The sequence below is a fragment of the Salvelinus alpinus genome, chromosome 2 (assembly GCF_045679555.1).
Source record: "Salvelinus alpinus chromosome 2, SLU_Salpinus.1, whole genome shotgun sequence".
In the NCBI taxonomy this organism is placed as follows: Eukaryota; Metazoa; Chordata; class Actinopteri; order Salmoniformes; family Salmonidae; genus Salvelinus; species Salvelinus alpinus.
In genome coordinates, this window is record NC_092087.1 from 30,287,427 (window position 1) to 30,542,785 (window position 255,359).

At 42.8% G+C, this 255,359-nt stretch overlaps 3 protein-coding genes and 1 long non-coding RNA gene across 16 annotated transcripts; 1 reads left to right on the forward strand and 3 right to left on the reverse strand.

Moving 5' to 3' along the window:
• Window positions 1–3,224: 3,224 nt before the first annotated feature.
• Window positions 3,225–124,650, reverse strand: LOC139558736 (rho guanine nucleotide exchange factor 10-like protein). Of its 5 annotated transcripts, none has more exons than XM_071374122.1 (27): window positions 124,379–124,650; window positions 114,986–115,270; window positions 114,126–114,153; window positions 110,787–110,974; window positions 101,403–101,507; window positions 100,990–101,120; window positions 97,134–97,232; window positions 96,373–96,481; window positions 95,340–95,443; window positions 94,897–94,974; window positions 93,639–93,818; window positions 92,516–92,632; window positions 91,733–91,825; window positions 90,825–90,995; window positions 89,001–89,146; window positions 84,568–84,740; window positions 79,227–79,342; window positions 77,844–77,971; window positions 73,192–73,292; window positions 55,417–55,535; window positions 44,058–44,144; window positions 18,163–18,377; window positions 17,126–17,283; window positions 14,697–14,839; window positions 11,190–11,361; window positions 6,269–6,391; window positions 3,225–6,135 (listed from the first exon to the last, which is right to left on the reverse strand). In XM_071374122.1, exons 2-27 carry the CDS (start codon window positions 115,263–115,265, stop codon window positions 5,591–5,593), a joined length of 3,909 nt encoding a protein of 1,302 aa, XP_071230223.1. In that variant the 5' UTR covers window positions 115,266–115,270; window positions 124,379–124,650; the 3' UTR covers window positions 3,225–5,590. The 5 variants fall into 5 exon arrangements, with proteins under 5 accessions (XP_071230223.1, XP_071230242.1, XP_071230232.1 ...); XM_071374141.1 differs by lacking the exon at window positions 124,379–124,650 and adding an exon at window positions 123,417–124,247; XM_071374131.1 differs by lacking the exon at window positions 124,379–124,650 and adding an exon at window positions 117,329–117,428.
• Window positions 124,651–128,804: 4,154 nt separating this feature from the next.
• Window positions 128,805–183,821, reverse strand: LOC139558549 (chromodomain-helicase-DNA-binding protein 5-like). Of its 9 annotated transcripts, none has more exons than XM_071373768.1 (40): window positions 183,596–183,821; window positions 183,433–183,480; window positions 162,742–162,893; window positions 157,721–157,981; window positions 157,506–157,624; window positions 156,843–157,090; window positions 156,645–156,736; window positions 156,341–156,467; window positions 154,409–154,575; window positions 154,063–154,281; window positions 153,624–153,830; window positions 151,214–151,425; window positions 150,857–150,988; window positions 150,520–150,634; window positions 150,234–150,425; window positions 149,707–149,907; window positions 149,451–149,588; window positions 149,088–149,209; window positions 148,666–148,839; window positions 148,407–148,548; window positions 147,989–148,238; window positions 147,756–147,880; window positions 147,294–147,561; window positions 146,427–146,599; window positions 146,008–146,182; window positions 145,333–145,419; window positions 145,099–145,187; window positions 144,879–145,012; window positions 144,600–144,744; window positions 144,188–144,353; window positions 143,644–143,723; window positions 143,211–143,430; window positions 142,978–143,067; window positions 142,672–142,833; window positions 142,320–142,428; window positions 142,055–142,187; window positions 133,512–133,773; window positions 133,260–133,423; window positions 132,931–133,057; window positions 128,805–132,638 (listed from the first exon to the last, which is right to left on the reverse strand). In XM_071373768.1, exons 3-40 carry the CDS (start codon window positions 162,784–162,786, stop codon window positions 132,514–132,516), a joined length of 5,997 nt encoding a protein of 1,998 aa, XP_071229869.1. In that variant the 5' UTR covers window positions 162,787–162,893; window positions 183,433–183,480; window positions 183,596–183,821; the 3' UTR covers window positions 128,805–132,513. The 9 variants fall into 9 exon arrangements, with proteins under 9 accessions (XP_071229869.1, XP_071229876.1, XP_071229897.1 ...); XM_071373775.1 differs by lacking the exons at window positions 183,433–183,480; window positions 183,596–183,821 and adding exons at window positions 180,976–181,018; window positions 181,522–181,961; XM_071373796.1 differs by lacking the exons at window positions 183,433–183,480; window positions 183,596–183,821 and adding an exon at window positions 181,522–182,866 and having other exon boundaries at window positions 133,578–133,773; window positions 145,333–145,398.
• A 611-nt stretch (window positions 183,822–184,432) lies between these two features.
• On the reverse strand, window positions 184,433–195,777 carry LOC139558754 (large ribosomal subunit protein eL22-like). Its single transcript, XM_071374169.1, has 4 exons — window positions 195,679–195,777; window positions 193,349–193,465; window positions 190,695–190,819; window positions 184,433–184,617 (listed from the first exon to the last, which is right to left on the reverse strand). Exons 1-4 carry the CDS (start codon window positions 195,688–195,690, stop codon window positions 184,473–184,475), a joined length of 399 nt encoding a protein of 132 aa, XP_071230270.1. The 5' UTR covers window positions 195,691–195,777; the 3' UTR covers window positions 184,433–184,472.
• A 38,328-nt stretch (window positions 195,778–234,105) lies between these two features.
• Window positions 234,106–242,236, forward strand: LOC139558585 (uncharacterized). The gene is made up of 2 exons (XR_011671603.1): window positions 234,106–234,168; window positions 234,336–242,236. It is a non-coding gene; the product is annotated as an uncharacterized lncRNA (long non-coding RNA).
• The last annotated feature ends 13,123 nt before the right edge of the window (window positions 242,237–255,359 follow it).

Sequence of the window (255,359 nt, forward strand, 5' to 3'; positions counted from 1 at the left end):
TCACATTGTAGGATTTTTAATGAATTCATTTGCAAATTATGGTGGAAAATAAGTATTTGGTCACCTACAAAGACCTCACAGACCTTCTTTAAGAGGCTCCTCTGTCCTCCACTCGTTACCTGTATTAATGGCACCTGTTTGAACTTGTTATCAGTATAAAAGACACCTGTCCACAACCTCAAACAGTCACACTCCAAACTCCACTATGGCCAAGACCAAAGAGCTGTCAAAGGACACCAGAAACAAAATTGTAGACCTGCACCAGGCTGGGAAGACTGAATCTGCAATAGGTAAGCAGCTTGGTTTGAAGAAATCAACTGTGGGAGCAATTATTAGGAAATGGAAGACATACAAGACCACTGATAATCTCCCTCGATCTGGGGCTCCACGCAAGATCTCACCCCGTGGGGTCAAAATGATCACAAGAACGGTGAGCAAAAATCCCAGAACCACACGGGGGGACCTAGTGAATGACCTGCAGAGAGCTGGGACCAAAGTAACAAAGCCTACCATCAGTAACACACTACGCCGCCAGGGACTCAAATCCTGCAGTGCCAGACGTGTCCCCCTGCTTAAGCCAGTACATGTCCAGGCCCATCTGAAGTTTGCTAGAGAGCATTTGGATGATCCAGAAGAAGATTGGGAGAATGTCATATGGTCAGATGAAACCAAAATATAACTTTTTGGTAAAAACTCAACTCGTCGTGTTTGGAGGACAAAGAATGCTGAGTTGCATCCAAAGAACACCATACCTACTGTGAAGCATGGGGGTGGAAACATCATGCTTTGGGGCTGTTTTTCTGCAAAGGGACCAGGACGACTGATCCGTGTAAAGGAAAGAATGAATGGGGCCATGTATCGTGAGATTTTGAGTGAAAACCTCCTTCCATCAGCAAGGGCATTGAAGATGAAACGTGGCTGGGTCTTTCAGCATGACAATGATCCCAAACACTCCGCCCGGGCAACGAAGGAGTGGCTTCGTAAGAAGCATTTCAAGGTCCTGGAGTGGCCTAGCCAGTCTCCAGATCTCAACCCCATAGAAAATCTTTGGAGGGAGTTGAAAGTCCGTGTTGCCCAGCAACAGCCCCAAAACATCACTGCTCTAGAGGAGATCTGCATGGAGGAATGGGCCAGAATACCAGAAACAGTGTGTGAAAACCTTGTGAAGACTTACAGAAAACGTGATTGCCAACAAAGGGTATATAACAAAGTATTGAGATAAACTTTTGTTATTGACCAAATACTTATTTTCCACCATAATTTGCAAATAAATTCATTAAAAATCCTACAATGTGATTTTCTGGATTTTTTTCTCTCATTTTGTTTGTCATAGTTGAAGTGTACCTATGATGAAGATTACAGGCCCCTCTCATCTTTTTAAGTGGGAGAACTTGCACAATTGGTGGCTGACTAAATACTTTTTTGCCCCACTGTATCTGAATTGTCACTCGAGCTCCAAAAGAGAGACCTCACAATATTAACATTACACAAGGCAGTCTTCAGGGAAGCGAGGGTGTTCAGTGCAATGGCAGAGCAGCTAGGCCAACACACACAACTCAGCCAGAGAAGGATTCAGGAGAACCCTTTCCAAGGCGTCAAAATGAATGGTGGAAGACCCAGCAACAGAATCCTTAATCAGAGGGATTTTTTCAGAGAGCTTAGCGAGGAACATGGAGGCTAGAATGTTCTTTCAAGGAGGACGGACGGTGGACAATACAAGATACAGCCAGTTCATTTACGCGCAATGGCCGGAGGACACAGAAGCACTGTATGGCACAACAGAGATATAATCTCTTTGCCAGCGGTTTGGCATTGACAGTCCACATACACCACAGGCCTACAGGCAGTACAGGGACACCAATGGTAAAATAAACATTCCAAATAGACTGAAAGAGCTGTTGGTGGCAGTCAGCACCAGCACCAGCACCATCCCCATCTTTGGGGGTAGCAGGTAGCCTAGTTGGTTACTACATGATTCCATATGTGTTATTTCATAGTTTTGATGTCTTCACTATTATTCTACAATGTAGAAAATAGTAAAAATAAAGAAAACCCCATGGATGAGTAGGTGTTATAAAACTTTGGACCGGTAGTGTATATTCAGAAATTGTGACGTTTGTTTTACTGCTACTATGATGTCTTGAAATGTATATGAAATTTGAGTCTTGTAAGCCCCACAGATGTGTATGTGTGCATATGCATATGGCAGGTGTTTTATATAGCTAACTTAGCTCATCAACCAGTATTTTCTTTTGCAATTTCTGCATGATGACACTTATTAAAGCCTTGAATCTCATAAGGACCTCACTGTCACCACTGGGCATCAGGCTAGCCACTTACCCAGAAGGGTTGCATCAATTTCCATTGGGCTAGTGCTAACTAGGCTGAGCTAGGCAGCTAATGCTAGCTAGTTAACGCGAGCTGATTATCATGTAGCAGACGCTATGCTAACATTAGCTAGCTAGCTAATGTCGCTACACCATAGTCATGACAAAATCATGTTTTGACATTGTAGCGGCTATTGATGTGTTTTGTTGTTGTGTCTTTTGTTTAGTGATATTGTGAATATCACCTTTGTGGCATTTAACTTGGATTTAACTACCGGTATGTATCTAATCCAGTTCCAGCATGAGAAAAAGAGTGATGTCCCAAATTACTGTGACATACTGGGAGAATTTGCGCACTGGATATGGAGCCTCAGAAATTAAAGCTCCTGTCGCAGATTAGGAGCCACTTCCTTTTTTTAATCATTTAATATATGTTATGTGATAAGAGGGCCAGAGGTAATTACAGATGCCTGTGATAATCTGAAGTACCCAAACGGGCCACTAGATGTCTTGTGATTACATACAATTCTGGTAGTTTACTGGTAAATTTAGAAAGTTTCCAGTAATATACACTCCCTTTGCAACCCTAGGTGTGGAGACATATGGGCAGACTGAGCACAGAGGGCCACACCAGGTCCAATTATCCAACATACTGGGCTGGACCATACTGCTATGGGCTGTACGAACAGAAATGTGAAGTCTGGTTCCAAATCGGATGAGCCACGGGATTGGATACAGTGGCCTCTAACAGACAGACTCTTATTAGGCTTCACAAAATGGGTCAAAATGTAGACATATTCTATGGCTTGTGGGTCATTGAACTGGTTCAGACTTGTAAATCTTCAAATCAACACACCAACCTTAATTTGTGTCCCACAAAAGATGATTAGAATCATGTTATCACTATGAAGTATTTATTTAACATTGACATATTACACATGAATTATGAAACACTTTTACAGTACAGTATGTAAGCATCTATTTATTAACGTACCAATAGGACATTGTAATTGACATGTAATGGAGTAAAGCAATGTTTTATATGTGCAATGTAACTTAACATTAATAATCTAATGTTAAAGACTTCTCACTCTATCAACGTACACAACTGAGTCACATAATTATTTAATCATAATCAAAAGTTAAACCAGCCGACTCATCACAAGCCTCCTCCTCTACCACAGGGGTGTCGAAGTCTATAGTATTATAAGTGCACATTATTTTCAGTTATGTGAATGAAAGTTGAATTATGGGAAGCTTCGAGAAGCTGCACAAATAGTTTTTATAAGAACAGACAGTATGGTCGGTATGAGTGTGAAGTTATAATGGACACTCTCCATTTAGGAGTTTGAATAGATCAAATAATAATGGGTGTGAATGGATGAGAAAGGATGAGAGAATGGAAACGCACTAAGATATAGGGTGCAATAACATCTGAACAAACACCCCAGCAGTGGGAAAGGCAAACCACTGAAACAATTGTTGTACATACAGGTAGTGTTTGTGGATGAATAATCTATACTACATAAAGGTTACTCAATCATACACTCATGTACCCTCTGGCTACATCCAAATAACCTTGACTTGTTGGTGACCTCCAGAAAAGTGTTGTGGAATAGTATTATCATAGAAACACTAAATAGGTCCTGTGGTTTTCTACAGTATGCTTTAAACAGCTTCTCTCATGTGTACGTTTGGATAGAAACACCTCAACGCTCTGTATTGAGTTGTGTTTTCTATTGAAAAGCTGCTGTCTGTCAATGCCGGGGAGATTAAGTAAAATAACAAAGAATGTTTCAAAACCTTAGAAAGCATGGCCTTCAACTGGGATGAAATAGAGTACTCAGATGTGGAGATGTAACTGGAATTATTAGCAGATTCTACAGAAGTCGTGACAAAATATGTAATCAACCATCACTTCCATCCAGCAGCACAGGCAATTTAAAAGAACACTTCAATGCCATGCATTCATAGCCAAACATCTCAATTAATTTGTAAATGAACACTTTTCAAAGATGTTGTCAAAGGTCTTTTCCATTGTGGAAGAATAGAAACAGGAACAGGGCAGGATAATACCATGTCTCTGTTAGCACACCAGACCACCGATGGCAATGGCTTCACAAAGGAAGTAAAGGAAAGGAGACAGAAATGCTACTAGATTTATCAAAGGTTTGTGTGTGTTAAATTGCCACACAACCCCATATGAAGCATTCTCCCTTCCGATTGCCTATACACAGCCACTAATGATGTCTTGGTGGCTGCAGTTGTTGTTGTATTTTGTAGTTAATTCAGTAGGCCTTTTGATGTGTAACAAAGGTTAAATAATTGTGAGCCTATGTGTTTGCTTTAACTAACTTAAAATTAACAATGTACAATACCTTCGTCATCGACAATAAAGATCTACAGTATGGTATCTGTTTTGCATTTTGCAGTAATTCGAGTAGGAACATTTAAAGTTAAAACCTCTAAACTGCGGTAGACCAGGACACATCTGAGACATTGCCTTCTATTCCCTCTCAGGAATCCTCCTTGTCAATGATACCTCAGTTAACCCATCTATTTATGCAGTATACTGTAAAACATCAGACGATTAAGGACCCACAGTCAGTGTCTAACACACTTTAATTTCCTAGAAGCACTATGACACACTATGACAGACATTTCACATATTTCACATTGCCAGGGAGTGAGCACGAGGCTTACTGAACTAACAGAACTAAATAAGTCCTTCGTAAACCAACAGTAGTTTCTCAGCTCTAAACTGATGGGTTCTCTCCCAAAGGATCAGATAAAAGATGTCCATCTCCAGCACTGCAGCATGGTAAATTCAACAAACAGTCGCTCTCAAAGGAATGTGGTCCATTGTTACAGAGGAATGCTGTCAACTGTGGGAGAGAAATGTGTGTGAGGTGAGCACAGTCAGTCTAATGACGCTTGATTTCGGGATATCCATTTTGGCAAGGTGGGGAGAGCACCAGTTTAAGCTGTCACAAGAAATGCCCTGGGCCTGTGGTTTAGGAAGAGAATACACACAAAGCCACCAATGGGATGGCAGTGCCCCATGCCTCACAGGCCACCAGCAGGTCTCCTCAGATGGAACATGCAGGAGTTCCTGAACCCACACAAGGAGCCATCAGCCTGGCCAGCACTAATACACTTCTCTCACATGGTTCAAGTTCCTGTCATTATGGAATGGAGAAGATTCGGGGCTGGGGTAAAGAGCTGTTTCTCCACTCTACACTGCCTGAATGTTGATGTCCAGGTCACACAGTTAGTGGCAGTTGCCATACCATCAGGGTTGTTTCTGAAGACTCCACACCCGTGCGCTCTGCTGTCCCTTCCCTCAGTCTTTGGAAGCCCCTGCCACCGGATATGACCGCGGCCGAGGTCACCCTGTCCCTACGCCCCCTGTCTCGCTCACAGGGGCGCCCCCGCACCCACATCTCGGGGTCGTCACTGAGCTCATAGATGGAGCCGTCCTCCAGTCTTTGTTCCAGAGATTCAAGAGAGGAGTCAGACGCCTCGTCGCCCCGTGCCGTCAGTGCTCGCCCCGGCAACCCCGACGTGGAGCGTAGCCTGTACTGTAGCAGCACACCCCGCCCCTTGCCCCGCCCCTCCCCCTGGGAGCAGCCTGCCTGCTGAAGAGACTCCTGGGAGGAGGAGTCACTGCGGTCCTCCCCTCCGCAGGCAGAGTCGGGTCCATCCCCCACAGAGTCCCTCTTCAGCAGCTCTGCGGACAGGGTGCTGGATGTGGCCACCAGGAAGTCCACCGGACCACAGTGGGCATTCAGAGAGGTCATCCCCTTTCCTGCAGGACAGAGACACAACCAGAAAAGCACAATGTTGACATACATATCCCCAGAAGCAATTAGTATTTCCATTTTGATAATGGATAATTTGTCATAGTGAAAACCTTAATATCCTCCTCCCCTCATCTGTACCTGTTATTTTGGGAATGCCCTCCAGTTTGGGCACGGGCAGGGTGATGATGACTCCCTGGGCAGTCCCCACCCACAGAAGCCCCTGGCAGATGAGCAGGCTGGTGACACGCATGCTCTTCTGGCCTACAACATAGGAATAGGGAAACATGAGAGTTTTGTTAAGTACTGTATTCATAGCATTATGGAAATGAAACAATAACTCATGTTACGGTTATTGTTGATAAAACCACATTATTTTTTCTGGCACCACATACAGTATGTTTACATCACGTCAGTTATTAGTATCATTCAACAGTACACAGTTATGCATGCTGTGTTGTGCTGTTGTGTTTGCATGCACTTTCTTTGTTTCAGTACAATAGGTGTTAGTTATCACTATACAGTTGAAGTCGGAAGTTTATTTACACTTAGGTTGGAATCATTAAAACTCGTTTTTCAACCACTCCAATAATATTTTGTTAAAGGCAATGCTACCAAATACTAATTGAGTGTATGTAAACTTCTGACCCACTGGGAATGTGATGAAAGAAATAAAAGCTGAAATAAATCATTCTCTCTACTATTATTCTGACATTTCACATTCTTAAAATAAAGTGGTGATCCTAACTGACCTAAGACAGGGAATTTTTACTAGTATTGTCAGGAATTGTGAAAAAGTTTAAATGTATTTGGCTAAGGTGTATGTAAACTTCCGACTTCAACTGTATATGTAAACGGTATAATTGTGAAATTACACACAAAATAGGAGCCAATACATGATGTTTATGGTTTTCTGGTCCCTGTCATTGGCTTATTGGCTCTTGTGGTCCTGATATGTAGAGTTTCACTTAATATCCACGGCAACCATCTAATTGAATTACAACATCAGTCGTGATCGCTACTGAGAGAATGCTAATTTACATATAGAGCTGCATTTACATGGTTGTTCTGTGTCACGCTCAGATTATGACGTGTGATTCGCATGAGTGCTTAGAGAGCGCCTTAATTGATTAATTTCATCATGCATGAACACAGCCCATGTTTGGAAGCAACGGCGGCACTGTGCAAGGAGGGAGTTGAGGCAGCATCGCTGAGGTGCATGTTAAGCTTCTGCAGAGAGCGAGGTATTTAGGAAAAAGATCTCAGAGGATCAGGACAGAGTTAAAGGCACAGTGAAGAATTCAATCTTGTACAGTTCATTCGCAATGTATTCAGACCCCTTGGCTTTTTCCACATTTTGTTACGTTACATCCTTATTCTAAAATTGACAACAAAAAAAAAATGAATCTTCATCAATCTACACACAATACGCCATAATGACAAAGTGAAAACAGGTTTTTAGAAATATTTGCACATTTATTACAAATAAAAAAACAGAAATACATTATTTACATAAGTATTCAAACAATTTGCTATGAGACTCAAAATTGAGCTCAGGTGCATCCTGTTTCCATTGATCATCCTTGAGATGTTTCTACAACTTGATTGGAGTCCACCTGTGGTAAATTCAATTGATTGAACATGATTTGGAAAGGCACACACCGGTCTATTTAAAGTCCCCAAAGTTGATAGTGCATGTCAGAGCAAAAACCAAGCCATGGCCTCATGGAAGGAATTGGGTACCAAAATATTTCTGCAGCAAAGAACACAGTGGCCGCTATCTTTCTTAAATGCAAGAAGTTTGGAACCAACAAGACTCCTCCTAGAGCTGGCTGCCCGGCCAAACAGAGCAATTGGTGGTCACTCTGACAGAGCTCCAAAGTTCATCTGTGGAAATGGGAGAACCTTCCAAAAGGACAACCATCTCTGCAGCACTCCACCAATCAGGCCTTTATGGTAGAGTGGCCAGATGGAAGCAACTCCTCAGTAAAAGGCACATGACAGCCCACTTGGAGTTTGCTAAAAGTCACCTAAAGGACTTTCAGACCATGAGAAACAAGATTCTCTGTTCTGTTGAAATCAATATTGAACTCTTTGGCCTGAATGCCAAGCGTCACGTCTAGAGGAAACCTGCACCATCCCTACGGTGATGCCTGGTGGTGGCAGGATCATGCTGTGAGGATGTTTTTCAGCAGCAGGGACTGGGAGAATAGTCAGAATTGAGGGAAAGATGAACGGAGCAAATTACAGAGAGATCCTTGATGAAAACCAGCTCCAGAGCGCTCAAGACCTCAGACGGGGGCCAAGGTTCATCTTCCAACAGGACAATGACATTAAGACAACAGCCAAGACAACACAGGAGTGGCTTTGGGACAAGTCTCTGAATGTTCTTGAGTGGCCCAGCCAGACCCCGGACTTGAACCCGATCGAACATCTCTGGAGAGACCTGAAAATAGGTGTGTAGCGACGCTCCCCATCCAACCTGACAGAGCTTGAGAGGATCTGTAGAGAAGAATTTGAGAAACTCCCCAAATACAGGTATGCCAAGCTTGTAACATCATACCCAAGAAGACTCTAGGCTGTAATCGCTGCCAAAGGTACTTCAACAAAGTACTGAGTAAAGGGTCTGAATACTTATGTATTTGTGATATTTCCGTTTAAAAAAATATATAAATTAGCCAAAATTTCTAAAAACCTGTTTTTGTTTTGTCATTATGGAGTATTGTGTGTAGATTGATGAGGGGGAAAAAACATTTGAATCCATTTTATGATAAGGCTGTAACGTAACAATGTGGAAAAAGTCAAAGGGTCTGAATACTTTCCGAATGCACTGTAAATGTCAGTTGACTGCTTAGATAGAGATTGTGTCTATTTCTAGTCTATGTCACAAAGAGCTACATCAGAGGGGCAGCGGTTGACATGACCACCCACTCCAGGGTTAAAGGAAAACTCCACCCAAAAAATGATATTTTGGTATTTGTTTCATTAGTCCATTGTTGAAATAGTCCCAAAATGTTTTGCATGTCAGCAATCAAGTCTTCAAAATACATAAATACAGCCGGTATGATACATTTTGTATCATATGATGCTGCATTTTGCATCATATGCAAAAAGATTGTTTTTGGGTGGAATGTTTCTTTAACATGAACTGTCAAGTTAAGTAAGAGCATGTAGGCGCCAGCCAGGCATCGTCTAGGAACAGCAATGAAAGAGGATAATGACAAAGACAGGAGATTAGGGAGGTATTTAAGCAATCCTCCACCTCCAATTTTTACAGTAATGCAGAGGTCTTCAGTGGGCTGATCTAAGGAGCTGTTTTCCGTGCTAAAACGAAGTCTGTAAAGATAACTATGTCGCTTTTGAAGGACCTTTTGAATTACTTTTTTTTTTCATAGAAAATGACTTAAATCCATTAGCAAAAGACACAGGTTTTTCTTCTCGGCTTTAGAAAATTCCCAGCTGTTTACTGCATCAGACAGAACCCCCCCCCCCCCCCCCCCGATGAGGAGCAGCACATTAAAGGGCGAGGATTTGGGGAGTAGATCATTAATTCTTGTCCTATCAAAATGAAGGGAGAGACAGATGGGAATGGAAGAGCATTGATCTGTAATAACTGTATCAGTATTCCATGTTTCATGTGTATCCAGAGGAACCGGGTGCTCCTTTACCCATGAGCACAGCAGAAGAGAAAGTAAGCAGGAGCCCTCAAACCACCCCTCATCCTAGCCCCCCTAACCCCCTTCGTGCCCTGTCTCCTAACATCCCCTGAGGCCAACCTGCCTCCCTCTCTCATTCTCAAACATCCTGCATATTTCATCAGGAAGTGCTGGAGTAGGGAGGAAATGACCTTTGGGTCACCGAACTATATAAAGTCTAGACATCTTGACCGATAGGCACTTGAAGAAGAAGACATTCCTAACAAAAATAAACATTGACCTGAGAAAGACAAGTTTGGGCTTTCTGAACCATGTCTCTTTTTGTTCTTTCCTTCTCCATCCAACTAATGAAAGAGGGCAACAACAGTGGACCTGTTGACAGTAACTCCCTGCGTCCGGCTGCTGAAGCTTGATTTGGTGCACTGTGAGTTCTGTCTGACTCTGATCCTCAGTCATTTTAACGTTCAGAATATCAAACTGAATAAATCCAGACAGAATTAGGAGAAAGGGAGCACAGGCTTGACTGAGTTGAGGCCCCAGGATTTTAGGCTGAAATGGCTCCCTGGGCCATAGGTACCTGGGCTGATATTGAATCAAATTGATAAATATGTGGAAGGACCACCCTGAAACAGGCTCATTTCTGTTTCAGCCAGTCCGACATGTTTACCCTGACTCCCCCATACTAACACTGGAAATACCTGGATTGGTTGATACATATTTCATTCATCATGAAGGAAGATGGAGAGTGAGGAGAATGTATACAGCATCTTAAAGGGGTTGCAGTGAGAGGTAAAATAAAAGGGAGACAGATAAGAGAGAAAGTGTGAGAGAGAGAAAAAAGAAAATAGAGATGCAGATAAAAACAAAACAAAACTGGCACGATACAAGTGTTGCCGGGATGTTGAAGGAAAGACGAGTGCTTCCATGGCAACTCGTGCAATGAAAACCTTTGTCTGGCAGCATTGTAACAGCTCATCAATGATTGTACTTTTATGAATTCCTGCCTCTCACCCTATGGCTCCATCGGGGCTTCGCAGGGTCTTTAGATGGCTACTTATTCAGGTCAGTCCCGGAGTGCAGGACCAAAGGAGCAGCTCCAGCAAGACAAGACCAGAGTATCATTCCAGCGAGGAGTGCAGCATCTGCGTGGCTTAATTGGTGCCATCTCATTGCTCTTGTACAATGAGGGCCCCCAAAAACGAACTCATGTATGCCATATGTTTTCCTCCTAACCCCACTAATACAGCAGGTCAGGCTCATGACAAAATAGATTGTGTGACAGAACCCTAGCAAAGACTTGTGGAGTTGACTCTACTGTATAAACCGAAAGAAAACGTTGACGCCCGGAATGAGGAGGTCAAGACGAATCCCTATAGCAAACTGAGTGTAGGAGTTTTGTACTGTACCTGGGTTGTGCAAAGATACTCGTGTGGAGATATTGATTTCCTGCAGATGCTCCAGTGTCTCAGTGTGGAACAGGCGAATAGAAGAGCCCTCACTAAAGGCCATCCAGACTCCTCCTCCAGCCCGCACCATATGGGCCACGCTCACCATGGGTTCTGGGTGCACCTCAAACCTCTGGAAGAGAGAAGGAGAGAAGCAGTGAATAACCATGGAAACTATAGTAGAGATGGGACTTAGGCATAGAGAATAGGCATAGAGATGCCAAGCAAATGCTTACACAGAACATGTAGTTAAATAAACAGTATAGCCCCATTTAGACCCAGTTTACATTGGTCTTTTAAATGAAATATACTGTAGATCTGAGTTTTTTATGAATCCGATCAATGTTACATGCAGACATCTTGGTCTAAATGCAACAAAACAGATGTGATATGCCTTGTCAGGATGAGATATGAAAAGATTTGAGCCAGGATTTTGTCTGGGATGGCTTTCTCTGCTGTCAGATATGATGATAATGGGAAAAACTACTGAGGTACTTGGGTCCAGTCCGGGGTGGGGGGGTTCTTACAGAAATCTGGAAATCTATAATATGTTCCTATGGATAACTGATTACCATATAAAGTGTGATGTTACTGTCTGTAATTGCTTCTTTACCATTGCTCTGCACATTGTTAAATGTATGTCTCTGTACGTAGACATCCAATCCATAATGAAGTTATAATATCCTAGATCTACAGTATGACTTCATTTAACAAATGCATAAACCACCCACCCACCCACCCATACGCACACACAAACATACGCACACTACATAAAGTATTGTGCATCCATGTCATAAGAACCCCTCTCCAGGAGTTCTAGTTCACTGTATCCATGGACAACACTGCTAATGTGCTTAGACATAATCATAAAAAGTGAATTACACATGAACACCATTAACAAATTACATTCGGATATTACTTGTTAACAAAAGACTAGTAGAATGCCTGAGCGTAGGTTTGAGTACCCCTCTTTAGAGCTCTATCACGAAACCCAAGTAGGCCAGATGACTGGAGATTAACAACCCGGCACCAACCCAGAAAAGGCTATAACGTGTCTCTCTTGAGATTGTAATGAACTGCACCAATGTTTCACAGACAGGGGCATATTTTCTACTGTGTCAGTATACATCTTCCTCCCACCCTCCACTTTCTCAAGACCACAGCAAAAGAGGAGGCGTTTCAGGCACACATTCTTAATGAGTAGCTGAGGAAGAGCAGCGCGCCTTATCATAGTTAGGCATGCTACCCCCCGAGGTCTGCACCATGACAGGGGCTGGCTCTGGCATCGTCTCCCCGCTCCTATCACTCTCGGTTCATGAGTCCGGGGATGAGAGATTAGTCAGGGAGAGGGCTGAGGAGGGGTGCTCCCCCCTGTGCACCGGAGGACGGGGATTACCACCTGTTTGTGTGCCCTTGCCAGAGGGACCTCCTTTGTTTGAGAGTGGGGAGAGAAGAGAACCCTTTGATGTGTTTTCTCTTTTAATTGACTCCGTGGCTGAAGGTGCCTGCTCTGCTCCGCCTAGGAAGAGAGGAAATCGCATCCCTTCCATTTTCAAGTGCAACCATTAAATTCTATAAAATATTTAAGTTCAAAGAGCCCTATTTCAAAGAATTGACTAACTAAATGCAAATAAAGTTAAAAAATATATCAAATTAAAAGAGCATTGAAAATGTCAGTAAACCATTAGAGAATCATGGGGGAGGGGTTTAAATCAGTGATTTTGGCATGAACAGACAAATTGTTAATTAACAGGCTAATTATTGGTTGACACCCTGTCATCATGACACCTTGTCTAGCATATGTTTCACTGGATAAGTCATTATCTGACTGCTTTCAATTTGATCTGTCCCCTGTATCCCAGTGAGGCCAAACGTAAAACAATGCCATAACTACAGTAATAATGCATTAACTGGTAGGGTAATTGAATAGAAGAGGTTAGTGGAAGTGAGATCTGTTTACAGGGCTGCATTACTGCCAGCCTTGACAAAATTGGATACTGCCTGGAGAGCCTATCAGAGCACATATTTGGTACTAAGGTCTCTTCTAAAATGGATGGTGTCAAATAACTGATGGCAACAACTGTTCACCCAATTGGCACACTGATATTATCGAGATGAGTTCTGCATTGCTTACAGCCATGAGAGTGGTAGCAGTGTGACAGAGGTAATATGCCCCTTCCACCCAGCACTTCTGTCACACAAACAGCAGCAGCAAGTCCTTCATCAGCAGAAGGGAGAATCACTGCAGGCTAAAGCCCCACCGCCTGAACAGCTCATTAGCCCTGCATTACACTGGGTGACAAGGTGTCTGTTCTTAGGAGGAGCAAATCCACAGCCACGGAGGTGAAGGAGGGGAGTGGGCATGGGCAGGACAGGGAGGAGAGGGAGGGGGAGTAAGCATCCTCCTCTCTTCTAGAGAGAAGTAGAGGGAGGGAGACATGTCATGCCATGCCCTGCATCCACACAGTCCTGCCTGGTTAGGCTCTGATGACAGGCCTCTTTTTTTAGGGCACATGGGTCATTCCCAGAGCTCTGTCATAATGCAGAGCACACACAAGGGTCCCTTCAAGCACACACACAGGAGGAGTGGGGGGAGGAGGAGAAGCGATGGATGCAGATCCACAGGGCTGCAGTATAGCCCTTCGTGTTAACTACCGGCTATATTAAGGATCATCAATTAAAGACAGAGCAGCGCTGACAATAAGGCTGATCTGACTTAGGTAAGCGGGCTAGACCGCTAAAGTAGAAGAGGGGTAAGTCTGAGCGATCACGACCCTGTCCTTCGCCCGCGTGATCGCTCAGACTTTCCCCTCTTCTACTTTAGCGGTCTAGCCCGCTTACCTAAGACAGATCAGTCTTATTGTCAGCGCTGCTCTTTCTTAAAGTTATGGCTCAGTCCTGGGGGCAAGGACTGCTTCCCTGATCCCGGTTCCGCATCACAGCCCCGGTGAAGTTAGCCCTCCAGGGTGTGCATTAGTAAGGAAGACAAGGCTAAGAGAGGTGCAACCAGCACCGACACAAGCACACATGCCTGTTCACCATGCAGAGGGGATACGCTGGGGCGAGCCAGACAGAACCTTGTCTCCTTTGCGTGGTCACTCAGCTGGCTAAGCTCTGATCTCCAGAGGATTGAACAGGGAGGAAAGTGTACAAGCATAAAGAGCCACTGCTGCCTGAAAACACATTCTGATGCCAACATCCCCACAAATACTTTAGGTCAAAGTATCAATGTAGAACTCAAGGAGTTTTGAGTTCCAATATAGTTTATAGTTCCAACATAAAGTGTGTTTAGGTGAAGGAAAGGACAGTGTATTGTCGAAACTATTCTGTGCATGAGCCTCTGCTCTTAAGCAGTTGTGAAAAGGATGCGAGATGGAGGTGAAGATGCTTTCCTGGAGCATTTTGAGAGGCTTGTATTTGTGTGCTGTTGTTCAAACTATAAAGCACTTGGTGCATCTCCTATTGTACCTGAGTGGAAAGGCTGGAGCCCTTGATGACGGTCACAGAGTTGGCACAGCTGGCCCACACAGAGTCCTCCAGTACCAGAAGAGTTCGAACAGGCTCTGGGCCCACACTCACAGTCCTGCAGGAGTCTGTCTCCCACAGCTCACCTGAGAAGACAATACAACAAATGCTCAGAATCAGAACCCTTTAACTCTTACTTTACTAAGAACAAAACAAAGCTTTGCTAAAACGGCTAACAAAATCATGACTTGTTATTGCCAGTTTATGATTATGTTTAAAATACGTGCGAAACTTTCCGTTTGACTGTGCAGTGTGGTGATTCAGCAGCTGTTGCCTTGAGCAAGGCAATTAAACTACATTGCTTCTACTTACACTCAAGCAACTTGCCCTGGTGTTCTCTAGACAAATATTCCAAAGTGAAAACACAAGAAAATACTTACACTTACTGTTTCACACACGTGCATGTGCAACTAAGCATGCACATGCGCAATGCACACACATGCACTCACACACACAGACATACACGCACACACACAAAAACCAGCGTGAATCACAATTTGATGAAAACAAAGTGTCTATGGATTATACTTTGAGACTAAACAATAAGGCATTCTTAACATCCAAATGCTAATAACTCTGCCATACAATTTAATCAGCTTCCTAACCTCTTTATCGCCACTTCATTTTTCCGCTCGTCGGTGTGAAAATTAAGCAGACATTTTTCCTTTGAGTTGTAAACACAGGGCACCCATTGCAGCTACCATGGCAGTGCATTATGAAGCATCTTACATAAGCTTTTCCTTTGCGGTGCTTTAATGAAGCAAAATTAGAGAAGGAAGTGCGCCCAGCCATTTAATTAACATTTTGAGTTGTTTATTTCATGCCTTTCAAATCAGAATAGCTTCACAATGCCTTCTGACTTCCTCAGGTTAATTGCTTGGCGTGTTCTAAATGTCATTCTTCCACATTTTTTTATTCACTTTCTTTTAAGTCCCCCTAGCCCCATGCACAAGCCTTGGCCATGTCACAGCTCTACCACACGCACCACCGCAAAACACTGGAAAATGGTCAAAAACGGTTTCAGACCATCAAAAGATTTTCTAAATAAGTTTCTGAAGCCCAGACCTTCAACTCTATGAACAGTATGAATTATATTTATATGACTAAAGAAATTGGGATTTTCCGCTAAGCAACAATGTGCTGGGCAGGCTATTCATATGCATTTTGATAGAAATCCCATGTGAAGACTTGATATTTTCCTACTCTTGCAGACATGGTTTCCAGGCAGCAGTGTGCCATCCAGGGGCATCAATCTTTAACAGCTGTGCAGAATGCACAAACATTGCCTGGCACCATCCACGCTCCACTTCAGAGCTTTTTCCCTGTCTTCTACCTCTTTATTATTTATTTATTTTACATAACATGAATAGTAATATTTAATCGGCACGCAGCACACTGGCGTAATTAATCATCCTTTCTGCTTGGCTGGAGGTGAGAGGACAGCAGAGTGCTGGGTGGATGCAGGCAGCCACACTGACACAGCCAGGTAAGACGCACCACACCGCAAACGGGAAGCCATTGTGCTACCGCAGGCTGTGATGATCTACTGGGAGAATGAGTGTTGAGATGGTGCTCCTAGCCCTATGATATGCCTGTCTGACCACAACATGAGCACACCAACCACTGTATGGTGACTTCAGGAGTCATTTCCTTACACTAACTGGTAGTGAAGATCACCAAGAATGGGCATGAAAAGAGGTATTTTAAGTATTTAAAATATTTTCCAAGGTTGCTTGTCTGAAATTAATTGGCTTTTTGCAAACGCATCCACTTGATGGATTCCCTGAAAATCCTATCACTCATAGCACGTCTCTGCATGTAGACTGAACGCATGACAGAAATTATATTTCTCACACACTCACTGAGGCATTCACTGCAAAAGAAAGAGACATGCATGGGAATTTGAAAGATGTACAAATTGAAACAAGGAAACAATAAGATTAATATTTGCACTACTAATTTGATTGATTAATTAAAAGCCTTTTTTACAGATACAAGCCCTGTTAATAATGTCTAATATCGAAATAACTATTCAATTTTAATGTCACATTTCATACAATACAATGCTTAAACATTGTTGCTACAGTAGGCTAATGAGTGAATGAAATGATTACCTGAATTAATACAAATTACTAGCTAAGAGCATTAGTGGCGTAACGTAATTATAAAATTATTCCATTCTCCTGCTTTAATTGTGCTGTGATTGCTTTCCTTGCTATAATGGTGATGGCTTGAAACATATACTTCTATGTAGCGAACATTAAATAAATTGCTATGTTAGTAATGTGATGATTCATCAATTCTGTCATTTTGGATTGAAATCTGATGACTATCTTCCTGACATACAGGGGGAGACCTTGGAAAGACCTTACCACTATTACTTCGTCCATACACCATCATGGTTCCATCTCTGAGCCCAGCGAACAGGAAGTTGATGGAGTGTTTGAGGCACAGGACAGGGCAGCGCTGAGGATTACGCAGGGTCAACAGGCACTGGGCTGCAGTGTCCACACTGCCATACACCAGGATTCTGGTGGCAAAAGGAGCAGGAACAATGTACACTGTACATGATAAATGAACATCATTTATGAAGACTGAGTACCTTGATGTAACTGGGCACTTTGGACCTTGTATTGACTGTGTGCAGCCCCTCGCTCTTTCTTGTGTTTAAGATTCCATCTGAACTTCACTGACTGTTATGCACATTTTTCCTAAATTTACAATGAACAAATGCACACCTTTGGAAAAAGATATTTCTTTCTCGAAAGAGAACGTTAACTAGTTGACAGTCGATTGTGTTCCACAAAAATAAATGCTGAAATTGTGCTTCTATTACACTTTGTATTTTCCCTCCTCTCAGGACACATAGAGTGAATGAGTCAACATAAACAAATAAACTGCACACTTTTCATTTTATTCTGGTGCCCAAATGATTAACAAACAAATTGCAGAGGAAAATAACTACAGTAAACTGGCAATATGAGATGCAAGAGGACTGTTTTCTCTTAGAAAGTAATGTAATCACCAGGATTGTAACAGTCTGAGATTCAACTATTCCTCCATTACATGCAGTAACATCTGAAAATATAAACAGTAGATGGGAAAATAAGAAATGGTTGAGCACCAGGATTCGAGGTGTATGAAATCAACTCTGATTTCTTCGTCCCATCTACTATTGACAGATTTTGTTAGTCTTGAGATTAACCTAACATACTATACTGCATGGTGATACAGAATATGACTCTGTGAAAACAAATAGACTTCGTAAGTAGGATAATAGTGGTGACCAACAATAATAAATACAATAATATTTCTGTATCATCATCCATCCATGCATCCATCCACATTACTTAAATGTAACTTACACTATTGTATTTGACAATTTCTCTAAAAGCTGTGTTGACCTCACCTTCCATCGTCCAGTCCCAGACAAATGGTGTTCCCCACCCCAGTAGGGCTCCTGAGGGCCACAGCCTCCATCTCCTCTGGGGGGCTGGGTTCAGGCACATACTCCAGACACCTCACTGGGGCCCCCACCTGGAGGCTCTTCACTGGGCGTGGCGTGGGCCTGTTCAGGGAGAAGATCTCCACCTGCCCCTGGGTAGCATCTCCTCCACTGGCCACCTGCAGAGAGAGAAGTGGGTATATAAGATTAGTAAAATACTCTTCCACTAGCCACCTGCAGAGACAGACATTTAAATACTCCTCCATTGGCCACCTACAGAGAGGGAAGTTAGGTCAGTAAGATACTCAATTACTAGCCACCTAGAGAGAGAGAGAGACACGTGAGCATCTATAGTCAATAAGATATATCTGGGTCAAGACATCTTCTCCACTAGCCACCTGCAGAGAAAGAGGTGTCCATTTAAAGGTCAGTAAAGACTGTAGGTCACAGCAATCAACGGCTAACATAGCACAGGTGGAGAGGGTGGATGGTCGTTTAGAAAATGTACTGTAGCGTTGGAGAGTTACTTGCTCATGCTTAAGTCTTTGTAGAATTTCTGAATAATTTTAGAAGACACAGAACACTCTCCTGTAATACGGCTTAGCTCTGATATCCGCACCTGTTAGCAAATCCAGGCAGTTTCAGCAAAGTGTAAAGTTAAAATCAAATATCCTTTCAAATCCTGTCTATATTCCTCCCTCACTTTTAAATATCCCTCAGATTCAGAAACCACAAACCGCAATGGGTTCACAATGTCATCTCTAGAACATCAAACAATTTCTAAAACAGAGATATTTTCATCAGCAGAGAACAGACAGATGAAAAAAAGACTTTGAAAGACTGTGCATCGCTTGACAATTGAGGGTTTGTATAAGATGATGATTGATCTAATGCTTGAGTCGGGGACTTAGCAATGACACACTCAATCCCAATGAAGGGATGAAATACAGCAGTTGGCTGTTGAATTAGGAGACAAGGTGACCCCATTAAAACTCATCTTCACAGAATGGACAGAATGGTACAAGGTTATTGGTCATTAGGAGGGGGCACATTGAGCAGTCGTATGTTGGTGGTCTTCCTTTACCCACAGTCTATAGTGTCTGCTAGGGCTGAGCTCGACATAGCCTATTCACCAACACACTCTGAGTGAGCCATGAATAGCAGTCCAACTTCTAAAAAAGTCCAAAACCCAATAAGAATCCCTGACAAAACAAGAGAGCGGACCTCATATAATCAAAAAACCGCCAGGCAATCATCACCAACTCCCCCTTGGGGTTCCACACTCTCTGCTGTAGGCCTGAGTAGCTGCATGCATGAATAGAGGCTTGATTCTGCAAGTGTCACACTCATATTGGCCTTGTGTCAAGCCTGCCAATGTCAATACAGGGGAAGGGAAGAGAGGCAGGGGGTAAACCTGGAGCTGTAGCAATTTCAATTAGGAGGCTCCAAATCACTCTCCAATCATAAGTGAAATCTTCATGGGTTTTCACAGGATTCTTTCACCCAAGTTGTTTTTCTCTAGATATGGGACTGGTGCAACTGTCCAACTGAAGTGTAATGTTCCTCACAAAAACTGACACTGAAGATCAAATAAGGATTTTCCACGAGTCACATTATGGGAATAAGACATAGGATAAATATAGTCTTTAGCCCCTATCGCCCCCCCTGCCCGGCCTTTTTTGCATGCAATCATTTGTTAGATTTGTGTCAGCATGCTGGACAGGAGTAGTCCCGTGGGCTCTGGAGAGCGAGCCAGAGCAAATAATGGACTGTTGCACAGGGAAAACTACAGAGACGACCTCCAAAAAACAAAGCTTAAAGACAAATGGCAACCGCAGCCCTAAGCAACCCCAACTTCAACATTCTCCTACACTTAAGCACTCACGCATCCAATTCCTCCACAGATCCAGTGAAATGACTGTGCCCTGACAAACTCATCACGACTTGTTTGTGGGAATAGATATCTGTTTTGTCAGAGTGCAGAAGAAACTTCCTGAAAGTAACTAACTGATCTACCAGTGTTAATTTATTTAACCTTTATTTAACTAGGCAAGTCAGTTAAGAACAAATTATTTTTTACAATGACGGCCTACCCCGGCCAAACCCTAACCCGGACGATGCTGGGCCAATTGTGCGCCGCCCTATGGGACTCCCAATCATGGCCGGTTGTGATACAGCCTGGAATCGAACCAGAGTCTGTAGTGATGCCTCTAGCACTGAGATGCAGTGTGCTGGACCGCTGCGCAACTCGGGATCCCCCGAAATTAGATAGGTCTGGACCGAGGGAGGCAGTGGGAGAGGATGATCATGGACATGCCATGGTGGGGATTCTGAATGAACGCTCAAGTCCATGTTACTAGTCAAAATGTGTCAAAATCAACCTTTGTAAGGTTGACAAAGACTCATTCTAAACCTTATCTCATGTTCTGTTTCAAACCTGCTGTTTTTAACACCTTTACACACCATGAGGATTAATCTGAACCTGTCTGAAGTATGGAGTGGCTGAGGAGGGGGGTGAGAGGAGAATTAATTGATGGTATAAGTGGAAAAACACCAGTCAGAAAAGTGGAGTGAACCGGTAATGTAGGCAAACAGGGAAATGCATGTGAATCAGGTTGATTAGAAACAATGTCATTACTCTGATCAAAGTAAGGAGAATCCCACCAGCCCATCTCACATTAACATGATTAGTGTCATCCCTCATTTGACAAGCCTGCCAGGGAGGTAGATCTGAGACAAGCAGGGGAAGTGAGCCGAGCAGAGCAGACCACTTGATCAGTTGTTTATTCATGGTCCACTGGCTCTTATAACGATATTGTGTATTTTATTAAACCTTTTTCTCCTAACTTTGGTTACGGAATAAAATACAGGCATGTGACATGTCTTGGAAAGAACATTTACTTAGGTGAAGATGTATGCTGTTTGAAAAGCTATCTGCAATGATTGCATGGTATGTTACAATGGAAGCTAGGGTGCTTAAAACACTTGATCTTTCAAGTTAGGTATCGTGTCATGTGTTGCAACTTGTCACATTAGGCCTACATAACTCTAGCACTTGATAATATCAAGCAAATCCTCTAAATGTAATGCTTTATTTATGAAGGTTTAAAGGATATTCTGTTTTGTGAGCTAACATAACATAACAAACACCGCATGGGCACGTAAAGCACTGTTTAAAAAGGATACTGAGAGATGTAGGTCATTTCTCTACTTACCCAGAGTCATCTGAAATGAAGAAAAATTGCGTTTTTCATGGCCCTTTCCCCCATTTTGACTATCACATGTAAAGTAATAAAGAAGGTGAAATATTTGATTTCGAGTAATATAATGCAAAATCATATATGCCATTTAGCAGACACTTTTATACAAAGCGACTTACAGTCTCATGTGTGCATACATTTTTAAGTATGGGTGGTCACGGAAGTCGAACCCACTATCCTGGTGTTGCAATGCTCTACCAAAAATGCCTGACAAGTTTATACATACTTTGTGAAGCCTCAATTTAATATGATTTATGAAGCCTATATTAAGCAGTGTTTATGCCACCATTTATAAAGCACAGCTTTTTGTCATATTTGACATAGTGGGCTATGAACCCTTTACAGAGCATGGCATAAGGTTATAGATGATATGTGACACATTTATGTAGTGTTTATGAAGCCTTTATGAAGCCTTTATAAATAGCATGGAATTTACATTTTGTTTGAATTATTAGATTTTTTATCCAACATAAATAAACAATTCCAGGTGAAAGCCAAGGCCATTTTCTTCTATAATCCGATTAGGAATACGTTTTTTTTTAAATAGTATATGTCCATATTCCCACCAACACGGCAGCTGAACCCGTGTGTCTTGTGCGCTTTTGTTTGTTTGCGAGTGTTTTTTAAATAATTCCAAATACTCCAGTAATATTTTGATATAGTCAAGAAGTTACTTGCTATATAAATTCTCCACTAGAAGGTGCTGCCCTTGCCTGCTGCCCTTGCCTGTCTACCCTAACACATTGGGCCACACACCTGTCTGGTTGAAAGCCTCCTCTTCTACCCAGCCTCCCGACACAAGCCTCTACCAAGCGAGTGTGATACCTATGCTACTCCCATGGTGTGCTGCACTGCTTGGCCCCCACCTTTCGGTCTGCTCCTGATTACCCAGGCCTGCTCCCCCCGTCTAGTACAGGTACCCCCAAGTTTCGCTCACTGCTCCAGCACACATGTACACTTACAAACTGCAGTCTCTGATCTGAATTGTACCTGAAGCCTGTGGACTTCTGTGAGCTTTTACTCAGGAACTTGTATGCATTTAAGATTGTATTACTTGGCCTTTATTGTTATTTTATTTTCGATTATTTATAGAAGTTTTTTTATGGTTATGCCTCTTAGGCGCATGAACCGTTAGCGGGACACCTACGACAACATCGGGTGAAATTGCAGAGCGCGAAATTCAAAATACAAAAACCGTAATATTAAACATTCATGAAAATACAAGTGTCATACATCATTTAAAAGCGTAACTTCTTGTTAATCCAACCGCATTGTCTGATTTCAAAAAGGCTTTACGGCGAAAGCATACCATGCAATTATCTGAGGACAGCGCCCCACACCAAAGTACTTTTTCAACCAGCACAGGCGTCACAAAATCACAATTAGCGATTAAATAAATCACTTACCTTTTGAAGATCTTCCTCTGTTTGCAATCCCAAGGGTCCCAGCTACACAATGAATGGTCGTTTTGTTTCGATAAAGTCCTTCTTTATATCCAAAAAAGTCTGTTTAGTTGGCGCCAATGATCTCAGTAATCCACTCTTTCAACATGCATACAAACGAATCCAAAAAGTTACCAGTAAAGTTCGTCCAAACAAGTCAAACAATGTTTCTAATTAATCCTCAGGTACTCTAATATCTAAATAAACTATCATATTTAAGACAGAGAATAGTATGTTGAATAAGGAAGATAAATAACGAAGAGCGCGCACCTCATTCACACGCCAACAAGACCACTTTTCTAATGAGAGACACCTTGTAGTTCTTCCAACTACTTGTTAATTTTTCAAAAAACAAGCCTGAAACCCTTTCTAAAGACTGTTGACCTCTAGCGGAAGCCATAGGAACTGCAATCTGGGTCCTATCTATTTGTATTTCCCATAGGCAAGCACTGAAATGGCCTGTGAACTCAAAGAAAAAGAAAATTCCGGGTTGGATTTTCCTCGGGTTTTCGTCTGCCATATCAGTTCTGTTATACTCACAGACATTATTTTAACAGTTTTAGAAACTTCAGAGTGTTTTCTATCCAATGCTACTAAGTATATGCATATCCTAGCTTCTGGGCCTGAGTAACAGACAGTTTACTTTGGGCATGTCAGTCATCCAAAATTCAGAACAAAAAACAGTCTCCAAAACAGGTTAAATGCAGAGAAATTTTAGTGTTTTTCCCATGTTGCATCTTGGGAGAAACCATACGCTTGCCCGGCTATTGCACTGGAGAACTTTGCACGTTTTTGGGGGAGAAACCGCATGCTTGTGTTTACATGTGCGGATTGTTCTTTCGGTACTTAACCATGTCTCTGAACTGTACGCACCTTTTGAAATACCTTCTGTTAAAGACTTGTTCCTCTTGACTTTAGTCTCTGAATCCAAAAGTTGTAAAATTCTATCTAGACTTGCCATTATTTTACTGCTTTTACTGTCAGGAAATGTGGAATATAACCTAGGTCCTGCCATTTCTACCCCATCTGAATTAAAAAGTCAGAATGGTCTGAAGGTTCTGCACATAAATGTAAGAAGTCTTCTTTCGAAACTTGATTTTGTGAATATAAACCGTAGAGAGCATAAATACATCTGGGTCTTTCTGAAACCTGGCAAAAAAAATCTATCATTGACAAAGACATTGATGTTTAGAATGTTTTTTGGTCAGATCGCAAATCTAAGGGTGGTAGTGTTGCTATATACATAAAAGACACGTTTTCGGCAACCATTCTGACCTCTTTTACCAAACCCAAGCAATTTGAATATTTGTCCTTGAATATAAATCTCTGTGCATCCTTGAATCTTGTTGTCTCCTGTTGTTATAGACCCCCGTCTGCGATTGCTGGCTCTCTGGATTGTATTTTTGAATTATTATCACAGAATGTGAAATCTGAATTTGTGCTTATGGGCGACCTGACCTGAACCTAGATTGGTTGACATCCAACTCTGATCAACTCAAGAATATTTGTAATACCTATCATTTTAATCAGATTGTTAAAAATGTAATGCAATGTGTCCTCTAAAATCATCTTTGATTGATCTTATCTTAACCAACACTCCACATCATTTTAATGCTTCTGGTATATTTGCAAATGATAAGTGATCACTGTGGTGTTGCTTGTGTAAGGGATGCTACAATTCCTAAACTACCTCCATGTACAGTATCATCATGAAAATAAACTGGAAGCAGTTTGATACAGGGTTTTTTTCATTATGTTTTTAACATTGCCAGGAATAGAGTGGAACATCTCTGATGTCATATTAGCCTTTTCTTACCTCCATAAAGCATTCTAGGATGTATGCAACAAGCATGCCCCTTTCAAACAATACAGAATTAGGGGCAGAGACAACCCTTGGTTGTCAGATGAACTAGTCTGAATTCATAAGGAAATGGTTTTGGAATAAGGGTGTGGCTATGACCCGAAAGCTGAAAGCAGACCACTATCTCAAAATGTGGGCAAGTAGTGAAAGGTTTAAAGATGCACAGCTCCCTAAACAACTGCTGGTTGACTCACAGGTGGTAACTGTGATAACCTCTATTCTGAACTCTTTCAATCAACATTTTCTTGATGCAGGCAGATTATTTGATCAACCTGAGGTCAATATGAGCCCCATGTGAAATTACCTGACACTCCCGAGCACTCATTCTCCTGGTTCTCCTTCTTGCCTTTCTTTGTTTCAGAAGTGCCCTGAAACAATTGATGTCAAAAAATCCCCTGACCCTGATCATCTAGACCCCGCCTACTACAATTAGCTGCAGACATCATTGCTCCCCATTTAACATGCATCTTTAATATCACCATAGAATGTAATGAAAACTCCAAGATGTAGAAATCAGCATTTGTCCTACCTCTTTTGAAAGTAGGTGTTCCCACTCTACTGAATATCTATCGCCCCATATCTAAATTGTCTGTTCTGGTAAAGGTATTGGAGTTCCTAGTCAATAAGCAGTTTAAAGCCTGCCTCCAGGAAAACAATACTTTGAGTGGTATGCAATCAGGTTTCAGTTCTAGCCACAGCACTGTCACAGCAACTTTGAAGATTTTGAATTATATTCATTGTGCCCTGGATAAGAAGCTACATTGTGTATCTGTATTCATAGACTTGTCAAAGGCATTTAACACTGTGGACTTTACTGTCTAGGTGCAGAGATTGAAGTGTATTGGGATTACTTGTCATGCTCCGGAGTGGTTTGTGAACTACTTGTCAAATTGAACCAGCAGCATAACCAGCAGCATACAACCCTGTATCCCACTGCTAGCTTGCCTCCTAAGTTAAGCAGGGTTGGTCCTGGTGGGAGACCATATGCTGCTGGAAGTGGTATTGGAGGGCCAGTAGGAGGCACTCTTTCCTCTGGTCTAAAACAATATCCCAATGCCCCAGGGCAATGATTGAGGACATTTCCCTGTGTAGGGTGCCGTTTTTTGGATGGGACGTTAAACGGGTGTCCTGACTCTCTGTGGTAACTAAGAGTAGGGGTGCTATCGTAAGAGTAGGGGTGCTAACCCCAGTGTCCAGGATAAAATCCCAATCTGGCCCTCATACCATCATGGCCACCTAATCATCCCCAGCTTACATTTACATTTACATTTTAGTCATTTCGCAGACGCTCTTATCCAGAGCGACTTACAGTAGAGTGCATACATTTTATTACATTTTACATACTGAGACAAGGATATCCCTACCGGCCAAACCCTCCCTAACCCGGACGACGCTATGCCAATTGTGCGTCGCCCCACGGACCTCCCGGTTGCGGCCGGCTGCGACAGAGCCTGGGCGTGAACCCAGAGACTCTGGTGGCGCAGCTAGCACTGCGATGCAGTGCCCTAGACCACTGCGCCACCCGGGAGACCAGCTTCCAGCTGGCTCATTCATCAACCTTCTTCTCCCCTGTAACTATTTCCCAGGTTGTTGCTGTAAATGAGAATGTGTTCTCAGTTAACTTACCTGGTAAAATAAGGGTTAAATAAAATAAATAAAAAATAACCCAGTGTGTTAAAGGAAAAATCCACCCAAAACCACTCATTCCTAATATTTACAGTGTTAAATAACATGAATACGTGAGAACAATATTTTTTGTGAACAAATGTTTGATTTTGGCATTATAATAATGTTGGTAGCAACATGTGAAAATCGTTGTGGAAATCTTTTGCAGCTCAAGTTGACTACAAAATCCACAATGTAATGCTTTCTCTATCGGCTGGCTGGCTAGCTAGCTAAGGCAGTGCATTCTTGGCAATTCTGGGACAAGGAGAGCTCTCCTTCAAGGAAATAATGGGAGTCAATTGGGCGCAAGCTCAAAAACCCAACATTAGCATGAATTTCGTCAACAAGAAGTACACAGTGGTGGAAAAAGTACCCAATTGTCATACTGAAAATGACACAAGTAAAAGTAAAAGCTACCCAGTAAAATACTAATTGAGTAATAGTCTAAAAGTATTTGGTTTTAAATATACTTAAGTATTAAATTAAAATGTAATTGCTAAGATATACTTAAGTATCAAAAGTAAAAGTATAAATAATGTAAAATGTCTTATATTAAGCAAACCAGGCAGCACAATTTTCTTGTTTTTTGAATTTACGGATAGCCAGGGGCACTATCCAAAAACATAATTTACAAACCAAGCATATGTGTTACACCACTGGAAGTACAACATTACAAATCTTTTCAGAGGAAATAATGAACTCGATATCTGTAATATTGTATAGCTTTGGAATCGTGACATTATGTACTTTCAAGGAAAATAGACACGTTTCTCGACTAATACCCTGACTTTGAAAAGGGATTGCGTGATGATTAGTTTAGCAACGGCGTGATGCAACATGAGAACGTGAATGGGATTGGTCGACAGTCTGCTGGGTGGGGCGTTATATGTTCATCCATTAATTGCCCAATTGAATTCCAATGGAAAACCTCTACTTCCGGCGCCGACCGAGATGGCCGCCTCGCTTCGCGTTCCTAGGGAACTATGCAGTATTTTGTTTTTTTATGTGTTATTCCTTACATTGGTACCCCAGGTAATCTTAGGTTTCATTACATACAGTCGGGAGGAACTACTGAATATAAGAGCAACGTCAACTCACCATCGTTACAACCAGGAATATGACTCTCCCAAAGCGGATCCTGTGTCTTGCCTTCCACCCAATACAATGGATCTGATCCCAGCCGGTGACCCTAAACAACGACGCCAAAAAAGGGGCAAACGAAGCGGTCTCCTGGTCAGGCTTCGGAGACGGGCACATCGCGCTCCACTCCCTAGCATACTACTCGCCAATGTCCAGTCTCTTGACAATAAGGTTGATGAAATCCGAGCAAGGGTAACATTCCAGAGAGACATCAGGGATTGTAACGTTCTTTGCTTCACGGAAACATGGCTCACTCAAGAGTCGCTAACGGAGTCGGTGCAGCCAGCTGGTTTCTTCACGCATCGCGCCGACAGAAACAAACATCTTTCTGGTAAGAAGAGGGGCGGGGGTGTATGCCTTATGATCAACGAGACGTGGTGTGATCATAACAACATACAGGAACTCAAGTCATTCTGTTCACCAGATTTACAATTCCTCACAATCAAATGTCGACCGCATTATCTACCAAGGGAATTCTCTTCGATTATAATCACAGCCGTATATATCCCCCCCCAAGCAGACACATCGATGGCCCTGAACGAACTTTATCTGACTCTTTGTAAACTGGAAACCACACACCCTGAGGCTGCATTCATCGTAGCTGGGGATTTTAACAAGGCTAATCTGAAAACAAAACTCCCTAAATTCTATCAGCATATCGATTGTGCTACCAGGGCTGGTAAAACCTTGGATCGTTGTTATACTAACTTCCGCGACGCATATAAGGCCCTCCCCCGCCCTCCTTTCGGAAAAGCTGACCACGACTCCATTTTGTTGCTCCCAGCCTACAAACAGAAACTAAAACAGCAAGCTCCCGCGCTCAGATCTGTTCAACGCAGGTCCGACCAATCTGATTCCACGCTTCAAGACTGCTTCGATCACGTGGATTGGGATATGTTCCGCATTGCGTCCAACAACAACATTGACGAATACGCTGATTCGGTGAGCGAGTTCATTAGAAAGTGCATTGACGATGTCGTACCCACAGCAACGATTAAAACATTCCCAAACCAGAAACTGTGGATTGATGGCAGCATTCGCGCGAAACTGAAAGCGCGACACCACTGCTTTTAACCAGGGCAAGGTGACCGGAAATGACCGAATACAAACAGTGTAGCTATTCCCTCCGCAAGGCAATCAAACAAGCTACGTCCCAGTATAGAGACAAAGTAAAGTCGCAATTCAACAGCTCAGACACAAGAGGTATGTGGCAGGGTCTAAAGTCAATCACAGATTACAAAAAGAAAACCAGCCCCGTCGCGGACCAGGATGTCTTGCTCCCAGACAGACTAAATAACTTTTTTGCTCGCTTTGAGGACAATACAGTGCCACTGACACGGCCCGCTACCAAAACCTGCGGGCTCTCCTTCACTGCAGCCGAGGTGAGTAAAACATTTAAACGTGTTAACCCTCGCAAGGCTGCAGGCCCAGACGGCATTCCCAGCCGCGTCCTCAGAGCATGCGCAGACCAGCTGGCTGGTGTGTTTAAGGACATATTCAATCAATCCTTATCCCAGTCTGCTGTTCCCACATGCTTCATTGTTCCTGTTCCCAAGAAAGCTAAGGTAACTGAGCTAAACGACTACCGCCCCGTAGCACTCACTTCCGTCATCATGAAGTGCTTTGAGAGACTAGTCAAGTACCATATCATCTCCACCCTACCTGACACCCTAGACCCACTCCAATTTGCTTACCGACCAAATAGGTCCACAGACGACGCAATCGCAACCACACTGCACACTGCCCTAACCCATCTGGACAAGAGGAATGTGAGAATGCTGTTCATCGCCTACAGCTCAGCATTTAACACCATAGTACCCTCCAAACTCGTCATCAAGCTCGAGACCCTGGGTCTCGACCCCGCCCTGTGCAACTGGGTCCTGGACTTCCTGACGGGCCGCCCCCAGGTGGTGAGGGTAGGTAACAACATCTCCACCCCGCTGATCCTCAACACTGGGGCCCCACAAGGGTGCGTTCTGAGCCCCCTCCTGTACTCCCTGTTCACCCACGACTGCGTGGCCATGCACGCCTCCAACTCAATCATCAAGTTTGCGGATGACACTACAGTGGTAGGCTTGATTACCAACAACGACGAGACGGCCTACAGGGAGGAGGTGAGGGCCCTCGGAGTGTGGTGTCAGGAAAATAATCTCACACTCAACGTCAACAAAACAAAGGAGATGATTGTGGACTTCAGGAAACAGCAGAGGGAGCACCCCCCTATCCACATCGACGGGACAGTAGTGGAGAAGGTGGAAAGTTTTAAGTTCCTCGGTGTACACATCACGGACAAACTGAATTGGTCCACCCACACAGACAGCGTTGTGAAGAAGGCGCAGCAGCGCCTCTTCAACCTCAGGAGGCTGAAGAAATTCGGCTTGGCACCAAAAGCACTCACAAACTTCTACAGATAAACAATCGAGAGCATCCTGTCGGGCTGTATCACCGCAACTGCTCCGCCCACAACCGTAAGGCTCTCCAGAGGGTAGTGAGGTCTGCACAACGCATCACCGGGGGCAAACTACCTGCCCTCCAGGACACCTACACCACCCGATGTCACAGGAAGGCCATAAAGATCATCAAGGACAACAACCACCCGAGCCACTGCCTGTTCACCCCGCTATCATCCAGAAGGCGAGGTCAGTACAGGTGCATCAAAGCAGGGACGGAGAGACTGAAAAACAGCTTCTATCTCAAGGCCATCAGACTGTTAAAAAGCCACCACTAACATTTAGTGGCCGCTGCCAACTTACTGACTCAACTCCAGCCACTTTAATAATGGGAATTGATGGAAGTTATGTAAAAATAAATCACTAGCCACTTTAAACAATGCCACTTAATATAATGTTTACATACCCTACATTACTCATCTCATATGTATAGACTGTACACTATACCATCTACTGCATCTTGCCTATGCCGTTCCGTACCATCACTCATTCATATATCTTTATGTACATTTTTTTTTATCCCTTTACACTTGTGTGTATAAGGTAGTAGTTGTGGAATTGTTAGGTTAGATTACTTGTTGGTTATTACTGCATTGTCGGAACTAGAAGCACAAGCATTTCGCTACACTCGCATTGACATCTGCTAACCATGTGTATGTGACAAATAAAATTTGATTTGATTTGATCTCCTCTATCTAATATCTCTGGTAACAGCACCATGCAATGCAACCTGGACTGAAGAGGCAGACAAATAGGAGAAATGTGCTAGACCAAAAATATGATTAATGGCTCATTCGAGAGAAGACATCCTTCCAAGTTAGAGGCAGACGTTTTACGTGTCCCCAACCGATTGTGCTTCTTGTTCGTTTATTTGCATTGTGTGTAACTTATTTTTTTACATAATGTTGCCGCTACCGTCTCTTGTGACCGAAAATAACTTCTGGACATCCGAACTGCGATTACTCACCACGGACTGGCAGAATCCTTTTTTTCTTATAATGAGTCTGACAAGCCCGACACGAACGATATACTGCTTCCTCAGGAACAGGCCCAGATCCCCGTCATTTGCATGAAGAGGAGGCAGAAAAAAGGGGCCAGAGGGCAGGCTGCCTTCTGAGAATTCGTAGGTGATCGAATACACCCCCACTTCCTTCCATTCCGCTCGCAGACGTGCAATCTTTGGACAATGAAATAGATGACCTACGATGAAGATTAAACTACCAATGGGACATTCAAAACTGTAATATCTTATGCTTCAAGGAGTCGTAGCTGAACGACGACACTATCAACATACAGCTGGCTGGTTATACGCTGCATCGGCAGGGTAGAACAGCTGCATCCGGGGCGGCGGACTATGTATTTTTGTAAATAACAGCTGGTGCACGATATCTAAGAAAGTCTCGAGCTATTGCGCGCCTGAGGTAGAGTATCTCATGATAAGCTACCTCACTATCTACCTAGAGATTTTTCATCTGTATTTTTCGTAGCTGTTTACATACCACCACAGTCAGAGGCTGGCAGTAAGACAGCATTGAATGAGCAGTACTCCGCCATAAGCAAACAAGAAAAAGCTCACCCAGAGGCGTAGCTCCAAGCAGCCGGGGACGTTAATGCAGGGAAAACTTAAATCCGTTTTACCAAATTTCTATCAGCATGTCAAATGTGCAACCAGAGGACTCTGGACCATCTTTACTCCACACACAGAGACACATACAAAGCTCTCCCTCGCCCTCCGTTTAGCAAATCTGACCATAATTCTATCCTCCTGATTCCCGCTTACAAGCAAAAATTAAAGCAGGAAGTCCCAGTGACTAGATCAATAAAAAGTGGTCAGATGAAGCAGATGCTAAGCTACAGGACTGATTTGCTAGCACAGACTGCAAAAATGTATCTCTCTAGGGTAGGTGGCATCCCTCCATGCCAATATCCGGTGAAATTGCAGAGCGCCAATTTCAAAATACAGAAATACTCATAATAAACATTCATAAAATATACAAGTGTTATACATTGGCTTAAAGATTAACTTCTTGTTAATCCAGCCGCTGTGTCAGATCCAGCCGCTGTGTCAAAAAGGTTTTACGGCGAAAGCATACCATGTGATTATCTGAGGACAGCGCCCCGCTAACAAAAGCATACAAACATTTTCCAGCCAAGTAGATTAGTCACGAAAGTCAGAAATAGATAAATAATGTATCACTTACCTTTGATGATCTTCATATGGTTGCACTCACAAGACTCCATGTTACACTATAAATGTTTGTTTTGTTCGATAAAGTCCCTCTTTATATCCAAAAAAACTCAGTTTTGTTAGCGCGTTTTGTTCAGTAATCCACTGGCTCAATGGCGGTCACAACAGGCAATCGAATAGATCCAAATAGTACAGGTAAAGTTCGTCGAAACATGTCAAACAATGTTTTTTATTAATCCTCAGGGTGTCTATTGTCTTTATAATCAATAATATTTCAACCGGACAATAGCGTATTCAATACAAAGGAAAAAGAACGGGGGGCGCGCTCCCAGTCGTGTGCGCAAAAAGCTCTTGTTCTTCGAGCGACCACTCAGAAAATGTTGTCATTCTTACAAATTTTTCAGAATAAAAGCCTGAAACAATGTCTAAAGACTGTTGACATCTAGTGGAAGCCATAGGAACTGCAATCTAGGTCACATCCATTTATATGGTGGATAGGCTTTCAATGGAAAAACATTCAATTCAAAAGAATGCCACTTCCTGGATGGATTTTCCTCAGGTTTTTGCCTGCCATATCAGTTCTGTTATACTCACAGACATTATTTTAACAGTTTTGGAAACTTTAGAGTGTTTTCTATCCAATACTACCATATATGCATATCCTAGCTTCTGGGCCTGAGTAACAGGCGGTTTACTTTGGGCACGCTTTTCATCCGGACGTCAAAATACTGCCCCCTACCCTAGAAAGGTTAAAGCAGGAAGCACCAGTGACTCGGTCTATAAAAAATTTGTCAGATGAAGCAGATGCTAAACTACAGAACTGTTTTGCTAGCACAGACTGTAATATGTTCCGGGATTCTTCCGATGGCTTTGAGGAGTACACCACATCAGTCATTGGCAACATCAATAAGTGCATCGACGACGTTGTCCCAACAGTGACTGTACGTACATACCCCAACCAGAAGCCATGGATTACAGGCAATAGTCGCACTGAGCTAAAGGGTCAGACAGATTACCAGGACGTGTACTCCGAGCATGCGCTGACCAACTGGCAAGTGTCTTCACTGACATTTTCAACCTGTCCCTGACTGAGTCTGTAATACCAACATGTTTCAAGCAGACCACCATAGTCCCTGTGCCCAATAACATGAAAAGTAACCTGTCTAAATGACTATCAACCTGTAGCACTCACGTTTGTAGCCATGAATTGCTTTGAAAGTCTGGTCATGGCTCACATCAACACCATTATCCCAGAAACCCTAGACCCACTCCAATTTGCATAGCGCCACAACAGATCCACAGATGATGCAATCTCTATTGCACTCAACACTGTCCTATCCCATCTGGACAAAAGGAACACCTACGTGAGAATGCTATTCATTGACTACAGCTCAGCGTTCAACACCATAGTGCCCTCAAAGCTCATCACTAAGCTAAGGACCCTGGGAATAAACAGCTCACTCTGCAACTGGATCCTGGACTTCCTGATGGGCTGCCCCCAGGTGGTAAGGGTAGGTAACAACACGTCTGCCACGCTGATCCTCAACACGGGGGCCCCTTAAGTGCGTACTCAGTCCCCTCCTGGACTCCCTGTTCACCCATGACTGCATGGCAAGACACGACTCCAACACCGTCATTAAGTTTGCTGCACTGATTACCAACAACGATGAGACAGGCTATAGGTAGAAGGTCAGAAACCTGGCAGTGTGGTGCCAGGACAACAATCTCTCCCTCAATGTCAGCAAGACAAAGGAACTGATTTTGGACTACAGGAATTAGATGGCTGAGCACAGGGCTTTTGCAACTTCGACAGGGCTGTAGTGGAGAGAGTAGAGAGCTTCAAGTTCCTCGGTGTCCACATCACTAAGGATCTATCATGGTCCAAACGCGCCAAGACAGTCGTGAAGAGGGCACGACAAAACCTATTCCCCCTCAGGAGACTGAAACGATTTGGCATGGGTCCTCAGATCCTCAAAAGGTTTTACAGCTGCACCATCGAGAGCATCCTGACGGGTTGCATCACTGCCTGGTATCGCAACTGCTCGGCAAGGCACTACAGAGGGTAGTGCGTACGGCCCAGTACATCACCAGGGCCAAGCTTCCTGCCATCCAGGACCTCTATACCAGGCGGTGTCAGAGGAAGGCCCCAAAAATTGTCAAAGACTCCAGCCACCCTAGTCATAGACTGTTCTCTCTACTACCGCACGGCATGCGGTACCGGAGCGCCAAGTCTAGGTCCAAGAGGCTTCTGAACAGCTTCTACCCCAAAGCAATAAGACTCCTTAACATATAATCAAATGGCTAGTCTGACTATTTGCATTGCCCCCCTCCCCCCTTCTACACTGCTGCTACTCTCTGTTATTATCTATGCATAGTCACTTTAATAACTCTACCTACATGTACATATTACCTCAATTACCTTGACACCAGTGCCCCCGCAAATTGACTATGTACCGGTACCCCCTGTATATAGCCCCGCTATTGTTATTTACTGCAGCTCTTTAATTATTTATTATTCTTATCTCTTACCTTTTGGGGGGTATTTTCTTAAAACTGCATTGTTGGTTAAGGGCTTGTAAGTAAGCATTTCACTGTAAGGTCTACACCGGTTGTATTCGGCGCATGTGACAAATACAATTTGATTTGATTTGATCATATAGTGTAGTAAGAGTGGCTTTATCACACGACTACGTCATATAGGCAGAATTTCTGTCTGCTTGAAATGACACAGAGAATCGACAGAACATCACAAAAACAGTAGAACATTCAAAATGGGTGAATCTTTCCTTTGAAGTCTGATCAATTGTAGGTCCCCTGTTGTTTATTATCTATATCAAACAACATTTGGAGACATATTGAGACAGCTGATGTAAATTTGTATGCAGATGAAACTGTTCTGTATTCAAGTGGCAGTAGTTTGACTTTGGCATTTGAAACAGCTTTTCACATAATTTAACATAATATGTATGTTTTTAAGCTTGTTCTGAATTCCACTGCAACAAAACGTATGTAGCAAGTCATGACTTCACAGGAGAGCAAATTTAATGTTTTTTATTTATTTTTATCAAAATGCATTTTTTGGCAAAAATACTTTCTGGAACATGTGCGCTTACATGTGCCTTAATAATAACATACGTGTGTGCCATCTGTAAATATGAATAAAATTGTTAAATTACGAGCCTTGTTGGTTAAGCCACAGAAAAAGCGAGCAAACCTTCCCACTAGCCATGATTGTCTGGGATAATGAGTGGCCTGGACATGCCAAGAGAGGAGTTTAGATTGGTCTGCCACATAGCAGGCTTCTGTCTATTTCAGCTGGTCAGTCTGTGTTGGTAATCCTGTCGAATGCTGCTTTAAAAAAAAAATATTGTGTAGTGGAGCTGTATAAGTGTTGCTCTCCACTTTCTGGAGGATCGAGTTTCGAAATCAGTGGAATTAGAGTATCATGGCTAAAGAGATGGAGAAAACACCTGTCTCCGGATTACATCTTCAACCTAAGGGAAACTGTGGCATGGCATCCTTGACAGGGAGACGCATCCATCATGCATGATGATGTATACCGGTAAGATAGTCTAGCGTTAGCTAGCTACATTTTGAAGTATTACACGTTTCAAATTTTTACAGAAAGGGGTTTAATTTCAAGCTAAAGTGTACTGTTAGCTAGCTAGCTAACATTACGTGTATGACGTTATTATTCGTATCCCAGAACCGTTTGCTTTTCTAGTTAGAGCTTAATGTTACAGTAGCTAGCTAACATTGAACCTGGTTGGTTAGCTCCCAGCAGATTCATGCAGAGTAGTAACGACATGATTTAGGACTATGTTCATTGTTGTTTAACTAGCTAATATTAGCTGGCTGGCTCGTTAGCTAACGTTACGTGGCGTGTGTGATGTTACACGTTGTTTACCTACATGTCTTAAACTAAAGTGTACTTTAGCTAGCTAGCTAAAGTTAGCTGTCTGGCTCCCTAGCTGACATTATTATTCGTATCCCAGAGCCGTTTGCTTTGCTAGTTTGAGCCTAATGTTAGCTAGCTAACATTGAACCTGGTTGGTTAGCTCCCAGCAGATTCATGCAGGGTAGAAACAACATAATTTGGCACTATGTTCATTGTTGTTTAACTAGCTAATGTTAGCTCGCTGGCTCGTTATCTAACGTTACGTGACATGTGTGATCTTACACATTGTTTACCTAGCTAGGTTCATTGTTTACCTATCTAGCTAGCTACATGTCTTAAGCTAAAGTGTACAACACCCGTTGAATATGGCCAGTGTCAGTAAATGTCGGAAAATATCTGAATGAATTTGTTGCCAGCAGAGCCGGTTAGGCTGTTTTCATGTTATCCAGAGGTAAACAAATCATTGGCCAAAGCATCAAGTGTGCGCTCTGAATGCTCCAAGATCAAAACGAGATGGGTGGGGCTAAAGCTTAAGAGGGTGTGAATGATGCTGAATGGGTGTAGACAAAGAAGAGCTCTTCACTAGATACCAAAACATTCAAAGTAGGCCTAAAAGTAATATCTCCATTTTTTTCAGAGGTTTGGACGATTTACAATATATATCTAAATTTCTTGTTTTTCTCTAAACGAAAAAAAAAGGCCAAGACATAATTCTTAACTGAATTTTCTGTATTAAAATAAAAAAATATATACAAGGCCTCAAGGCCTATTTGTGCAAAACAAATGAACAACACACACCCACATGTCTATTCTATTGTTTAGGAATGTTAGACCACTAGCTGTTTGAATATGTAATTTACGTATATAATAATTTTGATTGAAAATGTATTAATTTAGTTAATGTGTTGTTATAATTAAAACAGCCTGTGGTTATTTGCTATTGGATTGGCAGAATGACAACTACTAATACATTAGCCTACAGAACATTACTTTTTTGAATGCACTTTAATTATCCAATGTCACACTTACCGATGGCGAGGTGAAGCCTGTGCCCAAAGCACTGCAGGCGGGTCCAGTTGTTCAAGCGCAATGCTTTTATCATGTTACTCCTGCTGTCAGTTGTCATGCACACCTGTCGGTCTTCGCTCATCTTCCACGATACCAGAGAGTCTCTGAGACCCTGGGATATTACTTCACCCGTATGATCATCGGGGAAGTAAGACGTCTGGAGGCAGACATTTTGCAATTTACAGTCTTCATTTATGTAGTGGACTGTCAAACTTAGGTATGGCTCTGACGTTCTGCTCGAAAAATAAGAAACACTAGCCAGCTTCTCTGTGATTCTTTCGCAGGTAGCAGTGTATAATCGCGACAGGGCTTCTTCCGTGAAATACTTGCGGTTTGGCAGCTGATATTTCTGGTCAACTGTCCCTAGCAGCTTTTTAAAGCCTGGCTTTTCTACTGTAAATATTGGAACCATATCTTTCGCCATGTAATAGGTCACTACATCCGTTATCTCCTTCCACCTCAAACTTTTCTTGTCATAAGGGATTACGTTTGAAAAGGATGTGGCTATGGTAGTTTGTCTTTTAGCAGACGTTTTGGGAATCTGGCGACTGGAATCGGCATTCCTCCCATTCCACCGCACGTTTCAGTTGCAGGTGATGGAAGGGGTTAGTTGTACTGCTGCTTTTCGTAGCAATTGTCTTTCGACACATTTTGCACAGGCCATTTGTTTCCTGAACATCAGACCTCTTAAACCCGAATTACTTCCATATTACTGAAAAAATATTGCTGCCCTTTTTGGGGATGATTTCATCCTCATGAGAGGCTGAGCTGGCTTCCTCACTTTCCATTTTAGTGGAAGTTTTACCGCCGCTACACTTCTCCAGCGTGGTTACAATTTGTGAAAGGCTGTCTAGGGTTGTGATTGGTGGATAACCTCTGTGCACGTGTTGCATGCAATTGGGACATGATTCGGCATTGGGCTGACAGAGAAGAGACAGGGAGATGCTGCATTTGTAAAACGTTACAACATTATAACAGAACCTCAATTCTTGCGATGCAGGCATTTTCCATATCGCTCTAAAACATAAACTTGAATATATCGAAAAAACTAAATTTAGCACCCAGCCCTAATTCAAAGGCCGTTTTCTTAAAAGTGAGTTTACAAGTTGATCAACTTTCAATGCAGAATTACTTTCCCATGTTGTAGCTCTCTACTTTTATCCAATGTAAAAAACACCATTTCAAATGTTGCTACATAAGACCGAATCCAGGTTGTGAGTCACAAATGACAAAAATGTAAATGTAATATTGGGTTTTATTATTGGCACAAAGCTTGTTTTTCCCTTTGCCGCCAGAAAATAGTTGTTCGTTGTACTTTTCTGACTATGGTGATACTATTTACTGTATGGGCAAGCTTCAAGCGCTACACTGAAGGCTCTTGACTATGTGTGTCATGCAGCAATTCATTTTGTCACCAATCAGAGACGTCTAACTCCCCATTGTGATCTTTACAGTGCTGTCGGGTGAACATCACTAGCAACACGCAGGCTCAAACACTGGTTACATTTACATTTAAGTCATTTAGCAGACGCTCTTATCCAGAGCGACTTACAAATTGGTGCATTCACCTTATGACATCCAGTGGAACAGCCACTTTACAATAGTGCATCTAAATCTTTTAAGGGGGGGGGGGGGGGGGGTTCATTCTCATTTTAGGAAAACTGCCATTTTATCTATCCTCTCCTCTAGCTCGAAATTAAAACTAATTTAAGCTCAGATCTCAATCTTGTTTTAAGCTAACAGTCCCAAAAATGAGAACCAAGCATGGAAAAAAGGTCCTTTCATTAATCAGCCTTCTGGTCTTAGAATTCCCTCCAAGCCAACCTTAAATTCCAGGACATGGTGTCCCTGGAGCAGTTCAAATGACAAATAGTTGAACAGGTTCTTGAGACCCGATGTCACTAGTTTGTGTTGCCTTATGTAGGAAGCATGTTGTTTTACTTCAAACACACATGCCTGCTCGCACACACACACACATCTACTGTTTGTTTTCTGTTGTATTTGTGCTGATGCCCGTGTCTTACATTGTTATATTTTTAGTCCCCCGTCCCCACAGGAGGCCTTTTGCCTCGTGCCAAGCCATCATTGTAAATAAGACTGTTCTTAATTGACTTGCCTGGTTAAATAAATAAAAAATAATACTGAAGGTCTATTGTTTCAGAGGTACAAATTCAACATATTTTAAACAACCTTTGTCTATGTTGACAATTGGTTACCATTATGACATGATCTTGTGGTTGAAATTGCACCCTCAAAACTACTGTTTATATGTTGATGACTCTTTGTAAATCCAATGTATTTTACACATAGATTCCACGTCACGATACGTTGAAAAATGACTGTATGTTGAAACAACGCCTAGTGGGAGGGAGCTGAGTCTGTCTAGATGGGTCCTAGAGGGCCTTATCCAGCTGATTTATCCATGTGCTTTACGGGGATTACCCAATAAAATGCCCACTCTTCGCAGAAAGGAGGGGGCACCAAAACATTTTGCTTTAAGATTAACAGACAATTTATTTTCTGAGGCAAGGTTTTTCACAGAAAGTGTTCCTCTTAAAACCAGCAAAATTCCAACAAGTCCAGGGACTGTGGCACTTTTGTCTGCCAGTGCAATTTGCTCCACTCATTAAAAAAAACATCTGTAGTCTTATTTCTCCCACACTCTGGTATATACCATTTTAATGGCTTTTTGAGCGGAAGTGAACTCTGGAACCCCAAAGAACTTTGGGTGCATTTGTAAACAACAGTTGTTCCGTCGCAGCTGTAAACAGCTAGCTAGCTAACTTAGTATAGTTGTTTTCTTAAGTGTATTTGAAGGTGAGATGGTCCTTTACGTCTGGGGACGAATCTATTTTAGAAAATGTAAGAAGCATTGCAGCATTGCAGCACGCTGCATTGCCTGCATGGATAGTAATGGGTAAGTTGTGGCAGCTGAGTTATACTGTCAGTGGCATAGGAGGTGAAAGGGGTGTGACTGTAGCAGAGGTGAGCTGCAAGTGAGTTCTAGTAGCCACTGTGATGTCACCCCCCTGAGACTTCAAGTAGTGTCTCCTCCTGTCTATCATGAATGTATCTATATTTTAATACTTTAAGCATCTCAGCTGCGGGAGGATCTCCTCATGCAATTTTGCCCTTATTTGCTTCATTCTGCTACACTCACTGTCATCCTTCTCCAGTGGTTAGCATGCTAGCTACAAGTGTCATTTGATTAGGGTTTGCATCCCGGCCAGCCATACAGGGATGGAACTCATACATTACATGGCTACTCTGCAGCCCATGTAAAAGTGACCATTTACTGTGGTCACTCTACAGGGTATTTTCTCTTGCCTCCACTATCCGTGCTCTACCCTTTTGGTTACAGTAGAAGTGATATTATTTATGGCATGCATGCCCAATGCAGACATATGATGGGATTAGTATTAGCCTTGTGGGCATGTCCAATGCACTTGTATATGTGGCTTGTACATTGTTAACATTTTGTTAATATGTTTTCTCCATATGAAATTATACTATAATAAATAGGAAAAGTACTCACACATCTGAGAAGTTATGTGTGTGGGGATCATTTGCTAATAACTTGAAAGAAAATAAAAGGCTGATACTGGCAAGATCAGTGTGTGGGTTTTTCTTTTTTATTAGACAATTAATGAGGCTAACCATGTTGAAGGATACCAGGTTTGACTTCTACAGCTACTGTACATGCCCCCATGAATTGGATTAGTGCAAGCCCTATCCTTGTAATGACGGTAGACCTTAAGGATAACATGCACAGGAGAGAGACATTATTAGCAATTATACAACGGGTGGGCCTAACCCTGAATGCTGATTGGTTAAAACCGCATACCAGCCGGTGTCTATTCCAAAAATTACCACCGGCTAAATCTATGACATTAAAATGCCTATTTACTCTGTTCCATCTGACTGCACAATCCACTGTCTCATCAGCCAAGCAATTTATAAACTTGATCTCCACTATAAAAAGCATCTAGACATTATCTCACTTTTATTTTAGACTAACATTGCCATTTTCAACTGCGGAGATTTGTAGTCAGAAGTTGACATACACTAAGTTGACTCTGCCTTTAAACAGCTTGGACAATTCCAGAAAATGATGTAATGGCTTTAGAAGCTTCTGATAGGCTAATTAACATAATTTGAGTCAATTGGAGGTGTACCTGTGGATGTATTTCAAGGCCTTACCTTCAAACTCAGTGCCTCTTTGCTTGACATTATGGGAAAATCCTAACAAATCAGCCAAGACCTCAGATAAAAAATTGTAGACCTCCACAACTCTGGTTCATCCTTGGGAGCAATTTCCAAACGTCTGAAGGTACCACGTTCATCTGTACAAACAATAGTACGCAAGCATAAACACCATGGGACTATGCAGCCGTCATACCACTCAGGAAGGAGACACGTTCTGTCTCCTAGAGATTAATGTACTTTGGTGCGAAAAGTGCAAATCAATCCCAGAACAACAGCAAAGGACCTTGTGAAGATGCTGGAGGAAACAGGTACAAAAGTATCTATATCCACAGTAAAACAAGTCCTATATCGACATAACCTGAAAGGCCGCTCTGCAAGGAAGAAGCCACTGCTCCAAAACCGCCATAAAAAAGTCAGACTACGGTTTGCAGCTGCACATGGGGACAAAGATCGTACTTTTTGGAGAAATGTCCTCTGGTCTGAGGAAACTAAAATATAACTGTTTGACCATAATGCCCATCTTAAGTTTGGAGGGAAAAAAGCATGTGCGAGCAAGGAGGCCTACAAACCTGACTCAGTTACACCAGCTCTGTCAGGAGGAATGGACCAAAATTCATCCAATTTATTGTGGGAAGCTTGTGGAAGGCTATCTGAAACATTTGAACCAAGTTTAAATTGTTTAAGGCAATGCTACCAAATACTAATTGAGTGTATGTAAACTTCTTACCCACTGGGAACGTGATGAAAGAAATAAAAGCTGAAATAAGCCATTCTCTGTACCATTATTGTGACATTTCACATTCTTAAAATAAAGTGGTCCTAACTGACCTAAAACAGGGAATTTTTACTAGGATTAAATGTCAGGATTTGTGAAAAACTGAGTTTAAATGTATTTGGCTAAGGTGTATATAAACTTCCGACTTCAACTGTATACAAAGAAATGTCAATTGAAAAAAGGTAAATTCAGCTAGTTTGCAGTCTTTCCAGCTTCAGTTTGAAGTGTTTGTGTTAGTGGTGTTATTGGCTAGCTCATCTGAACAACAGTGTCCTGATGAGTGAGCACATTTTCTATGTCAGGCGAAATCGCACCTCATTTGCTCAATGTTATGGATGTATCCAAATAAATGTCTCTAGAAAACAGTTTAAACAAATGCAAATGCAGCTACTTTGCTGTTATTCTGGCTGCACTTTTAGACGTGACTAAGTTAGCCGTAGTTGGCTAGCTAAAAAGCAAGGGATCAGAATGTTGCCAGCCAGTATGGCAATGGAACATTTAGAGCAAACGGCTGGGTCGTGTCCATAGATACAGAACAAAAATACTGAACGTCTGGGTTGCATCCTGTCGGCTTGAGTAGCAACCCTAGAATTGTATCGGGGCTATATCTTGTGGAAGGATGAAATAGTATGAATAAATTCATCACAATAACATTTTTAATGGAAATATGTCAATCATTATTTGAATATGTTTGTAACCCGTTGTAAAAACAAATTGATAATGCCCTCGAAGCCGGTGTTTGGAGGATATATTGGCACTGTTTGCCGGCCCTCAAGTTCGTCTCAGGCCTAACAACACCCTGTGCCAATATATGCTCCAAACATCGGCTTCAAGGGCATTAACACTTAAATATCACGATCATGAGGGTGTGCAGAATGGAATATTTTATGGTTAATTTGACTTCATTTAAAAATAATAAAGTTTACATAAAGTTGCAATTTGTTTGCTTCATGTTATGTATCATCCTGGTGCAATTAATATGCAGTTTACAATTATCACCACAAGGTTATGCTAGCTACATTTAGTTTAGTTATAATGTTGGCTGCCATGAGAAAAATGCATCTATCTAACATTAGCTGGCTAACAAGGTAAGTTCATCTTTCTCTACCTTCATATCACACTAGTGATATGGCTATTTGCTGTGCTAGCCATATGTAACACCACCAGAGCAAACAGATAATCAACAGGAAATAAACATTGTCTGATGATTTTGTTTAGTGGATCTGATAGCAACAAATCAATGTGTGTATATAACTAGTTTGTTCTGTTTTTTGGTTGGATCAAGAAATACGAACTTGTCATTTTGTGCTAGCTAGCCAACTTTTTATTACATTTTTTATTTAACCTTTATTTAACTTGGCAAGTCAGTTAAAAACAAATTCTTATTTACAATGACGGTGGGTTAACTGCCTTGTTCAGCTGCAGAACGACAGATTTTTACCTTGTCAGCTCAGGGATTCAATCTAGCAACATTTCAGTTACTGGCCCAACGCTCTGACCACTAGGCTACCTGCCGTCCCAACTAGCTAGCTAGCAATTATGGGGCTCTTTAGCGCCAGATGTTTACTGGGGAACCTATAGTGGGTGCATATAGAACTTATTGTTTTGACAATTGAAAAGGTCTATACTAAATGAAAGTGAAGGGTCAGTTTGCATGGCAACACTTGTTTTTGTAGAGAAAAACTATTTGTATCCCTTTCATTGCCACATGTTTTGTACTTTTGATTAATAGATGTGAACAACCCTGAGGCCACTACAAATGTAATATTACAGAGGATATATTTGTATCAAAAGGTGTCATGGTTAATGTTTTTTTAAATACTTCTGTGTGCACATGTGTGTTTGTGTGCATGCATGCATGTATGTATATGTGTGCCTGTAAACTGTGCATGTGTAAGTCACTCACCCAGAGATAGCCTTGAGGTAGCGAGGTGCTCGCTGCAGAGAAGCCCAGCAAAGCACACTGCACCGGATTGTGAAGGGCAGCTTCAAGCTGTAAGGGATACAAAACAAATATTAAGTAACCATAAATATTACATGTTGTTTTGTTCATTTAGATAATTCAATATTCATCATCCCCATATGGTTGAGCTACTGTTGCTCTTATAGTGGGAGACGGATCTATATCTGTCTCGGCTTATAGAGGTTAGTAGGAGGATTAGACTCATCCATGACATACTGTAGGCCCGTTTCTCAGTGGTGTGGGGTCAGTTCACATGTTCCATTATCAACAAGTGTTACCATGTTCAGCAGCTCTAAGTTGTCAAATGAGGTGTTTTTAGATTTAAATAAACAGCTGTCTAAAAAAGACACTCATTTCATATTGGTAACATCCTTTCAAGCAGTGCTCACAGCACAATTCTCCTACTGACAAACTGACAGTACGGCATTGGGAAATTGCACCAGGCATCGGAAATTGTTTGGGACCCACTGTTTCGAAAGTCGAAATAAACAAATACACGGATGTAGGCTTTTCATTTGTCAATCGTAATAGTGACGTCCTGTTACGAAGGCCTTTCATGACTGTCTAATAGTTAGATTGGGCTAAAATAACTGGCCAGAGTTTGAACAATGGTCTCCATAGCTCTTACGGTTATAATGGAACCCCTGCCGTTTCACTGCTGTCTAGATCTATCCTACCAACTGCCCACAGCCCTTTGTAGCTTCTGTTTCCCAACACCCCTTCAAATACATTAAATGTACATGTATTTGGTTTGTGCTACTTGCGCCCTCACAAGTGAAAGACCACAGCTAGTACCTGGGACCTGCAGAGCACTTACAGCCAATCTGTTTTCTGTTACTCCTGAGTGAAGCTTTTTTGGGGGGTGTTTGAATAGATGTTGAAAGAGCCACTTTAGCATCAACACATTTTCTATTACCTAAAAGGTTGTAAAGTTATAGTATACATGGGGGGGAAAGGAGGAGTGTGAAATGAAATGGCTCCTACCTGAGATTTCCTGAGGGTCTAGAGTAGACAATAACAGACCAGTCCAGAGTTGGAGCGGTATGAATGGCTGCAATGAAAAGCCAATGACTGGCTTGGAATAGCACAGCTCTCAGATCCATGAGTCAGTTGTAAAAGTATAGAAATAGACATCGAGAGAATAATAGCAACAACAGCAGTCTTAGGCTTGGAGGCTTTCAGTGTTGGCCAATGAATTGCTGCTTCTATCCCTTAGTGTCCCCATGAGACACAGCACTGTGAGCATTTATTTATTTTTAATTTAACCTTTATTTTAACAGGGAAGACATGAGACCTAGGTCTCCTTTACAAATGCCCATCTGTCCAGACACGCAGACTCCCTGACTAACACCATGGCCGTGATGGTATGTTTATTATTGTGTATGTGTGTAAGTGGTGATGCTGGGCCATATGGCAGACGGAACATCTAATTGTGTGGTGCTAGGGTGAGGATAAGGCTCAGCCGGGTCAGCTATCGATGCTGCACGCCTTTTACTGTTGTCCCCAAGGCAGCAAACATAAATCATGGATAATTTATAACATTAATTTGCTAAGTCCCTCCCTCTCTCCCTGGCAGGGTCTGTTTGTAAACACAAACACATCCCCAGAAAAATTATGTCGGCCAGATGACTGCTTCTGCCCATCTGTCCTCCACACTCCCTCTGTCTCTCTACATCTATTCACATTCATCATGCAGATGCACTGTCTCTCTCTCTCTCCATCAATTTTTTGCTCTCCCTCACCCTTTGTCTTCTCTCTCTGCTTAAAGAGCCCATGTGAGCTATTTCTCTCTCATTCTGTCTCTCCCTCTCTCTCCCTCTCGGCTAGCCATCCCTTAAGAGGAGTGAGCTGTTTTTTGATTGGTAATTAAACAGCAGTCATAATAGGGCCCCATATGGAAGCCCTGAGGTTAGGAGGAAGAGGCTGGTAGCTGAACCAGAGGGACAGCAGCAGTAGCGATGGGATGGTGGTGGTTTTGTGGGCTGCAGACGGTGGGTTTTATCAGTCACCGGAGACAGCTAGCCTTCGCGGGCAATCTTCACAGACGGCAATTGCTTTGTCTGTTAGCACTCTCTGGAGAAAGTCAGCTAATACTAAAGGGATCCCTACTCTATCAGAACTGTCCCTCTATATATACCCTTCCTGTCCCAGGTATACTGTATATATACACACATGTAGCTAGGACCTCGACCGAATGGAATTAAATGCTCCCAGCAAGATAGATTGCCCACCGCTGAAGTGTACACTCAATAATATAAATCACAAATCAAAATACCTTAAAAATAATGCTGGTAGGTGTAAACAAATCAAGCTGTATAAACACCAGTTCAACCTAAAATGAGCATTGAAAGGTACAGAGGCCACGTGTGGTTTTGAGCGATGCACACGCCATTGAGGTTGCCAATACTGATAAGGTATCAGTGAGGAACCATTTAAAAATCATTGTGATACAAGATTCCGCTAAGGTAATTGCCAATCAGAAGAGGAGATCCAAGTTGGAGGTGGAGGATGGAGGGAGGATGTAGGGAGGCAGGTAAGCCAGATCGAATGTTATTTTTGACGGAGGACTTTGGGGAATGGGTGAAAGAGATGGAGGGGATAAAATAAAAAAAATGTTAACCTTTATTTAACTAGGCAAGTCAGTTAAGAACAAATTCTTATTTTCAATGACGGCCTAGGAACAGTGGGTTAACTGCCTTGTTCAGGGGCAGAACGACAACTTTTTACCTTGTCAGCTCTGGGAATCAATCTAGCAACCTTTCGGTTACTGGCCCAATGCTCTAACCACTAGGCTACCTAGTGATCAGCAGGTGAGCTAATTAAATTGAGGTTTGTTGATGGAATGAGAGGGCGGTCTCCCAGCTGTAGGTTCCCAATAACCCAACTCCCGACACTGGGCTCGTCCCACCCATTACCCCAAGGGGGCGCCAGCCCATATGCCGCCTCTAGGTGGCCACTATGGTTAGTGTAGGCCATAGCCTGCATTGCAGCATGCTGGAAGACAGGGGAAAGAGCTATAGCTGTAGATATTCCTACATACATCATCAGGGACTGGCCTCCCCCCTATGATAGTCACCATTCATGTTTTAGCTTACATCAATGGCAGCCAGAGAGTAATATGCATTAGCACCTGCAGTCAAATCCAAAAAGCTGGCCTTTGATTGAAGGTATTGTCACTGGTAACAGTCCACAATAGAACCATGTTTTATACTATTTATACAGTTGGCATGTGTTGTCAGGCTTTTGTCTCTGGTTCCACAAGGGAGGGATGACTTACTGAGGGAAACACCGGTGGAGGTGTTATGTTCCTGTGCAACTGCTGTGAAATCTATGTTCCACTGTGTCTAAATTTACCACACATTAGATGTGTGACGATCGCTGTGCGCACTTCTACGAGGCACATGCATCGAACCCACTGGAGGTTTGTAACGTTATCAATGAGTAGTCACACTGCAGCAAGCAGGCATTGCATTGTCTGGCTCCATTCTTTCTTGTGTAATGGATTCTCTTTATTGGATAGTGTGCTGTATTACCAATTGTGGGATTCATTCTGGAGTGTGATTCCTGAGCTTACAGTTTGGGCCTGCCCAGCAAAGAATTGTGAGTTTGTTTGCAGATGTATTATTATTATTTATTTTTTTATTTTTTTATTATTTATTTTTTTAATTTTCTCCCCTTTTCTCCCCAATTTTCGTGGTATCCAATCGCTAGTAATTACTATCTTGTCTCATCGCTACAACTCCCGTACGGGCTCGGGAGAGACGAAGGTCGAAAGTCATGCGTCCTCCGAAGCACAACCCAACCAAGCCGCACTGCTTCTTAACACAGCGCGCCTCCAACCCGGAAGCCAGCCGCACCAATGTGTCGGAGGAAACACCGTGCACCTGCCCCCCTCAGTTAGCGCGCACTGCGCCCGGCCCGCCACAGGAGTCGCTGGAGCGCGATGAGACAAGGATATCCCTACCGGCCAAACCCTCCCTAACCCGGACGACGCTAAGCCAATTGTGCGTCGCCCCACGGACCTCCCGGTCGCGGCCGGCTGCGACAGAGCCTGGGCGCGAACCCAGACTCTGGTGGCGCAGCATAGCACTGCGATGCAGTGCTCTAGACCACTGCGCCACCCGGGAGGCCAGATGTATTATATTTTAAGCTCAGAATTACAATAACAAAACCGGCCAAGAAAAATCAACCCAATGGAGTTAGGTATAATACACCCAAGGCAACGCTCCTCACATCACCTCCCTTCCCCTCTCCTGGTCAATTCCACATAGCAACAATCACACGCACTAACAGGCACTAATAGGAAACTTCTGCTGTTTATTAACTGATAATTGACTGGCTCCGGCACTCGCACCCAATTGCATTTAATCAATAGAGTAGCAGTCAGTTAAAGCCCACACACAGTCAGTGTCAGTATGTGTAGAGACCCTCTCTTAGACAGCTTCCAGTCTAAGGAGCACATGGCACTGCCACCAAAGGGACAGCCCTGTGTTTGCTTGTTAGTTGTTGTTCAATATCCTCCAGTGAATCTAACCCAGAAAGATGGCTGGATCAAAGTTAAGACACTCTGCTCATGTTATCATTTCATGATCTGGATGTCATCCAGCGATTTAAATTAAATGAGCGTCAACCACCGTCTGTGCTTGCAGCCCTCTATTACTCAGAATATTCAAAGTTATTGAAAGACTATGATTAAACCATCTGCAGCAGTAGGAATGGATTGAATAGGGTGCAGCTGCTTTCTGTTTTAACTCTATATTGTCCTGCAGCTAAGCTCACAGTGTGGTTAAAGCTCTGGGATAAACATACAGATATCAGCTTATTATTAAGCCTGGCCAGGGATGTCTCCTTCAATTTAATAAGTATTGTCTGTAAAGTAAAGATTCGGTATCTCCTTTGGCTGTTCCACAGATCAGATCAGGCAATAAGTGGAATGAAGTGGAAGAATAGTTTTGCATATATCTGCTCTGAGTGTGGCCTGACATTGTCAGGAAATCACAAACTGAAATTCGTGACTCAACAAACTCAGATTTGTCTGTTCCACGTGTCCTTCTCAGCTGCTCGCTGAGCAATAGCAACACGTCCAGCCAATGTGATGCACATTCTGCATGTCGCTCTCTCCATCCCCGCTGGCTCCAGCGGCAATGGCGTGCGGCTCCAACTTCCCTGGAGGAAAGCGATGGACTGTCCGTCGAATAATGGGTTTCAAAAGAGGACCACGGGCCAAGAGTTCTCTGTGGCGTCAATCGCCTCCCCCCATCTATCCCTGCCAGGCACACATCTATCTGCATGAGGCCCAGTTGTGCTAGGCTATGGTGATCTCTGCCCACCTATAAGATTCCACAACCACAACTCTGTCTCGACAGGGATCCTGGATGGCACCGAACGGGAGGCACAGGGTGTGTGGCAGAGGCTTTTTAATCCTCCTGATCAGATGGCATGGAACTCAGAACAAAGGGTCCTCTGGTACCCACTGAGACAAAAACAGGGGGACGTGGACACAGTTGCCAGGCCGTCTCTACATAGGATCAAGGAGTAATATCTTGGGTTTCAAATTTCCCCTGCCATCCTTGGAACCCATTCTATTGTGGCCAGATTGGCTCAACAAAACAGAAATTCAATGCAAGACTCTCTCAAAAATATTAATCAGTTTTCTGCTTTTGTAAGGTAAGACTTGATTCATTTGCTCACCCACTTTTCTGGACAGTAAGAAAATCAAGCCAACTTCTGGCAACAGGGAAGAACTATTACATTATGGAATATGAACACGGTAGTCAATTAGCCACTATATGCTCAAAAGAGGGTGCCCTTTTGTTTTGTCTTACAGTTTTCTACATGGAGGTAGCTAGTGTTCTTGTAAGACCTGGCAGTGGGCCATGTATTGTTCCGGTAGAGGGGAGACTGACAGAGTAATTAGTAGAGAAGAACAGAGAGAAGGAGAGAACAAACCGAGAGAAAGACAGAACAAACCAACAGAACAAACACACTGGAACATTCAGAACAGGGTAGAACAGGGTGGGATGCAGAACTCATTTGCTTTCTCTTCAGTGATGCAGGGATTTCATATTCTGGCACATTAGAGTATCCTTTTATATCATACAAAAGGAGGAATGTTTACATCAGCAGGCTAACATTTAGCCCATCTACTGTGTTCCCCTCCTGGTTGTACAATTTGTCTGTGCACTATCTTGACAGGAACAGAGTGAAGTGAGACACTGGTTCAGGGGTGGAGGGGGGTGGAGGACGGGAGCGGCCCTCCCCTCTCCAAGGCATTGCTAGAGAACGTATGATTCACAGTAATTAGTATGTTAACTGTCACAACGACGGATCAGCCCCTTTGCAGATGACCTCGCAGTCAAGCAGTGCAATGGCTCAGGCTGCCCCTGCATCTGAACACTAGCACCACACTGCCCTCTGTTGGTATGGAGAGCAGTAGAAAAGAGAAGAGAAGACATGGATGGAAGCCAGACTGAAAGAGCTTTAAGCAAGGAAAAACAGAGGGTTGTGAAAACCTTTTAAATACCATGGTAATCACACAAACAACTCATAATGATGTCGACATAATTCAGAGGCCTGAAAGGATGATAATGTAAAGCACGTGATTAATCCTGTCTTCATACTTCATATTTCATTACCATAATTTAGGTATATTTCAAATAAAACTCATACTTCATCAGTGCTTTTTGAGTTTACCTCTGAAGTCCCTACAAATCGGCACAGCACTAACACTACTCACAGGAGAGATAGACCAATCTACACAGCAGAAGGCTGAGGTGGGCTGAGTTTGTGCTGACTATCACCATCAATATAAAACATTATCTTGGCTCAATACGCTTGGCATCTGATAGTCTTTAGTGCTGACATAAAGAGATCCACAAAGATGAGAGCTCGGCCACTGTCTACACTAGACCTTGGTGAAGATGTTGGAATAGACAACTCACAGTGAGTTGTTTTCTCTAAATGCCAGAAGTTTGCCCTGACCCTGTAGTGAGTGTGTCTTTGATGAGGAGTATTAAGCAGTATGAGATTGTGTGCTGTCACTGTGTCCCCGCGATGGTGACAAGGTGGACTTAAGCAGTTTTTCTTTTGCTGAGCCCAGCAACCCCGCAGCATTGACCAGGAGGCCTGGCCGTATCAGTCCAGGCGACACGTCTGCTGTGATCCAGCTAGCACAGAGAAATCAGATTGACACTTCCTCCTGCATCCCTATAATCCTCCCTCCGAGGGCCTGTCGCCTTGCCCCGTTTGAACTGTGAGGATGAGCAGCGGCAGTCTGTTTGTGTGGAGAGATCAGTTCTCCTCTGATGCTGGGTGACACGCCAGGAGAGAGGAGAATGAGATGAATAAACAAGCAGCAGATTAGGGCTGTTTGAAATGAACCCTCCTTCACCAAAAATCTATAGCCCTCCTAATGAATCACACCACTCCTGTGAGACAGGGGAGCTGGGGAGGTTACGGCTTTAGCAATTAATAAAGCAAAGCCTTGATGAGAGCTGGGGAACATGGCTGTGGGGACAGTGTGTACTTTCCAAACAGACAGGCTCAGGCACTTTTGCACCCTGCTGTTTGTGTGTTTGTGTTTGCCAGAGGGATAGCGCTGGAGACTAGAAAGGGAGCCTGCTACGCCCCAGCGGATCTGTGTCAAGGAAGAGCTTTTAATCCATGCTGTGGCATCTGTTCCCCACAAATCAGAGAGGAGGATGATATCTGCTGCTCAGAAAATAAAAGAACGACCTTTGTGAAGAAACGAGGAAGAGAGCGATTGCATAAGGTGTCATCTTGATGACTTTACCCAAAACCATGTTGGGAAGAGAGAGAAAAATCAACATACGGATGTTTCATCATCAGGGAAAAGGCTTTCTCCCTTTCCATTTTTCTCCCTCTTTTTTGATCCATATTTCATGGGCACGTCGTCTACAGTGTGGTGAGCAACACACATACAGCCTTCCAATCGAGCCACCTTTGTCACCAACGCCATAACAGCTTTAAGTCAGTATTGTCGTAAATCAGCAGTTCTTTCAAACCCAACAAAGCTATAAATAGACTCCAACACTTACAGCCTGAGACCAGTGATGATGGCCCCTCTACAAACTCCTCTCCAGCACTGAATCACTCCTTTAGGGCCAGTCGTAGAACACGCCACTGCCTGCTCTCTTATCCCCACCATCAGCAGGAAAGATGGATGAGACGGAGAGCGGGAGGGACATGCACAGCAAGCAGCACAAACACGCACAACAAGTCCAGCGCAGAGACCCCAGTGACCATGTTCAATGTTTCTCCACTGCACTCAATGAAGGGAACAAAGGAGATGGTCTCGCCATGACGTCTATTTAATAGATTTAAAAAACAAATAACAGTGACCTTGCTTAGCGAGGCTAGTGATCTCTGTGAACTAATTGAGTGTATTAGGCCGAGATGCAAGCCAGCCAGTCTCTGTTCCGAGACACAGGAGATAATCCTCTCAAAAAAAGAGAAAAAGAAGGCTAACCCTGATGCAGCCCAAACCCTTTTTCCAGCTTGTCATTCTCCACTTCAAAGCCTACATGATGAAATCCCCAAAAGTAGTATAAGAGCTCTACTGCTGCATACCAGCCATCCCCAGCTTCTTTCCTTCTCCTAATGCCTCATAAACGGAATATGGTGACATTTGTTTTCTTTGTGGTCTTGGATCTGTGAGAGCCCTACGAGGCGCTGAGGATGTGGCCTTTTCAGTCTGGAGGATACGTGGAGGGTTTCTGCTGTGTAAAGACAGGTTCATCACAGACACACACACACACACATGCTCACATACACACACACATACAAAGTTCTCAATGGAGCTGCTATATGATACACTAAACCACTCATCTGCTCTAGGATAGTGGGGATCATCATCATTGCATCCGCTCCATTAGTCCGGCCTTGGAGCGTCTGAGTGTGACATATGCTAGATGGAATGGAAATGGGTGGCCTTGAAAACACAGCAGACCACATCCCTGTGACATTCAGATGCCTACTCAGGATGGAGATTGGAGGAGAGTGGAGTGGTGGAAGGAGAGCTGGGCCCTGGCTGGGGGATTCAAGCTGAGCACCACAGACTGTAAGCCAACTAAAATTATTTTACCACCCAGCACTTAGACACAGGCAACAGCCTACGGCCAGCTCCTTGGGCATTTTGAAACAGCCATCTATTTCACTCCTCAGTATTAGTTAAATGAACTTCAAGTTCACATGGTTGGTGAGGTGGGCAGTGGGGTAGAGGTATGGTGTCCTAATAACATAATATATTCTACAAAGACCTGATTTCAACATACAGTACAGTTTAAAGTTTGAGGAATTGCATGGTTGAGAGATTATAATTAATTCCAAGCACAACAAAGGGCTACAGGATGTGCTACATTAGCTTCTGCTTATGTGCCTCAGAAGTGGGGCAAACTATGCCTGATAGACTGGGTCTCGTATGTGTGTGAGTGTGTGCGTGCGTGCGTGTGCGTTTGTGTCAGTCAATCCCTACTGATCTCACTCAACAGAGACTTGTGATAAGGGTTATCTCCGGTGCCTAACGAGTCTGCCCAGCAGCCCTCTCCATCTCCCAGTGAGCAGAGTCCAGAGCGCACAGCAGTGATCAGTTGGCAGAGCTCCCTCAGGTGACCCGCGCTCTGCTCGCATGTTCATGCTACGCTGCTTTAGAACTTTATTTTCTGTTGGAAACGGCTCTGGCTCCTTCAGCCACATCTCTTTTTTTTTTTTTTTCTCACCCTCACTGTAAGTCAGACTGCCAAGTGAGGCTGCCAACACTGGAGAAAGAGATGTTGGGAGCTTTGGCACGTATAGGCGTGTGCTTCCCAGTGGTAGTGCAAAGGCTGAGCTGGAGAGAGAAGAGAGAGAGAGACAGAAAGGGAGGGACGGAGTGAGAGAAAGAGAGTGAGAGAAAGAGAGGATGATAAAGAGAGGGAGAAAGAATGAGAGAGAGGTAGGGATAGAAAAAGAGGGGGGAGGGGTCTGTTGTTGAGTTAAGCCCCTAATCACAGGCTGTTCTGCATGGAAGACTTAGTCACTCCCTTTAATGCCACCTTCTTTTGGTTAAAGAGAAAACACATTCAGCTTGCCTCTTCCAGCCCCCTGTTCCCACATGCGCTCCAGCAACAGCTAATGTGAACACAGACGCACAGTGCAGGCACACACGCATGCATAAACATACATTTCAGAAACTCACCCGCACGTTCATGTAATCACAAACAACAACAACAATGTCTCTCATCCCGAGAAAATAGTTCGCTATCAGGCAATTTTGTGGTCAGCTCATATAACAGACATGGTTTCCATGCCCTTTGGTTGGCATGCTCAGGTGTCTCATTTGTTTGTGTTAGGAAAAGAGAATGTGGGCAAATCCTCTGAGGCAGTGTGGTCCTGCTGGCTCCAAATCCATTAATTGCCTTGGCTCACTCTCTCAGCAGGTGTACCAGACATTAGTAGAAGAATCCAGAAGCTCCATGCGATCCTTTGGGAACGTTCTAAAACCCACAATAATACAGAGGGATGTTTGTCTCCTCCAGACTCTACTGTTCCAGCTGCCGAGGACCCCCCTTGCTCCGTTGCCCATATGGCTTCCAGACAGACTATTGGGTTGTGTGGGATCTTAATCTAATGTCAGAACATTGATTTATGCTTAGGTGTCCCATAGCCATTAAGGTAATTGCATGATCACTTTATAACGTCCTCCCCTGGTGGCCATGGTAATTTGGCATCCCCCACCCACCTTGCACTGCAAGCCCCGTAACCACATTATAGCTGAAAATGTAGTCAGAAATATCATCTTCCAGCCACTGCAAATTGATTTGATACCTTTTTGACTGAGTCCTGAAAACCTTTTAGTCCATCTCTTACAGTTTGCCAGTTGATTTATGCGAGGCTCCCAACTCTTAACAGGCTCTATTGATCGCCACTTTCTAGCCAGCGTTGCTGGGGAATGTACTGTTCCAAGACTCTAGGACCATTGGAGTGAGATCCTCCCTGAGATGGTGTATTTTTAGCTCCTGGGGTGCAGCAGCAAGTACTCTTTGATTACCCGTCAATGGGAAAAGACTGTGTTTAACTGCACTGCAATGTAGCACAGTAGACATGCCCCTCATTCTCTGCTTGTAGATGCTGTGATTATTGATTGAGTGGTGATGTCGATGGGTTGCGGCCATTCTGTTAAGCCATACAGTGTATCTCCGTTCATGTCTGAGAAACAATCCTTAAAACTATTGAAGACCGCACACTAGTCTGTTTAACTAGACGACTTGAGCCGAACAAAGAGGCTTTTGAAGCTGGAACTCACCTTCCTGTCCGAGGATTTGGTGGCGAAGACAGGCACACGGCAGGTGAGTAAAGGCCAAAATGGTGCCATGGTCTTCCCTTCATCTTCTGCACAGAACCATCCTGGTGTGTTCTCCTCTCCTAGAAGAAAAGGATGACAGGTTTTACTTCCACTCAATTATATGTTGTTAATGGCCTAAATAACTATATTTTTCTTCCGTTAAGCAAAATGGGCTCTTTAGGACCCACTCCAATAAGCATTCACTTCCTATGCTTCTTAAAAATATGCAATACCTGAACAAAGTGGGCACGGGTCTATTTTCTTGTTTCAGAAACAAAGTGTAACACAATGAATTGGCTTCAGGTATGAAATATGAGTATGTAGGATAATTAGCATTGTGTGTGTGTAATCAGCCAGAGGCAGGGAGAGATGGGGCCAGGTACAACCCACGCGTAGCAGCCCCACGCTAGGCCTCAACACTGATTAAGGTACTGGTAATGAGCCTTTATGAGATTCAAAACAACAGTAAGATTCCACCACAGCAGGAGAAAGGCATCTGCCGGATTGTAGTTAATAAAGGAGAGAATTTGGCTTGTGCACGCCGTCTGAATACCTTGAAGCCACTATGCACCCCCTCACCAGGCACAACACAGATCTGCCAACATTCCTCCATTAAGTAATTTAGTAACTGTCAATTGCAACTAACTAAAACACAATTTTGTGTGCAATCAAACAGCTTGTTTTAATTTACTCCCTGTGTCTTGTGCATAACTGCATACATCAATATGTAATAAGCCACAGAAATACAGAGTTGCTGTTTCCAAAGCGTTAACATCCCAGTGTAGCCTAAACTCCTCATTTGGTTTGAGATGTGCGACCAGTTCATTTGACAGGCACGGTTGTTTACTTGTTGTTTGGCTGTTGCAGTGCAGGTAGGAATACAGCAGACTTAAGGGCCAATTAGTTGAGTTTGGTCTCCACAAATCATAACATTTCAGATGGTTTCTCTTAACAGGACTGGTACACAAAAAGAGGGAGTCAATTTGCAGGTGATATACTACCTCAGGATGTTGCACTGCTTTTAAACCCTTATTCTGCTTTTCTAAAGATAATTAGATAAACTGGGTTCGAGCCCTGAATGCTGATTGGCTGACAGCCGTGATATATCAGACCGTATACCACAGATATGACAAAAACCTTTTACTGCTCTAATTACGTTGGTAACCAGTTTATAATAGCAATAAGGCACCTCGGGGGTTTGTGGTATATGGCCAGTATACCAAGGCTAAGGGCTGTATCCAGGCATGCCGCATTGCGTCATGCGTAAGAACAGCCCTTAGCCATGGCATATTGGCCATATACCACACCCCTTTGTGCCTTATTGCCTAAATATACAGTACCAGTCAAAAGTTTAGACGCACCTACTCATTCCAGGGTTTTTCTTTATTTTTACTATTTTCTACATTGTAGAATAATAGTGAAGACATCACAACTATGAAATAACACATATGGAATCATGCCGTAACCAAAAAAGTGTTAAACAAATCAAAACATATTTTATATTTGAGTAGCCACACGTTGCCTTGATGACAGCTTTGCACACTCTTGGCATTTTCTCAACCAGCTTCATGAGATAGTCACCTGGAATGCATTTCAATTAACAGAAGTGCCTTGTTAAAAGTACATTTGTGGAATTTCTTTCCTTCTTAATGCATTTGAGCCCATCAGTTGTGTTGTGACAAGGTAGGGGTGGTATACAGAAGATTACCCTATTTGATAAAAGACCAAGTCCATATTATGGAAAGAACAGCTTAAATAAACAAAGAGAAACGACAGTCCATCATTACTTTAAGACATGAAGGTCAGTCAATCTGGAAAATGTAAAGAGCTTTGAAAGTTTCTTCAAGTGCAGTCGCAAACTCCATCAAGCGCTATGATGAAACTGTCTCTCTTGAGGGCCACCACAGGAAAGGAAGACCCGGAGTTACCTCTGATGCAGAGGATAGGTTCATTAGAGTTACCAGCCTCAGAAATTGCAGCCCAAATAAATGCTTCACGGAGTTCAAGTTACAAACACTGCGTCAATCAGGCCTTCATGGTTGAATTGTTGCAAAGAAACCACTACTAAACGACACCAATAAGAAGAATGGACATTAGACCAGTGGAAATCTGTCCTTTGGTCTGATGAGTCCAAATTTGAGATTTTTGATTCCAACCGCTGTGTCTTTGTGAGACGCGGTGTGGGTAAACGGGTGATCTGGAGGAGGAGGTGTGATGGTGCTTTGCTGGTGACACTGTCACGATTTATTTTGAATTCGTCACACTTAACCAGCATGGTTACCACAACATTCTGCAGTGATACACCCTCCCATCTGATGTGCGCTGAGTGGGACTATCATTTGTTTTTCAACAGGACAATGACCCAACACACCTCCAAGCTGTGTAAGGGCTATTTGACCAAGAAGGAGAGTGATGGAGTGCTGCATCAGATGATCTGGCCTCCACAATCACCCAACCTCAACCCAATTCAGATGGTTTGGGATGAGTTAGACCGCAGAGTGAAGGAAAGGCAGCCAACAAGTGCTCAGCATATGTGGGAAATCCTTCAAGACTGTTGGAAAAGCATTCCAGGTGAAGCTGGTTGAGAGAGTGCCAAGAGTGTGCAAAGCTGTCATCAAGGCAAAGTGTGGCTACTTTGAAGAATATTATATTTTGATTTGTTTAACACTTGTTTGTTTACTACATGATTCCATGTGTGTTTTTTTCATAGTTTTGATGTCTTCACTATTATTCTACAATGTAGAAAATATTTTTTTTAAATTTAGAAAAACTGGAATGAGTAGGTGTCTCCAAACATTTGACTGGTACTGTATACTAGAGACACATACATTCAACACCTCTGAATTCTGCATAACTTCATGTTAACAAGCCACAGTTAACATATATTTCCAGTACAGTAACAATAATTGTTCATGATATAACCTCAGTGAGATTGATTACCTTCAGAATATTCATCCATGCAGTGATGTTTAGAGATAGTGAGAGGACAGGGTCGACGTTAACATTGTTCAATAACAAAAGCCCCTTCTGTTGAGATGTTTTCATATTTCATATGATAACTTATTCCATATTTCTCAGAACCATTGTGAATAGGATCGATGGAACCTTGAGTGCGTCTTTTGAATGATAGATTTCAGAGGTATTTTGACAATGCTTAGAGATTTTTTAGATTTTCTTATGATACTGTATCGCTATGATGACTGAGGAGCAGTATTTAGGACCATGTTGAAAGGTAGGTTGCAAATTAGGATATATTGTAGCTTTTAAATGTGTTGATAGTTAAAATAGTAGTGCACATGCTTTATGTAAGAACAATACATAATAGACATGGGATTTGACAGGAGCAACAAGATGAAGTCTCTGCTCCCAGAGAAGACAACCTGAACAATTAGAGGAGCAGGCTCAGCAAGATCATAGATTGAATAATCAATAATGATGAAGTTGGGCTATTTAGTGTTTGGGTTGCAATCTTGTATAAAATCTTCATACAGTACCTGCAGAGGATTTCTTAATGATCCCCCTCTGAGATGACCTCTGAGTCTGTCTCAGATATAGCCTTTCCCAGGGATGATCAGGGCTTTGAGGGTCATTCATTAAAAGGCTGTAATTGAAGGCATATTGCCAGAACTGGTCGGTATGGGTCAGAGGGTCCACTGCTTTCCTTTGCACCTGAACGCTCAGCAACTTTCTTCAGCTAATCATTCAATTAGTATGAATAACACTCCACTATGTTTGCCGTCCAAGTGATTATTGGGTCAGCAAAGGTATTGGTCCTGCTGTTGTTATTTGTCGTGGAGGGTGTTATTAAATATGATTAAATACCTGACTAAGCCCAAGGCCGTGTTTACCCATTCTGATTTCCATAAGTACTGTGTGCATGAAGGAAGGGAGAAGTGAAATGCTGCCAGTGTGTGAACACACCCTGTCTCTGGCCTTCAGCCTTTACTATGTATTAATGACGACAAATAATGGTGCCTGCCCTTCAGAACAAATGGTAAATACAGAGCCATTCTATCAGAGGCCTTAATGAGGACAGACAGATAGTCACTTCACACACACACTCACAAGCACACACACAGGGGCAAAGTCACTAATGAATCAGAGATAAAGCATTCTATTCACATAAGACCCCCTAAACCTTTCACAGACAGAGCAGAAAGCCAGAGCTCCACAGCCAAATCCCTATCTTTCTGTCTCTATCTCTCTCTCTCTCCCTCTCTCTTTCTCGCTCTCTCTGTTTCTCACTCTCTGCAGCTGCCATTATTCTGTTTGATGTTGTGATGTAAACTGAAGCCTCATGGAGAATGATAAACAACAACAACAATGAGTCTCATCAGGAGGTCTGAATGAAAGAGAGCAGAAAGAGAGAGCTTGGGCTAGCCACTTAGTACACCACTGGTCAGTAGACCACTGCCAAAACCTTGAATAGATCAGTTGTGGCGGCTTACACTCCATCACAAAAAATTGCTGGCAGGAGCTGCGTGTGGAAGCTCTCAGATGTCAACCACTCAAAATGAATCCTTAGTACCAATACACTAAGGATGGATACTGAGGTTGGATACTGTGGAGATCATCCACTCCAGTCTTGAATGCAGCTGTGGGGCTCCTTCACTATTCCACCTGGCTGGCCTGATAATGTTTACTCATCATAAATATTTCCCACATTTGAGCACAGTAAGATGTTGAGATAATCTTTGCAGTCTGACAGATACATTTTGGGGCGTAGAAATTCTAAAGTTTAGCAGCATATTTGAGCATGTGTCAACGGCTTTGTTGATATTTGAGTCATCACTAGCCATCTTTCCATCTTATCCAATGCTGCATAATTACAACAAATAATATATTGAAATGGATGTTGCTTGAGCAAAGCAAATTAATTGCAGTTGCCATAACAACACTCGCATAACAGTTCCTTTGGACCCCAGCAAGGTCGGAGTTTGCCCCCCAAAAATTGAATGTGTCAGTCAGACAGCCACTCACAAACCGATCGCTGTCCATGGTGCTGAAATTGCGCGATGTCTATGTGGCTGCATGTCTTGTATAGGCTACATGAACCTGCATGACAGCTGCTATTTATTAAAAAAATATTGAAAAATGACACATCAAATAGCCTAGCAATGAGGAAAAAAGTAGTTGGCTTGAGGATAAATTCAGCCACTCTGCTATTTATTGTTGAACTCAGCAGGTTTTGTTTGGCTAATAGCCTACACAAATGGGCTGCAATAATCAAAGTAAATTACATTAAATCCAACTTGAGAGACTTCCCTGGTCACCTGAAATCCTCCTTTTTTTGTGTGCAAATGTTTTCACCACAGCCTGTAGGTTCAGGTTGAGGGCCCGACTGTTTTCTATACTGAGTATTGACAACCCAGACAGTCATCCTGAGACATTGTGCATTATATGTCCATTGCGCTGCACACAATTTAAACTTAGTCTTGAATGATACACACCAAGATATAGAAGAGATAAGGGCCTGTTGATAATTGCAACCACACAACTCAAACACCAGTTCACTAGTATGAACGAAATCGCAAACCGCTTTTTTTGTTCAAGCCCTCAAGAGCTGTTGTCCTCTAAATATGATAATCTGTTTGTATCTGCCAATTGATTGGCTGTCCAGTATCCAGACGACCTGTCCCCAGATCTTCCTATACATTTCATCTCTTTCCGTAACATGTTGAGGCCGGCAATTAAGTAGAATGAGAGGCTCAATTAAAGATGTTGCATAACAGCTGTATTTGAAGCACCACTCACTGCAGTATCCCTGAAGTTGCTACAGCAATCAAGCTGTTTTTACCATCCTGTAACTGTCGTTTCTGCAGAGAGATCGTTTGATAAACTAAAACTCATAAACTAGCTAAGAAGCATTATGCTCTAGGTCTGATATGCGCTTTTGAAAACCTGAGTAAGCTCCTCTCGTTGAACTGGCACCATCGTATCCTTGACCACAGCATTTGTTCACCAATACCCCCTTATACACTATATATACAAAAGTATGTGGACACCCATTCAAATTAGTGGATTTGGCTATTTCAGCCACACTCTTGTTGCTGACAGGTGTATAAAATCGAGCACACAGCCATGCAATCTCCATAGACAAACATTGGCCTTACTGAAGAGCTCAGTGACTTTCAACATGGCACCATCATAGGATGCCACCTTTCCAAAAAGTCAGTTCATCAAATTTCTGCCCTGCTAGAGCTCAACTGTAAGTGATGTTATTGTGAAGTGGAAACATCTAGAGCAACAACGGCTCAGCCGCAAAGTGGTACAGTAGGCCACACAAGCTCACAGAATGGGACCACTGAGTGCTGAAGCATGTAGCGCGTAAACATCGTCTGTCCTCGGTTGCAATACTCACTACGAGTTCCAAACTGCCTCTGGAAGAAACGTCAGCTCAAGAACTGTTTGTAGGGAGCTTCATGAAATTAATTTCCATGGCGGAGCAGCCGCACACAAGCCTAAGATCACCATGTGCAATGCCAAACGTCGGCTGGAGTGGTGTAAAGCTCGCCGCCATTGGACTCTGGAGCAGTGGAAACGCGTTCTCTGGAGTGATGAATTTGCAGATGCCAGGAGAAAGCTGCCTGCCCCAATGCATAGTGCCAACTGTAAAGTTTGGAGGAGGAATAATGGTCTGGGGCTGTTTTTTATGGTTCGGGCTAGGCCCATTAGTCCCAGTGAAGGGAAATATTAACGCTACAGCATACAATGACATTCGACACGATTCTGTGCTTCCAACTTTGTGGCAGCAGTTTGGGGAAGGCCCTTTCCTGTTCCAGCATGACAATGCCCCCATGCACAAAGCAAGGTCCATACAGAGATGGTTTGTTGAGATTGGTGAGGAAGATCTTGACTGGCTTGCATAGAGCCCTGACCTCACCAACATCGAACAGCTTTGGAATGAATTGGAACTCCGATTGCAAGCCAGGTCTAATCCCCCAACATCAGCACTTTGTGATATCAGATAATATAAAAAGGGCTTTATAAATACATTTGATTGATTGATCAGTGCCGACCTCACTAATGCTCTTGTGGCTGAATGAAAGCAAGTCCCCGCAGCAATGTTCCAAAATCTAGTGGAAAGCTTTCCCACTGTGGACGCTGTTATTGCAGCAAAGAGGGGACCAACTCCATATTAATGCCATTGATTTTTGAATGAGATGTTTGACGAGCAGGTGTCCACATACTTTTAGTGTACGTTCAATCAGTAAAAACTATATTTTTCAAGGCCTGAGGCACATTTTCAGTCACATTCCTGAAGCCCAAGAAACTGAAGCACTAATACAGTTGAAGTCGGAAGTTTACATACACTTAGGTTGGAGTCATTAAAACTCGTTTTTCAACCACTCCACAAATTTCTTGTTAACAAACTATAGTTAACAAACTATAATTTCTTGTTAACAAACATCAACTTTGTGCATGACAGAAGTAATCTTTCCAACAATTGTTTACAGACAGATTATTTCACTTATAATTCACTGTATCACAATTCCAGTGGGTCAGAAGTTTACATGCACTAAATTGACTCTGCCTTTAAACAGCTTGGACAATTCCAGAAAATTATGTTATGGCTTAAGAAGCTTCTGATAGGCTAATTGACACCATTTGAGTCAATTGGAGGCGTACCTGTGGATGTATTTCAAGGCCTACCTTCAAACTCAGTGCCTCTTTCCTTGACATCATGGGAAAATCCTAACAAATCAGCCAAGACCTCAGAAAAAAAATTGGAGACCTCCACAAGTCTGGTTCATCCTTGGGAGCAATTTCCAAATGCTTGAAGGTACCACGTTCATCTGTACAAACAACAGTAAGCAAGTATACACACCATGGGAACACGCAGCCGTCAAACCGCTCAGTAAGGAACACGTTCTGTCTCCTAGAGATGAACGTACTTTGGTGCGAAAAGTGCAAATCAATCCCAGAACAGCAGCAAAGGATCTTGTGAAGATACTGGAGGAAACAGGTACAAAAGTATCTATATCCACAGTAAAACGAGTCCTATATCGACATAACCTGAAAGGCCACTCAGCAAGGAAGAAGCCACTGCTCCAAAACCACCATAAAAAAAGCTAGACTACGGTTTGCAACTGCACATGGGGACAAAGATCGTACTTTTTGGAGAAATGTCCTCTGGTCATTGACTTCCGGCGCCGACCGAGATGGCCGCCTCGCTTCGTGTTCCTTGGAAAATATGCAGGATTTTGTTTTTTTATGTGTTATTCCTTACATTGGTACCCCAGGTAATCTTAGGTTTCATTACATACAGTCGGGAGGAACTACTGAATATAAGATTAACGTCAACTCACCATCGTTCCAACCAGGAATATGACTTTCCCGAAACGGATCCAGTGTTTTGCCTTCCACCCAATACAATGGATCTGATCCCAGCCGGCGACCCTATGCGACGCCGTAAAAGGGGCAAACGTAGCGGTCTCCTGGTCAGGCTTCGGAGACGGGCACATCGCGCTCCACTCCCTAGCATACTACTCGCCAATGTCCAGTCTCTTGACAATAAGGTTGATGAAATCCGAGCACGGGTAACATTCCAGAGAGACATCAGGGATTGTAATGTCCTCTGCTTCACGGAAACATGGCTAACTCAAGAGACGCTAACGGAGTCGGTGCAGCCAGCTGGTTTCTTCACGCATCGCGCCGACAGAAACATACATCTTTCTGGTAAGAAGAGGGGCGGGGGTGTATGCCTTATAATTAACGAGACGTGGTTGGGGATTTTAACAAGACTAATCTAAAAACAAAACTCCCTAAATTCTATCAGCATATTGATTGTGCTACCAGGGCTGGTCCCAGTCCCAGTACAGAGACAAAATAGAGTCGCAATTCAACAGCTCAGACACAAGAGGTATGTGGCAGGATCTACAGTCAATCACGGATTACAAAAAGAAAACCAGGCCCGTCGCGGACCAGGATGTCTTGCTCCCAGACAGGCTAAATAACTTTTTTGCTCGCTTTGAGGACAATACAGTGCCACTGACACGGCCCGCTACCAAAACCTGCGGGCTCTCCTTCACTGCAGCCGAGGTGAGTAAAACATTTAAACGTGTTAACCCTCACAAGGCTGCAGGCCCAGACGGCATTCCCAGCCGCGTCCTCAGAGCATGCGCAGACCAGCTGGCTGGTGTGTTTACGGACATATTCAATCAATCCTTATCCCAGTCTGCTGTTCCCACATGCTTCAAGAGGGCCACCATTGTTCCTGTTCCCAAGAAAGCTAAGGTAACTGAGCTAAACGACTACCGCCCCGTAGCACTCACTTCCGTCATCATGAAGTGCTTTGAGAGACTAGTCAAGGACCATATCACCTCCACCCTACCGGACACCCTAGACCCACTCCAATTTGCTTACCGACCCAATAGGTCCACAGACGACGCAATCGCAACCACACTGCACACTGCCCTAACCCATCTGGACAAGAGGAATACCTATGTGAGAATGCTGTTCATCGACTACAGCTCAGCATTTAACACCATAGTACCCTCCAAACTCGTCATCAAGCTCGAGACCCTGGGTCTCGACCCCGCCCTGTGCAACTGGGTCCTGGACTTCCTGACGGGCCGCCCCCAGGTGGTGAGGGTAGGTAACAACATCTCCACCCCGCTGATCCTCAACACTGGGGCCCCACAAGGGTGCGTTCTGAGCCCTCTCCTTTACTCCCTGTTCACCCACGACTGCGTGGCCATGCACGCCTCCAACTCAATCATCAAGTTTGCGGATGACACTACAGTGGTAGGCTTGATTACCAACAACGACGAGGCGGCCTACAGGGAGGAGGTGAGGGCCCTCGGAGTGTGGTGTCAGGAAAATAACCTCACACTCAACGTCAACAAAACAAAGGAGATGATTGTGGACTTCAGGAAACAGCAGAGGGAGCACCCCCCTATCCACATCGACGGGTCAGTAGTGGAGAAGGTGGAAAGTTTTAAGTTCCTCGGTGTACACATCACGGACAAACTGAATTGGTCCACCCACACAGACAGCGTTGTGAAGAAGGCGCAGCAGCGCCTCTTCAACCTCAGGAGGCTGAAGAAATTCGGCTTGTCACCAAAAGCACTTCTACAGATGCACAATCGAGAGCATCCTGTCGGGCTGTATCACCGCCTGATACGGCAACTGCTCCGCCCACAACCGTAAGGCTCTCCAGAGGGTAGTGAAGTCTGCAGAACGCATCACCGGGGGCAAACTACCTGCCCTCCAGGACACCTACACCACCCGATGTCACAGGAAGGCCATAAAGATCATCAAGGACAACAACCACCCAAGCCACTGCCTGTTCACCCCGCTATCATCCCGAAGGCGAGGTCAGTACAGGTGCATCAAAGCAGGGACCGAGAGACTGAAAAACAGCTTCTATCTCAAGGCCATCAGACTGTTAAACAGCCACCACTAACATTTAGCGGCCGCTGCCAACATACTGACTCAACTCCAGCCACTTTAAAAATGGGAATTGATGGAAGTTATGTAAAAATGTACCACTAGCCACTTTAAACAATGCCACTTAATATAATGTTTACATACCCTACATTACTCATCTCATATGTATAGACTGTACACTATACCATCTACTGCATCTTGCCTATGCCGTTCCGTACCATCACTCATTCATATATCTTTATGTACATATTTTTTATCCCTTTACACTTGTGTGTATAAGGTAGTAGTTGTGGAATTGTTAGGTTAGATTACTTGTTGGTTATTACTGCATTGTCGGAACTAGAAGCACAAGCATTTCGCTACACTCGCATTAACATCTGCTAACCATGTGTATGTGACAAATAAAATTTGATTTGATTTGGTCTGATGAAACAAAAATAGTACTGTTTGGCCATAATGACCATCATTATGTTTGGAGGAAAAAGGGGGAGGCTTGCAAGCCGAAGAACACCATCCCAACCGTGAAGCATGGGGGTGGCAGCATCATGTTGTGAGTGTGCTTTGCTGCAGGAGGGACTGGTGCACTTCACAAAATAGATGGCATCATGAGGAATGAAAAGTATGTGGATATATTGAAGCAACATCTCAAGACATCAGTCAGGAAGTTAAAGCTTGGTCGCAAATGGGTCTTCCAAATGGACAATGACCCCAAGCATACTTCCAGAGTTGTGGCAAAACGGCTTAAGGACAAAAAGTGTGTGCGAGCAAGGAGGCCTGCAAACCTGACTCAGTTATACCAGCTCTGTCAGGAGGAATGGGCCAAAATTCACCCAACTTGTTGTGGGAAGCTTGTGGAAGGCTACCTGAAACGTTTGACCCAAGTTAAACAATTTAAAGGCAATGCTACCAAATACTAATTGAGTGTATGTAAACTTCTGACCCACTGGGAATGTGATGAGCGAAATAAGAGCTGAAATAAATAATTCTCTACTATTATTCTGACATTTCACATTCTTCAAATAAAGTGGTGATCCTAACTGACCTAAGACAGGGAATTTTTACTTGGATCAAATGACAGGAATTGTGAAAAAGTTTAAATGTATTTGGCTAAGGTGTATGTAAACTTCCCGACTTCAACTGTACATATGTATGGCAATTATAAAGGTTAATATGGATTACTTTTTGGATGGTTAATGTCAAAACTATTTATTAAATTAAAGAAAATAGACATAGATGACAGGCGCATGGGCCCCCCTGCCTTGCACTGGCTGCAGGGCTGTCTGGTATGCCAGTGCATAACAACCAGAATACATAACATGAATCCTCCTGCTTTGAAATTGAAGGAGATTGACCAATGCCATAGTGGTAATTGCTACAGTTCTTGAAACTGCAGCATGCAAGGACAATTTTTGTACTTGAACCTACAACATGGTACAGAAAGCACATGGCCTGTCTCCTGTATTCTGCTCCCTGGTGCTTCACCATAGTGCTGGCTAGCAGTGGATTAAGAGGGCGTGTCAGAGTGTGTGCCGGGACGGTCAAGCCACACTCCACTTCTCAGGCGTTGTCTATCGATCGGCTGCTGGGGAGGAGAGTCTGACACACTTAGAGATAGCAGGGTAACCGCAGGCAACAGCCCCCTGCCTGCCCTCTGCTCCCTGTGGTGGGACTGATTGCTTGTCTCAATCATCCTTTCCACACTCCCCCCCCCTTCCCTCCTTTCAATATCTCTCTTCATGCCTCCATCCATTCCTCCGTCTCTCTGTCTCAGCACCTCATCAAATCAGCAGTCCTAACCCTGCCTGGAAAGGCTGGAGGTCCGTACATTGAAATAGCAATTAATTGCTCTACAAAGAATCAACCCATTCATTAAGCTATGCTCTTGGCTATGTTATTATAGGACCCCCTCAGAAACAGTAGGCTAACTTGAAGCGGCATGGGAGATGCTGTGGAACACGTTGCTTTCCCCAATTCATATTATTAATGGCGCCCAGAGCTCTGAGTGCGCTGCAGCACCGATGTGGGGCAATACTCCCATTCCATTTCCAGGCCTCATAACTGCACCACATGTGGTCTAAAAGTGACAAATGTTGTTTACTGGAGGCATCTGTTCTATATTCTATCTGTGATGTTAGGTCTCAGTGCTGGTCCCATCCTAAGTAAAAACTATCTCTACATCAGCAAACTTTTCATATGTGGCAGACTTTCGTACTGTATATATAATGTCAATGCCCAAGACAAAGAGCTACACTAAAAGACAACTCATGCTATAAATGTGCTTCAAATTGTACCTCAGACATACAATTATGTTCCTGTACTGTAGCTTAAGTGTAAGAAATGAGATGAGATTTATGTGTTTTGAAAGTACATTTTGTGGATAGTATTTGGCACGACGCGTATTCTGTGCGGTACAGTAAGGAGTGTACATGAAAACATACCTGAGGGATATGAGTGTGTTATATAAATGGCGGTAACAGTCATAAATGCTGGTACAGAGTTTGGCTCCAAAATGAGCTTTGTGATGTCTAATCGCTCACTAAATCATGCATAAAAGCGTTTGCTATTTGGGGCATCAGCCATTTGGAGACATTTTGGAGCATGGCACCCCTCTGTCCATACAGGATACAGCTGAGTGGAGTGCAACTGCTGATTGAACTGGAGGACTCCCCAGGGCGTGCATCAGGCCTGCATTACCATGAAATGACAGGAGAGCCTAGTGACTGCAGGCCATGCGTAAAATCACATCAACAACTCCCTTATTGTAATTACATTTGGTTAAATGGGAAGGCAAAGTGTGGGTTTAATGCAATTAACATGTAATTGACATTCTGGCCAGGTTGGTGTCGATTCATTCTCTTTCACACCAGAGATTCAACAAACAACGTCTCAATGGATTTTCCCCGAAATATGAAAATATGGCATGGAAACCTGCATAGACACATTTTCTCCATGTTGATAAGTGTCTAAACCTCTAGTTCTAATCTATGTAACTACCGCAATAATGCATAGTGAACATTACCTGTGATATTAGGAAGCCAGAGAAATAAATGGATATGGACTGCATACAGGCAGGTAAAGTGATGGAGAGAACGTTTTAGGGCAGGTCGTGATGTTTTGTATTAAAAACATTCCAAAGATTGATCTTTAAATAGGCTGTTGAAAATGCATGTCCCTCTCACTGAATAGCTATCTGTGCTTCGGGGATCTTTACACTTAGACCACAACAACCACTTATTAGTGTCCGCCCAGATTGTTATTTGCTCATCACCGTAAAAACATTTTGTGAAGCATCGTGAGCTTGGCATTGGGGAGGGTTGCCGTTGTTGTGCAGCCAGTGTATTCTGCAAAAACATTTACTCTCCAAGTAACAACTGGATGACTTTCTGATTTTATTAGGATCCCCATTTGCTGACTGCAATGGTGATCGCAAGTCTTACTGGGGACAAAAATGAAAAGGACATTACAGACGAAAAAGACATTACAGACAAAAGACTTTACAATTTGCATACATTTAAAAACATGAACATGTAGTGTGCGTGTGTGTGTGCGCATCTGTCAATTACACATACATGTCAGTACATACACACAAAAATCAAGTCACATGGGGGAGAGGCATTGTGCCGTGAGGTGTTGCTTTATTTCGATTTTGAAACCAGATTTGCTGTTCCCTTGTGCTACATAAGATGGAAGGGAGTTCCATGCAATCATGGCTCTGTATAATACTGTATGTTTCCTTGAATTTGTTCTGGACCTGGGAACTGTGAAAAGACCCCTGTTGGCATGTCTGGTGGGGTAAGTGTGTGTGACGACTATGCAAACAATTTGGAATTTCCAACACATGAATGTTTCTTATAAAAACAAGAAGCGACGCAGTCAGTCTTTCCTCAACTCTTAGAGACTGGCATGCATAGTATTGATATTAGCCTTCTGATTGCAAAACGTGGCACACTGTTCTGGGCCACCTGCAGCTTAACTAGGTCATTTTTTGCAGCACTTGACCATATGACTGGGCAAAAATCAAGATAAAACTTGAGTCTGCAGGACTTGCTTTGTGGACTGTGGTGTCTCTTTATCACAGACAGACTTCTCACCATCTTTACACACAATGAATTAATATATGTTTCGACCATGACAATTTACAATCTAGGGTAACACCAAATAATGTAGTCTCTTCAACTTGCTCAACAGCCACACCATTCATTACCAGATTACCAAATACAATGCTCTTAGTTTTAGAGATGTTCAAGACCAGTTTATTACTGGCCACCCATTCTAAAACTGACTGCAACTCTTCAAATCAAATCGTATTGGTCACATACACGTGGTTAGCGAAATGCTTGTGCTTCTAGTTCCGACCATGCAGTAATATCTAACAAGTAATCTAACAATTTCACAACAACTACTTTTTACACACAAGTGTAAAGGAATGAATAAGAATATGTACATATAATATATGGATGAGCAATGGCCGAACGGCATAGGCAAGATGTGGTAGATGGTATAGAATACAGTATATACATATGAGATGAGTAATGTAGGGTATGTAAACATTATATAAAGTGGAATTGTTTAAAGTAACTAGTGATACATTTATTACATCCAATTTTTTATTATTAAAGTGGCTAGAGATTTGAGTCAGTATGTTGGCAGCAGCCACTCAATGTTAGTGATGGCTGTTTAACAGTCTGATGGCCTTGAGATAGAAGCTGTCTCTCGGTCCCAGCTTTGATGCACCTGTACTGACCTCGCCTTCTGGATGATAGCGGGGTGAACAGGCCGTGGCTCGGGTGGTTGCTTTCCTTGATGATCTTTTTGGCCTTCCTGTGACATCGGGTGATGTAGGTGTCCTGGAGGGCAGGTAGTTTGCCCCCGGTGATGCGTTGTGCAGACCTCACTACCCTCTGGAGAGCCTTACGGTTGTGGGCAGAGCAGTTGCCATACCAGGCGGTGATACAGCCCGACAGGATGCTCTCGATTGTGCATCTGTTCAAGTTTGTGAGTGTTTTTGGTGACAAGCCAAATTTCTTCAGCCTCGTGAGGTTGAAGAGGCGCTGTTGCGCCTTCTTCACCACACTGTCTGTGTGGGTGGACCATTTCAGTTTGTCCGTGATGTGTACGCTGAGGAACTTAAAACTTTCCACCTTCTCCACTAGGTTTGATTAGACTTGCAGTGGTTGATGATGCGTATATTGTTGAATCATCAGCATACATGGACACACAGGCTTTGTTTAATGCCAGTGGCAGGTCATTAGTAAAAATAGAAAAGAATAGAGGGCCAAGAGAGCTGCCCTGCGGTACAACACACTTTACATGTTTAACATTAGAGAAGCTTCCATTAAAGACAACCCTCTGTTTTCTACAAGATAGATAGCTCTGAATCCACAATATGGCAGAGGTTGAAAAGCTCTGCCAAAAGGATGATACAAGCACTTGGCAAAAGCTGGGGAAGCGGAGGAAACAACTCAAACCAAAATACCAAACAAACCACATCTCCACACTGTTGTTGTCCTAGCTTGTCTTAGAAAACCATTTTGTTTGTACGATAATGGGATTGAGAATATACTATGCAGACTAAAGCTTTCAGAATGGTACTAAAATGTGTTTCGAAAGTAATTTGGCTTTCCATTTCTTCAAATGAGCGACAGGTAGCCTAGTGTTTAGAGCATTGGGCCAGTAGCAGAAAGGTTGTTAGTTCGAATCCCCGAGCTGACAAGGTGAAAAGATCTGTCAATGTGCCCTTGAGCAAAGCACTTAACCCTAATTTATCCAGGCTCACTGCTGATTATGGCCGACCCTGGCCGTGAGCCCACTCTCCGAGGGTGTCTCAGGGGGAGTTGGTATATGCAAAAAAACATATTTCCATTTCACATATGTATAATACACACTTGTGTGAAACTGGACAAATATAAGCAACCACCAAATAATTATCATTATCATATGGGTAGGGAGGTAGCTATGATTGCTATAAGCTATCTATATGCTACAGTTTCTATAGATCCCATGTCCTAATCAGTACTCCTGCTGTGTTGTTGATGTAAGTGTGGGCAGCGGTGAATGGTGATTTTTTTGTATTCCTTTCTGACACAGTCAAACAACATCACAGGCTCTGCTGGAGAGCCTACACATGTACTCCAGCACACAACCTCACACCCTGTGAGAGCTGCAGCACCATGCAGAGATCCACTCTATTGGTCTTTTCACTGGCATTTCTGACGACAGATAGAGATATTCAGATGTCTGATGGAGAAACGAACATCGGGGATAGCCAAACAGACACGACTTTAGCCTATAACACATAACAGTACACTTAATCCCGGCCCCATCGGTCACTGTGTGAGTTGTCCCCTGGGGCTGCACAACAGGATGTTGTTCAATTGCATCTCTGGCTGCTCATCTGTAAAATGCATTTCATGTTGTGGTATTTAATCTGGTTCCAGTAACTTCCTTTGAAACCTTTACAGATCTGTGCGGGAGCTTACTGTGAAACCAACGGCCTCTGGGAGTTAAGTAGCCTAACACAGAGCAGTGCCCAAGCAACACAATATCAGAGCGCTTAGAGAGCAACACCATAGACGCAAAACCATGAGTGGGTTATGTGTGTGCGTGTATGTTAGAATGAGTGTATGTGTGTGTCAGGAGGGAGTGCCTGGGGTGATGGGGAAATATGAATGATGGGGGGGAAGCTAGTGTCACCATGGCCAAATAATCAGATTAATATCGTGTGCAGTAGCCCTGCCTGGCTCTGCACGGGCCAGTTGATCAGAACATGCTTTGATGAACCTCCCAATGGATGGTCTCCAGACTCAATGGGTGGAGTCAGGCTATACAGCCAGGCTTTCGGTAGTGGGGAGGGGGAGACTGGAGTGGTAGGCAGTAGGAAAGCACAGTGCTGCTCCCTGCTGGAAAGGGACCAGCGCTGGTGCAGTCCCCTCAGACTGTGAGTGTGCTTTCATGCTCAGCTCAATATGGCCCAGCCTCTGAGGCCAAGCACACATTAAACAGAACACACACATTATCCCTGAGGGAGGTCTTTGGTTAATCTGATTCAATAACACATATCACCAGACTTTCACTGAGCCAATGACCATAAAATAAACCACACAGGGCCTTAGCTGGAGCATGTGCCTTAACCACCGTGTCTGATATATTACTGCTATTTTGCAAAGATTTGTAAATTAAATGTTTTAACCACTACTCTATAAAGCCTAAACAACCACACAGAAATCAATTCACCATGTGTAATTTGCAGCTGTAACTATGTATAATGTACGTAACTGGTGTTTTGTATCCACCCCCCATTGATTTCAGTAAGGGTAAGGAAGGGTCATGTAATGTAGTACTCACGCTGTGCGACCTTGGCCAGGTGCAGCCGGTTGACCCAGGAGATCTTGCTGAGGGGACTGGGGGTGTTGAAAACCACCATGAAGCTGACGGGACGTCCCGACCTAGAGGGGAATACCCACACACACAACGTAAAATACCTGACTCATGCTCAGTGGGGACCTCATCAAGACCATTGTTCTACTGTCCACAGCAAAGCAGCTGTTAAAAGCCCATTTGTGTTTTATGGGTCATGCACTGCACTGGAAAATAGCCCAAAGCTGTAGGAATAGTGGCATAGTACTCCATAGAGCCAATCAATGCACAAAGACAAATGTCCTGCAAAGGCCAGTTCTTTTTCAATGACAGACCACACAGACTAAAGAACAAGTTCCAGGTGCCATTTCAGACTTTCAAACTGAATTCCAATAAAGTCAAGTACTCTTTTGGTCTATGCAGGGTCATATAAGAAATGGCTCTGGGACTGTAGTCATCAGCTTCCAAATCCAGGACAGTGCTGCAGACTGGTCTGTTCTATGGATATATGTTGGGTTTCTTTGGATATGTCATGAGATTGTGATATGGTTGGATTATATGATAATACAATTCTGGGCTCCTGATTGTGTAAACATATTTTTATGTGATTTCCTGAAGCGGTGTGTGCTGTATTTTACACATGTTGGAAACAAACCCCCCACTGGAAAATTGAAAACATACTGTCGTTTTATTCTAGTGTACTATAAGACTGCCTACTCCTCCCCTTTGGAGGCCCTTCTGGGAGCAGGAGGAGGAGAGGGAAAGGGAGAAGAAAGCGTCAGAGTCCTGTAACCACAGAGCTGTGACAAACAGCACATTTCTCCCCGTTTCAATCAGGATAGTGGAAGTGATGTGAAGGTCAGATGATGCAGTGCTCCGTTTGACCCTGAAGGTTGTGGTGCAGTCACCGCCGCACTGAGATGCCCAGATCAGATAAGAGAGGGGATGAGAGGGGAGCATGAGCTGCTAACACACAAAGAAAGTGCCCCTCTGCTCCTTGCCCCTCGACATGCCGTAAAAGCTGACCGTTCTGGTCCTGCATGTGGGAATAACGTGATCCTTGAACGGGGGGAGCTCAGTGTGGAACTATTAAAGGTCAAAGGCATCCGGTAGGGGCTCAGTACTCTGAGATCAGCAGCTGTGAACCAGCCCCCAGGTTACCTCTCACAATGCCACACACTTCTACATCCACCCAGTCCCCCGGCTCACGCTCTTGTCCTTGCAGTCTGTACAGACGTAGGATCTTCATTTGATTACTCTTTGTTGCTGAGAATTTTCCTGCACTGCAGATGAGTTAGGAGTTAGTAATTTACATCAATTCACTGAAAATCCACACTAACACAAGGTTATAGTAACAGTACTGCACATTCCATGTATAGCCTAACCACTGATCAAGCAACATTATGGACTAAATGTTCAAATCCTGTTGTTGCAGGATTATTTTGCTGTGACAATATAGGTAACCTTAAGATCCTACATCTGTATATGCAAAATACCTGTTTGTTTTTTCTTCTGTTCTACATGAATAAACAGGGACACGGATACGACTTGCTTCAGGTTGAGTGCCAGGCTAAAAGATACAACAGCAGTACACATCTCCAGTGACTCGATTCAGCAGCAGGCCTCCGGATAGCTGTTTTCCCTGAAAGCTGGCCCCATCTTAAAGGTGAAGCTCTCATACATTCCTCTCTGTCTCTGTATCTCTCTCCCTCTCTCTTCACTTAGCCAGTGAAAGTACATTTGTCACTGTACCCAATGCCCTGCTTGTTAAAGAGCCATTCCTGACACACACATGCACACACACCCACCCACACACACACACTCACAAAGGGAAGGCATTTCACATTCAGCCGTTCAGACATCATTAGAGGGTAATTGAGTGGAGAACGGTGTGCAGCCTGAGAATCTGCTTCTGTCATACCTGCCTGCTGCCCGGCCCGCACCCAATTCATTTTCACTCAGACAGAGTGAGAGAGTGAGAGCGAGAGAGTAGACAAGGACAGGAAGATGTAAGTAAGATCTCCAACTTCTTTGACAAAAGTGGAGCTTTCACACCGAGATGTAATTCATACCCTTCACTGCTTAAATACAGCAGAAGCAATTTGCTGAAGAACGAGAGAGACGAGGCGAGAGGGGAAAGAGGCAGAAAGATGAGAATGAAACTGCTCCCTTCATCGGATTGCCAGGAAGGGTAATACTCTATGCGCTCACTGCTCCAAACATGCTTAACAGAGCGGACTCTGAGTCCTCGGACCGGCTGACTGACAAGTGTGCTGGTGTGCTGGTACATGGGCAGAATGGGGAAGTAGGCATGGGCACGCTGGCGGAACAGAGCCGAGCGGTGTGGAGTAAGGTCCCAACCCTGCAGCCTAGACCCGGGCTGATACATGGCTGTGAGTCACTGCTGTGGCACACATGGGACACTAACGCACAAGGACGGGACAGATGTTGGAGTGAGTGCTGAGCGAGAGCCTGTCACACAGGCGGCACACACCTATTCTCCAGACATTGATAGAGGTCAGTCAGTGTGCCTAGACCAGGACCTGGCTGAACTGGGAAAGTCACAACTTAGCTGCTCATTGAGAGAGGAGTAAAAGTCATGCAGGTGGCATGCAGCTAGTCAAAGACGAGACAACTGCAGAAAATAAACCACGAGTCATCTGGCACAGCCTTGGCATTGACCCATGATTGCTGTTCTTTATACATTTGGCCTGTGTGTGTGTGTGCCTACAGCCATACTAAAGCAGCCATAGATAAAGCGAGTGCTAACGATGTGCTGACACATACCGCAGTGCCTTTGCGGCAGCAGTAGATTCCCCCCATGTCCTCAGCTCAGCCTGTCCCTGCTCTGTGAGAAGGGATGGAGGGAAGGGGAGGCTGTGGTGTGCTGCCTTCCTGGCGATAGAAACGCTCCCAGGCTGACAGGAGGGGACTAACTTGGTACAGGGCAGCCCTGCGGTGGACCCACTCTAAAACCACCACTCTCACAGAGACACAACTAGACTGTGTAGAGTATAAACGTGTGTGCATGTGCATGTGTGCGTGATTGAAAGAGAGAAGGGTAGAGAGAGAGATGCGCCACCTGTCACCCCCCCACCACCACCACCAATCACCACCAACCCCCAGCCCTAAGGCCCTCTGCTGGCCCTGCCACCTCCAACCCACAGCCCTGCCTGCCAAGCAACCAGACAGCAACCCGCCACAGAGGCCTGGCCTCAATTAGTCTGCTATCAGAGTCCCTGCCCAGCTCTCTCTCCTAAAGGAGCTCTCTCTTTTTCATCCTCAGGTTTTATCTCATGCTTCTCACAATCTACACGCTATACTAGAGTCCAGGTCTCTATAGGACTTCACTTGCTCAAAGCATCCCCCCCACTCAACGCTGTAGAAACCTGCTTCTCTGTGTGGCAGAATGAGGTCTGTAGGCTGCTACAAACAAATACTATTACACTATGTGATACTGCTCACAGAGATGGGTAGGGGATCTCCCGCCCTAGTCCATGATGCTGCTAATGACATGGGTGGGGTAGTCCTCAAAAGGGAAGCTGGAACCTGCCTGCATGACATTTAGCTACACCAAACATAGAGTAAGCAGCTTGGCCGGGCAGACCCAGTGTGGCTCCACAGAGAGAGAGAGAGAGGGGGGGGGGGGGGTACCAATCTGCAGTGCTCTGCTGCTCAAGCTGTCACCTTATGTTCGATAGGGATATTTAGGCCTTCGCTGCTAGGTGTCCCCCTTTGTCACCCTACCTAGCCATGTTCCTGTGGTGGAAGTGGATCAAGGTCTCTTTCCCTCCCTGTTCCTGATACTCCCCTTCTCCTCCTCCTCTCATCCTCCACACACTAGCAGCCACAGCACGACTCCCTCTTTAATCTGTCTTCATTCTCGATCCACCTCCTCTACTCTCAGCTGAGTCCGTAGCCACTTCAGTACAATACGATAAGCACATTCAGACTCACCACAGTGAGAGAAAATTATATAAGCTCCCATTATGGCACCTTTAGATTTGGTACATCTAAAAATGACAAAATGAGCTGTCAGTCAAAGACCACTTCCTGTGTGTCCTTGAGGTGAACTACAATAACATTTAAAAAAAGGATTCTGAACAAGTGAAAAACACATTTAATCTATGAAAATAACATGGCTAATGTTGTCAATTATTCCATTTGGGTTCTCAAGGAAGTGAATACTGTATGTAACGATCAGTTAATGACCCATCGTGGTGTGCAGTCCGGACCTCATTTGCCAGCCAGCTGTGGCAGAGGTGGGTGGGGGCAGGCTTTTAACACTGGCTGAGCATAATGCCAGGTAATGTGCTCTTTGAGGGTAAGTGAACACAGCATCAGGCTCCTTCATCATCATAACGTTAGCGCTCAGGCACATTAAAATACTTGTCACCAGCTATTATCTTTATGTGCTCGTGTGACGGCCTGTTTTCCGAGTTATGGATTAGGCTATTTCTCCAGCAACCTGTTTTCTGGAGTCAAGGCGGCAGTGTAAAACAAGCCCTCGCAGTTCAATTTGGCCCCTTTAAATCATAAAATCACACGAGTGAAGATAGTGGATGAAATCCACACATTGGATGGTACTACAGTATGGCTGACTTTAACACAAGGCACAGTAATATTGAGGTAATACTCACTTGTCTGGTCTTCCAGGCACCTGCAGGCGTAAGCGGCACTTGTTGGCACTCTGAATCTGATCCTCCTTGATCCGGATGAGTCTCTGGAGAGCTAGACACCAGTCCTGGGCCACGGTCGTATTCAGGTTCTATGATCCACAAACACACAAGAACATTCAGCTGTGACATGAAAATATAGCTACATTACAGTACATACTCCCATGTGCATGCTATTCTGCTTCCATTCATAACCTTCCATTCACAACCATAACATAAATATGCCATGCTTATAGTCACACCATCATGCATGGACTATAATGACATACACTCTCTATTAAAAGAACCGACCACACCCTCCTCATAAAACTGCTCTGATTTATACACCCTTTCATCAACCCATGGCCAAAGCACTTTCATACCATCAAATATAACATTTACACATCTCCTACTCCACTTTTACAGTTTAGTCCTCCTGTTTAAATATAATCAAATACATTTTTGAAGTCAATGAGCCATGCAGAAGTATTTCCTATATTTGTTTGGTGGACATTTATATTATAACTGGGTAGGGTGTGAAAATCAGTGATATGGAGAAAAAACGATTTTACTCCACCTAAGGACATTGTGGTCATTAAAAACAGAGGCCACCTTTCCACTGAGAGGCTCTTTGGTGATTGCTGGAGTACACTGTGACTATGTTATGTACAGTGACTTTAATGTCATGATAGCAGACAGACACACTACTGAGGTGTCCTGATTTGAAGACAGCATGCAAGAGAGAGGCACTCCGTTCTTCAGGAGATAGGCTCAGAGATGTGACAGATTTGAAGGCTCACATATGATCACTATTGGGGATATTGAATGAATTCATGATGGTATCAATTGATGATTCGAGAAAGATTTGTAGCTTTTCTTTGCTCATATTTGAATTGCATTTTGAATCTCATTGTGAAGGTTTCCGGAAAGAGATTACCCCAAATGCCCTTCTTCTCTATCTATGAGTAATTAACATATTTGTTGTTGTACAGTACCGAGCATTTTACAAAATAACACTTTGTTCATGTTCAAAGCATTATGCGTTCTCAGGGATTTAAACCTGTAGTTAGTTTGGTTGTAGTAGAAACAAATCACCTTTGATCAACCTTACATTTGCAAGCAGTATTTAGAAATATCAGCTTTATTAATAATTTGTCAAGCTGCAAATTAAATCTATTTTAAGTAAAAAGCAGTGGTTTTGGAGGTCAGATTGCGGTGCATGTTTTTAAAGTGGGTAATTTGGATGTAGACTTTTGTGAGTAACTCTGAGGCAGTCTGGGCTGTGTAGTGATGCGAAAAATTACTATTGTAGACCCACAGGTTGGGGTTTGGGCTGTGTTCTAAGTAGTGAAGTGGGGTGGGGTGTACCTGGTATGTCCCCTGTAGCGTTCCCACCAGTAGTGAGATCTCCTCTACCACAGACAGGTCGTGCTGCAGCTCCTGGAGCTCCTGGTAGAGCCGAGGAGGTCCCAGGATCACCTTCCCTGTGGACAAAACACAACATGGCCTGTCACACTACAGTACACACATCAACAGGTTACACTAACCTTTTGTCAATAGGGGGAGCTGTTAGCATTATTAATTTTTTTACATTTCCAAATTAAACTGCCTCGTACTCAATTCTTGCTCGTACAATATGCATATTATTATTACTATTGGATAGAAAACAATCTCTAGTTTCTAAAACCGTTTGAATTATGTCTGTGGGTGAACCAGAACTCTTTCTACAGCGAAACTCATGACAGGACATGCGAAGCTCTGAAAAATAGTCTCTGATCTCAGATCAGTTTAAAACTCTGTGTGTGCCCTATGGCTTGACATGAACTGCACCCGCCTTCCCCTGGATGTCAGTAACCAATGAGAAGTGGAATGGTGTCTCTACGTGTTTGTCAGAGTTTTTAAAAGGGAATGGAGTGAGATGTCCCTTCTTTTCGACGCTTGCCAGGACGCAAGGGAGGACATCAGAATCGCATGCTCAAAAGCTCTCGTTATTGATCAAAGATATATCCGTCTGTGATTTAATTCGATATAGGTGTTAGAAACATCATAACGAAGTTATTTGAAACCGATTTATATCAGTTTATGCGAGTATATTGCTATTTTTCTGAATTTCCTTAGTATTGCGTTTGAGGATTTGGGCATGTGTGTGCCGTGTAGCTATCGTTAGCTGCTAGTTTCGAAGTTGAGGAGGTCGTTTTACAACAAAGCAACGATTCTTTTGGACAAAGGACACATTGCCCAAGATACTGATGGAAGCTCGTCCAAAAGTAAGAGTTATTTATGATTTTATTCCGTATTTATGTGGAAAAATGTAAACGCAGTTGTCAGCCATTTTTTGCGGCACTAGTCTGGCTGTAACTCACAATGTATGTCTAGTAACGTAAATTTTAAAAATCTAAATCAGCGGTTGCATTAATAACCAATGCATCTTTCATTAGCTGTCCAACCTGTATTTTTTTAGTCAATCTAATCGATAAATAATCGTAAACATAGGTGCCTTTCCAAGATGGCGCCGGCCCAAATGCATGCCATGTTTTGACAGATTACATTGCATAACCACGATTTGTGATGCTAAATATGCACATTTTCGAACAAACTCTATATGCATTGTGTAATATGATGTTACAGGACTGTCATCTGAAGAATTCTGAGAAGGTTAGTGAAAAAATTAATATATTTTGGTGGCGATAACGTTATCGCCCCCTTTGCCTTGATTTAATGCTGGTGTGATGTTAGCTCATGTGGTATGCTAATATAACGATATATTGTGTTTTCGCTGTAAAACACTTAGAAAATCTGAAATATTGTCTGGATTCACAAGATCTGTGTCTTTCGATTGCTGTAGGCTGTGTATTTTTCAGAAATGTTTTAGGATGAGTATTTTGGTAATTGACGTCGGTCTCTGTAATTATTCCGGCTGCTTCCAACGCTATTTCAGATTGCAGCTGCAATGTACAACTGTGATTTATACCTGAAAATGAAAATTTTTCTAAAAAAACATATCCTATACCATAAATATGTTATCAGACTGTCATCTTATGAAGTTGTTTCTTGGTTAGTGGCTATATATATATCTTTATTTAGTCGAATTAGTGATAGCTACTGATGCAGGAAAGAAATGGTGGAGAAAAAAAGTTGTGTCTTTTGCTATCGTGGTTAGCTAATAGATTTACATATTGTGTCTTCCCTGTAAAACATTTTAAAAATCAGAAATGATGGCTGGATTCACAAGATCTGTATCTTTCATCTGGTGTCTTGGACTTGTGATTTAATGATATTTAGATGCTTGTATTTACTTGTGACGCTATGCTAGGCTATGCTAGTCAGCTTTTTTACTGTGGGGGGTGCTCCCGGATCCGGGATGAGTACCAAGTAAAAGTGTTAACATCAAATCAAATGTTATTTGTCACATGCTTCGTAAACAACAGGTGTAGACTAACAGTGAAATACTTACGGGTCCTTTTCCAAAAATGGTTTTGAAATAGTGACACGAGGAATAAATCCACAGTGAATAACAATAACAAGTAAAAATAACATGTCTATATACAGGAAGTATCAGTACCAAGTCGATGTGCAGAGGTACGAGGTTATTGAGGTAGCTATGTACATATAGCTGGGGGTAAAGTGACTAGGCAACTGGATATATAATAGACAGCTCTCTGTGTCTGTGTGTGTGTGTGTGTGTGTGTGTGTGTGTGTGTGTGTGTGTGTGTGTGTGTGTGTGTGTGTGTGTGTGTGTGTGTGTGTGTGTGTGTGTGTGTGTGTGTGTGTGTGTGTGTGTGTGTGTGTGTGTGTGTGTGTGTGTGTGTGTGTGTGTGTGTGTGTGTGTGTGTTTGTGTGTTTGTGTGTGTTGGGGTCTGTGTGTGTGTTGGGGTCTTTGTGTGTGTGTTGGGGTGTGAATGTATGGGTAGAGTCCAGTGTGGGTCCTTTTGGTTCCAGACTTGGTGCACTGGTACCGCTTGCCGTGCGGTAGCAGAGAGAACAGTCTATGGCATGGGTGGCTGGAGTCTTTGACAATGTTTAGGGCCTTCCTCTGACACCGCCTGGTATAGAGGTCCTGCATGGCAGGGAGCTTGGCCCCAGTGATGTACTGGGCCGTACTCACCACTCTCTGTAGCGCCTTACGGTCGGGTGCCTTGCAGTTGCCGTACCAAGCGGTGATGTAGCCAGTCAAGATGCTCTCAATGGTGCAGCTGTACAACTTTTTGAGGATCTGAGGGCCCGTTCCAAACTCCTCAATGTTATTGGATAAATCCATGGAATATATTCCAGTGTGTGCTAGGGAAACAATCCTGTAGCTTTGCATCTGCTTCATCGGACCACTTCTGTATTGAATACATCACTGGTACTTGCTGAATTTTTGCTTGTAAGCAGGAGGATAAAATGATGGTCTGATTTGCCAAAGGGAGGGTGAGGGCCTTGTAAGAGCTCAAGTTCAAATAACTATTGCAATCCCCAATGGAACTGCAATTCTTTACTTTCCTGAACTACAATCACTAGTAGAAGTAACAAAGGAGCTCAATGTTTGATGGATCGATCACTGCCTTTATTTGTTGAATGATCTGAATGTAGTCTGGAGTCTGAATGTATAACTAAAAAGCAGATAGAGAATGGTGGCCATTTGGACGTGAAAGTCACCAATCAATTTGGGAGCATACTGTCTTCACATTCGCCACCTCCAACCTCAGGGGATCAATAGCCCTGCCTCTCACTCCCATTCTCCCTCCTTACTGCCCTGGCCCACATCTCTACACACCGCTCCAGGAGAGTGCCGTTATTACATTTGCAGCAAGATGTAGCTGTGGAGCTGTCCTGTCCTGTGCTGTCACCACAACTACATAATCAAGTAGCTGTGCAGCTTCGTCAAAAGGCAGGTTACTGAAGCATGGTCATTTGTGGGAGTCTAGTGGCTTGTGGAGCTAGGGGCTAGGTGTGTGGTTGTATCCACAAATAGACAGAGAGGGAACCAGCGAGAGTGGAGAGAGGCAAGTATTGTTATCTTAAAGAGAGCCTTTGTAACCTTTGGGGATTTAATGGGATCTCTAACACGGACAGGCACAGACATCTGTGAGACACGATCAATAGCAGACATCTGAATATAAAGAGGTGTGCCTGCCGTGAGCCTCTGTACACAATGGCTTCCCTGTATCTGTGAGGCTTTGGGATGCACTGGCACACAGGTCCGCTGTGTCCCCGCACGCCTGGAGTTGGACTCAGCCCCGGAGGTGAATGTGCTGAGTTGTAATCCAGCGTAATCCCGTTGGTGTGGCAGGATTGGTTTTCACACTCAGACAAGGTTATTCACAGTGGCCGCCGGGCACGTAGCAGCAAGGCAGGGCTGAGCCCACAGGGGCCAATGCCCATCCTTCCAAGGGCAGCCACCTCATGTAACAACAGCCAGCAGGAATATCCATGCAGCTGGTGCTGCATCCAGCTCTGGGAAGTAACCTGAGGGAATTTACAGCAGCCACTGCTTCCAAATCCCCAATATATATACAGTCATTGGTCCAAATATGCACAAAAACCATAGACTAATCCCCATCCGAACCTGCACACCAGCTCACTGCATGTAAGTGCAGCATTGCAGTCTCGTTTCAGTGTCTAAAGTATAAAACATGGGGCACAATATAAAGTCTGTAATGGGGCAGGGAGGAGCTGAGAGAGAGCGAGAGAGACTGGGACACAGAGAGAGAGAGAGAGAATTGAGAGATCCCTGTAGTTCTCAGAAGGCCAGCCTTCTCCATCAATAAAGGAGGGCACCAGGGCCAGAGATGAAAAATGTGTCAATTTCTCGCCAAGCCGTGGGAGCGTGGGATTTAGGCAGGACGCCCCGCCGAATTACATCACAGTGGACGGGGAACTATAAATAGACGAGCCAGTCTGTGTGACTGGCAGGCTGGAAAGTAATTCAACAGATGCACAGAGGAAAATTCCTGGAAAGGCATGATTAAGGGAATGACTTGCATTGGGCCAGTGCAACATGTTTTATTTAACCATAGGGGGGGGGGGGGGGGGGGAGAGCGAGAGCGAGAGAGATATCACAGTGTTGCAGTACACTTATAAAATTGTAAGGCTTAATCTTCAGAGAATCTAAGCCTAATCTTGGCCTCCTTGTTATACTGTTGCTATTCGCTGAGCGTGACACGGTCAGACGCTGCTGTAAAAGTCGCCATTAATATTGAAGTCATGGAGCTCCAACTTTAAAAGGCTGTTCCATTACATCCTGATAAGGCTTTGTATCTTCTCCTTTCCATGGCACATTTATCAGGGATCTCTCCACAAAGCTGTATGCGCAACAGAGTTTTGTGAGGGGGTAAAAGGACTGTTGCACCATTCGATTCCTATCTAGTGCTGCTGCTTCTCTAATTGGAGCTGGAGAGGAAGGGAATAATCTCTGCAGATTGATGACACCACTCCAGATATGTTTGTGGTCTATCAGAGAGTGAAATGAGACTGTGGAGGGTGCGGCAATGTTTTCCATCATCGCTATTCTTTTCACAAACACATCCTCAATCAGAGTGACAGCGCTGTGTCACCAGAATTCACTGGGACAGTTGACAGTAGGAAACAGATTAGAGGGCTGTGCTGAGTCAGACCATGGGGCTGAGACTAGAGTCTGGCCAAGTGATGAGATTAACTGGACTACATGTAGGAGATGATGAACAGGGATAGAAAGGTCATGGAAGGATGACTCGGGAGGCTTACCAACCTGGGGGACAGGCACTGCCAGGGTGCTTGGCACCGCCATGCTGGAATAAGGTATCCTTGGCCTGGGAGGCCTCCTGACCGACCTCCACCACCTGGACCTGCAGCAGGGGGGCGCTCCACTTCATTGTGTACTTTGGACCAACAGGGACCAGGCTGCTGATATCAGGGGGCCCCCTGGTGGTGGAAAAAATAATACAACAAGTTAAATCAAAGCTCTTCCCAGCGTTCCTCTCCTCCTAACAGAAGCACTAATCCCAAACCACCAACAGGAGGAGAACTGAAGTGTCACTCTTTGAATTATCACAAAAATAGCTGGAGAGCAGAATTAGAATCCGTCTGATCAGCAGTGTTCACGGCAGAAGCAGGACCCCCGGCTGTGAGCAGGGTTCATTTTATATTCATATATTCCTGTAATCAAGCACACAATCAACATTGTGATCAGTTTGTCAAGATTCTAGAGGGCAGGCAAAGTCAACTTCAGGGGAATCAAGTTGAACAAAACATGGGGTGATAATTACTTTGAAGGCTGAACAAGAGAGCTTTGAGGTATGAACGTCTCAGACAGGAGCTTTGCAAATAGAGGAAAATCTTTCCTGTTTACCTTCAGCACTGAGAAGATGTGATCAATGGCGCTGTCATAGAGGATAAATTGGAGAGGGACCAAGAAATATGTTATGTCAGTAATCTAAGACTCCTGTTGCTCTAGTTAAGCTGCCTGCCATTTGTTAAAAGCTGATAAAGCTCTGGTAACTCCAGATAGTGCTAGAGAACGCTATATTACTCTTTGCTATGCAGTTTGCCTAAATATATCCCTGCAAAGCCTTGTAGGCTGAGCCTCGTGGTGCTAATGCTGTGGCCCCGGGAAGGTGTTTGTGTATTTTCACTGAAGAGCTGTTTAGCAGAATTTATTCTACTCTACAGAGACACCAGACTTGTTCCATGTCATTTCAGCAAGCCATGACACCCACTATCTCAGATTGTTCTGAAATCATTTCTGTAGTTAGAAACAGATAATATTAGCAATCCTGCAACATTATTTTGTGGAAATATAATTTAATCTCTGAGAAATGTAGCTAATTTATTGCACTGAAATTGGCCATTTTAAATTATAGGCTTCATATAATATTTAATAAATATAAAAACATAACATCCGATTTGGACCACATTTTTTCTAACAATGAGTAAGACCTGAAGATTCCAAAGAAATGGCCAGAAGCCACCCACGGACCCCCCACGCCAATCCCAACCCAACAACAACTATACAAGATCAGTTCACTATGTTTGACAAGTAGTATGGAGCTACAGCTCGGAGTATTGTTTCTTCATCCTACAGCGCCTTCAGAAAGTATCCATTCCCTTTGACTTATTCCACGTTTTGTTGTTTTACAGAGCATGAATTCAAAATGGATTAAATAGATTTTTTTCTCACCCATCTACACACATTACCCCATAATGAAATACAGAAATATCTAATTTACAGATTGTAAGTATTCCTGAGTATTCCTATTTCCTCACATCCCTGAGTCAATACATGTTAGCATCACCTTTGGCAGCGATTACAACTCTGAGTCTTTCTGGGTAAGTCTCTCAGAGTTTTGCACACCTGGATTGTACAATATTTACACATTATTCTTAAAATAATTATTCAAGCTTTGTCAAGTTGGTTGTTGATCATCGCTAGACAGACATTTTTAGGTCTTGCCATAGATTTTCAAGCGGATATAAGTCAAAACTGTAACTAGGCCACTCAGGAACATTCGATGTCGTCTTCATAAGCAACTCCAGTGTATATTTGGCCTTGTTAAGGTTATTGTCCTGCTGAAAGGGGAATTTGTCTCACAGTGTCTGTTAGATTGCAGACTGAACCATGTTTTCCTCTAGGATTTTGCCTGTGCTTAGCTCTATTCCTTTTCTTTTTATCCTAAAAAAAACTCCTTAGTCCTTTCCGATGACAAGCATACCCATAACATGATGCTGCCACCACCATGCTTGAAAATATGAATTGTGGTACTCATTGATGTGTTGTATTGGATTTGCCCCAAACACAACACTTGGTATTCAGGACATAAAGTTAATTTCTTGGCCACATTTTTTGGAGTTTTACTTTAGTGCCTTATTGCAAACAGGATGGATGTTTTGGAATATTTTTTATTCTGTACAAGCTTTCTTCTTTTTACTCTGTCATTTAGGTTAGTATTGTGGTGTAACTACAATGTTGTGGATCCATCCTCAGTTTTCTCCTATCACAGCCATTAAACTCCATAACTGTTTTGAAGTCACCATTGGCCTCATGGTGAAATCCCTGAGAGGTTTCCTTTCTCTCTGGCGACTGAGTTAGGAAGGACACCTGTAACTTTGTAGTGACTGGGTGTGTTGATACACCACCCAAAGTGTAATTTATAACTTTACCTTGCTCAAAGGGATATGCAATGTCTGCTTTTTTTTTATACCTATCTACCAATAGGTACCCTTCTTTGTGAGACATTTGAAAAACTCCCTGGTCTTTGTGGTTGAATCTGTGTTTGAAATTCACTGCTCGACTGAGGAACCTTACAGATAATTGTATGTGTGGGGTACAGAGATTAGGTTGTCATTCAAAAATCATGTTAAACACTATTATTGCACCCAGAGTGTGCAACTTATTATGTGACTTGTTAAGCACATTTGTACTCCTGAACTTATTTAGGCTTGCCATAACAAAAGGGTTGAATACTTATTGACTCAAGACAGTTCAGCTTTTTATTTACAATTCATTTGTAAAAATGTTGAATAATATAATAAAATGTTGACATTATGGGGTATTGTGCCAGTGACACAAACACATTTTTTTATCGATTTTAAATTCAGGCTGTAACACAACAAAATGTGGGGGAAAGTCAAGGGGTGTTAATATTTTCTTTAGTATGTAATGCATTCTCAGTGAATTTGGTAATCCCCCCTGTTCAGAGAAATAGTAATTTTAGTTGTTAGGTTTATGTCTCATCCTACATCCTGATATTACCAGGTTCTGATTACTAGACGGTGCTGTTCCTGCTATTAGGTGATTTCTTTTTAAGAATCCCAAAATGACAAATTGGTTTCCTTACCGTGTAAGCAGTCTATGGACAATGTACGACTGCAACCCATGCTTTGGTTTTTGTTTACCTGGCCACTATTTCAAATGCAAACTTTTTAGCATTTGTCGCACAAATCCAATGCAAGTCAATGGTACCTATATCATAATTTTCACACTTCATATCCAAATCATCCCAAGTAACATAATAGAGTTACAATAAATGTTTCATCATTTAGGATGATTTGAACATGAAGCATGAAAGTCCTATAGGTACCATTTACTTGCATTGGAAACCAATATGTCATTTTGTAATTTGGGTGAACTATTCCTTTAACATTGAGGTGGTGTGGATTATTTAAAAAATATATTATCTAATAGCAGGAACAGCACCATCTACTGGTCTGAACCTGGTCATATCAGAATGTAGGATGGGATATAAACCTAAAAACTTCAATGACTAACTTCTCTGAACAGGGGGGTGGCATCCCTAAATTCAATGAGAACGCATTACATAGGATGAAGAAACAATACTCTGAACTGCAGCTCCATACTACTTGTCAAACAATAGAGAACTGATAGTGTATACTCGTTGTTGGCGTGGGGTGTTGTTTTTCTTCTTTTTATTTCACCTTTATTTAACCAGGTAAGCCAGTTGAGAACAAGTTCTCATTTACAATTAGGTGGTCTGTGAGAGACAATGGGGGGTCTGTGAGAGACAATGGGGAGTCTATGAGAGACAATGGGGGGTCTGTGAGTGACAATGGAGGGTCTGTGAGAGACAATGGGGGGTCTATGAGAGACAATGGGGGGTCTGTGAGTGACAATGGGGGGTCTATGAGAGACAATGGGGGGTCTGTGAGAGACAATGGGGGGTCTATGAGAGACAATGGGGGGTCTGTGAGTGACAATGGGGGGTCTATGAGAGACAATGGGGGGTCTGTGTGAGACAATGGGGGGTCTATGAGAGACAATGGGGGGTCTGTGAGAGACAATGGGGGGTCTGTGAGTGACAATGGGGGGTCTGTGAGTGACAATGGGGGGTCTGTGAGTGACAATGGGGGGTCTATGAGTGGCTTTTGACCATTTCTTTGGAATCCTCATGTCTTACTCATTGTTCGATTTTTGGGGGGGTCGAAAACGGATGTTATGTATTATATTTATTTAATATTATATGAATACTATCATTTAAAATCGCCAATTTTGGTGCAATCAATTAGCTTAATTTCTCAGAGATCAAATTATAGTTCAACAAAATAATGTTGCAGGAATGCTAATCTTATCTGTTTCTAACTACAGAAAGGATTTCAGAACAATCTGACATGGTGTGTGTTGAAATCCTCTTTCTTGTGCTTTTTCAGGTGGAACCACCCACCACTTACTTGATGTTGATGTTGGCACAGATGAGTATGTCGTTGAAGAGGAAGACTTTGCGCTCCTTAGACTTCAGGACCTGGCTTCGCTCCCCGTACACCGTCTCAATCAACGTCTCACAAAGCACCAGTGACCCCTGGTCTGAGTTCAGTTGCTAAAGGGACAGAGCAATCAGGACACCGTCTCAAGACACATCACAAAGTGCCAATTCCCCAGGGTTTCAGTTCAATTGCTAAGGAGCACAGCAGGCAGGCTAAAGTCTGGTTAAGTGAGTGTCTCATTGTGAATCAGTAGCAGATCAAGGTAGGGTTGTGCAGTCAGGGCACACAGAACACATTCACACACACACATTCACAGAAATGTTGCTGTATACTACAGTATGTGAAAACACACAAGGCATACTTTCCTAAAGTGCATGGCAAAGGGTAATATAATAGGAAGTATTTGTATTACTTGGTCCAGTAACTTCTTATGTTCAGCTGAATCAATACAGTCAGTTTTATGAATTCTAAAACAATCTTCTGAAAAAATTGTAATTACAAAAACAGTAAAGCCCAAAGACTGAACAGACGGTAAAGTACAAATATGCAACTCCGATACAGTGTCCCACTTTAATGTTTATGTTTGTTCCATAGAATCACAATTTTATGAATAATGAATTTGTGTTTTGTCCATATTACAATACAGAGTGCTCTACATCCTGTCACATCTCACAAAATGGATTGTTATATCTGTGGGGAATCAGTAGCTGTGCTTGGCTTTTGTTCAGATGGCTTGGGAAATTAGTCATTAGTCAAACAGTAGCCTGTCTTCTATGATCACAGAACTACAGCACCCTCAAGAGGCAGACAGATGTAAGTTATGGAAGTTATGGAAGGGCCCCTCAGAAGTGTCAACCGTGTGTGTGTATGAGTGACTGTTTTGTGACTGTTTTGTGTCTGAGAGATAGAGTAAAATGGAAACCTCAACCTGTTCCCACTCAGTGTTATCTCTCCTATTCCACTGACTTAGATACTTAGAGACAAATAATTAATATTTCATTGGACGGTTATGGGGTTATGGAAGAGAGCTGCTTCCTATTGCAATTCTGCAGTCTCACTGCAATAAATGGAATTATGTGTGGAGCAGACGAGATTGGCCGAATCAGCTCATCTCAGGGCTCTGGAAAATTCACCATCATGGACCAGTAGAAAGAAAGAGAGCGAAGAAAGGACAGAGAGAGAGAGAGAGAGAGAGAGAGGAAAAATGAGAAAGGGAGCAAGAGAAAGAGATGGAGAGGGAAGAAAAGAACAGCAGCAGGAAAGGAGGGGGAGGTGGAAACGAGAGGGAAAGGAGAAGGCGAGAGACTGGGGAGAGATAACTCTCTCACGGTTTCCAATTAAATGTCTCATTTACCCCCTAATTCCTCTTATTCAGAAATGCATTTGTTCAGATTTGCAGTGTCTAGACTGTAATTCCAGTGTGGTAATGGAGAAGGAACGCCCCTGCCGTGGTGTTTGGACGCTGTTCAGGGGCGATAATGGGCATCATTTCTGGGCAATGATTTTTCTAAATAAAAATGCTTTCCTAGACTGTCTGCGAAGGTAATGTAAGTGATGGCTATATAGCCTAATGCATAGATGTTTGGCTCATGCTGATACCACAGTGGAGGTAGAGGAAGGGCTCTGGGGTTGAGCCACATAGTGAGCAGGTTGATTACTGTGTGTGTCGTTGTGTGTGTCTGTCTGTCTGTGTGTGCACGTGTGCGTGCATGCATGTGCAAGCTATGCCGTGCATGTGCTTTCTGTGTTTGTGCAAGTGTGTGTACATGTGTATTGCAGTGGTTCAGTCACCTTGCTGAGCGAGCGGTCGCTGACACTGCGTGCTAGCTGCTGAGTCTCAGCTATTTGGTCGGCCACACGCTTCTGTTCATTCAGCTTCTCGGCCAGCATCTCCAGTTCAGTCAGAGCCAGCTGCACAGGCAGGCGGTCTACGTGACCCTTAGGTGTGTTCTTCAGCATGTCCTAAGAGACAAACACAGAAACAAACATTAAATAAAGTGAATAGGTGTTGGTTTGCGTGTGTGTGTGTGTGCACATGTAAAAGCCCATCGTTTAAGTTTTCATATTTATGAAAAGAATCCAAGGATTTATTGAGTTTCATCACAGATCTGTGTGTGTGTCTGACTTACCTGAAACTGTGTGTGCTTGTGGACCTGCAGAAATATGGCCTTGTATTCTGTGTGTGAGTCCCAGAAGGGTTTAAGTGCTTTAAATTTAATTCCCTGTGTAATGTTTGATTTAACACAGACACTCCCTCTCCGGAGTCTTGAGTTTTAGGCAAGAGGAAAACGCCTAATTCATATTCATAACTTATCTTTGAATTCATGGATAATCGATGCCTACTGAGGGATGAAATGAGGTACTGCTGTTCCAGTACGCAAGTTCAAATCAAAATCTTTACACACACAATCTTGAGCGAGGATGAGTAAAGGAAGAAAAAGGAGTTGACTGCATGAAAAGCTAATATGGTTGTGCACTTGGCAGCCCTAGCTAAGTAGAGCCATGCCTGGTGTTGGATTTAGAAAATGTTTCTATAGTAGATTTCATCTGCCCAATGTACAGTATCATGCCATGTGCAGAACTCTTGATTAGGTCTATAAAACATGGTCTGGTGTAAATCTCAGATTGTTTATATTTTATATGACATTATCTAGTCACTGTTAGCGGTGATGAAGGTTCCGGTAAAGGCATATATATACCTGCAGTAATAGGATGAACTGGGGAAAGCGTTGGATGGGCTTCACCATGAGGCCGTACAGGGTGATCCGGTCAATACTGGACGCCTGCTTCTTCTACACAACACAGGACAAGTAGGTTTACATAAACAACATAGCATAGTACAGTCAGAAGATAATCAATACACTAAGAGAAAGACACCTTTAGTGCTTATTCAGAGGAACAAGATATATAGAGTTTAGGAGTGGGAGTAGGAGTGGGTTTAGGTTAGTAAGGTGTGGAGAAACAGACTTTGGTGTCTGTGCTGGTCAGTAGAGAATGAGTAAATGGAGGTGATCAGTGTACAGTATAGGAGTGTGGGTGTGGGTGTAGGTCATAACACAGGGAGTGAAGTCCTACGGCTGTGTATGAATAGAAAACTGCTGATAACAACAGCCACAATGTGCTACACTGACATCATCCGAACAGGTTCATCATTAAATACAGTGTACCTTGTGAGACTTTAGGTTTGAGAAGGTGCACTGTATAGTATGTAAGAGTTGCTAATTGGTGCAGTATAAATATTCTCTATTAGTGCAGTATACAGTATATATATATATAAAACAAAACGAAAGATTTCAAGTTGTTGAAAGAGAAACAATAAAGCAACTACACTTTTAACCAAGTATCAAGACACTAGTAGAATATAGTATAATATAAGAGCCTAATTAAATAGTAGCTGTGACCGTTGGTTAGAGCTTATTTAAAGAAAAATAGAGTGTATTAGAGAATAAAAAGCACATAGACAAGTCTACTTTGTAACTCACCTTTAAGAATTCCAGGAAAGCTGGTTTGGACATGCATGCCTTTTTTATAAGGGCCATGGCATTGGTGAAGTTATTGACATAGTCGCTGTAAACATCTAGCACCATGGACTTGGAAAACTGTGGAAACCCAGAAAGGTGGGATTATGGGAAACACAAGACCTTTGGATATCAGATCAGGAATCTGTTGGCTTTTTCATGAAACAAATGAATTCAGGGACAAGTCATGTTTGGTTATTTGATCTGTGAAAACGTCTGACAATATCTTTCTTCTGACAGATCTTTGAAGTTCCGACAAATTCAACAGCTCATCTAGCAATCCTAATACTGGAAATCCACAGGTCATTTCACTGTTGGGAAGGGTAGAAAACGGCCATTTAAATGTGGTATTTAACACCCTGATCTGTTTACCATCCAGGAAACCAACAAACACCCTTCACAATCCTTTAGAGGGGGTGAGGTGGGGATGTTGAGAGGCGGCTGCGACAGCACACAGTCATTCGCTCTCCTTTGATTAAACACTAAGCGGGCTGCTGACAGCAGCAGTAGCTGGAGGAGCAGTAGCTAGAAAATTAGCCAGTCTCACATAGAAATGAACCCTTTACTTCATCTGCTCTGCAAGCCAGGCAAAAACAACACACAGATACAAGTATGAGACCTATAGCATAAAACATTAACATCTGGGTTACAAATCTACACTCAGGTGAAAAAGAGAAATCACCTCTCACAACAGGCTCATTTGGCTGGTCAGGATATCAATGAAACATCACAATAAACAGAGCCAGTAGGAAGGCAGATGGGTCGGAATGGCAGTCTTTGATAGGTAAATAATGAGCAAGCCTTATGGATGAGCACATTGCAGAGGGTCACAGCAGCACACTCATACATTAGTCCAATGGACCAGTGCCAATGCAATAAGCACACATATTCTGAGATTATTTGCTGCTGATGTAGTTATCTCCATGTTTGAGGTTAGTGTTGTTTTCTCAATTTTAAGTGCAGCTCATTATAACTGTGTGGGTGGAAATTGTCTTCTGATGGGAAAACTGACGGATTTTACTTGGACAAATAAAACATTTCTCTCTCTCTCTCACTCTCACACACACACACACAAAGTCTCACTAACCGAGGCCACAAATAGGTCCCCAATCTTCTCACTGCTGTCCCACTCAGCCACACGTGATGCCAGTGCGATCTGGAACATGGAGTGACACTGAGTGATCTCCCGTAGACGGTGAAATATGGGCCGGATCTTCCGTGGGCTCAGGACGCGTGGGTCCGCCTCTAGCAAGGGCCTCTGGTACTCCTGGGGAAACAGTACACCCAAGTTAACTTGGATTAGGTGTGCTTTACGGTAGAGAACGATATAAAATACACAGGTAGGCCCTGATCATAAAAAAGCCACACTTCAATAGCAACATCTCTCAACAAATACAACAGCAGCATCCAACAGGGCTTGGACCCTTACTGGAAGGCACATTGATGCAATCGTCAGTTAGTAACACTCCTATAAGCAATTGCAATTAGTTAAGAAGCTGTACAGTATCAAAACTAGTCAACTGTGTAAAACATGTGCACATTACTGCAATGTCTTTTAAAGTGAGTCATTTAAATATGGCAAATGTAATCTGTGAAATCAGAAACTGCCAGATGCAGTAAGCAGAAAATCAGCAATGAAAGTCAATGTTTGGAAACAACAATAGATGATAGACTAGTGCTGCTATTGTTGTTTTACAAGCTTCCCCTGCCCAACCATAAATCCTCCACAGCAAATTAATTATCGACAAGTGGAATATGGACAGGGGGCATAACACAGGCAATTTCTGATTTTATAGGACTGAAGTCGCAGTTCTTAATGTAAAAAAAAAAATTGTGCCCGTGGCTTTTTTCTTTTATGTTTCCTCTAGCAGTGAGCTGGCCTTGTTGAATTGAAAGCAAAATCACAAAAAAGGATTAACATCCGCAATTATCAAACACAATCATCTCATGACAAAACAAAGGTAGTACAGCATTGTATCTTAACAGAAAACATAACCCTCCCACTGATCACGCCTGTTTCCATTTCAGCTGGTGTGTCTCTTCATCTCTGAGGAGAGATAACGAATGCTTCTCTCTCCACCACAGAAAAAGAGAAGAGAGAATCCCATTCTGTGATTCTGTGAAAACCTGATAGAGAGAATCTCTCTCTTAGCATCAGCGGGGCACCACAGATGTGAGAGGAATCTGTTCTATCATGATTATTTATGCGGAGCAAGCCTGGTAATTTCATACTTATCTCCAGTTTCCTTTTCAGACTCATTCTTAAATGCTGAAAAGATGAAAGTATTACATCTGTCAGAGTAAGCATAGGGTGGAGGAGGGATGGTAGGGAGTAAAGCACTCACCTGAAGGATTCTCCTGAGGGACTCAAGATAACTGCGCTCACTCTGAATGATGGAACCCAGGATGTGGCGTCTGACCACCTGAGAGACGAGGCCAGGCAGAGGTCAACGGTCACACAAAGAAAACGGCATGATGGGAGTGTGTGACAGGTTGTTTGATAGTACTAGGCTACTGTAGGCATGCCTGGGCGTGTGATTGTAATAGGGTAAGAGAGTTTGGGTGGGGCAGCCTTCTTTTCATGAGGCCCGGATTTACCCTGAGGTTTCCCTTGAAATGAGTAGCACTGTACTTAACTGTAGCAGACATATTTCTCCCAATCGTACTACCGAGTCAGTGTTGCCAATCTAAGAATATTGTTTGCATCATTGCCTGCATATCACATGAATTTAGATGTTCACAGAATACTCTGACACACACACACAAATGCAAACATCTGTATACACACCTGCTGGCTGCTCAGTCCCTCAGGCATGGGGCTCAGCTGTGCAGGAGGCTGTTTCACCTCCGACACAGCCACATCCAGGTACCCTGCGTCATCCTCCACATCCTCTGCACAGGGGAACACACACACGCACACTCAGAGGCACATTTACAGCTTTCACATCTCAACTGGAGCCACACTCCCAGATGCACTCCAACTTTATTATCTCTAAAATATAAAGAGATTTGCACTCTGCATGAAAGACTTAGGAGGGAAAAATATATTTCAAACGAACAGCCTGAATACAAACTCGTTCAGAAGGCACTAAACAAAATCCAAACTTCCCTGCAACCATACAGACATAGATACTAAAACTGATTTTCGCCAGCCAACACCACTCCAATTAATGACTTTGGAACGATAAACGTGTGTCAGTATCAGAAATATATAATGCTGCCCAGATTCCCCCTGATCAACAGCTACAAATAGAACCACTGGCCTCTTTACCTCTTTTTGATTGTTTGAAAAATGATTTTATTTGTGGCTCTGTTATCTGTGGTTTCTGGAGCTGCTCGACACTCCATTAACGGATGGTAATCTGGTTCCATTGTGTACCGAGGCTTCCTGGGGTACAACCTCTGTCATGTGAGATTTTCTGCCCGTTCCTCTCCCACACATCAAACCCTTCCGTTCGCCACAGAGTCTGTCTTTAATCGGCGCGAGCCGCTCGACTTATCCCAGCTGTGTCATTTGACTTATCTTACATCGTTTAGATCATTTTTCCACGAGTCTTTTCTCTTTTAAAGCTGGGATTGGAAAGGAAATGGGAGGCTTTCTTCTCTATCTGCCTCTAACATTACTTTTGGCTCGGCTAGCGTCACACAAGTTCTCCACCGCAGCTTAATTCAAAGTGGCAGATGAAATGTATGTGAACTCCTATCTTCCACAGAAACTCTCATTTCACAACAAATTTACACATATCTCCATAAGAGGGATACTTTAATCTGAGACAGTCATTTGGCAAAAAGTAATTTTGAAGAATTTTTTCCCAGATTACCTGAGTGGTCCTTCTTGTGCAGGAAAGAGACTCTCCGCATGAAGGCTATTTTGGTCTTGTCCAATCCGTCCTTGGTCCCACTTCTAGCGGCCTTCATTAGCTGATGAACCTGGTTCAAAAGGACAAAGAGGCCAAAACAGTTAGTCCACGAGGAGAGAGAGGACAGAGCCAGGGAACACTGCAGAGTAATCCACAAGGAGAGATAGAGAGAGATGGGACACTGGATGCATCAAGCCATGAATACTGCCATATGCGCCTCTCAGTTGGTCTGTAACTGTCTGATCTAGTCACTAATCAGAAAGTCTATGAGGAGATCATAGTTTCTGCTAACCACAAACCCCACCCTGAGCATCACTGAGGCCTAGCAGACTCGTGATGCCCACAGACCAAGAATATACCCATGGTGGAGGTATTTTTAAATGATGCCACTTCAGGAAACTAGGTTATCAACTTGGAGAAACTGGCAACGTGTTTATGGATGCAAATGTGTTTTACTCATTCATGTATCCCTAAAACTTGTCCTCATACTAAACTAGAAGGAGAGAGACAAATCTCTCATGAGAACGACTGTTTGGAGGAAAGCAGAGAAACATTAGCAAGAACAGGATGGTAAAGAAAGTGAATCATTATAATGCACTTCATACTACAGCAGGCATATTTTGGCTTTGGTAATATTGTAATCCTTCCACAGCCTTCTGGGCGCTGTAATTTTGAGTTCTAAGTTGATGTCATGTTGTGTTTTCTTACTGCCAGTGATATACCTTGGTGTCATAGTTGTTTTTCCCACCCAGCCTCATGGCTATTTCACGTTTGGTCCTGGCACAACGCTCCCTCAGCCGACGCACGTCAGGGGAGTACTGCTACAGTACGGGAACGCCACAGGTGTTGGGCAGTGTGGTGCGAAGCAGGTCAGGGCAGGTTGTGTTAAACCACACAGCAGGACACAGGGATGAAGGAAGGGAGATGAGACAGCGGAAAATTGAGGGAAAAGGGATCAAGACAAAACAAGCAAGGCAACACCTGGATTAATCACAAGGATGGAGGGCGGAAGCTTAGAGCACTGCGCTGGTCAAATGGTAATGTCAGCCTAGACTAATAGCAATGATCTTGGTGAAGGAAGTGAGTGCAGGGGGGAGGTTGAGGCAGACATGAAGAGGGAGGGGATGTTCATAGACTACCTCCTGCTGTGATATTCATTTCAGTAAAGCCACCATCGTTTCTGCCCAAACGTAACAAGCAAGTGTTCATAACAAGCAGGTCATCGCTCCCCTCTGTATATGGATATCATTTCATAGAATGTTTTCTAAATCTACGTATCAATAGCACCAGCTCAGTCAAATATGTTTTGTCAAAACTTCCCCATAGTGTACTCTACATACACAGTATATACACAGGGATGAGACTGGACCAAGTCTGACCAGAATAGCGAACAACTTCAATGAGTATATACTGCCCCCATGTGGAGGAGAGAGAGCCTACAGTCACCTACAGTATGGTTATAACATACAGCTTCTAGACCAGGGGTGTCAAACATACGGCCCGCGGGCCGGAACCGGCCCCCAAGGAGGTTCGATCAGGCCCGCAGGATAATTTGAAAGTGGAAAAAATGCATAAAAGACATGGAATTAATATTTTTAATTCGCTGCAATTCATGGATTATCCGCTAAGGGGCGCACTCTTTCCATCAGAGTAGAAGACAAGCTGCATCACTGAGACAGACTGAAAACAGCAGACGGTATCAATGCGCCATCTGCTGCTTGTTACGACGTTGTTAATACCTTAATACCTCATTAGCCAAAATGTCGTTATCCAAACGGAGAAAAGTAGATAAGGAGTGTAGAATTTTCAAAGAAAAATGGACCACGTCCTATTTATTTACAGAGATGCACGGAAAACCTTCGTGCTTGGTGTGTTTGCAACAAGTTTCGGTATTGAAGGAATATAATATTCGACGCCACTACGAGACTCATCACAGCGAAAAATATGACGGCAAGGACAACTGAGAAGAGATAAGATTAACGAATTGCTGGCGGGTCTGAGGAAACAGCAGTCAACTTTCATCCAGAGCCGAGAAGTCAGTGAAGCAGCGGTAAAAGCCAGCTACCTAATTGCTAGCGAAATAGCATTAGCATCGAAGCCGTATTCCGACGGTGACTTTGTTAAACGATGCATGATGAAGGCGGCTGAACTTGTATGTGCCGAGAAGCGACAAGCTTTTGCCAATATTAGCCTGACGAGGAATACTATAGCAGAGAGGATTTCGGAACTATCGGCAGATTTAGACAGTCAATTGAAACAGAGAGTCAAGTCATTTATTGCATTTTCCGTGGCAATTGACGAGAGCACTGACATCACAGACGTGGCCCAACTGGCCATATTTATTCGAGGAGTTGATGAGACATTGACTGTTACTGAAGAGTTTCTTGAGTTGGTGCCAATGATGGACACCACAACAGCCGTGGACATTTTCGGCTCTGTCGTTGCTGCATTGGACAGAGTTGGAGTGGACTGGTCCCGCGCTGTCAGCCTGGCTACAGACGGCGCGCCATCCATGGTCGGAAAGAAAGCAGGTGTCGCGACAAAGTTCAAAGACAAAGTTCAAGCCCTTAATGGAGGAGATCGTTTCTGGACATTTCACTGTATTTTGCACCAGGAGGCATTGTGTTGCAAGTCGCTGAAAATGGACCACGTCATGGAGGTGGTTGTTCGCACTGTAAATTTCATCCGGTCCAGAGGTCTGAACCATCGTCAGTTTGACAAACTTCTCAGCGACAGCAACATTACCCACAGCCTGCCATACCACACTGAAGTGAGATGGTTAAGCCGAGGCGCTGTGCTGAGGCATTTCTTTGATCTACGAGAGGAAATCGGACAGTTCATGGAGAAAAAAGGAAAACCGGTGTTGGAATTACAATCTCAGGAATGGCTACGGGACCTTGCATTCTTGGTTGATATTACTGAACACTTGAACAATCTGAACAAAATGTTGCAAGGCCGCAAAAAAGTTGTCACACAGTTTTCTGACAACATACATGCATTTAAGTTGAAGCTGACTTTGTGGGAGATGCAACTGGCAAATGGCAACCCTGCTCATTTCCCCTGTCTGAGAGATGTGTGTGTGACCAGACCTGATGCGGACATGAAACGGTACAAAGACAAAATTGCAGGACTACTGCGGGAGTTTGAGAAACGTTTTCAGGTATTTGGTGAACTTGAGACAGAATTTTCAGTTTTTCGCTCACCTTTCACAGTTAAAGCTTCTGATCTGCCGGTCGAAATTCAGCTAGAGATAATTGATTTGCAGTGTGATGCAGATTTGAAGGGCAAATTTGCCTCTGTAGGTCTGGACAGATTTTATCAGTATCTACTACCAGGGTACCCCAAATTAACAGCCCTGGCTGCTAAAATTTTGTGCATGTTTGGGACAACCTACCTTTGTGAACAAATTTTCTCAGTGATGAATATCAATAAAACAAAAATGCGTTCAAGGCTCACAAACAAGCACTTAAATGACATTCTGAAAGTGACAGCTAGTCAGGACATGACACCTGGTGTTGATGCACTTGTACAGGCCAAAAGATGCCAAGTTTCAGGAACAAATACAAGTCCAGACTAGACTAACACCTTTAAAATGCTGCCTTAGATACTGTTTGCATTGAAAGAATACAGCTCTGTGAAGATGAATCCTTACTGTGGTGATTTAAAAAAATGTGCACTTTAATGTTAGTCAGCAGCTTCAAAACAAAAGTTGTGTGATGGAATTCTACTGTTCATACAACTCCATAAATTTTCAGTATGTATTGTATGTGTATGTATGTTTCATGTATGAAGTTTACAGATTTACAGGACAGGCGAACACTTTCTTCATTACACATTTAAAATCACTCTCCTTAGTTTGTAAGGTGTACGCAGGGATTACATTTAGATTTTATATGCGTATGTGTAAGTGGTTTAAAAATTCCTTTCTTTAAAAGTCTCATTTAATCTTAAAGTGCATTACTATATTTTTCAGTACCAATTAAAGTTTTGTGCCTTTGTACAATCAGTGGGATCAGTTGCAATGCATATTTGTGAATGATAAAAGTAAATTGCACATTTGTCTAAGGAAATATGAGGTGTTTCATTAAATGTTTTGTAAAAGGATAGTTCATTAAATTTCAATATTTTCCTAATGTTCTTGTGCTTCTTTACACCAAAACAAAGGAAAGACATGATATTTTGGTTATTTATAGCAGAGTATGGTATAATTTTAATGGTCCGGCCCACTTGACATCTCCCTAGGCCGTATGTGGCCCACGATGCGAAATGAGTTTGACACCCCTGTTCTAGACAGTGTCATGACTTTGATGCCTTTCAAGTGAGAAGGAAGCTTGTTTATTCTCAGGCCACAAAGCGAGAATATTAACCCACCCAGACAGGGCTGATACATGTTTCATGTTCTTTGTATTTTCCCCAACAGTTTCTCACATGAATAAAATAAGTGTGGTGGGAGTGCAGTAGCATTGGGTGAAATATTCTCTTTGAGTCATGTCTTATGCATTGAACACAAACACAAAAATCCAAACAGACAGACAGACCGACAGACAGACATATACAACAGAACGCCATCTCTCCTACCTTGCTGCAGGTTGGTAGCTTGCTCTCGGTATCAGACTGCTCATCGTAACTTTCAAACTCACTGGAGCTCCAACCGTTGCCTGCACCCTGGGGCATTTCTTCTCTGTGCACATCCTCGTAGATCATGTCCCCTGACACACACACACATACACATACACACACACATACACACACATAGATATACTGACATCAACAAAGCACAAAAACTGTACAGTGATCCAAGGACTGACAGTGCATGGTCAAACAGCAGATTCTCAAGCTCAATCAAGCACAGCGCAGTATTTAAGAGGAACCAAATGGCATTTGAACCCAGGTCTGATGTGCATTGATCCAAAGACTGATGGTGCAGTATCAGACAGGATAGACATCCAATAAAAGCAGTCAGTGGCCCGAGCCCCTGCCCCAGAACTCACCTTCGTCAGGAGAGAGTGGTCCCTCACAGGGCACGTCATCATAGATCACCTCCGGGCTCCCTGTCTGGAGTGGTGCATCGGCCTCATCATCATCCACACCTTCACCTATTGGGGAAGACAGTAAGGACCAGTCACAACCCCAAGCCACAGAGCCAGGAGGAGTGCTTGTCAGTGATTATTTTGCATGGCAACCAAACTTAGAGAGCAAAACCACAAGCTTTTCCCCCAAGCATTATACCCCAAGGTTCTGTCACTTCTATGTTGTAATTGTCAGTGCCATTTACATCAGTTAGATGTACAGTGGCAAGAAAAAGTATGTGAACCATTTGGAAAAACCCGGATTTCTACATAAATTGTTCATAAAATTTGATCTGATCTTCATCTAGGTCACAACAGTAAACAAACACAGTCTGCTTAAACTAATAACACACAAACAATTATATGTTTTCATGTCTTTATTGAACACACCTTGTAAACATTCACAGTGCAGGGTGGAAAAAGTATGTGAACCCTTGGATTTAATAACTGGTTGACCCTCCTTTGGCAGCAATAACCTCAACCAAACGTTTTCTGTAGTTGCGGATCAGACCAGGGTCTTCCTTGGTTTTATGGAGGGTGGTTTGACTGGTTTCCAAACTTCCACTCTCTACTAGACAGGGGATGCAATGGAACATATCAGTCCAAAGAAGTTCTTCCTCCTTTTTCTGAATATCAAGATCCCAAAGGAAAACGTCTTGTCAAGAGATAGGGATGTGAGACAACCAATTTAGACACAAGAAACAGTCAATCTGGTCAGAAACAGTTGTCTGTCATCCTTTAGCTGTCAAAAACAGAGCTCCGTGAGTGAGAGTGTTTGTAACACATACTAATGGATTGTATTCCTCCTCCTTGATTCCCCAACTAACTCCTGCCAAACATTGAGCATAGGAACTTGTTAGATTATCTGACTGTCAGATTTAACTAGAGTAGAATGAATCATAAACCAGAACTTAGTTTGTTTTTCTCCTGATGTAAGCTCCATTGTAAGCTACAGTATAGAAAGCTGTTATAGTATACTGATTACTGAACATTGAGAACAAATATGGGTCAGCATCATAGACTGTATAGTCAGCATAGTGAAACATTCATGATGCGCTGCTTTCATTTGCACTGCAATGGTCTGCACTGTTCAGACATGCAGGTATACATTATTCATACAAGAGCCACATTGGCCTTCAGTTGCCCTCCACTATAGAAGCTGTTGCTGTGCCCACTGTGCACGATGGTAGTCTGTGATGGTAGTCACACTACTCAAGGTCACAGTGAGTGTTACTGATCTCCACTGTTTCTCCATCTGGGCTCTGACCACTGACTGTACTGACTATACAGTGGCAAGAAAAAGTATGTGAACCCTTTGGAAATATCTGGATTTCTGCATAAATTGGTCATAAAATTTGATCTGATTTTCATCTAGGTCACAACAATAGACAAACACAGTCTGCTTAAACTAATAACACGCAAACAATTATAAGTTTTCATGTCTTTATTGAACACACCTTGTAAACATTCACAGTGCAGGGTGGGAAAAGTATGTGAACCCTTGGATTTAATAACTGGTTGACCCTCTGGCAGCAACAACCAAATGTTTTCTGTAGTTGCGGATCAGACCAGCACAACGGTCAGGAGGAATTTTGGACCATTCCTTTTTACAAAACTGTTTCAGTTCAGCAATATTCTTGGGATGTCTGGTGTGAACCGCTCTCTTGAGGTCATGCCACAGCATCTCAATCAGGTTGAGGTCAGGACTCTGACTGGGCCACTCCAGAAGGCGTATTTTCTTCTGTTGAAGCCATTCTGTTGTTGATTTACTTCTGTGTTTTGGGTCGTTGTCCTGTTGCATCACCCAACTTCTGTTGAGCTTCAATTGGCGGACAGATAGCGTTACATTCTCCTGAAAAAATGTCTTGATAAACTTGGGAATATATTTTTCCGTCGATAATAGCATGCTGTCCAGGCCCTGAGGCAGCAGAGCAGACCCAAACCATGATGCTCCCTCCACCATACTTTACAGTTGGGATGAGGTTTTGATGTTGGTGTGTTGTGCCTTTTTTCCTCCACATATAGTGTTGTGTGTTCCTTCCAAACAACTCAACTGTAGTTTAATCTGGCCACAGAATATTTTGCCAGCAGCGCTGTGGAACATCCAGGTGCACTTTTGCAAACTTCAGACATGCAGCAATGTTTTTTTTGGACAGCAGTGGCTTCTTCCATGGTGTCTTCCCATGAACACCATCCTTGTTTAGTGTTTTACGTATCGTAGACTCGTCACAGAGATGTTAGCGTGTTCCAGAGATTTCTGTAAGTCTTTAGCTGACACTAGGATTCTTCTTAACCTCATTGAGCATGCTGCGCTGTGCTCATGCAGTCATCTATGCAGAACGGCCACTCCTAGGAAGAATAGCAACAGTGCTGAACTTTCTCAATGTATAGATAATTTGTCTTACCATGGACTGATGAACATCAAGGCTTTTAGAGATACTTTTGTAACCCTTTCCAGCTTTATGCAAGTCAACAATTCTTAATCTTAGATCTTCTGAGGTCTCTTTTGTTCAAGGCATGGTTCACATCAGGCAATGCTTCTTGTGAATAGAAAACTCAAATTATGTGAGTCTTTTTATAGGGCAGGGCAGCTCTAACAAACATCTTCAATCTCGTCTCATTGTTTGGACTCCAGGTTAGCTGACTCCTGACTCCAATTAGCTTTTGGAGAAGTCATTAGCCTAGGGGTTCACAATCTTTTTCCAACCAATACTGTGAATGTTTAAATGATGTATTCAATATAAGACAAGAAAAATACAATAATTTCTGTGTTATTAGTTTTAAGCACACTATGTGTGTCTATTATTGTGACTTAGATGAAGATCAGATCAAATTTGATGACCAATTTATGCAGAAATCCAGGTAATTCCAAAGGGTTCACATACCTTTTCTTGCCACTGTATATCATAGTCTTGAAAACATCAACAGTTTATTGATTATATTAGCAGGGACTTAGCAGGGAGGCCCTGTGTGTTGTTGTTATCTGTGGTAATTGTGGGGTTGTGCTATGGAATTGTGGCAACATGATTATATCCACCTTGTTTGTAATGTATCGACCTTATCTATCTCCACGGTCCGCAGGATTTGTCATTAATTGCTTTGAGAGTCTTTCAGCCTAATTTAGCTTAGGGGCTTTATTGATTCGTTTTTAAATTGTGATTTGTCTGGAACAGTTCCTTATAAACCTCAAACATCAACAATCACTGGATTCAATTAATCTGATGAGAGATGTGTATTCTGACATGGATTAGCCGCCACAGCTCTATATAAGATTTTAAATAACCTTGGACACAATCCAAGAGAGAGACAAAACAGACAGTGTTCTTCTACTACAATAGGAATTAGCTACGCAAGCGTGCACACACAGACACGCACACATCCTCTCTCTGTGAAGCATGTGTACCGAATGAAAAGGGAATAACAGAATCTTGGCTATCAGCCTGACTATCTGCAGATCTGCAAAGTAACTGACTCAGTCTTCTGAACAGTACTCATTATTTCAAACAGCCTGAGTAAGCCTGAGTGTATTTCTTCAAGCTGAGTTTATTTTCCCCAACAATCCCAGAAGGCAACACAACAGAACTCAGGCAAGTTTCACCTTGTTTTGGTGAAAACCTTTTTAGCACAGTATGGCATTTCTTGACGGTAGTCCTGGGATTAGGACCCAGACTGGTCGTAATGTTAGGACCAGAAGAAAATGTAAAGCTGGTATTGAACTCAATGACTGAGAGCCCAGCTACCAGAATCTTTGAATCGGTTACAAACGTACTATTACACTGTAGTAATCCAGTACTGATAGTAACACAGAACATCCATACTGTAGTATGACTAAATAGCAACAGTGTTATTAAATTTGTCAAATAGATTTGTAAGTCCACACACACCCATACAGTTATAGAGAGGACACAAAATCGCCTTTTCCCCCTCAGAATGCTGAAATTAAGGTTCTACAGCTGCACCATTGAGAGCATCTTGGCTGGCTGCATCATCGCTTAGTACGGCAACTGCAAGGCACCCGACAACAAGGTGCTACAGAGGGTGGTGAGTGCAGCCCAGTACATCACTGGGGCCGAGCTCCCTGCCACCCAAGACCTCTATACCAGGCGGTGTCAGAGGAAGGCCCAAAAACTTGTCAAAGATTCCAGCCACCCAAGCCATAGACTGTTCTCTCTGCTAACATATGGCAAGTGGTACCAGTGCACCAAGTCTGAAACCAACAGGAACCTGAACAGCTTCTAACCCCAAACCCTAAGACTGTTTAACAAGACTGCTACAGTGAGGGAAAAAAGTATTTGATCCCCTGCTGATTTTGTACGTTTGCCCACTGACAAAGAAATTATCAGTCTATAATTTTAATGGTAGGTTTATTTGAACAGTGAGAGACAGAATAACAACAAAAATATCCAGAAAAACGCATGTCAAAAATGTTATAAATTGATTTGCATTTTAATGAGGGAAATAAGTATTTGACCCCCTCTCAATCAGAAAGATTTCTGGCTCCCAGGTGTCTTTCATACAGGTAACGAGCTGAGATTAGGAGCACACTCTTAAAGGGAGTGCTCCTAATCTCAGTTTCTTACCTGTATAAAAGACACCTATCCACAGAAGCAATCAATCAATCAGATTCCAAACTCTCCACCATGGCCAAGACCAAAGAGCTCTCCAAGGATGTCAGGGACAAGATTGTAGATCTACACAAGGCTGGAATGGGCTACAAGACCATTGCCAAGCAGTTTGGTGAGTAGGTGACAACAGTTGGTGCGATTATTCGCAATTGGAAGAAACACAAAAGAACTGTCAAACTCCCTTGGCCTGGGGCTCCATGTAAGATCTCACCTCGTGGAGTTGCAATGATCATGAGAATGGTGAGGAATCAGCCCAGAACTACACAGGAGGATCTTGTCAATGATCTCAAGGCAGCTGGGACCATAGTCACCAAGAAAACAATTGGTAACACACTACGCCGTGAAGGACTGAAATCCTGCAGCGCCCGCAAGGTCCCCCTGCTCAAGAAAGCACATATACATGCCCGTCTGAAGTTTGCCAATGAACATCTGAATGATTCAGAGGACAACTGGGTGAACGTGTTGTGGTCAGATGAGACCAAAATGGAGTTCTTTGGCATCAACTCAACTTGCCGTGTTTGGAGGAGGAGGAATGCTGCCTATGACCCCAAGAAACCATCCCCACCGTCAAACATGGAGGTGGAAACATTATGCTTTGGGGGTGTTTTTCTGCTAAGGGGACAGGACAACTTCACAGCATCAAAGGGACGATGGACGGGGCCATGTACCGTCAAATCTTGGGTGAAAACCTCCTTCCCTCAGCCAGGGTATTGAAAATGGGTCGTGGATGGGTATTCCAGCATGACAATGACCCAAAACACACGGCCAAGGCAACAAAGGAGTGGCTCAAGAAAAAGCACATTAAGGTCCTGGAGTGGCCTAGCCAGTCTCCAGACCTTAATCCCATAGAAAATCTGTGGAGGGAGCTGAAGGTTCGAGTTGCCAAACGTCAGCCTCGAAACCTTAATGACTTGAAGAAGATCTGCAAAGAGGAGTGGGACAAAATCCCTCCTGAGATGTGTGCAAACCTGGTGGCCAACTACAAGAAACATCTGACCTCTGTGATTGCCAACAAGGGTTTTGCCACCAAGTACTAAGTCATGTTTTGCAGAGGGGTCAAATACTTATTTCCCTCATTAAAATGCAAATCAATTTATAACATTTTTGACATGCGTTTTTCTGGATTTTTTTGTTGATATTCTGTCTCTCACTGTTCAAATAAACCTACCATTAAAATTACAGACTGATCATTTCATTGTCAGTGGGCAAACGAACAAAATCAGCCGGGGATCAAATACTTTTTTCCCTCACTGTAAATAGTTAATTAAATGACTACCCGGACTACCTCATTGACCCTTTTTTGCAATAACTCCATGTAAACACACTGGACGCTACCCCACACTCACACATACTTACACTGACTGACACCACAACACACACACATAACACGAGCACACATGCAAACAGCTTGTAAGTAAGCATTTCACTGTAAGGTCTAAACCTGTTGTATTCGGCAGATGTGACAAATACAATTGATTTTTGAGTGATTTGAATGATTTGAATTGATTTGATTCTGACGCCACACATACAGTTGAAGTCGGAAGTTTACATATACTTAGGTTGGAGTCATTAAACTCGTTTAACAAAATTCTTGTTAACAAACTATAGTTTTGGCAAGTCGGTTAGGATATCTACTTTGTGCATGACACAAGTAATATTTCCAACAATTGTTTACAGACAGATTATTTCACTTATAATTCACTGTATCACAATTCCAGTGGGTCAGAAGTTTACATACACTAAGTTGACTGTGCCATTAAACAACTTGGAAAATTCCAGAAAATTATGTCATGGCTTTAGAAGCTTCTGATAGGCTAATTAACATAATTTCAGTCAATTGGAGGTGTACCTGTGGATGTATTTCAAGGCCTACATTCAAACTCAGTGCCTCTTTGCTTGACATCATGGGAAAATCAAAAGAAATCAGCCAAGGCCTCAGAAAAATAATTGTAGACCTCCACAAGTCTGGTTCATCCTTGGGAGCAATTTCCAAATGCCTGAAGGTACCACGTTCATCTGTACAAACAATAGTACGCAAGTATAAACACCATGGGACCACGCAGCCATCATACCACTCAGGAAGGAGTGGTCTGTCTCCTACAGATGAACGTACTTTGGTGCGAAAGTGCAAATAAATCCCAGAACAACAGCAAAGGACCTTGTGAAGATGCTGGAGGAAACAGGTACAAAAGTATCTTTATGCACAGTAAAACGAGTCCTATATCGACATAACCTGAAAGGCCACTCAGCAAGGAAGAAACCACTGCTCCAAAACCGCCATAAAAAAGCCAGACTACGGTTTGCAACTACACATGGGGACAAAGATTATACTTTTTGGAGAAATGTCCTCTGGACTGATGAAACTCAAATAGAACTGTTTGGCCAAAATGACCATTGTTTGCAGGGAAAAGGGGGAGGCTTGCATGCCGAAGAACAACATCCCAACCGTGAAGCACGAGGGTAGCACCATCATGTGGGGGTGCACTTCACAAAATAGATGGTATCGTGAGGAAGGAAAATTATGTGGATATATTGAAGCAACATCTCAAGACATCAGTTAGGAAGTTAAAGCTTCATTACATTTACATTTACATTTAAGTCATTTAGCAGACGCTCTTATCCAGAGCGACTTACAAGTTGGTGCATTCACCTTATGATATCCAATGGATACCCATCACAAATGGGTCTTCCAAATGGACAATGACCCCAAGCATACTTCCAAAGTTGAGGCAAAATAGCTTAAGGACAACAAAGTCAAGGTACTGGAGTGGCCATCACAAAGCCCTGACCTCAATACTATAAAAAATGTGTGGGCAGAACTGAAAAAGCGTGTGCGAGCAAGGAGGCCTACAAACCTGACTCAGTTACACCAGCTCTGTCAGGAGGAATGGACCAAAATTCACCCAACATATCGTGGGAAGCTTGTGGAAGGCTACCCGAAACGTTTGACCCAAGTTAAACAATTTAAAGGCAATGCTACCAAATACTAATTGAGTGGATGTAAACTTCTGAACCCCTGGGAATGTGATGAAAGAAATAAAAGCTGAAAGAAATCATTCTCTCTACTATTATTCGGACATTTCACATTCTTAAAATAAAGTGGTGATCCTAACTGACCTAAGACAGGGAATTTTTACTAGGATTAAATGTCAGGAATTGTGAAAAACTGAGTTTAAATGTATTTGTCTAAGGTGTATGTAAACTTCCGACTTCAACTGTACACTCACACACACACTTTCACACTCACCATATAAGCTGCTGCTACTATCTATTATCTATCCTGTTGCCTAGTTACATCGACCCTACATATACACTTCCGTTCAACAGTTTGGGGTCACATGGAAATGTCCTTGTTTTTTTTAAAAAGCTCATTTTTTGTCCATTAAAATAACATAAAATTGATCAGAAATACAGTGTAGACATTGTTAATGTTGTAAATGACTATTGTAGCTGGAAACGGCAGATTTTTTATGAAATATCTACATAGGCATACAGAGACCCATTGTCAGCAACCATCACTCCTATGTTCCAATGGCACTAATCCATGTTTATCATTTCAAAAATGCTAATTGATCATTAGAAAACCCTTTTGCAATTATGTTAGCTCAGCTGAAAACTGTTGTGCTAATTAAATAAGAAATAAAACTGTCCTTCTTTAGACTAGTTGAGTATCTGGATCATCAGCATTTGTGGGTTTGATTACAGGCTCAAAATGACCAGATCAAAGACCTTTCTTCTGAAATTCGTCAGTCTATTCTTGTTCTGAGAAATGAAGGCTATTCCATGATAGAAATTGCCAAGAAACTGAAGATCTCGTACAACACTGTGTACTACTCCCTTCACAGAAAAGCGCAAACTGGCTCTAACCAGAATAGAAAAGGGAGTGGGAGGCCCACGTGCACAACTGAGCAAGAGGACAAAGACATTAGTGTCTAGTTTGAGACAGACGCCTCACAAGTCCTCAACTGGCAGCTTCATTAAATAGTACCCGCAAAACACCAGTCTCAATGTCAACAGTGAAGAGGCGACTCCAGGATACTGGTCTTCTAGGCAGAGTTTCAAAGAAAAAGCCATATCTCAGACTGTCCAATAAAAATAAAAGATTATGTTTGGAAAAAGGACACAGACACTGGACAGAGGAACTGATCACAAAACTGAGGTACAGATTGTTAAATCAGATTTCTACAGTATCCATGCATGATGCCGAAAATGTTTACACCACACTTAAAATAGATTACTATTATGAACTAAGGCATACATTTTTCAATATCAACAAGAACAGGGAGTATGTGGAAGACAACTAAAGAGGAAGGAAATAAAGTTGAGCAGAGCTTGGCTTAGTCAGGCTCCTTACAGAGTCTTTAGTGGACCACCTTCAAATAACCTAATGTCAGCAAGAGCAATTTCCCTTGGTGGAAATAGACCAATAGTCCACTATTGATCCTCATCCTGAATTAATTGAATTCCTGTCATGTCCATGTTGAAATCAAATCATGGGAGGGAGAGAGTGTGTGCTGGCCGTTGCCCTTTGGAAGTTCCACGCAACGATTACAGACCAATACAGTTTCTTTTATTACTGTAAAACAATGGTAGTTATGAAGGCCTATACTGTAATTGGTGTAAGCTTGCTCTCTTCTGTCTATATCATGTTTCATGTATCTGTATCTATGCAGTTCTGTACCTTCAGAGTGTTCCCTCAGGCTGGAGCTCTTCTTCTCAGTCTCCACACTATGGTCCTCCGAGTCTGTCTGGTTCTCCACTGGTAACACGTCTCCAGGACCAGACCCTTCCTGGGACTCCTCCCGGGGCTGCTCTCCCACTGAAGGTCCTGCAGCAATGGGCTCAACCAGCTCGACCGGGCCAGAGACCCTGGAACATACCAGGCAGAGTATTGAAAGCAGTTAGGCTGGGTGCTGTGTGGCTCATTACAAGTGAATTGCAGTGTGGAGGAGGAGGAGGAGGTTGAGGAGGAAAGGTGAAGTAGGCGGGGCAAAGAGTCTGAAGCACTGCTGTCCCAGCATGCTAACGCCTTGATCACACAGACAGTGTCATTGCGCAAAATGGTGCGCAGCATAATCTGGAAATGTGTGCAACAAAAGTTACCATTTTTGTCAAGCCGTCTATGCATTTTTGTCAAGCCATCTATGCATTTGATGCATACGTTCGATAAATCCAACGTATGCACCATACAACACACTGCAACTGCTTCTGCAACGCAATGCTGCAAGTTAAACACAGAGTTCCATTGGAAATTAATTTACTTCTGGTGTACCAAAACGCAATGACGCTGTTGATGTGATCGAGGTGTAACACTTCCTTAAACCTGCCACAGCTATATGTTCCTAGTGCAGCTCATTTCTGCTAGGTTGGTCAATCCTATTCACTGTGGTTTGATGATTGTGCTGACTGCTGTTGTGAGGGATAGAGAGAGTCATCTGATCCAGGTGATCTCATGTAAGACCATGAATATGATAATGTGACCTTACCTCCTGCTTGTTATATTAACTGTGAGCTATGAAAGATCCCCCTAAACGATAGCCATTGATCACCTGCCATACCTAAAGCCTGACCATAATAATGACTGGCCCTGGAATATTGCCTTTGAGACATCTCCTAATACTGATCTTGTAGGTATTCTGTAAAGCGCTACCACTTTCTTATGTTTTCAAGCTACCAGTGATAGTTACAGCAATCCTCCCACATGCTTGATTATACAGCTAGATCTGGGATGGAGGAGAAACCAATCTCATTAAATGCATCCCTCCCACCATCCCTCTCGGCTTTGCCAACAGCCAATATGTCAATCAGTTAGCAAGATACTGTACCTCTCCCCTGTTCCAGGCATGCCTGACAGTCCTCAATGTTTATAGAACTACGCAGTTTAGTTGTGTAGGAAATATTTTGAAGCCGAATATAGCTTGCAAGCAACCTGTTGGCCAGACTTTCTGTATATATTATTGCATTACCTTCTTTGGCAAGACAACAATAAAGGCGTTAGCTAAAGCTTATTTGAGTAATGTTGAAACTTCAAACCCAGTTCCTAGTAATGTCCGCTAATAAACGTTTCAACTGTTCACATTGCAGTGCCTCCCCAAAGACACCAGACTCAGTCAGGAAGCAGCTCGCGGGGCTGGCAAAGACAACCCAACATATTACAGCTAAGAGTTTTTACAGAGTAATGTCTACTCAAGCAGTTTTCTATAAATAAGAACTTTCTAAAATAAATGATTAGAAAAACTATGCTGTGGTAGAATGTGCCTCAGACATATTAATAACACAGCATATGTAATGCCTCATCATGAAACACAAGAAACCTGTTCTGTTCTGTAAAATTCATACAGAACGCATGTCTCATTACTGTGGTTTCAAATGGGGATTTAACCAGACGTTTTTTGAGAACACAAACTATTTCAATGTTTAAAAGACTGGAAAAGTATATATTTTATGGTTCATCTTTGTAGGCCTACGCCCTTCACTTGTCTATACAAGCCCCTGTGAGTCATAGGCCTATAGCAGAAGAAATGGCAAACGTGTTTCAATGCAAATAGAACAGACTGAGGCACATGCAAGGCCTTAGATGTGTTTCAACGCCCTCTAACTACAGAACACAGTCGACCAGGGAGCCAAGTTTACTTGGCTTTCCTCCTGTCTCTATGGAAATAGTGCTGACCATGCTGATGATGGGCTAGCTAGACCTTCATTGTAACTACAGTTACTATAACGAGTCTAACCAAACAACACACCACCTGCTATAGCAACTGCATCTTGCGTCTGCCCCCTGACAGTGTACACAGGTCTGTATACGGTATCTGTGTCTTTTGTAACATTGTTTACTTGAACAGCTTGCAAACCCAGCTTGCAGATCTACCACTAAGCAGAATACTGTGCAGAGCAGACAGCAAGGAAGGGTGGAATGAAGATAAAGGAAAAGGAGTGTTGTAAAGTGGGGTTGCTTAGGTGGAGTGTTAAATGTGTGCCCCTCTAGTCTAAGGTTACAGCTCAACTGAACATAAAGCAGAGCCATATAAATGTCAAGTGTCAAGTTGTCATGGTGACCGTTGTCCAGGACTTTTCATCTTAAGGGTCTCACTTAATGAAAGCTATCTGTCAAAGGTCCTAGAATCAACAGATGCACCTAGACTGAGCAAGCACACACAATACCACTGCTTTCCTGAGTTGAATAGACCTATAGACATGTTATGCATGTTCTACAACAATGTTTCTATTACAAAGTATTCTTTGCGATGCAAAAATATCTGAATCTGAGCTGAAAGAGACACACAGAGCAAATGTGCTGACACACACCTTACACCTTGTTGGAGGAAAAAGCTATTGATAGCTCCACTAGGAAAGGGAGAATATTGACCCACAGTGAAACAGTGTACTCAGCAGAAATCTTCCGGAGGAGAAATCGCAGAAACCACAGTCCCTTCTCTCACAATCCAACCCTGTTCAAACATACACACACACACACAGACACACAGAGAGATACACACACACTATCCCAGTCACTCACATACACCCCGCTTTTCAGTACAGGAAAGCCCACAGGAACGACAGGCCCTGGCTCTCCTATCAGCACGGGTTTCCCAGCACACTTCCTAGCACACCATCATGCTGGGACCTAACCAGGACCAGTGGCCCCTACCAAGACAGGGGACCCCAAATTAAAAGGTTGATAACATGTTTCTAATGTACATTCTAGTGAACCCCCTAACTCATATACAACTTTTTACACTGCAAACTGCTATAACCTGCAGACTACAGAGTATCTGTTTAGGCTACTGATTCAATATGTCACAGATTTGCCATCTCCTTTGATTTCCTTTTCCAATCATATCAGTCCTATACCTTTTTACTTTGACACGCCCCTTCTCTATGAATAAAGAGATGTTTCTGATTTTGGGTCATGCTAATACAGTATATTGATAAGTTAATGAAGACAGATGTTTCCTCCTATGAGGCTAAACCACACAACCCCTGAAGATGGAATGCAGATAGAAAGCAGAGAGTCTCTTACCGCCTGGGTGGGTTGCTAACTGGAACATCTGTAGGGAGAAATGAAGCGGGAGACATTAGACATCTTTTTTTTAATGTAACGTCATGCTTGTGTTTGTTACAACGTGTACCATATGGGAAGGACAGCTAAAAAGTTTGGAATACATCCAGATAGGTCTCAATGTGAGCAAAACTATACAAAAGTATATCTTATTTCCTCTTTACTTCATCTTAATTGACCTTGTTTTATGAATAGAGCGGTCAGTCCTGTGTCTCCAAGAAGACAATCGCTGATGAAAACAGACCACAGGAATTTTATTATTAGCGCTATATAGGTCCTGTGTGCAAATCAGCTATCATGGAAGATATTCCTATCCAAACTATTATTTAATTTATCCAGAGACAATGTGAGCCCTCTCATCTTACCTGGGAGGGCAAAGTCCCAGCCTGACGCTCGTCTCCTCCACCATCCGCTGGGTAACAGGCTTCCACCGTACAGCATCATCAACCCCAGAATTCCCCAGTGCAGTGGAGAAATGCACCACAACCCACTTAACGGATTACTACGTGTAGGCTTCGTGAGAAGTATTTTAATTAAGCACTAATCGCTTCCTTTTGTCCGACAGAAGTTCACATAGATTTAAATCTCCCTCTTTAGCAATGAGTGTAATTAACAGAGCTTGTTTGGCAACATGACTCAGGTAGTCAACAGCATACTGATATCAACCAGAGTTGCACTGCTCTTTATCCAATTAGAACCCAGCTCTCTTTATGACTGTCTGTCTGAAGATATTATGAAATCTCTTTAAGAACTGGCAGCACCTTATGAGACCAGTGGAGAAGAGTCACTCACAATGTGTTGTAATAGAAAGAACACTTTACCTGAAGAAGCCGTGGAGTCTTGTCCCTGTGAGGGATTGTCCTCCTGACCAGCAGGGGGCATTGCATTGAGGTGCTGTTGTGAGTGTGCAAGGGGTGTTGTTACTGCATTGTCCTGTGGTTGGCTTGTGGCCTCCATAGATGACTCGTTTGCCGTTTGCATGGCTTCCACTGGGTCTTTCTCCTCATCAGCACTGTCATCAAACTCAAACTTCTCTCCTTGCTCTTCATCTTCCTCCTCCTCTTCCTCCCTCTGTTGCTGCTGATAATTCACAGTGGACATAAGCACTGGAACAGAGAACAGAGACAAAGGGATAGTACAAATGTTGAAGAAAAAAATGAAATAATGTTCCTTGTCTGACAAAAACTGACATGCACTTGACTTCCCAAAATTTGCTACAATTTAGAAACTGATTGGAGTTTTTGTTTACAAAGCAAACACATATAAATAGTTAAATGTATAAATACACAAACCACAAAAAGGTATAACAGTTGTAAGTACTAATAAAGTGTACTAACGTATCTATGTAACCACCATGAAAATACAAAGGTTTTAAGACACTTCAAGTGGAACTTCCTTTCCATATACATGACAAATTATTTTGGTAAAGCTTATTTACTTGTGCTCTTTTTTCAATGACTAATCGTTGTTTAAACTTTACACAGTACTAAGACTCTAATCTGTAGTTTGTGTATGGGTGCTGGCTGCTGGGAACTATCAGGGTGAAAACTTAAAGGTGGAATCATGTTGGAATGGGCTCCAGTTCCCCCTATTACAAAATTGTTTTAGTTTGTTTTAGCCAGTGATGTAAAGTACTTAAGTAAAAAAAAATAATCAAATACTACTTAAGTAGTTATTTGATTATCTGTACTTATATGTATATTATTGACAACTTTTACTTCACTACATTCCTAAAGAAAATTATGTACTTTTTAAATTTCCCCTGACAACCAAAAGTACCCGTTACATTTTGAATGCTTAGCAGGACAGGAAAACGGACTCACTACACACACATGCTTCATTTGTAAATTATGTCTGAGTGTTGGAGTGTGCCCCTGGCGATCCGTAAAAATAAGAAAAAAATGATGCAATCTGGTTTGCTTAATATAAGGAACTTCAAATTATTTTTATTTTTACTTTTGATACTTAAGTACCGTATATTTAAAACCAAATACTTTTAGACTTTTCGTCAAGTATTATTTTACTGGGTGACTTTCACTTTTACTTAAGTCATTATCTTTAGGTTAAATGCGGAAGACACATTTCAGTTGAATGCCTTCAGTTGTATAACTGACTAGGTATCCCCCTTTCCCTTTCCCCTTACTCAAGTATGACAATTGGGTACTATTTCCACCACTGGTTTTAGTTTCATTCCAATCTAAATTCCAGAAAAAACAATGGTGTGAAACATCAGCCTGGTCTCATAGACTAGACGTAACATCAAACGTTAATCTGGGACACTGAAATTAGTATAATATGTTACATTTGGTATAGTTACATAGGACAGAATGTAACTTAAGGCAAAAATGAAAGTAGAGTGGTTGGGTAGGTGTATAACACGAATGTTAAACAACCCGAAGGTTTGTGTGTTCGAATTTCATCACGGACAACTTTAGCATTTGAGCTAATTTGCAACTACTTAGTATGATAGCTAACCCTTACACTAACCTTAACCTTTTAACCTAACTCCAAACCCTAACCTTAACCCTAACCCCTAGCCTAGCTAACTTTAGCCACCTAGCTAACATTAGCGATAGCCACCTAGCTAACATTAGCCACAACAAATTGCAATGTGTAACATATCATAAGAAATGGATGATGGACATCCACAAATTAATACATATCATACCAAACATAATATATCATACTAATTTGAGTGTCCCAGATTTACATTTACTATGTTACGCCAGGTTGGAAACATTAGGCTCATACTGTTTACATAGAAATGTATTGTAATACAAAATAACATTTAGACAACTGCAAGATATTTTGTGAGGAAACAGTCTATTCCTGGATTCACAGGTCACTAAATCCTTTCACTGGATCATTTGATGTAAAGAAAAAACACAATAGTTAAGTCTGGTCAGAGTTGAGTTGTTGTGAACACTACGCTGTATTACCTACATTACTGAATGTGGGTCACTAGCAACAGGTTGTTTTGACTAGTTTGCTTTCTCAGTACTGTGAAAAATTCCAATCCTTTAAGCATGGCAGAATTATGGCTGCCTCCACAACCACAAAGGAAGAGACAAGCAACAGAGAGGGGATTACAGTTCCAGTATAAAAGCAGGACAAAATTGCTGAGAAAGGCTGTTAGCATAATTAAACAGTCTGACAGGGCTTACCTGAAGATTAATGGAGATATCTATACCCTGACGGTGATGAGCCCATATGGGTTGTTTTTGTCATTTTAGTAGGGTATTCCTCTCACTACATACGTGTCTGGCCTAAATACCTCAACCTCATAGCTGGGGGGGTTTCCCTACATGTAGAGGGTGGCTCTGTATCCGTAGCAGAACACCACTCCTGAGTCCTGGAGTTCTGGTAAAGTCTCATAGTGCAGCATCTGCTTTACATTTCCATTAGTGCTGTTTCCTCTGCAGGAACATTCCTGGCCCTGATAGGCCTGTTTGCACGCCCCCTTGGGGAATGACAGCATAGGGTAAAGTGGGGTGGACCCGACCATGGGCGGCAAAAGAGTTTGGAGCTGGCCCATTTGGAGATCATTGCACAAATCATTTTCATCCCAAATCCTCCACTGAATACAAAGTCTGACTCAACCCTCTCCTGACAGTTCTATCAGGAAATTAGGTCAGTTATAGGGAGTGATGTACTGTAATGTTGTTGGCATGGTGATGGCTTGAAACTACTACACAGGGATACTTTTCTAGTCTTAATTTGAGACGTATTAAACATGAGTGGCAAAGTAGGCCAGGTTTGAAAATTGCAGTCACTTTTCTTCAGGGGTAATACTCAGACCATATCCTCACTCGGTCGGTGCAATTCTAGTCATGTGTGGACCCAGCCCACGACGGCCTCTATCCTCTTCGCTGTACCACAAACCCAGTTTCTCCAGCCGGCCCACTTACTGCTCTAATAAACAATGAGCCTTTTGTAGGGGAAAAGCTCTGCTCACTCTCAGAAAGCATTGTTTCTGCATTGGTCACTGAACTGCTGGACTGTCTGGGAGTTAGATCACAGGTCAGAGGGTCATGACCATGCTGTGCTGTATGTGATATGTCAGAGCCATGCTCTGCTCAGTATAATGGAGGATCTGTGGGATAAAATCAATGAGAACTGCTCCTCCCTCCGAGTTAAATACTTTAGTAGTCTACCGCCATGTATAATGGAAAAATCACCAGGGTTTTTTCCAGAGAAGGAAAAGCAGGATTGGCAAAATAATATTTCATAATAAGTTCTGTTGGTGTAATTGATATGATCCTTCGAGCAGAGCATCCCCTAAGTTCTTTGACATTGAGCAATATGTATTAAATACTCTGATACAATACAATTGCACAATGAAAATGAATGAGGTGATGTCACTTTTTGCATAAAAAATGCACTTGACATTGCCAACAGAAAATAGTTTGCTGCCTGACTAATCAAATCAAAGTTTATTTGTCATGTGCGCCGAATACAACAGGTGACCTTACAGTGAAATGCTTACTTACAGGCTCTAACCAATAGTGCAAAAAAGGTGTTAGGTGAACAGTAGGTAAGTGAAGAAATAAAAACAACAGTAAAAAGAGTGAAAAATAAGTGAAAAATAACAGTAGCGAGGCTATATACAGTAGTGAGGCTATAAAAGTAGCGAGGCTACATACAGACACCGGTTAGCCAGGCTGATTGAGGTAGTATGTACATGTAGATATGGTTAAAGTGACTATGCATATATGATGAACAGAGAGTAGCAGTAGCATAAAAGAGGGGTTGGCCGGGGATGGGTGGCGGGACACAATGTAGATAGCCTGGTTAGCCAATGTGCGGGAGCACTGGTTGGTCGGGCCAATTGAGGTAGTATGTACATGAATGTATTGTCACGGCTGTTGAATGAAGTAGACCAAGGCGCAGCGTTGTGAGCGTACGTTCTCTTTTTATTAGAAAAGACGCCGAACAAAACAATAAACACTACAAAACAAACCGTGAAGCTAAAAGCTAAGTGCCATAAACAAAGTCAACTTCCCACAAAGACAGGTGGGAAAAAGGGCTACCTATGTATGGTTCTCAATCAGAGACAACGATAGACAGCTGTCCCTGATTGAGAACCCTACCCGGCCAAAACATAGAAATACAAATAATAGAACATAGAATACCCACCCCAACTCACACCCTGACCAAACCAAAATAGAGACATAAAAAGGATCTCTAAGGTCAGGGCGTGACATGTATAGCCTCTTCAAACTCAGGAAACCTCCTCCTTTTGTTGAAATTCTTTTGTACAACATAAATTTAAAAACCAAACTCGAAATGAAAATTATTTTAGACTGCCTGTCAAAAGAGACTAGGATAAGAGGAAACAAAGCTTGAACTAGTTCTGTCCGAAAGACATTCTTGAGGAAATTGGATACAGTACCTTGCAGAATTAAAATGAAACAAACACAACCAAACACACCCTAACGCAAATAAAGAGTTTAGCCCAGCCGTGGTGTGGTAATGTTTGGAAAAGATGTAGAGGTGACAAGGAGGTCTTTGGGGTATGGTTGGACCTTGACTTCCAGAACACTCCCTGTCCACTGCTGGATGCAAAAGCAGATGGCGAAATTACAGACAGGAGGAAGGCACATATTTCCAAATGATTCAATGTTTGGGAGTATAGAGTGTGCAACTGCAAGCTGGATTCATAGAGATGTTTGAATTCGAACATGAGTTGGGAGAGATCTGCTGAACTGAATGTGCAATATCCCCCAAAAAGACTTGAGTCCAGTGCTGGCTGCACGCATAAGGCCCATGCCGGGGCAGTCATTGGTTAGACAAGGAGAGGGAGTCAGGGTGCATCAATGGACAATAGAACAGAGCCGCAGCTGGTGGAGAGTATAGACTGAATAAACAGCAACGGAATTCTTACAGAAGGCAGCTAAAACAGCCTTCTTTTATCCAGGGTCTTCCTTGGTTTTATGGAGGGTGGTTTGACTGGTTTCCAAACTTCCACTCTCTACTAGACAGGGGATGCAATGGAACATATCAGTCCAAAGAAGTTCTTCCTCCTTTTTCTGAATATCAAGATCCCAAAGGAAAACGTCTTGTCAAGAGATAGGGATGTGAGACAACCAATTTAGACACAAGAAACAGTCAATCTGGTCAGAAACAGTTGTCTGTCATCCTTTAGCTGTCAAAAACAGAGCTCCGTGAGTGAGAGTGTTTGTAACACATACTAATGGATTGTATTCCTCCTCCTTGATTCCCCAACTAACTCCTGCCAAACATTGAGCATAGGAACTTGTTAGATTATCTGACTGTCAGATTTAACTAGAGTAGAATGAATCATAAACCAGAACTTAGTTTGTTTTTCTCCTGATGTAAGCTCCATTGTAAGCTACAGTATAGAAAGCTGTTATAGTGTACTGATTACTGAACATTGAGAACAAATATGGGTCAGCATCATAGACTGTATAGTCAGCATAGTGAAACATTCATGATGCGCTGCTTTCATTTGCACTGCAATGGTCTGCACTGTTCAGACATGCAGGTATACATTATTCATACAAGAGCCACATTGGCCTTCAGTTGCCCTCCACTATAGAAGCTGTTGCTGTGCCCACTGTGCACGATGGTAGTCTGTGATGGTAGTCACACTACTCAAGGTCACAGTGAGTGTTACTGATCTCCACTGTTTCTCCATCTGGGCTCTGACCACTGACTGTACTGACTATACAGTGGCAAGAAAAAGTATGTGAACCCTTTGGAAATATCTGGATTTCTGCATAAATTGGTCATAAAATTTGATCTGATTTTCATCTAGGTCACAACAATAGACAAACACAGTCTGCTTAAACTAATAACATGCAAACAATTATAAGTTTTCATGTCTTTATTGAACACACCTTGTAAACATTCACAGTGCAGGGTGAGAAAAGTATGTGAACCCTTGGATTTAATAACTGGTTGACCCTCTGGCAGCAACAACCAAATGTTTTCTGTAGTTGCGGATCAGACCAGCACAACGGTCAGGAGGAATTTTGGACCATTCCTTTTTACAAAACTGTTTCAGTTCAGCAATATTCTTGGGATGTCTGGTGTGAACCGCTCTCTTGAGGTCATGCCACAGCATCTCAATCAGGTTGAGGTCAGGACTCTGACTGGGCCACTCCAGAAGGCGTATTTTCTTCTGTTGAAGCCATTCTGTTGTTGATTTACTTCTGTGTTTTGGGTCATTGTCCTGTTGCATCACCTTACATTCTCCTGAAAAATGTCTTGATAAACTTGGGAATTCATTTTTCCGTCGATGATAGCATGCTGTCCAGGCCCTGAGGCAGCAAAGCAGCCCGAAACCCTGATGCTCCCTCCACCATACTTTACAGTTGGGATGAAGTTTTGATGTTGGTGTGTTGTGCCTTTTTTCCTCCACACATAGTGTTGTGTGTTCCTTCTAAGCAACTCAACTATAGTTTCATCTGTCGACAGAATATTTTGCCAGTAGTGCTGTGGAACATCCAGATGTTTTTTTGCGAATTTCAGACGTGGAGGTTTTCTTTTTTTGGACAGCAGTGGCTTCTTCCATGGTGTTCTCCCTTGAACACCATTCTTGTTTAGTGTTTTACGTATCATAGACTCGTCAACAGAGATGTTAGCATGTTCCAGAGATTTCTGTAAGTCTTTAGCTGACACTAGGATTCTTCTTAACCTCATTGAGCATGCTGCGCTGTGCTCACGCAGTCATCTTTGCAGGACGGCCACTCCTAGGAAGAGTAGCAACAGTGCTGAACTTTCTCCATTTATAGACAATTTGTCTTACCGTGGACTGATGAACATCAAGGCTTTTAGACATACTTGTGTAACCCTTTCCAGCATTATGCACGTCAACAATTCTAAATCTTGGGTCTTCTGAGATCTCTTTTGTTCGAGGCATGGTTCACATCAGGCAATGCTTCTTGTGAATAGCAAACTCAAATTTTGTGAGTGTTTTTTATACGGCAGGGCAGCTCTAACCAACATCTCCAATCTCATCTCAATGATTGTACTCCAGGTTAGCTGACTCCTGACTCCAACTAGCTTTTGGAGAAGTCATTAGCCTAGGGGTTCACATAATTTTTCCAACCTACACTGTGAATGTTTAAATGACCTATTCAATATAAACAAGAAAAATACAATAATTTGTGTGTTATTAGTTTAAGCAGACTGTGTATGTCTGTTGTTGTGACTTAGATGAAGATTAGATCTAATTTTATAACCAATTTATGCAGAAATCCAGATAATTCCAAAGGGTTCACATACTTTTTCTTGTCACTGTACATACCTAAGTCCAAACACTGCAGGTAAGTCACTTACGTAATAACAATGTAATTATAGTATAAATCCACTTTATATTTGTAACGCAGTCATAGTTGACATAGCACATTCATAAATGTATATTGTATATCCTGTTGTGTACATAGCAGTTTTATTACTATGCATACTACCTTCCTCTGATTTTTTATATTTTTTTATATTGATCATGTACTACAATGTTGAGGGAGCTAGCATGTAAGCATTTCACTGCACCTTTTATACCTGCTGTAAACTGTGTATGTGACAAATAAAATGTTATTTGATTTTAAAAGCACGTGGCATTTAACCAAGATCAAACATTCTAGGTGTATGGTAAGTCCTTAATAATCAAACATTCCCATCTAGGGTTATGGTTGGGTGTCAGAATGACCAAAACGTCACTGTGTGACGTCACTGGGTGTCCTGTTCCCACACTCTCCATTGTGATCTCTGTCAATGGCGCATCTGAATGATCTTTTCTTGGGCCAATGAAAGCTCGGTTTGAAGCTTTGTGTACATGTTCATTGTTGATACTTCCCTATTGTTCAGTCTTGGCCAGCCAGGGTTGTTGTTCAGTATCAGTATACAGAATTGTTAGCTGTTACAATACAGAGGGGGGTTGAGCTGTCCCTTTAATGCAGTTGTAAGGATTTGACTTTGCTATTAATGTATGAATGCAACTTACAGCACAGTTACAGCAAGCATGAAGGATGTGACACAGTACAAACAGAGAGATGGTAGGGCTGTGATGGTCATGGAATTTTGGATGACTTATTGATCAGCCAAATGACCGCGCTCACTGTTAAAACTTCCCCCCCCCCCCCCTTTGCTCCTGACTGCATATGCTGCCATTGAAATATATTCTATTTCTATGTGTGCTGCTGCTGCAGGGAGGGGCCGTTGCCTACAATAATTATTCGCTACAACACCTTCCTTGTTTTAGCAAGGAGCAATAAAGTTTCACGTTACCGCAGAAACGGGCACGAATGCCCGACCGTCCCGTCTTCAGTCAGCCATTCGTTCCAATAATGTTTTAAGCGGTTATGACGGTTATTTTATTTTCATGACGGTCTTCATCCATAACTGTCTGTACTCATTCCCCTAGGGCTTCCGGGAGTGGGAAGGCCTCAGCTGTGTATTCGCTATGGCGTGAGAGGAAAAGGCGAGTGGGGTCCCATTCATAGGAGAATCTTTGTGGTTTAAGCTCCAGGCCAGACATGCATGGACTATTAATTCATGGATCTTGATTGTTGAACAAAAGTTTAACAGTCTGACTCAGGGAATGCTGGGACATCCGACTAAAGCGGGAAACACTACATCTTTCCAAAATGCAGATCAGAGGTCCCCCTCTCCCCATTCCTTTCTCCTCTGTTGGTATGAGGCAGCGTGAAATTCATTCAGGGAGGGGCTATTGTACTCCAGGAAGGAGCCCCAAGACTAGGGCTGGATAGAGGACTCCTGTTACAGCCTGGGGCTATGGAGGGGGTACAGTAATGTATATACTGCAGTGGAGTATCTCTGGCCCAGTTCTGCCTGGAATCAATGTATAGATCCTCCCTATAGATGGTGTATGTCTCTGGACCAGAGTGCCTCATGGTCTTTCCCTTGATAATATGGGTAGCCAAGCCCCTGACACAGCCCTCTCTGAAGGTTAGTCCTGGTGTAATCGTCTGTGAAAGAGTGTATTCAACAAAGAGGCCACCCGGCTTTGGGTATTGCCTCTGCTCTCCTTTCCTCCTCTGTAACTCCGTTGCCCCAAGCTGCAAGCTGTCGGACCCAGGGACTGAGAGCACAAAACAACACACCCACCCACCCCCACTCCCTCCATGGCCCCTTCAACAAAGCTCCTGTCTTGGTGAACATGCAGAGAAGTGAAACAAAAAAAGAGGGAGAGTGTGTATAGTAGAATACAATAAAAATACACCTCTCACCTTCTTGTCCTCGGTAGTATTTCCTCCAACAAGCTTCAGTTACTCCCTGTGGACTCTTTAATCCTGGTTACCTCCCATGAACATTCCGCTTATATACTGGCAGGTTCCTCACTCATTCTCCTGTATGTCTGCTTTAAGAGCTCCTAGGGCTCCGGCAGAATAGACTGGAAATACTGTTAACTTTCCCACATTAGGTCAGCTCCGCTCCTCACACTAGCTGCTCTGAATGAGGCTCCCCCTACTCCCTCCTCTCTCTCGATTCTATGGTTCAGTCCCTCCCTCTCGCTCTCTTTCTCACAATTTCTTGCCCTGTCTTTCTGTCCCTCTTCCCTCTTTTTCTCTCCCCTCATGTTTAGTCCCTCCCTCCTCCAATCTCCTGCCCCCTGCTGCTTAACAGACACAAAGCAGGCCAAAGGGCTCTCTCAGCATTGATTGGCCAATGACAGAGCAAAAGTATTGGCATTGGCCAATAGAAATGCTAAAGAATGGCACATGCCCAATCAGAGCAGATATGCAGATGTAGAGGGTGGGCCAGGAGGAATTAGGATGGGAAACTTGGGTGAAAGGGGGAATAGTTCGGAACAATGTTAGTGATTACATCACCAAGCCAAGGACTTGAGGAATACAAATTTGAAAATGAAAAAATACTAATGTCAACTGAACTAAGATGGACATCAGTAGAGAGGAAAGAGAAGTACCTGAGAATATTAGTGCAATACGTGTTTTATAACTACCGTGTAACAATTGTCAGTAAACACTTCTCCTTTTTAGGTACAAACATTTTGGTCAATTTATATATTCAAGGAAAGAGAATAATGTACCGTAAAAGCTGTGATTGGCTGAATGTCTTGAACTCTGACCTATTATGTCAATGTCTCTATTTCTGCTCGTAAGTTCATTTACTTTACGGCAAGGCAGTGAGTGACCTGGACCACTGGCAGACATCAGGATGAGGTTACAGTAGATCGGAGGTCAAGCCCCATTAACAAGCCTGCAGTTCTAAAATCAAACTATTTATTCATTCACTTTATTGATGTTTCAAGGCAACTTGACTTACTTGGCTTATTCCTTTCAGCTCCAAGTGGAGCAAAGGGCCTCAGAGCTGCAACTCCAGAAAACTCTGTTCTGGAATGTTTTCTTGATTTCATTCCAGGTGGTTCCTGCCTTCATCTCCTCCTCATTTGTGCTGTTCCATGTCTTTTTTGGGCAGCCAACCTTCCTTCTGCCCTGTGGTTTTCACTCTCAGCAAAAGAAAGTCACCTTAACTTCTTTGATATAGGGGGCAGCATTTTCACTTTTGGATGAATTGGGTTCCCATAGTGAACTGCCTCCTACTCTGTCCCAGATGCTAATATATGCATATTATTATTACTATTGGATAGAAAACACTCTGAAGTTTCTAAAACTGTTTGAATGACGTGGCTCTCTGTAATTACTCCGGATATTTTGGAGGAATTTCTGAACATGGCGCCAATGTAAACCGAGATTTGTGGATATAAATATGCACATTATCGAAAGAAACATAAATGTATTGTGTAACATGATGTCATATAAGTGTCATCTGATGAAGATGTTCAAAGGTTAGTGATGAATTATATCTCCATTTCTGCTTTTTGTTACTACTATATTTTGCTGGGAAAATGGCTGTGTTTTTCTGTGGCTATGTACTGAGCTAACATAATTGTTTGGTGTTCATTCCCCGTAAATCCTTTTCGAAATCAGACATGTTGGCTGGATTCACAACATGTGTAGCTTTAATTTGGTGTCTTTCATGTGTGATTTCATGAAAGATAGATTTTTATAGTAATATATTTGAATTTGGCGCGCTACATTTTTTCTAGATTTTGGCCCACATATCCTAGAGAAGTTAAAATATATAACTTCACAGCTCACACAAACTCAAACTGAGAATTAGCTTATTTTCTCAGATGTGCATTTAAGCAATGAGGTATGTCTATTGTTGTTGAGAGGATTTATTAAAACACATTGAACAAATACACAGAGTACAAAGTAAAAGATGACAATTCACTTTTTTCATTCATTTGTAATTTAGCACAAACATCTGTACCATTATAACACTGCTTGAATTCAATGTCTCTCTCAAAGCTAGCTACACAGAGCAACGATCTCGGAACTTTACCAAAGTGAACCTTCATACAAAAGATTTCACATGCTGTACATTCACTGCAACAAAGGTGCCTTTACCAGGGTCATTTGGTAGCTTTTGAAGCCTTGTTTATAAGCATGTACATACACTGTAAATATATTTATAGTATTAGACTAAGGCCTTCTTACAAACACATTACATTCATACTGACTTCAGTTTGATTGCATTTCATAGTCATTTCAGCACTCCGTAAGGAAACAGACATGTGGATTTGATTGAACACATTGCAGTTCTATGGCAACTACCCTGCAACATTCAGTTTCTCTCATGCATACTGTGTAGTTAGGTACATGATCGATAAGAGTATGAGAGAGACAAAGCACTGTAAATCTTTGTATTTACATAGCGTTGTTATATGCTGCTATCCAGTAACACTATTTCAATCAATGACAAGGTGTGTGGGTCTTCTCCAAACCTACACTATAGCTAGTCCACACAGTGACCCTCATATGACTTACGAATGGAGTAACAGGCTGAACAGAAACACTGGGACTGTACACTCCATGGACAGGACAGCACTGATAAACACGCACTAAATTGGGGGCAAAATAGTAGCCTAAGAACTGACATGTGCCCTATTTGTTAGGAATTCCTATCTCAACTGGCCAATATCTATTGTTGTGTTTGTAATTGAATGAGGTCAGTCAAGGCCGTGTGATACTGCATTCAGTTAAACTTCAGGTAAAGTGCTTTGTCTGAGAAGACAGTCAGACACAGGCAGACACTGTGCAGTAACACTATTCAGCCAACAGAGCACCTCAGAACATTCATATAAAAAGCCTATAGAGCAGAGCTACAATCACACCCTGTATACACTAATCTCTTCAGTTCAGGACAGTCCATTCACAATTCCTTTCTCAAGACCTCCACATGAGGGCTATAGCCGTGTCATTAAAAACAATACAAATAGGTACTCTACCGTTCAACAGTTTGGGGTCACTTAGAAATGTCCTTGTTTTTGAAAGAAAAGCACATTTTTTGTCCATTAAAATAACATAAAATTGATCAGAAATACAGTGTAGACATTGTTAATGTTGTAAATGACTATTGTAGCTGGAAACGGCAGATTGTTTATGGAATATCTACATAGGCATACAGAGACCCATTGTCAGCAACCATCACTCCTATGTTCCAATGGCACGCTGTGTTAGCTAATCCAAGTTTATCATTTTAAAAGGCTAATAGATCATTAGAAAACCCTTTTGCAATTATGTTAGCACAGCTGAAAACTGTTGTTCTTATTAAAGAAGCAATAAAACTGGCCTTCTTTAGACTAGTTGAGTATCAGCATTTGTGGGTTCGATTACAGGCTCAAAATGGTTGGAACACAAGACCTTTCTTCTGAAACTCGTCAGTCTATTCTTGTTCTGAGAAATTAAGGCTATTCCATGCGAGAAATTGCCAAGAAACTGAAGATCTTGTACAACGCTGTGCACTACTCCCTTCACAGAACAGTGCAAACTGGCTCTAACCAGAAAATAAAGAGGAGTGGGAGGCCCCAGTGCACAACTGAGCAAGAGAACAAGTACATTAGAGTGTCTAGTTTGAGAAACAGATGCCTCACAAGTCCTCAACTGGCAGCTTCATTAAATAGTACCAGCAAAACATCAGTCTCAACGTCAACAGTGAAGAGGCAACCTTCTAGGCAGAGTTCCTCTGTCCAGTGTCTCTGTTCTTTTGCAAATCAAATCGTCATTTCTCAGAACAAGAATAGACTGACGAGCTTCAGAAGAAAGTACTTTGTTTCTAGCTATTTTGAGCCTGTAATCAAACCCACAAATGCTGATGCTCCAGATACTCAACTAGTCTAAAGAAGGCCCGTTTTATTGCTTCTTTAAACAGCACAACAGTTTTCAGCTGTGCTAGCATAATTGCAAAAGGGTTTTCTAATGATCTATTAGCCTTTTAAAATTATAAACTTGGATTAGCTAACACAACACAGGAGTGATGGTTGCTGATAATGGGTCTCTGTACGCTTATTTAGATATTCATTAAAAAATCTGCCGTTTCCAGCTACAATAGTCATTTACAGCATTAACAATGTCTACACTGTATTTCTGATCAATTTTATGTTATTTTAATGGACAAAAAATGTGCTTTTCTTTCAAAAACAAGGACATTTCTAAGTGACCCCAAACTTTTGAACGGTAGTGTAATGCCTCTAGTCTTTGAAAGAAAAATAAGAGCAAACATCGCATTTAAAGGTCCAATGCAGATGTTCTTATCTCAATATAAAATCATTTAAGTGCCTTACTGTGATTGTTTTCGATTAAAATGATAAAAATGAAACAAAAACAGCTTTTTAGCAAAGAGCAATATCTCAAGCAAGAATTTTGCCAGGACTGTCTGGGAGTGGTCTTGAGTGGGGAGGGCAAACTGAAAACTAGCTGTTATTGAGAGGTTTGGAACTCTTGTTTCTAATTGGTCTGTTAACTAATTTACCGCCTGGTGATGACACCAGGCAAGCCAAAACTCCATCCCACCAAAATAGGTTGAAATTTCAGGCAGTCTTTTCAAACAGCTCTTACACTAAAAGGGCATTACCATAATTTTCACAGTATTATTCCAACCTCATAGTGTGGAAATATATATAAAACACAGGTTATTCACGTTTTTGACTGCACTGGGGCCTTTAAGGTTTTCAATGAGTAAATGTAATACACACATTCATGAAAAATCTCAACAAATGAAGTCTCATTGAACATATAAAAAGGTAGTTTCACTTTGGACAATCACATTAGCAGACAGATGGAATAAAAAAGTATTGTCAAGTGAATCCATGCTGTCGCTCTGATACGGTTTAGTCCTCACAACACGTAATGCAATAAACAGTTCCCTTCCAAGGAACCCATATAAAACAAAACATCAAAAAACAAGAAAATAAAAACAGCTTTTGATACTTTTACTGTATGGCTATCCAACCTTGGTCCTTGTTGGCTATCAAAACCTCTATGAAGATTATAATCTATTGATGATTGAATTAGCTATTTTATTTCAACCACTGCCCTCAGTTCTCAATGGAAATAATTCCACCCATTTATAAGATTATCAAGCATACAATCTGGGACATTAGCCATCAGGGCCATGGAGTGAGCAGACCTCTTAACTTCTTATGGCTGCAGGGGCAGTATTGAGTAGCTTGGATGAAAGGTGCACAGAGGTACCCAGAGTAAACGGCCTGCTCCTCAGTCATAGTTGCTAATATATGCATATTATTAGTAGTATTGGATAGAAAACACTCTGAAGTTTCTAAATCTGTTTCAATTTTGTCTGTGAGTATAACAGAACTCATATGGCAGGCAAAAACCTGAGAAGTTCCACTTCCTGTTTGGAATTATTCTGAGGCTGGTAGTTTTTCAACCAAGCTCTCATTGAAATTACAGCGAGATATGGATGAGTTTTCACTTCCTACGGCTTCCACTAGATGTCAACAGTCAATAGAACTTTGTCTGATGACTCTGCTGTGAAGGGGGGCCGAAGGAGACAGGAATGAGTAACCACTGCCATGAGGTGACCACGCTTTGACCACACGCGTTCACGTGGGAGGCAGCTCCGTTCCATCGCTCAACTGAAGTCAATGTAATTCTCCGGTTGGAACGTTATTCAAGATGTATCTTAACAACATTCTTAAGATTGATTCAATACATCGTTTGACATGTTTCTACTGACTGTTACGGAACTTTTGGACATTTCGTCCAAAAGTTATAGTGGACGCACTTTGTGACTTTGGAATTGTTTACCAAACGCGCTAACCAAAGTAGCTAATTGGACATAAATAACGGACATTATCGAACAAATCAAGCATTTATTGTGGACCTGGGATTCCTAGGACTGCATTCTGATGAAGTTCATCAAAGGTAAGGAAACATTTATCATGTATTTTCTGGTTTCTGTTGACTCCAACATGGCGGCTAATTTGGCTATTGTTCTGAGCGCCGTCTCAGATTATTGCATGGTTAGCTTTTTCCGTAAAGTTTTCTTTTGAAATCTGACACAGTGGTTGCATTAAGGAGAGGTATATCTATAATTCCATGTGTATAACTTGTATTATCATCTACATTTTTGATGAGTATTTCTGTTGAAACGATGTGGCTATGCAAAATCACTTGATGTTTTTGGAACTAGTGAATGTAACGCGCCAATGTAAACTCACGATTTTTTTATATAAATTTGAACTTTATCAAACAAAACAAGCATGTATTGTGTAACATGAAGTCCTATGAGTGTCATCTGATGAAGATCATCAAAGGTTAGAGATTCATTTGATCTCTTTCTGCTTTTTCTGACTGCTATCTTTCGCTGGAAAAATGGCTGTGCTTATTGTGGTTTGGTGGTGACCTAACATAATCGTTTGTAGTGCTTTCGCTGAAAAGCATATTGGAAATCAGACACTTTGGTGGGATTAACAACAAGATTACCTTTAAAATGATATAAGACACATGTAGGTTTGAGGAATTTTAATTATGAGATTGTTGTTGTTTGAATTTGGCGCCCTGCACTTTCACTGGCTGTTGTCATATCGATCCCGTTACCGGGATTGCAGCCATAAGAAGTTTTAAGTGGCACTAAAGCAGTACATTCTGAAATAACACTTTACCTTAAAAAGAAGCACACACAATAACGCACATTTCATGGCAAACATGAAACCTAGGCCAAAAGGTGACGTAGTGTCATAAGCACTTTTTAGTTTTTAATTTCTCACAATGGAAGAGGGAGGTGCTTTGGGGAACTATAACACAATAACTATATGTGTTAAAGGCAACATAATTACTCCCATCCAGCACCATGTCCAGCACACAATTAGCTTGACATCCCAACCATATGACAGACAGGAGGAGATTCTGTTTATAGCACACACTATTCATGGCCCCGGAGTTTGGCCAATAATCACATTCAAATATTAAAGAAATACATGTTCCGTATCATTTGCTGAAATAGGCTATGTGATCTTCACTTTTTGCACTAATCCAGCCTGTTACAGTTTTATGCATGTATACATCAAATTCACAATGATTATGCAAGGCAAAATAAACAGCAGTCTCTTGAACTATGTACATTACAAGGGAGAACCCCTGTATATTAATAGCTAATGCAGCTCTGTAACTAGGATCACTTTCTCCAGAGGCGGGAGATGGCAGTCTTTAGGGGTTGAGGCATAGTGTAGCTGTACTTCCTTAAAGTCACTCTTATTCTTACAAGTTCCAACTCAAGGCTCTGCCATAAAACTATAAAAACAAACACGTAGTAAACAAAATGAGAGAATTGGCTGCCATATCAGCACCCACTTATGATCTCTATAATTCTAGGATGGGAGCCTTATGCCTTCATAGTTCTATTTTCCTTCTATGTGTACGTAGCTAAAGCACACTGCTCCAGCAGAGGTCGGTCCCGATGCACAAAGAATAGGCAAAAGATGAACGCAGAAGGAAAAGACCCAGAATGAAGGAGCAGAGCCAGGCCTAAAGTCAATGAATAGACACAGATGATTCTCATTACAGCAGCTCAGGAGCATTGGCACCTCCACCGGCTCATCCACCATGTGTACTTTCACTTTTTGCAGCTCTTCCTGTAGCCAATACTTTCCCCTTCAGACAGGGCGGTTCCAGTCATTCTATAAGATCACTTCCCTTCCACGTGTCAGTTAGCAGAAGCCGGGCGTCTGAGGTCGTTTGACTCTCACATCCTAATAGACAGTTCCTCTGCTTGACTCACCAACCTAAGTCATAAAAGCAAATAGCTACTGCATGAAGTATGTTGAAGAATCCTCGAAAGATAGAAGTGCAATTGATATGATAGATAAATACATCTGTGTATTATTCCTAGGTTTATCCTCTGATCAATAGACAGAGAGCTTCTTGCAGGAGGGGAGGATGAGGAAGGGGGGGGGGGCGAAGATTCTGTAATCATTTATATAATAGTTGACATCCCTGGGCTTGGCTGACTCCAGATCAATTTTGGGGTAGCTGATCTAATCTTCAATACAGATGACATCACTGGGCTTGCCTGACTTGAGGTCAGGGGTGGTGACGTCCCTCAGCGGGTCGCAGGATTTCTTGTCCAGGTGGCTGGACGGGGGTGGGGGGCCGTTGGACACTAGAAGAGGGGGCCCCGGGGGGGGGATAATTTGGGGGGAGGGGGTGGGGGGGTGAAGGGATATCAAACAGGGATACCAAAGAAAGGGTGCTCAGAAAAATAAATGACCCACATAAAACATTTTAAGCTTTTCATTCCCTAACATATTATTAGAAAGGGACACAGAGCAGCATTTCATCTTACAGTGCTCCATCTTTTTCAGTTATCTTGCAGTTTCTGTCCTCGGCTGTTCAGATAAGGAACATCTCATGTTACAGTTAGACCTACAGTCATGCAGAGACAGGCCTCTTACCACTGACGTATGGTCCCAGGGGCATCTGGCTGTAGTTGACCATGGCTCCTCCCGCAGGCCCCCGGAAGCTGCCCCCAAAACCAGTGCTGTACATCTGGGAACAGGCAAATGAGCTCTGGCCGAACGGCTGGAGGTAGAGTACAGAACACAATTTACACATCTTGTCAATGACGATATCAACCAAAATGACTTACCAAACCAAACCACCCCAACTAAACCAAGCCAAACCTACAGTACCCTGAACCTAACCTTGCTCCAACCAAACTAAACCTAATTGTACCAATCCTAACCCACCTATCAACATAACCGAGCCCATGCCTGTACAGTACCTGTTGGGGCGGAGGTTCGTTGCCGCGGCTGGTGAGGCGGCTGAGGATGCTCCTCTCAGACATCTGCAGACGAGCAGACACCGGGGGGATCCGGGACAACATGTTGGGAAGCCGCGTCACATCTGCCTTCATATCACTCAGCAGCTCCTCCAGCTGGTTCAGTACTGGAACACACAGACACCGTCAATGACAAGAATGCACTAATGTATCCAATCTTATCTACAGTTGATGCAATACTTAATTTTTATTCACCCAGATCTTGAGTTTGTAGACAGTGTTTTAGTCCTGCTGCTGTGTACACACTGGGAGATGACAGACCTTTGTGCAGCACAGCGTTGGCTGGCTTGTTCCCGGCCAGAGACTCCTTGGACAGGTGCTGGTGGGACTCAGCCAGACACTCCACCTCAGCAAAGCGGGTATTCAGGGCCATAGCCGGGTGGTTGGGGTCCTGGGTCATATTCAGGTACGCTGCCCTTCTTAACTGCTCCTCTATCACCAGAGCCTGCTCCAACAGCTAAAAGAGAGAGAGACTTTTGACATTGTCTTTCTTAAATAATACATCCTCATTTAATTTGATTAAAAACTCACCCCCCCCCTTTAGAAAATGAATATCCCCTGTACTGCCCTCTACCCCACGATACAAAACACATTAGACTAACCAAAACCTCACTGCTTCTACAACCGTATATCCAACCCATCTTCTCCAGCTGTACAGACAGCAGCCCCCCCGACACAACATATCTCCTGAAACATCTACACACTTTTTATAATTTTATAGAACTCAAATTCCACCCTAAGATGCACAGAGACCATCCCATTAAGTAATAGTAAAGGGTCTGTTATCCCTCCACCTTTGACCCTGTTCCTCCTTGTTAGCTAAATAGCCAACTTTGCCTGAGCAAACAGAAACACACATTTGGCCTTTTCCTTATTCGAATACCTGTACCCCATTATAAACATCCCGACAGTAAACTCCACTCCCAACCTCTCACACAGACATTCCAACAAAGACATTAATGGCATTAACCTGGTGCACACAGAAAACACATGAATCACAGTTTCACTCATGACACAGAAAGGACACCCCTGTCTGACTCCTGGGTCGACCCATGCCAACCAGCTGTTAGTGGCCAGGGCTCCTTGTAGAACCCTCCACTGGAAGTCCCCTGACCTTTTTGGTACTGGAAGTTTGTAGAGACCCCTCCATCTAAGACCCACCATTCTCTCCGCCCCATATACCCCCTGCCACTGATGTGCCTTCACTCCTGTTAGGCTCCTAATGTTCCTCACCTTAATGCAGAGGTTGTAGAAAGCTTTACCCCCCCAAACGCCGCCAGGCTCGGAGTGTTAAAATCTAACAAGTCGTCCAGACCCCCTTGCCAGTCCCCAGTTTCTGCCGTCACCTGCAGTGGCGGAAATATTGGTAGCCCCTCTCCGTTTGGCCGCTCAAACACCCCCTTTACCGGCTCAGACAGTGCCTCCTGGACCTACCCCAGGAATCTCTCCAGCAGCCTAAGAGATGTTAGTCCTGTTTGTTGTGCCAGGACTTCCAGGGTTTTCTACACCTCCTCTCCCAGCAGCCGCAGGTCACCCAGCCTTAGTAAACCCGCTGCCATCAGTCGCCTCTGCAGGGAGGACGACTGAACCGATCTCAAAAGGATGGCTGGGTTGTGGAAGACAGGCTCCTCCCACACCCACAGCCAAGGCTTCACACCCCCTTCTTGTGTGGGCCTTAGTAAAAATCAGACCGGCGACAGGGTTGAGGACAGACAGTTTATGCCACAGGGAAAATGCCGCCAGATTGTTGATTATCAGCACCCTCCCTCTATATGACACTTGGGACAGGAGCCACCTCCACCTGGCCAGTCTTAATACCACCGCCTGTGACAGCCCCTCCCAGTTCTTCACAACTCCACTTCAAACCCCCTGGAAGTAGAGAGGGGGGGGCATATCCCTCCATGCCCCACCTTAGCAGACGAATCTCCCTCGTACACCTTCAGACTAGTCTCTAGTGCCTGCATATCCTGCCCATCCCTGACCATCACAGAAACGTAATCTGCAAAAAAATGCTATGCCTGTTAACTTCTCTAGGGTAGGGGGCAGCATTCGGAATTTTGGATGAAATGCATGCCCAAATTAAACTGCCTGCTTCTAGAGCCCAGACGATATGATATGCATATAACTGGTAGATTTGGATAGAAAACACTCTAAAGTTTCCAAAACTGTTAAAATAGTGTCTGTGAGTATAACAGAAATGATTTGGCAGGCGAAAACCTGAGAAAAATCCATTCAGGAAGTTTTTTTTTGTTGGTTTTGTAATTTTCTATTCAATGCCATTACAGTAACCATTGACTTAGGACTCAAATTGCAGTTTCTATGCCTTCCACTAGATGTCAACAGTCTTTAGAAATTGTTTCAGGCTTGTATTCTGAAAAATGAGGAAGTAAGAGCAGTCTGAATGAGTGGACCCTAAAGTGTCACAGAGCTTTTTCATGTGCGAGACCGAGAGAGTGCCTTTCTTGTTTACCTTTTAAATTGATGACGTTATTGTCCGGTTGAAATATTATCGATTATTTAGGCTAAAAACAACCTGAGGATTGAATATAAACATCGTTTGACATGTTTCTATCAACTTTACGGATGCAATTTGGATTTTTTTGTCTTCCTGTTTTGACTGCCTTTAAGCCTGTGGATTACTGAAGAAAACACGCGAACAAAATGAAGGTTTTTGGATATAAAGAGACTTTATCGAACAAAAAGAACATTTATTGAGTAAATGAATGTCTGCTGAGTGCAACCATATGAAGATCATCAAAGGTAAGGGATTCATTTTATCTCTATTTCTAACTTGTGTAACGGTTCTACTTGGCTGGTTACTGTTTGTAATGATTTGTCTAGTGGGCTATGTTCTCAAATAATCGTAAGGTATGCTTTCGCCGTAAAGCATTTTTTAAATCTGACACCGTGGTTGGATTCACAAGAAGTTAATCTTTAAACCTATGTAAAATATGTTTTGTTTTCTGAATTTTTATAATGAGTATTTCTGTATTTGAATTTGGAGCCCAGCAGTTTCACTGGCTGTTGAAGAGGTGGGCCGCTAACGTCTCACGTACCCAAGAGAGGTTAACACACCCATGCCTGTCCAGCAAACTCCCTGCAGTCTCTTGAATAGGAGGCCCAAAAAAAGTCTCAATGGCTAGTGTATATAACTGCCCCAATAGAGGGCATCCTTGTCTAATGCCCCGCCTCATCGACTGGCCTACTGAGCCCCCCTCCCACCTTGACCATACATGACGCCCCAGGATACACATCTTCACACAAGCCAAAAACCTTTCCCCAAACCCAAAGATCACATTAAACAGATACTCATGGTCCACTCTATCAAATGCCTTCTCTTGGTCTAATGAGAACAGTCCAAAGTTTACATTAGAAACTCTCGACAAGTCCAACATGTCCCTGATTAAGAACAAGTTCTCCGTGAATGAGCGTCCCGGTACACAATATTTAAATTTTTAATCCTTGTGTACTATAGAGTCCAGATGGGACTTCAGTCTGTAAACGAGGACCTCAGTAAATATCTTGTAGTCCGCACAGAGTAATGCCACAGGCCTCCAGTTCTTAAAAAAAATATATTTAGCTATTTTTATTTAACTAGGCGAGTCAGTTAAGAACAAATTCTTATTTACAATGATGGCCTAGGAACAGTGGGTTAACTGCCTTGTTCAGTGGCAGAACGACAGATTTTTACCTTGTCAGCTCTGGGATTCGATCTAGCAACCCTTTGGTTACTGGCCCAACGCTCTAACCACTAGACTACCTGCCGCCCAAGTTCACACAAGTTCCCTTTTTTGGGATAGAGAGTCAGAACAGCCCGACGGCAGCTTATTGGCAACTCTCCTACCCCGATGCACTCATACAACACGCAAAAGAAGTCTAGTCCAATTATTCCCCAGAATTTTTTATAAAACTTTACTAGGAGTCCATCGACCCCCAGTGCACGGCCGGGGGACATTTGGGTTACGGCCTCTGCCAGTTCATGGGAATGTCCATTTCATACCTCTGTGCCAGAGAGAGCTTAGGGAGTTCTGCAAACAAAACCTCAGCACACATAGGATCACACAGTTCTGCCATAAACAACTCAGTATAAAACTCCACGGTTTTATACTAAGGTCCCTATGTAAACTGCCCAAGTCCCTACGTAATTCAGCTAAATTAGCCTGAAGGCCTACATTGCCTTGCCCCGCCAGATCTACCTCCACTTCACTGATACTATGCTCAAGTTCCCCCTAGCCTCTGAGGATGAGAGAGCTGTATACTGTTGACAGAAAAGCCAAATTTGGACTTTTCCAATATCCCACCATTGACTCAGAGACTGATACTCCTCTCTTCGATGCCCCCATCTTTCCCAAAAAGTCTGGAAGCCTGAGCAAAAAGTGTCATCTTGTAAGAACTTTACATTAAACTTCCAATAGGATCCCTGCCAGGCCCTGATGAAATAGACAGCCGAGCCATGGTTATGTGGTGATCTGAAAAACCCACCGGGAGAATGGTAGCGCCCAACAGCCTATTGCTCTGATTCCTGGACATGTAAAACCGATCGAGTCGGGCTGCACTCACCCTAGCCCTAAAGAACTTCACCCATGTATACTATCTTGTGTTGGGATGTCTAGTTCTCCAAACATCCACTAGGTCAAACTGCTTAATGATGTCCATTAACACCCCCACTGAGCCTGAATGAGGCTCCTCCCCATTTCAGTCTTTTGTATAATCCATCATACAGTTACAGTCCCCGCCAACCACCAGCGTATCCTCAGGCACTACCTGTGAGACTTCCTGTCTAAGACACTCAAACAGACGCCCCCTCTCTCTCCCTGTGTTAGGCGCATACACATTTATAAGGACAAAACCCTTGCTGTTAATTTCTGATTTTACTACAAGCAGTCTACTCCTACACACCTTCCTTGAGGAGCAAATTTTTACGGCCAGACCCAGTGCAAAAAGGACTGCCACCCCTGCACTAACATTTGTTCCATGGAACATTTGTTCCCTTTCCACCAGAGCCCCCAATCGACTTCATTCACCACATCACTATAGATCTCCTGCAGACACCTGTACTTTTTTTTGTTTTACATATTCACCCCAACAGACTCCTCTTTAACGCATCTCTGGCACCATTTATATTAAGCAAGCCTACCCGAAGAGTCTCCATAAGAAGTGGGAGAAAAGCCAGCAAAGAATAAGACCAATAGCAAAGCTCAAAAAGCCCCAGTGCCAGAAAAAAAGTATTAATCTAAACAGTGTCTGAAGGTAGACCCTTACACATGGTTGTGACCTACTTCCTCAACCTAAAACATTTCCAGGTCAGAGGACACCATGCCCCTCATTTTTCATAGTGTGTTGTACTGATCTTACAAACTTTCCCGGATCACGAAAAAAAAAGCTTCAAGATGAACCTTTTTCCCTTTAGTCTCATTCAGGAACCTTGACAGTTCCCTCACCGTGTACTTTGACCCTTTGCCTCTCAGCTCTGGACCCATTGAGGAGTCTGAAAAGAAAGCATCCTCATCGTCCTCCTCCTCAGACTCACCTTCCTCCTCCTCATCTCCATCTCCCATCCTGACCACCTTGCCCTTTCTCTCTAGCTGGGGCCTCCCCCCAGCACCAGGCAAAGGTTCCTTAGTGCCTTTGACCACACCAGCCTCTCCCCTCCCACCTCCTTTCTCCTCCCCCCTTTTTCCTTTTCCGTTTGACACCGTCCTCCACACCCCTCCAGTCGCTTACCCTTCCCCACTATACTCTCCTCATCCACTAGCATAACCTGACTAGACCCAGCCTCAGCTACACCACCATCTATGACATGACTAGGCCCAGCCTCATCTACACCACCATCTATAGCATGACTAGGCCCAGCCTCATCCACACCACCATGACACCACCAGCCTCATCTACACCAACCACCATCTATAGCATGACTAGGCCCAGCCTCATCTACACCAATATCTATAGCATGACTAGGCCCAGCCTCATCCACACCACCATGACACCACCAGCCTCATCTACACCAACCACCATCTATAGCATGACTAGGCCCAGCCTCATCTACACCAATATCTATAGCATGACTAGGCCCAGCCTCATCTATACCACCATCTTATAGCATGACTAGGCCCAGCCACTGCGGCCTGCGATTCCATGGCCCCCTAAATGTTGACCTCGATTTTTCCCCCACTGGCGCTTGTACCCTCACCTTGTCTACGGTCTTTATGTGGGCACGGAAAGCTCTTATGCCCCAAATCCTCACACTCCTCAAACGTAGACTATCTGTGCAGCCATACCCCAGCTCCTCCCCATGCATCACTTTAAAATGCACATTTACCTGTTGCTCATTGTTATTCAGAAACATGAACACTTGCCTCCGGAACGAAACAACATTGCTTAACGGCATCTGCTTGAAAACCTGCCGACAGTACACGAAAGCAACTAGTAAACTTACCAAACCAACTCAGCTCTTTCCAGATTTGATCATCCGTAATAAATGGAGGCAGATTCGCAACTACCACCCTAGTCGAAGGAGTCGAAAGAGGAGAAATCGGCACCACCACATCCCTTACAAATATTCCACTAGCAATCAATCTACACACTAAATTTACTCTTTTCATGAACAGAACCAAAGCTTTGTTCATTCTGGATGCAGAATGTATAAAATTCAGCTCCTACCTGTTCACTGACCGCGAGCAGAACCTCCTCCACCTTAACTCCATTTTCAGGAACACACCTGAATCCATGCCGTAATGACAGCATCTCCTCCGCGCTAGGCTGTGAAGCCATCGCGCACACCACACCGTTCAAACTAGAGGTTGACCGATTATGATTTTTCAATGCCGATACCGATTATTGGAGGACAAAAAAGGCGATACCGATTATTCGGCCGATTTATAAAAAAATAATTAAAAAAATGTAATATATATATCATACACACACACACATTTTTGTAATAATTACAATTGCAACAATACTGAATGAACAATGAACAGTTTTATTTTAACTTAATATAATACATAAATACACACACAGCTCTGAAGTGACAATGATACTGAAGAGTCTGCTTAGGAGACAAATACTCTCAACTGTTTGAATAAAAATAGAGTTTAAGTTACCTGTGATGAATGTTGAAAACAAAAACTTTAATTTCTATATGCAGGAAATCCTATTTTAATAATGGGCATGGTAAGAATTGACAACCAAAGTGCGAGTCATAATTACCATGACACCTTTTAGCAAAATCTGAAAAGCGGTTCCTTCATTTATTCCATAGGATATTATTAGATTCACTTAAAATAAGGTCTGTGTTTCGTGTAGGCTTCCATCACCGTGCCAATTTTATAACTGTGTAGATATCCATAGGACAAGGTAACTCTGATCAATATTGGCTAAATATAAGCGAAGATACATTTTTTTTGTAGAGTGGATTTATGAAAATATGTTGACAAACGTTACCTTATCCTAGTGAGATTTACACGGGTATCAAAACGTCGAGGCGGTTTAAGGCTGCACGAAACACAGACCTTATTTGAAGTAGATCAAGACATTCTCTATGGAAGACATGAACGGTAAAATAACGAAGGAACCCCTTTCAAATTCAGCCGCAAGTTATTACAGGAATTATAACGCGTCGACTATTTCTCTCTAAACCATATACCTTTGACTAATCCGAAAACTATCACCTCGAAAACAAAACGTTTATTCCGTTCCGTATTTTATCTAACGGGTGGCATCCATGAGTCTAAATATTCCTGTTACATTGCACAACCTTCAATGTTATGTCATAATTACGTAAAATTCTGGCAAATTAGTTCGCAAAGAGCCAGGCGGCCCAAACTGTTGCATATACCCTGACTCTGCGTGCAATGAACGCAAGAGAAATGACACAATTTCACCTGGTTAATATTGCCTGCTAACCTGGATTTCTTTTAGCTAAATATGCAGGTTTAAAAATATATACTTGTGTATTGATTTTAAGAAAGGCATTGATGTTTATGGTTAAGTACACATTGGAGCAATGACAGTCATTGATTGATTGTTTTTTATAAGATAAGTTTAATGCTAGCTAGCAACTTACCTTAGCTTACTGCATTCGCTAACAGGCAGGCTCCTCGAGGAGTGCAATGTAATCAGGTGTTAGAGCATTGGACTAGTTAACTGCAAGATTGGATCCCCCGAGCTGACAAGGTTAAAAATCTGAGGCAGAACGTTCCTAGGCCGCCATTGAAAATAAGAATGTGTTCTTAACTGACTTGCCTAGTTAAATAAAGATTAAATAAAGGTGTAAAAAAATAATAAAAATAAAAATAAAAATCGGCGCCCAAAAATACCGATTTCCGACTGTTATGAAAACTTGAAATCGGCCCCGATTAATCGGCCATTCCGATTAATCGGTCGACCTCTAGTTCAAACCCCAAGAAACTAAAACGCTGTCCTCTTCCTCCCTAACTTAAAAAAAAAAAAAAAGTGGGTACCACTAAACTAACAGTGCTTTAATCCTCCACCATAGAAAAAAAGAAAATAAGTATGGACAGAGCCCTCCACACTGCCTCTCAACTACAAAATGCTCCCAGCATGCACACACAGAGACAGAGAGACAGAGAGAGACAGAGACAGAGACAGAGAGAGAGAGAGAGGGGGAGAGAGAGGGGGAGAGAGAGAGAGATTGAATGAATGAATGAATGTTGTTTTGCCCACTATTCAGATTCAGGATGTTCACAAATGTGTTTGTATGACAGCAAGAAGCGTCTCACCTTAAAGCGGCGAGCCAGGAACTTGTTCTTCATCTCCAGGTAGTTCCCCTTGTGCATCTCAGTCTTGAAGGGCTCATTGAGGATGGCATAACGTGGGTCGTTCTGAATGTCCTGCCAGCGGGCATAGCCATGTCTGAGGTTCCCCCGTCAGTGAAAACAAACATTATAAAAGAACTTCACATCACAAATAGCTTTAAGACTTCAGCTCCTCTGAGACCAGACAAGTGAATTCTGAACAGCTCTGTAAGATGCAGAGGAAGGATACGTTACGATGCCAGCCAGCAACCAGTAGTCGTGGCGACGGTGCCAAATGTCATACATCTTCCCAGATGACACAGCGGCCCGCTCCTCGTTCTGCCACAGGGTGTGTAGCTCTGACAGAGATTAACAAACATTAGACCTGACCAAACATGTAGTGTTCCTTCCTATACCTTAGCTGTCCTGTATGGCTCAATTGGTAGAGCATGGCGCTTGTAACACCAGGATTGTAGGTTTGATTCCTGCTGGGGCCACCCATACAAAAAATATATGCACGAATAAGTGCTTTGGATACAAGTGTCTGCTAAATGGCATATATTAAATTATTATACTACCTGTATCTCCTGCTCATCCCTCACCTGTGAAGCCTCCGTCAGCGATGTTGAACATGAACCTCATTTTGAAGCCGTTCTTCTCCACCTCCCTCCTGATGTCCTCTGTCTCCTCCTGTGCTTCTTTCTCACCATTCAGCCGACCCTCGGGCACTGGCATGTCCTCACTCTTGGGCTCGTCTGAAAAAACTAAGTAAATGGATTGACTAGATTCCATTTTTGAGTTCCACCCTCAGGAAAAAGTGTTGCCTCACTAATATACAGTAATGTGTCTTTCACTCTTGCTACTCAAAGAGTGAGAAGGTTTTCAGGTTTTTCTTGTTCTGCATTTACCTGGCTTCAGTTCCTTCTCCTCAGGTTTGGCTGGGGCAGGATCACTGTCTCCTTTATCTAAAGACTTCTCTGTCTCTCTACAAGGCTCCGCTAGAGGGTCATAGACAGACACATGGCCAAATCAAAACAGAGAAATGTCACAACTGACTTTTATGAGGTGGGACAAACCAAAGCCAATACATTAACCATTTACATCTCATTGGATCATAATAACCATGTAATGCACCACTCACCTTTTGGTGAGCTTTGATTGGACGACAGCTCTGTCTGTTTGGATGGAGGCTCTTTAGGATTGGTGGATGGCTCTGGAAGTGTGGAGGGTGTGTCTGTCCTTTCACTACCCTCCTCTGAGGAGACTGGTTTGTCCTCTGTACTGCCCTTCACTGTCTCATCACTGTCAGCAGCCTTGTCTGTCTTCTCTACCTGGGAAGATGACTCTGTACTTAGATTAGTCTGGAGAGACAACCATCACAGATGGGGAGAGAGAGAGAGAGAGAGAGTCAGTTTACATTAAAAGGTGATAGTTAGAAGGTGGCATATGTTTTGAATTATAAGAACGATTCAATTAGATGTAGGGGAAAAGAACAGTATGAAGACAGAAGAAGAAGAAGAAGGATAAAAGACAGGGCAATTAAGAAACATCTCAGAAGAGGAGTGAACTCTGACCTCCAGTTCTGGTAGCTTCTTGTACTCTAATTCTGTGGTCTCCTTGTCTTCAGTAGGCCCTGAGATTGAGTCCATCTTCTCTGTAAAAACAGCAAATCAATCACCAACATTGTCTCTCATTTCCTGTTTAATAAATCTAAAGAACTAACATAAGTGAAACACACACACACAAACAAACACACACACAAACAAGGTATGGATGTGTAGCTCGTGCCACCACTTGGAAGAAGCTCCAAATGGACATGAAACTGCAGGAGCTGGTCTTCTTGAATGAGTTCAAAGCTAGGCTCAAATCTCTGGTGGACAATAAAGTGAGGGGCTGTCAATGTTTTGACCCTTAGATGCACCACACCTTCCAAAATATTTCTTGCCTGCTCAATGTGTAAATGTATGTTTTTAAACTGTGGTGCTTTGTGTTTTATGTTGTAATTATGTCTGAAACTGTGTGCTGCTATTTTGGCCAGGTCTCTCTTGGAAAATCGTTTTTTTTTATCTCAATGAGACTAACCTGGCAAAAAACTAAAAAAACAAATGTGACTCTGACCTGGTGGGATAGGAGTGCCAGGAGGCTGGGGTGTGGCTGCAGGGCTGGCAGGGACAGGGGTGTTGGGGTCAGAGGACAGACTCTCAGTCAGTTTCTTCAACTCTAGTCCAAGTGGGATCAGGTCTGGAGTGCTGTACTTTCCATTGACATGCTCAAACTCCTGGACCTGGATACAGACACAACAGTGAGTTAACAATCTATGAGAGGACACTGGGTTTCTCCACTATTCAAGACTTTGTATTGATAACATGCTATCTAAACCCAGATGCTAAAGGCAGGGAACCAGCCTTACTAAATCTAAACATAGGCTACAAGACATTGCTCATCCCAGTTAGGAGGGGAACTAGTTGTTTTCTGCTGGGTTTAATTTATGTGATTGGTTGGTTAATTTTAATGATTGGTTGATGTGTACCTTTTTCCTGACCAGAGACATAACTCCGATCCTGGTGAGGACATGTTGGCGAGACAGCCCCTCTCGTGGGACACCGTCTGCAAAGGTCTCCGCCCCGTCTGCCCCCGGCTCACAAAGATGTCTCATGAACAGGGACACATAGGCCCTAGAGAGACAGGGAGACATCATACACAGACAGGTATGCATTTGAATGGGACGTAATGGTAAACAGTAGAGACTGTTGAGATGCCGTTGAATCCCAGTTAAAATACTCCTGAATACAAGATGAGCTTTAAATACCTGAACTCTTTCTCACTCTTCCCTCTCAGGTCTCTGACCAGCCAGTGAGAGTTGAAGGCGTCCTGAGGAGGCATGCCCCAGCGCATGATAGCATTGAGGAAGGCCTTCCGCTGACGGGTGTTGAACCCCAGCACCTGGCACAGGGCATTATACCCACTAGTCAAATCAACACGCATACACGTTGTCTACTAAATTAAAACCAGAGTGCTTCCTTCCTTACCTCGATGTTGCCCCCTACGCGTGCCAGCAGGGGTGGCAGAGGTTTGTCCCTGTCACTCTTCAGCTGTCTGCGAGAGTGCCTGCGCCCACCTACAGAGAAACACCCCCACCATCAGCCAGGTGCTTCAGCAACATCTTACCAATGATAGGTTCCAGGCCCATCTACACAGAGCAGAGCTGGCACTGAGCGAGTTATCTATAACGTAGTGATTACGCAGGTCTCATTGACACCCACCTTCCGGCCTCTCCTCGAAATCTTCGTCCTCGTCCTCGGACCCCACGGAGTACTCGGAATGATTGTCTGAAAGATCATCCTGCCACTCTGAGCCACAGATCAGATCAGAGAGAAACAGCACAGTGCATTCACTTCTGCAGGGGCCCACTAGAGGGAGGGGGGGGATGGCACTGCAGACCACTACAGTGGGCATGCACACTACTCCACTAGGGGGCAGGCATCCTCTACTGACTACTACTGACTAGCAGCAGAGCCTCTGTCTGTTCGGCCCTCCCAGCCACTACACTGGTGGACTGTGCACTTCATCAACACTTCGTCTCTGAGTGTGCTTTTGCTTTAGATGGGTTTTAAAACTGTTCCCCTTCAGTCTCAAATACCTATTGTTGAACTATGGGGGATAGTGTTATAGAGCACCTCAACACAACTTACATACTGTAAAGCTAAAGCAATATAAAGCAATACAGCTTCTAAATGTGTCACTATTTCAAGCAAGCTGCTATAGTTATAGACACATAACCAAAGAGAGGTATAGTGTGCCACTCGTGTTACCAGAGGTATATCTAGAGGGATGCTTAGTTCACTAAACTTTTCCGTAGGAGGGGGAATAAGCATATAGTTCCTGTTAAAGCAGAAGAGAAATGCAGGCCAGAGTGTACAGTACAGTATGGGGCAAACCTTGGTCCTCCTGAGACGTGTCGTTGTAGTTGACCTGCTTGCGGATGCGTTTGCCTTTGCCCAGGTTGCGGGCCAGGTCCTCCTGCTGCTGCTCATAGTGGTGCCTCAGCAGCTTCTCCCAGTAGTCTGGATCCACATTCTCCTCCTGCTTAATGATCTCCCGCTGGGGCTCCTCCTGAACACACGTACGCCCACAGACACACACAGGAACACGCACACAGTGAGAATACTGAACAAGGAAACAAGGATACTACTGGGTAAACAAAGTGGTTGGCTTAGCTACTACTGAATAAAGTGAGAATACAATGAAGAGAGACGACTGAATACACATACACACACTGTGAGAATACATAACAGAGCCACTCCTAGACATAGACACCTTCAATGCTGACTGAGTGTGTGTCTGAGTGTGTCCTTACCTCAACGTCCTCGTCTTTGACAACATACTGGGCCACCTTGAAGGAGCTGAGGTATTCGTTCATGTTCTGGATCTCAGTGTCCTCCGTAGCATTCTGGCTACGGTCCAGCAGCTTGGAGATGGCATTGTCATCATAGTGAATGACACTGCCCTCATCTCCATCCTTTATGTCCCCTGGAGTAAACACAAGATTCACAATATACTGTGTCAGAGGAACACAGACTTACATCTTGTTCAAATCAGTTAAAAACTACGATATGAGGGCCTCCCGGGTGGCGCAGTGGTCTAGGGCACTGCATCGCAGTGCTAGCTGCGCCACCAGAGTCTCTGGGTTCGCGCCCAGGCTCTGTCGCAGCCGGCCGCGACCGGGGGGTCCGTGGGGCGACGCACAATTGGCCTAGCGTCGCCCGGGTTAGGGAGGGTTTGGCCGGTAGGGATATCCTTGTCTCATCGCGCTCCAGCGACTCCTGTGGCGGGCCGGGCGCAGTGCGCGCTAACCAAGGGGGCCAGGTGCACGGTGTTTCCTCCGACACATTGGTGCGGCTGGCTTCCGGGTTGGAGGCGCGCTGTGTTAAGAAGCAGTGCAGCTTGGTTGGGATGTGCTTCGGAGGACGCACGGCTTTCGACCTTCGTCTCTCCCGAGCCCGTACGGGAGTTGTAGCGATGAGACAAGATTGTAATTACTAGCGATTGGATACCACGAAAATTGGGGAGAAAGGAGGATAAAATTTAAAAAATAATAATAATAATAATAATAAAAACTACGATATGTTCCTGGCAAAACAGGTTTGACTTTTTCATACAGAAATGAATTGTAATTGTGACACATTGTAGTCAGTGTAGTCAGTACGCGCATCATTAGTCTTACACAGTTTCTGGTGGGAACCCATGGCCCGAGCGGCCGCCTCCATCTCATCCTTGAAGAGCTCCTCAGTGCCAAATTTGAGGATGTCGTCCAGCTCCTGTTTGGACATGGAGCCGGTCTTGGAGCCCAGGCCGGGCCTCACCACAAGGTGGGTCAACATCATCTTCCTCTTGGCCACCTGGGTGATGCGCTCCTCCACGCTGGCCCGTGTCACGAAGCGATAGATCATCACCTTCTTGTTCTGACCTATACGGTGGGCCCTGCTGAATGCCTGCAGCAAAGAGATGGAGGGAGGGAGAGAGTGAGAGAGGGGCAGAGACAGATACAGAAACAAAGAAACAGAACAGGGAGTCAAGGAGGAAGAGAAATGTAAAGAGACTATTCACAACTCTGTGAGGGTTCTAATGCATACAGACGACAGTTTATTATGTAGCCTATCTTAGTGTGTACCATGTCCCACAGTACCTGGATATCATTGTGAGGGTTCCAGTCTGAGTCGTAGATGACAACAGTGTCTGCCGTGGCTAGGTTGATGCCCAGGCCTCCCGCTCGGGTGGAGAGCAGGAAGCAGAACTGCTGTGCACCCGGTGCTGCAGTAGAAATGTCACACAGTCATGGAGTGTTACGCAAGTGTGTCAGTATAAGTGCTGTCTGTGCTGCTCCCTGCTGGACAAAGACAGAACAGCAGCGTAACTCACCATTGAAGCGGTCGATAGCCTCCTGTCGTAGCCCCCCTGTGATGCTTCCATCGATGCGTTCATATTTGTAGCCCTCGTATTCCAGAAAATCCTCAAGCAGATCCAGCATCTTAGTCATCTGGGAGAAGATGAGAACTCTGTGTCCTTCATCTTTGAGTTTCTTCAGCATCTTCTGGAGCAGGGTGAGTTTGCCTGAGGACTTGACCAGCTGGTTCCCATCATAAGAGCCATTGGGTAACACTGGCGCCTCCTGCATTTACACAAAGAGCAAACAACCCAATGAGAAAGCACAGCACCTCACACACAGTCAACTCTCACTGATAAACACAAATACCTGCATGTTGGCAACCTATAAACTTCTACAATACATGGCTTCCCTTTGCCCTCTCTCCTCCCCTATCTCTCCACCCTCCCTCACCATGGCTGCCACTGGGAACAGGTAGGGGTGGTTGCAACACTTCTTCAGGTCCATCATGATGTTGAGAAGGGACACCTGGTTGCCCCCGCCTTTGGAGTTGAGCGCCTCAAAGTTCCGTGTCAGGATAAACTTGTAGTACTTCCTGTTAGTCAGAGGTCAAAGGTGAGAGGCGGGATTAAGCCTGGGGGTACAACTCAGAAGAGGTTTTATACAACAATGGGAGGTCCAATAGAAAAGTACTAGAAGAGGACTAACTAACTTCTGCATGGGGCTGAGCTCCACTCGTACAATGAGCTCTGTCTTGGAAGGCATGTTCTTGAAGACATCAGCCTTCAGTCTCCTGAGCATGTGTGGGCCCAGCAGGTCATGCAGCTTCTTGATCTGGTCCTCCTTGGAGATGTCTGCAAACTCCTCCAGAAAGCCCTCCAGGTTACTGCAGACAGAGAGAGCACAGACACAGCAAAACAGTTTATAGATCCCTTTTAAAGACGGTACAGTCAATGTTAAAATGAGCAATGGCCTTGGCTTCAGGCAGTACTGTAAGGAGGACCCTGTGGTCACCATTGCATCTCCCTAAGCAGTAGGTCTTTACGCTCTGCTACAGCAGCAGGTAGCAGGCCCCATAGGCAGACTGCCAGGCTAATGGAGGGGCCCCAAGGGGAGGTACAGTACAGCTCTTACTTAAATCTCTCTGGGGTGAGGAAGTTGAGCAGGTGAAACAGCTCCTCCAGGTTGTTCTGCAGAGGAGTGCCAGTCAGTAGCAGCTTATAGTAGATCTTATAACCGTTGAGGATTCTGAAAAACTGAGGTACAGTGACATTAGAGGCTCAACCAAGCCACAAATAGAGTTGAGTAATAATTATATACGAGGTTGATGAAGTTGAAAGGGAGAAGATGGATAATATATTGATAATAGATTGTAAAGAAATCAGAATTTTGATCTTAAGAAACGGACTATTAGACAATTTACCAGTGACAAAGACAATAATGACCAATTACATCAATTTGTAGAATGCACTGGTTTAATGTGAGGTGTTGGGTTACCTTTGACTGGTTGTTCTTCAGTCTGTGGGCCTCGTCCACCACTAGACAGGCCCAGTTAATGGAGCCCAGAATGGTCTGATCAATGGTAATCAGCTCATATGATGTCAACAACACATGGAACTTGATGGCACTGTCTTTCTGTCAAAACCAAAACAGAGATTCTAGATATGACAACCACTCTCCTTTCTATGTAAATTACACACTTGTCGATGTTCACTGAGATTCAATACATTGTAAGTGTAGTTCATGGGGATACCTTCATACGGAAGACCTTGCGGCCTGTCTTGACTGTACTGTCCTCAAAAGTGAACTCGTTCTCCCTGATGACCGCTCGGCTATCTTTGTCCCCAGTGTAAGTGACCACGTAGAAGTCTGGGGCCCACATCTCAAACTCCCTCTCCCAGTTGATGATGGTGGACAGGGGAGCACTGACCAGGTATGGCCCTTTGGAGTGACCCTGAAGGGGGAGGACATGTTTCAGTCATGACTAAAGATACTATTTGACAATATATGCAACATAAATTGTATTACTTTAATCAGTACTGATTCTATTGTGTTGTATTTACCCAAAGGACAAGTTTTCTTTTTTACAACCAAATGTCTATTTTTGATATAAATTATATGTTATAGAAAAAGGTGTCTGGACACTTCTATAAAATTCCATTTACATCAAAAATAGACATTTGGTTGTAAAAAATAAAACTTGTCCTATAATAACGTCATAGAACATTAATACCAAACAAATAGACCCCTGTTCTGTATGAGCCTGTCCTCCTCACCCACCTCCTTGTAGAGTGAGTAGAGGAACACGATGGTCTGGACAGTCTTGCCCAGGCCCATCTCGTCTGCCAGGATAGTGTCTGTGCCCTGTGCCCAGGAGAACCGTAACCAGTTCAGACCCTCCAGCTGGTACGGATGCAGGGTGCCCCCAGTGGCATTGATGTACCAGGGTTGATGTTCAAACTTGATGGTAGGCTAATGACAGAGCGAGAACAACCAGAGGTATATCAGTTGATTGTTAAGCTAATAGGACTGTATGTTTTAGACCCTAGTAATGATGGCCACTCACATCTATAATTGGGGCATCAGGGGGGATTTCTCTCTCCCTCCTCTTCTCCTCCTCTTTACCCTTCTTTCCCTTTCTCACCACTAAGGGGCGCTGGTCATCACCAATCATCTGCTCCCTGTCAAATCCCAGTAGACATTAACAAATAGTCAACTCAGGATGTGAAATCATGTGAAACAAATATGATTGTGTGTGTACTAGAGAGAGCGAGAGACACACACAGAGAGAGAGCGAGAGAGAGAGCGAGAGACACACAGAGAGAGAGAGAGAGAGAGCGAGAGCGAGAGCGAGAGCGAGAGCGAGCGAGAGAGCTAAAACAAAGTGTGAGATCTGAGCTGACCTGTGGTCCCAGTAGGAGTGTTTGCTGTGGTTATACTCAGGGACGTCAAAGTCATCCACCTCCCAGGTGCACTGGTCATAGGGCAGGTCTCTCCACTTGATCATGTAGTGCACATCTCCATCCTTATCATAACTGCAGGGAATGCAAGGAACAATGACCGTCAAAACTCTGAGCTTTTGGATTGAACCTCAGAATACAAAGACAATTACTTGTACACATTTCAAACCTGGGACAAAAATGTTTTATGATGCTGTAGATATGACTGTCTTTACTCCATTGTATATAAAGTGGTGAGTGTGAGTCTGGGTGAGAGAAAGTCCCTATAGGGAGAGGACAGTGTGTGTATGAAGTGAGCACCTGTGGTTGAGGATCCTGTGGATGACCATCCACTCTGGCTTGATGCCGTAGCGGTAGAATCTCTCCTCCATGGCAGCGTACTGCGGGTCTTTACTCTTCCTCTTCTCGTTGTTCAGCTCCTCCTCCCCAGAGCCGTAGTCGTATGGAGGGGGCTCGTCCATGTCGTTCTTCCGCTGGTAGTTACGGTACATCACCGCGTGGTACAGCTCTAACTGCACACACCACAGAGACAAGGGCATGGCTTAACCAACAATGCTGCGGAAAAAGTATGACATGAAGTTGCCTTCCATATTCTTGTCATATTTGTGACAATGTGCTGTGACGTGTTGTCTTGTAAGCAGGCAAGTCCACAAATAGTTGTGTACCTGCGCCATCCACTGGCCAAGTGCCCTTTTGGGTGGTGGTATAATTATAAAAACATTTGTATACTGTTTTTGTCGTTGTTGTTCTGAACCCACTGCCCCCAAGTTCGCCACCCCCCACCCTTGCCTATACGGAGATTGCGCACGCTCGGTATCCAAACATGCATGGCTTGAAATGCAGTCACAGGTCGAGTGTGTGTAGCAAGCTACCTAGTGTAAATATCAACAGTACTGCCACAGCAGCATAACACTTGATAACACCTGATTTACATCATCAATATTCGGTTTGATAGTCTGATAGCCTACGTGCAGCACTTCATTTATTTCCTGATCAGAAAGAGATGAAATAATTCAGAATAGTCTACTATACCATGAGTAGGCCTAAAATGTCTAATCAATTATATTATTTGTCACATGCTTTGTAGACAACATATGTAGACTAACAGTGAAATGCTTACTTATGAGTCCTTTTCCAACAATGCACAGTTAAAGATAAGATATTAAAATAATGAGTAGAAAATAACATGGCTATAGAGTATACATGGAGTTGAAAATAACATGGCTATACAGTATACAGGGAGTAGAAAATAACATGGCTATAGAGTATACAGGGAGTAGAAAATAACATGGCTATAGAGTATACAGGGAGTAGAAAATAACATGGCTATAGAGTATACAGGGAGTAGAAAATAACATAGCTATACAGCATACAGGGAGTAGAAAATAACATAGCTATACAGCATACAGGGAGTAGAAAATAACATGGCTATACAGCATACAGGGAGTAGAAAAAAACATGGCTATACAGCATACAGGGAGTAGAAAAAAACATGGCTATAGAGTATACAGGGAGTAGAAAATTACATGGCTATACAGCATACAGGGAGTAGAAAAAAACATGGCTATAGAGCATACAGGGAGTAGAAAATAACATGGCTATACAGCATACAGGGAGTAGAAAAAAACATGGCTATAGAGTATACAGGGAGTAGAAAAAACATGGCTATAGAGTATACAGGGAGTAGAAAAAACATGGCTATAGAGTATACAGGGAGTAGAAAATAACATGGCTATAGAGTATACAGGGAGTAGAAAATAACATGGCTATAGAGTATACAGGGAGTAGAAAATAACATGGCTATACAGTATACAGGGAGTAGAAAATAACATGGCTATAGAGTATACATGGATTAGAAAATAACATGGCTATAGAGTATACAGGGAGTAGAAAATAACATGGCTATACAGCATACAGGGAGTATAAAATAACATGGCTATAGAGTATACAGGGAGTAGAAAATAACATGGCTATACAGTATACATGGAGTTGAAAATAACATGGCTATAGAGTATACAGGGAGTAGAAAAGAACATGGCTATAGAGTATACAGGGAGTAGAAAATAACATGGCTATAGAGTATACAGGGAGTAGAAAATAACATGGCTATAGAGTATACAGGGAGTAGAAAATAACATGGCTATACAGCATACAGGGAGTAGAAAATAACATAGCTATACAGCATACAGGGAGTAGAAAATAACATGGCTATACAGCATACAGGGAGTAGAAAGAAACATGGCTATAGAGTATACAGGGAGTAGAAAATAACATGGCTATACAGCATACAGGGAGTAGAAAATAACATGGCAATAACAATAACATGGCATATCTGTCAGTGAACAGCATGCAGACAAAACAGTCCTTTTGCAATATTTCAAATAAAATTGCAAAATAACAGGTTGGAAAGCAAATGGCTCCTGCTGAAAAGAGAAGACTCTAATCTGTCTGCTGTAGGCTACCAACATATTTTATCAACTTCCAAATAGGTCTTTTGAGCGAATTTTGTTTTAAAAAGTAAAGCAAGAGGGAGGTAGGCTTTTGGCACAAGCGCTTCGGCCATCGCCAGTGAGTGAGCTGTGCATCATTGGGTACGTCCGTGAAACTGGAAAGCTTTTTCAGGACTATAATTTCCTCTTCACTCTAACTAGCTTGCTTAAAATTTGTGATGAGTGAGTGTGTCAGACAAACAGACAGATTATTGTCTCACCTGTAGTTCGCTGACCCAGGAGCAGTGCCAGTAGGAGAGACCAGCCCACTTGACAAACAGCTCCCTCTCCGGGTGGCCCTTCAGGGGGGGCTTGACCAGCGGGTCCACCATCTCTCCATCAGGGCCAGGGGGCACCTCCATGGGTAAGGGGGGATCCCCCCAAGTCCAGTGGAGAATCCTCTGTACCTTCCCCTTCAGAGGTGGGCACTAGAGGGGGAAAGAGAGTTATGTGAGAGAATGGTATTATCCTCATTAGTCTATCTCTGTTCTCTCTTGGGAGCCTGCACAGAGAGTGACACTTTCCATTTTGTTTCCAGCAGTCTATTTTATTAATGGAGAGCAAAGTGCATTCTCACAAATAACATGGTTCATTAACTGGACCATTGTGGAGCATGTGACACTGACTGAACACTGATTTTTGGGAGAACTTGTTACTCACCATGCAGCGTGGGCACAGCCACTCCCCATTGGGTATCTCAGGCAGGGGAGGGTTGAGGCAGTGGATATGGTAGGAGGAGGGGCAGGTGTCACAGCACAGCAGCTCCCCTCCATCTTTACACACTCTGCAGAACTCCAGGTGGTCATCCTCTTCCTCAACCGCAACCTCCTCCTCATCATCATCATCATCTTTGGCCTCCCACTGGATGCCCTCCTTCTCCTGAATGCACAGATAAGGGATAGTGATAATGCACTTTGTAGTAACAATGCACTTCTGTCATAATGTGATAGAGATGATGTACTTCTGTTGTGTTTAGTGACAGTCAAGGTTAAGGTGTACTACTCACACAGTGGGGGCAGCTCCACTTGCCCTCGGGGGCCTTCTCCAGCTCGGGGTCCAGACACACCAGGTGGTAAGCTTTGGGACAGGTGTCACACAGGATGATCTCCCCTCCCTGCTGGCACACCTCACAGTAGTCCTGGTGGTCTGTCTCATAGCCGTCCCCATCCTCTCCTGCACACAAGACAAGAAACTCAGATACAAGTCAATGTAGTCTGTGTCTACACACACAGCAGTAACAATCATTGGGTTATGAGGGTTATGGAATGAAGGGAGGATATACAGTGAGGGAAAAACGTATTTGATCCCCTGCTGATTTTGTACGTTTGCTCACTGACAAAGAAATGATCAGTCTATAATTTTAATGGTAGGTTTATTTGAACAGTGAGAGACAGAATAACAACAAAGAAATCCAGAAAAACGCATGTCAAATATGTTATAAATTGATTTGCATTTTAAATGAGGGAAATAAGTATTTGACCCCTCTGCAAAACATGACTTAGTACTTGGTGGCAAAACCCTTGTTGGCAATCACAGAGGTCAGATGTTTCTTGTAGTTGGCCACCAGGTTTGCATACATCTCAGGAGGGATTTTGTCCCACTCCTCTTTGCAGATCTTCTCCAAGTCAGGTTTCGAGGCTGACGTTTGGCAACTCGAACCTTCAGTTCGCTCCACAGATTTTCTATGGGATTAAGGTCTGGAGACTGGCTAGGCCACTCCAGGACCTTAATGCGCTTCTTCTTGAGCCACTCCTTTGTTGTCTTGGCCGTGTGTTTTGGGTCATTGTCATACTAGAATACCCATCCACGACCCATTGTCAATGCCCTGGCTGAGGGAAGGAGGTTCTCACCCAAGATTTGACGGTACATGGCCCCGTCCATCGTCCCTTTGATGCGGTGAAGTTGTCCTGTCGCCTTAGCAGAAAAACACCCCCAAAGCATAATGTTTCCACCTCCATGTTGGGGACGGTGGGGATGGTGTTCTTGGGGTCATAGGCAGCATTCCTCCTCCTCCAAACACGGCGAGTTGAGTTGATGCCAAAGAGCTCCATTTTGGTCTCATCTGACCACAACACTTTCACCCAGTTGTCCTCTGAATCATTCAGATGTTCATTGGCAAACTTCAGACGGGCATATATATGTGCTTTCTTGAGCAGGGGGACCTTGCGGGCGCTGCAGGATTTCAGTCCTTCATGGCGTAGTGTGTTACCAATTGTTTTCTTGGTGACTATGGTCCCAGCTGCCTTGAGATCATTGACAAGATCCTCCCGTGTAGTTCTGGGCTGATTCCTCACCGTTTTCATGATCATTGCAACTCCACGAGGTGAGATCTTGCATGGAGCCCCAGGCCGAGGGAGATTGACAGTTATTTTGTGTTTCTTCCATTTGCGAATAATCGCACCAACTGTTGTCACCTTCTCACCAAGCTGCTTGGCGATGGTCTTGTAGCCCATTCCAGCCTTGTGTAGGTCTACAATTTTGTCCCTGACATCCTTGGAGAGCTCTTTGGTCTTGGCCATGGTGGAGAGTTTGGAATCTGATTGATTGATTGATTGATTGCTTCTGTGGACAGGTGTCTTTTATACAGGTAATAAACTGAGATTAGGAGCACTCCCTTTAAGAGTGTGCTTCTAATCTCAGCTCGTTACCTGTATAAAAGACACCTGGGAGCCAGAAATCTTTCTGATTGAGAGGGGGTCAAATACTTATTTCCCTCATTAAAATGCAAATCATTTAATAACATTTTTGACATACGTTTTTCTGGATTTTTTTGTTGTTATTCTGTCTCTCACTGTTCAAATAAACCTACCATTAAAATTATAGACTGATAATTTCTTTGTCAGTGGGCAAACGTACAAAATCAGCAGGGGATCAAATACTTTTTTCCCTCACTGTAAGCTAGTAGAACTGGTTAGTGTAGATAACAGACATAGCATACTTTTCCTTTTTTTCCGACCCTTCCGGGCTTTCTTCTTGGCATTCCCCGAGGTATCAGAGCGCACCGAGGCACTGTGGATGCTGACATCATCAAAGTCCGACTCCTCCAGCCCAAAGTCCTCCTCACTCTGCCAACAGACACAGTCATTCACAACCTCACAGTCAATCAGCAACTTCATAACTAACACAATAAGCACATACCTCATCCATACTAGAGTTTGGGAACAACAACCTAATGTATCTATTCAAGTCATAGTAATGTGACTGAAGGTAAGAAAGTAGACGTGTGCCGTTCCAAACCTTACCGAGGATGCTTTCTTCTTTGATTTGGTCTTCTTCCCTTTACTTTTCTTCTTCACCTCCTTTACAGTCTTTGTTTTCCGTCTTACCCCAGGCCCTATAGGACAACAAGATCAGGCACATACCAGAGAGGTATAGAGGGTACTTTATTACTATATCTCTATACATTCTGATATACCGCATGCTTGACTGACAGCCCTTACCCTTTCCATCTTTGGTTTTGGCTTTTCTGATTGGCCCAGGCTGAGAGCTTGGTAGGGTAGTGACCTCTTTGACAGAGATGGGCGAGGCCACAGTGACCATTTCCACAGCAGCAGCCACCGCGGCAGCCACAGCGGTTGCGGAGGTGCCTTTGAAGGGGTTGTTGGCGCTGAACTCGCGCCACTTGGACCCTAACACTGTCATCATCTTTGACATGGGGATCTTAGGGTTCTTCTTGGCAATAAGTGGCCTGAGAAAAGTCAGGGAAAGAACACTGTTGTCTTACCTTGTTATTTTCTCAGTTAATTATATAACAACCTGCACTAGAGTGACCTGTATCTTTATTCCCCAGTACTAGTGGTGACCCATCTGTGTGACGTCCCCTCTGTGTGACGTCGCCTCTGTGTTGTGTGCGTGGCATGCTTGTGATTTGTCAGCCAATGTCTTGTGGTTTGGCACAGTGGCCTCTCTAAGATATAGGGTACATACATTCAGTCTCTGAACCTCCAGGCTGTCATACACAGCGCCCCCCCCCCCAAAAAAAAGGTCCAGTGTTCTCTGTGCAGTTTTAATTAGGATAGCTTCAAGCAACAACTAACAACACAGACATGACAGCCATCCATAGACAAGACAAACAATAAATTATGACCCTACATGTTGAGTACCTGAGGAACTGGCTGAAAGCCTTGTAGTTGGTGAGGGTTCTATAGTCCTCCTCTGTGAAGCCATACTGCACATCTTCCAGACCCCACTCCTGCATCAGCTGGCTGGATGACTTGGGCTCCTGGGGCAGAACAACACAAGTACGAGTCCAGTCTATGACAACAACAAATAGAGGTCAAACTAGACAGATGGTTAAACAGAGACACGCTTAATGTACCTTATTATTATCATCATCATTGTCGTCGTCGTCGTCGTCATCATCGTCATCGTCCTCCTCCTCCTCTTCCCTCTTCTTCCGTTTGGGTTTCTTCTCTTTCTTCTCCTTGGGTTTCTTCTTCTTCTTTGTGGTGGGGGCGTAGGTGCTGCTCTCGCTCTCGGAGCCAATCTCTGGACGTTGCAGTAGATGGTCATCCTCCCGCTCTGAGGCCTGCTCCTCCAGGTCACTGCCACCAACTCCTATTCCACCACCTCCTCCTCCCTGACACACACACACACACACACACACACACACACACACACACACACACACACACACACACACACACACACACACACACACACACACACACACACAGTTTACAATATACAATCCCACTCCCTCTGTCTGTCAATCAATCAGGAGACATTTTATACACAGACAATGAGTCAGCAAATATCACTAACATACACAGTCTTCTTATTGAAGAGGAAAGAGGGAGAAAGAGCATACATCCAAAAAACATGAATAATTTCTTGACTTGACCTCCTACTCCTCCACCCCCATACCATCTGGATAACGATTAACATTTAATCAACTGAGTTAATATCTAGCTCCCAGCTTGTTGAGAGCTCCATAGATGGCATGATCAGAGGCACATTCTCCTCTAAACCTTCTGCTTACATAAAGAACAGCAACAACAAAGCAACATACACCTTCAGAAGCCCAGCCAATCACATCTCCCCCTCCTAGCCAGTCAATAAGACTAAGGCATATATTGTCTCTATGTATTGTCTCCATGGCCTTGCTATGGCAACATCTGAAAGGCTACGCAGTTGAACGTTTATAGATGGAGTGTATGAGTGAGCACTGGCATTGGGTTGTATGCGTGGGTGCATGCACGCTCGTGCGTGTTTGTGTGTGCGTGCATGAACATTGCACAGTAGGCCTGTGTGGATCCATGGAGAGACTCGCAGGCGTCTTGCTCTGCGGCGCAGAGGAAAGGATCATGTTGCCGCAGCGCCTGCCAACCCCACCGCCAGTCCGTCTGTGTTGCTATGGCGACCAAACTGTGCAGTCTGGAGCTCTTTCTCTCTCTCCCCCCCTCCCCCTATAGCAGCAGCAGCCAATGGAACAGCGCCATCCAATCAGACACGTTTGCATAACGAGCTTGTTATGCAGAGGCCTGTGGTTGCAGAGCCTGTGTTCCAGCGCCCGTCTAGACAAATCTCATTTATGCATACGGAGAAGGGGAGAGAAGGAGTGTGGAGGAGTGGGGTCCAAATGAAAAAGGAGTGGAGGGTGATGGAGGCAGGGAAGCAGAACCACTGTTAATCCAGAGAGAGTAACTACAGAGAAGAGTCTTAACCTAACCCCTGACTGCACAATGCAGAGGGTTCAATGTTACACAAACACATCACAGGGCACAAGATCAGGGTGGAAACAAAGAGGTCTCTGCTGGGAGATCAGGAAAAATAAAGAAAGTATTAAAGAAAATTCCAATTGTTTATTTCTTTATATAATGTCTTCCCTTTGTATCAACTTCATTTCAAATTAATTAAGGACTTTCAGAGCTAAATTAAATTAGTACATTCTGTACAGCCATTATGTCAGAAATAAATGTCAGGTTGAATATACAAACGTCATATCCTCACGATACCTTAACTTCTCTTGGGTAAAGGGGGCAGCATTCGGAATTTTGGATGAAAAGCATGCCCAAATTAAACTGCCAGCTACTCATCCCCAGAAGATAAGATATGCATATTATTAGTAGATTTGGATAGAAAACACTTTGAAGTTTCTAAAACTGTTTGAATCATGTCTGTGAGTATAACAGAACTTATTTAGCAGGCGAAACCCCGAGGACAAACCATTCAGATATTTTGTTTTTTGAGGTCACTCTCTTTTCAATGTGTTTTCATTGGGAAACCAGATTTCTAAGGGACCTTCTTGCAGTTCATACCGCTTCCACTGGATGTCAACAGTCTTTAGAAATTGGTTGAGGTTATTCCTTTGTGTAATGAAGAAGTACGGCCATCTTGAAGGAGGGTCACTCGAAGTGTCCTGTTTGTTAGAAGCGTGACCAGAAAGCTAGCTACAGTTGGTTTTAATCCTGTATTGAACACAGATCATCCCGTCTTCAATTTTATCGATTATTTACGTTAAAAAATACCTAAAGTTGTATTACAAAAGTAGTTTGAGTTTTTTTTGCAAAGTTTACAGGTAATCTTTGAGATGTTTTGTAGTCACGTTTCACAATTTGGAACCGGTGTTTTTCTGGATCGAACAAAAGGAAAATTTTTGGATCGAACAAAAGGACCATCGAACAAAAGGACCATTTGTGATGTTTATGGGACATATTGGAGTGCCAACAACAGAAGCTCGTCAAAGGTAAGGCTTGAATTATATTTTTATTTCTGCGTTTTGTGTCGCGCCTGCAGGGTTGAAATATGCTTCTCTCTCTTTGTTTACAATGGTGCTATCCTCAGATAATAGCATCGTTTGATTTCGCCGAAAAGCCTATTTGAATTCTGACATGTTGGCTGGATTCACAACCAGTGTAGCTTTAATTTAGTATCTTTCATGTGTGATTTAATGAAAGTTAGATTTTTATAGTAATTAATTTGAATTTGGCGCTCTGCATTTTCTCTGGCTTTTTGCCAAGTGAGACAGTAGCGTCCCGCCTAAACTCAGATTTTTGGATATAAATATGAACTTTACCGAACAAAACATGCATGTATTGTGTAACATGAAGTCCTATGAGTGTCATCTGATGAAGATCATCAAAGGTTAGTGATTAATTTTATCTCTATTTCTGCTTTTTGTTACTCCTCTCTTTGGCTGGAAAAATGGCTGTCTTTTTCCGTGACTTGGCTCTAACCTAACATAATCGTTTGGTGTGCTTTCGTCGTAAAACCTTTTTGAAATCGGACACTTTGGCTGGATTTACAACAAGTGTATCTTTAAAATGGTGTAAAATACTTGTACGTTTGAGGAATTTAAATTATGCGATTTCTGTTGTTTTGAATTTGGCGCCCTGCAGTTTCACTGGCTGTTGACGAGGTGGGACGCTACCGTCCCACATACCCTAGTGAGGTTAAACACCCCAAGCCTTACAATTGTACAGTGTGAAAAAAACACTGCTTACTATCAACACGCACAGTCCCCTATAGGGATTTTTCTCCTTAAAACAGATCTAGCCAGTCATCAGTACTAACAGCTCTCCTGTGGCGTGCGCGGGCCCTGCTGGAGGGAGTCTGAGCACAGCTGCTTCATTCCTTCAGCTCTGAGACAACCTGGGGGGAGAGAGATCAACTGGTGGGGCTGTGACCTCCATTGATCCGTGGCCCATTACTGACACTAGACTTCAGGAGAGATTGTAAGTGAATAACAGCTAGACGTGGTTTCCCTTAGTAGTGACCCTTAGCAGTGAGTGCTGCCCGATGAACACGTACAGTGTACTGTCGAGCAGAGCTTGTGAACTGAGCATGCTAAAAGAGAGGGATGGAAAGAAAGAGAGAGTGTGACAGAGGGGAAAGAGATGGGGCGACCCCTCATTAGCATGACAGGGTCCAGTGCTCTGTGTTTTTCGCGGCCAGCCAAAGGGCCACCAAAGCTCCTTCTAGTACCGCTGGCAGCCGTGGACAGGGACATCCCCGTTCTGTCACCACCACTATTCAGAACACTGGTCAATCCCAAACCCAGGCAGAGGACACACAGATGATAAACAACACAAAGCCAACACAAACTGTATAACGGGCAAGGCCCTCAAATGGCAGACGGATAACCACATGAAAAAATATCATAGTATACTATGGTATAAATACTATAGTAGTCACTGTAGTGTTTTTGCTGACTTTACTGCAGTATTCACTGTAGAGTTTTTGCGGACTTAAGTCACAGAGTGAATACTGTAGTATTTACTGTTGTATATACTATAGTAATTACTGTAGTGTTTTTGCGGACTGTAGTATACTGTAGGATTTACTGTAGTGTTTTTGCGGACTGTTGTATTGTTTTATTTAACCTTTACTTAACTAGGCAAGTCAGTTAAGAACAAATTCTTATTTACAATGATGGCCTAGGAACAGTGGGCTGCCTTGTTCAGGGGCAAAACAACAGATTTTTACCTTGTTAGCTCGGGGATTTGATCTAGCAACATTTCGGTTACAGGCCCAACGTACTAACCACTAGGCTACCTGCCGTGTTTTTGCAGACATTACTGTAGTATTTACTGCAGTGTTTTGGGGATAATACTATAGTATTTACAATAGTATTCTACAGTATACTACTAAACTACATGCTTGAGGGATACTAAGTGTGTAGTATAGTATTCTACAGTATACTCCATATTTCTATAGTAAGTACTGTAGTATTCTATAGTAAACTGTAGTATTTTTTCATGTGGGTGTGTTACCCCAAAAACTTTCTCCTGGCTCACTGTGTTACACCGAACACTTTCCCCTGACTCCTCTATGATCTATTTCAAGGCACACAGTGGTTAACCTCAATTAGCCAATAATCTAAAGAGCAGCCATGGAAACGAATAAAGTTCAGGAGTTGTTTGATGTCTGTTTTAATATAATGGTTGTGGTGTAGTCTATGGAGAGTCCCAGCTCAGTGCTGCTGTTTAAAGCCTGTTGCCTGAATGTCAGGAACTAATGCCTGGGAGAGTTCAGCTGTCAGAACAGCTCTTTTACAACGCTGTTACTGGCACCCACTGGTACACGCTCTAGCACTCCTAACCTACCGTCCATGTTGACTACCACAGGAACTCCTCCTGATCCACAGTCTAGATGGCACAAAGCCCACCGCTTACACTGGCACTTGTGCCAAGAGCCCCTAAACCATAGACTACTGTTTAAAGAAAGAGATTCGAGGATAGTCCAAAAATCCGAAGACTATTGAATTGTAGTTCAATCCTAGGCAATATGAATGGCTGCTCAAGAGACTACTACAGTTTATTGCACAACATCTACTGTAGCTTCTTACAGGTTGTGTGTTATTGTGCACAAAAATGTTTGCAGTCTGATACAGCTTACCTCCTTTTTCCTCTTCTTGACTTTGGGCATCTTGCCCTCCTTCATCTTTTTAGGTTTCTTCTTCTTCTGTTGTTTGAGGGAGTCGTCGTCAGAGAAGAAGCTGTCCAGAGGTGTGAGCGGGACAGTGTTGTGTTCACCCTCCTCATCCTCATCTTTACACACAAACACAAACATGGCATTCAGAACCACATGATACATGTACAGTACCAGTCAAAAGTTTGGACACACCTACTCATTCAAGGGTTTCTCTTTATTTTTACTATTTTCTACATTGTAGAATGATAGTGAAGACATCACAACTATGAAATAACACATATAGAATCATGCAGTAACCAAAAAAAGTGTTAAACAAATCAAAAAATATTTTCTATTTTAGATTCTTCAAAGTGGCCACCCTTCGCCTTGATGACAGCTTTGCACACTCTTGGCAAGCTCTCAACCAGCTTCACCTAGAATGATTTTTCCAACAGTCTTGAAGGAGTTCCTACATATGCTGAGCACTTGTTGGCTACTTTTCCTTCACTCTGCGGTCCAACTCATCCCAAACCACCTAAATTGGGTGGAGGTTGGTTGATTGTGGAGGCCGGGTTGTCTGATGCAGCACTCCATCATTCTCCTTCATGGTCAAATAGCCCTTACAAATGCTGGAGGTGTGTTGGGTCATTGTCCTGTTGAAAAACAAATTATAGTCCAACTAAGCGCAAACCAGATGGGATGGCGTAGCGCTGCAGAATGCTGTGGTAACAATATGTAATGCCCGTCGGAAGAAGTGGACCAAGGTGCAGCGTGGTACGTGTTCATGATACTTTATTTACTCAAAACACCCAAACAAAACAACAAAAGAATAATGAACGTCACGTTCTGAAGGCTTCTCAGAGCTAACAAAAAACAACATCCCACAAAACTAAGGTGGCAAAACAGGCTGCCTAAGTATGATTCCCAATCAGAGACAACGATAGACAGCTGTCCCTGAATGAGAACCATACCCGGCCAAAACATAGAAATAAAGAACATAGAATTTCCCACCTGAGTCACACCCTGACCAACCAAATATAGAGAATAAAAAGATCTCTACGATCAGGGCGTGTCACAATGCTGGTTAAGTGCGCCTTGAATTCAAAATAAATCAGACAGTGTCACCAGCAAAGCACCCCCACACCTCCTCCTCCATGCTTCACGGTGGGAACCACACATGCAGAGATCATCCGTTCACCTACACTGTCTCACAAAGACAAGGCGGTTTAAACCAAAAATCTCAAATTTGGACTCATCAGACCACAGGACAGATTACCACCGGCCTAATGTCCATTGCTCGTGTTTCTTGGCCCAAGCAAGTCTCTTCTTCTTATTGGTGTCCTCTAGTAGTAGTTTCTTTGCAGTAATTCGACCATAAAGGCCTGATTCATGCAGTCTCCTCTGAACAGTTGATGTTGAGATGTGTATGTTACTTGAACTCTGTGAAGCATTTATTTGGGCTGCAATTTCTGAGGCTGGTAACTTCTGTATACCACCCCTACCTTGTCACAACACAACTGATTGGCTCAACGCATTAAGAAGGAAAGAAATTCCACAAATTAACAAGGCACACCTGTTCATTGAAATGCATTCCAGTACCTCATGAAGCTGGTTGAGAGAATGCCAAGAGTGTGCAAAGCTGTCATCAAGGCAAAGGGTGGCTACTTTAAAGAATCTCAAATATAAAATAGATTTTGATTTGTTTAACACTTTTTTGGTTACTACATGATTCCATACGTGTTATTTCATAGTGTTGATGTCTTCACTATTATTCTACAATGTAGAAAATAGTAAAAATAAAGAGAAACCGTGGAATGAGTAGCTGTGTCCAAACGTTTGACTGGTACTGTATACAACCTTCACTCTTACCGTAATACTCATACAAATTTCATAGGGGTTCTGGTAGTCATCATCACCTATCCATCCTCCCCTTTTACCTTATATCCTGTCAGCCAGGTAAAACTCCTAGTGGGGTGCTAGTCATCCGTCAACTGTATTGCCTCAATGTTGTTGTATACATAGAAGCATGCTGACTAGGGTGTGCTACGGCGCTCCAGACTTCAGTGCGGCCCCAGTGGGTCACAGAGGAATAAGAGACAGTAGACAGTACATCACTATAAAGAGACACACTCCTCATTCACAAACACACAGACTGGAGGGCATGAAATATGCAGCACATGCATCAGAGTCATTCAGCCAGCCAACACTAGACTAGCCTTGCAGCCTACCACTCCCAGAGGAACACTGAGTAGGGAGGAGGGGTTCCCTGTCTCCTAAGCACAAACCTTGGCTTGCAATGTACTTATCCTCCATTTAGCCAGGCTAGTCAGGAGGGGCTACACAGACACTAGGGGCTTCCAAGGTTCATTATCAATGAGAGACTCATAGAATTGTCTATTTATACATTCCCATTCACCACTGGCTAAACTGGATGCATCATCCCACTTGTGTAGATTGAGGCTCTCTCATAAACATGTATAATGACAGCTAGTGCCTCAAGCTCTATAGTTAATAAGCCAACATGTCTGCAGTATCTCATAGGAGCTCTTTCATGTCTGAGGTACTGTCCATGTTTGCTGCCTGCCAGGCATGACATCATCACAACAACACAGCTAATGTTACAGTTCATTCAAATGCACTGATGATGAAATAACTGAGATGAGGAGAAATGCAGTTGAAATACAGGCAGGTTGAGAAAGAAAAAATTGTCTGTTTCCGGCTCAAGAAAACTCCTCCTTGCTGATATGTGACACCCCACATTATCTACCACCAAGTTGACCACAAATGGCCAATTTAATAAATGTAATTGAGATAAACACATGATGTCCGCACATGTAGGAATGTATGTAAGGCACCACATCTAAATGTACTCACCATGGACTGGCAGAATCCTTTTTTTCCTTTAACGAGTCTGACAAGCCCGACGAGAATGATATACTGCTGTCTCGGGAACAGGCCCAGATCCCCGTGATTTGTGTGAAGAGGAGGCGGAGAAAAAGGGGCCAGAGGGCGGGATGCTTTCTGAGAATTCGTAGGCGATTGAATAAACCCCCACTTCCTTCCATTCTGCTAGCAAACGTGCAATCTTTGGAGAATAAAATCGATGACCTACGCGGAAGATTAAAATTAAACTACCAACGGGACATTGAAAACTGTAATATTTTATGCTTAACGGAGTCGTGGCTGAACGACGACACTATCAACATACAGCTGGCTGGTTATACTCTGTACCGGCAGGATAGAACAGCAGCGTCTGGTAAGACAAGGGGCAGCGGACTATGTATTTTTGTAAATAACAGCTGTGCACGATATCTAAGGAAGCCTCGATCTATTGCTCGCCTGAGGTAGAGTATCTCATGATAAGCTGTAGACCACACTATCTACCTAGAGAGTTTTCATCTGTATTTTCGTAGCTGTTTACATACCACCACAGACTGAGGCTGGCACTAAGACAGCATTGAATGAATTGTGTTCCGCCATAAGCAAACAGCTGTCAATTAAACTTACCTTATAAAAAACAATCAATCTTCACATAATCTACACATGGTTGATGATATTACTAGGTTAACCTGCTTGTCCTGCGTTGCATATAATCAATGCGGTTAATTTATCATCAAATCACAGCCTACTTCAACTTCGCCAAACGGGTGATGATTTAACAAAAGCGCATTTGCGGGGGAAAAAAGCACAATCGTTGCACCAATGTACCTAACCATAAACATCAATGCCTTTCTTAAAATCAATATACAAGTATATTTTTTTAAACCTGCATATTTAGTTAAAAGAAATTCATGTTAGCAGGCAATATTAACTAGGGAAATTGTGTCACTTCTCTTGCGTTCAGCGCAAGCAGAGTCAGGGTATATACAGCAGTTTGGGCCGTCTGGCTCGTTGCGAACTGTGTGAAGACCATTTCTTCCTAACAAAGACCGTAATTAAATTTGCCAGAATTTTACATAATTATGACATAACATTGAAGGTTGTGCAATGTAACAGCAATATTTAGACTTAGGGTTGCCACCCGTTCGATAAAATACGGAACGGTTCCATATTTCACTGAGAAATAAACATTTTTTTTTTTTTAAATGATAGTTTCCAGATTTGACCATATTGAAGGTCAAACTCACATTGGCTGCGGAGAGCATGATCACACAGTCTTCTGGAACAGCTGGTGCTCTCACGCATGTTTTAGTGTTATTTGCCTCGAAGCGAGCATAGAAGTAGTTTAGCTCGTCTGGTAGGCTCGTGTCACTGGGCAGCTCTCGGCTGTGCTTCCCTTTGTAGTCTGTAATGGTTTGCAAGCCCTGCCACATCCGACGAGCATCAGAGCCGGTGTAGTACGATTCGATCTTAGTCCTGTATTGACGCTTTTCCTGTTTGATGGTTTGTCGGAGGGCATAGCAGGATTTCTTATAAGCGTCCGGGTTAGGGTCCCGCTCCTTGAAAGCGGCAGCTCTAGCCTTTAGCTCAGTGCGGATGTTGCCTGTAATCCATGGCTTCTGGTTGGCGTATGTACTAGAGGTCGACCGATTATGATTTTTCAACGCCGATACCGATTATTGGAGGACCAAAAACAGCCGATACCGATAATCGGCCGATTTTTATATATATTTGTAATAATGACATTTACAATAATACTGAATGAACACTTTTATTTTAACTTAATATAATACATCAATAAAATCAATTTAGTCTCAAATAAATAATGAAACATGTTCAATTTGGTTTAAATAATGCAAAAACAGTGTTGGAGATGAACGTAAAAGTGCAATATGTGCCATGTAAAAAAGCTAACGTTTATGTTCCTTGCTCAGAACATGAGAACATATGAAAGCTGGCGGTTCCTTTTAACACTAGTCTTGAATATTCCCAGTTAAGAAGTTTTAGGTTGTAGTTATTATAGGACTATTTCTCTCTATACCATTTGTATTTCATATACCTTTGACTATTGGATGTTCTTATAGGCACTATAGTATTGCCAGCCTAATCTCGGGAGTTGGTAGGCTTGAAGTCATAAACAGCGAATCTCATCAATAAGCTAATGACCCTGGGACTAAACACCTCCCTCCGCAACTGGATCCTGAACTTCCTGACGGGCTGCCCCCAGGTGGTAAGGGTAGGTAACAACACATCCACCATGCTGATCCTCAACACAAGGGCCCCTCAGGGGTGCGTGCTCAGTCCTAATAACATTTTATTTATTTTACCTTTATTTAACTAGGCAAGTCAGTTAAGAACAAATTCTTATTTTCAATGACAGCCTAGGAACAGTGGGTTAACTGCCTTGTTCAGGGGCTGAAAACCAGATTTTTACCTTGTCAGCTCGGGGACTCGATCTTGCAACCTTTCGGTTACTAGTCCAACGTCCTAACCACTAGGCTACCTGCCGCCCTCATTAAGTTTGCCGATGACACAACAGTGTCTGATCACCGACAACGATGAGACAACCTATAGGGAGGAGGTTTGAGACCTGGCCGTGTGGTACCAGGACACAACCTCTCTGTAATGTTCTGGGTGTAGCTGGTGCAGAGGAGTCAGGCGCAGGACAGCAGAGATGAGTAACACAAGTAACTTTACTCAAATATTCCAATAACATGACGTAATGCCGAGCCCACAATAACGGACCGAACATACATAAAACAATCACGCACAACAACCATGGGGAAAACAGATGATAATGAACATGTAATTGGGGAATTGAAACCAGGTGTGTAAAACAAAGACAAAACAAATGGAAAATTAATAGTGGATCGAACAGGGAGAGGGACCGACTTCGGCGGAAGGCGTGACACTCTCCCTCAATGTGATCAAGACAAAGGAGATGATTGTGGACTACAGGAAAAAGAGGACCGAGCACGCCCCCATTCTCATCGACAGGGCTGTAGTGGAGCAGATTGAGAGCTTCAAATTCCTTGGTGTCCACATCACCAACAAACTAAGATGGTCCAAGCACACCAAGGCAGTCCTGAAGAGGGCACGACGAAACCTATTCCCCCTCAGGAGACTGAAAAGATTTGGCATGGGTCCTCAGATCCTCAAGAGGTTCTACAGCTGTACCATCGAGGGCATCCTGACTGGTTGCATCACTGCCTGGTATGGCAACTGCTCAGCCTCCGACTGTAAGGCACTACAGTGCGAACGGCCCAGTACATCACTGGGGCCAAGCTTCCTGCCATCCAGGACCTCTATACCAGGCTGTGTCAGAGGAAGGCCCTAAAAATTGTCAAAGACTCCAGCCATTCTAGTCATAGACTGTTCTCTCTGCTACCACACGGCAAGCGGTACCGGAGCACCAAGTCTAGGTCCAATAGACTTCTACCCCCAAGCCATAAGACTCATGAACATCTAATCAAAGGCTACCCAAACTATTTGCATTGCACCCCCCCCCCCCCTCCTTTACACCGCTGCTACTCTCTGTTGTTATCATCTATGCATAGGCACTTTAATAACTCTACCTACATGTACATATTACCTCAACTAACCGGTGCCCACGCACATTGACTCTGTTACGGTACCCCACTGTATATAGTCTCGCTATTGTTATTTTACTGCTGCTCTTGAATTACATGTTACTTTATTTCTTATCCAGATTTTTTAAACTGCATTGTTAGATAGTGGCTCGTAAATAAGCATTTCACTGTAAGGTTAATAACAAATTCTTATTTTCAATGACAGCCTAGGAACAGTGGGTTAACTGCCTTGTTGTATTCGGTGCATGTGACTAATACAATTTGATTCGGCGCATATTGACTAATACAATAGCCGGCAGCTATTACTCAAAATGCTCTGTGATGTCTTCCAGAGGTGGCAGCCTAGTAACCAGCCTGGTGGCTGGCTTTGCGTATCTGACTGTGCCAGGTGTTGAGGGGGATCACTGTGGCACGTGTCACAGGGCAGCTGGCACAAGGCCCTGTTTGAACCACAAACTTCTTGTTTGAGCCAGGCTGCAGCCCTACTTCGCACACTGTGCCCACTTTAAAGCGCGGACGGTGGGCAGGCAGCACCGCTCTGAGCTTCCTGCAAGGGCTTGGCCACTGGACCGCTCCATTAGAAGGGAGATTCATGACCTTCTCCCTTGTGGAAAATTCAGCATTTACAGAAAACGCATTGGGCCTCTCTCTTTGACAGGCTCCTTATAGAAATACCCAGTTAATGGTTCCCTGTGGAGAGAGTGACTACAGGGTTCTCCCCTCATTGAGAAGGTGTTTCTAGCCCACTCTAGTCATGTCGTGGGAAAGACAAAAGCAAACTCACACACATTTATTCCAAAGTTTGGCATTCTGAATTGCAGACTGTATGACTTCATGATACTCAGTAAGCCATCTTCTTGCAAATCTGTGCAAGAAAATCTGTTTTGAGCAGTAGTCATTGACTGTGAGCTCACTTTCCTGCTCCTGGGTTTTGGAAGTTAGTGATAATAAATGGTGGCAGGGCAGTGTATATCTAAGGGTACAGAGTGATGGTGTGTGAGTGAGCTAGTTGTGTACTGTGGGTCAATTCAGGGCAGCAGGAGCCTGGTCAGCAGAAGCCTGGTGGTGGCAGATGTAACAGAGCATTACAACTCCTTATATAGTTTGCTATTCTTGCTCACCCATTCATAAATATTATATGGTAGTAGCATATTATGACAGTGTAATTAGAACATATATGTGCAGTTGAACACAAATGTAGTGGTAACTAGTGTAAAAGGTGATGCTTGCCCAAGTATAATACACATTTACTCGACCAAGCATCACACACACGCACGCACGCACGCACACACACACACAGTTGGACAAAAAACGGTGTCAGCTTTCACAGTGGAACCTCCAAAAATAGCCCCACCAATCAGGGATGACTTTAGTAGGCACACAAAAGCCCATCTTTACATTTCAGAGAAGGATGAAATCATGAAAAAAGAGATGATACAGTAGCAACATGTAAAACTGAGACACAGGGACAGTGCTAATGACATGACAAAAAAATGTGACAATGGGAAGGACAACTGAATGATTTAACAGTGAGTGGTGATTGTATGGCTGTGACAGCTAACAGTGGAAGCTACTGTACTGTGGGTCCTCGGCTCTCCCTCCATGGCTTGTGGAGGGCCGCTGCCAATCCTGAAATTCCTTAAGACTGCTGTCAAGCCTGGCTGGGTCTATATGAAAAACACTCACATCAAAGCATCATACGCAGTTAACATGCTGCATGCACAATTATACACCTGCTCTTTCCATGACATAGACTGACCAGGTGAAATCTATGATCCCTTATTGATGTCACTTATTGATCCACTTCAAATCAGTGTAGATGAAGGGGAGGAGACAGGTTAAATAAGGATTTTCAACACTTGAGACATGGATTGTGTGTGTGCATTCAGAGGGTGAATGGGCAAGACAAAAGATGTAAGTGCCTTTGAACGGAGTATGGTAGTAGGTGCCAGGTGCACTGGTTTCAGAGTGTCAAAAACTGGAACGCTGCTGGGTTTTTCACACTCAACAGTTTCTTGTGTGTATCAAGAATGGTCCAACACCCAAAGGACATCCAGCCAATTTGAAACAACTGTGAAAATCATTGGATTCAACATGGGCCAGCATCCCTGTGAAATGCTTTCGACACCTTGTAGAGTCCATGCCATGATGAATTGAGGCTGTTCTGATAGCAAAAGGGGGTGCAAGTCAATAATAGAACGGTGTTCCTAATGGGGTTTTTTCACTCAGTGTAGAACACACTGGGAGAAACTATATAAAACGTATAAAGAATCAACTTAAACATAACAAGAAGGATTTATTTAAATCACACATTTTCATAGCTATTTGCATGCATTTACACTTCGTTTTTAACCACAAGTCTTTGGTTATTGGGGTCGTGCATCAGTGATTGCGTTATCCCTCAGGATGTGGCTGGCAGGCTATGTGCTGAAATTGCAAAGAACTCTCCTCTTTCTAAAGCTAAGCTGTTCTTAATTAAATTGTACCAATAGAAATCATTTTAAGGTACAGTATTTTGTGAGTCGGTTTGCTCCATAACACCCATGACTACAGTGCATTCGGAAAGTATTCAGACCCCTTGACTTTTTCCACATTTTGTTACGTTACAGCCTTATTCTAAAATGTATTCAAATGTTGTTTTTTTGTGATGCATTAGAATGATGGAGGTCACTGGAGGCCACTGTGTTCTTGGGAACCTTCAATGCTGCAGAAATGTTTTGGTACCCTTCCCCAGATCTGCGCCTTCCTTTGACCTCATGCCTTGGTTTTTGCTCAGACCTGCACTGTCAACTTTGGGACAGGTGTATGTAGACAAGTGTATGTCTAATCAATAGAATTTACCACAGGTGGACCTCAATCAAGTTGTAGAAACATCTCAAGGATGATCAATGGAAACAGGATGTACCTGAGCTCAATTTCGAGTCTCATAGCAAAGGGTCTGAATACTTATGTAAATAAAGTATTTGTATTTATTTTTTTGATAAATTACCACAATTTTCTAAAAACCTGTTTTCGCTTTGTCATTATGGGGTATTGTGTGTAGAATGATGAAGATGTATTTTTATTTAATCAATTTTAAAATAAGGTTGTAAAGTACAAAATATGGAAAAAGTCAAAGGGTCTGAATACTTTCTGAATGCACTACACATAAAATAACCTTTTATGTATGCTCCAATGTCAAATGTTGTTGTAAATGATAATAATGTACATGTTTTGATTTAACAGGCTAAGGCTAATATCAGACAGGAGCTCAGACATAGGCATTCTGGTATTTATGCTAATAGGCTGACCACACTGCTCATATCGCGTGTGCGAGCGTTGCAAAATAAATTTAGAAATCTATGTTATTTAATTATTGCACCCATACTGCTCGCGAGCGTCTGCGTTTCCAAGGGCTAAAATAGAACTCCTATCTATTTCTGGCGCAGATCGCGCTGCAAGTCCTTCCTCTCCCATCTCCTCACTGGTTTATAGAAGCAGGTACCCACGTGCCATCTCCTCATTGGTTATACCCACGTGGGTGATTGAAAGACGAACTGTGTTGCCGGTCGGTGTAGTAATACTATGAAAGTTTAGATGTCAATCACCATATAAATTCAAAGATGAAAAAGCCTGGAAGGAGGAGAGATGACTAGAAACGATTTGGTTGACCGTTTTGTGCATTTGTGCATTTCAGGTAAAATAACAATCTAATGTTTATATCCCAGGACAAATTAACTAGCAACAGCAAGCTAGCTAAATAGGACAAATTAGCTAGCAAGTGCAAGCTAACTATCTAAATTGCCATAAATGTTTAATGCTTTTCGACCTGTCCCCAAATGAATATAATTGGTTCAGAGTTTGTTTTGAATTTGTTTTGTATTTTAACCTGCATGTCGTGATCGCGTTTGGTGTAAGGGGACAAAATAAATGTATGCACGATAGCGCGGGTTCCGTGTAAGCCTAGTGCAAACTCCCAACTATACACAGAGCATAAACATAAACAAAAAAATACAATTTTTAACAAAAAACCACAACACACAAAACCATACATTGCACAGCTAGGCCTAATGCGAGGTTATTCTTTATTGCACCATGACAAACTGGTGCCATAACCAGCCAACCATTTCACACTGATAGGCTAATGCAAATAGTATGAGGGCATTTTAGTCTACCCTGGCTAAGGTTGCAACGGGTCAGTAAACTTTACCAAGGAAGTTAAGCCCGGGAATTTTGTGAAATTTGCTTAAATTCATCAAAAAGGTTAGTTTATAACAGTGAACCTTTTTTGTGGGATACAAATAAGACAATTGTAGGTCTTGTGGCATATTTTGGTTAAACTATCATTCAATGGAATTGCAACGCTCTGCATGCACAGTGCATTCTTCCATCACATGTGCAGTGCACTCTTCCATCACATGTACAGCTGATTCTCAAGATCTTGCACACTAATGAGATGCTATTGAGCCCACACTACTACACTGTCTGAGCCAAGGACTACATGCTTTTTGGTAAGGTTTGATTACAATACTGAGTGGGGTGAATATATTTTATATGACCTACATGATTTTTTGTTAACTAGTAAATAGTAGACTACAGCAAAGTGTGTTGAAATCATTTCTAACTTAACAATTTCTGCTAGTTAGTTTTTGCTACCATGTTGGTTTTAGCTTGCTAACTGAGGAGTGTTAATTCACCTGTTTCCATACATGTTTCATTTTAAAACATGTATCTTACAAAAGAGTTGTTTAATCTAACTGCTTAACTATTTATCTGTACATGGCATTGTATATTTGGGTTATTTTACTCACTTTTTTCTAATCTTTACAGGAAAATGCCACGGGCACTATCTGATGTGTGGAGACATTTCACTGCAGCTAATGTAGAAGGAAAAGCTGTGTACATTTGCAAATACTGTGCCAAATCATATGTGAAGAATGCAACAAAGATGCAGAATCATCTGGCCAAGTGCATAAAGTTCCCTCAGCGCTCACAACAAGCAACCTCTGACAAAAGTCCCTCTACTATTCGAGTTGAAAATGATGAATCAGACACCTTATCGATAGCAACAGCTCATGGTCCTCCTGGAATCAGAAGTTATTTTGACTCAATGGAGGAACGTAGTCAGAGAAATGCTGATGAATGTCTTGCTCGAGCTGTGTATACAACTGGTTCACCTCTGATGCTCACAGGCAATGTGTATTGGAAGAGATTTCTGAATGTTCTTCACCCAGCATACACCCCTCCAACCAGACATGCTTTTTCTACTCATTAGCTGGATGCAGAGTTCAACAGAGTTCAAGTGAAGGTCAAGCAAATCACAGAGAAAGCAGACTGTATTGCAATCATCTCTGATGGGTGGTCGATTGTTCGTGGGTAAGGAATAATTAACTACAGTGGGGAGAACAAGTATTTGATACACTGACGATTTTGCAGGTTTTCCTACTTACAAAGCATGTAGAGGTCTGTAATTTTTATCATAGGTACACTTCAACTGTGAGAGAAGGAATCTAAAACAAAAATCCAGAAAATCACATTGTATGATTTTTAAGTAATTAATTTGCATTTTATTGCATGACATAAGTATTTGATACATCAGAAAAGCAGAACTGAATATTTGGTACAGAAACCTTAGTTTGCAATTACAGAGATCATACGTTTCCTGTAGTTCTTGACCAGGTTTGCACACACTGCAGCAGGGATTTTGGCCCACTCCTCCATACAGACCTTCTCCAGATCCTTCAGGTTTCGGGGCTGTCGCTGGGCAATACGGACTTTCGGCTCCCTCCAAAGATTTTCTATTGGGTTCAGGTCTGGAGACTGGCTAGGCCACTCCAGGACCTTGAGATGCTTCTTACGGAGCCACTCCTTAGTTGCCCTGGCTGTGTGTTTCGGGTCGTTGTCATGCTGGAAGACCCAGCCACGACCCATCTTCAATGCTCTTACTGAGGGAAGGAGGTTGTTGGCCAAGATCTCGCGATACATGGCCCCATCCATCCTCCCCTCAATACGGTGCAGTCGTCCTGTCCCCTTTGCAGAAAAGCATCCCCAAAGAATGATGTTTCCACCTCCATGCTTCACGGTTGGGATGGTGTTCTTGGGGTTGTACTCATCCTTCTATTCCTCCAAACACGGCGAGTGGAGTTTAGAGCAAAAAGCTCTATTTTTGTCTCATCAGACCACATGACCTTCTCCCATTCCTCCTCTGGATCATCCAGATGGTCATTGGCAAACTTCAGACGGGCCTGGACATGCGCTGGCTTGAGCAGGGGGACCTTGCGTGCGCTGCAGGATTTTAATCCATGACGGCGTAGTGTGTTACTAATGGTTTTCTTTGAGACTGTGGTCCCAGCTCTCTTCGGGTCATTGACCAGGTCCTGCCGTGTAGTTCTGGGCTGATGCCTCACATTCCTCATGATCATTGATGCCCCACGAGGTGAGATCTTGCATGGAGCCCCAGACCGAGGGTGATTGACCGTCATCTTGAACTTCTTCCATTTTCTAATAATTGTGCCAACAGTTGTTGCCTTCTCACCAAGCTGCTTGCCTATTGTCCTGTAGCCCATCCCAGCCTTGTACAGGTCTACAATTTATCCCTGATGTCCTTACACAGCTCTCTGGTCTTGGCCATTGTGGAGAGGTTGGAGTCTGTTTGATTGAGTGTGTGGACAGGTGTCTTTTATACAGGTAACGAGTTCAAACAGGTGCAGTTAATACAGGTAATGAGTGGAGAACAGGAGGGCTTCTTAAAGAAAAACTAACAGGTCTGTGAGAGCCGGAATTCTTACTGGTTGGTAGGTGATCAAATACTTATGTCATGCAATAAAATGCAAATTAATTACTTAAAAATCATACAATGTGATTTTCTGGATTTTTGTTTTAGATTCCGTCTCTCACAGTTGAAGTGTACCTATGATAAAAATGACAGACCTCTACATGCTTTGTAAGTAGGAAAACCTGCAAAATCGGCAGTGTATCAAATACTTGTTCTCCCCACTGTACATCATCTCCAACCCTCAACCAGTTTTCTACAAGAGCAGACACAAGGGACAACAGACACACCGGTCTCCACATTGCAGATGAGCTGAAGGCAGTCATCAATGACCTTGGACCACAGAAGGTATTTGCACTGGTGACAGACAATGCTGCGAACATGAAGGCTGCTTGGTCTAAAGTGGAGGAGTCCTACCCTCACATCACACCCATTGGCTGTGCTGATCATGCATTGAATCTGCTCCTCAAGGACATCATGGCACTGAAAACAATGGATACACTCTACAAGAGAGCCAATGAAATGGTTAGGTATGTGAAGGGTCATCAAGTTATAGCAGCAATCTACCTCTCCAAGCAAAGTGAGAAGAATAAGAGCACCACATTGAAACTGCCCAGCAACATCCGTTGGGGTGGTGTTATCATCATGTTTGACAGTCTCCTGGAGGGGAAGGAGTCTCTCCAATAAATGGCCATATCACAGTCTGCCGATATGGACAGCCCCATCAAGAGAATCCTCCTGGATGATGTATTTTGGGAGAGAGTGGTAAGCAGCCTGAAACCTATAGCAGTAGCCATTGCACATATTGAGGAAAAGAATGCCATCCTGTCTGATGTTCAGACTACGCTTGCTGATGTAAGAGAAAAAAATCAGTAATGCCCTGCCCACTTCACTGTTGCTCCGAACAATGTTGGACCCCAAGTATGCTGGCAAGAGCATCCTGTCTGATGCAGAGATCAACAAGGCCTATGGTGTCATCACTACCGTGTCTCGCCACCTTGGCCTGGATGAGGGCAAGGTTCTTGGCAATCGGGCGAAGTACACTTCCAAGCAAGGGCTTCGGATGGAGATGCAATATGGCAGTCGTGCCAACATATCTCATCAGCCACCTGGTGGAAGGGACTTTGTGGATCTGAGGCTCTTTCCCCTGTTGCCTCCATCATCCTCCAAATCCCACCAACATCAGCCACCTCAGAGCGCAACTGGTCCTTGTTTGGGAACACACACACCAAAGCACGCAACAGGCTGACCAATACAAGGGTTGAAAAATTGGTGGCCATCCGGACAAATTTGAGGCTTTTTGAGCCTAACAACTGGCCATCCTCAACAAGGTTGGAAAGTGACAGTGAAGATGAGGCCTCAGAGTCTGATGTTCAAGAGGTGGACATTAAGGAGGTTCATGGAGAAGACATGGAAGCCTGAGAGGAAGACAACCAAAGCTTTAGTTTGTAGACTATCATTTTACAGATGTATGTTGAAAAGATGTGATGGATGCGATGGATCATTGGGGATCATTCCCTTTCTTTTGTTGTTCAGTGAAGTCATCCCATGTGAAGAGTCAACTCATTTAATTAGTTCAATTCATAACTAAAATTGTTTTATTTTTATTGGAAGGATTTCATCATTTTCAATTATGTCTACTTATGATAAGGTAAAAGGTTTATGTTTCTGTCTCCATATGATATGGTAAATATATCTAATGTAAAAAAACATCTACATTTAAATGGTATTAATATTAATTTGCATATATTTCCATTAATTCCCATATATTCCTGTTAATTCCCACAGAAAGTTTCCACCTCTGAATATTCCCCAAAATGTGCAACCCTAGCCCTGGCTGCTAATCCAGTAGTAAATCATCTGGGGCCTGGAGCTAGCTGGAGGAGAAAAACTATGAATGTAATGATTGTATTGAGTGAACTGACATGGTGGTATAAAAAGGCAGGCTCCTGGTCTGGGCCCTTCCTGTAGGGTACTTCATCACATCACCCCTGGCCTGACACTGGCTCAGCCACTGGCTCCCCAGATATTTAGGACCTGGTTGACTGCCATGGATGGAGATTGATAAACCAGGCTCAGGGGGCACCCTATTTAACTAGCAGTGTAAATAAGAGATGAGTTGATGGGTTTAAAGATGTGATCTACCATGCTCTCACCATTTTAAGGTTTGGAGGGTTCACATGGTGCGCGTTCAGTAGGACGCAACATTTTTGAACGTTCAAATAGAAATTGGCTATGTAGAACAAGCATGCCTCTCTTACATGAAGAATAAGGAATCACATCGGCTTTATTCATGGCATTTCTATCTGCAACATTTTAAAACATTTGGCAACTGAACATGGCCATGGTCTTGAGTGCATTCAAAAGTGTCGTTTTACAGACCATCCAACCTGACAGAGCTTGAGAGGATCTGCAGAGAAGAATGGGAGAAACTACCCAAATACAGGTGTGCCAAGCTTGTAGCGTCATACCCAAGAAGAATCGAGGCTGTAATCACTGGCAAAGGTGCTTCAACAATGTTCTGAGTAAATGGTCTGAATGCTTAAGTAAATGTGATATTTCAGGTTTTTATTTTGAATAACTTTGCAAAATTGTCATTATGGGGTATTGTGTGAAGATCGATGAGAATATATATTTTTTTATCCATTTTAGAATAAGGCTGTAACATAACAAAATGTGGAAAAAGTCAAGGGGTCTGAATGCTTTACAAATGCACTGTATATTTATTATTTTTATATCATTTTAATTCTTGGACATAAGACTGTAAAATCACCAGGAAATGAGCTCATAATGATTTTAATTTAGGGAAATCTGTTCCAAGTATTCCAACACATTAATAGAGAAGCATCCCAATGTAATCAAGGTTTGAAATTATTGTTTTTTTTCAAATACTACAGTGCCTTCAAAAAGTATTCCCACCTCTTGACTTTTTCCCACATTTTTGTTGTATTACAGCTGAATTTAAAATTGATAAAATGGAGTTTGTCACTGGCCTACACACAATACCCCATAATGCCAAAGTGGAATTATGTTTTTTTTCCCTAAATGTTTACAAATTAATAAAAAATGATAAACTGAAATGTCTTGAGTCAATACCTATTCAACCCCGTTATGACAAGCCTAAATAAGTTCTCAAGTAAACATTTGCTTAACAAGTCAAATAATAAGTTGCATGGACTCACATTATTTTTTAAATACCTACATAATTTCTGTAGCCCACACATACAATTATCTGTGAGGTCCCTCAGCAGTGAATTTCAAAGACAGATTCAACCACAAAGACCAGAGAGGTTTTCCAATGCCTTACAAAGAAGGGGGCACCTATTGGTATATGGGTAAAAATAAAAAAGCAGACATTGAATATCCATTTGAGCATGGTGAAGTTATTAATTACACTTTGGATGGTGTATTGGGCTCCCGGGTGGCTCAGCGGTATAAGGCACTGTATCTCAGTGCTTGAGGTGTCACTACAGACACCCTGGTTCGATTCCAGGCTGTATCACAACCGGCCATGATTGGGGGTCCCATTAGGGCGGCACACAATTGGCTAAGCGTCGTCCGGGTTTTGCGGGTATAAGCCGTCATTGTAAATTAGAATTTGTTCTTAACTGACTTGCCTAGTTAAATAAAGGTTACACATCAAAGTCATTAGAAAGATACAGGCTTCCTTCTTAACTCAGTTGCCGAAGAGGAAGGAAATCACTCAGGGATTTCACCATGAGGCCAATGGTGAAGTTAAAACATTTAGAAAATAATGGCTGTCATAGGAGAAAACTGAGGATGGATCAACGACATTATAGTTACTCTACAATACTAACCTAATTGACAGAGTGAAAAGAAGCAAGCCTGTACAGAATAAAAAATATTCCAAAACATGCATCCTGTTTGCAACAAGGCACTAAAGTAATACTGCAAAACAATGTGGCAAAGCATTTAACTTTTTGTCCTGAATACAAAGTGTTAAGTTTGGGGCAAATCAAATATCACACATTCCCGAGTAACACTCCTCATATTTTCAAGCATAGTGGTGGCTGCATCATGTTATGGGTATGCTTGTAATCGTTAACGTCCGTGGAGTTTTTCATAATTGAAAAATAATTGCTGAATTGAGCTAAGCACAGGCAAAATTCTAGAGGAAAACCTGGTTCAGTCTGCTCTCCACCAGACACTGGAATATGATTTCACCTTTCAGCAGGACAATAACCTTAAACACAAGGCCAAATCTACACTGGAGTTGCACACCAAGAAGACATGAATAATCCTGAGTGGCCGAGTTCCAGTTTTGACATAAATCTACTTGAAAATCTATGGCAAGACCTGAAAATGGTTGTCTAGCAATGATCAACAACCACTTTGACAGCCCTTGAAGAATTTTGAAAAGAATAATGGGCAAACAATCCAGGTGTGGAAAGCTCAGAGACTTACGCAGAAAGACTCACAACTGTAATCGCTGCAAAAGGTGCTTCTACAAAGTGTTAACTCAGTGGTGTGAATACTTATGTAAATTAGATATTTCTGTATTTAATTTTCAATAAATTAGCAAGCATTTATAAAAACATGTTTTCACTTTGTCATTGTGTGGGGGTATTGTGTGTAGATGGGTTAAAAAAAAAATATATATATTTAATCCACTTTGAATTCAGCCCTTAAAAACAAAATGTGGAATAAATCATGGGGTATGAATACTTTCTTTCGGCACTGTTTGGGATTATCAATTAGCAGTGTACAAATTATTTACAACTATATTCTGGTCCCCTGACCATCCACTCAAGGAAAAATCTGCCCATGGCTGAATGTAATTGGGGACCCCTGCTCTAAACTATTGTTTTCCTGTTACACGTGTTTTCATAGTCACAGCCCAGCACCTCTGCAGCCACTGCTGACTTTGGACAAGAGCCTCAAAACAATTGGGACACAGCTGCACAATTTAGATAACGGGGCAGTAGCACCTGGGTGAGATGGGACGTTTATTGACATTCATTTATAGATAACGAATACCTTTTATTCAGCTGTCACAGCATGTGATCGATCGGTGCAACTTCTGACCTCAAAAAGAAACAATAAAAAAACATTATATGGTAAGAGCATAAAACGGTGCACCCTCAAAACAGCACCAACAAAATTGTGCATGTGCCTAAATCTAATAACAAAAATCAAGTAGGCTATCTATGCTGATCGCAGTCAAAGTAAAATGGAGTTCGGTGGCCTAACATCGGAGGTTTTCATATTTTTTTCACACGAACGCACTGATGCCTGCGGCTGTCCTTTTCTCGGACCGGGTCATTTCAGTAGGCTACCACAGATGGCGGCTTTTCATTCGGCCATATCATATTTGAAGATGACACAGTGGCGACACCTGCAAACCTGTGCCCGAGGAAAACGGGTAGTACTAAAATAATAAATTGTAACGCTTACTGCACCCCACCCGTCCTCTTTTCTCCTAGAACGTAGGGCAAGCCCTTTCCCCCACATTCAACTAGGCGTATAGCAGCGCAAAATATATTCAGGGCAGAAACTCCCCCTCCCCTTACTTCATTCCCTCACCTGGTATCTCGTCTTCAAAATCCATGTCGTCTTGTCCCTCGTCTTCATTGCTTAACGACCCAGGCATCTTTATCGCATACAAAAAAAACCTCTCTGAAAGTTAACCCTGAAAATGCCACTGTTCACCTCTTCGTGCCTCCCGGAAAATAATTGTATGATACTTGTGTAAATACAATTTATTTTCAAGAAAGATCGCTTCCTTCTTTTTGTAGGAAAAAAATCTGTTTCCTTTTCCACTCTTCACTATCTAAGTCCTCCAGTCTGAAAATAAGAAAGACAAAAATGGAACACATGCCCAAATTGTGACGTCTGGTCTGTTGCCATGACAATCCATCCCATAATTTTCACCACAACTAGTTAGGCATGCTCCCCTAGTTACCACTTTTACTAGTCGTGAGCAGTGCTGCAAGTAGCAATGCCACTGTGTGCACCACCAGCCTGTCGCTTTGCCCATTTTCCCAAGCAAGTCCAAAGAAATTGAGGTTACACCAGGGTATGAGGGGTGGGGGGATTCAATCCCCTCGCGAGTCCCCACTTTGCATGTCGTTTCAAATGGATTCAATGCAACGTAATCATGTATCCAGTAAGACAATCGATCTAAGTCAAACTGGGTTTGGATAACCGCCAAAATTACGTCGTTTAACGATAATGATATCGATTTTAGGTAGCGGTCATTTTGGCTATATTGTATCTTGATTGATGTAGGCTACGCGTGCGGAAGTGCGAATATTACAAAGTAAACAATCAGCTAGCCTACATTAGAGAGAGGGCATTCGTTCGTGACATTGTAGCCTACAGTAGATTTGGTTGAATTGCAATTTCAAGTATAGTAGTCCATTTCCTTTAGGTTTTAGAAAGTATTTAGCAAAGGCATGCATGCATTCAACTAACTTCCTTTCACTGACAAGAAATCCAGTTTATTGGCAAGTGCGCAGCCTGTGAAGTCGCTTGCTTGAATAGTTGTCAAGGTTACCACCGCGGGAACAAGACGCTCGTGTCATCAGACCACAGAGTTTCTAAACCCATAGGTCCAACATCGCGATACTTCCGGGAAAGCTTGTGAAGCAGTCGGCAGAACAGACCGGGGTTTGAGAAGTCAATGAGAGAAGTGACACATTCTTCCTTAGTTCATTTTCTTGAAATCTAAAAGTCACATTGATTCAAGACAATGTTTTAAGTACCTGAACATGTTATTACTCCAACCTCGTGAAAGTAGGAAGCTCTCTCATCCATTTATATGCAGATAGTCTTATACTCAGCTAGCCCCTCCCAGGAATATGTGGTTAAACTCTCTACAACAAAGCGTTCTTAGTCTAACAAGCTTTCTCTGCCCTTAACCTTGTTCTGAACACCTCCAAAACAAAGGTCATGCGGTTTGGTAAGAAGAATGCCCCTCTCCCCCCGGTGTGATTAATACCTCTTGAGGGTTTTTAGAGCTTGAGGTAGTCACTTAATTAATACAAGTACTTGGGAGTATGGCTAGACAGTACACTGTCCTTCTCTCAGCACATATCAAAGCTGCAGGCTAAGGTTAAATCTAGACTTGGTTTCCTCTATCGTAATCGCTCCTCTTTCACCCCAGCTGCCAAACTAACCCTGATTCAGATGACCATCCTACCCTTAATAGATTATGGATACGTCATGTATAGATAGGCAGGTATGGGTGCAGCTAGATGTTCTTTACCATTCGACCATCAGATTTGCCACCAATGCTCCTTATAGGACACATCACTGCACTCTATAATCCTCTGTAAAGTGGTCTTCTCTGTATACACGTCACAAGACCCACTGGTTGATGCTTATTTATAAAACCCTCTTAGGCCTCACTCTCCCCTTCCTGAGATACCTACTGCAGCCCTCATCCTCCACCCTTTCTGCCAGTCACATTCTGGTCCCAAAGCACACACATACCTGGGTCGCTCCTCTTTTCAGTTCTCTGCAGCTAGCGACTGGAACGAGCTGCAAAAAAAAAACAATCAAACTGGAGTTTTATCTCCATCTCTTCATTCAAAGACTCAATCATGGACACTCTTACTGACAGTTGTGGCTGCTTCACGTGATGTATTGTCTCTACCTTCTTGCCCTTTGTGCTGTTGTCTTTGCCCAATAATGTTTGTACCATGTTTTGTGCTGCCACGCTATGTTACGTCTCTTTTTTATGTAGTGTTTTGTCCTATATTTTTATTTAATACCCCGTCCCCACAGGAAGCCTTTTGCTAGGCCGTCATTGTAAATAAGAATTGGTTCTTAACTGACTTGCCTGGTTAAATAAAATAGACTGATACGTTTTCATTTTCTTCGGAGTGACTGACAGTTCGTTGCGAAACGACCATTAGACCCAATGACGTGTTTCTGCGCATGTGCTTAGCCAGCCAACGTCACCATGACATCGTCTGCAAGCGTGATCAGCGATTTCTTTTGGAGAAAGAAACTGAGTTTTTGGAGTTTCTGGAGTTTCTACATAACTTCATTTAAACTGTCTTTGCCCATACACTATGGATGGACCACATAAATTAAAGGAAGCGTCATTTTTAGAGTCCGCCATTTATCTAAAAGCAGATTCAAGAAGTAATTTCAGCCAACACACTATTTGAAGCATTAATTGATAAATGGAATCATTATTATTATTTGTATGTACAAACTTATCACACAACTAAATCTGAATGCAATCAACTGTCAGTTTCAAGGTTGAGTGTTGTCAAAGTAGAAAGCCCTTGGTAACAAATACATTTTCATTGCTTGCTATATTTCCCCAGACAACTCATGTAAGCACAGAGCACAAATATCTTTGCGTTATAAAGAATATGGGTTTTCAAGTCTAACCAGCTCATTGCAAGAGTAGGTACACTTTTTTTTCAAACATGCAGGTTTAGTCTCAAATCAGCAAATAAAACCATGTGAGAAGCTTTCGTTCTTTTGAAATTTTATTGACAAAAGACAGTGGCATGGATTTAATCTTCATCCTCCTCCTCCTCCTCGTCCTGGTTGATCTGGAAGTAGCGCAGTTCGTAACTCTCCTTGGTGTTGGCCACCACACGCAGCCAGTCCCTCAGGTTGTTCTTCTTCAGGTACTTCTTGGTCAGATATTTCAAATACCTGTCAGAAAGGAAAGACCAGCAGTGTCAGCAATGTAAATCCCATTGAAAATCCCATTGTGACAAAGGTGTACTGTAAATTTGTTAGATTTATATTTTGAGAACTTATCAGGCAAGGCCTGGGGTTTATTCAGGAGGGTGCAACATTACAGAAAGTTCAATTAGAACAGACAAAATGACGTGCAGAACATTGAATCAACTCCATGTTTAACTTTTCTAACTGCAATTTTCTAAACAATTTGCACCCACATAACAAATCAGGGCTACCTCGTCACAATTGAAACATCAATGTGAGACCCCCCCCCCCCCCCCCAACAATTATGAAAGATGGACGTCGGGCACCCCCAGAACACTTCGGTGCTAGCCAATATTCTATGTATAATTTGAACCCTGACCTCCATTAAATTAGGCCCATATGTACCGAGTCACCTTGCATTAATGCTAGCCACAAATGGCATTCACGTCTCACAACTGTAGAAAACCTGGGCCCGAGCTGACAAACAAACAATCTGTTAGTCCAAAGTACTGAACCTATCCATATCAGAGACTGTACAAACAAATATCTATATAGAGCAGGGATGGGCCCATGGATCAATTTCCAAAACCAAAAAAATAAACATGTACACACACACACACAAAATCATTCAAAAGTTTGGGGTCACTTAGAAATGTCCTTGTTTTTGAAAGAAAAACACATTTTTTGTCCATTAAAATAACATAAAAATGATCAGAAATACAGCGTAGACATTGTTAATGTCGTAAATGACTATTGTAGCTGGAAGCGGCTGATTTTTTATGGAATATCTACATAGGCGTAGAGGCCCATTATCAGCAACCATCACTCCTGTGTTCCAATGGCACGCTGTGTTAGCTAATCCAAGTTTATCATTTTAAAAGGCTAATAGATCATTAGAAAACCCTTTTGCAATTATGTTAGCACAGCTGAAAACTGTTGTCCTTATTAAAGAAGCAATAAAACTGGCCTTCTTTAAACTAGTTGAGTATCAGCATTTGTGGGTTCGATTACAGGCTCAGAATGGTTAGAACACAAGACCTTTTTTCTGAAACTCGTCAGTCTATTCTTGTTCTGAGAAATGAAGGCTATTCCAAGCGAGAAATTTCCAAGAAACTGAAGATCTCACAACGCTGTGTACTACTCCCTTCACAGAACAGCGCAAACTGGCTCTAACCAGAATAGAAAGAGGAGTGGGAGGCCCGGTTGCACAACTGAGCAAGAGGACAAGTACATTAGAATGTCTAGTTTGAGAAACAGATGCCTCAAGTCCTCAACTGGCAGCTTCATTAAATAGTACCCGCAAAACAACAGTGAAGCGGCGACTCCGGGATGCTGCCCATCTAGGCCGAGTTCCTCTGTCCAGTGTGTATGTTCTTTTGCCCATCTTAATCTTTTCTTTTTATTGGCCAGTCTGAGCTATGGCTTTTTCTTTGCAACTCTACCTAGAAGGGCAGCATCACAGAGTCACTTCACTGTTGACGTGGAGACTGGTGTTTTGCGTGTACTATTTAATGATGCTGCCAGTTGAGGACTTGTGAGGAGTACATTTAAAAAAGGATCTCTGCAAAAAAGCAAGGACAAAAATGACTCAAATAACCACTAGGCCTAAAATATAGGACCTGAAAGATAAGTCAGCCCACACGGGAGGGGGACATTTGATTCAAAATATTTAATTTCCAAAAGCAAGTGCCATGATCCCACAGAGAATATGGGAATTCTTTGGGGGTTTTTATGCTCCGGAGTTGAGAATATTAACAGCATATTCAAAGACCAAAAGCACTTGGGAAGTGGACTGCGGTGAGAGCATGCAGAGGCTTGCCTCGTATGGGATCTGTATCAGATTATTACCGAGGTGTGGTGGTCTTATTGGCGCTTTTAGAGTTGCCGATGCATCACCTAGGTGGGTGCCTCACTTCAGTAGTGGACGATTGACCCTACCAAAGGAGGAGCTGTGAACGTCGGCGACGACCAGATGCCCAAGCTACGGGGCCAGTCAGATGCTCACCACGCTCAGGATACAGTTGAAGTGGGAAGTTTACATACACCTTAACCAAATACATTTAAACTCAGTTTCACAATTCCTGACATTTAATCCTTGTAAACAATCCCTGTCTCAGGTCAGTTAGGATCACCACTTTATTTTAAGAATGTTTAATGTCAGAATAATAGTAGAGAGAATGATTTATTTCAGCTTTTATTTAGTTCATCACATTCCCAGTGGGTCATTAGTTTACATACACTCAATTAGTATTTTGTAGCATTGCCTTTAAATTGTTTAACTTGGGTCAAACGTTTTAGGTAGCCTTCTACAAGCTTCCCACAATAAGTTGGGTGAATTTTGGCCCATTCCTCCTGACAGAGCTGGTGTAACTGAGTCAGGTTTGTAGGCCTCCTTGCTCACACACGCTTTTTCAGTTCTGCCCACAAATTTTCTATAGGATTGAGGTCAGGGCTTCGTGATAGCCACTCCAATACCTTGACTTTGTTGTCCTTAAGCCATTTTGCCACAACTTTGGAAGTATGCTTGGGGTCATTGTCCATTTGGAAGACCCATTTGCAACCAAGCTTTAACTTCCTAACTGATGTCTTGAGATGTTGCTTCAATATATCCACAATTTTCCTACCTCATGATGCCATCTATTTTGGGAAGTGCACCAGTCCCTCCTGCAGCAAAGCACCCGCACAACATGCTGCTGCCACCCCCGTTCTTCACGGTTGGGAAGGTGATCTTTGGCTTGCAAGCCTCCCCCTTTTTCCTCCAAACATAGCAATGGTCATTATGGTCAAACAGTTCTATTTTAGTTTCATCAGTCCAGAGGACATTTCTCCAAAAAGTATAATCTTTGTCCCCATGTGTAGTTGCAAACCGTAGTCTGGCTTTTTTATGGCGCTTTTGGAGCAGTGGCTTCTTCCTTGCTGAGCGGCCTTTCAGGTTATGTCGATATAGAACTCGTTTTACTGTGGATATAGATACCTTTGTACTAGAGGTCGACCGATTAATCGGAATGGCCGATTAATCGGGGCCGATTTCAAGTTTTCATAACAATCGGAAATCGGTATTTTTGGGCTTTTTTTTTTTACACCTTTATTTAATCTTTATTTAACTAGGCAAGTCAGTTAAGAACACATTCTTGTTTTCAATGACGGCCTAGGAACGTTCTGCCTCGTTCAGGGGCAGAATGACAGATTTTTAACCTTGTCAGCTCGGGGGATCCAATCTTGCAACCTTACAGTTAACTAGTCCAATACTCTAACACCTGATTACATTGCACTCCTCGAGGAGCCTGCCTGTTAGCGAATGCAGTAAGCTAAGGTAAGTTGCTAGCTAGCATTAAACTTATCTTATAAAAAACAATCAATCAATGACTGTCATTGCTCCAATGTGTACTTAACCATAAACATCAATGCCTTTCTTAAAATCAATACACAAGTATATATTTTTAAACCTGCATATTTAGCTAAAAGAAATCCAGGTTAGCAGGCAATATTAACCAGGTGAAATTGTGTCATTTCTCTTGCGTTCATTGCACGCAGAGTCAGGGTATATGCAACAGTTTGGGCCGCCTGGCTCTTTGCGAACTAATTTGCCAGAATTTTACGTAATTATGACAACATTGAAGGTTGTGCAATGTAACAGGAATATTTAGACTCATGGATGCCACCCGTTAGATAAAATACGGAACGGAATAAACGTTTTGTTTTCGAGGTGATAGTTTCCGGATTAGTCAAGGGTATATGGTTTAGAGAGAAAGTCGACGCGTTATAATTCCTGTAATAACTTGCGGCTGAATTTGAAAGGGGTTCCTTCGTTATTTTACCGTTCATGTCTTCCATAGAGAATGTCTTGGTCTACTTCAAATAAGGTCTGTGTTTCGTGCAGGCTTAAACTGCCTCGACGTTTTGATACCCGTGTAAATCTCACTAGGATAAGGTAACGTTTGTCAACATATTTTCATAAATCCACTCTACAATTTTTTTAATCTTCGCTTATATTTAGCCAATATTGATCAGTTACCTTGTCCTATGGATATCTACACAGTTATAAAATTGGCACGGTGATGTAAGCCTACACGAAACACAGACCTTATTTTAAGTGAATCTAATAATATCCTATGGAATAAATGATGGAACCGCTTTTCAGATTTTGCTAAAAGGTGTCATGGTAATTATGACTCGCACTTTGGTTGTTAATTCTTACCATGCCCATTATTAAAATAGGATTTCCTGCATATAGAAATTAAAGTTTTTGTTTTCAACATTCATCACAGGTAACTTAAACTCTATTTTTATTCAAACAGTTGAGAGTATTTGTCTCCTAAGCAGACTCTTCAGTATCATTGTCACTTCAGAGCTGTGTGCGTGTGTGTGTATTTATGTATTATATTAAGTTAAAACAAGTGTTCATTGTTCATTCAGTATTGTCGCAATTGTCATTATTACAAAAATGTGTGGGTGTGTATGATATATATATCTATTTTTTTTAATATAAATCGGCCGATTAATCGGTATCGGCTTTTTTTGTCCTCCAATAATCGGTATCGGTATTGAAAATTCATAAATCGGTCGACCTCTACTTTGTACCCGTTTCCTCCAACATCTTCACAAGGTCCTTTGCTGTTGTTCTGGGATTTATTTGCACTTTTCGCACCAAAGTACATTCATCTCTAGGAGACAGAAGGTGTCTCCTTCCTGAGCGGTATGACGGCTGCGTGGTCCAATGGTGTTTGTACTTGCATACTATAGTTTGTACAGATGAACGTGGTACCTTCAGGCGTTTGGAAATTGCTCCCAAGGATGAACCAGACTTGTGGAGGTCTACAATTTTTTTTCTGAGGTCTTGGCTGATTTCTTTTGATTTTCCCATGATATCAAGCAAAGAGGCAGTGAGTTTGAAGGTAGGCCTTGAAATACATCCAAAGGTACACCTATTGACTCAAATAATGTCAATTGGCTTTAGAAGCTTCTGATAGGCTATGTCATAATTTTCCAAGCTGTTTAAAGGCGCAGTCAACTTAGTGTATGTAAACTTCTGACATACTGGAATTGTGATACAGTGAATTATAAGTGAAATAATCTGTCTGTAAACAATTGTTGGAAAATTGCTTGTGTCATGCACAAAGTAGATGTCCTAACCGACTTGCAAAAACTATAGTTTGTTAACAAGACATTTGTGGAGTGGTTGAAAAACAAGTTCATGACTCCAACCTAAGTGTATGTAAACTTCTGACTTCAACTGTACCTTTCTGAACTGCCTGTCATTGGAGGATGTGGAAGACAATCACCCAAGAACTGCCAGATCCCCAATTTTGTTTTTAAAGCAACTGAGATTGTTCTTGTTATGAAAAGCACAATATAAAATAAATCCATTATTATAAATGATACATTTCCAATTATTTACCAGGTGGGGGGGGGGTGTTGCTAGTGTTCTATAATTTCATGCCATATAGGGCTAAATATAGCTTCAGAAGGAGCTTAAGAATCAATGAATGTCTGAGGATACATGGTGGCATGGAAACATTTTTTATTATAGAACTGACAAAAATCATGCTCACTGCTGGAGTCATTGATCAGATCACAGCATCTCCAATTGTGGAAATAAAACTGACTGAAGTCCAAAAATAACATGCGTTCTATCCATGTCTCTTAATGTTTTCTATTCATGTACATCTCAATCCGCCTAATGATAGTATTTTATGATCCTCAGACCTTATTTCAACCGCTAATCACTTTAAGAGCACTTAAAATAATGAATTATACATGCATTTGCTCCAGACTGTCCATCAGGCAAAACAATAAAACCAATAAAGGCCTAACATCGATTACAAAACAGTGCCATGACCCCATAACAGAAAGCAACATGGAAAACATCACATATAACAAGACAGCTCCAACTTCCTAATTGAAAAGGTGAAAATGCAATAACCCTTACATGCATAACTGTGGAGACAAACCAAGTCCCTCCATCAGACAACACAACATAAAATGGCAAGTGATGTTGCTCGGCACATCACATTGCAAGCAGGGCAATTCAAAAGATAAATCAAGATTTGATTCAAACATACCTTTTGGAGAAGGGCACTTCAGAATTCACAGCGATTTTGCTCTTGCTCCTCTCAATGGACACCACACCACCACCCAGGTTCCCAGCTTTACCGTTGACCTTGATGCGCTCCTGCAGGAATTGCTCCTAACCAACAAGACCAAAGGTGTATTTTAGGACAGTCTTTCTCCCAAATATGGATACTAGCTGTAATGACTGCTACATACTGCTGCAAATATTCTGTCAATATAATGTACATGTTAAACATTTAGTAGACGCTCTAATTCAGAGGAATTTACAGTTAACGCATTTAACTTTAGTTAGGTACGACAACCACGTATCACAGTCATACGAACTGAAAGTTCCTCAAAGCAGCTAACAGCAAAATTAGTGCTAGTAAGAGAAGACAAGTACAAGTGTCATTGCAACTATCAGGATACGTCGGGCACCTCCAGAAGAGTTCGGGGCTAGCCAAGAGTCAATGTATAATTTGAACCCTACCCCCCATTAAATAAAGCCCAGATGTACAGAGTCACCTTGCATTAATGCTAGCCACAAATGGCATTCTCGTTTCGCAACTGTAAATAACCTGGGCCCGAGCTGACCAACAAACAATCTGTTAGTCCAAAGTACTGATACGTCATAACATAAAACAAATATTTTATTAAAGTAAAGTAAAGTGAATAAATTATGGTTAGTAAGTGATAACCAGTAATGGGCAGTCACCACCATCATCTGACTTTTATTCAGTGTTATTACAGCAGTCAACCCACATAAAAATTGAAACCTAAAAACGCGATTATTTGTTTATAATCCAGCCGAAACCAACCTCAAAAACCCCTAATCGCTCCACACTAATCTGAATCCTAAATGTCTGCGGTGTAACACACCAACTGCAAAATATCATACCCCACTACCCATTACAGTTGTAGCGTTACTACATTGAAGAGAGGCCAGTATCAGCATAACGTGGATAAACCAGGAGTATCTGGATTATGAATAATTTGTGCCATGCAATGTGTACATCGAAATAAGTAATAGTACTTAATAGGATATTGGATATTGCAGTGCAAAAAAAATTATAAGAAATACAATCGATAGTTACATTTCGGCGATATTATTATGGCGTTAGGTTGACGCAACAATGGATTCTACCCCCCAAAATATATTTTTCCTGCCACTAAATGTCAATAATATGGCCGGCAAAATACATAAATCATTTGAAAACATTGTGGCAGTTGTTACCCATGTCTAACAATCCCAATACTGTGCTTTATGATAATGACACGATATGAGCCCAAATGTAAAGCGGGTGCCGTGCTAAGAACATTCAGATCTGTGGGACTGCCCTTTTTGTGAAACTTGCCAAATCTGTTTTCATATTTGCTCTTTGCGATGAGTATTCCTAAACATATCACAGTAAGACCGATGCAACATTGTATTTCCAAGTGTGGGAAAGTCCTGAGGGTGTTTCAGTTATCGGACATCTTTTGACAGAAATATAAAGTAATAAGGTTTTCATCACTACTGTCATTCAAATGTTATCAGAGACAAAACAAACAGAAAGTTACAAAGTAGAGCTTAGTAACTAAGTTTTGATATATGGGTTGTCGGGGATTGGCCCAAATTCATGTTTCACAACCCCCACATCCACGACGAATGCTAGTGCCCCACGCCGTTCGCTGAGGCTACAAGCCGGGCGAGATGCAGTGCTGTGCGGAATTAGCTGTATTGTGCAAGTGGCACATTTTGTGATTGATGTTTTATTCTTTCAAGTAAAAACTACTAGAATTCAGTGGCTAAAGCACTACAAAACGATAAAAACATAGCTAAATACCAGTGAATTGCAAATGTGTCCCATCCATCTTTCTGTGCAGCTGGCTAGCAGGCCTCTGTGCCTAGGCTAATTACTTAATGCAGTGTATCCTCCCATCACCAGAGTAACTCATCAACAACAAAAATAACATTACAATTAGGGCTGTGCCAGTCTTGGAATTTGAGGTCACAGTAATTGGCCAGACCAATGAACACTATCACCGACATAACCGTTCGGGGGTGTTTCTTCAAAGCGAAGACACCGTAATGAGAGAAATTATGTAGTCTAAGCTACTAAAAATAGGCCTTTCACAAGATTACATCATGACAGGAGTGTTTGATTCTTATTAAAGAGATGGAGTTCAGACAGGCTACTTTAGGAAACTTTCTGAATGGACATATAGGCCAATAGAGAGCATCAGCGAACTCACACCCCTGTAAAATCAGTGTTGATTAGTCTATAAATTAAAAAACATTCCGTATTGTCCACTTAACAATACATTAGCGCATTATAGGCCTCAGAGCCAGAACAACCTTGACTGCTGTTGAATAATTAATGCTCATGAAACATGGGACCAACACATGGGTAGGTAGCATTAGCTAGTGCTAGTCGGCTGTGCCAAAACACTGGTATTTTTCATCTCAAGGCTTGTTCTTCATCATTTTAAAATAGGGAGCCAACATGTTTACAGAACTTATTTCCATGACTGATCAAAACTAATTTTCTCTCATCTCTTTGCAACAGATATATAGTGAGCAATGTTTGGAACGTCACTCGCCAATAATATCATATTGTGAACTTCATGGCAATTCCCAGCCCTAGGATATTGCATGTTATTTTCTCTAACATTGGCTACTTACAAAGTTGGCAGCATCCATGATGCCATCCTCCACTGGGTGAGTGCAGTCCAGGGTGAACTTCAGGACCTGCTTCTTCTTCTTGCCACCCGTTTTGGTCTTTTTGATGACCTGCTTCTTCTGCCAAGACATTGCAGAGGGGCTAACATTATTCCAAATGACTTGATAAAACAGATTACACCAGAGGTGTATTCATTTCGTCATGCAAAGGAAATCGATTACCATTTAAGAACCAAACGGAACCAGAATTTGTCCAATAGAAACTTGTTTTTGTTGCAAAACATTTTGTAACAGAGTTGGTATTATGAATACACCACTGACGGTTTCGTTTAAGTATCTAACGCGATAGCACAGTGTTTTTTTAACATTTATTTTATCTTTATTTAACTAGGCAAGTCAGTTAAGAACAAATTCTTATTTACAGAAGCAATTTCTGCCAATCTGCATACTGTACCTGTCTTTGGTTCTTTTTTTAAAAACAGTAAAAACGTTTTTTTTTAAACAAGAGGCGAAGCGAGAGGGATAACTGGGCTCAAAATCATTCTCCAGCAGGTGTCGGTTTTTTCCCACTCACCAAGCTAGGAGTTTTTGTATGGAAGTCAATGAGACTGTGTTGAATTTGGTCAACTATTAAAAAAAGTTGTACATTTTGTCATTTATCAGACGTTCTTATCCAGAGCGACTTAACAGTAGTGAGCGGATAATCTTTTTTGTGCTGGTGCCCTGTGGAAATCAAAACCACCCCCTGGTGTTGCAAGCGCCATGCTCTCACAACTGAGCCACATGGGTCTTATTTGATCTAATAGAAGTTTCGTAATGCATAGGTTGTTATGAGTGTACTGATATAATTAGGCCAGGTAACATTCTGGAAACTCATAGGGAAAAAACACTTTACATGCCCGTTGTACACATCTACCTGCCCTCTCATGGCCTAGAATGGTCCCACCTGATCTTGCCTCCTAACTGCTTTCTATTTTTGAAAACATTTATTTCCATTGTTATATCAGCCATTTGACTATGATATAATGGATAATCTGTTTTTAAAACTAGCTAACTTGATTGGTGTGTGTTATCAATCTGGCCAGGGCCCGGTTTCCCAAATGCTTAAGTATATCGTTAGAACAGTTAAGATCAATGGTTCTAGTGATGTACTTAAAAGGCGTCCACGCATTATTCCCATCAGTTTGTGCATATATTATGATATTTTGTAACGTTTCTGTTCACTTTGGTTTTCCCGCAAGTTCTACTCCCAAGTGGTGCAGCGGTCTAAGGCACTGCATCTCAGTGCTAGAGGTGTCATTACAGACCCTGGTTCGATCCCGGGCTGCATCACAAAAAGACATAATCGGGAGTCCCATAGAGCGGCGCACAATTGGCTCAGCATTGTCCGGTTTGGCCGCCATTGTAAATAAGAACTCATTCTTAACTGACTTGCCTAGTTAAATAAAACGTTTTTTCATGTGGTCGTGCACAGCCAAAATTTGGCCAGTCAAGTACCCAAGCTAGCTGGATAAAGTTGGCTAGTTACTTCCAGTCACAAATGAGAGAACACCTCACTGACCATTTTACCAGCCCTAGTAGAGCTGGTTTGGCTGTATGTTATCTACAGCTTTGGTGACCAACTGTACTGCTGGCAACAATTTAATCACGTTTTAATTCTACATTTACTGACACCGGTCACATTCAACGGGTGTTGCACGTTCGTAAATTAATCAGTTATTTTGCGCTCTGGCACTCAAACGAGTGCGCTCTGAAATCGGAGTAGATCGCCAGAGTGACTATACGAACGCACCCTTAGATTCATTCATACTATTTTGAGGACGTGTATTACTGACTACGGCGCCCAATATGGACATGGTACGATTGCCGGTTCCTTCTCGTTTTTCAAGCGAAGGTCTTAGATCTTAAACTAAGTATGCGAGCACACACGTCTGGTTCGCCTAACCAAATTCGAAACGACACATGCTGACTAACGCTTTTGGGAAACCGGGCCCAAAGTTATTTGTATTAATTTTAAAAGTGCCATTAATCGGATTTAATTTAGCACGACAACTTCTATCTAGTGCATTGCCAGCTGGTGTGCTGATGGTTCACGTTTAAGTTACAGTTGCCGACTAGCTAGGTAACGCATGAACTAAATTGCTACAACGTGGTTCATTGGGTACAGGCCCAACTGGTAAACAAAGCCATTTATTGGTACTCCTTTACTTATTTGGCCTCACGGAAACACAGTCCAATATGGATTTATTACGTGCACATCAAATACAATAAACGACAGACAATAAAAACGTCTTATAGGTAGCTATACAACATATTTCACCGTGAGTACTCACAATCGGAGCCATGTTGGCCAACGATTCTTGTCCAGAAAGGAAGAGGCGGGGTTTATTACAACCCTATATCCGGTCTAGATAAATAGAATAAATCCATGAATCGGGGATAGATTCAGCCAGAAGATATTCTTTGCCCCAGTTTGAGTGAGATGTTTCTGACTTAGTTTTCTTATCATTTTATTTATTTTTACTTATTTTTCTGCTTAAAGTATTATTTGGGCCAAACGGATCAGCTGAAATCATCTAGGAACCCACTTTTGAGAGTAGGAATACTCCACAATTATTAGAGTCAACAGGCATATGTGGGCTACAGCAGAGCCATATGCTTAGAGAGTTCTAAATACATGGCTCCGGGCTACAGGTGTTCACTAAATTGTTTTGATTTAGGGTACTCAAAAGGTTCTACAGCTGCACCATCAAGAGCATCCTGATTGGTTGCATCACTGCCTGGTATGGCAACTGCTCTGACTCAGAGGGTAGTGCGTACGGCCCATTATATCACTGGGGCCAAGCTTCCTGCCATCCAGGACCTTTATACCAGGTGTTGTCTCAAAGGAAGGCCCAAAAAATTGTCAAAGACTCCAGCCACCCTAGTCATACTGTTCTCTCTGCTACCGCATGAAAAGCGGTACCGGAGCACCAAGTCTAGGCCAAGAGGCTTCTAAACAGCTTCTACCCCCAAGCCATAAGACTGCTGAACATCTAATCAAATGTCTACCCAGACTACATGCATTGCTCCCCTCTTTTACGCTGCTGCAACTCTCCATTATCTATGCATAAGTCACTTTAAACTCTACCCACATGTATATATTACCTCAATTACCTCAACTAACCGGTGTCCCCGCACATTGACTCTGTGCCGGTACCCCCTGTATATAGCCTCGCTATTGTCATTTTACAGCTGCTCTTAAATTAGTTTTTACTTTATTTTTTAGGTATTTTTCTTAAAACTGCATTGTTGGTCAAGGGCTTGTGATTAAGCCTTTCACTGTAAGGTCTACCTACACCTGTTGTATTCGGCGCATGTGACAAATAACATTTGATTTGAGTTGCTCAATCCAGATAGCTTTTCTCTACAATTGAGCCAAAAAGCCTGCCCTCATTTCAACATTACTAAGACTGCAGAATACGGGTTGGTGATGATACCCATTCTATCCCGACTTCCTGGTTAATCATGGGGAGATTATTAAATATTAGAGGTATTTTTCCTGCTGACATGGCAACAATATATTATTTCCCTTTTGTCATCTGTAACAGTATGGTTGCACCTTTGGCACCACCCCCAGTCCCCCACTCTGAGGGCCAATGCAGGTAGTCCGGGTAGCCATTTGAGAGTCTTGTTTAGAAGTCTTATGGGTTGGGGGTAGAAGCTGTTCAGGGTCCTGATGGCTTGCCGTGCGGTAGCAGAGAGAACAGTCTACGGCTTGGGTGGCTGGCGTCTGACATTTTATGGGGTCTTCCTCTGACACTGCCTGGTATAAAGAGGACCTGGATGGCAGGGAGCTCGGCCGCAGTGATGTACTGGACTGTACAAAATACCCTCTATAGTGGCTTGCGGTCAGATATGAAGCAGTTGCCATATCAAGCCGTGATGCAGCCAGTCAAGATGCTCTCAATGGTGCAACTGTAGAACATTGAGGATCTGATGACCCATGCCAAAGCTTTTCAGCCTCCTGTGGGGGAAAAGGTGTTGTTGTGCCTTCTTCACGACAGTGTTGGTGTGTTTGGACAATGATAGATCCTTAGTGATGTGGACACCGAGGAACTTGAAGCTCTCTAATCTCCGCTACAGCCCTGTCGAAATTGCAGCAGCCCTGTGCTCAGCCCTTCGTTTCCTGTAGTCCAAGATCAAATCCTTTGTCTTACTGACATTGAGGGAGAGGTTGTTGTCCTGGCACCACACTGCCAGGTCTCTGACCACCTCCCTATAGGCTTTCTCATCATAGTCAGCAGTCATCGTAGTTACAATCATTTCGCTACACCTGCAATAACATCTGCTAAATATTTGTATGTGAACAATACATTTTCATTTGATTATATCAGGCATATCACTGTTGTGTCATCTGAAAACTTAATGGATGGCGTTGGAGTTGTGCGCGGCCATGCAGTCGTGGGTGAACAGGGAGTACAGGAGGGGACTAAGCACGCACACCTGCATGGCCCCGTGTTGAGGGTCAGCATGACGGATTTGTCGTTGTCTATCCTCACCACCAGTGTGCGGCCCGTCGGGAAGTCCAGGGTCCAGTTGCAGAGGTAGGTGTTCAGTCCCAGGGACCTTAGCTTAGTGATGAGCTTCAAGGGCACTATGGTGTTGAACGCTGAGCTGTAGATAATATGTCTGTAAATGATAACCTGTTTAAAGGTCTTACTCACATTGGCTACGGAGAGTGATCACACAGTCATCTGGAACAGCTGGTGCTCTCACGCATGGTTCAGCGTTGCTTGCCTCAAAGCGAGCGTAGAATGCATTTAGCTGGTGTGGTAGGCTCACGTCACTGGGCGGCTAGTGGCTGGGTTTCCCTTTGTAATCCGTGATAGTTTGCAAGCCCTGCCACATCTGACGTGCATCAGAGCCGGTTTAATAGGATTTGATCTTAGCCCTGTATTGACGCTTTGCCTGTTTGATGGTTCGTTGGAGGGCGTAGCGGGATTTCTTATAAGCGTTAGTGTACTTGAAAGCACAGAATATTCTAGAATGTCATATGCCATAGCGTTAAGATCTCCCTTCACTGGAACTAAGGGGCTTAGTCCAAACCATGAAAAACAGCCCCAGACCATTATTCCTCCACCAAACTTTACAGTTGCCACTACGCATTCGGGCAGGTAGCATTCTCCTGGCAGAAGTTTACTTACACTCAAACGTCAAACGTTTCAGGTAGCCTTCCAAAAGCTTCCCCCAATAAGTTGGGTGAATTCTGGCCCATTCCTCGTGACAGAGCTGGTGTAACTGAGTCAGGTTTGTACGCCTCCTTGCTCACACACGCTTTTTCAGTTCTGCCCTCAAATGTTCTATAGGATTGAGGTCAGGGCTTTGTGATGGCCACTCCAATACCTTGACTCTGTTGTCCTTAAGCCATTTTTCCACAACTTTGGAAGTATGCTTGTGGTCATTGTCCATTTGGAAGACCCATTTGCGACCAAGCTTTAACTTCCTAACTGATGTCTTGAGATGTTGCTTCAATATATCCACATAACCTTCCTACCTGATGACATCTATTTTGTGAAGTGCACCAGTCCCTCCTGCAGCAAAGCAACCCCACAACATGATGCTGCCACCCCCATGCTTCACGGTTGGGATGGTGTTCTTCTGCTTGCAAGCTTTTTCCTCCAAACATAACGATGGTCATTATGGCCAAAAAGTACAATATTTGTCCCCATGTGCAGTTGCAAACCGTAGTCTGGCTTTTTTATGGTGGTTTTGGAGCAGTGGCTTCTTCCTTGCTGAGCGGCCTTTCAGCTTATGTCGATATAGGACTCGTTTTACTGTGGATATAGATACTTTTGTACCCGTTTCCTCCAGCATCTTCACAAGGTCCTTTGCTGTTGTTCTGGGATTTATTTGCACTTTTCGCACCGAAGTACGTTCATCTCTAGGAGACAGAACGCGTCTCCTTTCTGAGCGGTACGACGGCTGCGTGGTCCGATGGTGTTTATACTTGCGTACTATTGTTTGTACAGATGAACGTGTTACCTTCAGGTGTTTGGAAATTCCTCCCAAGGATGAACTAGACTTGTGGAGGTCTGCAATTTTTTTTCTGAGTTCTTGGCTGAATTCTTCAGATTTTCCCATGATGTCAAGCAAAGAGGCACTGAGTTTGAAAATGGGCCTTGAAATACATCCACAGGTACACCTCCAATTGACTCAAATGATGTTAATTCGCCTATCAGAAGCTTCTAAAGCCATGACATAATTTTCCAGAATTTCCCAAGCTGTTTAAAGGCAGTCAACTTAGTGTATGTAAACTTCTGACCCACTGGAATTGTGATACAGTGAATTATAAGTGAAATAACCTGTCTGTAAACAATTGTTGGAAAAATTACTTGTGTCATGCACAAAGTAGATGTCCTAACCGACTTGCCAAAACTATAGTTTGTTAACAAGAAATTTGTGGAGTCGTTGAAAAATGAGTTTTAATGACTCCAACCTAAGTGTATGTAAACTTCCGACTTCAAATGTATGTTCCGAACCGCCCCAGAGTCTGCAACACCACTAAGCAAGAGGCACCACCAAGCAAGCGGCACCATGAAGACCAAAGAGCTTTCCAAACAGGTCAGGGACAAAGTTGTGGATAAGTACAGATCAGGCTTGGGTTATAAAAAAATACCTGAAACTTTGAACATCCCACGGAGCACCATTAAATCCATTATTTAAAAAATAGAAAGAATATGTCACCACAACAATCCTGCCAAGAGAGGGCCGCCCACCAAAACTCACAGACCAGGCAAGGAGGACATTAATCAGAGAGACAACAAAGAGACCAAAGATAACCCTGAAGGAGCTGCAAAGCTCCACAGCGAAGATTGGAGTATCTGTCCATAAGACCACTTTAAGCCGTACACTCCAAAGTTGGGCTTTATGGAAGGGTAGCCATAAAAAAAAAAGTCAGTGCTTAAAGAAAAAAATAATCAAACACGTTTGGTGTTTGCCAAAAGGCATGTAGGAGACTCCCCAAACATATGGAAGAAGGTACTCTGGTCAGATGAGACTAAAATTGAGCTTTTTGGCCATCAAGGAAAACGCTATGTCTGGCGCAAATCCAACACCTCTCATCACCCCGAGAACACCATCCCCACAGTGAAGCATGGTGGTGGCAGCATCAGGCTGTGGGGATGTTTTTCCATCGGCAGGGACTGGGAAACTGGTTAGAATTGAAGGAATGATGGATGGTGCTAATAACAGGGAAAATCATAAGGGAAACCTGTTTCACTCTTCCAGAGATTTGAGACTGGGTCGGAGGTTCACCTTCCAGCAGGACAATGACCTTCCGAAGCATACTGCTAAAGCAACACTCGAGTGGTTTAAGGGGAAACATTTAAATGACTTGGAATGGCCTTGTCAAAGCTCAGACCTCAATCCAATTGAGAATCTGTGGTATGACTTAAAAATTGCTGTAGACCAGCAGAACACATCCAACTTGAAGGAGCTGGAGCAGGTTTGCCTTCAAGAATGGGCAAAGGCAAAAATCACTGTGTCTAGATGTGCCAAGCTTATAAAGACACACCTGCATGAGATTCTAGAATCTATCCAAGCAAGGAATAAGGCCTTTTAAAAAATGTAAGAACTCTCAAGAGCAGCATGATTTTGTCCTATATAAACATCACATAAATGAAGTAGAGAGCAGGATGGATGAAGCTAAGAGGGGTTACTTTGCTGAGAAAATAATTGAGAACAAAAATGCCCTTAAAAAGCTTTGGAAATCATTTAAGGAACTAGGCTGTAGTAGTACTACCAAAAACAAACTAAACAGTATTGGACTGAACATCAAGGGGGAGATGGTATATGAAAAAGCAGAGGTTGCCAATGAATTCAACAATTTTTTTTAACTTCTGTTGCCAGCAAGCTGGTTAGCAAGCTGCCCACCAGTTCTGGTTTGTATGGAAGCAACCAAGTCAAGAAGTATTATGTAGAGTAGGGGTTCAGCCAAACTCTTTTTCTTTTGCAAAGGTAGCAACAGCCAAAATAGTCAGTATGCTGGCAGAGCTTAAATGCTTCAAAGCCACAGGCCTGGATAATATTCCTGCAAGGTTTCTTATAGATTCTGCTGAGCAAATTGGCCCTTGTATTACGCATATCGTTAATCTCTCTCTTGAACAAGGCACCTTTCCCAGGGACATGAAACAAGCTAAAGTTATACCTCTGTATAAGAAGGGGATAAAGTCTGACCCTGGGAATTATAGGCCTGTATCTATCCTCTGTGTAACATCAAAGATCCTGGAGAGAATTGTACATGAGCAAATGTATGAATATGTTAACAAACAGGGTCTAATGTATGATTTTCAGTCAGGTTTTAGAAAAACATAGTCCACTGATTCATGTCTACTTTACTTGACTGACTTCATCGGGAAAGAGATTGATGAGGGGAATCTGTGTGGAATGGTACTGCTTGACCTACAGAAGGCTTTTGATACAGGTATCCACTGTCTCCTAATCTCCAAACTGGAGGCACTGGGGTTAAGCAGTATCCCTCTAGGCTGGGTAAAGTCCTATTTATCAGGAAGGGAGCAAGTGTTAGAGATTAATGGTTCACTGCCTCAGGCAAAACCAATGAGTTGTGGCCTTCCGCAGGGGAGCGTGCTTGGGCCTCTGCTGTTTTTATAGTATATTAATGATATGGCAGATGCTTGTTCTTGCCGTCTTTTTCTTTATGCGGATGACTCTACACTTTTGGTGTCTCACAAAAGTAACACTATGTTGGAGAGCATACTTAGCACAGAGCTTACTAACATTAGCAAATGGCTTGGAGATAATAAGCTCTCTGCACTTAGGGAAAACTGAAGCAATTGTTTTTGGACCCAAACCTAAATTGTGTAGGTCGTCTGAAATCAGAGTGGAGTTAGGGGGTGAGGTGCTGACTACTAAAACCTCTGTTAGCTACTTGGGATGTATCCTTGATGGAAGCATGGGAGGTGTGAGCATGGTCAAAAAGGTGCTAGGAAAGGTTAATATCAGGACTAAGTTTTTGTCTAGAAAGTCCAAGCTGCTTGATAAGGACTCCATGAAAGTGCTAGCTACAGCCCTCATTCAATGCCATTTTGACTATGCTAGTACTTTCTGGTTTGGGGGCTTATCTAAACTTATGAAGGGGAAGTTCCAGATACCCTGATCAGCTTATTCTGGGCTAGTATTGAAGGTGAGTCCACGTACTCACATAGGCAGGAGCTGCTTTCAGGAACTAAACTGGCTGCCTGTTGAGGCTAGGGTGTCCCAGATTAGACTAGGTTTGGTTGACAGGAGTATTTATGGTCTAGCGCCCAGATATCGAAGTGATTACTTTCCTCGTGTTAGGGATGCACACAATCACAGCACCAGATCAGGTGTTGCTGTGTGTTTATACAGGTTTAGGAGTATCGCTGGGAAAGGTACTTTCTTGTATACTGGAGCCTCAGAATGGAATGAGTTGCCTCTGCCCATAAAAACAACATCCTCTGGGCAGCTTTAAAATAAAGTAAAAATTTGTTTGATGTCTTCTGTGCCCATATGAATAACCCCTATAATGTAACTGGAATGATGATAGACCTTCTGTTTTTGTTTTATTATTTCACTGCCATACTGTGTTCGATCTTGTCTAGCCATCTTGTCTCAAGAGGACCACAATGGAATTAAGTCCCAGACTTTGTGTGTTATCCTCGATGATTTTCTTCATGTGCATGTATGGCTTTTTCAAGTTTTATGTGAGCTTGTTTTTTTTAAATGGTCGAATTAATAAACTAAACTACCCCAAGAGACTTGCAGCTGTAATTGCTGCAAAAGGTGGCTCTATAAAGTATTGACTTTGGGTGGGTGAATAGTTATGCACACTCAAGTTCTGTTTTTTTGTCTTATTTCTTGTTTGTTTCCCAATAAAACATATTTTGCATCTTCAAAGTGGTAGGCATGTTGTGTAAATCAAATAATATAAAAAATAAAAATCTACTTTATTAATTCCAGGTTGTAAGGCAACAAAAGGAAAAATGCCAAGGGGGTGAATACTTTCGCAAGCCACTGTACTACAATGGCTCAGACTATACTTTAGGGTTCATCAATTAGGTTTCGCCTTGGGCCAAATTTTTTCTGAGCTAATAGTCGGTCGGCCAGAACATAATTAGCACAATTAATTGGCCTACACTACAAATTGACCAAAATGTTTAATATCTGATTAGTACATAAAATTCTGTGACAAGAACAATAATTTTGATCTGATTACGCTCATAAAAATCACCATGTATCTATTCAATTATTATTTGTGTATATTTCTCTGTGCATTGATTGGTGGGGAAAAACAGGGCTACTGTAGCCTACTGTAGGCTACAATAGTGGCGATTTTAGCCTGTAAATCTTGGTGGGGCCAAAAAATAAAATAAATGTGGGATGCATGCCAGCAAAGTCACAACAATAAACAATACATTAATTGCACTATACCACTGCTACACCTGGCTATCAACTGAGCCTTGTCTGGCAGCGAAACAGTTCATTCAGCCTGATTTACTGACTTAAACTGCTGATATGGCTGACTTGTTTAATTAAACAAATGTGATTTCTACTGACAATTGAGATGTACAAACTATGGCATAAGGGGACGACAATTGCATAAGAGGCCATTCGTAATTTCGATTAAGACATTAATGAGCGAGCTAGGAAGGACGTAGTCAATATAACTTTGTTCAGCACTTCTGAAAATGTACAGCGACAGATTTCAGAACATGGACCGTTCTTACAGTGTTCTCCCTGTACACCAAGTCAGAACTGTAGGATAAATAAAGGGGAAATATAAGCAGACAATGAAAACTCTTACTATATTCAATGATTACATTTTTCAAAAACAGGTTATAGGCTACATGTGCACCACCAAGTCAGAACAGTAGGCTAAATTAAGAGGTGAAAATAGACCAAATTATTAGGGTGGGGCAGGCACATGGGCTACTAACAGCATACAACACAACATACTTAGCATTACTTTCTTAGCTACATTATACATATCTCCCTTGCATATTACATAATTTATGCAGCAGCATACAAGACATATTTGGACTCACCTTGTGCTGTGCTCACTTGAACAGGAAGGTGGCGCAGCGGGCATTCGTGTGCAAATTTTGTCATCAAAGTCTGGCATTCTCTGGATTTATGGTGCTTTCAAGACAACTGGGAACTCGGGGGGGGGGGGGGTGGTGAATCATGATGATGTAAGTGATTTTCAGGTCGTAGCGCTAGAAAGAGGCCCAAGTTCCCGATTTAAAATTCCAAGTTGGATGAAAGTTAAAACAATTTTCCCAGTTGTAGCTCATTTTCCCCCCCCGAGTTCCCAGTTGTCTTGAACTCACTAAAGTAAAATTTTGCAGTTCTGAGTTGTTTTGAGCACAGCACAAATCATGCTTCATTGACAGCAAGACCAATGTTTAATTTCTATAACTTTAAACTAGGAAAATAGACCCTTAATCTTAGACTTGGGACCACACAGCCACGCCACTGAATAGCAGGCTAATGATTGCTTTGCAATGCTTGCAGTTAGCCACCGATTCCTTCCAAACCACTCATTGTTGAATTTGGAATCTGCAATGGCCGACGAGCACTGATACGTTTTATCTATTTTCTCATTATTTCTCTTCATATAAGGATTTGCCAGTAGATTGTCTTTTTTTTTTTTTTTTTTTTTTTTTTTTTATTATAAATTTTATCCCCTTTTCTCCCCAATTTTTCGTGGTATCCAATCGCTAGTAATTACTATCTTGTCTCATCGCTACAACTCCCGTACGGGCTCGGGAGAGACGAAGGTCGAAAGTCATGCGTCCTCCGAAGCACAACCCAACCTAGCCGCACTGCTTCTTAACACAGCGCGCCTCCAACCCGGAAGCCAGCCGCACCAATGTGTCGGAGGAAACACCGTGCACCCGCCCCCTCGGTTAGCGCGCACTGCGCCCGGCCCGCCACAGGAGTCGCTGGAGCGCGATGAGACAAGGATATCCCTACCGGCCAAACCCTCCCTAACCCGGACGACGCTAAGCCAATTGTGCGTCGCCCCACGGACCTCCCGGTCGCGGCCGGCTGCGACAGAGCCTGGGCGCGAACCCAGACTCTGGTGGCGCAGCATAGCACTGCGATGCAGTGCTCTAGACCACTGCGCCACCCGGGAGGCCGCCAGTAGATTGTCGACTTGATTCATGATGACTGCTAGCTAAGATTTTGAAAGTCCAATCAAAGCTACTGTAGATATAACTTGATTTGACATTTGTGGCCATTGACCTCGAGTCTTCTTAGATGGGCACTTCTAATGCAACTCTATGGCAGTACAAGGGACTAGAATTTTAGAGCTCTACCCTTAGACTTGGTGGTGACGTAGTGTCTCCATGAGTGGCAGAACACTGAGCCAATCATGGTGCAATGTTCTGTATTTTCCCACCACAGAAAGCACTGAGCTAGGCTGAAACACCTGCATTTTGGAGCTGCCTTAAGAAATCAAAAGAGACCATGTTTGTACGCAGCTTTATTAACTTAATATATATATTTTTTTACATTGTTTGCAAACTTTTGACATATTAATGCCCCACCTGCCCTGAACGACAGCTTGCCACTGGGCTACAATACTTTTTTAAAAGTCAACATTCGTTCAGAACAATAGGCTTGATAGCCAGAGAAAATGTAACTCAAAAGTATCAAAAAGGTGGATAATGAAAATCGTAGTTTCAGTGAATGTACAGAGACATATGGGTTCACCTTACCATCTTATTTGCAATGAAAATGTTGCCGTTTTTTTTACTGACATTCTGTCACTTAAACGCGTTAAATCTCCAGTTACAAGAAAAAGGTTAAAACAGTCATAGACATGGTGGAACAACTTAAGGCCATTCTTAGGAAACTTCGGTTGCTCGATTTGTACTTGTCATCTGGAAGGCTACTACACTTCAGCACACTGAAGAAACAAGGGACCAGGTCGCAACATGGAGGGGTTCATCAAGCAGTTGAGGAACAACTTAGCCAGATTTGAAGACTACAACATGCCCAAGGATATCATTGCGTTTGTACATGATTCTGTACCTGATAGAAACAGCACAAAATTGCACGTCATGCAATGCACGGCTCACCATCCAACTCTGCACTCACGCACTGTACAAAATATACGAAGCCCCCCCCACCAGACACAGTAAGTTGCTAGCTAGTATTGGCGGGAATTCTCTACAACAAAATGCACAATAAATATTCACCAAAAAACGCTGCATCTTGTGTGATGTTCGAATAACATTTACAAACAAATTGATATAAATTGTACATTTAAATCATCACTTGGGAGTATAAACATCACTTTTGACGTACAGTGCTTTGCAACCAACAATTTACCGCTGGTTTGGTGCTTGTTCACTGGGACGAGTCTAACTGAAATATCCTCACTCGTAAGCAAGTCACGCAAACCAGCCAATAAGATGCCATGTTGAGTAGGTGAAGGCAAGACAAAACTAAAACCAAAAACCCATTGGCTTAACAATAAAGTGGCAAGGGGAATCACCAATATAACCCTGTTACACTTCTCTATCCGCCCAGGTGGATAATTCTCATCCCTTGCTAAGAAAACGATACCCTTGCTGGATGCGGCCGTAATTCAAACTGAGCTGATTGAATTCCAGACATCGAGCTAAAATCAGGGATGTGTTTTGGGTGGCATGCTCAGAGGAATACAGCTAATAAAGACACTTGCATTTTATGTGCTAACAATGTTCGTATCGACTTACACCTGCGAGTCCTCATTTTCCTCTATGAATGCAATATAAACTCAGGACAGGACCAGCTTTCACATAAATCAATCGGAGGACTGCCTGCGCATCAAAATCACATCCATCTCACGCGACATCCACAAGATCGTGTCCGAGGGGAAATGAGTGAGTGAGTAACTTAATGGCCTATATGACGGTATTTAGTACATCCGTGAAAAGGAGAGCCGCACACTCTAGGAGCTCAGATGCAATAATTGAATAACCAACGTTTCGGGCAGACAAGCTGTCTTCATCAGGGTATAATGACGAACACTGCGGGTCACTAGTTTATATAGTGTCAAAGGACACACACAGGTGTCTGTAATCATGTCTGGGTGCGGCTTGATATCATTTGTTAATTTACAGATGTAAATATAACATATAAAAAAACATAAATGGATAGCACAGGATCATAGATATAATTTTGCTACATAGTCCTACAAACATTTTCAATGAATAGCAAAATCACAAAAATGACTTCAAATCAAGGTCTACGTTGAGACCGAAGGCAGCAAGGGTCTTTAAATGAAATATCCAGGCAGCCTCTCGTTTTAACCATAAATTGTCGAGGTCACCCCTTTCATAGGGAGGGTGAAGTGTTCGATGCTGATATAACGTAGGGACGAAATCGAGTGGTTCGCTCCCAAAAAGTGGGCCGCCAAGTTTTTGCACCTAATGCTACGATACTCCGAGATTCGTACTTTTAATTTGCGCTTCGTTTTACCCACGTAATTTTTTACCACGTGGACAAGTTATAAGATAAATAACTGCCTTAGTGGAGCACGTGATAACACCATTCATTGGGATTTGTTTCCCTGTTTGGGGGTGTTTTGAAGGATCCACATGTGTAAGTGCCATTGCATTGAGCGCAGCCATTACACTTGTAGTTTCTATCCGGTAGAGGCGCAAATAGACGTTGTGCAGGGTATTTTGGAGTGGGAAATCAGAGTTTACCAATTGATCTCTGAGACTTCTGCCCCGCGAGAATACGACCAAGGCAGAGACCGAAAACACATTACCGATACTGTCATCGGATTTTAGAATGTGCCAATGTTTGAACGATTCCCACAATTTGTTCAGAGCACTTTGAATAGTGGGCAGTATGAACGCAAGAATGCTTCTTTTTGCGGGACTGTCCTTGAAAGAGATCATGTCTCGATTTATTAGGGATTTTCTTAATGGCAGTATTAATCTGACCATTTTTGTGCCCCCCCCTCCTTGAATTTTCTTTGCGTCTCAGCCATATTTCTGTCGACATCTGATTGTTTTTTGCTAATTGTTTTGATTCGACAGAATTGGCTGTAGGGCTAACGTTTTCCTTGGAGAGCGGGTGACAGCTCTCAGCACTCAACAAACTGTTACGATCAGTGGGTTTCGTGTAAAGATCAGTGTATAGAACATTATCCTCACACAAAATCAGAAGTTCAAGGAAACTGATTTGACAGATGTGTCAGATTGCATAGTAAATCTCCGGTGCTCAGAACAAGAGTTAAGAAAAGCATGGAATGCCTTGAGCTGTTTTGCATTACCCCTCCATAGAAAATAAATATCATCAATGTACCGTTTCCAAATAATAATGTTAGGCAAGAAAACATTTGAGAGGATTGAGAATAGACTGTTTCTCCATGTAACCCACATACACATTATCATAGTTATGAGCCATAGGGGATCCCATAGCAGTACCCTTGGGTCTGAATAAATAACTAATTTAGAAACATGAAATAGTTGTGTGTGTGTGAGTACTATTTCAGCCGAGATTCAGCAAGATGTCGGCCAGTGCAGATAATTTGTTTTGGTAGCTGAAGGAATTATTGGATTTCTTTACCCAATTATCGACATTGGAATATTTCTACGGTCATAAAACCCCGTATTAATATTTTTTTGTTTATTTACCAAAGTAATTGATTACTTTCCGCAAGTTATTCACCTCTAAAACTAAGTTTGCGACAACACTAGATAGCCTGATAAGCTAGCTAGCTCAAAAACTATCTTGTCGAACGTACATGGAAACTGCCACGACCAGAACCAAAAGGAAAGAAATGGAGAGATCGTCAGATGGACAATTAACCACAAAAGATAGTATGATTTTGGGTACTCCTCTTCAGAATGTAACTGTTGGGGGGAAATAGTGCAATGGGTGATGAAAATGTGGTGAGCACGGACAGCAATGCTCACAACTTGCGCCCCTCCAGTCCCCAGCTCAGGCCTTTACCTTACGACCCCGGCACTCCAGTCAAGCCCCAGGGGGAAAAGATGAGAGGCCAAGAGGGTATGTCACTTCTTGACATGCAAAACAATATTGTAATGCTTTTGACAGCAAAGATAGATTAAAGGGCAAATGGCTTGGAGGTCATGGTTAGGGAGAATACGATGAAAATTGAGGCCATTAAAAAATCTGTTGACTTTATCTTTGGAGAAGTGAAAACCCTCAAAAGTGACATGAAGAAAGTGGAAGTTATCTGCTAGGAAAATGAAAAGAAGGTGGCTGAACTCGAGGCGGAGACATACCAGCGCAGGTGGAACCTGAGGCTCCATGGAATTCCAGAGCAGGCGGGTGAGGACATCAAATGCAGAGTTGTTGACATCTGTGGAGCTGTCATTCCCGAATCAAAAGCAAAACTTCAGGAAAATGTAGACATCGTCCATCGTTTGGGAATATATATATTTTTTTTAATTCGTAATTTACTCAAGCGTAAGGCTATTTTCCTGTATTGCAAATGGTTTAATGCAGACTTTTACTTTTTACAAGAGACTCATGCTTGTTCTTCCGATCTATCTTTTTGGAAAAATCAATGGGGTAACGATATCTGGTCATCATATGGCAACAACCACTCTGCAGGTGTAGCAGTTTTAAGAGGTGCATTTAAAGGGAAGGTCATCAGTAGTAAGACTCACCACTCTGGACATTGGTTAATTTCAACAGTAAATTTCAACAGTGAAATGTTTTTATTAGGTTTCAACTGTTCTGCCTGCGGCTATGGAACCCTGACCTGTTCACCGGACGTGCTACCTGTCCCAGACCTGCTGTTTTCAACTCTCTAGAGACCGCAGGAGCGGTAGAGATACTCTTAATGATCGGCTATGTAAAGCCAACTGACATTTACTCCTGAGGTGCTGACTTGCTACACCCTCGATAACTTCTGTGATTATTATTATTTGACCATGCTGGTCATTTATGAACATTTGAACATCTTGGCCATGTTCTGTTATAATCTCCACCCGGCACAGCCAGAAGAGGACTGGCCACCCCTCATAGCCTGGTTCCTCTCTAGGTTTCTTCCTAGGTTTTGGCCTTTCTAGGGAGTTTTTCCTAGCCGCCGTGCTTCTACACTTGCATTGCTTGCTGTTTGGGGTTTTAGGCTGGGTTTCTGTACAGCACTTCGAGATATTAGCTGATGTACGAAGGGCGATATAAAATACATTTGATTGATTGATTGATTGATTGATTAGGGAATATTTATGCATCCAACAACAAACAAAACAACAGGATATTATTTAAAGACTTTGAAGAAGAAATTATTAGAGTTATAGGTGTATTTCAGGATATCAAAATTATCGTAGGTGGAGATTTTAATTCTGTATCTAATGTGATGATTGACAGATATCCCCCTTCTAACATATCCAGCATAGTTAATTCTGAGTTTAATAACCTATGTCTTGGATTAGTCGATATTTGGAGATCTAAATATCCTGATAAAAAGGAATTCACTTGGAGTAACAAGGACATGTTCAGACAGTCAAGAATTGACTTTGGGTTGATTTCAAATTCATTAGATAATTCTGTAGTCAAGGTATCAATCGAACCATCAATTCTTACTGATCATAAAGTTATATTCTTATCTTTAAATATTCATGGATCTGATGTTAAACCGAATTGGAGTTATTGGAAACTCAATAGTAGACTGTTGGAAGATGATCATTTCAAGATGGATGCCAAAGATATTATACAAGACAATTGGAGGAAAGCCCAACTATTTAAGTCTTATGGGAAATATTGGGAATTAATGAAGTATGAAATAAGACAAACAGCCATGAAGAGAGGTAAAGAAATTGCTGAACTTAAAAGATTGAGGGAAGATAAACTTGTTAAGGAAATACTTTCTCTAATCTCTATGGAAGACCTTGATGAAGAAGGAAAGGGTCAGTTATTCTCTTTACAACTAGAAATGGACCGAGTGTATGAAGAGAGAGCGAAAGGGGCATTTGTAAGATCAAGAAGGAGATGGTTGGAGGAAAGTGAAAAAAATACAATACTTTTACAATTTAGAAAGAAAAAATTCTGAATTTACATCTATTCATAAGCTCAATATAGATGGCAAAGAAAATGAAAACCCCAAAGATATTTCAAAATATGTTTCAGAATTCAAGGGTAACCGTTATACCAGTAATGCCTGTCCTACTAGTGACATACAGTGGGGAGAACAAGTATTTGATACACTGCCGATTTTGCAGGTTTTCCTACTTACAAAGCATGTAGAGGTCTGTAATTTCTATCATAGGTACACTTCAACTGTGAGAGACGGAATCTAAAACAAAAATCCAGAAAATCACATTGTATGATTTTGAAGTAATTAATTTGCATTTTATTGCATGACATAAGTATTTGATACATCAGAAAAGCAGAACTTAATATTTGGTACAGAAACCTTTGTTTGCAATTACAGAGGTCATACGTTTCCTGTAGTTCTTGACCAGGTTTGCACACACTGCAGCAGGGATTTTGGCCCACTCCTCCATACAGACCTTCTCCAGATCCTTCAGGTTTCGGGGCTGTCGCTGGGCAATACGGACTTTCAGCTCCCTCCAAAGATTTTCTATTGGGTTCAGGTCTGGAGACTGGCTAGGCCACTCAATGCAAATTAATTATTTAAAAATCATACAATGTGATTTTCTGGATTTTTGTTTTAGATTCCGTCTCTCACAGTTGAAGTGTACCTATGATAAAAATTACAGACCTCTACATGCTTTGTAAGTAGGAAAACCTGCAAAATCGGCAGTGTATCAAATACTTGTTCTCCCCACTGTATCTGCCTTTCTAGACTCTGTCAAAGACTGTGCAAAATTCATAGATGAAGACTTCCAAAAGTCTTGTGATGAAATGATTTCTATTAATGAAATTAAAAAAATTATTTACATTTACATTTAAGTCATTTAGCAGACGCTCTTATCCAGAGCGACTTACAAATTGGTGCATTCACCTTATGATATCCAGTGGAACAACCACTTTACAATAGTGCATCTAACTCTTTTAAGGGGGGGGGGGGTTAGAAGGATTACTTTATCCTATCCTAGGTATTCCTTAAAGAGGTGGGGTTTCATGTGTCTCCGGAAGGTGGTGATTGACTCCGCTGACCTGGCGTCGTGAGGGAGTTTGTTCCACCATTGGGGTGCCAGAGCAGCGAACAGTTTTGACTGGGCTGAGCGGGAACTGTACTTCCTCAGAGGTAGGGAGGCGAGCAGGCCAGAGGTGGATGAACGCAGTGCCCTTGTTTGGGTGTAGGGCCTGATCAGAGCCTGAAGGTACGGAGGTGCCGTTCCCCTCACAGCTCCGTAGGCAAGCACCATGGTCTTGTAGCGGATGCGAGCTTCAACTGGAAGCCAGTGGAGAGAGCGGAGGAGCGGGGTGACGTGAGAGAACTTGGGAAGGTTGAACACCAGACGGGCTGCGGCGTTCTGGATGAGTTGTAGGGGTTTAATGGCACAGGCAGGGAGCCCAGCCAACAGCGAGTTGCAGTAATCCAGACGGGAGATGACAAGTGCCTGGATTAGGACCTGCGCCGCTTCCTGTGTGAGGCAGGGTCGTACTCTGCGAATGTTGTAGAGCATGAACCTACAGGAACGGGTCACCGCCTTGATGTTAGTTGAGAACGACAGGGTGTTGTCCAGGATCACGCCAAGGTTCTTAGCACTCTGGGAGGAGGACACAATGGAGTTGTCAACCGTGATGGCGAGATCATGGAACGGGCAGTCCTTCCCCGGGAGGAAGAGCAGCTCCGTCTTGCCGAGGTTCAGCTTGAGGTGGTGATCCGTCATCCACACTGATATGTCTGCCAGACATGCAGAGATGCGATTCGCCACCTGGTTATCAGAAGGGGGAAAGGAGAAGATTAATTGTGTGTCGTCTGCATAGCAATGATAGGAGAGACCATGTGAGGATATGACAGAGCCAAGTGACTTGGTGTATAGCGAGAATAGGAGAGGGCCTAGAACAGAGCCCTGGGGGACACCAGTGGTGAGAGCACGTGGTGCGGAATTATCATCAAGTTAAAAGAGAATAAATCTCCAGGGAATGATGGCATTATCAGTGAATTCAAAAAATATTTTCAGGAGGATAATATTGAATTTATATTTAATGTTTTTAAGGAAGCAATTGATTTAGGGGTCCTGCCTGTTTCTATGACACATGGCCTAATTTCTGTAATACCCAAACCAAACAAAGATTCTATGATGTTAGAAAATTGGAGACCAATGACATTAATGAACAATGATGGAAAGCTACTTGCATCCATCTTTGCAGAAAGACTTAAAAAAGGTCTTGACCAAATCATTGATGATACCCAGTCTGGTTTTATGAAGGGCAGACATATACAGTGGGGAGAACAAGTATTTGATACACTGCCGATTTTGCAGGTTTTCCTACTTACAAAGCATGTAGAGGTCTGTAATTTTTATCATAGGTACACTTCAACTATGAGAGACGGAATCTAAAACAAAAATCCAGAAAATCACATTGTATGAATTTTAAGTAATTAATTTGCATTTTATTGCATGACATAAGTATTTGATACATCAGAAAAGCAGAACTTAATATTTGGTACAGAAACCTTTGTTTGCAATTACAGAGATCATACGTTTCCTGTAGTTCTTGACTAGGTTTGCACACACTGCAGCAGGGATTTTGGCCCACTCCTCCCTACAGATCTTCTCCAGATCCTTCAGGTTTCGGGGCTGTCGCTGGGCAATACGGACTTTCAGCTCCCTCCAAAGATTTTCTATTGGGTTCAGGTCTGGAGACTGGCTAGGCCACTCCAGGACCTTGAGATGCTTCTTACGGAGCCACTCCTTAGTTGCCATGGCTGTGTGCTTCGTGTCGTTGTCATGCTGGAAGACCCAGCCACGACCCATCTTCAATGCTCTTACTGAGGGAAGGAGGTTGTTGGCCAAGATCTCGCGATACATGGCCCCATCCATCCTCCCCTCAATACGGTGCAGTTGTCCTGTCCACTTTGCAGAAAAGCATCCCCAAAGAATGATGTTTCCACCTCCATGCTTCACGGTTGGGATGGTGTTCTTGGGGTTGTACTCATACTTCTTCTTCCTCCAAACATGGCGAGTGGAGTTAGACCAAAAAGCTCTATTTTTGTCTCATCAGACCACATGACCTTCTCCCATTCCTCCTCTGGATCATCCAGATGGTCATTGGCAAACTTCAGACAGGCCTGGACATGCACTGGCTTAAGCAGGGGGACCTTGCGTGCGCTGCAGGATTTTAATCCATGACGGCGGAGTGTTACTAATGGTTTTCTTTGAGACTGTGGTCCCAGCTCTCTTCAGGTCATTGACCAGGTCCTGCCGTGTAGTTCTGGGCTGATCCCTCACCTTCCTCATGATCATTGATGCCCCACGAGGTGAAATCTTGCATGGAGCCCCAGACCGAGGGTGATTGACCGTCATCTTGAACTTCTTCCATTTTCTAATAACTGCGCCAACAGTTGTTTCCTTCTCACCAAGCTGCTTGCCTATTGTCCTGTAGCCCATCCCAGCCTTGTGCAGGTCTACAATTTTATCCCTGATGTCCTTACACAGCTCTCTGGTCTTGGCCATTGTGGAGAGGTTGGAATCTGTTTGATTGAGTGTGTGGACAGGTGTCTTTTATACAGGTAACGAGTTCAAACAGGTGCAGTTAATACAGGTAATGAGTGGAGAACAGGAGGGCTTCTTAAAGAAAAACTAACAGGTCTGTGAGAGCCGGAATTCTTACTGGTTGGTAGGTGATCAAATACTTATGTCATGCAATAAAATGCAAATTAATTATTTAAAAATCATACAATGTGATTTTCTGGATTTTTGTTTTAGATTCCGTCTCTCACAGTTGAAGTGTACCTATGATAAAAATTACAGACCTCTACATGCTTTGTAAGTAGGAAAACCTGCAAAATCGGCAGTGTATCAAATACTTGTTCTCCCCACTGTATGTAATAATATTCTACTAGTACTGGACTTGATAGACTACAATGAGCACATTATGGAAGATAGCTTTATTTTATTTGTAGACTTTTACAAGGCATTTGATACAATTGAACATTATTTTATTTTTGGAACTCTTTGATTTTTTGGTTTTGGTCAATATTTTCAAAGTGTAATTAAGACACTTTACAATAATAGTAACAGCTCTGTTAAATTATCCCATGGAACTTCACAAAGATTCGACATTAGACGTGGAATTTAACAAGGATGCCCAATTTCTCCTTTCTTATTTTTATTTGTCACACAAGTTATGGCACTTCATATAAATAAGGATAGTTTTAGGGGTATTCAGATACAAGACAAAGAGATAAAATGTTCACAATTGGCTGATGACACCACCCTTTTTTGAAAGATCATAATGAAGCCAGGAAAGCTATTGAGTGTATTAATGCCTTCTCACATGTATCAGCTTTATCTCTGAATATTAGGAAATGTGAATTATTTGCATTGAAAAGATGTGACTTAAACTCAGTATGTAATATCCCTGTAAAAGATGTGATCACATATCTTGGTATTACAGTTAGCAAAGATCAGAAAGAAAGGGCCAATTGGAAAGAGATTTAACTCCTGGTTATTAAGAGATCTTTCTTTATCTGGACGTGTACTTTTATCAAAATCTGAAGGTCTGTCCAGATTAGTTTATACTTCCCTTGCCTTGGATGTTCCTCTGCCAGTAACTAAAATGGTTGATACTAAATTATTTAACTTCATATGGAGGAATAAACCTCATTATTTAAGAAAAGCGGTAATATGTAGCACCCAAGGTGAGGGAGGGTTGAATGCTCTGGATTTTAAAACCTCTAATATAATATTTAAGATTAAATGGATACAAAACTATTTAAGAAATAAGGATTGCATCTGGAATATCATCCCTAATTTAATATTCCTACATATTGGTGGTCTAGAATTCTTACTCAAATGCAACGTTGATATCGGTAAAATCCCTATTTTTTTTTAAGTACTTCTAACTTGGAACCTCATGTACAAACACAATTTTTATCCTCATAGGTATACAATCTGGAATAATAAAGACATAAAATACAAAAACAAGTCTTTATTTTTCCAGAACTGGTTTGACAACAACTTTATTTGGGTTAACTTCTTATGGCTGCAGGGGCAGTATTGAGTAGCTTGGATGAAAGGTGCACAGAGGTGCCCAGAGTAAACGGCCTGCTCCTCAGTCATAGTTGCTAATATATGCATATTATTAATAATATTGGATAGAAAACACTCTGAAGTTTCTAAAACTGTTTGAATTATGTATGTGAGTATAACAGAACTCATATGGCAGGCAAAAACCTGAGAAGAAATCCAACCAGGAAGTGAGAAATCTGAGGTTGGTCGATTTTCAACTCATCGCCTATTGAATACACAGTATGATATGGATCTGTTTGCACTTCATATGGCTTCCAATAGATGTCAACAGTCTGTAGAACCTTGAATGAAGCTTCTACTGTGATGTGGAGCCGGATGGGAGCTGTTTAGAGCCAGGTCCTGGTCACGCGCATTCCACATGATATCGACTTGCGTTCCATTACTTCTATAGACACAAAGGAATTCTCCGGTTGGAACGTTATTGAATATTTATGATAACAACATCCTAAAGATTGATTCTATACTTAGTTTGACAAGTTTCTTCGACCTGTAATATAACTTTTTGAAGTTTTCATCCGATGTTCGGCTGGACCTGCACGAGCGTTTGGATTTGTGTACTAAACGCGCTAACAAAGTAGCTATTTGGACATAAATGATGGACATTAACGAACAAAACAAACATTTCTTGTGGAAGTGGGAGTCCTGGGAGTGCATTCCGACGAAGATCAGCAAAGGTAAGTGAAGATTTATAATGCTTTTTATGAGTTTTGTTGACTGCACAATTTGGCGGGTATTGCAGCCATAAGAAGTTTTAAACAATTATTGAATAGTGATGGACAACTATATGATTATCCAGAATTGATTAGAACACACAATGTTACATTCACTCCCGAGGAGTATCAAATTGTTGTTAGAGCTATCCCTAAAGGTGCTATTCTTCTTTTAGGAGAATATAACAATAATCCAAGTGCAACTGTTGAGGATTTTGTAGCCTCAAAACAATTAGAAGGAATATAAGGAAACGATGTCAATATGTTACTATCCCCTCTGCTAAAATGTACTGAAATGCAGCCCTAGGACAAGTGAACTGGAACAAAGTTTTGTTGTTATCTGGTAAATATTGTATATCTAATAAGGTGAAAGAAGTCATACATACATACATCATATCATACAAACTCATTCATAGAATCTACCCTGTAAAGACCTTTATATACACAGATGTAAAATAGCTAATGATAACAAATGTGTATTTTGTGATTGTGACCCAGAGACTGTTGACCATTTATTTTGGGACTGCTCTTATGTCAGAAGATTTTGGTGTGAGTTAGAAGATTTTATTTTATGTTCATTTGAAAGACTCTGATATTATGTTTTAATTTGAACCAAATGATATGGTTCCTGATTTAACTTTCATTAAAATGAAGTGAGCAGAGAACAAACCCCTCTTCACATTATTTAAGATAGAATTGAAATATTATTTTGAAATGATCAGTAAATGTAAAAACAAAAAAGCAATACGCACCATGAAAGTATTTAACAAATTGAAAATTAATCTTGATATGTAATACCCCTGTCTGTTAGGTTTATGTACTCTTGTTTGTATATTTCTGTTTTTTTGTATTTGTTGTGTTCATAATAAAAATATATATATAAAAAAAGAAAAAGAAATAAATACATTAAAAAAAAATGTAAGTACTATTTCAGCCGATGTTATAACACATGCACTGGAAGGTGTCACGTTGCAGAAGAAAATGTTCCATGGCTTCCATACCGCCCTCGTGTGGAATATTCATGTATAACGACTCAACATCAAAAGTAACTAACAAAGTATTCTCTGGAAGAGGATCAAGAGATTCAATAATATAGATCATACTGATGGTGTCCTTTACCAAGGAGGGGAGCTGTTCTGCGAGTGTTCTAGTAAAAAAATCAACAAAAATCGATAAAGGGGCCATTACTGCAACAATGCCCGCTATAACTCTAACCCGGAAGCTTACAAGAAATCCTGCTATGCCCTGCGACAAACCATCAAACAGGCAAAGCGTCAATACAGGGCTAAGATTGAATCATACTACACCGGCTCTGACACTCGTCTTATGTGGCAGGGCTTGCAAACTATTACAGACTACAAAGGGAAGCACAGTCGAGAGCTGCTCAGTGACACTAGCCTACCAGACGAGCTAAATCACTTCTATGCTCGCTTCGAAGCAAGCAACACTGAGGCATGCATGAGAGCATCAGCTGTTCCGCACGACTGTGTGATCATGCTCTCCGTAAACAACTTGAGTAAGACCTTTAAACAGGTCAACATACACAAGGCTGCGTGGCCAGACAGATTACCAGGACGTGTGCTCCGGGCATGTGCTGACCAACTGGCAGGTGTCTTCACTGACATTTTCAACATGTCCTTGATTGAGTCTGGAATACCAACATGTTTCAAGCAGACCACCATAGTCCCTGTGCCCAAGAACACAAAGGCAACTTGCCTAAATGACTACAGACCCGTAGCACTCACGTCCGTAGCCATTAAGTGCTTTGAAAGGTTGGTAATGGCTCACATCAACACCATTATCCCAGAAACCCTAGACACACTCCAATATGCATACCGACCAAACAGATCCACAGATGATGCAATCTCTATTGCACTCCACACTGCCCTTTCCCACCTGGACAAAAGGAACACTTATGTGAGAATGCTATTCATTGTCTACAGCTCAGCGTTCAACACCATAGTACCCTCAAAGCTCATCACTAAGCTAAGGATCCTGGGACTAAACACCTCCCTCTGCAACTGGATCCTAGACTTCCTGACGTGCCGCCCCCAGGTGGTGAGGGTAGGTAGCAACACATCTGCCTTGCTGATCCTCAACACTGGAGCTCCCCAGGGGTGCGTGCTCAGCCCCCTCCTGTACTCCCTGTTCACCCCGACTGCATGGCCAGGCACGACTCCAACACCATCATTAAGTTTGCAGACGACACAACAGTGGTAGGCCTGATTACCGACAACGACAAGACAGCCTATAGGGAGGATGTCAGCGATCTGGCCGAGTGGTGCCAGAATAACAACCTATCCCTCAACGTAACCAAGACTAAGGAGATGATTGTGGACTACAGGAAAAGGAGGACCGAGCACTCCCCATTCTCATTGACGGGGCTGTAGTGGAGCAGGTTGAGAGCTTCAAGTTCCTTGGTGTCCACATCAACAACAAACTAGAATGGTCCAAACACACCAAGACAGTCGTGAAGAGGGCACGACAAAGCCTATTCCTCCTCAGGAAACTAAAAAGATTTGGCATGGGTCCTGAGATCCTCAAAAGATTCTACAGCTGCAACATCGAGAGCATCCTGACTGGTTGCATCACTGCCTGGTACGGCAATTGCTCGGCCTCTGACCGCAAGGCACTACAGAGGGTAGTGCGTACGCCCCAGTACATCACTGGGGCTAAGCTGCCTGCCATCCAGGACCTCTACACCAGGTGGTGTCAGAGGAAGGCCCTGAAAATTGTCAAAGACCCCAGCCACCCCAGTCATAGACTGTTCTCTCTACTACCGCATGGCAAGCGGTACCGGAGTGCCAAATCTAGGACAAAAAGGCTTCTCAACAGTTTTTACCCCCAAGCCATAAAACTCCTGAACAGGTAATCAAATGGCTACCCGGACTATGTGCATTGTGTGCCCCCCAACCCCTCTTTTACACTGCTGCTACTCTCTGTTTATCATATATGCATAGTCACTTTAACTATACATTCATGTACATACTACCTCAATTGGGCCGACCAACCAGTGCTCCCGCACATTGGCTAACCGGGCTATCTGCATTGTGTCCCACCCACCACCCGCCAACCACTCTTTTATGCTACTGCTACTCTCTGTTTATCATATATGCATAGTCACTTTAACCATATCTACATGTACATACTACCTCAATCAGCCTGGCTAACCGGTGTCTGTATGTAGTCTTGCTACTTTTTTAGCCTCGCTACTGTATATAGCCTGTCTTTTTACTGCTGTTTTATTTCTTTATCTACCTATTGTTCACCTAATACATTTTGTTGCACTATTGGTTAGAGCCTGTAAGTAAGCATTTCACTGTAAGGTCACCTGTTGTATTCGGCGCACGTGACAAATAAACTTTGATTTGAATAATAGGATGTCTTGGAAGTTTTGTAACATTCTTGTGTAATTTTGGCTAAGTATAGAAAGTCGCAATTTTAGGTATAGAAGTATAGAAAGTGGCAACACGACTTCTGCCGAAGTTGGTTCCTCTCCTTGTTTGGGCGGCGTTCGGCATCGCCAGTCTTCTAGCCATCATCGATCCACTTTTCATTTTCCATTTGTTTTGTCTTGTCTTCCCACACACCTGGTTTCAATTCCATCATTACATGTGTATTTAACCCTCTGTTCCCCCCATGTCCTTGTCCGCAATTGTTTATTGTAAGTGCATGTGCACGTTTATCTGGTGTGCGACGGGTTTTGTACCCATTGATTGTTTGTGTTATGCTGGTGAATGAGGACCCAAAAGCGACGTAATAGAAACAGAGTCTTTATTCCAGTATTAAACAAATAATGATTCTCCTGGATATATCGATGGTAAATCCAAAACAGGAAACTGAAATCCTCTCGTCAGTAGAGAGGAACGACTGGAAACGCGACCACAGACTGCAGGTCGCTTCAGGAAGGCACAGGCCGTAGCTGACATAGACACCTGCTCACACGCAGCATCTGAAGAAGGCAAAAACACGACAGGGCGGAACAAGGACAGAACAGCAAACATCAAACGAGAATCCGACAAGGACAGGAGCGGAAAACAGAGGGAGAAATAGGGACTCTAATCAGAGGGCAAAATAGGGGACAGGTGTGAAAGAGTAAATGAGGTCGTAGGGAGAATGAGAAACAGCTGGGAGCAGGAACGGAACGATAGAGAGAGAGAAAGAGAAAGAACCTAATAAGACCAGCAGAGGGAAGCACAGGGACAAGACATGATAATCAATGACAAAACATGACAGTACCCCCCCACTCACCAAGCGCCTCCTGGCGCACTCGAGGAGGAACCCTGGCGGCGACGAAGGAAATCATCAATCAACGAACGGTCCAGCACGTCCCGAGAAGGAACCCAACTCCTCTCCTCAGGACCGTACCCCTCCCAATCCACTAAGTACTGGTGACCACGTCCCTGAGAACGCATGTCCATGATCCTCCGTTCCTTGTAAATAGGAGCGCCCTCGACAAGGACGGGAGGGGGGGAGGGAAGACGAACGGGGGCGCGAAGAAAAGGCTTGACACAAGAGACATGGAAGACAGGGTGGACGCGACGAAGATGTCGCGGAAGAAGCAGTCGCACAGCGACAGGATTAACGACCTGAGAGACACGGAACGGACCAATGAACCGCGGAGTCCACTTGCGAGAAGCTGTCGTAAGGGAAAGGTTACGAGTGGAAAGCCACACTCTCTGACCGCGACAATACCTAGGACTCTTAATCCTACGTTTATTGGCGGCTCTCACAGTCCTCCCCGCAGACGAAGGCAGATCGGTAATAAAGTCTAAGGCGATCTGAGACCATGGTCGAGAAGGAATGGGAAGCGGTCTAAGACGACCGGCAGGAGGAGAGTTACCTGACTTAGTCTGCGCGCAGTCCGAACAAGCAGCCACGAAACGGCGCGTGTCCCGCTCCTGAGTAGGCCACCAAAACCGCTGGCGAATAGAAGCAAGCGTACCCCGAACACCGGGGTGACCAGCTAACTTGGCAGAATGAGCCCACTGAAGAACAGCCAGACGAATAGAGACAGGAGCGAACAGAAGGTTACTAGGACAAGCGCGCGGCGACGCAGTGTGAGTGAGTGCTTGCTTTACCTGTCTCTCAATTTCACAGACAGTCAACCCGACATCACGCCCTTCAGGGAGAATCCCCTCGGGTTCCGATGACGACAATCGATGAGAAAAGTAAGCGCAAGGATGGACCTTATCGTCAGACTGGAAGCGCTGGGACAGAATGGCTCCCACGCCCACCTCTGAAGCGTCAACCTCGACAATGAATTGTTTAGTGACGTCAGGAGTAACAAGGATAGGGGCGGATGTAAAATGCTTCTTGAGGAGATCAAAAGCTCCCTGGGCGGTACCAGACCACTTAAAACAAGACTTGACAGAAGTCAGAGCTGTGAGAGGGGCAGCCACTTGACCGAAATTACGAATGAAACGCCGATAGAAATTAGCGAAACCGAGAAAACGCTGTAACTCGACACGTGACTTAGGAACAGGCCAATCGCTGACATCCTGGACCTTAGCGGGATCCATCTGAATGCCTTCAGCAGACAGATAATCATCGAGAGCCTTACGTTCGGGAGCCGACAGAGAGAATAATCTACCCCGAAGAGAAGTGGTCCCCGGATGGAGATCAACACAACAATCATACGACCGGTGAGGAGGAAGAGAGTTGGCTCTGGACCGACTGAAGACCGTGCGTAGATCATGATATTCCTCCGGCACTTCTGTCTCATCACCAGGCTCCTCCTGAGTAGAGGGGACAGAAGAAACAGGAGGGATAGCAGACATTAAACACTTCACATGACAAGAAACGTTCCAGGAAAGGATAGAATTACTAGCCCAATTAATAGAAGGATTATGACATACTAGCCAGGGATAACCCAAAACAACAGGTGTAACAGGTGAACAAAAAATCAAAAAAGAAATGGTCTCACTGTGGTTACCAGATACAGTGAGGGTTAAAGGTAGTGTCTCATATCTGATACTGGGGAGAGGACTACCATCTAAGGCGAACATGGGTGTGATCCTCCCTAACTCTCTGAGAGGAATGTCATGTTTCCGAGCCCATGCTTCGTCCATAAAACAACCCTCAGCCCCAGAGTCTATCAAGGCACTGCAGGAAGCAGCCGACCCGGTCCAGCGTAGATGGACCGACAAGGTAGTACAGGATCTTGATGGAGAGACCTGAGTAGTAGCGCTCACCCGTAGCCCTCCGCTTACTGATGAGCTCTGGCCTTTAACTGGACATGACATGACAAAATGTCCAGCAGAACCGCAATAGAAGCAAAGGCGGTTGGTGATTCTCCGTTCCCTCTCCTTAGTCGAGATGTGAACACCTCCCAGCTGCATGGGCTCAGTCTCTGAACCGATGGAAGGAGATGGTCGAGATGCGGAGAAGGGAAACCCCGTTAACGCGAGCTCTCTTCCACGAGCTCGGTGACGAAGATCTACCCGTCGTTCTATGCGGATGGCGAGTGCAATCAAAGAGTCCACGCTGGAAGGAACCTCCCGGGAGAGAATCTCATCCTTAACCTCAGCGTGGAGTCCCTCCAGAAAACGGGCGAGCAACGCCGGCTCGTTCCAGTCACTGGATGCAGCAAGAGTACGAAACTCTATAGAGTAATCCGTTATGGATCGATCACCTTGACATAGGGAAGCCAGACCCCTGGAAGCCTCCTTCCCAAAAACTGAACGATCAAAGACCCGTATCATCTCCTCCTTAAAGTTCTGATAAACGTCAGAACACTCAGCCCTTGCCTCCCAGATAGCTGTGCCCCACTCCCGAGCCCGCCCAGTAAGGAGTGATATGACGTAGGCGATCCGAGCTCTCTCTCCAGAGTATGTGTTGGGCTGGAGAGAGAACACAATATCACACTGGGTGAGAAAGGAGCGACACTCAGTGGGCTGTCCAGAGTAACATGGTGGATTATTAACCCTGGGTTCCGGAGACTCGGAAGACCAGGAAGTAGCTTGTGGTACGAGACGAAGACTCTGAAACTGTCCTGAGAGATCGGAGACCTGATCGGCCAGGGTCTCAACGGCATGACGAGCAGCAGACAATTCCTGCTCGTGTCTGCCGAGCATTGCTCCCTGGAACTTGACGGTAGTGTTGAGAGAATCCATAGTCGCTGGGTCCATTCCAGGTCGGATTCTTCTGTTATGCTGGTGAATGAGGACCCAAAAGCGACGTAATAGAAACAGAGTCTTTATTCCAGTATTAAACAAATAATGATTCTCCTGGATATATCGATGGTAAATCCAAAACAGGAAACTGAAATCCTCTCGTCAGTAGAGAGGAACGACTGGAAACGCGACCACAGACTGCAGGTCGCTTCAGGAAGGCACAGGCCGTAGCTGACATAGACACCTGCTCACACGCAGCATCTGAAGAAGGCAAAAACACGACAGGGCGGAACAAGGACAGAACAGCAAACATCAAACGAGAATCCGACAAGGACAGGAGCGGAAAACAGAGGGAGAAATAGGGACTCTAATCAGAGGGCAAAATAGGGGACAGGTGTGAAAGAGTAAATGAGGTCGTAGGGAGAATGAGAAACAGCTGGGAGCAGGAACGGAACGATAGAGAGAGAGAAAGAGAAAGAACCTAATAAGACCAGCAGAGGGAAGCACAGGGACAAGACATGATAATCAATGACAAAACATGACAGTTTGTTCTGATTCTGGTGGTTTTTATTATTAAACTGCTCCGTTGTAAACACAGTTTTTGTTCTCCTGCGCCTGACTTCTCTGCCGCCAGTACGAACCCCTTACAGTGTTGAATAGCAAAAGTTGTGTTGTTTTTTTGGTGATTTGACCAGAACTTAAATACCTATCTAGGACAGTTAAGATAGTGTTCTGAAATTGGGAAGTAGGGTCACTTCTGAGATTCTTGTTAAAGGTGTTGTCAAGCAGTTGTCTATGACACTCATTTACATAAACTGTCCTATCAATGAGTACATCCAACCCACCCTTATCAGCAGGGGGGTAAGGACTGACATATCGGTTGTAAATCAAGCAAAGCTTGTTTTTCATCCTTAGATAAATTATGGAAAGATATGTACTCATGTTTGTTCTTAAAAAGATTACCAACATGTTTTTCAACGAGTCGTTGAAAAATGTCTCAATAGAGCAGTGGTGTAAAGTACTTAGGTAAAAATACTTTAAACTACTACTTTAGTAGATTTTTTGGTATATGTACTTTACTATTTATATTTGACAACTTTTACTTTTTCTTCACTACATTCCTAAAGAAAATAATGTACTTTTTCCTCCATACATTTTCCCTTACATCAAAAGGTACTCGTTACATTTTAAATGCTAAGCAGGACAGAAAATTGTCCAATTCACACACTTATCAAGAGAACATCCCTGGTCATCCCTAATGCCTCTGATCTGGCGGACTTACTAAACACAAATGCTTTGTTTCTAAATTATGTCTGAGTGTTGAAGTGTGCCCATTGCTATGCGTAAATAAATTAAAAAACAAGAACATTATGCCGTCTGGTTTGCTTAATATAAGGATTTTTTTTTATTATTCATACTTTTACTTTTGATACGTAAGTATATTTTAGCAATTACATTTACTTTTGATACTTAAGTATATTTAAAACCAAATACTTTTTGACTGTTACTCAAGTAGTATTTTACTGGGTGGCTTTCACTTTTACTTGAGTCATTTTCTATTAAGGTGTCTTTACTTTTACTCAAGTATGACAATTGAGTACCTTTTCCACAACTGTAATAGAGTGATTGTGATTGGCTGGAGGTACAAAATAACTCTTACTTCTAAAAGGAGTCGGGAGTATGTGCAGGAGAGCAGCCTACATGTTCAGTTGAAATATCATGATTTGGGAGCTAAAGTATTCCCTTATTAGTAAATACTAACATTATTGTGAGTGCTAATCCAGGAATATTTAGGTCTCAAGCTGACAGTGTTTTCTGTTTGTTCTGTCGTTACAGGAGCAGGCTATCCCGATAGACATTCAGACACAGACATCGCCTTTTTTTCTTTAAATTATTGTTTTATGCAGGATGCTACATTTTTGGCCAGTTGCAATTGTTAGTAGGCCTAATAAAAAAATCCCTCTTCTATTAGGCCATACATTTTTTTCTTGTGAAAGATACTGTTAAGCCTTATAGCCTACCTCAGCCAGTTGTTATTTTATATAGGCCTAGGCTCGGAATAAATAGACTCCAATTAAGCCCTCTTGTGGTTCGTAAAAACAAATTAAAATGAAGATAATTGTTGAAATTCATTTCTCGACTGGTGTAGGTTTTCTCCATCTGTCGCTGTACAACACTTGCGTAACAAGTTAGCTATATTTTCAGCACCAGGCGCTGTTCACCTCCTGTTGATTGCGCTGTGGTTGCAGCTTTACGTTTCAGCACCAAAAAATGGTCCGCTGCCTGCTTTATTAGTTGACTGTCTCCTGCATTCTCTCTCCTCATGAATGAAGTTCAAATGTAACTTTTTAATTATTTAGGTAGGGTAACTTCCTTCTTGGGACACTGCATTTGGAAATTGCTCCCAATGATGAACCAGACTTGTGGAGGTCTACAATTTTTTTTCTGAGGTCTTGACTGATTTCTTTTGATTTTCCCATGATGTCAAGCAAAGAGGCACTGAGTTTGCTTGATCCCTGCTGCAGTGTGTGCAAACCTGGTCAAGAACTACAGGAAACGTATGATCTCTGTAATTGCGAACAAAGGTTTCTGTACCAAATATTACGTTCTGCTTTTCTGATGTATCAAATACTTATATCATGCAATAAAATGCAAATGAATTACTTAAAAATCATACAATGTGATTTTCTGGATTTTTGTTTTAGATTCCGTCTCTCACAGTTGAAGTGTACCTATGATACAAATTACAGACCTCTACATGCTTTGTATGTAGGAAAACCTGCAAAATCGGCAGTGTCTCAAATACTTGTTCTCCCCACTGTATATACAGTGGCCTGCTGGAGGTCATTTTGCAGGGCTCTGGCAGTGCTCCTCCTTGCACAAAGGCGGAGGTAGCGGTCCTGCTGCTGGGTTGTTGCCCTCCTACGGCCTCCTCCACGTCTCCTGATGTACTGGCCTGTCTCCTGGTAGCGCCTCCATGCTCTGGACACTACGCTGACAGACACAACAAACCTTCTTGCCACAGCTCGCATTGATGTGCCATCCTGGATGAGCTGCACTACCTGAGCCACTTGTGTGGGTTGTAGACTCCGTCTCATGCTACCACTAGAGTGAAAGCACCGCCAGCATTCAAAAGTGACCAAAACATCAGCCAGGAAGCATAGGAACTGAGAAGTGGTCTGTGGTCACCACCTGCAGAATCACTCCTTTATTGGGGGTGTCTTGCTAATTGCCTATAATTTCCACCTTTTGTCTATTCCATTTGCACAACAGCATGTGAAATTTATTGTCAATCAGTGTTGCTTCCTACGTGGACAGTTTGATTTCACAGAAGTGTGATTGACTTGGAGTTACATTGTGTTGTTTAAGTGTTCCCTTTATTTTTTTGAGCAGTGTATATATACACTTATATATATAAAAAAATAAAATAATAATATTTACTTTTAAAATAGAAAAAAAATATTAAAACCTCAACATCAATATTAGAGTCAACATACAAGTGTAAGTAAAAACGAATGTAAATAAGTTAGAAATTGTGCTACTAATGCACAAACACATAGCTTTAGGAAATTGTAGAAATAAAACATTTTCGTTCTTCAGAAGTAGCTAGGCAGGCTAACGTTAGTTAGCTAATTAATTTGCTAGCTATCATACAGTAGGTGTATATTAATAATTGTATAGTGTAATGAAAGAGGTAGGGAGCAGGTCTCGAACCCTCGACCTTCTAGCCCGAAGTCCAGCGCGCTATCGACTGTGCCCCAAAAACATACTCAAGTGGCAGGGTTTATATCCACGCTTATAAACCCAGGGTCGTTACAATAGTTAATATAAGTAGACATGCAATCATAATTGACTGTAGCGCATATAAAGCACCCAGAAGCAGTGTTGCCAACTCCTCAGTAAGGAAAGTAGCTATTGGCTGTCCTAAAAGTTGCTAGAAGTCGCTAGATGACGTCATCACATAATTTGCATAATTGGCCATGTGCATGTAATTGTGACGGACGCTGTAGGAGAGAGGAATAACATCGTAGGAGAGACAAAAAGTGAGTAAAAAACACCCTAAATATGTTTAGAACTACAAATGAACTTTCTTCTGTCGATTCTTGTTTTTTTTATGTCACAATTCCAACCCTCCTTTATCCTGGCTCGGGACCGGAAAAATTGACCCAAAAGAGACACTCTGGCGGAGTTACTTATTTTTTTATAACATTTTTTTTTGTTTCGTTTTCTAAATTTGGTTTGGTTTTTAACCTTATGGTCCACTTAGGAGCCTACAACAAGTCACAGTAAAACATGAACATTTTTAACCATAACATTTTTTACATTTTTTAGTATACAATCTACATTAACAATCTAAATGGACCAAAAAGAGACCCAAAATGAGTAAGCAGCTGATGTGCCATAAAGCTGCAAAACATCAGGCAGCTGGTGCTCATAGCAAGCCTCACCAGACAGCTTCAGTCCATATCGAATGTACAGGATGGAGTTAAGGGTCTGCAAGGACATCCGATTTCTAAGTTTGCTTTTAACCACACTCATCTGGCTGAATACTCTCTCGACTTCAGCATTCGAGTGTGGCAAGGACAACACAGACACAGCAGCCATGGCAAGTTCTTGAAACGGGTTGATATCAGCTGCATCCCTGAACTTCCAAATCTCACTCCAGAAGCCCAGTGTGTTTTTTGTCTCATTCCATTTACTAAGATGGATGGCACACCATTTCTGGACAATCTTGTCTATCTCTGCAGGGGTCTTGTCTATCTCTATTTCTCCAGGGCTCTTATTGTGCTTTAGAGTTTCCTCCACATTGAAAACTGACATGTACTGCAATGCTTCGATGTTGTCTGGCAGTCTCACCCTCAACTCATTAGTGAGGGAGATGGTGAAGGCTACACACCGCTTTCGGACATTGTTTTTATTCTCAGGCGCAAGATGGAGCTCAGCTGCCTTTGATTCAAAAAGGGAACCAAGGTATGGTTTGGGACTGATGTATCCATCTATTGGCCCTTTGAGTACATCAACATTTGCCAGTGGATTCAGCACCCTGCCGCTCACAGACTTGATCAAGCTAACCAAGCTGTCAAGTAGCTTAAGAGGATCTACTTGCTCTCCCTCAAAAGCCTTGATGGCCAACTGTACCTCACCCAGCACTGACTTCAAGAAAGTCGGATACAGTATGTTTTGAGGATCACTGTACATGGAGTATAAAACCTCAGCCATGTAGCAGTGTTCACTGGACTTGGTGACTGCGAAATGCAGCCTAAGCTCCTCCCACTGGTCCAAAATGCGTGAAACCGCGGGTTCAATGGAGAGCCAACATGTGGCACACACCTTGGTTATCTGTAAAGGTTTCTCCCCACAGTTGATGGTCTCATATATGACCTTGTAGGCCTCCCTGCGCTTTGGAGACACTGAAACCCAGTTATAAGTCTCTCGTACGTACGTACTCTCCCAAGTACTCCACACTACGGGGGATGGTGTCATTGGAAGCATGACTTACAGAAAGCTGCAGAGAGTGGCACACACAACGAATAAGAACCAGATATTTGAGGCCATACTCCTCCTTCAGCACTTTATGGACCCCATTGTTAATCCCCGTCATAACAGAGGCATTGTCAGTCCCTATCCCCAGGAGTTTGTCTTTTTTAAGACAACACTTCTCGAGGAAAGCCACAACAGCACGGGCAATAGATTTGGCATCTCCTCCCTCCAACTCAACAAGCCCCATAAATGTTGATACAATTGTCTGTTTCAGAGACATACAAGTGTGAGGGAAGCTCCTACTACAGCAACACAAGATTCACACAGGAGGAACACTGTTAGTAAAGCTCATTTATGTTTCTGCCAAATTATTGCACTTAGATTCGGTTCTGGTACCATGTATAGCCAAGTTATCTTTACTCATTGTGTATTTATTATTACTTTTATTATGTGTTTTACTTTTCTATTATTTCTCTATTTTCTTTTTCTGCATTGTTGGGAGGGTCCGTAAGTAGGCATTTCACTGTTAGTCTACAGATGTTGAATACGAAGCATGTGACAAATAAAATTTGATTCGATTTGAAATTTCACAGGGAGAGCCTGACATACTGCATTAACATTGCAACAGAATGCATACAACCCAGCTAGCACTTTCTGAGAACCATATGTTTCTTAGAGCTTGGTGAGTGCGTGGTTATCCTATGGTTGTTTTGCATACAACCTTCCCATAACATTCTGGGAATGGTGCAAGATAGTTGCTTGGCTTTTGGAACATTCTCAGCACATTTAAGGAACTTGACAAAGAAACATAATTTTCTTGGTATTTCATTACTTTAAACAGAACGTTTCCTAAAAGTTCAAACATGGTTACATTTCATTTCAAACATTCTCCAATTGGTTTGGCATTGGGAATGTTCTGAAATAGTTCAGAGAACATTAAGAAACAACGTTCTTCTTTGGGAATTGTAGTACTTCAGCATAACGTTTCCTACAGTTTTCCTCATGGTTCTATTTAAAATAATGTTCTCAAATTGTTCCAAGAATGTTAAGAAACAACGTTCTTCTGTGGGAATTTCAGTACTTCGCATAACGTTTTCTACAGGTTTCCTCATGGTTGTATTCAAAGTCTTGTTCTCAAATTGTGCCAAGAACGTTAAGTAAACTTTCCAGAAAACCACAAGAAAACTTTAGTAACATTCAGAGAATGTTCTAAGAATGTTATTTAAAAACTTAAACATTCTGTTCTCAGCATCAACAAAACTCTCTATCCTCTATCTTGTTCAGTGTGTTCAGGAGTGTTGGCAACGCCCACTAATTGGCCACACCTGAGGTTAAGGAGTCCTTGTTTCCTTTGAAATGGGGTCTGTTTGAATCGACTAAACTGAACAGCTTTGTATGCGTAAAAACAAACATGGTATGCTAGCTCCATCTTGGTGGTGCAATGGACTAATTCCATGGATAGAAAATAGAAGATTATAGGTTTGAATCTCACTGATGCCGTGTCACAATAAAAAATAAATGTGTTTGCTTGATTAATGCCTAAGGAAATTAATTTCCATGTGTCCTATCTCTGCTTGGAGTAAAAAAAAAAAGTTTACCCAAAATAAGATAGCAGTGTTATTAAAGTCTTATTGAAACATTCAGTGGAAGTTTTAAGGACGTTATTTAAAAAAAACCTCAATAACCTATCATTTCCATTCTCAGAGCGTTAATTAAACCTCCCAGAAGGAACCAGAGTAAATAAAAAATCCCAGAAGGAACCCGAGTAAAACGTTCTCAGAACTTCTATGCAACCTAAAAATAGAACAGGCGAAATGTTCACTTCCGTTCTCAGAATGTTTAAAAAACATTCAATTTTACCGGTCTGGAAACTTATGACTTTGTTCCCAGAAACAATGGGAAACCAAAAATGTATGTTCCCACAACTTCCAAGGAACCAAATGTTCTAGCTGGGAAGGATGTGAGATACTAGAGCAGGCAGTGCTGGTGAGTGGATTTACTTTTATTCTCTTCATACATTGTGTGTTATAACATCGATGGTAAGCAGTCACCCCCTCTGAAAATCCATGTTTTATCTGTATAGTCCTCAACTCCATTGCCTATGTAGTAACTCTGAATTGTTTCCATGCTGTATTTTACATGCCATAGTATTGGATCCTTATGTTGTTTTTGAAAATCAACAGGCTGGGTCTTGGGTTTGAGATAAAGCATATGATCATGTGTGTTTGGTTTAGCTACAGGTTAGTTCCAGGTGAATGAGCATATCTACCATGTCCATGTGTGAGCCTTGCTTCCTCTGTAGGCAGTGAAGGAGCTGCAGACATTGGCCCGTGAAGCTATTATGCTGAGGGCCATGATAGGGGAGGTGTGCTCCAATATCGAGGAAGAGGAGAACGCAATCTGTGACCTCTTCAACAGTATACAGGTAAAACTTCACTAAAGGACTCTTTTCAGGTCACCTGAAAGAAAAACAGATGCTATTGATAATGTTGTTATTGAGATACGAATGTATTAAATGAACATTGTGAAATGTAACTATCTAAGTGCAAGACAATAAATATAATTCCAAATTTGAATATGTGATGATGGTGCCTGACCACTGGGTGTCTCTCTTGCTCTCTTTGTGAAAAGATTGAAAGGTCTTCTGCACTCAACAAAAACTTTATCAATGGAGTTAAACCAAACACTTACTGGTACAATTACAAGACAATGTGTACCACAAAATTAAATTTTAGAGAAAACTCACTACAAGTTAAATCCCCAGACAGTTATTTGCTCAAATGGAGGGTTGCAGACAAGGACCACAGTCCTTTTCACGGTAGGCCTACTACTAGCAGACAACGTCATAGCCCACAGACATTTTACATTTTAGTCATTTAGCAGACACTGTTATCCAGAGCGACTTACAGTAGTGAGTGTATACATTTTCATATTTGTTCCCACTGGTCCCCTGTGGGAATCAAGCCCACACCCTGGCATTGCAAATGCCTGCTCTACCAACTGAGCCACATTTTTCTTGTGGTTAACTGTTTCTCTGCTCTCATCTGTCAGGAAAGAGAGGAAGAAAATTCTGTTGCGAGCGGCTCACAGGTACTGCATTACTTTGCTTTGAAACGGTTGCTTTGATGCCATAAAGACAATGGATAGGCAATCTGTTAGGAATGGATTGAAGTTTGCAATTTCCCCAAGATCTCAAAGTGTCTTACATTGTACAGGGTTAACAAACCTAATTTACCACTAAGAAAGTACTGCAGCCATTTTATGCCAGAACCCTGGTGTAGGCTAGTTTACATTTGGCCCCATGAGAGAGACTTTACAGTACACAGTTAAAACAAGAATGGCAAGGCAAACAGAGTGAAGACTGCTTCAAACAATACTCATCGTTCCACTGTTGCAGTTCGTGGTTACATGAAAAATGTGTGTAGATAACCTCTGAAGTGTTGATATTCTCTGGGAGCAGTCCATCACAGCTAGTGGAGCAGGAAGCTACAGCCTGGGGGCCAATGGACGGCAGCATTACTGTCTCTGGAGTGTGTGAGGGAGAAAGTGTATCAGATTGCATTGTGTAGAGATTTTTAATGAGATTTTTGTGCCCTTAGTCCTCCATCTTTCTTGCCCCGCTGCCTGGAAGCAGACCAGTGACTGTCTGGATTCCCAGAAGGGAGTTAAAGGCTATTTATGGCAGGCTGTGTGTTTCCGTCTCTGTGTCTGTATGTCTGTCTGTGTGTATGTGTTTGTAATGGGAAGCAGACTATAGATAAGGACCTGGATATATAGAGCATGAGTTTCTGTGTTGTTGTGTGGGTATTTCTTAACCCTCTGCATCGAGGGGATAGTTGTGTAGTGGTAATGTTGTGTGTGTGTTTGCAGCCAACATGAAGTAAAGGAAAAGGTGCTAAAGGAGCGCAGATATCACACCTTGCTGTCCTCCTGCCAACCCTGCAGGTTAGGTCATAAGACACCCCTAACTCATATCTCCATATCTCTAACTAATTGCTGGAACTAAATTATACCCATAAATAAAATTGACAGTGGGGATAGATTGTTAGTTATTACCTGAACAGTTAATTATTCACCAGCCCTCCAGTGTGGTTGACCGCTGACCCTCACTGATGCCCTCTCCAAGGTTCATTCAGCCTTCCTCAGCTCAGCCAACAAGTTTGAGTGTCTGGACATGGGATATGTGAGTACTGGCACTTCATATTCTGGGGAGAATCAAAGATAGAATGGGTAAATTCACCAGAGGTTTGCATCACACTTGGTTTCTCTCTCTTCCACAGAAACTGAGGCTGAGGAGGATTGTGAAGCTCCCTCATTGAATGTGACCAGTGCAAAGCAGCAAAGTGAGTGTGACTCATCTACTCTGATCTTACAAAACAATGTGATTTTTCTCAACATGTAGAATTAGTATTGTATACAGTTTACTAGAACTACAGTAAATGTCTTGTCTCTTCCCTCAAAGAAAGGTGCTAGCCAAGCTCTGACCTAGATGATCTCTCTCTCCCCTCAGATTAACACAGACTACAGGGGTGAATTTGCTCGCTGTCTGGAGCCCTTACTGCTGCTGGGACAGTGCCGCCCAGCCTCCATCACCGGGGCAACTAGTATCGCAGCTCTGTGAGTGTTTTTGGGCTTAAAATATAATCGTTGGCTTGAAAGGCTTTGAAATCTCCCTTCATCATCTATCTTTCAGTGTACAAGGTTGAATGTAACATTTCAATATCATGATAATATGGTGGGGTTTTATGAAACTCTGGACCTAAACTTTCACAAATATAAAAGATGAGATATGATTTGAAAATCGCCTAAGATTAAAAGATGAGATATAATATGAAAAATGCTTGGAAGCACAACTAGCAGATGGCGATAACCACAGAGAGAGGGAAGGAGATGCCATGAACCCCACCTAGGTCAGTTATCCTGTCTATCTGTAAGCGCAGGCCACAGACATGCTTAGGCTACGTAGCTAAAGGTTAAATAAAAGGCTACGTAACTGACCTTTTTGGTGGCGGTCTTGTTGTTATAGCAGGCACTAGTCCCGTTCTGTCTGTGCCAGAAAGACTGCTGATAATAGCTCGGCCAGCGCAAAGCCAGGGTTCCAGGAAATAGCTTTTTTCCTGCAATGCTCTGTTTTACAGCCGTGTCCGTCTGGATATCACAGCACACTCTGGATCCCTAGCCAACCTTGACACACACTATACACACCTCTATACACACACAAACTGGGTAGGAATGTATTTGGCTGAAGTATAAGATCCAGTGAGGACGCCTGGACCCAAATTCAAGCATTGGGCTTAGCTGTTACCAGAGTTTTATCAGAAACAAAATGTCTCCTTCGAGAGCCTTGGTTCTTAGTGTAAGCTATAGTTGTAGGTTTTTGACACAGACAGAGAGGGTCATTGGTTGTCAGAATGGAGCCATTTGTTATCACAAACTCATTCAGATGCAAACTCTCTGTCTCTGGCCATGTGGACACAAGTGACGCATGCTCCCTGACCAATTTTCCACATCAATTACTCCCAACTGTTCACAGGTTCCCAAACCCCCACCATACTGACTGTCCTCCCTCCCAACCAGTGCCACTCCATGTAAGATGCGGAGTGGGCGGGGATGGCACTGAGCAGGCTGGCACTATTTTTACCAGAATTTCACAGAAATCTCCAGGATTCATCTGATAGCTAGGCACACACAGAAGTGGCGGGCCATTTTGTTCTATGCCACTGATATCACTGACTTTGCCAATGTCTTAAATTGGTATCAGTGGTGGGGGCAGCAGGTGGATGCTCACAGGACTAAATGTGTATGGCAGAGTGAGAGAGCGATGCTCACAGCAAACAGTCACAGACTTACTCTAGGGATAGTTCTACTGCTGTATCAGGGCATTTGCCAGGCAAGAAAATCTGGACTAAAAGCATCCCAGAGCCCAGGTAAGCTGCATGGCTTCTCTAGTCGTGTGCCGATAAACTTTTTATAGAATAACTGTCTTTACCTACTGGCTAATGATACAGTCTTTCCACCTTTCATATATTTCAGTTTATTCTATGTTTTATTTGCAACATACATACAGTAGCCCTCTCTCATTCATGGTTTACAGTACAATGGTAAACTATGGCAAACATTTGGTTACAATTGTGATATTAACTGTTAGGAAGGGCTGTTAAAGTGGTGTACAATATAATGGAATAGCTACAGTGCCTTCAGAAAGTATTCACACCCCTTGACTTTTTACACATTTTGTTGTTTTACAGCCTGAATTTAAAATGGATTAAATTGAAATGTTGTGTCTCTGGCCTACACACAATACCCCATAATGTCAAAGTGGAATTATGTTTGTAGAAATTTTGGCTAATTCATAAAAAATTCAAAGCTGAAATGTCTTGAGTCAATAAGTATTCAAACCCTTTTTTATGGCAAGCCTAAATAATTTCAGGACTAACAATTCTCTTAACAAATCACATAAGTTTCATTGACTCACTCTGTGTGCAATAATAGTGTTTAACATGATTTTTGAATGACTACCTCATCTCTGTACCCCACACATATAATTATCTGTAAGGTCCCTCAGTCGCGCAGGGAATTTCAAACCCAGATTCAACCACAAAGACTAGGGAGGTTTTCCAATGCCTCGCAAAGAAGGGCACCTATTGGTAGATGGGTAAAAATACAAAAACGCAAACACTGAATATCACTTTGAGCATGGTGAAATTATTAATTACAATACACCCAGTCACTACAAAGATACAGGCGTCCTTCCTGACTCAGTTGCTGGAGAGGAAGGAAACCAGTCAGGGATTTCACCATGAGATCAATGGTGACTTTAAAAAAGTTACAGAATTTAATGGCTGTCATAGGAGAAAACTGAGGATGGATCAACAACATTGTAGTTACTCCACAATACTAACCTAAATTACAGAGTGAAAAGAAGGAATCCTGTACAGAATACAAATATTCCAAAACATGCATCCTGTTTGCAATAAGGCACTAAGGAAAACTGCAAAAAAATTGGCAAAGAAATGTACTTTGTGTCCTGAATACAAAGCATTAAGTTTGGGGCAAATTCAACACAACACATCACTGAGTACCACGCTTCATATTTTCAAGCGTGGTGGTGGCTGCATCATGTTACGGGTATGCTTCTCATCGGCAAGGACTATTAAGTTTTTTTAGGATAAAAGTAAATGGAATAGAGCTAAGCACAGGCAAAATCCCTGAGGAAAACCTGGTTCAGTCTGCTTTCTAACAGACACCGGGAGACAAATTCACCTTTCAGCAGGACAATAACCTAAACAAGGTCAAATATACACTGGAGTTGCTTATGAAGATGACATTGAATGTTCCTGAGCGGCCTAGTTAAAGTTTTGACTGAAATTGGCTTGAAAATCTATGGAAAGACTCGAAAATGGCTGTAGCAATGATCAACAACCAACTTGACAGAGCTTGAAGAATTTTTAAAAGGATAATGTGCAAATATTGTACAATCCAGGTGTGCAAAGCTCTTAGAGACTTACCCAGAAGGACACAGCTGTAATCGCTGCCAAAGGAGATTCTAACATGCATTGACTCAGGGGTGTACTTATGTAAATTATGTAAATTTATTTTTTTCATTTTCATGTTTTAATTTTGTCAACATTGGGTATTTTGAGTAGATGATTCAGAAGAAAAATAATATTAAATTATTTTTTAATTCAGGCTGTAACAACAAAATGTGGAATAAATTAATGGGTATGAATACTTTCTGAAGGCACTGTAACTATTACTCCAGTGGTGTGGTGTGGTGGCAGTAGTAGTGGTGGTGTTGGTGGCAGTAGTAGTGGTGGTGTTGGTGGCAGGAGTAGTGGTGGTGTTGGTGGCAGTAGTAGTGGTGGTGTTGGTGGCAGTAGTAGTGGTGGTGTTGGTGGCAGTAGTAGTAGTGGTGGTGTTGGTGGCAGTAGTAGTGGTGGTGGGGTTGGTTGCAGTAGTAGTGGTGGTGGTAGTAAGGAGTGAGGAAAGCCAGGTCAGGGCCCTCTGTCTGCATGACCTGGTGTCTCTGTCTTAAAGCTCACTGGAGACAGCGAGAATTAGCAGTCTTCAGTTCAGCCAGGCCTCAACAGTGCACTTAAGGGACTCAAGTACAGTCTACAGTAGTTGATCGTTTCCATTTGTTGCAAATATATTAAGCAAAGTACTGTGGTTCTACTGTACTCCATTTTTATAGTAATTATTTTCTGAACTAGGACTCGACAAGCAAATGTTTTGCATTGTTAGTTGTAAACATGGCATTCTTCAGAGTGTTGAGTTAAGGTTTTAATGTACACTCTTCAATTAGGAATCACTCTCTCTGGAACATTAGCAGTGAGGAGAAGTTGTGAACAAAATGAAATATTGAACATAAGGGATATAAAATGGTATAGATAGGCTGGGTGTAACGGGTGTCGTCGTCGGATGAGGAATAATCGGACCAAAGCGCAACGTGGTAAGTGTTCACGCTTTTTATTTAAACTGAACACTATAACAAAATAACAAAGAGAATAAACGAAACCGAAACAGTCCTGTCAGGTGCAGAAAACACTGAACAGAAAATAACTACCCACAAAGCATCGGTGGGGAAAAGCTACCTAAGTAAGGTTCCCAATCAGAGACAACGATAGTCAGCTGTCCCTGATTGAGAACCATACCCGGCCAAAACAAAGAAATACAAACATAGAAAAAAGAACATAGAATGCCCACCCAAATCACACATAAAAAGCTCTCTACGGTCAGGGCGTGACACTGGGAAATATACACAAGTACATAATTAGAGCCTTAAAATGAAACATAGTATCTTTACCTCATCCTCATCTGAAGTATTTGTGTATAACCCTTGAGGGTGTCACTTGATCCTTCAACACCTTAACTATTGCAGCAAGGAAATACCGTAATAAATATGAGACAGAGTGAAGGTACCCTAATGCCCTGTGGTTGGGCCTCCCCTCTCCATGTCCTGCCACTCCCCGTCCCTCAGTGACATGCCCCGGGGCTCAGCCATAGGGTGGCAGTGTTGGGGTGTGTGCGTGTGTGCACGCCTGTGCGTTTGTATTATTGTCCCAGATCCTCAAGACTGAGATCTAGAACATGATGGACCAGGTACAGGAGCTACACAGGGACCTGACCAAGCGCCACTCCCTCATCAATACAGACATCATGGGGGAGATACTGGACCGCTCCCTGCACATCGACAGAAAGATCAATCAAATGTAAAAAATAAGCTTTAAAACCCAGGTTGAAGGGACCACCCTCACCACCCCAACGGCAGCAAAGTGCTTAGGCAAAGACACCTGGATCCACGCATCCCACTGTAAGCAAGTAGCAGAGCCAGAAGAAGATGCTACTCCTGTTACTCCTACAATCCAGTAGGAGCACTCTGCTTACCCTGGGACTCGCAGATATTGTGGCTGTGGGCATCCTCTGGGTGGTAGCAGACTTCGAGCCAGAGGCGGGAGAACGTGCTAGTAACCTCTCCCCGACCTCTTCAGTCCAACGAGACTGTGGAAGCCGAGAAGTAGATGACCCTGCTGACCTGAACCTGGATCCTGGTGACCCCGCTGAGCTGAAGAGAAGAAAGAAGCCATAAACATTATGGGGTTTCCCCCGGGTCAAACACTTTCTTACAAGTAGCTAATAATGTTTCTGTGCTACAGAATGTATCAGATTGTTGGGTTTGTGGACTGTTGACAGACAGTGCTGAGACTATGCCATTGCTAGCTATACCCCTTAATGCTTATGTAATATTGATGTGGACCAAAGCAGGTAACCTTTCAGACTGAGAGCTTGATTGGGTGGAGGATGAGGTGTTTTTATATGAGAAGATTTGATTTTAATAATCACACCTCTCTGCCCAAGCAACCCATCACCCTGGCATACTCTCCCCCAGGTTATTTGGGTTATATAGAAAATGGAACTGGTCCCCAGTTGGGGGAAAGTCATTGTAAATGTAACCTTTCTGTATACAATAACCTTACCCTACCCTTACTGTTGAGAAATGGAACATTCCACCCTAACATGTCATTGAGAATACATTATAGACTCAAGAATGTCAGTGTGTATGCTAAACCTACTTCGTCAGTAAGTGGAACTATGTATGTGTGTGGGAGAAAGCCTACTCTTATCTGCCTACAAACTGGTCAGGATCATGCTATGCTACCTATGTTGTTCCTGCTGTGCGTGCTACCCCAGTACCCACAAATCACAATTTCTCCCACTTGTATAAGAGAACCATTGTAGCCGGCCCTACAAAACATTTTTTCTCTGCATTAATTCCCAATTATGGCATGACAACTGTGCTTCATTCAATTAGAGATCTAGCAAATGAAGTTGAAAGAAGAGCTAATGCTACTGCTATTGAATAATTAACTGCTGAGCTTGTGGCTATGCGTACTATGGTCTTACAGAATAGATTGGCTTTGGATATTCTCCTAGCATCTCAGGGAGGCACCGGTACGGTGGTGGGTCAAGAGTGTTATGTCTGTTCTCATGCCTGACGACCTTGGTGAGGAGATTGTGTGAAACAGCAGTATCTCCTCCTCACCAGATGGTCATGACCACAGAAGTTAACTTAACACATCTTGCCACTGTTTCACCCTTTCTTGGGGTTCCAGATTGCCCTATTGGAAACGACCCAGATCCCTATGAACCTTCCTTTTCGCCAGATAGTTATTATAAAGTTACCTTTCAGGAGTTCCATTCAGACCACCCCTTTCTGTGTAAAATGACAATTTCCCAGAAACCAGAAGGTTTTAAGTTCTGTTTGACAACAGCTCAGATATATCACATATCCATGGCATCAAAGGGGTAATTGCTGTGGCAGAAGTGGAGAGAGCTGGCGTTATGTCTTTGTTCTCTATTCTGTGTTAGACTGTGATGTTATGCATTTCATAGACTCCTGTTATCACTGCACCCTAACAGAAGGCCATTGTGTTCTGGAACTGTTGCTTGTCTAAAATAACTGTTGTGTAAACAATATGATTGTATATATAGCAATATGATAGATATAAGGGACATGTAACCATTTACTCTTCGAGCTCTCTGACTGCGATCAGAGACAGATCTACCTTACAGCTGCCCGTATGTATTAAAGATTCACTACTATAATTATAAATTAGTCTCTGCATAATCTTTGGATTGAGTTTTCTACAACAGCTTCCATCAAGACCATCGACTACCATTGGCCAGGAATGCAGACAGCCAGCCACAATGAGATGCCAGCATATTAGACTGCCCCCTCCTGTGTGGTCCCCAGCTCTGTGCCTAAATAGGCCCCTGGCCCCCACACACAACAGGGCAGAGACAGCATGTGATCTCTTCTTCTGTTCATATAGCCGCTCCTGACATTTAATGGTGACATTTCCTGGCATAGAGGAGTTGTCATCCCTTAGACAAACAGGTCTCAGAGGACTGCAGTAACACTGACACGCACTGGACTCAATGACTCACTAACTGGACTCAATGACTCACTAACTAGAGTAAATGGACAAACTGAGAGGGGGGTGAATCCCCTCCGATCTCACTCCTCAACATGAAAAGATCAATCTGAAGGACTCACCTCTCATTATGGACTGAATGGATGAAGGATCTGGAGTTTTATGCTGAGGAAGTGACTGACTACCATTTCTCAATCATCAATGCATGGTTCAGACCTACAATAGCATACAGAGGAAGAGTGCTTCCTTAGTCTATATTACTGAAATTGTAATATGCTGTTATGCTGTGAGTTATCCTGAATGGACAAGTCTGTCTGATTGTATGGTTCTAAAACCAATTGTTGTATTTGTATCATATGATCACTAGTTGTCATATACATTACATAAGGGAATGTACCTATCTGGTTATGCTGGTCCTCATTCTCAGGAGGTCATAGATAGTTCTGGTGTGACACCAACAAATAGAACAGTCCAAATGTAAAGTGCAGTCATCTGTATAATGCATTAATGTGCATGTAACCTGTGCATTAATCATGGTGAAATGAGATGAGTATTGACAGGTTTCCTTAATTTACCCAAGAATAAGTGGTAAATTGGTGAAATGTATGTAAGGCACAGGCAGGCATCCCTTCCCCCTTTCTCTTGCCACCTCTTCTCTCCCCCGGTCCCCCCTCTCTCCTTCTCTCTCCATCCCTCCGAGGCACAGGCACAGCCTAGTAAATGTATTCCTTCGTGTTCCTCCCTGTCCTCTCCTCCAGCACATTAATAAAGTGTCAGCAGCATGCTCCAGGGTTTTCCACCACCAGGAAATCAGCAGGCTACTCTCTGCATCTTTCTCTCTCTCTCTGTACCACCCTCTTTCCATCCTTCTTTCTTATTCTCCATTGCCCCTGAATCCTCCTTGTCCCTTTTCGTACCAGGTAAACATAGATTGCACACAATTACATTTTGAATCCAATAAAGATTTAACTGTACATTTCTATCTGGTGTATTTTGTTTTTTGTTACATGTCTTTTGAATATTTATCTGTATAATAAGGTCCACAACATAGGCTACTAGGTGCAAAATATTCCTTTGAAAGTAATTGCTTCACCAGTAAGTACACTGAACAAAAATATAAATGCAACATGTAAAGTGTTGGTCCCATGTTTCATGAGCTGAAAAAAAGATCCCAGAAATGTTCCATACGCACTAAAAGCTTATTTCTCTAAAATGTTCTGCACAAAATTGTTTACACCCCTGTTAGTGAGCATTTCTCCTTTGCCAATATAATCCATCCACCTGACAAGTGTGGCATATCAAGAAGGTGATTGAACAGCATGATCATTACATAGGTACACCTTGTGTTGGGGGCACAAAAAGGCCACTCTGAAATTTGCAGGTTTGTCACACAAGACATTGCCACAGTCTCAAGTTTTGAGAGAACATGCAATTTGCATACTGACTGCAGGAATGTCCACCAGAGTTGTTGCCAGATAATTTTATGTTAATTTCTCTACAATAAGCCGCCGCCAAAGTTGTTTCATCGAATTTGGCAGTACGTCCAACCGGCCTCACAACCGCAGACCATGTGTATGACGTTGTGTGGACGAGCGGTTTGCTGATGTCAAGGTTGTGAACAGAGTGCCCCGACGTGGCGGTGGGATTATGGTATGGGCAGGCATAAGCTACAGACAACAAACACAATTACATTTGATCGTTGGCAATTTGAATGCACCGAGATATCATGACGAGATCCAGAGGCCCATTGTCGTGCCATTCATCAGCATGATAATGCACGGCCTCATGTCGCAAGGATCTGTGCACAATTCCTGGAAGCTGAAAATGTCCCATTTCTTTTAGGGCCTGCATACTCACCAGCCTTGTCACCCATTGAGCATGTTTAGGAAAGCTCTGGATCGACGTGTACAACAGCGTGTTCCAGTTCCCGCCAATATCCAGCAACTTCGCACAGCCATTTGTATTTATTTGTATTTGTATTTATTAGGGTCCACTTTAGCTGCTGCCAAGGGGGTCCTGGGGTCCAAACACATTAAGGCAAACACATTAAGGCACTTCCATCACACATAAAACAAGATAAAACAGTACATAATATAACATTATTACACCACTAAATATCCACATTACAAAATGTATAATGTATAATACCACCATACAACAATTTTACAACGTACGTGTGTTTAGAGTGCGTGTGTGTATGTGTGGCTGTACCTGTGTGTGTGTGTCTCCATTGAAGAGGAGTGGGACCACATCCCACAGGCCATAATTAACAGCCTCATCAACTCTATGCGAAGGAGATGTGTTGTGCTGCATGAGGCACAGATACTAAATGGTTTTCTGATCCACGTCCCTACCTTTTTGTTTAAGGTATTTGTGACCAACAGATGCATGTATTCCAAGTCATGTGAAATCCATATATTAGGGCCTAATTACTGTATTTCAATTGACTGATATCGTTATATGAACTGTAACTCAGTAAAATATTTGAAATTGTTGCATGTTGTGTTGATATTTTTGTTCAGTATAATATCCCTCTCTTATATTGTGGATAGAAACAGGAATGACCTGAGGGCGGGAAGGAGCGAGGGGGGAATAGCGATTGGTCGCACTTACTAAGAAGGGGGAGGGAGAGGGAAAATGGGACAGACAGGACAAATAATGCTTATAATATTTGTTCTCTATTGTTTTTCTTTTCTTTACACACAGTGCATTCGGAAAGTATTCAGACACCTTTACTTTAAACCACATTTTGTTACGTTACAGCCTTATTCAAACATTGATTAAATCGTTTTCCCCCCTCTTCAATCTACACACAATACCCCATAATGACAAAGCAAAAAACAGTTTTTATACATTTTTGCAAATGTATAAAAATAAAGAAATGGAAATATCAAATGTACATAAGTATTCAGACCCTTTACTCAGTACTTTGTTGAAGCACCTTTGGCAGCGATTACAGCCTCGAGTCTGCTTAAGTATGACGCTATAAGCTTGGCACACCTGTATTTGGGGAGTTTCTTCCATTCTTCTCTGCAGATCCTCTCAAGGTCTGTCAGGTTGGATGGGGACCGTCGCTGCACAGCAATTTTTACGTCTCTCCAGAGATTTTCGATCAGGTTCAAGTCCGGGCTCTGGCTGGGCCACTCAAGGAAATTCAGAGACTTGTCTCAAAGCTACTCCTTCGTTCTATTGGCTGTGTGCTTAGGGTCGTTGTCATGTTGGAAGGTGAACCTTCACCTCAGTCTGAGGTTCTGAGCGCTATGGTTTTCATCAAAGATCTCTCTGTACTTTGCTCCGTTCATCTTTCCCTCGATCCTGACTAGTCTTCCAGTCCCTGTCGCTGAAAAACATCTCCACAGCATGATGCTGCCACCACCATGCTTCACCGTAGGGATGGTCCCAGGTTTCCTCATGACGTGACGCTTGGCATTCAGGCCAAATACTTAAGTCTTCATCAAACCACAGAATCTTGTTTCTCATGGTTTGAGTCTTTTAGGTGCCTTTTGGTAAACTCCAAGTGGGCTGTCATGTGCCTTTTACTAAGGAGTGGCTTCCATCTGGCCACTCTACCATAAAGGCCTGATTGGTAGAGTGCTGCAGAGATGGTTGTCCTTCTTGAAGTTTCTCCCATCTCCACAGAGGAAAACTGGAGCTCTGTCAGAGTGACCATCGGATCCTTGGTCACCAACCTGACCAAGAACCTTCTCCCCTGATTGCTCAGTTTGGTCAGGCGGCCAGCTCTAGGAAGAGTCTTGGTGTTTCCAAACTTCTTCCATTTAAGAATGATGGAGGCCACTGTGTTCTTGGGGACCTTCAATGCTGCAGACATTTTTTGTACCTTTCCCCAGATCTGTGCCTCGACACAATACCGTCTCAGAGCTCTACGGACAAAGCTGTCATCAAGGCAAAGGGTGGCTACTTTGAAGAATATCTAATAGAAAATGTATTTGTTTAACACTTTTTTGGTCACTACATGATTCCATATGTGTTATTTCATAATTTTTTATTCTACAATGTAGAAAATAGTAAACATAACAAAAAAAAATTGAATGAGTAGGTGTGTGCAAACCTTTGACTGGTACTTTATGTAAATAAGGTATTTCTGGAAAGAATAAAAAAAAAAAACGTTTTTGCTTTGTCATTGTGGGGTATTTTGTGTAGATTGATGAGGAAATAATTGTATTTAATCCATTTTAGAATAAGGCTGTAACAGCACAATTTGGAAAAAGTCAAGGGGTCTGAATACTTTCCTAATGTGCTGTATGTACTTTTTGAGAGAAAAAATCCTATCTGTGATCTGAACCCTTCACAAAAAAAAGTATTATAATAATGATGCAGTAAAACCAGGACACAGGCAGATGGATGTTTCTATAGAGCAGAGGCTGAAGGTTATTTCCATTACAGTATGTGGGTCTGGGTCTGTTCAGCCCTGCTGCTTCTCAGAAAGTATTAGGGTCAGGCTGGCCCTACAGAAAAGAACAGGGCCTTTCCTGTGCAGTGCAGAGGAGTCAGGGGCACACACTCATTAAAAATACATTTGTGACAGCAGAGAAAAAAATGACTGTGCCACTGCTCTGGGCCTCCACTGCCTCCCCGTGGTCGTATATCATCTCCCCTCATTGAACCACTGGCTCCTCTTCCTCTCTCTACACACTTACTGGTGGTTATTGTGCTTCAGATCATTCTTGCAACAGCCTTAAACACAGACTCCTGTAACCTTTACAGTTGTGTACATGCATGACAGAATGATCCTATAATATTGCACAAATCCATTGGAAAAGTCGACAGAGGTTAAAGGACCAAAATGATCCTCAGAACCCATACATTTTTCTGGGATATAGGCCACTAAACCAAACCGTATTTCATCCCCTGTCCACTATAGAGGATGTGATGTTGACGAGCCGTGACTGATCCCAGCCTGATGGCCAGTGTTGGACAGTAATTGGAATCAATGTTGATGCCCTCATCACCACGGTGACAGGTGCAGGGGCAGCCATGTAAAAAGGTCAGAGGGAGAGAGAGTAGTCCAATGGGATTGTTGATCTTTAAGGAAAAGACATATCTCACTAGCACCAAACCAACCTCTTCACGTACACACTCACAGACACACATCGCCACTCAACATGCACACACACGCACAGACACGTGCACGCACACACACTCACTGTCAATGTCAATGCATGTTAATGCAAGTCAATTTCCTTTACTAGTCCCTGTCTCTTAGCTGTATAATTGAAGGTTGTCTTTCAGCATAGGATTTCTAATCTGACCCCTGTCTCTGTGAAGGTCATACTGTCCTCTGTCACCAGGGCTCTGACTAGGAGCTGAGATTCTGATGGAACAGAGTGTCAAGAACACAGTGCCCAGCCCACACAATGAATCCCACTGGATCCACTGACACCAGGGCAGTAACACACACATCGTTTGGGTCACTCACACACAGAGGAGTGATGGAAGGCCTTTCTCCAGCTAGAGTATTGTCACACTCCTGTGGAGAACAGATAAATACATCATAATATAGCAGTGTGTTACAGCTCAAGATAATACACTGGAACCTTGGCCTTCTCTTGATTCCCTTCTATCTTCCTCTGAGTGTCGCAGTATGGAAGGAAGTAGGAGGAGAAAAGAGGGACCTATTGACCCCTCCTAACAATAACCACATGCGTAGTGGTAAATACTGTATGCCTTGTCTGTGAGGCTGACAAGGTGTGCATGGTTAGTTATCTTCTTTAGGGAACAGCCTCATTGTCATTCCTTCTTCTTTTACACAGAATACTTACGAAATTCCAAAGTAATGCTAAAACGAGTATAAATATGGTCGATTCAATACTGATGACGCATTTTCTACAATGCTGAAAATCCATAGTTTTATGGCTTGAGAATTCACTCACAGAAAGCTTCTCTGGAGGATTATTTCTAATGCAATGAGAGCTCTTTTTAATGCTCAGAACAACAAAGCCAGTCGCCGTGTCCTTGACTGGGAGGAATCACAGGTGTGTGTGCCTGAGGATGTGTCAACCCAGCAGGGCGCCATGCAAGACTCAGGAGACACAGCCCAGCAGCCCCTGTATTAATCAACAGCTCGTTGGGGCTGCCAGCCCCCTGCTCTCCTCCTCCTTCTCTTCCCCATTCTCCTTCTCCTCCTCCTCCCGGACATCAGCCTCCGTTCTCGTTAGGAGCTCAGCAGGAATGAATCATTAACAGATCGGTTACTCGTTAATTAAGACCTCTCCCAGATGCTCTCACAGAGGGGAGAGAGAAAAGAAAGAAAGGAAGAGAAAAGGAGGAAGGAGGAAGAAGAAGAAAGGCACTCACAACTAGGGTTGCAAAGGGAGGGTATATTACTTTCGAAGTTTATCAGTAAACTACCAGAATTTTGGCATCGTTCAAGGATTTTATGTAATCTATCACAATCTAGCACATCTCAAATCAATTCAAATCACATTTTATTTGTCACATGCGCCAAATACAACAGGTGTAGGTAACCAACAATGCAATTTAACCAACAATGCAATTTTAAGAAAAATAAGATAAAGATAAGAAAATATTTACTAAAAAAAAAAAGTAAGAAAGAAAGTAACACAATAAAATAACAATAACGAGGCTATATACAGGGAGTACCGGTACCAACTAAATGTGCAGCGGTACAGGTTAGTCCAGGTAATTGAGGTAATATGTACATGTAGGTAGGGGTAAAGTGACTATGCATAGATAATAAACAAATAGTCCGGGTAGCCATTTGATTAACTGGTCAGCAGTCTTATGGCTTGAGGGTAGAAGCTGTTAAGGAGCCTTTTGGAACTAGACTTGACGCGCCGGTACCGCTTGCTGTGCGGTAGCAGAGAGAACAGTCTATGACTAGGGTGGCTAGAGTCATTGACAATTTTTACGGCCTTCCTCTGACACCACCTGGTATAGAGGTTCTGGATGGCAGGAAGCTTGGCCCCAGTGATATACTAGGCCGACCGCTCTACCCTCTATAGCGCCTTGCGGTCAGATGCCAAGCAGTTGCCATACCAGGCAGTGATGCAACCAGTCAGAATTCTCTCGATGGTGCAGCTGTAGAACTTTTTGAGGATCTGACTGTTGACCTGTTTGAAGGTCTTAAAACTTCTTATGGCTGCAGGGGCAGTATTGAGTAGCTTTGATGAAAGGTGCACAGAGGTGCCCATAGTAAACTGCCTGCTCCTCAGTCCCAGTTGCTAATATATGCATATTATTATTCGTATTGGATAGAAAACACTCTGACGTTTCTAAAACTGTTTGAATTATGTCTGTGAGTATAACAGAACTCATATGGCAGGCAAAAACCTGAGAATTCCACTTCCTGTTTGAATATTTTCTCAGGTGGCAGATGTTCAACCAAGCTCTCATTGAAATTACAGCGAGATATTGATGAGTTTTCACTTCCTACAGCTTCCACTAGATGTCAACAGTCAATAGAACTTTGTCTGATGACTCTAATGTGAAGGAGGCCCGAAGGAGACAGGAATGAGTAATCACTGCCACGAGCTGACCATGCTTTCACATGCCCGTTCACATGAGGAGGACCTCCGTTCCACCGCTCATCTGAAGTCAATCTAATTCTCCGGTTGGAACGTTATTCAAGATGTATGTTAACAACAAAGTTTTTTTGAAATCTGACACAGCAGTTGCATTAAGGAGAGGTATATCTATAATTCCATGTGTATAACTTGTATTATCATCTACATTTATGATGAGTATTTCTGTTGAAACGATGTGGCTATGCAAAATCACTTGATGTTTTTGGAACTAGTGAATGTAACGCGCCAATGTAAACTCAGATTTTTTGTTAAAAATATGAACTTTATCAAACAAAACATGCATGTATTGTGTAACATGAAGTCCTATGAGTGTCATCTGATGAAGATAATCAAAGGTTAGTGATTCATTTTATCTCTATTTCTGCTTTTTCTGACTGCTATCTTTCGCTGGAAAAATGGCTGTGCTTATTGTGGTTTGATGGTGACCTAACATAATCGTTTGTAGTGCTTTCGCTGAAAAGCATATTTGAAATCGGACACTTTGGTGGGATTAACAACAAGATTACCTTTAAAATTATATAAAACACATGTATGTTTGAGGAATTTTAACTATGAGATTTCTGTTGTTTGAATTTGGCGCCCTGCACTTTCACTGGCTGTTGTCATATCAATCCCGGTAGCGGGATGCAGCCATAAGAAGTTAAACAGATGTCCTGGCCCTTTTGGGTACTTCAGATTATTACAGGTATCTGTAATTATCTCTGGCCCTCTGTGTGGCCTTATCACATGTAAAATATATGAAATATATAAATAAGATAAATAAAAAATAAAATGACTAAGCTGTAACAAATGATCCTAAATATAAACAATCAACTTAGTGAATAATATTGGTGTTTAATATTGTTAGATTCTAGCTTGAAATATCCTTATTCATGTTACCAGACTAGAACTTTTTGATTACTTTACACGTATAAGGAATCTATATGTTGGGGTTCAATGAATGGTAAATAGAGACTTGGTGTATGGAAGCTACTGAGGGAGAAAATGGGATGTGCAGAAAGTTCATATTCTGTTCCATGTTTCTAAGGAGGGAGGCGAAGGGCAATAGTTAGTCTCTGATAAGGCAGGCCAGCTGCGGAAACTAGGGAGAAGCGAGGAATTCAGCTTGAGGTCAAGTCAACAGATTGTCACAGGTTCCATTTATTTGATTGTTGTTCCCTTGGGTTACCGCTGGAGGGCACCCTTGCCTTGTGTTCTGGTTTCCAGGTTACCCTAATTATTACTTATTGGTTTCACCTGGTTTTGATTACCTTCTCTGAACACCTGGTTGCCTTGCTATTTAGGTTCCTCTGTTGCTTGTATCTGTGCTTAGGGCTTATATTTTGTTTAGTGCACTCTTGTGCTGTTGCCTTGTTTTTGTCAAGACTTTAAGTAAAGAGCTGAATTTACCTTTACCTCTGGTTGCTGTGTTTCTCTGTGACTGGGTTCGAGTTCGTACAAGCATCATTGTAACAGGAGACCTAAGCCAACAATGGACCCAGCAGAGATTTCTCAGTCTGAGGAACATGCCGAACTCCACCATTTACGGTCGGCTCTCACCCAGCATGGAACTGTGATTGGCCACCATGAGGCGTGGCTGCAGGCATTGTCGGATGATTTAAGGGCTCACCAACAGGAACTGCCTCTCACTAAGCTGGACATTCCGTTGTCAGTCACTGCGCTGTATGGTCAACCCCTAGGGTCTGGGAAGGTGAAGCAACTCACCATGCCTATTCAGCTATGACTTCTGGATTACCATGTGGAGCTTATCCAGTTACATCTGGTGGACTCCTGAGCTTTCCCTGGTTCTTGGACATCTGTGGCTTCCTTTCCATAATCCTCAAATTGACTGGCCCTCGGGAAGGATTCTGGGATGGAGTCCTTCATGCCAGCTCACCTGCCAGTAGTTCTCTCCTCATCCTTCTGGTCCTGCTCATCTGGTGGCTCCCGATGCTCCAGTTCCCCTGGCTGGGGATGACAAGCCTGATCTTTCCCGTGTACCTCAGGATTACTGGGATCTGGGTCAGGTCTTCAGCAAACAAAGGGCCAGCGAACTGCCTCCTCACAGGTCCTACGATTGTGCCATCGACCTACTGCCTGGCACTACTCCTCCGAGAGGGGGGCTGTCCTTCTCAGGTCTAGAGACTGCAGCCATGAACAGTTATATTATGGATTTTATTTGGCCGTCCACGTCACCTGCAGGAGCAGGCTTTTTCTTTGTTGGGAAGAAGGATGGGTGATTACGTCCCTGTATCGATTACCAGGGTTTGAATAACATTACCATCAAGAACTGTTACCCTTTGCCTCTTATGTCATCAGCTTTTGAGAGACTCCAGGGAGCTACGTTTTTTCAAAATAGGACTTACAAAACGCGTACAATCTGGTGCATATCAGACAGGGAGATGAGTGGAAGACACCGTTCAACACCCCTAATAGACATTATGGAGTACCGTGTCATGCCGTTTGGACTTACTAATGCTCCAGTCATTTTCCAGGCCCTGGTTAATGACATGCTGCGCGACTTCCTTCACCAGTTTTGTGTTTGTATACCTGGATGACATCCTCATCTTCTCCAGGTCCATGGTTGAACACGTCCAGCATGTACGCCAGGTCCTTCAAAGACTCCTCTCTCACCACTTGTTCGTGAAGGCCGAAAATTGTGAGTTTCACGTTCCTCAGATCTCCTTCCTGGTGTTCATTGAGTTTGAGTTTGAGTTTATTTATTTTTACTGGGACAGTGCACATTAATCAACTTTTCAGTAAAAGTGCCGGTTTTAGCCAGCCGGCTAATTTTCAACAGCAGTCCCTGGGCAGGTTATTAAAAACAATTACAATTGTGTCTCAAGACTGTGTACGGATCAACTCCTACAAGGTAGAAGTGGTGGTCAACTGGCTGCAGCCCAGCGCTGTCAAGCAAGTCCAGCGTTTTGGGGGTTTTGCTAACTTCTACCGGAGATTTGTGAGAGACTTTAGTTCTGTGGCTGCGCCATTGACAGCGCTCACCAAGGGCTCGGCTGGGCATGTAAGCTGGACCTGTTCCAGGACCTGAAATGTCGGTTTTCTTCTGCACCCATTCTAGTTCATGCGGATCCTTTTCTTCCCTTCGTGGTAGAGATGGTTGCTTCTGACGTTGGCGTGGGTGCGGTTCTGTCTCAGTGCTCGGCTAAAGACCAAAAGCTTCACCCCTGTGCCTTCTTCTCCAGACGTCTTACTCCAGCGGAGAGGAACTATGATGTCGGCAATCGGGAGCTGCTTGCGGTCAAACTGGCTTTGAAGGTGTGGCAGCACTGGTTGGAGGGTTCGGAACATCCTTTAACGGTTTGGACAGACCCCAAGAACCTGGCCTACATCCAGGAGGCTAAACGCCTCAATCCCCGACAGGCTCGTTGGGCTCTTTTCTTCACTCAGTTCAGATTCACGTTATCTAACCGCCCGGGGTCTAAGAACATGAAGCCGGAAGCCCTGTCTCACCAGTTCCCCAGCTCCAGTGAGGATCGGCCACTTGGATCCATCATCCCCAAGTCGCTCATCCTCACGCTGGTGTCATGACGTTGGCCTGGGGGTAGGTTTATGACAGTCATAAATACCCCCCCCGTTCCTCTCCCTACTCTACTGATGTGACATTAGAAAGCCCCTTTGGTTAACATAGAGATTCTGGGAACATCAGAAGTTGGGGGGAAATTAACTATATTCTGGTAATCCGACCAACTGAACATATGCGGTGGTACTTAAGGTATATTATGTCAGTTCGGTTGCCTTCTGACACATTCTCATCAATGATAGAATGACATGGAACGAATTGCAAAAATCTCTGAAGTTGGAGACTTTTATCTCCCTCAACAACTTTAAACATCTGCTATCTGAGCAGCTAACCGATCGCTGCAGCTGTACATAGTCCATCGGTATATAGCCCACCCAATTTACCTACCTCACCCCATACTGTTTTTATTTATTTACTTTTCTGCTCTTTTGCACAAAAGTATCTCTACTTGCACATGATCATCTGATGATTTATCATTCCAGTGTTAATCTGCTAAATTGTAATTATTCGATTTATTGCCTACCTCCTCATGCCTTTTGCACACATTGTATATAGATTCTCTTTTTTTCTACCATGTTATTGACTTGTTTATTGTTTACTCCATGTGTAACTCTGTGTTGTTGTCTGTTCACACTACTATGCTTTATCTTGGCCAGGTCGCAGTTGCAAATGAGAACTTGTTCTCAACTAGCCTACCTGGTTAAATAAAGGTGAAATAAAAAAATAAAACATAAACTCTACTGTGGAAAGTCTAAATATCCGAGGTATCGGATTCACATGGAATTGTTGTTTAATTCAAATGTTTGAATATGAAATTATTTGTGAAGAGATGAAATGTAATTTTAGCTTCCAAATGAGAGATTTGGGTTTTCATAAGTTTGGGCCTCTGCTCAACCAGTGGCCCGCCCCTGTGAAGAGACATGGGTTATAAACTTTTCAGACACACCCCTCTCCCTCCACTATATAAGCCATTGACAAAAATATAACCATCTGTTCCGAGGATATGAGGGTGACGATCCCATGTCAGAATGGTTCAGATAAAACTACGGTTCAGATAAAACTACAGGATACCTCCTAGCCGTTGAGTTAGCAACAGCTGCTACAAACGCAGGTGAGGAAGGACAGTCAGAGTATCCCGTCTACTACACAACGACGTTACTACAACGTATCCAGTGACCACCAGAGACATTCTTCAAAGGACAGAGGACTCGGTTTGGCAACACGCTCTTCCATCTACCACCAACCTACTGAATATTTATTGCATTTTCCTTTTCCAAATGGGCGGTAATTTAGAATGCATAAGATACTGTATTTACGATAGCACAGCTTCGCCTCTGTTCCAGTCTCCCGCTCTTTCACTCAAACCCAGCCCTTTTCCTTTGTGTAACAAGCTGTCATATCTGTTCCGCCCGCTAGGGACATTTTCCTTTATGACGGCAATTTGTAATCAAGTTATGATTTAATTGTGTATGTGTGATTCTGTGTGATTAGTTAGGTATTTAGTAAATAAATAATTAAACCCAATTTTGTATTGCTGATTCAACTTGTTAGCCAGGGTTCGTGAAGATAACCAAGAATTTACAACTTTCAGATGAGACTGAATAAGATGACGATTAATATTGACTGCTATTGATGTAAAATATGATTAGGTCTTTAAGAGTTTATTCGGAAGATAACAGCTCTATAAATATTATTTTGTGGTGTCCCTCCTCTCTAGTTAATTACATTTACATGATTAGTTCAATCAGGTAATATTAATTACGGAGAAAGTATTTTATAGAATAGCATGTCATAACACTTAATCCGGCATAGCCAAAGACACGACACTGGTGTCCTGAGGTATAGAGACTGTAGTGAGGGAGGCTCAAAGTAGGGAGGCAGTTCCTGATGGCTGTCCTTCTAACAGACTTTTTGTTCCTCTTGGGGCACAGTCCAAGGTACTTCAGTGGGCTCACTCGTCGTGTCTCACCTCTCATCCAGGAGGGCAGTGAACGCTAGAGTTTGAGGAGGAGGTTTTGGTGGCCCTTGGTGGAGGCGGACACTCAGACCTTCGTGGCTGCCTGTCCGACGTGCTCCCGGAACAAGACTCCTCGTCAGCAGCCTCTGGGGCTTCTTCATCCTCTGCCAACACCTTCTCGACCCTGGTCTCATCTCTCTATGGATTTCATCATGGGCCTTCCATCCTCAGAGGGCCACACTGTCATCCTGGTCATTGTGGACCGCTTTTCCAAGGCAGCACATTTCATTCCGCTGCCTCAGCTTCCATCTGCCCGTGAGACTGCTCAGCTAGTCATTCAGCATGTTTTCTGCCTTCACGGACTTCGTCTGGACGTCGTCTCCGACCGGGGCCCCCAGTGTCCTCTAGATTCTGGACGGCGTTCTGTACCCTTCTGGGGTCATCAGCCAGTTTATCATCAGCCAGTTTATCTTTCGGCTACCCTCAGTTCAACGGCCAAACGGAGCGGGTGAACCAGGATCTGGAGACCGCCTTATGGTGCTGTGTGTCCGCCAACCCCGCCACTTGGAGTCAGCATCTTCCCTGGTTGGAGTACGCACACAACACTCTCCAGTGTTCCTCCACCGACCTGTCACCATTCCAGGTGTTGTACGGGTACCTCTGTTTCCAGATCAGGAGATTGAAGTGGCGGTTCCATCCAGTCAACGTCTCATCTCTCTTTGCCGCCGGACCTGGAAGAGGGCTCGGTCAGTGCTCCTGAGGTCCTCTGCTCGGGCTGAACGACAGGCCAACCATCATCGCCATTCTCACTCTCTCCTGTATCCAGTCCAGATGGTCTGGTTGTCTACTAGGAATCTGCCCCTACGCGTGGAATTTAGGAAATTGGCACCCCGGTACGTTGGGCCATTCAAGGTTCTACAGTGCATCAATCCAGTGGCCTATTGCCTTTGTCTTCCCCGGTCCATGAGGGTTCATCCCACCTTCCACATCTCCAGACTCAAGCCTGTGGTGTTCAGTCCTCTGGTTCCGGCCAGTCAGCCTCCACCTCTGCCTCGCA

Bases quoted from the DNA above. Each gene is read 5' to 3' on its own strand.
- LOC139558549 (XM_071373725.1), bottom strand. From the start codon at position 181,588: ATGCCTGGGTCGTTAAGCAATGAAGACGAGGGACAAGACGACATGGAT. The intron at 144,354-144,599 runs GTACACATCAAC...GTCTGTATCCAG, and splicing joins TGTCTCTGGTCAGGAAAAAG to GTCCAGGAGTTTGAGCATGT. The intron at 142,188-142,319 runs GTATCCTTCCTC...GGGGAACCTCAG, and splicing joins TTGCTGGCTGGCATCGTAAC to ACATGGCTATGCCCGCTGGC.
- LOC139558754 (XM_071374169.1), bottom strand. The intron at 190,820-193,348 runs GTAAGTAGCCAA...CTTGTTGGTTAG, and splicing joins TCATGGATGCTGCCAACTTT to GAGCAATTCCTGCAGGAGCG. The intron at 184,618-190,694 runs GTATGTTTGAAT...CCTTTCTGACAG, and splicing joins GAAGTGCCCTTCTCCAAAAG to GTATTTGAAATATCTGACCA.
- LOC139558736 (XM_071374122.1), bottom strand. From the start codon at position 115,265: ATGTCCACTGTGAATTATCAGCAGCAACAGAGGGAGGAAGAGGAGGAG. The intron at 110,975-114,125 runs GTAAGAGACTCT...GGTATGTTCCAG, and splicing joins GTTAGCAACCCACCCAGGCG to GGTCTCTGGCCCGGTCGAGC. The intron at 92,633-93,638 runs GTTAGTGAGACT...GGGTTTCCACAG, and splicing joins GGGACCTATTTGTGGCCTCG to TTTTCCAAGTCCATGGTGCT.